At 37.9% G+C, this 237,511-nt stretch overlaps 2 protein-coding genes across 2 annotated transcripts; both read left to right on the top strand.

Moving 5' to 3' along the window:
- Window positions 1-58,227: 58,227 nt before the first annotated feature.
- ITGA1 (integrin subunit alpha 1) lies at window positions 58,228-216,508 on the top strand. The gene is made up of 29 exons (XM_004422799.3): window positions 58,228-58,418; window positions 113,928-114,048; window positions 125,108-125,220; window positions 127,922-128,010; window positions 128,137-128,248; window positions 129,071-129,198; window positions 142,303-142,451; window positions 147,431-147,581; window positions 157,823-157,988; window positions 162,539-162,612; window positions 163,502-163,646; window positions 168,222-168,364; window positions 171,630-171,773; window positions 172,985-173,242; window positions 175,510-175,640; window positions 179,530-179,696; window positions 181,483-181,619; window positions 183,333-183,443; window positions 185,430-185,639; window positions 187,390-187,470; window positions 192,263-192,339; window positions 194,761-194,850; window positions 196,470-196,572; window positions 197,935-198,048; window positions 199,862-199,966; window positions 200,123-200,227; window positions 201,532-201,624; window positions 204,069-204,185; window positions 209,928-216,508. The coding sequence occupies exons 1-29, from the start codon at window positions 58,358-58,360 to the stop codon at window positions 209,970-209,972; spliced, it is 3,540 nt and encodes a 1,179-aa protein (XP_004422856.1). The 5' UTR covers window positions 58,228-58,357; the 3' UTR covers window positions 209,973-216,508.
- Window positions 69,993-74,629, top strand: PELO (pelota mRNA surveillance and ribosome rescue factor). The gene is made up of 2 exons (XM_004422800.3): window positions 69,993-70,980; window positions 71,276-74,629. Exons 1-2 carry the CDS (start codon window positions 70,255-70,257, stop codon window positions 71,705-71,707), a joined length of 1,158 nt encoding a protein of 385 aa, XP_004422857.1. The 5' UTR covers window positions 69,993-70,254; the 3' UTR covers window positions 71,708-74,629.
- Window positions 216,509-237,511: the final 21,003 nt, after the last annotated feature.

Below are 237,511 nucleotides of genomic sequence, written 5' to 3' on the forward strand. Positions count from 1 at the left end.
CTGGACAGTATGAGCCAGAGCACAGTGCACCATATCAGACAAAGGGCACTTTTTAGAGAATAGAGCAAGAGAAAAACCCAAACCCAGTGGCTTGCTTTTGATATATACTTGTCCTGTTTTTACCCTAGAACCTACCACACTGCAGTGGAGGCAAGGCCAGTGCTTGGTATTATGACATTTCTAAACTAACCACTGCTTACTGTTTAACCCCAGCCATCAACAGCTTCCAGCAAAACTTCCTGTTGTTTCATCTGTCAGATGTGGTCCGAAAAGAGCAAGGTGGGGAGTCAGGGTGGGCCATGTTCTACTTCTCATCTCTGATAAATAGGGCTCCATCTCCATAGAGCATGAGGTGTTATGTAAAACAAACTGTGATGAAACTGTCCAGGAGTTGCTGCAATCTTCTAACTTTCAGGATTTGGCAAAGTTTTTTCACCATATTTTGAAGTCAAGGCAATAAATATTCTTTCCTTCTTCTTCTGCTCCTCTGTTCCAACTGGCCTGTGGATTCTTGAACCTTCAAGATAACAGACTTGCAAGAGGTGGCACACCTGGGTTCTTGATCAGATTCAACAAAATCAGTAATTACAGAAACAGAACATTAAATAAAAGGAAGGGCATACACAATGGGATCCTGAAAGGCAGCCAGTCCCTCAGCCTTGAATCAGTGCTTACCATAGCATAACTCCAATAACTAGACACAGGTGGAGGACAAAAGGCCCAAGCTGCCCAGAAGAGACCCCAAGCAGCTGCTATCCTGTAAGTTCAAGTAGGGGGATGTATTCAGACTTTCCAGAAAGTTCCACTTCTGTGTGGGGAAAAAAACACATATCGTTCTTTTCAGAAAGTGGAATAGACTACAGCTTAACAAATGAGTTCCAGCTGTTTAAAATTAAACTGCTGAAAGAAATTCCATATAAGAACATTCCCCAGGACTATAGCATGTTCATTAAATTAGGACCTGGATGATTCATTCACTTAAGACACTGGCCTCTCCAAAGTAAAGCCTGAGATAGTTTAGTAAGCGTTGATAAGCGTATTGGTTGTAACGATGCTGTCTCCATTACTCAAATTGCCTACTTTACTTACTTTTAAAGTTGTATATTTTTTTAAAAACAAGATGCTTGCCACTCAGAAGACATTGACCTATTTGACTCCTGAGAAAGCAACAAAGTGTAACTTGGAAGAATTCTGCACTAGGATGCAAGAAACCTGGGTGATGATCTCTATTTTACCACCTGTCAGTCACATGACCTTGGGCGACTCTCTTCACCTCAGTTGTCCAACTATAATATGGAGATGATGTGTATGATGACGGAACATCATGGTTGCTTGAAGTCCCTCCTAGCATTCAAACTGATAATTCCATGACTTTCCTAGTATGGATTGTTGGTTTTTTTTTTCCTGAGGAAGAGTTGCCCTGAGCTAACATCTGTTGCCAATCTTCATCTTTTTTCTGCTTGAGGAAGATTAGCCCTAAGCTCACATCTGTGCCAATCTTCGTCTACTTTATATGTGGAACACCTCCACAGCATGGCTGGTGAGTGGAGTAGGTCCATGTCTGGGATACAAAATCGCGGACCAGGGCCGCCAAAGCGGAACGCGCAGAACTTTAACCACTCAGTCACGGGGCTGGGCCCTGGATTGTATTTTTAATGTATGTCTTAAAATCAAACATAGGTATGTATAACTTGGCCCCTTAAGTTGGTGGGGGTTTTATCCAAGATGTGCCTTATGCTTCTTCCTAGGCCTTCTTCACGCCTCCTTAATGTGATAAAGATCCTAATGTGACAAGATCCTTTCTGGTTTCTCTTTTCTGGTCTTACAGTCCACTCTTATGGGGATGTGGTCCCTTCTAGTTACAAAACCTACTACTCTTGTGTCATTCTTTGACATAGCAATTCAGATTATGGTAATTCAGATTATTTCAGAAGATAATTCAAACATACTGGTATTTTTGTAAGTTCTACTGTCAGATGTTATACAAAATGATGCAAATATTATATGTTAGATACTAGTAGTTAGATATTCAGTGCATAAAAACTCCATAAGTTATTTAAAATGCACACAGCCCCTCCTTAACAGAGTGACTAAAAGATATTTCTTTTTTGAAAAATTTCCATGTCAAATGACTAGGGAGTCTACAACCTAGAGACCCAGGGTAAATCTAGAACCCACAAATAAGTCCTTGTTGTTCTTTTGTCCCTGTTTATCCTTAAAAAAAAAAAGAACCCTCCATCATCCAAGGCTATGCTTCTTAAACAAAAATAAACAGAAATGCATAGAGGTACATGTTGACAAATAGTAAGCCTGATGCATCTTCCTAGAACATCCGTTTTAAGATTTTAAAAAAGTTTATATGATTTTCTAAAATAAAACAGGAGACACAAAATAATTCTCAAATCCTATACACTGCTTGAGAATATGCTCCCAAACTCAACTTCCCGACAGATTGAAGATATCCATTCTTACTTCTCTGCCATTTAGGGACACTTCAATGTCCCATTTAGAGACACTTCAATGGACACTTCAGGTGAATAGACCTCAAGAAATCTGAAAGTGTCTCTTCTTTGAAATACAAAAGGACCTACATAATAGAAAATATACATATATCCATTTTCTTCAACGATATAGATAACTTGCATTCTAAGTTTATGTCTGAGTGTACACAGTTGCCCCTCTGTATCTGCAGATGGGGAACCCATGAATATGGAGGGCCCACCAAGGGTCTTGAACATCCCCAGATTTTGACATTCACAGGGGGGTTCTGGAACCAATCCCCCGCAGATACCAAGGGAAGACTATATTTTGCAGTTCTTGGAGGTTTCTTTGCCATCGACGTTTTTGCTGCCTGCTCACTTGTGCTGTTTCTCACCCTTTGATACCTTCCCAATGCACCATTTCAGTCTTAGAAGGGTGCCCTGATCCTGAAAAGAGGCTAAATGTTTCTTATCCAATATTTTCCATCTTTGCCAAATCAATCATTATTTTGTGGAAAATGCTACCCAAGTTTTGCCCTGCGCTACAGCAATATCAATTAACACTATTTATAAAATGTATGATTTGCTTCAGGTTTAATTTTGTGAAAATGAAATAGGCAAAGATTTCAAATCTTTCTGTAGTTGTAACAATAAAAAAGAAAATTATATATCTCTTGCTTTCACACACACACACACACACACACACACAGAATAATTCTTAGAACAAATAAAAAAATGATCCTGAAGTAGACACCGTTCCTGAAGAGAATGGAGTAAGAAGGTAAATATCACTAGGAATTTGGCCCCCTCCCTCATTGTCTACCTTCTGTCATAAAAGAACTAGCTTTCTCTAAAAAATGTTTTTTCACAGAATGCTGGAGAAGGTCTGGTTTCCTTTTCGCTTGTCTCTTTTCCATATCAATAAAGCTTGGTTCACAGACTTTACATGGCCTGCTCTTTGTTTGGAAAATAACTCTGGCACACTAGGTGTGGAGAGGAGAGAGACCAGAAAACAGAGCCAGCTTCACTCTGAGTCAGAGACTGAGGAAAGGACTGTGGGAAAACAGAGCCAGCCTCCAGGGCCTTCCTATCTGACCGCTCTTCCAAGGCTCTCCTTTATCCCACAGGAAGGAGGGGGCCGAGCCCTGTTGCCACCAGAGAAGATCAATCAGGATCCCTTTGGGCAGGGACAGCCACATACCCCAGCTTGCCAAAGACAAAAGATGGATTTCAAAGGGACAGATATGGCGAGTCACCAGTAAATCAATCCACATGTTGTTTTTTTACAGGGAAGATCGCTTAATTTTTTTTTTATTAGAAAACTACTACATGCTTATACAAAATTCAGATGACACATAAAAGCACAAGGAAGAAAGAATGAGAAAATCATCTGAAATAGGCATATAATTTCTTGAGAATCTACGATGTGCCTGGCATTGTGTAAAACGCTAGTAGTAGTATTAAAGACACTGCTAGTAGTAACAAAGACACATAAGCTGCTCTCAAGGGGTTTATAATCTGGTGGAACCCTGGTTTGAGGCAGTCTCAAATAGGAAGACAAAGGAGACCACTAGACTTATGTATTTAAGCCCTCAGGGTGTTTGTCGAGTCAACAAAGTGTTGGCTGAATGCCAACGAAGAGAGGGCACTCTGGGCAGCTTCTCTTACTCCTCTCAAGGAGGACAAAGACTTATAGAAGACCATGCTGAGGAGAGAGGGCACACCAGGCCCTCTCCCATTTATCTATTTTTTTAAATGACATTGAGGAAACATTGAAGCAGCACCGACTCTGAGTTCAAATAATGGCTCCGCCACACACAGCGGTGTGACTTTCAACAAATCTGTTGAATTGTCTGAGCCGGATTATTTAAAACAAGCATAATAATCTCCACCTCACAGGATTGTTGTAACACATATTAACTCATTTAATCCTCATAACAACTCTATGATGTAGGTAGTTTATTACCACAGTTCTATGTTATGAGGAAACTGAGGCATAGAAAAATCTTTGTAACTGGCACAAGGTTACATATGAAGTAAGTAGTGGAGCAGGATTTGAACCCAGGCAGCCAAGCTCCAGTACATTCTCTGTCCTCCGTAGTAGTTCATCACTACTGCCTCATGCATCAACTCTGAATTTAGTAAAAGCCCAGTCACCACCAATCAAATCATAGTTTGGTGAAGACAGAAGGACTGATTTTTTAGAGCCAGGGGACATGTCACTAAAGAACAGATTTTATAAAATCTTAAACAGAGTAATAATAATAATAGCAGATGTGCTTATCAGGTGAAAGGCATTATACCAAGTAATGTAGGTAGAGGGGGTGCACGTGTGTATAAATGATCTCATTTAATGTTCTCAATAATTTGCCAGTTATGACTTACTCTCATCATACTCACTCATTCTACAAATGTGGCAATTGGGCTCTAAGGGTTTTAGCAATTTTCTGAAGTCACAAAGCTAAAACTCTGTACCGCTGAAATTAGGATTGGGGTCTGTGTGACCAGATTCTCAACTCTTAGCATAAATTTGTTGAGTCAAAATGGCAGGCAGGTACAATGAAAAGAAGAATAAATACAGGAAAGAAATGAAAACTCATAGATCATCACCCCTACAGTGCGTGATAGTATCTGATAGTGACACCATGGAATGCCTGGGTGCTGATCCTAAGTCAGCCATTAATGAACTACACGGCAATGAGCAAATCACTCAGTGTCTGTGCTTTGGTTTCTCCATCTATCAAATGAGCAGGGTGTAATAGGTCACTGGTTCCTAATCGCTTAGTGATCATAAACCACTCTCATGAATTCAGTGAACTCTCCCTCCAGAAAAATGCATACATATACATAAGACATATATCTCTGCACTCAATTCAATAGTGACATCATATTATACATTAATTGCCAGGCTTTGCCACTGAAATGTAACATCCATGAGGGCAAGGGACTTAGCCTTTTTCACATCTATATCCCAGTTACCATAACAGCTCTTGGCACATCATAGGCTCCCCAAAACTATCAATTGAATGACTAGATAGATTAGGGCTTCTGGTTTCCTTGAAGTCAACCCATATTAACCCAGGTGAAGAAACCTTAGATGAAACTACTTCCAAGGTCATTTTTGGTTCTGAAAGATTAAGGTTGCGTCACATGAAGTTGCCAATACTCCACTGCCTCTGACCACAAAATGGCAATTTCATGTGCTTCAACCTGATCCATTAACTTACAGTTTCATTCACTTGTCTAACAGTGAGTGTGTGCACATGCGCTTTGATACCCGGCGCTAATATTTTAGTACTAATCATGTTTATCTGTGACAGCTGTTACTCACCTTGCATTTACCACAGGATGAAACCTAGGCGAGCTGATAAACGTGGAGTATTTCCTGCTTCTTATAAACTGCCTGTGAATGCAAACAGAGCCCATTTCTGTTTAAGGTACAACTCGGCTGTAGTTTCTCCTTAAATTACACAATTTGAAATTTATCAGCACTTATATAATTCCAAATGCTTCCTTAATGAGGTAGCAACTAAAGAGGTTAAGACTGGATTTAATATAAATAAGTCAGACTTCTGGAATAATTGTTAAAACAAGAACATAGTGTGCTCAACCAGAAGCAAAGCTTTCAAAATGCATACCAAGTATAAACTTTGGGCTGGTTAAAGTGTAGAATAGCTATTCCATTGTGTGACTTCTGTATTTGATCATAAAACTTTGTGTTTAGCATTTATTCAGCTTTCCAGGTGTCCTATAGCATCCAGTATCCACTCTTCAAGCATTGTGCATTATGAATTTTTAAAAGCCTCTAGAGACACCTACTTGTAGAAAACTCTTGATATTCAAAATAAAAAAAATATTGCTGAAACAAATAGAATACACTTTTAGGAGTTAACTTGATGCAGTGTAACTTATGACAATATTTCTGAAATATGCTATGGAATATGTTGCCTAATTAAGTCTTACCTATTACTTACCAATGGCAATGGCAACTTACTTGGATTTGTGAGAAAAATAAAATGGCATTATATGGAAGTTCTGTATGCTAAAATCACTCCTGCCTCTTCTTAACCATAAAGATTTAACAGCAGTGTTTCAATCAGACCTCCACCAGCCTCAGCTAAACTGCCTTTTTGCCTTCTCTAAAAGAAAGAATGTTTCTGTTAAGATGGGTTGAGATCAGGTCAGGTAGAATTAAGATTAAAAGAACAAACCAAAGAAGCTTCCTGCAGAAAGGGTGAAACCTAGCAGAAGTTCAGCACATGGCAATCAATGCCTGCTAATTAAAAGCAGAATAGAAGCAATGTGATATGAATATTATCACGTTTAGCATGTATTCCCCTAAACGATTCCTACTGTCTGCTATATCCGCTAGGAAGTCCAAAGTGGAGAAAAAACAAGTAAAAGGTTTTTTTGTCTTACTTTCCTGGCTGCATTTTTTAAATATTTGGCTTGCCCATTGCTGGTTGAAGGTATCCAAAAAAATGATAGAATTGGATGAAAGAAATGAATATCTGAATCCTAAAGCAGTTCAAATTCCTGAATGGTGTGTGTGTGTGTGTGTGTGTGTGTGTGGTAAGGGAGGGAGTACTAAAACAAAAGCAACAAACATTGAAGGCAAAAAATTAAAGATACTTATTCCTCAATTGAACTGGAAAATAGCAAATTTATCACTATTATGAAAAGGTACTGAACAAAAAGGAAAAGGAAAAACACAGAAATTGGATCATCTAACCCAGAACTACCAAACTTTGCAGACCTCCTATCATTCAGTGATGGGGAAGCAAATCTGAATCCACTTTCTAGAAAACAGATTTTGTCAGCACACGGCACAACCGTTCAAGATAGTTCTTTCTGAATACAACATTATCACCATGTAGACTTAAACAACCATACTCCAGGAACTTTTAGAGGGAATGAGATGATCAGGGGTAAAAAAGGATGGAAATTAGATCTACTTGTAAGAAAAACAGTAGGGGGAAACTTGAAACTATTGGATACAATGAAGTTTGAGAATTCTTTGTTAATTTTAATGATTCGTTCTATACATATTTACCTCTTTTTATCACTGATCAGGTAGTTGTCTATACCCAATAAGGGTAAATGCAATTATTATATTCAGAATTTAATGCTATATTTCCCCCAAAGAAATGCCTTTCATAGTAGTGAGTAGAGTGTAAAATTAACTACTTTTACAGAGTATGTGATACCAAGTGTTTTGAAAACCAGTGGCCCAGAATTCCTTTCTAACCTCTACTCCCACTTCTCTCTGATCTCAAGTCATAGAAAATTCTGGAGAAATACAATAAAATTATTTTCTTTAATATAAACATTAAAAATAATTTAAAAAATAAAAAGGAGAAGGAAGAGGAGGAAGAGAGACCTAAGAGAGAGGAGATTTTTTTCCTCCCTGGAGAGAGCCACAAGCCCCATGAAGTTCTGCTTTTGTGAGGTCATGTGTGAGAAGGGAGAGAAAGTGTGAGAAAACCCAACATTTGCAGAATCGGAAGCCAGAGCCAGAGCGCATCTGGCACAGTGATGTCCCTCCTCATTATCTTATCTGCCCATATGAAAGGAAGCAGAAACAAAACTCTGGGTCTCTCCCTAATCAGTGGGCAGAAAACCAGCTGTAAAGGAGGAAAGAAACAATTACCCCAAAGGAAGATTTGAAAACAGATGTTTCATTGAGAGAAAGATTACTGATCAATACATTTACTTACAGTTTACAATAAAAAAATAATAATAATATCTCAAAAGTATCACAGAAAGCAAGGGAGAGAGGAAAGTATACTAAAACATAAGAAACAATTATCATAGGCAAAAAAATAAAAATTGAATATGCTTATTCCTCAATTGAACAAATGAATGGCGAAATTGCAAAGAGATACTGAATAAAAGGGGAAAAAACACAGAAATAAAAAATAAATAAAATATTAAATAAATAAAGCACCATTAAGTATTTTCCTTACAGTCAGATGGGAAACACTATAAGGAGGTAAAGGGGAGTAAACTATCCTCTACCTACTCTGGGTCCTTTCTGGCTGGGCTACAAATTAAATTGCCATGAGACAGAATAACAGGAGACAATCAAACAAAGCTTTATGACATGTATACATGGGAGAGACCCAGGAATAACTGGGTAACTGAACAAAACGGCAGAGGTTCTCATCTTAAATACTATCTTCAGGTAAAGACAAAGGAGGATGTTGGGGGTGGGAGGAGTCAGACATGGGAGATTACCACAAAAGCACAGTAAACAAGAATAAGGTTAATATGCAGATTTAACTCCTTGCCTTCCACACTGATAAGAGTTTCTAGGGATAAGGTCATCCCCCCTTCTTCCTGGTACACAGAGCCACTAACAAAAGAGCCACTAACAGGGCGGGCCCGTGGCTTACACAGAGGGAGATACCTTTACAAATGGAGATTTCCCTTATAAATGTAAATATCTCTTAGAAAGGATCACTTCTACTTTTACTTGGTTTTCAGAGCTTTGATAAGAATGAGCTTAGCAAGGACCCTCCCAGTCTACCTATATCCAGAGTTACCTGTGGTGATGGCTTGTCTTGGGGACAAGCCTTCTATCTTAAATTCTTTTAGGCAGTTATTGCGGGGGAGGTCAAAGTTTCTTTCTGAGTCTTCTGAGCCTTTATTGTCTTCAGCTTGAAATAATCCACACACCAGAGTGGCACATCTTGGGGCGGCCTGCCCTGAACCCCATCAGAGGAAAACTATGAAGTCTCAAAACAGCAAAATAATCTTCAATTTAAAACTGCAAAACTCCATCAGAGAGAGCATCTCAGATTACACTGGAAGGAGTGTAAACCTTCTAGTTTGTTGGCTTCAGTTCACTGGTTGGCTGCAATTGCTCCTGGCTCAGGTTCATCCAGACTCATAAGGAGTCTCAGGAAAAGTCTGCTCCTTCCCCCAGATCACGATAGTCAAGGTCAGCAATACAATGCCTTTGTATTCGTCAAAAGGGTGAACAAAAGAGCCACTAACAGGGCGGGCCTGTGGCTTAGCGGTTAAGTGCGTGCGCTCCGCTACTAGCGGCCCGGGTTTGGATCCCGGGCGCGCACAGAAGCACCGCTTCTCCGGCCATGCTGAGGCCACCTCCCACATACAGCAACTAGCAGGACATGCAACTATGACATACAACTATCTACGGGGGCTTTGGGGGAAAAAAAGGAGGAGGATTGGCAATAGATGTTAGCTCAGAGCCGGTCTTCCTCAGCAAAAAGAGGAGGATTAGCATGGATGTTAGCTCAGGGCTGATCTTCCTCACACACACAAAAAAAAGAGCCACTAACGGGAGCTCTCTGATGTAGAGTGCATTAGAATCACCTGGGGAACTGGTTAGGCTTTCTGATTCCCTGATCCCTCACCAGGGATGCTATTTCATTATCTGAGAACAAGGCCCAGGGATCCACATTTTTAACTAGAGTCTAGGGTGATTCAGGACAGGTGGCCCTTGCATCCCACCTTGAGAAGCACTGCGTTAGAAATTGCTAAGGAATCCCTCTACTCATGTGCTGTTCTGTGCAGGCTGTCTTGGTGAATGTGAGACATCCTGGTCGGCTCCCTCAAAAAAAGGGACAGGCACAACTCTAGTTGCTTCCATATTTGGGTAAATGATAAAATATGCAAGGCGTTTTCCAGTAACCTGTGCAACTACTAGCAGGCCTTCTCTCTGTTAAACCTAGAAATTTTGCTAGATTCACCAGACTTCTGCCTCTATAGATCCAAAGAAATACTATGCTTTGAAAGCCATTTTCTTATCACTTCTTAAGAGTCTATAAAAACGATCTATGTAAGTATATATCTCAGTAAATGTTTTAGAGGGGAAATATATGCTACCGGTCTAAGTCACCAGAGGGGGTTTTAAGTATATTCAGTGACTTGATTTTTGAATGGAAATTTTTAGAAATAAGAGTTTTTAAAAGTTATCCTCAAATAATTAAGATCACAAAGAAAAAATTAGACAGTCCTACATCTTGTTTCTGATAACACTCATCTTTCTAGATTTTCTTACCGCTCTCTGACCCCAAACATGGCTAGTAAAACTCCCCTGAAGCACAATGGACATGTACATGTGTTTACATTTGTAAGAATCTCAGTACATTATTGACTGCAGATCAAACTCCAGAAAACCATCTTGCTTTACTAACTTAAAGAGAGCTTGAAATAGTGTCCCTTTTCAAAAGGGGCCTCATGAGTTACTTTGCTCCTTCAGCAGAGCTAAGGTATATTATTTTGCCTCAGACTAATCTACCTTTTTAGGGATCAAAAATAATTTTACTATCACTCTTCCATGTTTTTTGAATTGTGGAATCTTACGGTTTTTATTTTAGTACTCTATGATCCATTGAGTACTCAATGATAGATATTTTCTATAAAATAAAATATAAAGTATTGCTAGACTAATAAAATCTTTGTTTTTTTTATGGCCATGATGGCCTATCCAAGCATCTAAGTCTTGGTCTAATATAAGATGTGTTAATATTTTTTGTGTTGCTGTTGGAGCCACGAATCACATCAATCCCTTTTGTGGGAGACTGAGGCTTATATTTATATGATAATTCCTTACACTACGGAAAATCACTCTTCTCATTCTTTTTTCCAATCTAGAGTAACTACAGTAACTAATTGGCCTGGATATTCTGAGATAGTCCTAATATATATTTTTCTTCTATAGTCAGATTCTATATCATAATGCCAAGCCACCCATGACAAATTTTTCTTTGGAAAATATAACTACAAAGTCAATACATGCCTTAAAAATGACTGATTTAACTTGAGCATCTCACGGGTACCTTCTGCCCCCCCTTCTCCTACTCTTGGGATCTGTTAGGATGATGACTTGTTGAGGATGGCATTGATCTTAACCCTCAAGGCCTTAGGATGCTCTTGCTCTGTAAATTACATCACCTGTTTCCTGCTTCAGCAAGATTTCCTGCTGAATAGACTGTGCCTTGGTTTTAAAGCCCTCCTATCTCTTATCTCTTGTGCATGTGTCTGCTGCTGCTCTCCTGGTAATTTTTCTAACTGTGACCTGGTCTTGACCTCTGGTTTTCACCTATTCTCTTGTTCCTCTTACTCAGCTACAGTCTCCTGTTTTTGATCATCAGTTTATCTATCCCCATCACTCTGATTCTGCTGGTCCAAGCTTTCAGTCTTAAATACCTGTAGCATCCTTACCCGTGACTCAACCTAACTCCCACCGCCTGCTCTCAAATTCTCCTCCACACTGACTCCCACCTAGACTTGCTCATGCCCTCTCTTCCTAGCTCCATAATATCCATTCCTTTCCTTACAGCTCTTGTTCTAAAGTTTGGTTTTCTCTTCCCTGCCACTTTCCCTATATTTCCCTGATAAATTTCTGATCATTGAAGCTGCTAGTAACAGAAGCAGAGATCCACTAAGAAATGAGTCTTCCAGGAGAACTATATGTAAACCTGGGAGGAATGCTGACATTGAACTGTGAGAGAAATTGGAGTTCAGCTTCAGAAAAATGGGGACTATACACACAAATAAGTTGATGTTTTTTTGTACACAAACCAGTTTAACTGTTTTGATTTATTCTTTAGTAAAAAGGAATATCAAGTTAGTAGAAAGATAGTAAAGTTAATTATTTAACTGACTTGATGAGTTTTTTAAACCAATTTTTTCAGTCAATTTGATCAGAATAGTCAAACTTGTTTGTACATATGGTCCAGTCTCAAAAATATATATACAGCATAACCAAGAGTCTAATATAAGGGTGTTTTTTAAACTATTAAATGTTAGACAAAATTGTCAGCCAGCAATAATAATCCAGGTACTTTCCAACTTTTCTAATTAGAAATACATTCTTATGTGCATATCTTGCTTATTGTATTACTCTTTCATTCCCTAACAATATCTAGCCTGACCTATAATTCATTGCAAAAACACTAATGCCGACTCACTTTACTTCACATACCACCATGGTTTTCTACTAGCCATCTGCCAAAACACAAAGGTACTGTAGAAGTGAGGATGCCATTTCCAATGAAAGAAACCACTCATAACAATGAGGAAGCAAATTGCACTCAGAATAAATGAAGAAAAGAAATCAATCCCTTTGCTTTACCAGTAGTCGGCTGAATACACTGGTTTCATTTGAAATACATGTGTTTGGACTAGGGCTTTCTCCAGAGGGCTAGACATGTTGTTTGGGGAGTTAATAATATATATGTGGTAGCTGAAGACATAAGGTCAGATAATACTTCTAAGAGCACTCACAATAAGGCATGAAAAGAAGAATCCATGCTGGATTAGTAGGAGATAAATTTGGAACAGGCAGGGCCTTTTATGGTCTCCCAAAAACCAGGGTCAACTCTTGAAGTCAAAGGATCTATCTTTAGCATACACACACACACACACACGCACAAACACACATTATACTAACCAACTGAATTACTTATACACATAAAAAAGTATAGCAGATTTATACAAGACTGTTGAGGAAAGAGGCAAAGTCAAGCCATCATAAATATGGGTGGAGTCAAGATTAAGCATTTATTAAAATGCCTGTGGTGATCATGATTAAAATTTTTGGACAACATCAAAACCAAAAATAAATATTCTTGAATTTTATGGATCTTTTTATATGCTCCATGGATACCACACACACACACACACACACACACATGCATACACACAACTATATAACTGTTCTTAGCTGCACATAGATGTTTAATGGCCTTAGCCCTTAGTAAAATTGTAATATGGTTAAAATGTGTCCCTGGCACTTCGGAAATATGGAATTGAAACTACTTAGAATTCACTTAATCTAAAATATTAATTTTATAGATGAGGAAACTAAGAATCAGTAAGATAAAGCAATATCTCAAATCTTACACAGACCATTGCTTCCCCAATCTCTGTGCCATTTTCTTCTTGATGACAGGAAACAGCTGTCTTTTGGGATTTTCCTCAGGGTGAAGGCCACATCTGCATGTGATTTGCATATGTTCCGCTAGCCTGAAATGCTGGCTAATTTTAAAGTCCAGACTTGGTTTTCATAATGGCAAGATGCCAAAGGTTTATATTTTTCTCATGAATGTAGTAGCATCTACCATTTATTGAGCATTAAATGTGCCAGGCATTGTGTTCAGTACTTGATTCATATCATCTCATTTCATCCTTACAACAATCTTGTATATTGAATCTTATTATTCCCATTTTACAAGTAAAGATGATAAAGCTGAAAAAACAGATATTATACCCCAGCTAATATACTGAGTAGATAATAAAATCAAGATTTAAACCCAGGTCCATCTGATTACCAAACCTTTTCTGTGCTTCCTCCATCACTAGACTCTCTTTCTAGGGTCCAGGGATACTAGAGGGGAGACAAAGGACCAAGGAAAGTCAGAGTCACCTACACACTGCTCTAGGAGGAAACACCATGCGAGCCAACATGGCACTGCTGCACGGCTGGTTCTCACTGTTTAGAGAATAGTAGATAATGCTGTATCAGCACTAAAAAACATACGCCTGATGGGAAAGAGTGGGGAAACACCACAATGAAGACTCTCATGATATAATTACCAGGTTCAATTCTACCAGAGCAGACTTCAGTGACCTCCTTCATCAACTTTACAGATAGAACAAAACATCCTGCCACAAGGTTCTGGTGATCATGAAAAAAAAATAAATATCAATTTAGGATATTGCCCTATTGAAATTATATATCCTAGTTTGAGTATTCAATCTAGTCCAGCATTAGTTTTTGTAACAAATTCTCAAACCCCAGAAGATTAGGAAATGTTATCCCCAAGTCGTTGGGGACACCTGGAAAAAAAGAACATTTTGAGCTTGAGCAACTTCTTTGATATGCCCTGTCTTCCAGAAGCCTTGAGAAATGGATTCCACCTTAATAAATACCAGGTGTCAATTTTACACAGGATCTGGAGAGTAATTAAGAATAGGCAGGAGCAGATCCAAGGAGTTATTTTAGTTTTGGTAGGAGTTATGAATTTCAGTTTGCCAATATGCAAAAATACACCCTGAAATATGGTCAAGGAAAGGGATGATGTTTGCCCTTCACCCTTTCCATTGAAGTTCAAGAATCCAAATCCCTGTGAGAACATCATGCCTGCTCACAGGCTAGGTTCTGTCACTCCCTGACTTAAAATCCTTCAAAAGTTACCCATGGCTCTTAGAATAAAATCCCAACTCCTAAACGTGAATTTTACAGCTTTCCCTTATTGCCTCCTCTTCTTTATTTTTAGCTACTCCACCCATTCTACTGTTCAGTCATCAATTTCCTTCCAATTCTGTCTCTTCTCCAAGCCTTGGCTCATGCTATTCCCTCCTGCTGGAGCATTCTCTGAGGCAACATTCCCCTCCCCCCATATTCTTTCCATTACCCACACAGCTACCACTGGCTGGCTAAGTCCCACTCATTCTTCTTCTCACTGTGACATCACCTTCTCCAGGAACTGTTCCCTGACTCCCCAAGTCTGGGTTAAGTGCCTCCCCATAAAGCCCCTACTTTCCTCTGTACTTCTCATAGTTCATTATAATTGCTTGTTCTGTGTTTTCTTTTGCCAGCTGGACTGTAAGTTCTATGATGCACAGACGTGTTGCCAATTAGCAAATATTTGTTGAGTGTCCACTCTATGCTAGACATTTGGTATTTTTGTGGTAAACTGAAAGTATAAGATCTTGTATCTGCCTTGTCCAACATTGCATCCTGACATAAAGCACATGCTTTTCCTCTCAAATAAGATGTGTTTATGATAGAAGATGCTTGTAGGGATATCATGGATCTTTTCATTCCCTGCATACGCATGAGGCAGGGCAACATCTAGATGGTGGGATCCTACTCTCCTGGAAGGGGGAATCAGAATGATCCAGAGGGCAATCATTAGAGACTGCCTCCTGCCTGGGCTAGATTAGGCAGTGCCAACGTCAGAATGCTTTGGTGGATCCTTGGAATACTATGTGCCAAGCCCTATGCTAGAAACAGGAAAGATATTGTCCTTGTCCTCCTGGAGCCAACTTGTCTCAAAATACTCTGAGTATAAATCGGGGTAGTCTTGATGGTACTTCTTTTTCCATTAATAATGAAATTGCTAGCTAACACTAACCCATCACAAAATTATTTTCCTGTATGATAGCTAGTTTATTTAAGAAAACTCCTGGTGTGTGATATACATGCCAAGCAATCAATGAGATTCAGAAATGAAACTGGAAATATCAACTGTAGAAGGCTGCCATTTCTACCCAATAAATTTAAATTTTGCTGAAGATTCCCAATTTAGACTCCATCTCTCTGGTCTTATAGCACCTGGACTAAAGGAGGCATCTCATTAAATTATTCAAATATATTAATATGTAAATTCAGGCCATCAGTGAGAATGAAGTGAGATGATGAATTAATGCCTCAGCACTATGGACTTTGAAAGCCCTTTCTCTCCCCGGTATAATTTGTGCTGCTTTATCAATTCAGAAAATATTTCATTTGTCATAGATGCACTAAGGTAAAGGAAATTATTGCCATCTGGATGACTGCCTCTCTAATTTTCTGTTACAATATTTGCAACTCGTATATGTAAGAATCTTTACCCATTGAGCATATTATACCATTTTACATCTTTTCCTTAATCTAAGGCCATTGGTAAAATGAAAGAGGTTCAGAGAGAGAGACACATAGAGAAGATGAAGAAAGAAAATAGAATATTATATCAGATGCTTGAGATGAGAATGAATGAGCCTACCTCCAGGAGGGCTTGGGGAGAGATGCCTGTTAGTCATGAGTCCACAAGAGGGAAATGTGTGATATATTAAGAGAGGAATTTTGGACTACTCAACATGCATGTTAATTTCCATTCCTTTCTCAAATCTTTCTAAAATTATAATGTAGGAGAAATAGTATTGATGCTACTAAGTAGATGTAGGACTGTACTGACTGAATAGAGCAGAGGAAGTGACACCTAACTATCTGCAGGGGAGCAGCCCCAAAGAGAATGAGTCATTTCACTCTGCAGAACCCTGAGAGGCTCAGGGGTGAGGGCCACCAGGCATCAGGGCAGGCAAAGCTCTTGGGGAGGCACCTAGCTGAAAACACGAGGATTATTCAGTCTACACACTAAATGGAAGGGTCTTTCAAACAGGCAATTATTAATTATAGGAAAAGTCAGAAGTTCTCCAAGGAACTTAGAACAGCAATGGTTATTATTTACGTAATCACAACGTTAACACACCTATTTAACCAAAATGTATGGTAGAACTATATTAGGAGGCCGAAGAGAAGGGAAGTTGGTGTGTGGTCATGACAAGAGAGAGCTGGGGAGGATGAAATTTTCAACTACTACAACAGGAAGTCAACAAATCATACCTAAAATTGATATATCAAGAAATATTAGTTGGAATATTATTTATAAATACGAAGGAAATAGCAGGAGATCAAAGCTATAAGAGTTGAAAGTTATTTCCTCTGGAGCATGGTGTAAAGTAGAGTAGGAAAAGGGACCACAGCTTTTCAACAAGAAACTTTTAGCTTTATATGATTTCTTAAACTACATGCATTTATTAGTTTGATAAAATTTCAAAGAAAGAGAAGTGCCTCTGGGTTGCCAGGATGTTGTTGCCTTAGGGATATTGTTGTTAGTGTCATCCAGTCGATTCTGACTCCTAGAAACCCTGTGTACAGCAGAGTGGAACCCTGTCCAGTCTTTCTGCGCCATCCTCTCACCTTCCAGTGCTATATCAGACAATGCTCCACTGCTATTCATAGGGTTTTCATGGCCAATTTTTTCAGAAGAGGATGGTCAGGTCCTTCTTCCTAGTCTGCTTTGTCTGGAAGCTCTGCTGAAATCTGTCCACCATGAGTGACCCTGCCAGTATTAGTGGCATAGGGTCAGCATCACAGCAACAATCACACAGCTGTTACAATACGACAACTGACAGACAGAGTAGTGTGGTTCCCCGACCAGGAAACAAACCCCCCAGGCCATGGTGGTGAGAGTGCCAAATCTTAACCACTAGACCCCCTGGGCTAGCTATTAGGGATATTAGCCTGAAGAAACCTTGATTCCATACTTTTCTATAGCAAGGATGTCAGGATCTTCTTGGTATCTATGTACGAGACACATAATCATGTCTGGATTGGTGCATCATTAAAGCCACCATAATAGTTTTACAGCAAGAAGAAGGCATCACAAAAATTCAGACCACAAAATGTAATACTTTGACTCTTTTATAAACTTCAACACAGTGTTAGAGGGTTCTTTGCAAGGACTGTTTCTGTCTTGTTGGCCGCTATGTTTCTAGTGCCTCACATAGTGCCTGGTTAACATGGGTGCCTTAGAAGTAGTTGCTGAAGAAAATGTAAAGAGAGTACAGAAATGGGAGTTAATAAACAATTACTGAATTAATTGGAGGGGTTGGAGAGGAAGGGAGGAAGGAAGTTCTGATTCAACTTGCAAAAGGCCAAAATATAATGAGGAAACATGCCAAATTTTCTCCCTTTTATGAAACCAAAACCAGGGTAAAGTCAGGGTCAAATCACTGGGAAAGGGAAGTGAGAATAAAACAAATTAAAAGTGGTATATTTGTGAATTTAATTTGCTGGATAAGCACTTTATGTATGGGGGCGGAGGGAGCTTATGAACGGAGAGAGCAATTCCACATCCCACAGATGTCATTCTCACTGATATTTTGAAATATAGAAAAATAGTAGCGTTCAACATCCAACTTGGATGGTTAAGAAAATGTATAAAAGTCTAGGTCATATACGACACAGCCAATCAAGTTCAACATAAAATTTTGAAAAAGAGGAGTGGTCTTCTATCTTAGTAGGAATACGGATATTATGTTTAAGAGTATATATTAGTTTGCTAGGGCTGCCATAACAAACTGCCACAAACTGGGTGGCTTAAACAATGGAAATGTATTGTCTCACAGTTCTGGAGGATAGAAGTGTGAGATCAAGGTATTGGCAGGGCTGGTTCCTTCTGAGGACAGTGAGAAAGACTGTTTCTGGCCTTTTCCTAGCTTCTGGTTGTTTGCTGGCAATCTTGTGGCATTCCTTGGCTTGTAGAAGCATCACTCCAATTCCTGCCTTCATGTTCATATGGCATTCTCCTTTTGTGAGTGTCTGTGTCCAAATATCTCCTTTCAATAAGGACACCAGTCATTTAGGGGACTGTACTCCAGTATGACCTCATCTTAATTAATTACGTCTGCAAAAGCCCTATTACCAAATAAGGTCACATTCTGAGGTACTGGGCTTAAGACTTCAACATATAAAGGTGGGACATAATATGTCCCCTTCAACATTTGGGGGGACATAATATGAACACAATTCAACACAATGAATTTTGGGAGAAAACAGTTTTCTCTAGTCTAGGTTTTCTGGAATAATAATCCTCATTTTTTCTCCCAAGTACTTTGATTCTATGGCTTTTGTACATTTTATTATACACCTCCTCAAATCTTCCTTGGAAATAGGCAAGCTATACAGACAGAAGGGTAGATGGTTGGATAAATGAATACGTCAGATTGTGATTGTTAGGCTGCAGCCAGCTCTGAAGTGAGACCTTGGGAACCAAAATTAGTAGAGCAAGTGTCTCTTATCTGGTTGAAATCACAAAAAGCTAGCAAAAATGTGAAATTTTGAATCAAGTGAGCTGGGAAAGGAAGAGAGTCCAACAGCAGAGGACCCAACCCACATAATCAAAGATCACAAAATCAAAGAAGAGGGCCCACAACTGATACATGGGACAAAATTGAAAAGCTAAGGAACTGAAGAGTCAGTGAGAAGAGAACAGAATACAATAGGGTGAGTGGGCAGGTTGGAGAGCCTATGAGGAAATATCTTAGAGTCAAGTTATTACCGGCTATTGTCCTTTATGTGCTCTCTATGGCATGAAGTATGGGCAGAGTAGGTAGATTTACAAAGCCATGACTAAGGGTCATGATAATAATAATTGTTCTGGGCCGGCCCGGTGGCTTAGCGGTTAAGTGCGCACGCTCCGCTACTGGCTGCCGGGGTTTGGATCCCAGGCGCGCACCGACGCACCACTTCTCTGGCCATGCTGAGGCCGCGTCCCACATACAGCAACTAGAAGGATGTGCAACTATGACATACAACTATCTACTGGGGCTTTGGGGAGAAAAAGGGAAAAAAAGGAGGAGGATTGGCAATAGATGTTAGCTCAGAGCTGGTCTTCCTCAGCAAAAAGAGGAGGATTAGCATGGATGTTAGCTCAGGGCTGATCTCCCTCACACACACACACAAAAATAATAATAATAATAATTATATAATTATATTATTTTTTATTATTTTATTATTATTATTTATATATATAATTATATAATTATCCAACCATGAGATTTATGATTTTCATATCAATGTGATATTTGAAGAGCTTAATATAAAACTGCATCTGAAGTTAACTTTTGTCTTGAGTGATTAAAATGAAAGAAGAAAGAGTCACTGTTTGCATGTTCTGTGGTCTAGAAAACTCTTGTGTGGCTCCAAGTAGCAGGAACCACTTGAGTTTGGGGAAACCAGACCTAAAAGTATCATGACCCTTATCACCAACATCTCTTAACATTGCACCATGCTCTAAACTGCATGTAATCCTGGCCCTACATGAACACCAGGTTATTACAGATTTATGATACACAGATGAAAAGTTATAGCCAAATGAAGGTTGCACTTCAAAGGCACCCCATGAAGAAGCTATTTTATTTCACAATAGTTCAATATAGTTGCGGAGTTCCCACTTTGGAACTTATATCAGAACCAGTGTACCAGGGGTGAATCTGATTCTATGAAGTAGTCAGGTATGCCACAAATGTTACATCACTTTATTTTCTTTAAATTTAATTAAATCTAACTTAGTATACCTACTTGTATGGGCTGGTATGAAAATAAATATTAGCTATTACTGGAGGTTTCTTATCATACCATTCTGTACTACCTACAACAATCATATGTAGAACTTAAAGATGCTACATAGAACAAATATTTGTGGGCTTTCTCAGGTCTTTGGGACACACCAGTAACTGTAATACTGTCTTTCTCCAAGCCCTCATGGTCCCTTAATATTCAATATCTCTGTGTTTTCACTGGGCACAGGAATCTTGACCAAGGCTGGAATCATCAATACCCAAGACCCAGTCTCCACATACACACTGTGAAACTACCCCTTCTTCTGCTATCAGGGAGGACCTGGCCAACTCTCTGGGTCATTTTTATTGGAATAGATCATGGTTCCCAACTCCCAGAAAAATCTGAATGTTTTCAACCATTCTCCAGTCTAGTGTCACTTCTTACTTTGAGTCCTTCTAGTTCCTCCTCCTGCCTCTCCATCGCCAGTAACCCTTGATATCATTAAGTAGCCCAAGCTTTCAAACTACAACCAAACCAATACTAGAAAGAGAGTTTGTGTACAGGAAAACCTGTTCAGTGAGGAAACAAAAAGAGCCTGTCTACTCTCTAGGAACTAGGGAAGAAAAAATATCTCTAAAACTAAGCACAAATTAATATCTCAACAAATTATCACTACACCAATTTCCAACTTCCATTAAGAAAGTAATCTTACTACATTATAATTATCTTTCACTTCTTCTAATAAAGTAGTAATGATCTTCAAAAGAGACCAGCACCACAAGAGCATTCCTAGGACCATACCAGGGTCCCTGAATGCAATTCTGAAACAAGAGATTTAATAAATTATTTGAGGAATGGGAGTGTCATCACTGAAGTTAATTATCAAGAGTAATTTTATAAGAGATATGTTTGCTGGTTCAAGAAAAAGTTACTTTCGGGTACTCAGTGTTGTCATGGGGTACTTGTTCATGAACTACTTAAGTCCTTTCGATCATAAGTAGAACCCCTTTTCCTATCTCTTGATTTTCACCTGAAATTTCCTTTTCCTTTCACCATTTCTCAATTCTCAATGCCTGTACTTCTTTCACCACTACTTCTAGACCCCAAAACTGATTACTACAACGAATGAATGATTACTACATTCCCAGGACAAGCAGCGGCAGGTTTTGAAGTTGGCCACATGCACAGTGGTAAAGAGAAGTTAGAGAAAGAGAAACCACAAAACATTGTTGAAAGTGATTAAAGATCTAAAAGACAGAAAGACATCCTGTGTTGATGGATTGGAAGACTTTATATTGTTAAGATGGTAATACTTCCCAAATTGATCTACATATGCGATAAATCCCTATCAAAATTCCAACCACCTTGTTTTGCAGAAAGAAGCAAGCTGATCCTAAAATTAGTATGAAAAGACAAGGAACCCTGAATAGCCAATGCAATCTTAAAAAAGAACACAAGTGGAGGACATTTGAGAAATTTCCTGACTTCTAAACTTAGTACAAAGCTACAGTAATTAAGACAGTGTGATACTGTCATAAGAACAGACATATAGACCAATGGAACAGAATTGAGTGTTCAGAAATAAACCTATACGTCTATGGTCAATTGATTTTCAACAAGAGTGCCAAGACCATTCAATGTGAGAAGAATAGTCTTTTCAACAAATAGTACTGGGAGGACTGAATATCTACATTTAAGGATGAAACTGGACCCCTGTTCACACCATATATAAAAATTAACTCAAAATGGATCATAGACCTAAATGTAAGAGTTAAAACTATAAAACTCATAGAATAAAGCATAGTTGTAAATCTACATGACCTTGGATTAGCAGTTTCTTAGACATGACACTAAAAGCCCAACAACCAAAGGAAAATAGATAAATTGGTCTTCATCAAAATTACAAACACTTGTGCATCAAAGGACACTATCAAGAAAGTGAAATGATAGTTCATCGAACAGGAGAAAATAATTGCAAATCAAATATATGATAAAGACCTAGTGTTCAGAATATATAAAGAATTATTACAACTCAACAATAAAAAGACAACCCAATTTAAAAATGGGCAAAAGATTTAAATAGACATTTCTCCAAAGAAGATATACAAGTAACCAATAAACACATGATAAGATGTTCACCATCATTAGTCATTAAAAAATTGCAAATTAAAACCACAGTGAGATACTACCCTACACCATCTGGGATGGCTATCATCAAAACAGAAAATAACAACAATTACCTCTTTGGGAGTTTATCGAGATCTTAAGGTATCCAGGTCAAAACAGATTCAGAGGATAATAAAGGGCCAGAGGATCTCTGGATCATCTCTAGTCTTAACGGAGAACTCTTAGGACATCCCGGGACCAGGACATTGTACCCAGACATGTAAACGTGGACCTTGCATTCTGTTAAGCTGTCTGTGACTGCTACATGTCCCAGCTCTGGGTTATGCAGCCAGTGAAGCAACTGCCTAGAGAAGTACTCAACAGAAGATCACTATCTTTAACCTGGTTTCAGAAAAGGAAAAGGGTGGGGTTGGAATATATGGAAATAATCTTGGCTCTGTATGCACGCTGTTCAATGTACTTAATTTCAATGTAAAGAAATGAACTAATATCTATGTAGAGTCCATTCTCTGATAATTATTATGTGTTATGATATATAAATTTTATCATATAAATAAAAAATATATATATATGATATTTTAAAATAAGATCAGAAAGTCATAGAAGACATTTAACATTGCCTTATCGTTCTCTTGTTTATTCAAGAAATGTTTGATATAGTTGTATGGCTATTTTTGCTCCCCTCATTACAATATTTATTTCATCAAATAGATGTTCATCACTTTCCATTCTCTGAAAGGCACTAGTGTAGTTTGTGTTCTTGTGCCCTGACCTTTGAAATAATTCATAATTGAACTAGTGAATGCTGTTCCCTCATTTTCCAACCTCAAAGCTAGCAAGTAACTGCTAGAATAGTCTGTGACCTATAAGAAAGAATGCTAAAAAGCTTATAATTATTAGAGAATGGTACTGTTTTCTGCAAAGCAACTAGACACTGAATGTCTTGTTCTAGAGAAAGTAAATAATAGGAATAAAAAATGATTCCTCTATAAATTTCTCTATAATCTATGAATAAAGTTATGCTCTAACTCAGTCAGGAAACAGTTCATCATTTTTCATATTTAATATATTCCTATTATCCGCCAAATAATCTGCTCAAGACAGAGATTCAGAAATGAGTAAGCACTTCACAGCTTAGTGGTAGAGATAGACATATAAATAAATAAATTTAAATTCATTTTGATAATTGTAATAACAAAACCATGTACACAATACTGGAGAAGAGAGCGTTTAATTCTGTGGAAGTATCAAGGAAATCTCCTCCACAAGGTCAAATTTCCTAATTTCACACTCACGTGGTACCATGACTCTATCTTTGATAGCAGTTATATCACAGATGCAGCTTTCCACTTATCCAGGGATTGTCTGATTAATCCCTATCTCCTCCACTAATATGTAAGTTCCATTTGGGCACAATGGAATTTGTCTGCTCTTGCCCACTATTAAATTCTCAACACTCAGGACAATGTGTACAAAAGGCTATCAATTAGTATCTCTTACATATTGTTGATTATATGTAGGAAAAGTATTCCTAAAGGAACACATTAGGATACCTGACTTGGCTGCTGGAAATAGATTAGGAGTTTGGCAGGAGAGCTAGGCAAAAAGAGGAACACATTGCAGGCAAAAGGCAGAGCAGTATGTGCAAAGACATGAAGGTGCATGTGCTTGGTGCTGGCATGTAACATCTAACATGGGGTTTGGAGGAACATGGGATAGAAGGCAAAAGAAGAAGGAGGGGGGCCGGCCCGGGGCTTAGCGGTTAAGTGCGCACACTCCGCTGCTGGCGGCCCCAGGTTCGGATCCCGGGCACGCACCGACGCACCGCCTCTCCAGCCATGCTGAAGCCGCGTCCCACATACAGCAACTAGAAGGATGTGCACCTATGATGTACAACTCTCTACTGGGGCTTTGGGGGAAAAATATTAAAAAAAAAAAAAAGAAAAAGGAGGGTGCAGAACATGAGCGATGTCATGCTGAGCGATGTCAGCTTTTATCTCATAGGTATGAGATAGGGAGTCACTAAAGCATTTCAGGCAAATAAGAAACATGACTGGACTTTCTTTAAATCTTAGAAAGACGGGTTTTTTACAGTCCATGTTCATTAGGATTTTTAGGTTGTAAGGAACAGAAGTTCACCTGGGTTATATTCAAAAGTATAAGAATAAGCATGAAAGTAAGGGAACTTTCTGCCAATTGGCTCTCTTCCATGTCTTTGGCAGGAGCAATTTCATTGATGTTGTGGGAGCAGTCACCTGATTTTAAATAAAGAACTTAATTGGTGAGGAAGAAATGGAGATAATGAAAATGGACTACTTTTTCAAGAAGCTTGAAAAGAGAAGAAGGCTTCCAGGCCAACATGATGCTGAGAATTTATGCTTCAAAAAACCTTCCTAACCCATAGCAACGAGGGGTAAAATGTTAAACGCACACACACAAACACTACAATTGGACTCAATATAAGATAGATATCTATGTGGATGAAAAACAGAACACAAACAAAGAGTAGTGAATGGAGATGAAGTCATAGTTTTCTAGTTTTTGTAGTTGTGGCAAATAATTCAGCAATACTGGGCCAAAGGTCATTAAAAATAGTCCTCACATGATGGGGGAGGACTTCGGTTTTAGTTACTGCTTAGAGCCATGGATTTGTCAAACCTCCCCCAGTTGTAAAAAGAAGTAGGGGGAATATAAGATCTATCAACTTACTGAATAGAGCTAAAGGTATATAGAAATTGTGGGTTCAAGGAGGCAATGGGGGAAGAGAAAAACAGTTTCATTCTCTAAAACTGAGTCCAGTTGCCTTCAGGCTTCAGCCTAGATTCATCATACTCCCAACCAGCCCACAGAGGCAGTAACTTCAAACTGTGATTATAAAATCTAGCCCTATATTGTAGATTCAAAATGTATAGAGGCAATCACAAAACCCCTAGACCAAGAGGGGTGAGCAGTGCGTGTGTGTGCAGGGCTGGTGGGGAGGAGTGCATGTACGTGTATGAGGGGCGTATGTGTGAGAAAGACAGATACAGAGACAGAGAGACAGAGAGAGACAAAGAAAGACAGAGAAGGGGGCCGGCCCGGTGGCGCAAGCGGTTAAGTGCGCGCGCTCCGCTGCGGCGGCCCGGGATTCGCTGGTTCGGATCCCGGGCGCGCACCGACGCACTGCTTGGCAAGCCATGCTGTGGCGGCGTCCCATATAAAGTGGAGGAAGATGGGCACAGATGTTAGCCCAGGGCCGTCTTCCTCAGCAAAAAAAGAGGAGGATTGGCGGATGTTAGCACAGGGCTGATCTCCTCACAAAAAAAAAAAAAAAAGACAGAGAAAGATGAGAAAGACAGGGGGAGAGAGAGAAAAATGTTCTTATTCAAAATAAATCAGCATACAAAAATTCTAAAGTATATGAAGAAAATCTAATGCTAAAAAACATGATGAATGATCTGCTAATAGAGCTTTTCCATATGATATTTACCTTATAGAATAGTCTGACAAAGACTTTTAAACAATGTTGAGGATGTCAAAGAGATAACTGAAATAATTTCCACTAAAATAGAACAGAAAAATTGTTGAGCAAAAACAAACACAAACACAGCAAGATCAGAGAGAGAGAGAGAGAAAGAGAGACAGACAGACTGTTATAAACCTTGAAAATGCAAAATACAGTAATGGATTTGAAAATGCAACAGATGGGATCATTTCTAGACAAAACAAACCAAGAGTGAATTAATGAGCTAAAACATAGAACTGAAGAATTCTAGCAGGAAGAGATAAAGGTAAAAAGGAAAACATTGTTAAGAAGCTAGACTGAGGTGATCCAACATTTGCAAAATAGGAGTTCTTGAAGAAGAAAAAAGAGATGCAATATTTAAAGAAATAATTATTGAAAAGTTTCCACAATTACAGAAGGATTAGGTTCTCAGGTTTAAGAAACAAGGGGATTAACTAAAAATAAACCTACATTTGAACACATTATAATAATCGAGAGGGAGATGATCTTAAAAGCTAGCAGAAGAAAAACAGTGATTACTTAGAGGTAATGACAGTAAATCTAACAGTAGATTATTCATTAGCATAATAGATGCCAGAAGACATTAGGTAAAACCTTCAAGCAGACAACGGAAATAAGTGCCAATTCATAATTTTATGCCCAAACGAAAAGTCATGCAAGACTGAAAGCAAAATGAAGATATTTTCACATATACAAAGTGTACTCTCCCCAGTCACACACACATTCACATTCTTATACTCACATAATTCACTTACACGTATTCACATTCATATACACACTCACACACACTCACAAACACACTTATACTCACACTCACATGTAATACACACAGTTCTGATTTAAGATGTACTTTAGCTGGCAGACAAGTGAACCTGGAAGAAGGGCAAGAAATATGAAAAATTGATAAAAATATCTTAGTTGAATTAATTAGTTATTGACTATGAAAAATAATGTTTAAACCTTTTTCAAAGAGCATAAAGTTAAAATTCCAAACAAAAATAATGAGGTGACGGGTGCAGGGTTATTCAATGAGTAATTAAAGCCTGCCAGAGCTCTTATCATGATTGAGAGAGGACAGAAATATTGCACAGCAATAAACTTTTTAGATAGTTTTATATTTAAATATGCATCCTCAAATTGTAAGTGTAATTACTAAAAGAAAAAAATAGAAATTCAGTCACGAGCCAGAGAGATTTAGCTGAGATGGACCATTATCACTGGTCAACAAGTTTTCTCTAGGTGAATAAAAGATTTCTCAAGGAGAAAATAGCGGTTGGAACACCCTTAACAAAATGCTGGACCACCCACAGGGTGACAAATGTTTTTGTCAGAAGATAACAAGCTTCAAGGGAGTGAATTTCTGTCTTCACCAGTGAATATATCACTGGAAGTTGGCCCTGGAGTACTGTGATTGATACTGGATTCTCTGCAACGACTGTTACAATAGGTGTCAAAGTGGAATCTTTTTATAGAGTTTCTTCAAGAAGTGGGAATTCCCCTCCAGGCCCTCTAGGCCCTCCAGGCCCAAAATTCACAACTTCTTGAGATAAGCTCTTGGGTTTTTTTGGGTCTTTTTCTTGGTGAGGAAGATTAACCATGAGCTAACATCTATTGCCAATCCTCCTCTTTTTGCTGAGGAAGATTGGCCCTGGGCTAATATCTGTGCCCATCTTCCTCTACTTTACATGTGGGACGCCTACCACAGCATGGCTTGATGAGTGGTGCATAGGTCCGCTCTTGGGATCCGAACCTGCAAACCCCAGGCCACCGAAGCAGAGCGCACAAACTTAACCACTATGCCACCTGGCAGGCCCCAGGTTTTTTTTTTTAAGTCACCTATCAGGGTACAGGTCAGCTCTTGGAACACTAGGTCAGGACGAAACCAACATCTGCCACTGCACTAAGACAGAACTATTGTGCCCTCCCATTCCCCTCAAAATCCATTTTCTCAGTGGAGTCAGGCCAAAATAGGTCTTTCTACAGCTCTCCTATCCCCAGACTCCCACATCAACTGACCCTATATTTCCCTTACTGGAGTCTACCCTCAGTGATGCCAGGGTGACATTCTGTTCTTACCTATGCTGTGGTAGAGGGTCATATATAGTGCTACAGAGGGGAGAAAAGCACAGGTAGGTCCCTATCCAGGCTCAGGGAGCCCCTCCTTGATGGCACTGCTGGCCCCCGCTGGTCCCAGGCACTGGAGGGAAACTTAGAACATGTTGAGGAATGCATTCTAAGGCATGGGTTCTGTAAGGTACAGGGCCCCTGCTGTCCCAGGTCTAAGGGCAGTACCATACTACAAGAATAACATTTAGGAATGAATTTGATCCAAATTCCCAATTCTGGTTGGGTTGAATACCCCAAGACTCAGGTCTCAAGTTGGCAGGAGCAATAGTAGATCTGTTCCTCTTGAGCCCTTTGAGAGGATACGAGATGAGATACAAGGCTGAGGGTTGGTTATGAAAAGAAAAAAAGAGGACACTTCTCCATCAAACTCAATGTTCTTGTTTTGCATTATCACAGGATGTTGATTATTTAAGTATTCACATCCAAGACTCTGCTGACTATAAAATAATTATTACTACATCAATAGCTGCTATTTAGTTACTTTGCCTACAAGAAATTTACGGGAAGATTTAATTAAGTAAGAAGGCTTGACAAGGCAATACATTTCTGAGAAGTTGTAGCATGCTACAAATGGCGACATAAGGTCAAATGCCAATGATTTTATCCTCAAATGAACTGTAATAACTTCCCTGAAATGCACTCTTTGGAATTTGCAATTGTTATGAAATGGAATTTATAATTAAAGGAAGATACTAACACAGTGTGCCCGACTAGAATGGAAATCCGAAAACTCCAACTTATTTTTAAGTATAAATAAATACAAAGAAGGGAATAGAAGAGAACTAAATTATCCTGAAGTCTATTGAGGGCTTACTATAGATCAGACAGTGTATTAGGCAAGTTTTTTATCATTTAAGTTAGAACTTACAATGGCACAATAAAGACTATTCATTAAACAGGTAGGAGATTTCAGTTTTAAAGGCACAGCAGCAGTGTTCTCTGGTGAATGGATTTATTAAGAGAGAATATGAGGATAATTAACAGCAAATATTTTCAACAGCCGATAGCCAGACATTGGAAGACATATCTAGGACACAGCTACATATTTACAATCAGGCCTCCGGAATGACTAAAACTCTTCCAGCCTCATTGTTAGCTTGTCTACCTTTGCAGCAGGTTCTATCTGCTCTTTCATTATGATGACTCAGATACACCTTGCCTCTGTTTCTATGTCTCCTTTGGTATAATCCCAATAATATTTTCTATAGGTCTTAAAGTCAAACTCAAGGAAAAGGTAGGGAACAGTATAATCTATTAAAAAGATATCTGGCATTGGAGTCAGAAAATTTCTTGTAATCCAGCTTCTAGGCATTATTTCCGATAAACTGAGCTTCAGTTTACTCGACCAAAAACCAGGTGTGTTAATATCTACCATAAAGAGTTGTACGCATTAGGCATAACTTAAAGTTTTTGCACAGTACGTGTCTAAGGTAAGATCACAATGTATAGTATCACTTATTTTTATTCCTATTTTTGAGATCTGGTATTTTTGTCCAAATATTGTCTAGTACAAGGGGTGAGTGCTCCACGCCTGGATATCTCAGAGATTATTGGCCAACTTTTGGGCAAGTGTAGGCCTATCAATGGTGGCAAGAGTAGTAGGGTCATGGAATACATTGGGCTGGCAATGACTATCTAGCTAGGCTACTTAACAAAGTTCTGGAAGGTTTCAGACATATCCTAAAGTGGGTTGGCACTAGGTTGTAGTTTTGCCAGCTCACTGCAGCATCTTCAAAAGGACAACTGGTGGCAGGCTTGCCCAGCTCCAGTGAGGCCTTTGTGAAGCGTCTCAACAGTGCATGTGGTCCATGGTTAGCGTAATAACTCACAATTAAACATTTTATCCATCCAACACCGTCCCTTCTCTTTTGAAAAGCATTCATTAACAGACTAAGTCCTATGAATGAAAAAGCACCTTTTGCCAAGTTTGATACCCACTCTAAATTGACAAATCTGAGCTTTGAAGGCTAACTAAAACATTTGGGATTTTGTGATCATTTTCCCATGACCAAACCTAACTTCCTATTTTGGAGGGGAAAATTAATATTAACCCTCATCTGAAAGTGCCCAAAGATTTTTCAGATACCGCAAAGCCTTTTCAAACCAAAAGCTGGAAGAACAAGCATAAGTAAACCAAAACATGTGGGATTCGTTTCCTTTAAAATGTATATTGATTTTTTAAGTTCAGACAAAGGTTATTTGAAAAATTCTAAGAGTTGTACCAAGCCAAAAACATGGGTACCTCATGGGATTGTGGTGAGAGGATCTTGATTTTCAGTGTGCACATATGCACGCAATATTGTAACTGTACTCATTGCCTTTACAACACGTATTAAGGAACAAAGGTAACCTGAAAGCCCTTAGAGACTTAGAGTATGATCACTAGTATAAGAAATCCCCAAATATTTTCAAGTAGGTTAGGAAGGACAATTCACCTAGGGTGAAACCTTGGTCATCTGAATGACCTCCTACTTCTCACTTTCTCTCCTCTATAGTAAGACAATAGACATTCTCTAGAGCTGTACTCTCTAATTGAACTGTCTGCAGTAATGTAAATGTTGCCCATTCTGTGGTGTCCAACACAGGAGCCACTACCCACATGTGGCTACTGAGTAATTGAAATATGGCTGGGACTGAGCAACTGAATTTTTTATTTTATTTAATTTTAATTAACTTTAATTTAAATTTACATAGCTTCATGTGGCTAGTGGCTACCATAATGAACAGGGCAGCTCTATAGAACAAGAATATACTACTCTTTGAATAAATCTCTATAATAATAATAATCATAAATACCTAGCATTTGTTAAGCACCTAGGGCTTTAACTGTTTATTCCTCACAGAGCCAATTCCCACCATCATCCACGCCCTAGGTGTTGGTAGACTTACCCTTGATAAGATCCTATCCTAAAAACTAGAAGTGATGACTCAGGTGATAAATATAATGACAAGCATTGGACCCAGGAGAATAGAGCACACCAGTTGGTAGAAGTAGTGGTGGATGAGCTCAAGGGACCAGATGGGAAATCCCATGCAAGGATAATACAAAGCAGAGATAATTTTTTGGACCAAATGAGGATGGTGGGCTCTTAAGAGTCAGTAGTCCCCTTGCAAAACAACAGGTTATAGGTGATCTTGATGTGGGTTCCAGTCATTGCTCTACTAATCTTGGGGTCCTCTGAAAGGAAGGGAAGAAAATGAGCAATTGACAATGAACTCCAAGGAGTGTATTATAGTCCCAGGTTTTAACAAGCTGTTGGGATTGGGATAGGAATATTTGCAAGTGAAGAAGAGCTTTGCCTCTTTCTCTCACACTACACGTCTGATCTCTCCAGCAAATGTTACTGACTCTATCTTTAAAATATATCCAGAATGTAACTACCTCTCATCACCTCCATTGGTCTGAGCCACTATCATCTCACACCTGGATTATTTCAATTATCTTCTTACTACTCATTTTGCTTCCACCCTTGCCCCATTATAGTCTCATCTCAGAAAAGAATACAGAGTGATTATTTAAAAAATAAGTCACAGGATGCCACTCTTTAATCAAAATCCTCCACGGGCTTCCATCTCTAAATAAAAGCCAATTCCTCTAAATGGCCTACAAGTGCCTATATGACTCGATCTCATCTTCCTCCACTCTCAGCCTCCATCACGCCACTCCAAACAGACTGGTTTCCTGAACATTCCAGGCATGCTCCTTCCTCAGGACCCTTCTACTCTAACTCTCTAGCCCTGGATTCCAACGTAGACCTTCTTCCCATCTTTGCTTTAAAGTCATTTTTACAATGAAGCCTTTCCTGATTACCCTATCTTAAATTTGCCCCCTATAATCCCTATTACACACTTTTTCCTCTATTTCTGCTTTATTTTTTCCCCATAAAACTTATCACTATCTAATATACTATTTTCATATTTTATTTACTTCATATTTCTCTCGCTTCATTGAGATGGGAATTTTCTTCTGTTTTATTCATTGCTGTATCCCCAGCACATACAGAATTTTCTAATAGGTAGTAGCCATGGAAATAAATGAATTGATGAAGCTTTCTGGATGGAGATTTGATTAAAGAGAACTTTAATAAACCCCTAAAAGTTTATAGTTGGGATAAAACTTGCATGCATTTAAACTATTTCACTTGTCCTCAAATGTCTGTTTTCTCAATTTCAATTAACAGAAAGTGGCCCACAGCTACATTTTGTTTTTAAGAGAATTTCTCTCCAACTAAGAGTGCATGGGTCTTGCTTGGCCACACTTGAAAAATGTAGATGCGTGGAATGTTACAGCTGGAAGGAGCCTCGGGGAACCTACTCCAGTGGTCCTAAACTGTGTTCCCACAAAGGCTAGACCAAGATTTCCCACCATAAAATTGAATAATGCAATATTTTTTCCAATTTGCAGACACACAAGTTTAACAGGAAAAATTTTCTCAATTAAATTTTTTCTCATAAATTTCTCTTAAGATATTGGCACTGTAGTCACTTATCAACTAACAAGTACTAGCAGATGTCAGAAATCAATAAATAAGAAGCAAAGAGATGAAAATAAATATAAAATATATATGAAAATATAAACACAAATGTTTATTATGATAGTTTGATTTATCACAGGCACATGCAAATGGTTGTGATTATATTTGGCGTCTATCTAACCATATTTTCTACTAGTACAATTTCTCCTAGTTTGTCTGATAAATTAAAGCTCACGTATACATGGCACTCCACAAAAAACATATGGCATCTTGAAAACAGAATTCTAACTGCAAGTTCTCCAATGTTGAACAAGTTTGAGAACTTCTGGTCTAGTCTAGCCCCTTAATTCCAAAGTTTAGCAACTTACACACAAGAGAAATGATTTGCCCAAAGTCACACAGTTAATGACAAAAATAGATACCTGACAAATCTTTTCTGTCTACCTCTTTCTTCCTTATTTCAACTCTCAAGGATTCAACGCACTTTTTAAAAGTTTTCAACATTTACTTTACTATGTGGGGAATATCCACTCAAAAATCTGTCTGCTGAGTGAAGCAGAGGTTCCCTGGCACTCAACCCCCCTTCTATCCCCTAAACAAGCCCATTTTTCTAATCACTATGTAAGAAATAAATTTTTTTAAAAGAAAGAAAGTTACAAAACTACCCAAAAATATTTAAAAAAGGGAAATTTTTACCTCATCTTTTTCCAGACATTGTCACAAACTAGAGACCCGTGGACTGTTTCCAGGCCTCAAATAGGTTTTCCTTGAAGAAATTCCACTGAAGAATTGGAAGAGAGAGGGACAAAAGCCAATGTATAAAAATTAGATGATTTCCAATTTTTAAATATTCTAAATTTCTGCCTTCTTTTAAAACACTAGGAGATATTGCTACATTAAGTCCACATTCTCCAGTGACAACAATCATCAGGATCTAAGTAGTGACTATTCCCTTTATTCAAGGCCTAGAGTTTCCTATTCACTGCAGTTCTCTCCAGTCTTTTCACCAACAAATGATGTCAGTTTCCATTTATTATCTAATGTGATCTGCATTTTTATTTTATTATAGTAAAATATTTCTTTGTCTCCATGTCAACATCAAAATTGAGGGAAAAAATAAATTTACATGGCAATGAATTTAAGAAAAAATGAGAAGAATCACATTTATTCTGTGGAAATGAAGAATATTTCTATACGTTTTAGTATGCATATGACATGTATCTGGGTGAAAACCACTTAAGATGGGTTTTTTAATACTCCAGTCCATGGTCTTATTTGTGATTTCTGTCTTTTTTTTTTTTTAAACTCTGTTTTTGTTTTTGTTTTTTTTTTGAGGAAGATTGGCTCTGAGCTAACATGTTGCCAATCTACCTCTTTTTTTTCCCTTTTTTCTCCCCAAAGCCCCAGCACATAGTTGTATATCCCAGTTGTACATCCCTCTAGTTCTCCTATGTGCGATGCCACCTCAGCACGGCTTGATGACTAGTGCATAGGTCTGCGCCCAGGATCCGAACCCGCGAACTCCGGGCCATCAAAGTGGAGCTCGTGAACTTAACTGCTACACCACCAGGCCAGCCTCCTGTTATTTCTGTCTTATAGTCAGGATTACTAACTCACTTCATAGATAGTAACTGAAAGCCACTGGTTTCCTGTTTGCTTTTTCTTCTGAAGAATAGTTATTACTAAGACTGTTAACCCACAGTAGACATATGTGTCATGCCTAATGTCTTAGAAACTTCCTTGCTCATCAACTACCCACCTCACAAACACGCACAAACACTCATAAACTACATGTTCAAAGAAATAGCTTTCAGCTGTCCTGTGCAGAAGAGTAGTCATTCTTTGTGACATTCCTGGGCACCTAACCTAAGGGCACTGCAACTTGGATTAGCCTCTGAGCCATGAAGTAGCCTGGCTTTTCACAAAGGCAACCAGATTTGCTCCCTTTTGAATTTTTGGTTTTATAAGATTTTCATTTTTGTATTTGTAAAATGTCAATTTTTAATTTTATAGGATTGGCCAGATATGAGCGAGAATAGCAGAGACAGCCAGGGAGAAGCAGAGAAGATGAGACCAGGTCAGCCATAAGAAAAGGGATTCCTAAAAGCTGCATCTGTGACCAAGTGATTGTTCCCTTTCAGAATATATACATTAGCCTAAATTAGATTATGCTGTTATAATCAAAACAGCCTTATTTACTTTTTTTACATCTCAGGGAGCTGTCCTATGGTGAGTGACTACTACCTGGGTCTGCAGCCCCTTGTTCCACGTTTCCCTATAATAGTTCATGTGGCCAGAAATCCACAAGTGTGCGCTGCATGAGTCTTTCATTGATAACATTGGTAATATATAACCCAATAAATGGGCAAAATATGTCAAAGTAATCCAAACATGGTTGAATCAATTTCTTAACTATAAATTTTTTTAATTGACCCAATGTTACTTACTGATCACTTTTGATCAATAACAATGCAGTGTTGACATTTAAGAAAAGGCTAAAGAACTTTTTTCAGGGCTCATCCCAATTCTGAATCTAGGTTAACATCATCAGTGGTGACTTTCTGATATATTTTGGTAGTGATGGGGTTCAGGGCAGGCCGCCCCAAGATGTGCCACTCTGGTATGTGGATTATTTCGAGCTGAAAACAATAAAGGCTCAGAAGACTCAGAAAGAAACTTCGACCTCCCCCCCAATAACTGCCTAAAAGAATTGAAGATAGAAGGCTTGTCCCCAGGACAGGCCATCGCCATAGATAACTCTGGGTATGAATAGACTGGGAGGGTCCTTGCTAAACCCATTCTTATCAAAGCTCTGAAAACCAAGTAAAAGTAGAAGTTATCCTTTGTAAGAAACATTCACATTTATAAGGGAAATTTCCATTTGTAAAGGTATCTCCCTCTCTGTACCAGGAAGAAGAGGGGATGACCTTATCTCTAGAAACTCTTATCAGTGCAGAAGTCAAGGACTTAAATCTTCATATTAACCTTATTCTCGTTTACTGTGCTTTTCTGGTAATCCCCCATGGCTGACTCCCCCCACCCCCAACATCCTCCTTTGTCTTTACCTGAACATAGTATTTAAGATGAGGACCTCTGCCATTTTGTTGAGTAACCCAGTTATTCCTGGGTCTCTCCCATGTATACATGTTATAAAGCTTTGTTTAATATTCTCCTGTTCTTCTGTCTCATGTCAATTTAATTTGTAGCCCAGCCAGAAAGGACCCAGAGAGGGCAGAGGACAGTCTTCCTCCCCTACAGTAGATCTTCCTCCATGTTTACCCAGTTTGGTCCCACAGCTGAATATTTCATTAATTTTAAGATTTATATATATACACATCTCCAGAATTCCAGAATTTGTGTGTCAACTTCTTGAAAAAAGTTCACTTGCAGTTTCATCAGTTTCTTTGGATATTGAGCACTGCAGCAATACCAGATTTGTGATTGTCTAGGAAGATCTTGAGGTTTATCTTCTAAGAATTTCTGTCAAAATTTAAAGTGTTTCATATTTCTTGTAACTTGAGAACTTCCTCTGAAATTGGACCTTTATTTACACCAACACATCTGCAAATATGAGCCATCTATGACTCTACTATACTCAGGATAGATCAGAAAAAGGAAATGACTCTCCATTCACTCAATTCACAAGTCTGGTTTGAATCTGAATATTTCACTTCCTTGAAGAAAGCAGAACTATCCTTATGTAGTTTGGTTTTTCCTTAGGATTAAGTTCAATCTGTGCTGTTATCTTCTCATATCAGTAAGAAATCACCTCACCACGATCCCTGAGGGGTCTGACAAGTTGGTTCTTACAGATCTCCTTAACTCCAAAAATTCCTTGATATCAACACATAGTTTGAATTCTCTTCAACATGCTTTCACCTCCTGCCCAGCTGACAGCACAAAAATAAGCAAACTGTCCATATTTTGCTTGTAATTCCTGCATACACTGGTAAGGTATGGTCATGAGTATAAAAACTATTTATAATGTCAATAATTTCCTTTGTCATGTCATGAAATGAACCCAACTTGGAAAGCTCACAGTAACACTTGCCTGATGAATTTGGACACTGGACACACTAACATTCTTTTAGAACATGAATAAACTGTTGAAAGCTTCTTTGATCTCTTTCCTCACAGTGCTCCATCTGAAGGAAGTAAAATCAATTTTCCAAAGTTTGATCAAACGTCTCAGCTTTTTGCTGGCAAATACTTACTTCATTATCCTGTTCTTAAAATACTGCTAAAAATTTTAGTCTGCACTGGGAGTCAGGTGGCCACAGTTGATCTGCCTTAGAATATTCCTTTCCAACCCCTGGCTCTTCTTATTTCTCCCAAGCTTCTGTGGACCAGTTTCTTGCATGCTACAGTTCTTATTTGCCACAATATAATGTCACCCACCTACCTCACCCAAAATAGAACCAACAGATAAAAGTGATAACTCATATGTGAATAATTTCCTGTAACCTACACAAAACCAGTTCACAAAATCCTAGGCAACCTGAAATAAACAGGTATTAATACAACTTTGCTTACAACCCCTAGTTGATTCGTCACTGAAGTGACAGGGGCAGGAACACTATTTTAAACCAGCTCAGCTGGTGTGTTACTATGTGTGATCTAGGAATTCTAATCTCTCTGTATTTTCTCTCGCTCATGAATGGGCGCTATCCACAATGGTGTTATAATGTAGACATTTATTTTCCATGTTGGATCCTTACTTAATCTTTACTTTTTTTCCTGTCCCTAGCTTAAATCATAATGTTTAGTTCTCATCTTGTGAGTTGCTTTAGTATTTTATCTTCTGGTCTTTACTATTCCTTGGGTTCTCCTAACTACTGGGCCCAGCTCAAGGGGTAGAGTTTATCATTCTTATAATCCACGGTCACTTCTGAAGGCTCTATGGAGAAGATGACATTGGAAATGCACATTAAGGATGAGCAAAGATAGAGCAAATGTAGGTTGACTTTTCTGTTTTCAAGAGCCTCCAAATATGCAGGGTTCTTGGGCTGCCAGGAAGTGACCTTATTTATCACCTGTAAGACTTACCTGGTAGGCCATAGAAAAGACATCTGATCATTTTCTTGGTAGGGCTTTAAAGGCACTGATTCCACATACTATGTGCAACCCTTATTCATTAGAGATGGACTTATTATGCTTGATTAAATGAGACTATTTTCAAATATGGCACTCCAGAAAATGAAAGCAATTTGGTTGCATAATCAGTTTGTCCACTTACATTCTGAAAAAAAGAGGACAATTTTTATCATACCTATACAAATAACTACATTGTTGTTAATATGCCAGAGAGAGGGAGAGAAACAGAGAGAGAAAACAGTAAAAGGATTTATTTCTGAATTCTAAGGGTCAGTGAGAACAAGAAAGCATTTCAAGAATGTTCTACTAGGTTAATGATTAAAGAAAGGTTAAGAATAAAGAGAAAGGATAGTCAGCTTAGGTCTTATCTTTCTTCATCATTTATAGACAGGCTTCTCAGGTCTCAGCTTGTATGTGTCAGCTTAAAGGTTTAAGATTCTGAGAAGCTTTCACTGACCTGCTAGACTGGGTTAAGTGTCCATCATGTGTGCTTTTCTTTTACCTGACTAAGTCCATTAAAACACTGTTTTTAATAAGAAAAATTGGAAATGATTTAAGTGACCAACAGAAGAAGACATGGTAAATCTACGCAATGAAATGTAGTAATTAAAAGTGATAGTGTCAATGCATATTCAATAGCATAAAAATATGTTCATAATAAAAAACAGATTATGTAGTGAAATTATATAATGAAAAAATAGATTACAAGAACATAGTATGCATAGCATGATCCCATTTTTGTAGATAATCATGTATACATATATGCATCAAAATAAGTTTTGAAGGCTCTAAATGTTATTAACAGGATATCACTTGATGGCAAGACTATGTGTTATTTTATTTTTATTTATTGTCTAATTTGTATACTTTGTTTACTTGTCTAATTTGTATAATATTTATTGTCTAATTTGTATTTGTACAGATTTATTTTGTCATGAGAGGAATAATAAAGTTTATTAAAGTAAACATTTCCTAGCAAAAAACTGGTAATTTAAACAACAAAACATGATTCATTCAATAAAAATACACAAAGTTGCTTTACTACTCATCACTTTAGATGTAGCACAGAGTTTTAAAATGGAACATTGCAAGATTGGGTTTTTTCTGCTTAAAATAATGAAATGTCCTTCCCTTCCCCCTTTCTTCTGAGGAAGGCTAGATTAGAGGTAATCCTCATGAACAGACATTTTAAATTGAGCCCACAGGTTCTCAAAATATTAATGAATTCTACACTCCATTTCTAAAGGCCAGACATGTGTTTTCTGGACACTTCACATTAGTGTTCTGGATTTTGTCTGGGGCGCTGAACTCTGAAGACAACCCAACGTCAGCTGGTTGATTTTTCTGTAACTTCAGTTTATGTAGCACAAACAAGAAATTAGAAACCAGTTGGCTCATAGATTTTCTTAATTGAGTCTTAGGCATTCCACTTAATGACCAAATTTATTTATGCAATTTTATTTTCTCCAATTATAAAGAGACATTTAGACACAACTCTAAGATGGAAAATGCATCCTAACAAGCCTTGGGGCTCCACATTTAGATTTATGCAAAAGATAGAGAAGCCACAGTTTGAAAGAGAAACTGGTATTTTTTACACCAGTACACTAATACCAAAAAAAAAGAGTCTATTGTGAAGGCAGAGTGTCAGGATATATATAACTAGATTGTAACCTATTCTTCAAATATGCTTAACTTTTAGGTACATATTCCCAATTGGATCTTTTAAAGTTGCTTTTTATAATGTAGAATATAGTGCCAGATTCTGAAAAAATGATGCTACGAACTGTGGGTGAAAGTGACTTGACTCTCTGAGCGGTTCCCTCCTACGCCTACACACATAGCCCAAGCTACTTGGTCAAACCCTCCTTTTGCTAATTCTTTGCATCTCTAGGCCCAGTGGGAAGAGAGATGAGAACTAAATGGGAATGGCTGTTTAATTTTCTTGTTCTTCCCATGTTCTCCTTCTTCCTACAATCTCCATGTATTCATGCCATGGCTCATTCCTACTTTATATTCACCTCTGCAAATACTTCACCCTCAATGCAACGTACTCCTGGATTTGTTTTTCAAAAATTGCTTTTGTTCCATATCTACACCCATTCACCAGTCTTCTTGACCAGAGGTGTGCACATCCATGAAGGAATGGGCAAGGGAAAATTTGTGTCACAAAGAGATTTGATTTGTTTTAAGTTTACTTTTGCTGTCTTTGCTTTGTATATAAACTTAGGTGATACTTATGCAAACTTCACAAGGCTGACTTCTCGTCATTCAAAAGACACATTAAATGTCACTTCCTCAGATAGGTCTTTTCTGACTATCCAAATGAAAGTAGCCACCAGCCACTCTATTATAATTATCTGTGTAATATTTATTCCTATGTGACATGTTTTCTCATTTATTCACTTATTGTTTATTGTTGATCTCCTCTCCACAAATGATAACCTTCATGAGGGCAGGGATTGTCTATCTTATTTACTACCTGAGAATGGCTTGGGATATAGTAGGTGATCAATAAATTCTTAAGATTAAATGAATGAATATGTGTAAAAACCTTCCCACCTAAGAGGAGAGGTCACTTAACTAGCAGAATAGTATTTAACAAATACAGCACATGAAGTTAAATAATCTTAAATCTGTACTCAGTCTTGCCCTACAGTTGTGGACTCAGTCAAGGCCAACGGGAAAATAGATATGATTAATCACTTTTACTAACTTATGGTTCAAAAAGCAAAACTCCACGGTAACAGAAGACAGTAGATGTATTCATTAACAGCATGTAAAATCTTGGTTCTAAAAATAAAATTCAATAAAATAACAATATAAAGGGACTTGAGTAAACTATTAGGTTAAAATGTGTTATTGCACTCCCATTAAGTCATCAACACACTTAAGAAGTTCCACGGTTAAATGAGAGCTCATTCTAACAGAAATTATGTTTGGAGGCAATAATTAAGTGAGGCAGGGTCATGGGTCTTAATTCCTATTCATAGAAAGTGATTAAATATGTACCTAGACTATGAATGTGGATTTTTAAGGATAAAACTATCCTCGGCATGTATGAAATATTAATCTCTATGCCTGAACAGTTTCAAAACAAAACCCCCAAATTTTTTTGATTTGACATCGATCCATTCTATCTGTTACAAGTCATTTGATTTCCAGTAAATGGAGCTCTATAGAGTGATCCAAATAATAAGCCACACATTCAGTGACCGCCAGTTATTTAGTGTCACACTGCATTTCAACAAAAGCCATTACATCCTGTGTGACAGGAAAATGGGTGGAGGACCTTGTATATCAAACTTCCAGAAATCCTTGTTTACAAGGCTGATTTTTTGTGTTGCTGTGTGGCTGTCCAAAATTTTTTCAGCAGGTCATGGCTTTTTTCTAGGGAAGTTATCTTTGTAAAACACATTGATAATTCTTTCCTTTTTATATAACAAAATATCTAAAACACAAACACACACACATATACCCCAGCATGAAAGACCCTTATTCAATTAAAGGTTCTAGACTAAAGAAAAAGTTGATATTAGGTGATAAATATTTTTATTGTAGCTTAGAATGCTTCGCACATATGGGTACTCCGTAAGTATTTAGTGTACTGCTGAATCAAGAAACTGAAGCACAAGCTTCCCATAAACCCCCTGCGATCTAAGTTCTGAAGACTTCTTGTAGGTTCCTGAATAATAATAAATATCTTTTTTAACAAAAGTGGCAGATCCTACTGATAAGCAGATTTAAAGAGTTTATTGAGAATTCATATATACATATATATATGAAATTTGGCAGTTTTCAATTGCAGCTGCAAACTAGATTTAAACAAACAAGCCCTTTTACTTCCAGCTGCTGTCTGTCACAAGAACCCTTCTGCCCTTGACCCTCTGACCTGCTCTGTGTTCCTCTCCCGGTAGTTCAGCGCTTTATCAGCCTCACCCAAATGAAATGAAAGCACTGATTTGTATTGTCCCTGCCTCCCAGATTTTTCACAAGTGAAACGAAAGCCCCAGATTCCTGCTCCTGCATCTGAACATTTCATAACCCCTCTTGCTCAGCTACATAGAAAACGTACTCAGCGTTCCTTACTTTGGGCTCTCATAGCAGGCTGTGGAGCCTTTAGGTAGCACTGATCTCTACCTCTGTTGATTTGTCTACTAACAGACCAGTCCTCCCCTTAACATGTCCCCACCCTTGCACTATACGCCCCCACCCCTATCCCTAGTCCAGCACTTAAAAGAGGACCTCATGGTATGTGTTGATAAATGCACCAATAAAAATCTGAATTTAAAGACAAGAGGGTTTCAGCTTAGATTTTGTGATCCTTCTCTATATAAATCAATAAATTACAGACAAGGCAATTTTTGGTACACTGAGCCATGAAGTAGGAGAATCTCAAGGGCAGTTCATTAAACAGCAGAACAATCTAATATCTTTATTTCCTTTATTTGTAAGTTTCAGATTGTTTTTTTAAGCACTCTCTTATTGTATTTTCTTCTTCAACTTTAACACTATATTTTTTGAATAAGGGAAACACTACAGAAGGACATACTATCATAATAGCAATCATAGTACTGGTCATAATTTTCTCCATATTTTGAAAGTATTTAATTCCTAGAAGAATTGGATCCCATTGGATCAATGGTGTCATTCAGTAGAATGTAGCAGCTAATTCCCATGTGTTCATTGGCTACGATTTTCTCCCTGACCACCTAGAGAGGTGAATTTAAATAACCTTCAAAATATGGGAAAATAAGATTCATTAATAACTTTCAATAATATTTAATTATCATCATATTAGTCCATGTTTACATGATACCAAACAGCTGTGTTTTTAAGGACGATTCCAGTGCCTTTTGGCAAGAAGGTTTCTTTCCTAACATGAGAACTAGAGCTGCACACAAATGTAACAGAGGAAAGCTTACTCCAAATATATTTTTTTCACCATATTGAGGAGTGTATATGGTCTGAACCTCCAGTGTTAATAAAGAATACTGAATTTGGTTTCAAAACAATTTCATTTCATAGAAATAATATTCCAGAGTTTTGGACAAGGGCCTTTCTAGGTGAATTTTCGTCTAACTAAAATATGCATGCCAACGCTTTGAGCTCAACCAGAGTCCCTGGGCACCTCAGAGGAGCTATCAGCCTCAAGGTATGTGCCTGTTTGAAAATCGAAGCCCTGGCCTAATTGAACTTACCTGAGACGGCTGTAGCCCACCAGAGCAAATCAATACCAAGCTCTATATAAGAACCTGCAGGAACTTGCCTCCAAAATTATGGCCCTGACTTTGATTCATCCTTGTAAATTAACTCTGGGACATGGAGAGCCCAAAATTAGAGGGACCTATTAGAAAACACTCTTCACCCGCAAGCACCACCACCAATAACACGAAGCCTAGAGGTTAAGAGCAGGGGTAGAGGGATGCCTTGCCTGCTTTACTTTGGTGGCCCCACAGACAATGCATCATCCCAGCCTTTTGGGAAGGAATGCTCACTTAGGTAAGTACATAGTTAAAGCTGTGAGGAGGCAATTCACCCAGCAAGTTAGGCAGCCAGACTAAGAAAATGAAGCACTGGAGACAGGGGCTGATTATTTTCCATATGCTCTCCTTGTCCTTTAGATTCATTCTCTGCCATTTTCCACTTTGCTTTGTGTTCCAGGGGAGACCAGCCGCTATGAATGGCATTACCCAGGTCCCCTTGCCCTCTGGGAGGGTTAGGCCAATAGGAGCCTTTGGCAGGATTTGGAGAGCAGAAGAAGGGAGAAGGCAGAGGTTTCCTGGTGCCCTTCCTGGCTCCTTCTTACCCCCTGTTCTATCTGCAACCCCACCCCACTAGCTGCCTCCTTTTACAAGAACAGCTTCTATTGGACACCCACTCCCTTCCAAGCCTCCAAATTCTCATTGGTAATGCCATCTCCTTCCTTTGTACTTGGAAGTCTAGGGTGGGAATAGTTTGTAACCCAACATGCCTTTCTGGTTCCCTTGGCCCTGCTACAGTGACTACATGTCTCTGTAAACAGCCCCTTGATTGAATTCTATTCAAACTCCCAGCTGGTTGTAACTTCTATTATCTGCTGGGTCATGGCTGACAGGGTAGGAGATAAACACTTACATGCATACATGCATACATACATACATACGTTTATGTATGTGACCAGAGAGGCCTCATTTCCTCGTGAGGGATCTTTGATTTCTACAGAAAAGAACCAAAGACTGCAGAAACTTTCCCTTGAAGGAGGTGAGAAAGGGAAGGAAGGGAGAGGATAGGAGATAGAGGCAATTTCTTCTTTGCCTTAGTACAATTTTTTTTAGTCCTTTATGTCTGATGTGTGTTACAGATTCACTTCAAAGGTGAAGTTAAATGTGCTTTCTCATCAAAGGAATTCTAATTCTCAAATCCTTCATTTTAGATTAAGATCTAAACTAAGAATTCTTAATTTAGCAAATTAAGATCAAAGGGCAAACTTCAGTAAATTTTCTTCCAAGTCAAAAGTTAGTAACTTGCCCCAAATATAAGATTATTTAAAAGCTGTGCACCTATTTAGGTAGAAAATGTGTCCTGCTGTTTCAACCACTTGTGTTCCCTAAAAGGCAGAATAATAGGTGTTGCACACATGCAGGCATCAACCTGTGACAGCATCACAAAATTAACAAGAACAACCTGGGCAAGTATTTATGAAATATCAGTATTTTAAAAAAATCACTGAGTTCTTTGTTGAAACTCTTATTTATTGCTATTGGAAACCATATCATTTCAAGGTTTATTTCCTAACTGAATATATTCCAAGGTTTGCTTTACTTTACGAAAGCTTTTGAGATAAATAATCAGTTCCCACATTACCAGTGAGAGCCAAAAAACATCATCATTGCTGCTATTGTCATTTCTTGAGGTTTTCAAAATGCCACTTTTCATTCCAAGAGCTTATAACATGATGTGCACAATGAACAGGAAACAGATGTCTCCTAGAGATTTATTCTAATATTACGTGTGTATTTACTACAAACAGACAAAAATTAAAATACCAGCTTAATATAAAGTAAATTCCTCTAAAAAATTCTCTTAAAAATGTTCCCAGATTGTGGGTACACAGAATTAAAAAACAAAAAACAAAACCTCCAGAGTTAGGTTTTAGTCTTGGCAATTTTATTTATTGTGTGGCTCTGAATTTCTGAAAACTAAAGTAAATTAGAGGTACCTACCCGGCCTTCCTAATGAGGAAATGGTGAAATTCCAATATAATAATAAATGGAACAATTCTTTATAATTATAAAATGTCATACAAAGATAAATTAAGAGGTTTTTCTGTCAATGCTTATGAAGGGTCATAGCTCCTCTTAAATTTGGAAAGAGAGTAAATCTTTGCAAATAATAGTGAAGGATAATATCACTTTTTAGAAGCCAAGAAGCTGAAATGTAAAGGCAATAAAAGAAGCAAAAGGGTAGAATATTGCAAAGAGCCACATACATAACTAAGTAGGTGAGCATTCTTAACCTCATCCTGTATTTCTGCAAAGACCCATGTCTTATTGTGGTTGATGTGCTGGGATGTGTGTGTGTGGGGGGGGGGGTTGTACTTGCATACGTGTGTTTTAAATGTTAGGACACGACCAGACTCACATAATTTACTGACTTTATTAGTTTTTGACTGAAGAACAGTCTTTTTTTTTTTAATTGTAAGAAAATCTTAAGAATCTCCTAGAATACAGAGTCACTTCAAGTCTATTTCATTTTGTCAACTTTGAATTCTATTTAATTGCTTTATAAATAAGGGTTGGAATAATTTTTAATATAAGCAACTGCAGTTAATTACAGACCATTAGAAGTTGCTTACTTGTTGGGATTTCATTTCCAGTGTTTCTTCCTGTTTTCAATTTTAGGACATCCAACTTTATTAGGACAGCTATAATCATGGATTCAATGACAGGGCTTAGAGCAAATGGAGAGAGCATTTCCCTGTAAGGCCCATTTTGCCCATGGTCTCCTGTTGACGTCTAGAGCTTTTCCCCCACTGAATATCGTCTATATGTTTTGTTTTCTCGTCTACCTCATACAAGTGCCCTAAAATTTTGTGATCAACAGAGATATTCTGGGTGAATTTTATATTGCCCATCACTTTGTTCTAATTAGTAGATATTATTGAATCAGTGCCTCAACCAAATAGTAAACCAACTACTATCATCTAAACAAACAATATTTATTTTGAAGAAGTCGGGTAGTTCATTGTTTCTGTTTTGTAATCATTGTCAGTACATATAGTACTTCATGTTGTTCTCTAGAATTTTTACTGCATGTAGTTGAGAACTGAAAAAGAACATATTATTTTTCACTTGTTCCGCATCTATCTGCATAGCAGAAAAATTGCTATAGAATATGTTAGATGCTAATGATGTTTAGCATCTTTTCATGTGCTTATCAGTTATGTTTATCTCTTCTTTTTAGAAATGTTTATTTACAGCCTTTGTCCATTTTTAAATTGGATAATCTGTTGGTTTTTAAAAATTATTATTGTTGAGTTGTAAGAGTTCTTTACATATTCTGGGTACTAGATCCTTATAAGATTTATTATTTGCAAACATATTCTCCAATCATGTAGGTTGTCTTTTTACATTCATGATGGTGTCATTTGAAGCACAAAATTTTTCACTTTAATAAAGTTCAATTTATCTATTTTTTCTTTCCTTACCTATTAGAAAGAATAGCTTTGCTATTAGCTTTGTATCTAAGAAACTATTGCCTAACTCAAGATCATGAAAATTTACTACTATATTTCTACTAAGTGTTTTACAGTTTTAGGTCTTACATTTAGGTTTCTGACCTATTTTGAGTTAATTTTTGCGTATGGTGTAAGGAAAGTTCTTTTATTCTTCCATTACCGCCTTCTGTTTTTGTTAAATGGATATTTTATAGTATGCTATGGTAATTCCCTTGTTATTTCTTTTACAAATTTTTTTAGTTATTTTCTGCATAGTTACCCAGGGATTACAATTAACATCTTAATTTAAAGCAATCTAGTGGGGATTAATTTCGATCGTTTACAAAAACTTTGCTCCAGTATAGCCCCATTCCCTCCCCTTCTTTTGTACTACTATTGTTATACAAATTGCATCTTATTAATTAGCTCATCAACACAGTTTTATAATTATTGCTCTGTGTAGTTACTTTTAAATATAATAAAAGAAAAGAAACAAAATACATTTGTATTCTTCTTCACAGTTATGTATATAGTTACCTTTACTGGTGTTCTTTATTTCTTCACGTGAATTTGAGTTACTGCCTAGTGTCTTTTCATTTCAGAATGAAGGACTTTAAGTATTTCTCATAGAGCAGGTCTGCTAGCAATTATTTATCTCAGTATTTCTGTATGTGGGAATGTCTAAATTTCTCTCTTTTTTTTTGAAAGATAATTTTGTTGAATATGGTTTATAGTCTTTTTTCTTTCAGAAATTTGAATATGTCCTCCTACTCTGTTCTGGCCTTCATGATTTCTGAAAAGGAGTCAGCAGTCAATCTTATTAAGAATCCCTCATGTATGATGAGTACTTTTATCTTACTGTTTTCACCATTCTCTCCTTTTCTTTGGCACTTGACAGTTTGACTATGATAAGTCAAGGTGTGGATCTCTTTGGATTTTTCCTTGTTTGAATCATTAAGCTTCTTAGATATGAATATTAATATTTTTTACCAAATTTGGAAAGTGTTCAGGCATTATTTTTTCAAATATGCTTTCTGGCCCCTTTTCTCCCTCTTCTCCTTCTGGGACTTTCATCATGCATATGTTGGTACAGTTGATGGTGTCCCACAGGTCTCTCAGGCTCTGTTTATTTTTCTTTTATTTTTTGTTGTTGTGCTCTTCCTCAGATTGGATAATCTCTTCAAGTTCACTGATTCTTTCTTCTTCCAGTTCAAATCTGCTGTTGAGTCCCTCTAGCAAATTTTTATTTCAGCTATTGTGCTCTTCAGTTTCAAAATTCCTATTTTTCTTAATAACATCTATCCTTTATTGATATTCTATATTTGGTGAGACATCATTCTCATACTTTTATTTAATTCTTTAGATATTGTTTCTTTAGTTCTTTGAATATATTTATTATAGCTGATTTAAAGTTTTTTCTAGTCAGTACAAAATTTAGGATTCCTAAGGTACAGTTTCTATTGCTGCTTTTTTCCTATGTTTAGATGATACTTTCCTGTTTCTTTATGTGTCTTGTTTGTTGTTGTTGAAATTGGACATTTACAATATTTCAATATGAAGACTGAAAATCAGATTCCTTACTCCCTAGGGTTTGTTGTTATTGCTACCTGTTGTTGTTGTTGCTGCTGCTGCTGCTGCTACTGTTACTGCTGCTGTGTTTGCTGACTTTCCTAGATGAATTCTGTAAAGTCTTTATTCTTTGTTTCTTATGGCTATGGCTACTGAAGTCTCTGCTTGATTAGCTTAATGGTCATTTAAGATTAAACAGAGATTTCTATTTAATACCTTGAAATGTTAAGTCTTCTTGCTTTTGCTGAAGGGCTCTCTCTGCATGTTAGGGTACATCTTCAATGCTCCCACAGGCAGTTTGCAACTCTGCCTTAGCATTCGCTTCCTGATTGCAGAGAGCTTCAAGGTCAGCCAGAGGTGAAAGATTAGGGTCTTCTCAGGTCTTTCTAGAGCACACACATAGCCCTGAACATGCACATGTCCTTGTAGGTTCTCAGGAATATGTAGAACTTTTTCAATGTTCCCTATGGAGACCTTATTCTCCAGTTTCTGCTTTTGCATTTTTTGTTCAGCCTCTTGTTCACCCTGACTGGTACTGCTACTCAGGCTGTTGTGGTGTTAAACAAGGGCCAGTGATTTTTTTTTTTTTTTTGACAAATACGCTTGGAATAGGGCTACTTTCACAGAGCTAGCTCTGAGTCAGCCCAAAAAAAGACAAATTTTGAGAATGGAGCTTTTCAGGGAGCTGCCATTCAAGTCAAATAGTGATGATACTGTTGGGTTGGGGACTTTGGAGAGATCCAAACCTGTTCTGCCACGTACAGTAACTGCTAGACTGACAATTTTCACAGTTACTCTAGTTGTGAGGCCATTTGCTCTCAAGGTACCACAGAGCTGGGAGGAAGGAGATGGAAATATAGAAAATTAAAATGCCACACAGGGCCGGCCCTGTGGCTTGGTGGTTAAGTGCGCGCACTGCGATGCTGGTGGCCCGGGTTCGGATCCCGGGTGCGCATCGAGGCACCACTTCTCCGTTCATCCTGAGGCCGAGTCCCACATACAGCAACTAGAAGGATGTGCAGCTACGACACACAACTATCCACTGGGGCTTTGGGGGGAAAAATAAAATAAATAAAATCTTTAAAATGCCACACAGTTTGCTACTTTTTGAGATTCAGCTGTTTTTCTTGATTTTTTTTTTTTTTAATTTTAGCAACTCTTTATTTAATTCCAGAGTTCTGAAAAAGTTAATTTTCACAATTTTTGCTAATGCTCTCATGGCCTTTATAGAGGAGCAGATTTTTGGAGGTGCTTACTCCATAATTCCAGAAATACTTCTCTCCCCTTGTTTGTTTTAATATCACACAAATATGCCTATAACTATAGTCCACATGAAATGAGTTTTTAATTAAGACATTTTTACGGGATAAAGATACCATTTCTACTCCGAAGAGTCAGCTTTGATCACTAGTGTGGAAAATTCTAATTCATTTTCCCTAACTTCTAAGTGATATAAAATACAAAACAATCTCAAAACTAAGTATTGTAGAGATGATAAGAAAAGTCTAAATATTGTTACTCTAGCTAGATGGAATGTATATCAAAAGATTTATTCTGCTTGTGTTTGTGTGTTTTTGGCAGGGTGGTCATTGTAAAAATGAGTTATAAGATCTTGTAAGAGATTAACGTAAATACCCAGTTACGATATAGTCAGGCGCCAGATATACATAGTTTATAACTTTCCAGGCCTTGTTTCTAACACGTTAATGTCTAATTTTGCTAAGCACTGATAATCATTCCTCGACTAATTAAATACAATTTATTTTTTATAAATGTATATAGGATGCTTTTGTTCCGTCCCAACTCAGAGGAAAATTTCAATTTGGTTCTAGTCAGTCCCCCACAAACACAGGTGGGGGACTGTGTTTCTTCCTTTCTACATCACCACCACTCCTCCAGATAACTAGGGCCCACCCTTGGGATATTTTAAGTGGTCTAGACTATTGATGGTTACATTGTCTTTATGGGTAGTTATATGTGGATTGACTCAGGCCATACCCAGGCCAACACAACAGCTGGCTGTGGCTGATGGGGAACTTCTAAGCCACTGGGTCCTGATACGGATCATATATTCTGCTTACTCAACAGCAACTGGTAGGCCTATGAATAATGAGTAGGCACTAAATAGGCTCCTGTGCAGCTGCTAGGTGCTAGTAAATGATGGTGCTGCTTTAAGTATGGATCCTTTCCACCTTTATCTTGGTAGTCACTCTAGGTCGAGTTCACCCATCTCAGAATCCACCAATTTCTCTCCCTTCTTATACTCTTTATGACTCTTTTTTCATCCAAGGCATTCAAGAAGTTTCTGTAGCTCTTGTGAAAAGGAAAATTCATTCCGTTGGTCACATATTCTTCTATTTCTCTTTTGTTCTCAGCAGGACTCAAATTAAAAAAAAAAAAAAAAGTCAATCCCAGGGCAAAAAAGAGGAGAGGGAAACACTCAATTACTTCTTTGTGTACTGGGGGCTTGAGAGAGAAATTTAGTTGCATACAAATAGTTTCCTTTTTTATATTCCTCATTTTTGTGACTATGAAATTCTTCCCTGCAATATACACATATAATTATTTAATTAATAACATTTTTAATTAGCCTTACTAATACACCTAATATAGGACAATTACATGTCCTATTACTTTTTATGGCTCAGATAAATTTAGCAATAACTCCATAGTAGGTGCTTTAAACTCTTCTCTTGTTCCTTTGTAGCACAGCTGGGCACACATGAAAGAAAAACCCAGGCAGAACCGGGTATTTATGGCCTTAGTTTTGAACTCTCCAGGCCTTCCAGTTCAAACCTTGCTCCGCAATGCTTCCGTCTTCATTGCCTACTTACACTTGGCTTTTTACTCTTGCTTTACCCTGGCAACTTTAGTGGCTTTTAACTCCCAATCTCTGGCTCTATCTTCTTGGCTACCCACACTTTCTTTTCCTGGAGAGGGACCAACTAGCCATGGCTATCTTTCACGAAAAGCCCCAGAATCTCTTCTTTCAGTGCAGGGCCTTTAAAGGCAGTCCTCACCCAAATGAACAGACACTTCTCCAAAGAAGATATACAGATGGCCAATAGGCACATGAAAAGATGTTCAACATCATTAATCATCAGGGAAATGCAAATCAAAACAACACTAAGATATCACCTCAGGCCCATTAGAATGGCTATAATCACCAAGACAAAAAACAACAAATGTTGGAGAGGATGTGGAGAAACAGAAACCCTCATACACAGCTGGTGGGAATGCAAACTGGTGCAGACTCTATAGAAAACGGTATGGAGATTCCTCAAAGAATTAAAAATAGAGATGCCCTATGATCCAGCCATCCCACTACTGGGAATCTATCCAACGAACCTAAAATCAACAATCCAAAGAGGCTTATGCACCCCTATGTTCATTGCAGCATTGCTCACCATAGCCAAGAAGTGGAAGCAACCTAACTGGATCAAGAAAACTGACGACTGGATCAAGAAAATGTGGTATATATATACAATGGAATACTACTCAGCCATAAAAAAAGACAAAATCGTCCCATTTGCAACAACCTGGTTGGGCCTGGAGGGTATTATGTTAAGTGAAGTAAGCCAGAAGGAGAAAGACAAACACTGTATGATCTCACTCATATGTGGAATATAAACCAACACATGGACAGAGAAAACTGTATTGTGGTTACCAGGGGCAAAGGGGGTGGGGGGGTGTGAAAAAGGGGTGAAGGGAGTCACATATATGGTGATGGACAAACAAAAATGTACAACCCAAAATTTCACAATGTTAAAAACTATTAAAACATCAATTAAAAAAAAAAAAAAAGCAGTCCTCACCCCAAGAATGAAGACTTGGACAGTTATGAGTTCATGGCTCCCTTCATCTCATTAATCTTCTCTGGAACCAAAAAGCTTAAAATGGCTGGTATTGGCAGTGTATCTTTACTAATGTTTAAATACCTATTATATTATATTAGAATTAATTATGTTATATAATTATAAATATATAATTATATTTTTATATTATAAAATATTTCTATATTTATGGAACAAATATATATTTATTTCTATATTTATATAATAAATATTTATATATAATATAAAATTTTATATATAAATATATTATAATTAATCATATTATATATATTAATTATAATATATCTACATATTATATTAAAACACCTGTTATATGGTGTCCAACTGGAGTATCTAAAACTTCTTTATGCATCATGATAAGTAGCTTCATTTATATCTTCTTCAAATTTTAGAAGAACCATCAAAGATTATTCTTCTATACTATGTATGCCATTTTGTTTGGACAAATGTCCAATCTTCCACCTTTATTCTGGTAGTTCATATAATTGTATTTATTAATAATAAATAACAATAAATTGCCTTAAAGAAAGCATTGCATAAAAATTCAGAGGATAAAAATTTCACAGTGTGCTTCATGACTTTAATGTATTTCATTTTCTCTACTACAAAAATTAGATCAAATCAAGCCACTTCAGGAAACAAATAAGAGGAAAAGATTAAAACAGAGTGAAAAACATGTTTGAATATGTCACTCAGAACTGTGAAAATATTCTGTGCTTTCAAGAAGTCCACATTCCTTGGCATCTTTCTAAGATCCTTTCAAATCTGGTCACAACTTCACTTGCCTTTCCTAACTTCTATTCCAATCTATTCGTCCATTTCACGCTGTCTCTGTCTAGAAAGCCCATTACCCTTTTCTCTGCTTGTGAAACCCTCTGTGCACTTCCTGTAAGGCTAAATTCCAGTGATACCATGTCTAGGAAACTTTGTCTTTTTCTTCCTGTTAACTTTATGTTCTAGTCTAGGGATCATCAGAAGCCATTACAAATATCATTCTATGGACAGCTCTAGGCAGCTTGTGAATTTTCTTGAGGATAGAGGCAAGCACTTCACCATCTCTGAATCCTAGGACTTAGAAGACTTTCTGCTGCACAGAAATAACTCCATAAATGTTTGAATGAATGAATTACATGGAGGCAGATGCTGCAGGCAATAAAAATGAGTAATTGGCTGTCTTGGCATAGATTATGGCCGAGTGGAGCAGATGAAAAATAGCCACATAATTTGTAAAACAAGCTCTTTAAGTGTTATTATTTCAGAGCCAAATAATAGACTCCCTTTCTCTTGATGTATTTATCTTTTACTAAATACAAAAGAGAATTTCCCCACATACATATTTAGTAACCTAGTCCTATTACAAGAAACATCAATCTTCTTGGTTTAATTACTAACTAATCACTTATTTGTTGCAATCCTAAGATTTTAGAGCCCACCTACTCGATTTAACGTTTTAGAAACTAGTTAAAGGAAAATAACTAAATCAATCTGCTCAAATAATCCTAGAATTGCCTAACAGTTTAAAACATAATTAACTCACATTTCAAATTAAGGGATCCAGCAATGTAGCTACAATGTTACTGCTCCTCAGTGGTGCTTATTCTGAGTCAGAGAGTGCCACAAATGGAAAATGCTTGCCAGGGCACCACCCTGGTACCCTCCCGCTGCAGCCCTAGCGTGTTCCTTACGTTGAAATCTGCTAATAAGTTTCAGGGAAGTTTCCTATAGTGTTAAGAACAGTCCCTCACCAGGATTCTAAAGTCAATTTTTTATTCGTAAGTACCAGTTGCCCAAATGTCTTTGGACCAAGTTTCTGGCACAGACTTATTCAGGAAATAGGGTGGGAGGAACACCTATTTTATATTTTAAGTGAAAAAACATTCTCACAAGAACATTACGCAATAAAAAAAAAAAAAAGGTTGGTTGGTGGTGAAGTTCAAGATCCACATCATTGTAACTTTATTTTGGTCATAGAAGAAGCAATCAGGAGTTCTCAAGCTGAAGTAGCAACAACTACTATGGTAATTTCACTAGACTGCTTAATTTAACAGGCTTAAAATGAAACATGTCAGTGTTAGAACTGAGGACAAAACTGCTTATTTTCTGTTCCTAGTTACAAGTGAAAGAAACTAATGGGCAGCAGATTTTTAGTAGAAAAACAACTGCCCTACCCATTTTTGCCTCTGCAGAACATAGCCTTGGAGTCCAACACATAGCAGGCACTTAAAATTGTTGAACTAGACTAAGCTGCCCATATGAGTTAGCCCTGTGAGCTAGTATCATTGTCTTGGAGTGCATTCCCCTGAATATATCATAGCAAAATTTAAAAATCTGAATCTTTATGAAATCTTTCTAAAAACAGAAGCACCTCCAGACAATACCACCTACCCCTAAATCCTCAGAGTTGAGGAGGAGGGGTGAAACCACACTATGAGGCTACCTTAAAATTCATTTGAAACCTCATATTTAACTTTTCAAAATACATCATTTTGCATTTTTCTTATAAAAATCTGTTATTTTGACATACAACAATTTAAAAATTATTTACTATTGAGTAAAATTGACACCACCACCCCTACCCCAGGTGGGAGTACCTTATTTATCCTGTGCCTTTGAGAACCCATCATCTTACTACCAAAGAACCCTGGTGTCCACCAGAAGTAGAACTCTAAAATCACTGCTATGCCCAACCCCTTAGTGAAATTTTCTTCTCTTGTTAAAAAAATAATAATAATAAATCCCCTTGACAGCTAGCTAATTTGAAAAGCAAATCCTTGTTAATGTCATAATGGGTTCTGATATCTTAATGTATACTGATCTTATAGGGATATCTTCAAGATAATTTCCCCATCCAAAATAAATATTCTAAAGGTGAAGTTTCCAAAAGTAATAATAGGAGTTGATGGAGATGTTTTTACCCAAACACTCAACTTCTCTTCTGATGCCCATGAAATTACATCGCTTGCCATAGGGCCCACCACACACAGGCCCTGCCCTGTTTCCATTGTCTATCTAATACTAATTCTCTTACTACTGGGAAGAAGAATGATTCATTTCTATTAAGCACTTACTCTAATCCAGGCATTGTGCTAAATGCTTTGTAGCCATGTGTCCTTTAATCTTCATAACAGTCTTCAGAGAAAGGCAGTATTTTCATCCCCACTTCATGTTTGAGAAAAATGAGGCCTAGGCAAACTAAATAACTTTTCCTGAATCACACAGCTACCACATGATGGCTCTAGGACTTGAATCCAAGTAGTCTAACTTCGGGACCTGCAGTACTATGACTCAGTATGTTAGATTACCTCCAAAGAGAATACTTTGGAATGAAGTATTTGCTTTTCTTTTTGAGATTATTGGTCAGTATTCCCAATTAATTTTGCCTCATTTCATAGACTCTACTTTCCAAATTCTTAATCAGTTCAGTCTCTAAACTCTAAGTGTACTTTTAATTTTCACCTATATTTCCAAACCCTAAAAGAGATCTAATCCGATTAGGTCTCATTTAAAATAGAAGAGTATATAGTAAAAAGGCTAGAGCTTAATATTTGCCATCAAGTGACCTCATATAATTACTAGTTTGTGACACTAGTTTTCATTTTTCTCTAAGCCTCAGTTTACTCAATGGCATGTCTTCCTGTCAGGATAAAATTGGTTAAGAAAACAGCTTTCCTGACATTGATTTGTGCTTAGATTTATTGAAGTTCAGAAAATGAGCACTTATTCTAAATTCAATTCTACAGCAATAGCTATTTTCTCTGTCTCTACATTTGCATTGATTTGACACGAAGATGATCAATAAATATTGCCATAAGATTCATAACACATATGACAATTCACTTCAACCACAGCACTGGTAGTGGTGGTGATCACCATTAGTTTGTATGTTCTAAAGGAGATGGAAAAACTATTTAAATTCAAAGCATTTATTAACCCAAAAAAAGAAAGGTAAAGTTCTCAGTAATTATAGCCTTAATCATATTATAAGTATGTTTTAACTCTACTTTATTTCAATAAGATATAATTTTACAACTTCTTTCATTTTTTTCTAATTCAATATAATGTAATTTTCTAGAATTCCATGTATGTATATATACACACATGTATATATATATAGTATATATACTATTATCTATTTTTTTTATAATTTTTATTTATTTATTTTTTTCCCCCAAAGCCCCAGTAGATAGTTGTATGTCATAGTTGCACATCCTTCTAGTTGCTGTATGTGGGACACGGCCTCAGCATGGCCGGAGAAGCGGTGGGTCGGTGCGCGCCCGGGGTTCGAACCCGGGCCGCCAGTAGCAGAGCGCGCGCACTTAACCGCTAAGCCACGGGGCCGGCCCAACTATTATCTATTTTTGAAAACTCTGAGCAACTTAGAGAAATATTGTTGGGAAAGTATTTAGTATTATTTTTAAATGTCTAAGCATTAATCAGTTAATCATTATTTATTGGTTATTGTGCAATGCCCTATAGGTCATATGAGATGCTTAAGACATAACTGAGACTATAGACAGGGAGATGAGATGTATACAGGAACGGCATTCTGTGGCAAAACTCTCCCAAGAAGGGGAACAGCAGGAGACAGGTTGATGATATCAGCTAATGAAGATGGGAGAGATTGGAAAGCCAAATTGGGAAATGAGGACACTGAATGCACATAAAGGAGTCTAAATAACGTCTAATAGGATTGAACTGTGATCCAATACAATGATATTTTTCTAGGGATTTATTTGTGCAATTTTGAAGATAGGCCTAAGAAATGAAAATATGAAAGCTGGAAACAGGGAAAGACAGGATTTTTAATATATTTACTAAGTAGTGAATCATTTCAAATACATAAATTAGAAATGTAATTCCTTAGCTGATGGGTCATGTTACTGAGATTTGATGGCCTTCAATCTCTCAGTGCTACCCATCCTATTTTTGATATTCATTATACTTTAACTTTCGTCTTCTCCAACTTTTAGCCCCAGCATCTTCTATTCAGCAGCAATCGATTCAACCACTCTTGTGGGCTTTCCCTTCCCTTCCCTTTGGTTACCTATACCGTGTCACCTATATTGTGTTCCAGGCAGAGTCCTCCTTTGGGTGGCACTCTTGTCCTGCCTAGCCCTAGTCCTGCTAGACAAATACTCAATTAGCTATTGAATTGAATTGAATCAAATAGATTGATTCCCTCCACCACCTGTAAACACAAATCCACTTACCCACTCCTCCCCTTTCTTTGAAATTCTCAAAATCACTAAGACACAGCTGCAAGGAATGGGTGAGGCTAACGTGGATATGGCTCTTGACTCAGGGAAGTTGTACAACTCACCAGACAAGGAGGAGGGGAAGCACTGCAAACTCCTAAGGGCTTCTTCCGGCCTGGGTCTCCCAGGGAGGGGTAAGAGCCCCAGCATTTTGACCAGCCAACTTAACTTCCCAATTCTCAGCTCCCTAGAGTAGTGGGAGTGGGAAGGAGGGCATAACAGGAACATGATTTAATACACTCTTATTTTGTAGGAAGAAGAAATAAAACAGTGCCCCGAGTTCTTTATTAGATCCAACTCCCAGTGTACAAACATCCTAATTCAGCTTAAACAAAACAACACACACATATTCCATTTCTAAGTAGACTGTTTTCCTCCCCTCTTTCCCCTCCTTCTTCCCTCTTGCATTTATCTTTCTCCCTTTCTTTTATTTTTTTTTTTTTCTTGTTTCTCCTTCTCTCCCACTTATCATAGTCTTCCCAAAGAAAAGTTTATCTGCAACAACCCTTTAACCACGAATCCCCATAAACGAAGCAAACTCTCCATAGGCAAAAGCAAAGCCCTCAGCGGGGCGTATCGGGGTGGACGTCCCCCTCCACCCCACAAACACTCACACACTTAGTGCGAGACGACTGCACAGCGAAGTTCAAGTGTCTGCAGGAAAGGGAAGGGGGATACCAGATCTGCTCGCTTTCATAGACGGTCTAATCCCTTCTGCGCAATCGGACTCCAGGAAAGCAGCCTCCCCTTAAGGGCCCAGGAGCCCCGGCACTTTGAAAGTGCCCTCCTGCCCAGACTCGGGCAGATGTAAGGGGTGTGAAGGCGGAGCCAAAGAGCTGGCGACACCTTCCTGAAGGTCCAGCCCTCGCCAGTCTTCCTACCACCTTAGGGAGTTGGCACGGAGAGCGGCTCACCCTCTCAATGAAAGGCAGATGTCCCTTTAAGGTTTGCTTCGCAGCTCGTGGACTTTAGCCTAAACACGGACCCGCGAAGTTGGCTTTATTTGTCCATGTCTCGGACAGAGCCTGGGAGGCTGCCAGTGGGATTTCAGAGACCCAGAGCGCGAAGGGGCGGGCGATGTGGCAATCGGTCTGGGATGTGAAAAGCGTGGAGCGGACTTAGAGGCACTGATCGAAAACACAGGAAATCACTCTGCGGCTACTGGGCGCCGCGACCGGCCAGGCCAGCGACTGAGACCCGCGGCGGCGCGCGGAGTGGCCCAGAGCGCGCGGCTTCGCGCCCGGTCCTGCCAGGTCCTGCCCTCCGATCCAGCGCGTCCCCCCGGCGCTGCGGCCACTCTGGCCATGGCCCCCCGGCGCCGCGCCAGCCCAGGGGTCGCTGTCGCCTGCTGCTGGCTCCTCACCGGTGAGCTACCCTGCTTTTTTCTCTATCTCCTGCGCGCGGGGCTCGGGGCTTGAATTGGGGAGGGAAGTACGCAGAGCTGTGGCCCAGAGAAAAGGAGGGAACGCTGATTCCCTTTCGGGCGCTCCAGGTAGTCTGGGCAGTCTGGAGTACGGAAAGGAGTTTCTGCGTTTGGTCTCGATATGCAATAGTTTTGATGTCGTTTCAAAACCCTCCACCCCAATAGTAGGAGGGAGGCGGTGCTGAAAACTTAACAAGGTAGAATTGACTTTTACAATTAAAGTTGTTTTGACAGTATACATTGTATTTTAGGACTTGGCGGAATGGCTCCTTACCCCTCTTTTTTTTTTTTGGAGAGTGGTATCTAGAGGGCGCCTGATTTATATGCAAAGTTCCTACCCTCAGGTTGCTCAACAGTGGGCATTATTGCATTTTCTTGCTGTCAAGTATTCAAGATCTTTCCTGCTACAGAACAAGAAAAGAGAAGAATGCAAGGCAAAATTGCTTCTTGTCCCGAAATGATGTTTCTATATTAGTACCTAGGAGGAGGAACATTTTGAAATTGAGGAAGGAATAGTGAATATTTACTCAGTAAATACCACAGAGCAGACTATTTTTTTTACTGCAAAATATAGTATGTATTGTTACTTGTGCATAAATAGGTATTTTTAAGGAGGGACTTAAAAAACACGGTGGAAATGCAAAGTTATACCCAATTTAGAAAAAGGTTGAATCACAGCATTTTCTAGGATTTTCCAAATGATTAACCCATGGTCAGATCTATTTTTACCAGTTACTGATTGAGGAGGGAAAGCTGCAATGCTGAAAGAAAGAAGGCAGGTGAGGTGAAACTGTGTGTGAAAGAAAATCACCTGATTAATGGTTTAATTAATGGCTGGCTTTACATATCATCAATATTCAATTGTTCAGTGTCTTTACTGCTGGAATGCTTATTAGTACTAGTTAACTTAGCATTTTACGGTTAAAAACAGGGGTGATCCAGCCAGTTTAGCCTGGCTTAGATGGCCAAGCATTATAAACTTTTATGAAGATCACTTAGAAGTGGATTATTAGTAAGCAAAGCTTTTTTTCATAGTGACGTGGTATAAAAAGAGTTAATGAGCTACTGGCTTTTCATCCAGACATTTCCCACTACTCAGGAAATGTCCGATACTCCCAACAGTGGTAACTTCTGAACAGCTTTACAGCCAGGGAACGGTTGAACTTATCAGCTACTGTCATTACCCTTTACACATATTTGAACCATGATTCCTCTCCAATTAAAATCTTTTGGAGGTTGTTTGCATTTTTTGGTTGTTGGGCAAAATCTAAATGGTTTACTAACTATTCAAGTTGTACCTTTTTCATTTTACCAAATAAGTCACTAGTGCAGAAATGATCAAATGAGGTTTGCATATCCTGTAAAAAGACAAGAATGAAACTTAAACACAGGAGGTTAACAAGTTACAATTTCATATATAGATATATAAATTGAAGTACTTATACTTCGATATATTTATATTGAATATTCAATATGGTATATCTATATGTGTGTGTGTGTATATATATGTATATATATATAAATTGAAGTATTTTCTTAAGTTCAACCACTTTACTTCCCCAAGCCTAAAACAGTCACAAGTTGCATAGTGTGGGTTTTCTGCAATGCTTGGGGTAATAAACCATGCTGAATTCAGGAAGGGACTTAAAATAATGCAGATATTTCTAAATTATATTTAATTCCCTTTTGTGTGTGTGTGTATATATGTATTACATCTATATATATTACTCAATCATATTGAAAGTTAGAATTTAAAAGGTTATTGTCTCAGAATCAATAGGTTCATCATATGTGCTATATTTATGCCTATTTCACAACACAGCATAAGAATCTGAAGTTCGACTTCTTCCTTTCCTTTGCTGGTTTCCCTGTCAGTCATCACATTGTCAGCTTCCTCGGAAACTTCTCCTCAATTCGTAGAGTCCGCACCCATGCACACTACTGTAGAGCTCATCTTCTTGTCTCCAATCTGAACCCAACCTCTAATCTATCTTCCTAATTCGTAATTTTCATTATATCTTAATCTTTAGTCAAAATCTTTGGTAGTTCTTTGATGTCTTTCAGATAAAATCCAAAATTCTCAACCAACCTTTCAGGGTCTGCCCTACCTAGCACCTTCTATCTCCTACGACCCTTGTGTCAGTTTCCTATTGCTGCTGTAACAAATTGCCAGATTTATTGGCTTAAAATAACAAATCTACTATCTTACAGTTCTGTAGATCACAAGTCTCACTGGGCCAAAATCAAGGTGTTGGAGGGGCTGTATTTCTTCTGGAGGCTCAAGGAGAAATTTATTTCCTTGCCTTTTCCAGTTTCTAGAGGTTGCCTACATTCCCTGGCTTGTGGTTCCATCCTCCATCTGCAAAGCTAGCAGAGTAGCATCTTCAAATCTTTCCCTCTTACTCCACTTCATCATCACATCTCCTTCTCTGACTCTGACCCTATTGCCTCCTTCTTATAAGGATCCTTCTAATTACATTGGGCCTACCTGGAAAATCCAGGATAATTTCCCCATCTCAGGATCCTTAATTTAATCACATCAGCCAAGTCCCTTTTGCCATATAAGGTAACATATTTGCATGTTCCAGGAATTAGGACGTGGACATATTTGGGACACCATTATTCTGCCTACCAAAACCTCTAAACATAAACTGCCCACAATAGCCAGTCACATTTCCTTCCTTTCTGCGTCTTGCTACTGTATGATCTTGTTTTATGCATCTAGAAAAGCACTCCACCCTTCGTTCTTACCACCCCCTGCCATCTAAACAAACTCTCTCCATCCTTCAAAGGTGGGTGTACCTCACAACAACCACCCACCATGGGTTTACCTCACAACAACCACCCACCACCATTCTAGTACACTTTCCATTATATTCAGAACTGTCTTGTTGTCGGTTTTTCCAGTGTTTAAAAATGATTCATCACGAAAGATGTCCTTCTTTATGTCCAAATAAAGTTTTTATTGTTATTTTATATATGTCAAAGTCCCAACAAAAAACTAGTGGCACATAAATAAAGGATTTAACTGAAGAAAGTTTAATAAAGAGGCAGTTTGCAGAGGCCTTGAAAGGAACCGATAAAAGCTGGTAGCACACCTAGAATAAGCAATAGTGGGAAGAAAGCACTGGAAGCAACAGTGGGAAGAAAAGCCATTACCATTCCCAGGCCTGAGGTAGCAGGGTCAGCTTGACTGTGAACTCTAGCTATGGGAGGGGGCCACTGGACAAGACTGTGGCCATAGGAAGAGGAATGCAGCTAGTGCCAAAATTGAAGCCCGTGCTAGGAGGGAGGACACAGGGGAAATAAATATCCCTCCTTTTCCTCCTACCTTCTAATGCCTTGCCCAGTCCTCCCATTGGCCATATCCAAATGGCAGAATTCAAACTCCCAGGGGATGAAGGTCAAGACAAACAATAACAGAGAAAAACTAGCACAACTTAACGCTGAAAGGCATGTATTTTTTGAGAACATATTATGCATGAGGCCCTGTGCCAAGAACTTTGCATGTAGTATTTCATTTTTAATCTCAAAAAAGGGGAAAAATTTAGAACTACTATCCATACTTTAGAGATGGAGAAACCAAAATACTAAGAGGTTAAATTACTTTGTCCAAAGTCACACAATTAGTCAATGGCAAAGCCTCTGCTCAACTCACATCTCTCGTGCTCTGAAATAATATGCCACAGAGGCTGTCTAACTCTAAGTCCATTTCCCTCTTGCTCAACCCTCTAAATGTTAAATCCAAGCATAATTGTCTAAAAGGCTTTGATAAGGATCTAATTAATGATGCAAGTGAGTCTGTTATTTTCATGACTTTTAGGTATATAGTGAAATTAGATGATGTCCCTCGCTACATTAATTATAACTCAAATAAGACTACTATCTCTGGTTATTAAGAATATAAATATAGAATTACCCTTAATTGAGTTACATGTCTCTCTTCCCTAGAAACATTTTAGTTAGCCTAGAAGCAAGGGTCTTCTTTTGTGACTTTTTTCCAGGCAAGATTTCCTATTCTAAATGAAGCCCAGTGAGATGATGGCTGAATATGGGAGGAAGTCAGTCATTTACCCCATAACAAGGAAATGACCTCCAATGGCACACAATGAATTGTCAGGAATTACTCAAGATGGTGCACCTCTTTAGTCATGATGTCAGTACAGGCAGCAATAAATTCATAGGGCTTTTGTTTGTTTGTTTAGTAAATAGGCAATGAGAGTAGCAATGAAATATATATGCTAAATAAACTAGTTTGCCTATTTTTCTTCTCTGCTGTCATGGTGCTATTTTGATGCATGAGCTCTTGGGCCACAGCTTGTAACTGTTGATCTTACTTCCTTAGACGGATGCTCCTCTGCCTGTGTTCCTCCACCTCCAACCAAATAAATTTCCCATTAGATTTAGAACTTGCTGAATTTTTATATGCCCCTTAAACATGAGCTATTGTATTTTATGAAATATTTTAAAATATATTCAGAAAATTAGGGATCAAAATGCTATTCTTTACCTACACTTCTCTTCTGTTGTATGAAACACAAAATAGTGTGTTTGAATTCATGTTAAGAAATTGAGATGAAAGATATTTGGAATTATTGCCACAATGCGACAGTCAGAATACATTGCCTATTCAGGGTGGTCTATGACTGGAGAATTGTATTCGCTCTCAAAGCAAGTACAGTAGAGTATCAAGAGATGTAAATGAGCTGAATATATTCCTGTCCTCAAGATTATTGAGCTTCTTTCAGCTCCTCTGTTGTGCCAGCTCCTCTGAAGTCTCTGGGCCTTTGCATAAGTTACTCACACTGCTACTGAACCTCAAGTCCCCACATGAATGTCATTTCCAAGATGTGTAAGCCCCTAGCACCTTTGATTCTATAACATACCACATGATATTGTAATTAAATATCTAATTGTCTGTCTTCCTAGCTTGCTGTATGCTCTGTGAGGGTAGGGTCTTTGTCTATTATCCTTAGCATCGAAGAGTAATAGGCACTTGAAAATCTGTTATTGAATGAATTACAAAAGAATATAGACAAACTCATAACATACTTAAGGGATCAGATTGTCTCCTTTAATTATGTCCCCACCTGGAATATTTATATCTACCCATATTTATATCCAATTGAATGGAAGACACCATTAATAGAGTGATGCGCCATTATTTTATGCATTACTAAGAAAGAAAAGCACTGCCAATCCAATCATAATTGCTAGATTTGTTAGATGCCTCCTAGTTTCAGAGATGTTGAAATGTGGGAAAATGTGCACCTGAAAATTACAACAACATATATCTACACGGCAATTTTCTATCACATTTCTTTGTATTTTTAAAAACTGTATCATAAGATTTCAAATGCACTCCTGGTACAAATGACACTCCTTCTAGATACAAAATTATGAACATTGTCCCTGTTCTTAGTTCCCTTCCAGAGCCAAGTTTATATCTAATTCAGGAGATAATGCTCCTCTGGCACCAGCAGCCTCACCAGATCCCAATAACAAAGCTTCCTCTGAATACCCTACTTTTAAAAGGAAGACTCAGGAGAAAGGTGACAATAAATTAATCAAAAAATGTTCTAGTTGCACAGGATCAGTGACTCTAGTTTTGGCAAACCATAACTTTCTGTAATATTTGTGGCTAGCACTTGGCATATATATATGAAGGACCTAACTTTTATCTAAAGTCGTCTATAATTTAAAAGGAAGAGTACAACGTCAACTAAGTCTTAAAAAGAGATTAAAAGATATTCACTGGTTGGTGTTCAGAATTCACTTTATGTGCAAAAACACTAATATTGTTTTATCCAAACAGTAGATCTCTATAAACAACACATGTGAGAAATTTGAATTGAAAAATCATTGTAATTCAAATATTAAGGAATGAAGACATATGCCTTTTTTGTATGAATTATCTGAGATCTGAAATAAATGCAAATTTTTATGTTTAAATAGGGCACCTATACACATTAGAATGTCAAATGATTAAGATGAATGGTCTGCATATTTTATTATAAATCCTATACTCTTAATACAATACAAATTACAGTGTACTTTCAAAATTATTTTATTAGTTACACTTGTAGTTTGCCAAATACTAAAGTTTGAAAATACATGGGTATTGACAAGTCCTTAAAATTATACATCTTATTGTTAATATTTTTGGTAAAATGATCCTGTACGATGTAGGGATACATGCAAACAGAAACACACACACACACACACACACACACACTTTTGTTGATAAGATTTTGTTTATTTGGTAGGAGGTTTTGTATTGTTTTGTGACAATTGCAAGTAAGTATTTTTAATCACAGGAAATTCAGATAGTAAGTGAGTACAAGTTCCTTAAAAAAAAAAAACACAAAAAAAACTTACCCTTTTCCTTTTTACTCTTTTGCCTGAATTAGCTGAATAATCCTCCAGTTGTCCACTAGCTTTGCTTGTGGAGGTCACATGGGCATCTTGGTACAATCTGAGGTTAGCATATTCTCTCTAAATAAATGATTGCATTTATCAGTAGATATTCATAATCAAGAGCTCTGTCTACTTATTCTATAAAGATCATTTTCCAAACCACGTGTGATAAAACTAATTGTTGTTATGCATTCTTTTAAAACATTTTAAGAACTTTTCCTCAGTGAGATGTGTTTAAAGTAATCATTTTCTTATCCAAGCATAGATATCTCAAAAATGGAAATAGGTTTATAGAAGCTTACCTTTAAGAGGAATCTTCTTTTAAAATTTTTAGTAATGTTATAAAACAGAATGAGATTTCCTAATTTTAAGATGTCAGTGATAGACAAGTTAAAAACTCTGTATTAAAGGAGAACTAACAACCCCTCATTCTTTCATATAATAACTATGATATGTACTAGTTATTGTGCTGGGGTCCAGGGACACAAAGACAAATAAAAGGTAGTCTCTGCTCTTAAGGGGCTCAGAGTCTGAAAGAGGCAATAGACAAGCGAAGAAGCAAAGATGGGAGGAGCCCCTAAGCAAAGAAAGGAAAAGATTAGCAAAGAAAGGAGAAGATTGGGTTTGTATTGCTAGAAAGTAAGCTTTGCAAAATACACAAGATAGAAACACAATTTACACAGCCCCTACTATTTAGGGGTCACTGTGCTAAGTAAGCACAGGGTATTCAAACAAGATTTCCATCCTTCAGGAGCCCATAATCCCTGCTGCTGTCATGCCACCATTTCTAACGTATTATTGTAATAGCAAGAAGGATTGTAATCCAATTCACCAATGAGGTGCAGGAACCACTCACTTCATGCAGTAGGACAGACCTAAGATTTCCCTGGAAAGGAGATGCTAGTATAAATAAATGCACTCAGATCATCCATCAGTCAACTCTACTGAACCAGTTATTTTTCCAAGGCTGAATAATTGTAATCATGTTCAAGTGAGCCCTCACCCTTTGCTCTGTCTGATCCAGATGTCTAGCTTCAAGCCAGGCATTCTTAGAGATTTACCATAGTACCTTACAAGTTTATAAAGCTCTACAATTCATCATAATCTCATTAGAGCCTCCTAAGGGTTGTCAAATGACAGAGGCAGGCCAAATAATTTTGTTAACAATTTAGAATGAAAAAGTTTAGGTTTATAGAGGTTAGGGGACTTATCAGTTGCTAGAATCTAGCTAGAAAAGACTTGAACCTCAGGTCGGCTCACTTTTGGTGTGCAAGCATTAAACTTAGTATCGATCTTTTACCACTAAAATGGGCCTTAGGAAGAATCAAATTCAAAAGGTAGTATGCAAAATTGAAAATAAATGTGCTAGAGTGAGATTATGGATATCGTTTTAATTTTTTTAAATACTGTTACAGCATAATTTCTGCAAGTAAAACAATTTTAACCGTTTTAATCATTGAATTCAATTTCCTCAATTCTTAAGTAAAAGAAACTGAGTTTCAAAGAGACTGGGTGCTGCCAAAAGTTACAGTAAAAACAATTGACAGGGTAAGAATTACAATCCAAGATGCTTGACTTCTAGCCCAATTCTCTTTTTGGGACACTGGAAGTATATCAAAAACAACAAATTGAAAACTTTTGGAGGCAAGAAGACTGACTTTTTTTTTCTTCTGGAGAGACTAATATAAATAAAATGTTATAAGAAAAATAAATGAATTAAAGTTACTGATATAAAGATTTCTATTTTCTAAGAGCCAATAAATAAGTATAAAATTAGAATTTATAGCAACATAGCTAAATCATAGTTTTTTTCCTCACAATTTTGCTTATTTTGGTAAAGAATGAAAACACCATATACGGCTATATATTATATCACTGCTATAACCGTAGCAGTTTTAAAATAAGAGGAATTACTTTGTAAACTTCCATTATTAAATTAAGTGAACTATAGTTGATAACAAGGGCAGGGTCTTAAAAAGTGTCTGTGATAACGTTAATATAGTTGCCACACTACATCTGATCCACTCAGCTTATCATTCATATACCAGTGCTTACTATGTGCAAGGGACTTTTCAAGGGACCATGGACAGATACAAGGATGACTCCATCCAGAATTCAGTAAGAGAGAAAAGATATGCATTCCAATTAATATACTGCATGTTTTCAAATTTGAGATAACATTTAAGCTAGTCCTTGAAGATAAGCAGGATTTATGGAAGCAGAGGTGAGAGAAAGTGATATTTTAAAAAGAGAGAACAGTATGAGCTAAGGCTGCAGGAAGTTCCCAGGATGTATGGGGAAGAAAGATTACTCCCATAGTGAAATATAGGGTGCTGGAGGGGACAAGTGAGAAATAAAGCTTGTAAGGCCATGTCATGGAGGTCTTGAATGCCAAGGAATTTGGATTTTAATTAATAGGGAATGAGAACTCCAAATAACTCAAAAGTGCAATGATTGGTCTAGAAATACTAAGTTATAACACAAAATCTGGGGGAAAAACATCTGATCATTCAACAATAAGCTCAAATTACTAAAAAAAAATTCTGTTACAGATGTTTCAGATCAAATAGTAATTCTACGAAAAAATTTGTAGTATGTTAAATCACTGAAGCACATTTATATTTAAAAAGACAGCCCAAAGCAGTTTGCCTCATAATTAAAAAAAAAAAACCATGGAATTAACAGTCAATGTGGGTTTTCCACAGTTTTTAAATGTAGAAATAATGTGTATTTTTCTAAAGTAGGATATTAGAACTTTCTCAAGTATTATAATGGTGACCTAGTCTGAGCAGAAGAAAAACTACATTGAAAAGAAGAATATAAGGATTTTTAAAAAGTAATAAAAGAGCAAGGAAGAGATGAGTGCCTTTCAATCCTCTAGGCTGGTTCCTAAGCTGAGTCTTTGTTTAACTGGTAAAGGCGGCAGTTCAGGTGAAATGGCAGTGGGTAACCTCACAGAATTGGTGGGGATGCAGAGATTTCAAGCATCCATAACATACAATTGTGTTAGTGGAAAGAAGAGTGTGGAGTTAAGCAGGGCTGGATTTGAATGCTGGTTATGTGATCTTCAACACATTTCTTAACTTCTCTGTAATTCATTTTCTTCATCTATAAAATGAGGATAATAAATATTTACCTTACAGATGAGGATTAGAAAGAGAGAAAGAGCATAGGAAAGTACGTGCTGAACATTTAATAAACAATAGCTCTTCAATAAAAACCTAACATTTATTAAGATCCTACTGTGACTACCACTGTGATTCTGTGGTTTTTGATCCTTGGCAGATTTTCCAGAGAGGTGAATTGTACTTAGAAAGGCAATCGAGGAGCGCTTCTTTCTCTCTGTTACACACACACACACACACACACACACACACTCACTCTACCCAGTTAGGAATTATTCTAGGTTAACAAGCACCTTTTAAAAAGATACAGTGTCCTTTCGGGAGCCGGCCTGGTGGCATAGGGGTTAAGTTCATGCACTTCGCTCCGGAGGCCCGGGGTTCACAGGTTCAGATCCGGGGCACAGACATATGCACCGCTTATCAAACCATGCTGTGGCAGGCGTCCCCCATATAAAGTAGAGGAGGATGAGCACAGATGTTAGCCCAGGGCCAATATTCCTCAGCAAAAAGTGGAGGACTGGCAACAGATGTTAGCTTAGGGCTAATCTTCCTCACCAAAAAAAAATAAAATAAAATACAATATCCTTTGGAGAGGCAAACCATCCCTACACTTTAGTGTGATCAGTTCCTTGCACAGTGGAAAGTTACTTAATTCTCTTGCAAGTGGTAAGAGAAGAAGGCAATCTGAGTGAGGAACCGTGTGAGGGCATTCAGTATAATAGGAAGGTGGGGAAGGAAGAGGGCGGTAAGGAGAGAGAGGGAGGGAGAGGAGGCCACAAAATAGCGGTTCTGCTTTGCATTAGCGCTTTGGAGAGGACCTTTGTGTCCCCTGACAATCTCTGAAGAAGATAATTGAGACTTGAGTATCAAGACTTGTGCCAGTGTCAGATTCTTCCCTTTCATCCCCGTCTCACCAGTTCAGGGTGGTAAGCTTTCCTTTCAATGCCATACACAATAAGACAGGAAAGAGAATGTAAAGACGTGTGTAGGACTCCTCTGCCCTCCACCCCATTTTAACTCTCAAGAAAACTTTGGGGTCTTTTTCTATTCACTGGTCTTTTTAAGAGGCAATTGCCATTTCTCAAACTCCTCCGCCTACCCCCGCCCCTCGCCTTAAATAAAAAATGTTACGTGACTTAAGGATTTTCTTTCAAATCAATTCTGTAGCTATTCAGTCGGGGTCGGTCACAGTAGATCAGGTTTATCCCCACTTCCCATATCCTCAGCTCTCAGTTCAGCTTTGGCAGTGAAGATCCTACCCTAAGCTGTTGCGACCCAACCCCCACCCTAAACATTGCACTGAGCTGCGGAAAGCTGAGACAGCCAATTTTGGATTATGGGATTCCTAGGACATCAGGTCAAGCAACTGAGAGGTCCACCCGGGGTTAAATTCCACAGATGATTTCTTCTCTCTCTGGGATCAGTTCTTTAACATCTGGGTTAATCAGATCGTGCAGACTAAGCGCAGTAAACAGCTGGGCACGTTGCTCAGTGCCCAGAACCACCTGACCAGTCGTTCTTACAAACAACTTCAGGACATACCAGCTCCAAAAGGCGTGGAGCCTCTGCATGCGGATAAGGCAGAAGCAAAGCCAAGCACAGTTTGGACCTTTAAGGCCAAGTCTGCACTTTTGAGAGTTCCTTTGACTTTTAGATAAGTTTTGAAATTGGATTTACTCAAAGGTGTAGAGTGGCAACTGCGCGCGGCTGAAAAAAATATATTTGCACTCACATATTCCTCAGATTCTTCACAAACAGGGATGGAAGAGAAAAGTTAGGTAGTCAAAGGTCAGCATTAAAATAAAGGACTTGCCACCAAAGAGCCCGTGCACTTTTCTTAGCTGGTTTATACGTCGGGAGCACCTCCCCGCTCCTACGCACGCGCAAACTGCGGCCCCGCCTCCCCTTGGGGCGTAAGACATGCGCATGCGCCCTCATTGCATCAGCCACTTGGTCCGTGCTGGCGGCTGGAACCGCGGAGAGTACGGCGTTCGCTGCGGTGGGTCTCGCGCCGGTTTGGCGCGGCGTGACCGAGACTGAGAGAAGAAAGGCTAAAGTAAGTGCTCCCCTCGGCCGCTTGAGTCGGAGATAGAGTATTTCCTTTCCGCCAGGCAAGTGCTATAGGAACCGGACCCCGCCCCCTTCCCGGCCTAGACTTCCTTTCCCCTCCCTGCCCCTTTCCCGGTGGGGACCCCCTCGGTTCCTCTTGTTCTGGCAGTGAGCCGCTGCCAGGGTCATGAGGCTCGTGAGGAAGGACATCGAGAAAGACAATGCGGGCCAGGTGACCCTGGTCCCCGAGGAGCCCGAGGACATGTGGCACACCTACAATCTAGTGCAGGTGGGCGACAGCTTGCGCGCCTCCACCATCCGCAAGGTACAGACCGAGTCCTCCACGGGCAGCGTGGGAAGCAACCGGGTCCGCACCACCCTCACTCTCTGCGTGGAGGCCATCGACTTCGACTCTCAAGCCTGCCAGCTGCGGGTCAAGGGAACCAACATCCAAGAGAATGAGTATGTCAAGATGGGGGCTTACCACACCATCGAGCTGGAGCCCAACCGCCAGTTCACCCTGGCCAAGAAGCAGTGGGACAGTGTGGTTCTGGAGCGCATCGAGCAGGCCTGTGACCCAGCCTGGAGCGCCGATGTGGCAGCTGTGGTTATGCAGGAAGGCCTCGCCCATATCTGCTTAGTCACTCCCAGCATGACCCTCACTCGGGCCAAGGTGGAGGTGAACATCCCTCGGAAACGGAAAGGCAACTGCTCCCAGCATGACCGAGCCTTGGAGCGGTTCTACGAACAGGTGGTCCAGGCCATCCAGCGCCACATACACTTTGATGTTGTAAAGTGCATCCTGGTGGCCAGCCCCGGATTTGTGAGGGAGCAGTTCTGCGACTACATGTTTCAACAAGCGGTGAAGACTGACAACAAAGTGCTCCTGGAAAACCGGTCCAAATTCCTTCAGGTAAAACAGTCTTACCCAGGGATGATTAAGAATGGGCAGAGGGATTTGTATCAACTACTGCTAAAGTTTTAGAACTGGGTGAAGTACAAGAGGAGAAAGTCTTTACTTGATTGGGATTGTAAATGAGATAATGAAAAGGGAACTGTTAAATAGCTAGCAAATTTATGTAGTAAACTTTGCTTAAGGCCTTCAACGTATAAAGCCTTCTGAGTGCTTTTGGCTTTAGGTCATCGTGGGCTGATTAATGGGTGCTCTAAGAGATTCTTTTGTCTAACTTTTATAATTGTGTTTCTAGGTACATGCCTCCTCTGGACACAAGTACTCCCTGAAAGAGGCCCTTTGTGACCCTACTGTGGCTAGCCGCCTTTCAGACACTAAAGCTGCTGGGGAAGTAAAAGCCTTGGATGACTTCTATAAGATGTTACAACATGAACCAGACCGAGCTTTTTATGGACTCAGGCAGGTGGAGAAGGCCAATGAGGCTATGGCCATTGACACATTGCTCATCAGCGATGAGCTCTTCAGGCACCAGGATGTAGCCACCCGGAGCCGGTATGTGAGGCTGGTGGACAGGGTGAAAGAGAATGCAGGCACTGTTAGGATATTCTCTAGTCTTCATGTATCTGGGGAGCAGCTCAGCCAGTTGACTGGAGTAGCTGCCATTCTCCGCTTCCCTGTCCCTGAACTCTCTGACCAAGAGGATGATTCCAGTTCTGAAGAAGATTAATGATTGGAACTTATGATTGAGACAACCTTGTGTCTCTTCACTGTTACATTTTCTCAGCATCCTTGTGACAGGGAGCTGTGGCACTTTGTGATTCTTACAAGGATTTCTCATGTGTTTAATCTCACTAGGTATTTTGTGGTTGGCAGGGCATGTATTCAGACCAAACAATAAATTAAAAGGAAATAATCTCCATGTTCGGTATACCATCTTTATTAATTAGGATAATTTTATATAGGAATTATGACTTATTTGCAATACTTAAAAACATTTTGAGTATTTAATAAGAATGCCTATATATTTTTTGGGATAGATCATAACACCCCATACTTGATGCTTTGAAATAGTTTTCCTTAGGAAAAGCCTTTTAATATTTCATTATCCTTGGTTTCCGTTATTTTAATTCTGCATAGTGTTTCTTGCACTGTGTTTAATGATCCCCTTTCTTCCCATTTCTCCTACACTCCATTTTTTAAAAATTTTTAAATTTATTTGCTATTTTAAATGATAGCCAAATAATTAGTAGACTTTTCTTGAAGACAAGTCTAAAAATGGTATTTTTCTTAAGAGACTTGTTAAACCAATCATGTTAAAAGTAAGCTCTAGGTGTTTTTTCATTAGAATTAATCATATTTGCTTTAGAGCACCACTTAATCAGTTATTTTTAGATCATGGAGTTTTGATCTGCTAGGGATTCTCAAGATAATCTATTTGAGGCATCTTTATTCTTAAAATGAGACTGAGGTGTGTGATTTGCTTGCTGTGTGGCTAATGGCAAAGCTGGAAGTAGTCCCCGTTTCTTTGCGCTGCCACACTATGTATTTATTTTTTGGCTCGTCATAGGTATACTTAATGCTGTCTTATATTTGTATGTGGCATTAGTCTGTGCTTTCACATTCTTGCTGGACTTTCTCTACACCTTATTTGAGGGGTGAGAAAGCCTGTTCAGAAAGTTTGAGTAAGTCCCATAGTTAGTATGTGGTAGTTGACTTGAACTCCAATACTCTTTAATATAATTAGGGAATTTCTGAAATACCTGCGAGTTTAAAATATTCTTTTTATTTAGTATTTTTGATGTGCATTTCTAAGACTTAAGGAGGGAGCCTAGGAATGGAATTGCATCTTGACCTTTTACAAACCTCAACATAGCACAATAATTAGGAAAGGCCTTATGAAGAAAGAGTAATTTAGTGTGTAACTCCAGGATCAGTGGTACCTACTTCAAGTAGGGATACTAAGTAAACTTTTGCTTCTCTTTCTGTGTCTGGGCTTTTCTTTTGGTGTAAGTACCAAGTTTAGGGATTGTTTTTTATAAACTTCCTAACTACTCTGAACCTTTTTTTCTATAATTAGGAATAAACACCTCATATACTTTAAAATCACATTTTTACATATCTACCTCCTAATCTAAAGATAATTCAGATTGTCATTTCATTGTAATATTTAACTTTAAAATATTATTAAAAGTATGCTTTAAATAATTTGGTAGGAGTAAAGAAACGAAGCCACTAAGATTCTTAATGTTAGAACCTGTTGAATAATGAATCATATTCTCAGTGAGAATTTGGAGATTCAGGGCATCTATTACTCTCATAATCTATGCAGTACTGGTTATTCCTAGCTGTGGTATCTACGGTAATGGAAACCAGGGGAAATAAAACCTATCGATACATGTAACCAATACATTTTAGGCCATAGGTTCACAAATTTAGCTACTTGTTAGCTGCTTGTTAATCTCTCGGGAGCTTTTAAAACTCAGTACCCAGACTGAACCCCAGACTAAATAACCCTTCACCCCTAGAAATGGTTTTTTAAAGCTCCCCAAGTGATTCCAATAGGCATCAAGGCTGAGAACCACTGATTCAGGCCTTGCTGTTCAAAAGTGTGGTCCGCGGACCAACAGCATGCCTGGAATCCAAGACTCTTCCCTGGACCTACTGAGTTGCATTTGTATTCTAACGACATCTCCAGTTGATTGCTGTGCATGATAAAATCTGATAAACGTAGGCAATAGTTCATTCTCCCTGTGCTAGTAAATCTCTGGCTGGGGTTGCCAGCCATAGAGAAAAAGATTTGAGTTTTAAGTTCTTTCAAGAGAGTTAACTGGCCAGTATTCAGTTTAACTATCCATAAAACTTCTCTAAATAAAAAGCCTGTTTTCTATGTCTATAAAGTATTTAAAATATCTTTAAGGATTTCTGTTTTCAAGAAGTTACATTTTATACCATTATCAAGCGTATGAATCATCCTAGATACATAGCTAGAAATATCAAAATGGGGCTAGGAGCATATAAAATTAAAAGTTCTAATAATTATTTTTTACTGTTCTCTAAAAAACAAAATGAACCATAAGTCTTTGGAAATCATGTTCAGTAGTCTAATTCCAACTGCTGTTCATTAATAAGGAGTGACTGTGTGGTAACAAATGGAAACACTACCAGTAACATACCTCTCAAATTAATGCAATATTGTACTGTAAATTTCCATTTACCACCAGGTACTTGTAAACAAAGATTTGCTACCCCTACTAGGCACAATAAATGAGAAACTTGCAAATTGTTTTATTTTACTCTAGATATGATACATATCAAATTACATTTTGCTATTCCTCGTCCCCCATTTATATGTTAAATATTTTGCTGATTTTATGTCTGGATTGTTGATTGTGGATTTTGCTTCCATTACCCCCTTATATACAAGTTGGATCTTTTTCCTCCCAGATGCCACTGGAGTAGCTTTGGAAAGCTAATTTTCCTGTATCTCTGCTTACTTTCTGTCACTAACTTTAGCTTCGTTTTTTAATCCCTATGACCAGTTCTCTCAAAGCTCAAATTATCTTTAACAGAATTAACTCAATTTCTGCAATTCCTGTATTCTGGAACTGAAATTCTCTTTGTTGCTAAAAATAAAAGTGCACAGATGCAATGGTGTTATTTGAATTCCCCGAAGTTGAAGCTGTTATTGGGAAAGGAGTATTGTGCTTTTAAAATGATGGTTTTCTAAGCAAATAAGACTGGCTGTTTGCGTTCAATATCAGAATATGTTGTAGAGGGGTTTCTAAGGTGATTCAGAGGATTTGAGGAGAGAGGAAGCCTTTTGCCTGTGGCTGGAGCTTAGATATGGGGTGTACATATTTATATTATACCAGTCATTAAGGGTAATACATTTAATTTTATCCATTTTTTTTTTTTTTTTTTGTGAGGAGATCTGCCCTATGCTAACATCTGCCAATCCTCTTTTTTTGCTGAGGAAGACTGGCCCTGGGCTGACATCCGTGCCCATCTTCCTCTACATTATGTGGGACGCCCCCACAGCATGGCTTGCCAAGCAATGTGTCGGTGTGCGCCTGGTATCCGAACCGGTGAACCCCGGGCCACCGCAGTGGAGCACGCGCACTTAACCGCTTGCACCACCGAGCCGGCCCAATCCCTTCATTTTTTTAGTGCCTCCTTTGACCCACGCACTGAGCTGTGTTTAGTAAAGACAAACATATAAATAAATCACCATTATCAAAGTAACTTGTAGAAAGTGTGTAAGGGGTCGCTTTTAGGAGGAACTTTATAGAGCTAGAGCCAGTAAATTAACTTAAAATGGTGAGAAGAAACCTGGAGAGGTTATGAGGAAGAGGAGGAGGGCAGGGCGAGTGTGCTAATCACATTAGACCTTCCATGGAACAATAAAGAGTGGGGGTTTGTCCATGATGAGAAACCACTGAAAAGTTGAAGCAGGAGAAGGGCATGATAAACTGCATTTCACAAACGTCACTGTTGGGTAGCATCAAGAATGGATTGGAGGACGAAAGATTGGAAGCAAGAAGACCAGTTAAGAGAATGCATATTGGAAAAATCCAAAGGAAAAATGATGTTGGCGTGAACAAGGCAGTGACAATAATCCTCGCAATAGGAGTGAAAAGAAGTCAAAAGGAGATAGTAGGATAGGAGGTGGGATCAAAAGGACTTGGGATGCAGATTGTTGTTCAGAGTTACAGAAAAGAGTAGAGTCCAGTGGTAAATCTCACCTTTCTGTGTTGGATGGTGGGAGAGATGATGGCACAATTCAAAAAGACAGGAAATATAGGAAGAGAAGCTGACTTGCAAGGAAAAAGAGTAAGTTCAGTTGTGAATCTTTGGTTTGACGTGCCCGTGGGACATCTGGTGCTTTCCCACCAGATTTTTATATACTCACTTCCTTCAGGTTTTTGCTCAAATGTCACCTACTCAGTGAGGTCTTTCCAAACCAGCCTTTTAAAAAAATGTACCCTCTCCCACATTCCCTTCCAAGCCCTTTCTTGTCTTATTTTTCTCTATAACGCTTACTTCACTTAGTTGTTTTGCTTACCCGCTGTATAGAATGTAACCTCCATGCGGGTGGAGATTATTGTCTGTTAGGTTCATTGCTCTGTCCCCAGTGCTGAGAACAGTCCCTGGCACAGAGTGGATGCTCAAAAAATTTTTGACTATATAAATGACCAGATGAATGGGTCTACATAAGGACGTCCCTTAGGCAATTGTGCATACAGGTCTGAGGTTCAGGAAAAAGCAATTGGCTGGGGATAATGACACAAGAGTTGGCAACACGTAAGTAGACCTGAAATTGTAAAGAAAAAGATGACCCAGCAAGAATTACTAAAGCTAGCAAAAAAAGGGGCCAGACACAGAAGCATAGGGAAACAGCAACATTGAATCTCTTTACATACTACTTGACTCCATTATCTGTGTTATAATCATTCAAAGCAGAGATATTTATATATTTCAATAATTAATATGGTCAGATAATTATTTTTTCCCCTACAGATCTCTATAGTTTACTAGAGATACATGCAGAATAGCTAAAGTGTTGATTTCATAGAAATTGAGTTTTTAAAAGTTCTTAAGATAAAAAATTTCCAGGTTTTAGTGCAAAAGCCAAATTACTTTTGTATATGGTTTTTAAGTGAGTCTTAATATACTTGTACATTTACAAATTTAGTATACAAAAGTTCCAGTTAAAACGATATTTTGGTGGGGGATAATTGAATTTATTAAGAGACTTTTTTAGGATTCCCATAGTACAGGAATTATTAGCAAGCTCTGTCCCATTCAGGCTGGGTTTATCGTGGATTACTGCTATTGGACCCTTAGTGTTTGTGCTCCCTATCCTAACATGAGGTCTTTGACGTTCCTCACCCACTTCCTCTGTTACTCCCTGCAGAACTGCAAGTGTTGGAATTGTGGCATAAATTTTGCAAAGTTTTATTTATATTTGTTTTACAAGTTGATTTTGCTCAGCCCATGATTTTGTTGATAGACATTTTTCAGTAAATGAGTTCCCAAGTAGTAAAGAGCTAAAGTGAAGACTTGAAGGGCAACTAAAAAAAGAATCACAATTTCAGATAAGGTTTTTAAAACCCTAAATAAAATAGTTTTCTTCATATCATCAGTATATTTAAACTTTGTGCTATGATTCAGTTTATGTATTCTAGGAGGTCTGGTACAATAGTCTCCCCTTATCCTCGGGAAATACCTTCCAAGACCCCCAGTGGATGCCTGAAACCTCAGATAGCACCAAACCCTATATATACTGTTTTTTCCTATACATACCTACTTATGATAACGTTTAATTTATAAATTAGGCACAGTAAGAGATTAATAATAATAACTAATAATAAAATAGAACAATTATAACAGTATACTGTAATAAAAATTACCAAAGATCTTAGCAACCTCAGCATATGATGTTTTTCTTTCCTGATTAAGTTGAGAACTTGCACCATCTCACTTATCAGTAGCACTTTATGGCTTCTCTCTGGCTTGTCCAAATTGTCAGCATCACTCCTCTTGCACCTTGGGGCCATTATTAAGTAAAATAAGGGTTAGTTGAACACAAGCACTGCGATACCTATACTGTGACAGTTGATTTGATAATGGTGACCACTACTGAGTGACTAATGGGTGAGTAGTATATACAGCATGGATGTGCTGGACAAAGGGATGATTCATATCCTGGGCTGGACAGAGCAGGACAGCTCAAGATTTCATTATGCTACTCAGAAGGCGAGCAATTTAAATTTTATGAATTGTTTATTTCCGGAATTTTCCATTTAATTTTTTTTTTTTTTTTAAAGATTTTATTTATTCATTTTTTTTCCCCCCAAAGCCCCAGCAGATAGTTGTATGTCATAGGTTCACATCCTTCTAGTTGCTGTACGTGGGACTCGGCCTCACGCTGGACGGAGAAGTGGTGCCTTGGGGCGCGCCCGGGATCCGAACCCGGGCCGCCAGCATCAGAGCGCGCGCACTTAACCGCTAAGCCACGGAGCCGGCCCCCATTTAATATTTTTGGACCACAGTTGACTGTGGGTAACTGAAACCATGGAAAACAAAACTGTGGATAAGGGGGGACTACTGTATTTTAGAAAAGTGCTATTCAAGATTTTCTTAATGCATTATGTGTACCACTGATGAATTGTCAATTCAGAAGTTTAGTGCAAAAGTGTTACTGAAAAGCCAAAATGATTTCTAAGGGAGTTGAGATGCAAATATAATATTTTTGTGTATCAAGGATGTCTTATTTAGAAAAGAATCAAAAGTAACAAGGCAGCTAGTTAATAGGTTGGAAAGTAAGATCTATAGTAATGGTCTTGTAATTTAGCAAGGAGAACAGTCTGAGGAGTTACTTAACATAGTCGCAAGTACCAGGTAAACTTCACTAGAAATAAAAAGAAATTGGCCAAGTTCAGTAAGGAGATAGATTAGAAATACCGTGAAAAACATTGGCAACAGATATTTGTTAAGCTGAAGTGGAGATGATAAAATCTGATTCGTTTTTCTTTATGTAGCAAGAATTCTTCCTTTTTAGGGAGTTTTTGCTATAGTATCACCATCTGTATTCTCATCCATAGTTTAGAGTGTTCTTTATAGATATCTGAGTATAATAATTTGTAAGATAGCCATTTATATTTCAGCATTTAATTTCTCTATTTTAAGAAAGGTGTTAGTATATTCTGTTGTGATAACACTGGAAAAGAAACTGGGATATTGCAGATTTGTTCATTTAAATTGAGGAGAAACTAATGCATTTTTCGAGGAAAATCCACTTTTGTATGCAAGACTTTAGTTGCATACTAATTTGAGGCTATCATTTTTGCTTTTGACAGTGAATATTTTAATTCCACAGTAACTGGCATCAACATGGGAAGGTTGTATATTTCCAGATGCCAGGTGCAAAAGATTGTAATGCTTATGATAAATTGTGGGGACTTGAATTACCAGTCTTTTTTAAGTTCCCTTTTCTTCATCCTTTAACATTGCCCACATTAAAATCCCATTCTTTAGAATGCTGGTGTAATAGAAATTACTGTTTTCTATAATGTAGGAGACTTAGAAGACTTAGAGCTTATTTCAATTTATGGTGCCACATTTGGTTCCAAAATACCCAATACTGAGGCAGAGCAGTATCTGCTAGATAGCAAATACAAGAGAAAAATGTCTTTGCAGCCACATTGCCTGGCTGTGCACAGGGTTAGCACCACTGTCCCAACTCCAGGAATGGACAATGTATTATAATAAAAGTAACTTTGTGCTTATTAAGGGCCAGGCCTATGGTAAGTGCTTTAAAATAAATACTTAATTCTTTGAAGTGCCCTAGGAGAAAGGTTTTGTCATTACTATTTTCAGATAAGCAAACTGAAATTAAAAGAGACTGAATAATTTGTCCAAAATCACATACCTAGTGGATGTGATGAGGTGCCCAATCAAGCAGCTCCCTAGAAAATATAAGAATGCCAGTTCCATTCATCTGTTTTCTGTTTGGAGTAGATCCAATGTGCCTAGAAATAGAAAAATTATTTGATAACACTAAATTTTATATAATCAGCTGAAGTTTATGCAATCATTTCATATGTTGTTTATCTACCGCTATTATCTTTCATCTCTCATGAAAAATCAGGAACTCGATCCTATGGCACTCTAAAATATCTGGAATATGGTTGAGAATTAGAAATTGTACAGAAACTGTTGCAAGTCTATGTATTAGAGCAAGCCCCTCAAGCTTTTACTCAGCATCTATTTATTATTATTTCACACCTAGTTTTAGCAACTTTGTTTTTTCTTTTAATTTTTAAACCTACGATGTTAATTCATGCATTATTTCAACAAATATTTATATACTAAATACCTGAAGTAGGAGGAACTGTGCTACCCTTAGGTATGCAAAGATGAATTAAGAAACCTTTCCCTGCCTTTAATCAGCAAATTAAATATTAGGGAGAGATGACCATAAATGGCCCAGCTGACAGGGAGGTGACAGCAGTGAGAAGTGACAGCTGACAGCTCAGGTGGATCCTGAAGCGCCATCAAAAGAAAAAAGTCTAGGGGCCAGCCCGGTGGCGCAAGCAGTTAGGTGTGCGTGCTCCGCTGTGGCGGCCCTCGGTTCTCCAGTTTGGATCCTGGGCGCACACCGACGCACCGCTTGTCAAGCCATGCTGTGGCAGTGTCCCATATAAAAGTAGAGGAAGGTGGGCATGGATGTTAGCCCAGGGCCAGTCTTCCTCAGCAAAAAGAGGAGGATTGGCAGATGTTAGCTCAGGGCTGATCTTCCTCACAAAAAGAAAAAAGTCTAGGGCTTAGAGTGTTTCACTGGGGCCTGAAGACATTACTGTGTTAGTGTAACTGATGTTCATATTGAAGAAAAGATTGAATTACATTCAGTGTATTCTGTTAAAGAAGTCAAGGAAAGATAATGTCTTTCAAAATGATTTTCCTCTATAAAATTTTTAAGGGATAGTGGTACTTAAAGAAATCTTTAGTTATCTGTTGTACCTAGAATGATAGTTTCAGATAGGCAGAGTTTTACTATACCGTAATAAGAAAATAATAAGTTTCAATAAGAAAACTCAAATAATGGTTGAAAGATGAACTCTTATTAAGGAAAAAAAAAATCCCAATAGATTTTAGTTGTAAAATTTATTTAGAGGTGGGAGGTCCTCTGAGTTCAAGTCTGAGTTCCAGAAGTTTGATGTCTGGAATTTTCATCAAGTCCTAGTGTAAACATTGACTAGAACTTTCTGTTTGACACCATGGTGAAAAATTGCTTTGTGGATATAAAACATATTTTAATCTTGTGTTTCGACTCATTGATCCTGTGACCATAATTTATAATTTTTTCTTGCTCTTCAAGTGTATTGTTGACAATGGTAGAAGTCACTTTTTTTATGAGGTGGAGGAGAGGAAGATTGAAAATACATCACAGTGCATGGTTCTGAATCATTTAGAATCATAAAAGGTTAGTGCTGTAAGGAAATTTATATATCATCTGTCCTACTCACTTCATGATATAGATATAAACTGAGGCCGAGAGGGTTGGTAATTTGCTCAAAGTCACACAAATGGGAGTTTTTCATAGGGTCCACCTTCCTATTTCATTCACCCTATTCCAGTTTCTTACCCATTTTCTTGTCACAAGTGCATATTGGGAGGTGGTTGGGGTAGAAGAACAAGAAACAAAGTGGGATTTTAAAATGCCTCAAACCCTCCTTATTTATCAAATAATTCTGTATCTTGGGCAAGACAGTTTCTCTCTCAGCAGCATCACCGAGACCTAAACCCAGCTTTGAAGTTGGGTTGTTTATTCCTTGGAGGAATATTTATCTTTTGCTAGAGAAATACTCTGCCTCCTGCCTTTCTTCTTCTGAGAACCATTTCCTTCTTCTGACAAATATTTACTAAGCACCTACTATGCACCAAACACTCTGCAAGCCCCCAGTGATACAAGGTGAATAGAGACGATCACAGTCCCTTCTTTCCAGGGAAACCCAGTCTAGGATAGGGAACAGACGGTAAACACAAAATTCCCGCAGTAGGTGCCGGCATACCAAATAAGAAACATGGGAATAAGAACCATGCAGGAATATGGGAGCTCAGAGGGTGCTCTTAGCTTTGCTTCACTGAGGCGGTGCTATCAGAGCTTAAACTGATCAATTCCAGAAGCCCACATTGATCTTCCATTACTTTCTAGAGAGATGAGGCAAAGGGAACTGAGAGTATTCCTCTTTTAAAGCCTCTCAGATTTACTTAGTAACATTTTTTTCTTCTGTGTAGTGATCCCTGTAATTCCTAAGCTCTCTAGATGTTAAATATTTATAGTAAAGAGTCAACGAACCTGAGGAGAAGAGACATCCTGGAGAAAGGAGATTACATCACGTACTACCCTCAGAAAGAAGTGAAAAAGGCATCAGTGGAATCAGGAATACGGACCAAGGACGTTTACTGAAAGGACTTGGAAAGATTCCGGAATCTTTATATTTTCCATGTTTTTGTTATCTCCTGTTTCTCTCTCATGACTAACAGCAAAACAGTTAAACCAGAAAAGAGAGTTTGGTGCGTTTTTCAGGACAACAAGGAAGGTGCTGGTGAGGGGGGAAGCATAGGACATCACGTCCCATTCCACAGCCCTACTTGGGAAAGAGGAGGTCTATGACAGAGTGGGTGGTGGTGGCCACCTCAGGGAAACGGAAGCAGACTGCTGGGCCTGCTGTCAAGAAGGAATGACAGGGAGCTGGCTGGGGCCTGAGGGAGGCCCAGAGGCTAGACAGTAGGAAGACCTACTGGAGTCTTTCCTCTCTTGTTTGTTCATCATTTTATCCTTGGGGTAGAATTCAGGAAAACACCTTAATAAACAATAACAACTTCTCTCTTAAGTCATGTGTTTCACTAAATTGAGTGTGGTAGAAGGAAGGGAAATTTTCTGTAGAAGGGAGAAAAGAACACAATATATTTTATGAGGAGGAATGAACTCCGGGAACAGTTCTGACCCTTTGTGTCTCAATGGTATTCTCAGCCTGACTGAAAGGAAATGGAATAACATGTGGAATGTGGGGAAGAGGGAAGAACGGAGACAAAATTAATTATCTGCCTCATGAAATGTAGTCATATATTTTTAAGAAAATGAGTCTGTTATCACCATAGTAAATTTCTCACTCTGAGCGTTAACTCTTTGCCTAGAACTTAATAGAGCTTAATTAATAAGTGTTAGAATTTTTCCTGCCTTTCTGGGAATCATTTTCATCCTTATCTCTGGCTCCTATACTTTACCTAGGTCACAGTAAAACATCGTGGGAAATGGGGTGAGTAGGCTGGTGATGTGGAGAAAGACCTGGCCTTTTTATAATGGTTTGTTGTGGATTTAAAGCTCTTAGATTTGCATTTGAAGCATGGGATTACATATGTCCTTGTAGATGAATTAGAAACTTTGTCTGGCTCAAGAAAGTAATATAACCAGATTTTATATTTGGGACTATGGAAAGGATGTTGCCTGCCAAAAATTACAATGTAATTTACATGCTATTGGCTACAGTTACAGAAGATATATAAGCATTTGCAAAAACATTGCGTTTGTGAATAACCAACTATGAATCACAGAAGAAATCATCCACGCCATTCTCAGAGGACTCTGTGGCTGTGGTAGAGCAAACATGAGAACTGGCCTGTGAATCAGGAGATCAGGATGTGCCCGGGCCCTGCCAATAGGTTGTGTGACTTGAGGAAATCATTTCATCCTTTCGAGCCTCCGTTTCTTAATCGGTAGAACAAGGGAAGACGGGTGGCCCTTGATTTCATAGTCACTCTTGCAGATCTCTGATTCTATCTGATGCAGTAGCAATAATTGCTTATTATTTTTAAAAGTTGTATCTATCCAGCAAAATAAATCTTCAGTGACTCTCGGGTTTGAAAAGAATCTATTTTGCACCATATTTCAAAAGCTGCCACATTTGGGGTTTGGCTGACTGCTAAAGAGAGCAGCCTGATAGAAGGAGCAAATTCCATAGCCGAGGGTCATTTATTTGGAATGCTTTGCCAAATACTCCCATATTTTCAAAGTTGTTGGAGGCCTTTAAACTTGAGGGGAGAAATAGTTATTTAAAACACTTTGTCAATAGGTGCACAAAAATTTTGAGGTTTACAAATATTTTTGAATAGTTTGCCACATTCCAGTGGCATAGCCCTGCCACTTTCCTCCTTGTTATTTTCCTCCACTATCAGCTTTGCTTGCTGTCCCAAAGAATTAGGCAATGAGAAAACACAGGTCTTTATTTTTACTGGAATGTTCTTTCACTTTGGCCGGTGGTTCTCAAACCAAGCAGCATATTAGAATCAACGAGGGTTTTAAAATCACAGATGACTGGGCCCCACCCGCAGACTGTTAATATTAGGGAAAGGGGCCCAGGCATCTGTATGTTTAAGAAGCTCCCTAGGTGTTTCTTATCTATAGCCAGGTTAAAGCATGATGCTTTGTCATGGAGTAGGCTGGTTGGCTTTAATGTCTTCTGTGGCCACAATACCAGCCAGCTGTCTGGGTAAGAAAAAGAGATGGAGCATGGAAAAAGTTGTGCAACTGTAGATTAATTGATCTCCACTGCTAAAAAGGTAACTTTAAAAAGTTGATGAGAGGAATGTATTTATTTAGCTCTAATGCCTCATTGTAGGATATGTCTATACCTTTAAGTATCTTCGACTTTCTATAATAAATTCACAATCAGGACTAATATTGACCAATTTGTTGACATTTATTGATGCCTTTTACATGCACATATGTTGCTAGATACAGTGGGATGTTACAAAGAAGTAGAGAACCTGGTTCCCACTCCTTGAAGGATGGAACTTATAAATCTTGGGATGCAAGAATGATGTAATACAGAACAAGATTGCAAAATCATATATTGCACAGAGAGCAAAAGCTACAATTGTTGACAATGGGAAGACAGCACAATTGGCTGGAATCACCTGGGAAGTCGGTATTTGGGTATGGACCATCTTCTGAATGTCTTCTTTCACTCAATCAGTAGGCAGCAGTGGTAAGAACATTGGCTCTGAACTGAAAAATCTAAGCTCTGCTCTAGATGAGCTCTGTGACCTTAGGCAAATCATGTTACCTTTATGATTCTCAAATCTATTTTTGAGCTTCAATCTGTAAAATATGAAAAATGATAAAACTTTCCTCATAGAGTTGCAAATGATATGATTTAAGCAAAATACCTGGAAATTACTAAGAACTCTATTTAACTTTGTTTTATTCCTCCTTCCTGTTGCGTCTTTGTACCATATGTACCACCTGGGCACCTGATCAGCTGTGGAGGTATGATGCAAAAGAAGTACCTCACACCTCTTCCTATCATAAATTCCTACCATCTGTCAAAGATGGTGTTAAAACCAGAAAAAGCAGACCCACTCCCTCAGAGTTACTCTCAGTAAGAGATGGACTAGCCAGATCGTTCTCAGCCTCTGTAATATTTTCATTTCTTTATTCAGTTACATATGCATGTCCCACCTCATTGCACAGAGGATGGGTGTGAAAACCCACTTTTATAACTAATACAAGCCAGTAAAGGAGAGGAACAGTTGGGAAGTTCATGCCAGGAACAGTAACCCCTTCAAGGATACCACTGTGCACACACAGAGAACTCTAACCACCCACCTAGGAGATACTGGCTCTGTGTGCAGGAACCATAGAAGCTCGTGCAGCCCCATGATGCTGAAGCTGGTTCTGTATCAGCCATGACCCATCATTAAACTTCCAATTAAGTTCATGTTAATTCTTAGGTTAAACAATAAGTGTTGTCTGTCTTTCTGTTTAATCACCTTAATTCCTATGCTACCTGTTCATGATTATTTGAATATCACTCCTCAACTGCTTAGCTTTTTTTTTTTTTTTTTGTGAGGAAGATCAGCCCTGAGCTAACATCTGCCAATCCTCCTCTTTTTGCTGAGGAAGACTGACCCTGGGCTAACATCCGTGCCCATCTTCCTCCACTTTATATGGGACGCCGCCACAGCATGGCTTGCCAAGCAGTGCACTGGTGCGCGCCCAGGATTCAAACCGGCGAACCCCGGGCCGCTGCAGGGCAGCATGCGCCCTTAACTGCTTGCGCCACCGGGCCAGCCCCTGCTTAGCTTTCTTTATCTGGGTTTTTCAGCCATACAGTATAAGTCATAAACAAACCACAGTTCTCTTACTATTTCTAAGTCAGTTGCAAACAACAGAAAGCAACTCTGGTAATGTAAGCAATAAAGGAATATTTTGGAAGAAGAAGAGGAGGCTCAGATAGGAAGAAAGAGAAGAAGGTGCAGGCAAACCCGTGTTACAGAAATCATCCTTGTAGGACAATGCAGCTGGTGGAATCGCCACCCCCAGACAACCACCACCAATCCACTCGATTTAAAACTCAAGCAGAGCTTCTGAGAGTAACCTCTAATGGGCAGGAACATCAGATTGGCCATCCAGAGGTCACATGCCTGCAATCGGTGGACCAGGAGGCAGGCTGAAGGACTATTCTACACTCCCATTTCTATCTCCTATGTCCTTGGAATTCCACCCCTTTCCCCAACTAGGAAGAGGAAAATATCCTCTAAGCATTTCAGAACAGTAGAAGTAGGAGAACTAACATTTACTAAATCCCTTACCAAGGCAGCTGCTGCACTTGTGGTAGGAGAACAGGCCCTGCAGTCAGACTGGCATTGTTCAGATCCCAGCTCAGCCACGTGCTGGAGGAAGCGGTGGTGGTGCTGAGCCTGGAACCCAGGTCCGTTTGACTCCAGGGCCTGATGTCCCATCACTAGCTCATTCAGTCCAGTAGGACAGTTTGTAACTCTTAAGTTCATCAGAGCAGAGATGCCAGTTTGTTAGGAAAACCTTAGCATCCTTTTCAGGCTTCACGTCTGCTTGGAGAAAAAAATTATCTGATGATTTAAATCAGTTGCGTAATTGACACAAAATCATTTTTTTTCCTTTTACCTGACTTTTTTTCTGAAAGATTACCTTAAATCTTGACTTTAGTTTGCTCCTGCACTCCTGATATTGGCATGGGTGTCTGATTCACCAGCAAATACTTAAGAACCAGCCTTGTTGGTAGATTTAAAATAGCAGACTGTTTAAATACTCAAAGTCAGTTGATCTCTAAATTTTCAGCCCAAGAAATTCTCAGCAAGAGATTTGGCATTCCTCCTGAAGCGTGACGGAAGTGCAGGAGACTCAGGGAAAGCTTGGCTTCTACAGTCTCAGGTCTTCTTGCGGTCATCTCAGGCCACTTACATCTCTTATCTCTGCTTTTCCCCAGCTGACATTTGGTTCTGGAAGGAAATGGAAGCCAGGAAAGAGGAAGATGATGTTCTACCTCCCCACTCGCAACACACACTTGTCCTTAGCCTGAACATTGTTTTTCAATCCAGCTGTCAAACTTCAAGCATGGAAGAGGAGGACCTAGCAAATGTATCCAGATTTCCTGTTGGGCAACAAATGCTAAGCAGAGTAGGCCACAAAAATGTAAAAGAACAAGACCCGTCAGGGTTTTTACTCTCCTACAGTTAAATCTAAATTTAGAGGTGAGCCAAAGTTAAAAATATAAAACATATAGCAAGCTTCTCTTCTACCTTTCTAAGGTTGCCAAATTTAGGGGGTGGGAGAAACAGTGAATGGGACATACTTATTCTAAAATATTATGTGTTGTTTATCTGAAATTCAAATTTACCTGGGTGTCAAGCAACCCTGAGCCCTCATGTTCATCTCTTTAGCATCTCTGGCCATGATTGGCTTCGGTAGGAGAGATCGTTGCTTGGGTGGATGTTGGGAGGAGCACTGGAGAGTGTATTCCTGCCCAGGACTGGTCTTGGCTCTAGTTTTGGAGCCTTTATTGGAAGAATGGAGAAGGGCCGATCTCTTCTCCTGTGTTTGGAAAACATTGATCTAAGCTTTTCCACATTAGCATTGAATGTAACTGAATGTCTACTTAGCAATCATCCTTTCCAGATGATTCTTATATCCTAAAATAATGAGGTCATCACGTTTCTCAATTCAGTTGTCTGAAACTGTTACTCCAAGGACGTGCCTTATTGCATGATGTCTTTATAGTCGTAGTAGTTGTGTTTATGATGCAATTTGATAATGTGAGGTTCTCTTACAAAATAAAATTAGTAATTACAAGTGGGCTTATACTCTTGATAAATTAAGGAAGATTAATTTATAATGCATCACTAAGTCACAAAAACTCCATAAAGGCAGGAACAACATATAACAGGAAGATAGTATTCGGTAGTGGTTAAGGGTGAAGGCTCTGGAGTTAGACCAGTGGAGTTCAATATCTCTAATACTGACCATTTCAGTGTTTCCTCACCTATAAACTAAGTCCCAACCTAATCGGGTTTTCTGAAAATTAAGTGAGATTATTGACACTTTTTATAATGCTTGGTTCTGGAGTAACTGCTCAAGACATTTTATCTGTTTTATATGCTATATCTAAAATTGATCTCCTTGGAACTCAGTAAATATCCACGAACACTGAGCACATTTTCAATTCTGAAAGGAAACCAGTCTGCCAGCAGAAAGAAAAACAGATACCCTTGTTTTCAAATAAAGACAATTTCTTTATGGGAAAGATGAAAATTAATGATGTCTTATAGACAGTTGAACATATCAGCCACTCATCCTTAAGAGCTTAAACCATGAAGTTAGTGTTTATTTCTGTTAATCTAAAAGAATGGTTCCTGAGCCAGGGCATAAAGTTTTCACGTTGCCCCCCACCATACACGAACACACTGTCATTCGTAGAGAAGGATAGGGAATCGGGGGCTATTGAATGGACTGTTTTGTGAAGTAGTCAGTTAGCAGCTCACTCACAGGCTGAAAGAAAGTCAATAAGCCCATCATCAGCCACCCCAACCATTCCTTCAAATAGAGACCAGGGTCCTAGTTACTAAGGAAGGACCATGTGGCCATGTTCAGAGGAGAGGAGCAGGTCTCAGAGCTGATTCCCTTGCACATCTCCTAGAGTCATGGAGGTATAATCCTGTTGGAGAGATAGCAAAGCTCTTCTCCAATACTCTGTATTTCTGGAAAGTGGGGTGTTTATTCCCTCTCAGGCCTTTTTGCTTTTATCCTGGTTCACGGGAAAAATAATAATAGTAAAAGTCTGTCTGTATTATGACTGGCTACAGCAGATGGGGGTTTTCTTCAGAGTAATGTTTTCAAGTAGTGTCACCCAGCAGCTGGTTTCCTTTGCCTAGACAGAATTGGCGCCTTAAAAGAAAAAAGAAATGGAAGCACTTGGGGTGATAAACTTGTGTCAGTTTGGCATCAATTTAGAACAAATTAAAACCTCTCAGACCCAACACATTCTAAAGCTTTAAATGCTATCCACTAAGAAATCGTAGCTGAAGAATTTTTTCCATTAAACATTTAATCTAGTTCAAACCTAATAAGATGCTAATCTTTTCAAAACGTGTTTTCCCTTATTTGGCTTTCTTACTTTTTGTGAAAGTCAGTCCGAGTTTAATATACCAGAATTGCCAAATGCAAGGAGGGGGGAGTAGAAAGTGACCTGGGCTTGGTTTCAGGAGCACTAGATCCAAACCTAGATTCCGTAACTAAGTGATTTTATGACCTTGAGCATCCCTAAGCCATTGTGAGCCTCACCTATCAAGTGGGGAAAATACCCTCTGGAAATGTGGGGAAGATTAAATTATGAAACCTTTATGTAAGCACTAGGCCCACGTAGTAGGTGCTCGATACATGATAAGTCTGTGGCCTCAAGGGGGATCCGGTCACAAGCTCTGTTAGAGCTCCTTCTTTGAGTAAATACAAAATGAATGTTACTTTTAAAGCATTTGTGTCCTGACCATGTAGAGATTCTTCCTCCCAAAGAAACTAAAATGATTTGAGAAGACACATATCATTATAGGATAATGATAGAAATCTGCAGTAGTATACTATTGTGCTTTAATGCATCAAGATTAAAAACAATGCAAAGTCAGAATAACATCTCTTTCATCTGCCAGAATCTTACCCTATTGCTTACGTTTGACTTAAGTGTAGGAGATTGATGGTACAGATTTATGAAGATCTAAAATGTTTATAAATATAGATCTTTACATATGCACATTGTAATATACATGTCTTAAAAAGTTGTTTCAGGGGCCAGCCTGGTGGGGTAGTGGTTAAGTTAGCGCACTCTGCTTCGACGGCCCGGGGTTCGCAGGTTTGGATCCCGGTTGCAGACCTACACGCCACTCATCAAGACATGTTGTGGTGGCATCCCACAAACAAAATAGAGGAAGATTGACACAGATGTTAGCTCAGGGCCAATCTTCCTCACCAAAAATAAATAAATAAATAAAAGTTTCTTCAGCTTTATTTTTAGCAGAGATCAGCAACCTTTTTTTTTGTAAGGAGTCAGAGAGAGTACATTGGTTAGCCTTTGCAGGCCACACAGTCTCTGTAGTGACTACTTAACCCTGCCATTGTAGTGCAAAAGCAGCCACAGACAACTAAAGGGTATAGCTGTGTTCCAAAACACACTTTATTCATAAAAACCCTTAGTGGGTGGCATTTGGCCCACAGGGCAGAGTTTGCTGATCCCTGGCCTAAAGCATGATATAGAGTGTATTTACAAATTAGGCATGATTAAGATAACTTATCTAAGGAAAAAAATGTTTATGAATATAACCTCTTAAGTTATTAACTCAGCAGTTGTATAAACATAACCTTAGTATATACATCTATTCCTTTAACATCATGGCTTGCTGAGTTTTAAGAAACAGTGTGATTCTCTAAGTATATTCAGTTGAGACACTGGTATGTAAATCACGTCGCAATCAGCTTGCATTTCATCAGTACTTTTTGAAGTTCTAACAGAGCCATGTGTGTTTGCACAATAGGCTTTACTATTTTTCTGTGGTAGACAAATTTCAAAATTGGACTCAGACCCATTACATGAATGTCCAGGACAGGATTTCCTTCTGCTGCACCAAAATATTTTGTGAACTTCCTGGGAAGTACATTCAGGGATGGCTTACCTGACAGCATCTGAGCCATTGTGTTCTAAGGAATTTCCTGCAGGGATTAAACTGGTAAGGCTTAGACCTCAGCCTTTTATAACCATTTCCCACATCCACCTTAAACAATGCCTTTTAAGAATGTTTTTGTGTGATTCCTTTCTCCAGGAAGAGACTGAAAGTAATGCAATACCTAGACTATTAGAGAATTTTGAGAATTAGAGAAGGCTAGTGCATCCCTTTTTTGCCATAATAGCATAAGAAGCCAACTCACTCCTAAGTGCCTTCACGAAGCGTCCAGCATTGATGTGTACATTGGAAGGGCACCCAATTTCTCATTATTTAGCAATTCTAGTTTTAATTTTATAAATCTAATTCTGTTGTATTTTGAGAATATCTAGGAATCAGAAGCTTTGTGCAAACGTAATAACAAAGTAGACACTCTTAGCTATCGAAAGACCTCAAAATGTCAGTGGCTTAATGCTAACTTTATTTCTCCCACGTCTCAGTCCAGTGTGGGTTGGATGACCCCATTTCATCTGTGCAATGCCATCGGGCACACATGCCTTTAAGGTCACGGTAGAAGGGAAGAGAAAGGTATAGATAGGGAACAGCACACCTGCTCTTAACTGGCTTGACTGGAGGTGAGACATGATCACTTTTCCTCATCATTCATTAACCAGAACCAGCCCACATGGCTCCCACCTAACTGCAGGGGAGGCTGGGAAATACCGAGGAGCATGTGGATGTCTGGTGATAACTGGTGAGCCCTAACTGTCACAGAAAAACATTTAAAGCACTTGGTTCTTGTGCTAGTCCAAAAATCAACGAGATAAGGACTAATAAGAAACTTGTAATAACATCTCGGTTTTCATTTAGTTAGTTTTGACAAGAACATACGCTAGTAGGATGTTTGCTCACGTTCTGCTTGCTATTTCATTTTAAGGTTGTTGTGTTTAAAATTCTCTGCCCTTTAACTTAGTGGACGGATGAAACTCTTGTCTAACTATGTAATCCTTAACATCTGCATCGGATCATATATTCCTTTGTGTTGATAGCCTACATCCTAAATGTGTATGTGTGTGTGTGTGTGTGTATCTTGTTTCTCCAGTTACAATCACTGCAGGAAAACAATTATGTATTAATGTGTACTCAATAAATAAGCATTGGCTCATAAGTAGAAGTTAAAAACAACAACAACAAACAAACACATAGAGACAGAGATTGGATTGGTGGTTACCAGAGGGGAAGGTGGGAGGGAGGAGGATGAAAGGGATGATTAGGCCACATGTGTGTGGTGATGGATTGTAATTAGTATTTGGGTGGTGAACATGATGTAATCTATGCAGAAATAGAAGTATAATGATGTACACCTGAAATTTATACAATGTTACCACAATACAAAGAAAAAATAAAGGAAAAGAGAAAAAATAAATAAATGAATAAGTGTTGGTTGATTAATAGATAAAGGCAATTTTATATACACCAGTGAATTTGGAGATGTATATTCGGTAAACTTTGGTGCCATGCAATAGCAAAGTAGGGATGACTGCTTTTAGTTTGAAGTTCTAGACTCCTTAGGGATTTTAGTTTGGGTCAGTGTTTCTCAAACTATGTCCAATGGATGCAACTAAGAAATCTGTTGCAGGGTCCAGGAACCTATATTAGTCAAAAAACTGTGTGTTTAGGCTGCTCTTTTTTCCCTCATTCTCAGTGAAAATGGCCCTATTAAAACTCATAAAAGAAGAATAGAGTCTACTCTGTTCACGTGCATGTTGCTGTAAGCAAATTACCTCATACAATATTGGTAAACAGGGCAATGACATCACTATTACACATGTGACTATAATGCAGTTTTCCCAACACTTTAATGTTTAAGCCACCAAGTACCAGCACCTGAATGCCAAGTCCACTAAGAGCTGGACACAGCAAGCATGGGCCAACACGCTCATTCTCCTTATATTCTTCCTCTTGGCTTAGTTTTGCCATATGTGTGATTTCTTGGAAGGGCTTATTACATGGTTGGCCCCAAACTCAGTTCATTTTCCCCCTGTCCCCATCACTCTGCAGCCTCAACATTTTCTTACTCCCCTCTATTGAAGTCCTATATTTACTGTATCATTTATTTGTTAGGAATTTTACATGCCTTTAAAATCATGCTGGTATTTTTATTTGGGTTGTTATTGATTTTGTTTGTGCTTTGGCTAAAAAGCTGTGTAGGTTTTGAGTAGGCTGCTCCTAATCTATTTTTACCTCAGCTCTATTATTTTTACATGTGACTTTGTAGAAAACATGAAGTGGCTTTTAGGAATAACTATATCACTTTATAGTACACATGCCTGTATTCTTACAACTTCAATTGCATATATTTTGTGGAATAGAATGTAAATAACAAAATTGGCACTGGGCTTATCTGAGAAGTTTCCATGTGGAGGCAGTTTTCTGAGCTTTTATCCTTTATATTTTAGAATGCTTTAGAGTTCCCAAGTGGTGTTCACATGCAGAATCTCATTTCAATCTCAGAACAATGCCACAGGGATCATTATCAGCATTTCTCCTTGGCAGACTTGGAAGTTGAGGCTCAGAGGAGAGAAATGTTTTGCCTAAGGTAGACTGGTGACAAATTCTGGCTATAATTAGTTATTCTATTCAAATAAACATATTTTGAGCACCTATTTTATGCAAGGCACTGGAGATAAAGAGATAAATAAGATGAAACCCAGTCCTCCTCTAGCCAGCTTCTTCCCCTCCCCCTCCCAGTGATGTGGAGACACTGTTCAGTTTGTGCCGGGCGGGGGCCAGGCAGTTTCCTCAATCCCAGGGAGGCAACAGTGTTGCTAGTTTCCTAGAAGAGCTGGCAGCTGAGTACCCTGGCTGCTCTGCACAGGGCTGTGGGACACTTGGGTCACTCCTGGCCGAGGAGCCTCAGCCTGTTGCCAGCTGGAAGTCTGTCACTTGACTTTGCTCCCTCACCAGTCCCTGTTGTAGTCCTCTACCCATGACATTGTTTTGCCCAGTGGAAACACAGCTGCAAGACTGTAGAAGGCCTGTTGCCTCTAATCTTTCTGCCTTGTGTGAGCTGTAATTACATCCCAGGGATGCATAGTGAAGATGGCTCATCATTTCTTCATGTGCTTCATAGTGTGGGATAGGGGACAGGGAACTCAAATAAGAGCAAGGAAATTGTTTTCTCCTCTGGGTTTCATCAGCAAGCTAGCCATGGTATGTTAGGCAAGATATTTCAACTTCTTGAGCCTAAGTATTCTCATCATTTAAGAACACAGTCTAATTAGATAGTCTAAATAAGTCCTTTTCCAGCTGTAGCCTCCTGAGATTCTTCAAGGGCACACTTGGGTTCATTCAGTGTGTGCTCAAAGGAGGGTTCCAAAGAGCCAAGTCCAAAATGCTTTACGCTGAGTGAGGTCTCTCAATGGTGCTCTGACTGTCCTGAGATCCTTCTGAATCGTAGACAAGCCTCAGAGCAAGATACAGACTGAATGATCAAAATGGTGGCACTTGATTTGTATGGAGTGTTTAAGCATTTTAGATTATCACGAATTGTGTGTGTGTGTGTGTGTGTGTGTGTGTGAGTGTGTGAGTGTGTGAGGAAGATCAGCCCTGAGCTAACATCTGCCAATCCTCCTCTTTTTGCTGAGGAGCAAAAAGAACTCGTGATAGGGCCCGGCGCCACCGGGCCGGCCCCTATCACGAATTCTTAAAAAACATTTTTAAAAAAACATTGTAGAGGGGCCGGCCCAGTGGCGTGGTGGTTGGGTTGCCCCCTCCGCTTTGGCGGCCCAGAGTTTGCAGGTTTGGATCCTGGGCGCGGACCTACGCATCACTTATCAAGCCATGCTGTGGCAGGTGTCCCACATATGAAGTAGAGGAAGATGGGCACGGATGTTAGCTCAGGGCTAATCTTCCTCATCAAAAAAAAACCATTTTAGAAAGTACAGAGCTGTTTAAGATACAGAGACATTAATAAAGAAGATGAATATGTTTGAGTCCAGTTCAAATTATTTTTGATGAATAAAATTTTGGAGAAGATAATCATTTTCAAATATGGGAAAGTCTATATAATATTCATATTACTGTCAACCTCCCTACTTGATTAAATATCACGAATAAACATTTAAACGTTTGTGTTGATAGTGAGTGACATTGAAGGCCATCTTATTCTCTCTGACACCTCAATCTCTTTCTGCCTTAGGAAAGTGGAGGTCACGTAACTCCTGAGATTTCTTCTGGTTATGGCTCTGATCCCATGATCCTGCTGTCGGCAGAACTCACAACCAGTTAAATGTTTTTGTTTTTTTTTTTTTTGTGAGGAGATCAGCCCTGTGCTAACATCTGCTAATCCTCCTCTTTTTTCGCTGAGGAAGACGGCCCTGAGCTAACATCTGTGCCCATCTTCCTCCACTTTATATGGGACGCTGCCACAGCATGGCTTGCCAAGCAGTGCGTCGGTCCGCACCCAGGATCCGAACCGGCGAACCCTGGGCTGCCTCAGCAGAGCACGCGCACTTAACCACTTGCGCGACCGGGCTGGCCCCAGTTAAATGTTTATTTACTTGGTCAATGTTTAGCTGTCATTGGGCATTTAAATACCCCAGTGGAGACTGAGAAAGCAGCGCAGAGAATAGTGAAATATAGGCAAAGGAAGAGAAATAATTGAAAACTAGGAGAAAACAAGGAAAACGGACAGGGAAAGGATGAATCGTGCTTTTAGCATATCTTTTTAATTTCTCTCACATGCATAGAAAATAGAATAGATTTTGTATGCCTATAATAACCTTACAAAGAAATTAAACATATCATCAGCACTTGCCAATTTATTTCACCAGTATACAAAATATCATGAACATGTCGTATACTCCCCAGATAGATGATATGTCAGATATTTGAAGAGTTATAGCTTGAAGAAAATGTACCCTACCTTAACAGTGCTGTATTTGTTTTATATTCTCATACTTAATGGTCTGTGACCTAATTTCTTTCAGCCCTGACCATGCTTTGTTCTATGGGTTAAAAAAAAGAAAAAAAAATTATACACACACACACACACCATTATAAGTCACTCAAAATGCAAAATATATTTGAATATGTATATGAATCATCAAAATTACAGTATCTATCCTTGTTTGTGTTTCCTTTTGTCTCCGGCTAAAGATAAAACAGCTGGGAAGATTGTTCTCTTTTAATGGGCTGATAAGTAACCAAGTAAAACATATTGTTCTTTTACCCAGCGTTAGTGGCAGGAAGCCCAATTTGCAGAATGCCCAATTACACAATCCACTATTAGCCACCAAAGAAAAGATACTTTTTAAATTTTCATTTTATTGTTTTAAATAGGAAAAATAAGGACTGAATATTCTTTAAAAAGCTAGTTGGGTAAAGGGTAGATAGGAATTCTGTGTATTATTCGTTACAACTGCATGTGGATCTACAATTACCTCAAAATAAATGTTTAATTTAATAAAAGCATATTGTTCTATGATTAGGGTGGGTAATTGAGCTGCTTTGTGTTTTTTTATTGTGGTAAAATATATATAAAATTCACCATTTAATCATTTTAAAGTTACAATTCGGTGGCATTAAGTACATTTACAATGTTGTGCAACCATTACCACTATCTAGTTCCAGAACTTTTTCACTACCCCAAACAGAAACCCCATTTCTATGAAGCAGTCAGTCCCATTCCTCCCTTCCCTCAGGCCCTGGAAACAGCAAATCTGCTTTCTGTTCTTATGAAATTGTCAATTCTTTGTATTTCATATAAATGGAGTCATACAATATGTGGCCTTTTGTGACTGGCTTCTTTCACAGCATGTTTCCAAGGTTCGTTCATGTGGTAGCATGTATCAGTACTTTGTTACTTTTTATAGTTGAATAATATTCCATTGTATGGATAGATCACATTTTGTTTATCCATTCATCAGTTGATGGATGTTTGGGTTGTTTCCATTTTTTGGCTATCCTGACTAGTCCTGCTATCAACAATCATATACAAGTTTTTGTGTGAACATTTGTTTTCAAATCTTTGGAGTATTATACCTGGTAGTGAAATTGTTGAGTCGTATGATAGCTCTATGTTTAACTTTTTGAGGAACTGCCAAACTGTTTTCCACAGCAGCACACCGTTTGATATTCCCATCAGCAATGTACGAGGGTTCCAATTACTCCAAATCCTTACCAAAACTTATTTTCTATTTTTTTTTTATTATAACCATTCCTACTAGTTGTGAAGTGTTATCTCAATTGTGGTTTCGATTTACTCTTCTCTAATAATTAATGATGTCGAGCGTCTTTTTATGCGTTTATTGGCTATTTGTGTAACTATTTTGGAGAAATATCTATTTGCCCATTTTTTAACTGAGTTTGTTTGCCTGTTTGTTGTTTAATTGCTTCTTATTTTAAAAGAAAATAGAGCCAGCCCTGACGGCTTGGTGGTTAAAATTCGGCGCTCCCCACTTAAGCGGCCCAGATTCGTTTCCCGGTTGGGGAACCACACCACCCATAGGTCAGTTGCCATGCTGTGGCTTCACATAGAAGAACTAGAACGACTTACAACTAGGGTATACAACCATGCCCTGGGGCTTTGGGGAGCAAAAAAAAGAAAGAGGAAGATTGGCAACAGATGTTAGCTCAGGGCAAATCTTCCCCTGCAAAAAAAGAAAAAAAAAAGAAAATAGACCCAACAGGGCTTCAGTTGTGCTAGAAATGTTCTTTTCTAGACTTGGGTGGTAGTTACCTGGGTGTGTTCACTTTGTGCCCTTTTGTACGTTTGTCAGAAATAAGGATGTGTGCCCTTTTCTGAACGTATTCGTTTCCTAGGGCTGCTGTAACAAATTATCATGAACTTAGTGGCTGAAAACAACAGAAGTTTTGGCTAGCATCAAAAAGACAAAAGATAATATATGTTGGCAAGGAGGTGGAGAAAAGGGAACCCTGGTGCACTGTTGGTGGGATTGTAAATTGGTACGGCCACAATGGAAAACAGTATGGAGGCCCTCAAGAAATTAAAAATAGAACTACTATATGATCCAGGAATTCTACTTCTGAGAATATATCTGAAGGAAGTGAAAACACTATGTTGAAGAGCTATCTGCATCCCCATGTTCATATCAGCATTATTTACAATAGCCAAGACGTGGAAGCAACCTAAGTGTCCATCAATGGATGAAAGGATAAAGAAAATGTGATACACACACACACACACACACACACACACACACACACAGGAATATTATTCAGCCATAAAAAAGGAGGAAATCGGGCCATTTTCGACAACATAGATGGACCTTGAGGGCATTATGCTAAGTGAAATAAGTCAGATAGAGAAAGGCAAATACTGTATGATCTCACTTGTACGTAGAATCTTAAAAAAAAAACCCTAACTCATAGAAGAAGAGGTCAGATTTGTGGTTACCTGGTTACCAGAGATGGGGAGTGAGGGAGGGGGAATTGGATGAAGGTGGTCAAAGGTACAAACTTCCAGTTATAAGATAAATAAGTACTAGAGATGTAATGCACAACCAGATGACTGTAATTAACGCTACTGTGTAATATGTTTGAAAGTTGTTGAGAGTAATTCCTGAGTTATCACAGGAAAAAAATTTTTTTTTCCTTTTTTTTTTGTATACATGAGATGATGGACATTAAATTTATTGTGGTAATCATTTCATGATATATGTAAGTCAAATCATTATGTTGTTTCAGCAGAGCTGTATGTCAATTATATCTCAATAAAACTGGGAAAACAAGTGAAAAAAAAAAAAACCCAGAAATTTATTCTTACAGTTCTGGAGGCCAGTAGTCCCAAATCAAGATTTTGGCAAAGCTATACTCCCTTTGAAGGTTCTAGGGGAGAATCTTTCCTTGCCTTTTCCAGTTTCTGGTGGCCTCTGTAATTCTGTAGCATTCCAAGACTTGTAGACTCATCTCTCCAGTATCTACCTCTGTCTTCACATGGTCTGTGTTTCTGGTTCTAGGTGTCTCAAATCTCCCTCTTCTTTCTCTTATGAGGATAGCAGTCATTGAATTTTAGGCCTGCACTAAATACAGCACAATTTCATCTCGAGATTCTTAATTACATCTGCAAATATCCTATTTCCAAATAAGGTCACATTCACAGATATCAGGGGTTGGGACTTAGGACATGTTTTTGAGGGGACACAATTCATCCCACTACACTAAATACATGCTTTAATTTTTTTAAAAAAAAGATTTTAAGAAAAGAAATGGTAAACAATTTTAGAAAAATATTTTAATTTAAGAGAAAAGATTTTAAGAAATGATAAACCATTTTAGAAAAATGTGGTAATCAGTTTCTGAATCAAAAGATCTGTAGGTTGGAGAGAGAAAGAAAATTGCACAAACTCGCCACCCTACAAAGGAGAAACTCTTAAATCAGTTTTTGAAAAATGTCTCCACTAATTATGATTCTGAAAAGAATTTTCAAATAAGGTTTTTCAAAGGACATTGATTTTTTATTTTTCTTTTTTGAGAGGAAGCTAATGAGAACAGTACCATATTCACATATAGAGAGAATACCTTTTAAGATACTATAGAATTTGGTTTTTGGTATTGCAAAATACAGGACTCTATTAAAATGTTCAGAAAGCATATTTTTTGTGCTCACACTGTTACCCATGAGGCACTCTTGTTTTTTTTGCTTTTGTCTTTAAATCATCAATAATGTTGAGATTTAGGCCTTTTGACTATTGTGATGGTTCAGGTCATAAAAGGAATATCATACCTGACACGCTTAGCCCCAGTGCCTTTGTATTTTAGTATAGCATGTAGATTATGACCCACTTTGTTGGGGTCTCATTTCATGCATCAGTTAAATAATTATGTAAATGAAATAATCCTTTCTTCTCAAGAATTCTTCTCAAGAACATTTGATCTAATATATTAACAGTTATTTGAGTTCCTAAATATGAAAAAGCTGACAGGGTGTAGTAGTTCTGTGAAAAGCTGTTTTAGTATGAGAGCATAGAAATCTAAGAATTCAGACAATGGCCTTATTCAGAAGATGGAAAGCTTAGAAGCCCATTTTCTGGACCCTGGTGCTATTCTGGAATCTCTTTTTTCCTGCTTGGATAGTGCTTTCTGTTAAGAAATAGGTGACAAGGCTTTGATTCACCACGTTCTCAAATTGTCCCCACTATAAAACATGTCTTCAAAGATAAATTTTGAAAGCTTTTGTAACAGGATTGTTTGAAAGTTTTAAATAAGTCCTAATTATTCACCAGGGAGTATATCTTTAAAAAAACAAAACCAAAATTTTTCCTTACTTTATTTGACGGGTATTTAAGAAATATATATACAGTCGTTTTTAAGTTGATTGGAGTTCATCCAGAAAATCATTGCTTGTTGGTAAAAGGTTAAAAATTAAGGAAATTCAAGTTTTGAAAATTTTCACAAAGATCTTTTTATGCCTCTAAAGTAGTAAAAGGCCAAGTATTTGAGAAAGTGTCCACACAAATTATATTACTGATGTTTCATCATAATATGGAATAGTAGTTACACTCAAGACATGAAGGAAAAATAGGCTTCAGAGTCTGGCTGTGAAATAACTGACGTACAACAGAGTCACTCACCCTAGTAGTTTTTCACTCCAGACGCCAAGGAGGGTGTCAGTTTGTAGATGGGCAAGCCAGTGCCTCATTCAGCTCTGCCCTCCTAATAAGACCAGCCTGACACAAAGCTGCAATTATTCTGTGGTGACATCACCACCATCCTGCCTTTTCACTTATATTTAAATGAATTATTCTTACGTTGCATAATGGAAGATTTCAACTTTCAACCTGACCTAGCCTTGAATGTCAGTGTGAGTTCTGTGTCTTGTTTTCACCTTGCTTTATTTTTACCTTCTGGCGATACTTCTAGCACAGACATAAAATTCTGAAAGTGTTTTCCAACTTGAGATGTAGAGTCCTCTCAGGAAGTTTTTTACATATTTAGTCACCTGCCTAATCAACTAAAAGAGGTGTCACACTTTTTCAGAATACATAAAGGATTACCCAAATTAAGTCCCAAGATACGTATTCCCAACTGTCTTGTAGAAGGCACAGACCTTTTCAATGATTAAATAGGAAAGAGAAAAAAATTAGGATTGTTAGGATTTATAAAATTGGCATCCAAATTACAATAATTCCAATTACAGTGATCACTTATGGCCCTTGAGGGTTTTTTTGTTTTTTTTTTTTTAGCTTCATGGATTAGTTATTTGATTATGCCTAATTTCTCACAAGTAACTAAAGGTCTTTGAGGGCAGGGCTAATGTTTATTTCACCTTGTAATCCCTCTAGCTCTTCCACATTACCTTGCACGTGGTGGACTTTTATTGGTGTGTGCTGAATGAAAATAACATATTCATAATGTTGTCACATAAAGACATTTATTTACATGCTTGTAATCTACATACAGAGCAGGCACAGTTCCCTTTTCTCTCTCACTCTCTGTCTTTTTTAACTTTTTAATAGCTTTTGGGAGAAAAAGGTAAGAAGGAAACATTAAATCTGTTAGGATTAGGTTTCCAGGAAACTAATGAAACTGTGACTTTAAGTAAACAAGTAATATGGAACAATGCAGAATAACATGTAACATAAAAGAAGTCCCTATGAAGGTAATTCAGGGCTAGTGTGGTGGCTCTATTGTCGTGATAATCCCATGCTACTTCTTCCGTCTTTCTACTCCACCATTCTATCACATCATTTCCATTCAAGTTCACCTCATAGTCTAGCCTGCCAGTTGAAGCTTATATTAGTCTGCTCAGGTTGCCATGACAGAATACCACAAACCAGCTTAAACAACAGAAATTTATTTTCTGATAGTTCTGGAGACTAAAAGTCCAAGATCCAGGTGCCATCATGGTTGGTTTCTGTCAGCCTTTGTTTCTTTTTTTGCTCGTCCATTTTCTCCTGATGCCTCTCCTCCTGGCTTGTAGACAGCCGCCTTCTCACTGTGTCCTCACATGGCCTTTCCTCAGTGCGTGCCTGTGGAAAGAGAATCTCTGGTGTCTCTTTCTCTTCTTACCAGGATACCAGTCCTATGGGATTAAGGCCTCACCGTTATGGCCTCATTTAACCTTAATTACCTCCTTAAAGGCCCCGTCTCCAAACGTAGTCACATTGGGGGTTAGTGCTTCCATATTTGAATCAGGAGGGGCACAATTCAGTCCATAACAGAGCTCTACCTATTATGTAGGAATTCATAATTGAGGAAAAGAGAAAGGAGAAGGGCAAAAGAAGGAGAAAACAGAAAAGCAAAAAAAGGCAATGCTTTCAAGTGAGTCAGTTCTGCTTACAGAGCTTCCTGGATGTCGCATATAATACTTCCGCTGACTTTTCCTTGGCCGGTATTTAGTCACAGAACTTTATGTAGCTCCAAGTTGTCTTTTAGCCATGTGTACTGCTGCCCTGCATAAAGTAGATTTTATTACCAAAGAAAAGGAAGAAATGGATATTTAGAGTCAACAAACCATCTTTCTCATATTTAGAAATTGTGCTAGGCATTGAGGATGAGAATATGAGTTCCTAACTTTAAGTAGTTTATAGTCCAACAGGGGAATAGAGCATGTAAACTAGTCACCTGTCATATAATATAATATGTCCTATGGGATAAATGTGTAAAGGTTCTATGGGAACATAGAGGAAGAATGATTCAGTGGGGGCAGTTGGGGAAGGTGATCTTGAGATAGACTTTGAAAGATGGATGGAAGTTCATCAGGCTAAGAAGTGATTCAGAGGAGAATACAAGATGTTTCAGGGAACTGCAAATAGTAAAGAGTGGCCAAAACTTGATATTCTTAACCAGAAGTGGTAAATGAGATTAGAAAGGTGGAATGAGGCCTCATTTTAATGAGTCTAAAATGCTATTTAGGGAGTAGGACAACATTTATTGGGCTCTGGAGAGCCACCCAAGAATAAGACAGTATTATAACCAGATACATGTTTTTAAAAATACATTTCTGGCAACAGAGTGGAAGATAAGTTGATGAATTTATAGACAGGCATTTGTTCGTGTTTGTTCTAATACAATAAACCCTTCTGAGGAAATGTGGTATTAGATTCCATTGACGGCACAGGGTGCAGTCTTTGTTGTTCTTTTGATGCGGTTGTGCTAATTGCTGCCCCTTTAAAAATCCAAATAATAATTTAAGATCAGAAAGTGGCAAGAATACATGGAATGGTGAGCAATGATGAGTTCAGCAAGCTTTCTAAAGTTGCAATACTTGAGGAAAATTGTCAAATACACATTCTCGTTCATCTGCCATAAGCTTGCTATATCCTGTTTAACCTTGCTGATAATTGTAGAACTCCTTGGCATTTTTTCCTTCCATTTTTAGATGTTTCTATTCTCAGAAGTAGATGTTCAAGCCACCTCTAGCATGCTGGACAGTTCAAAATTGAGTGGTGACCTCTTTCTTTTACATCTTCCCTGAGCTCTAGTGTTGGTGAAATAAAGATGGCCAGTGGAAAGTCATTATGTGTTACTTGACTTACTTCCATATTTCTTAGCTAAACTTCTCCCAGACAGGGTAAGGGATTATGAGTTCCTGCAGCAGCACATGTGTCTCTTTCTTAACATAACTCTCAGTTCCATAGTGAGGATTATCTGCAGTTCTCTGAAGAAGCAATGATCTATCCATATAAATACAACAGTCCTAGGATATGAAATAAGAAACTAGACTGTGGACAAGAACTGAGAAAATTATCGAAAGAAACTAGTGAAAATTCTAGCAGTCAATACCTTTTCAGGCCAGAATATGTGTTTAAGCAAATAGTGAATGTTGGCTAATCAGTGTTCATTTCATTTCCAAAATCTTTGGCTTTTTTGGCCCTTGCAAGCTGACCCTCAGTGATTTTCACCAGAGTACAAGCATGAGAAGCAGTTCCCATAGCAAACCACCCTTGGCCAGAGCTCCACCATGCTCTCGTTCACATTGCCTGCCTCTGAAGTTACCATATATCCCCCTTATCCTAATCATGCCTCCTTATATCTTCTTCTGCTGACTCCCACCTCTTACTCTCAATGTCACTGAAAGTCTTGAGATGGTAGAAAATAGGAAATGGATAAAGATAATTAACACCATGCCCTCAAGTCCTTTTATTTTGTGCCTCATTGCAGCCTAAGAAACAAGAATGGCATTGTGTTTGTTCTAATTTCTTTAAAAGTTATGAAAATAGGAAAAAAAAATGTGAAGTTCCCTCCACACAGAGGAAAACATCAAGAATGTGAAGTAAGCATTTTCCTTTAAAAACGTATAAAGTTAAAGCCACATTTTTGTCTCCTTTTGGATCCTATTCTCTTCCTTACCTTTCCCCTAGTCCAGAAGTAACTCCTACCTGAATTTTAAGATCCTTGTATATAACAAAATCTTAGTCACTGGAGTTGTGATTCTAAGTACCAGAATGCTTCCATTTAAGGAAAATATTGGCTGCCAGTTCTGGGGGATATTGACAATAACATCTGTATTTACTTCAATTTCAAGATACCCTAGTAGACTAATGGAAAGAATGTAAAAGATGATGCTACTAGATAGGAATAGAGTTTGGATCCAAGGATGTTACTGTTCAACCAATGTTCTAAGTGCTAAAAGATCATCATGATCTTAGCAACAACAATTATAGCTAAGAAAACAAAGTTTAGAGCTATCTCAAAACAGAAAAGAAAGCATCAGAAAGTTATCTCTTTCCTCTGAAAAGAAAACAAGCATTCTACTGACCCTTGCCTTCTGAAATATTTCAACATTCCAGGCTACTGAGATTTTTCTTCATCTCTTATAAACAAACCCCAATGTCCTTTAAAATACTTTCTGATTTATTTTCCAATTTTTTTCAGGTGAATAACAAGTTATATTTAATTGGCTTACATTATTCCCTCTTGATAAATTGGACAGGTTTTAAACTGAGCAGAGGTACCAAAAAACTTTTGAATGAAGAGAATGTTGGGTAGTGAATGATATAATGGAAAATTGCTATAATAAGTAGCTAGGCAGGGAGGAAAATTATACAGAACCATTTTAGTTTAAGTGATAGTGTACTTATTATTAGGGGCAGTACTGAGCCATTCAGAAAAATTAGTCTACTAAATGGTATAGGAGAATTAATAATGGCATCTCTTAGTGTCTGGACTTTGAAATTGCCAGTTAAAGCTCCTGGGTAACTCTAGAATGAGCAATCATTTTCTTACAGATTTTGTTTTGGTTGGGGTATACTGTTGGAGTTTGCACATTTCATTTTGTCAGTTAGCTTCATGAAGCCCTTAATTTATTTATGTCAATTATTGACCACTTGTGTGTCAAACTAGAAAGTATTTAGATAACCGTATTCCATCAAAAAAGGAATATTATAAATCTGTATACTTTGCCTCCTGCTTCTGAGCAATATGGCAAATAAAAAAATGAGAGGTTAAGGCAGGCTAAATCTAATACCCCTTTGTGGTCCATGGCAAAATAAAATTAGGTAGACTTCGTTTTATGTGTTGATTGTGTTCTTAAAACCTGGCATAAAAATCAAAACATTTTTAAAAGTCTAGGTGTACCCCTTCTTTGAAAAAATATTATAGCTGACTTAAAATGCCAATAATTACTTCCAATCTAAATAATTACAACCTAATTTGACTTATTTTTTTCACATGTTAGAATTTCTGTAAGTGAAGAATGTCTGTTAGATTTTATAGGTGATACCATATTGTAGTATGAATGATCACATTTTTTAAAAAGCTTTAAACTTTTACTTCTCAAATTTCAACAAGCTAAATAAGTGCCTTCAAGTAATACGTATACTTGAAAATTTTTTATTATTATTTTCTATTCATTTCTATTTTATTTTTTGTTACATGTCTAAGTGTGTTTTCACTTGAAGAATTTTAGCTCCAAACTCCAAATTGTACAATAAAGACAGAATGGCTTTTGGCTCTTTTTGTACTATTTCTACATTAGGTAATTGGATAATCATTTTTTCACATTTTTGAGATGTCCTCAGTTCAGTCTCAGAGTCAAATCTTAGCCAGCTACCATATACATTCTGTCCATCGATGCCTTAGTAAAAATAACCTGAGTAAAAAGTTGTTCCTTTATTAACAGATTCTTTTCAAGGAATTTTATTAATTTACATGTACTTTCTTCTCAGTGATGTATATGAGCCAATAACACATTGCCGGTCCTAAGGTTGTTTTTGCTAGTATGCGCAACAAGTAGTTTCGTGGGTCAGGAAAGCAAAGGAGTAGTATACACAGTGATATGAATGATTTTCTATTTCCTAATTTCCATTGGAGTTATTACATATATAAGCAAACAAACAAACAAAAACGTAGGATAAACTCACTGTGCCAAGTGAAGCAATGCAAGTATCTGAAGTAGCAACCGTGTCTCACAAACTTGGACTTGTGTATGACCTTCAAAAGCCAACACTCAAGCCATCTAGAAAAATTTTCCTATTAAATGGTGTAGGAGAATTAATAATGGAATCTCTTAGTGACTGGACTTTGAAATTGCCAGAAAAAGCTTTAGGTAAATTGAAAATCATTTATTTCACAGTGCAGACTACCTCTTTGCTTTCCTGGCCCTCGAAAGTGCCTGTTGTGCATACTAACAAAAATAACCTTACCATGGCAAAGTCTTACTGTCTCATGAAGAAGAAATTATATGTAAATTAATAAAATTCACTGAAAAGTTTTCCTTAACGAAAGTACAACTTTTATTCAGATTCTTACACACCCAAAGACCTCGTATCTCATATATTTGGGTAAGTACTTGAATAGGATGCAACCCTGCTCTGTTTTGAAGTGTAATACGCCTTTCCATATGCAGCACTCCATGTTGTGTAGTCACGGAAATTAATGAGTTCAGCTCTCAGGACGCCAGGGCAGCTGGAGAACACAGTTCTGTGCTCATGTTGCTTGCACAAACACACGAGTCGTGTTTCCCACAGCAGGCTTCAGGGACCCCTAAGGTTCTGCAGCTTTTTTATCCTGTAAAACACAGAGCCAGAAGATGATGCTGATAGGGTGGAGGCCTTGGGTTCTGAGACTGTTGAAGAATTTCAGGAAAAGGGATAGTCTGAGAGGAGCTAGCAGAGCAGGCAATTATTTGTGGTGGGAGGATATGGGAAAAGAGCAGATGTCTGTAGATACTACAAAGGAAAATAAACACTGTGGAAGAACAAACTTATATAGAAAAATTTAAAAGGGGGATTTTTAACAAAGGATGTTTGGGAAACACTCTATCGGGGTTTAATATTCTGGGCAGCACTTACGAAAGGGGGCATGTTCTTACACCCAGAATGACCTTTCTACCAGAAATCTTCGTTTCTCTGTTTATTCCATCCTGTTCCATTTAACAAACTTGTATTAAACACCTACTGTGTGCCAAGAATTAGGTCTCCTTGTCTCCTTCCCACCAGCCATATACTGATACACACATATACACACTCACTTTGAAGTTCAAATACCATTTGTAATAACCGGGGACCCACAGGACATTAACACTAAAAGTCAAAACAATTCTCTCACTAGAGCATGCTGAAGTTAAAAAACAGCTTGCCAGGATGAAACTTGGAAAATGCTTGAACACCGAGGTGTTTATTTGGGTTGGCTTTTCTGGGCTTGCTGATGGAGGTAGATATCTTGCTGACATATTACATCATTTCTGATGAAAGAACTTTGAATGGTGAGATTAATTGAGCCAGTTTTTTTAGGGAAATTCCAACTGTTTGAAGGAGACATTGAGTTGGATATGGTATTTTTTCCAGAAAATAGAAATTACCTGTATGTGACATTATGATGTCTTTTCCAAATGCTGGTGTTGAGTCTATACTCTTCGCTCAGGCTCTAATATTGTCTTATTTTCATTCTATTTTTATTTTCTGTGTCTTCACCACTGGAACTCTTTGGCTCCTCCTTCTCAAGACTGCAATGCTGTAAAAATAATCATCGCAGACTTCAAATGGTGAAGCACTATAACGTTTTTGGACAAATTCAGTTATACCACTGATAAGATTTTATCTTTTAAGGCAACTGTGTAAACCAAAATTGAGATCTGACTCACTTAGCCTATTAAGAGTAATTAAACTAATTAATATTTCAGATCCACAGCCCTGATATTATAAAGATGATTCATTATACATTACAAAATGAAGAAAAGGGCTTCCAACTTTCACCAACTCTTATCGTTAAAATGCTTTTCTTCCAACTTCCTGGAGTGCCTCAAAGTTGAATATATTTTTTCTGAGTTTAAGGAGAAAGAAAGTAAACTTGGAGTTATGTAAAATACCTAGTGTATCACATCATTAGTTATAGTGAGAATATACGACTTGAGCAGTTTATATCCGTTGGAGCAAGGGTAGATGAACTCTTTCCACCAGGAGGCTTTGGCACAGTAAGAGGTAAGAGGTGCCCAGGATGGACCAGCACCCAGATTTGGGAAGTACGAGGGCTCTGCAGCTCTGCACCACAGAGGTTGCACTGCCTCCGTGTGCTGATTCTCAGGTGGATCAAGATGGTACTCTATTAGAGTGGCCTGAATATATCAGAGGAGTCACTGCGGGCTTATCCTGTCCTTGGAATAAACTTGTGATCTTTGAAGAGGGGAGTAGATTGTCAGCGGAGTAACAGAAGCCTCTACTTGCTATTGGCTCAGAGCCTGGGTGGTATCCTAAATATGCACCACCTCTTGAGGGACTGAGGTTAGAATCCGAGATCTAACTGCAAGGACAGGGATCACGTGCACTCCCCCTCCTCTGCTGGCTCTTCCACTTGGAGGGCCTGACACCTTATCTCAGATGTTCTTTACACCGTCGTTGTGGCCAGGTGTAGAAACAGGAAATCTGCTGTGGAAATGAGTCAGTGAACCCACCGTCCTGCCTCACTGATATAATATATCTGTATCACTGTTCAAGATACAAATGGTCATCAGAATGGGGGGAAATCTTTTTCCAAAAGAAAACTCAACTTCCAGGTGGTAAACTGACTCTGGATTCTACCTATGAACACAGTTAACTGATTTATTGAGCATTCTTTATTGCTACGTGCATAATTTGTATTTCTCAAGCAGCCAAAACCTGGAAGGCATTTGTAAGCTCATTTTAAATATGATAAACTGAGGCTCATAGATGTTAAATCACTTGCTGTATTTTTTCCCAGCAAGGCTGTAAGAACTGAGAAAGCAGGAGTACCATCTTTTTATGACTGTATCTCCAGGGCCTACCATATATCCAACCCAAAGTAAAGACTTGATTAATATTTATGGAGTAATTGAATAAATATGAATAACTGAATAAATAATATAAGTGAAAGGGCTAGGTTTAAGCCCAAGTTCATGTATCTCTAAAGATCACCATCTTTCTATACTACCAAGGAATTTTCTCTAAAAACCACTAATTAACTGTAATAACACAATTATTATTATTTCTTAATATTGTGACATTGTTTCACTCTTTATATTAAAAATAATAGAAATAATGTTAATTGCATGATTTTCCCTATTATTTCTAGATGGGATAAATGTATAGGAAGTTATTGAAAGAAAGCAATAGCATTTTTTAAAAATTATTTTATTGAGGTGGTATTGGCTTATAACATTATATAAATTTCTGGTGTACGTTATTATATATCAGTTTCTGTATAGACTGCATTGTGTTCACCACCAATAGTCTAGTTTTCATCCATCACAATTCATATGTGCCCCTTTACCCCTTTTGCCCTCCCCCTACCCCCTTCCCTTCTGGTAACCACTAATCTGTTCTCCTTATCTATGTGTTTGTTTATATTCTACATGTGAGTGAAATTACACGGTATTTATCTTTCTCTGACTTATTTTGCTCAGCATAATACCCTCAAGGTCCATCCATATTGTCTAAAATGGCACAATTTTGTCTTTTTTGTGGCTGAGTAGTATTCCATTGTATATGTTTACCACATCTTCTTTATCCATTCATCTGATGGGCTCTTGGGTTGCTTCCACAACTTGGCTGCAGTAGCATTTAATATATATCCCAGGTCACCATTTATTTGATACTCTCTTGCGTTGGGCTTGGAATTTAAAATATTTAAAATTCCACTGGCTATTAAATACTCAATCTGAATATTACTAGATCAGAATTTCTGGACCTCCCTGTGAAAGACAGACTTTCTTCATTAAGAAGCAACAATCAAACAGGCTGCAGTGACTTTTCTTGGAACTCAGAGGATGTGTAGAAGGAGACCTTCCTTCGACCAGAGAGTCAATGCCCTCTGGAAATGTCCAGAATTTGCCCCCTTCATTCAGCTTTTCCTGCCAGCCCTACTCTCAAATACTCCAAAGCTACAAGATGGTGAAGAGCTCTCATGGACCATTTGAGGGTTGTGCTGAGCTGCATTGTTATATTTATTTTTATTGATGTGACCAACTCAATAGCTCTGTAGTCACGGAGAGTCTATGATTTGACTTCAGAACACCAATGTGGAAGTCCGTTCTCTGCCACTAACACAGCCTGACCTTGGACAAAATGCTTAACCCTTCTGAGTTCTAGCTTCCTAACACACAAGAAGAGAGTAATGACTGCTGTCCTGCCTAACCTCCACAGTTTATTGACGAGCTCAGTACCATTATTTGTATGAAAATGTTTGTAAGCCGCAAAATGTTGGTAAGCAGAAAACGCTACACAACTGTAGGTTAGTTCTCCCTCTCTTTCTCTCTCTTGTTTAGTTGTCTTACACATCAAATTCCATCCTTGGGTAAATAAATTGCACCAAATGGTCTCTTTCATAAGAAATACCCTTCAAGAGCACAGTCTCATCTTCCTCCTCAGTTTTTGGCCCTAAGATATATAACCATATTTGAAGGAAAGCAAACTTTTTCATTTCCTTTCAACTTAACATATATATTTTGGCTGAAGTCCCTCATGCACCTTTATCTGTATCCATGACTTCTCTCTTACATAATCTTCCCCCTCATTCCCAACATCCCCCAGCCATGGCTACTGTAGAAGAGCCTCCTCCCTAAATCTGCTTCTCAGGAGATGGAGTTAAATGGACTAATCATAGCCTCTCTTCTAAACCCATCCTCATGAGACCTTCTACTAGGCCTTAGTTTTAGTGCTAAGATATAAGAATTGAATCAGTGTGAGTGATTTGGAATCCTGGGGAAATGGAGGCAAATTTCTCTGCCATCCTGCGCTTCCTTCTCCTCATCTACACAGTAGTGATAATGGTATTTAATTGTAGGTTTGTTGGCAAATTATATAAGAAGGAGCATGAGAGGAGTAACACATAGGAAGTCACAATATTGTTGTTATTATTAAGGAAAAAAAAAATCTCTCTTTTGCTAGTACAGGTGAAATCGGAATTTACTTTTGACATCTTCCTATTGTCTATGTTTTATTTCTCATCATTTTCATCCGATATGGCTCCTTAAGCTACCTCAGTTTTTTGTTGTTGTTGTCATTTTTTGGCTTTGATTAAGAATAAGTATGATTTTGCTTAGCTTCTGGTACATAAAAGTTCCAAGACAACTTAGTATAACAAAATGAACATTGAGCTAAAAGTCATGAGAAGCTGCTTTTACTGTTTATGCACTCCTTTAAATCAAAAGAACAAGATGTAAACTATTTTTTTTATGGCATCTCCTGGGCTTCAGGCTCCTTGGTGCCTTAGCAAACATGAAAGAGGCTGATTTACAATCACTTTGGGAAAATTGCCTGTAGAATTATGAGGACAGGAAATGAAAAAAAGTGCAGCACACACCCCCGGACATTCCACACAGCATGTAGAATAAACAAACAGGCCCAAAAAGGAAACCAAAAGCTCTTGGTCTTACGTTGAGTAGTACCATGAATGGCCTTTGGGAGGGCATATACTAAAGATGATGAAGTGCTGGAAAAATCCTTCTAGGGGGTGAAATTGACCCTGATTAAAGATAATCCCTTCCCCCTTTTGTCTAAAGGATGCTGAGTACTTTCAATTTAGGTAAATTCTGTTACCTGCATCAATGTTATGAAAGAGGGGTACCATATTACAGACCTCTGCCTCTCAAACCTTAACAGGAATCAGACTTCTTGGGGATCTGGTTGGGATGTGGATATTGATTCAGAAAATCTGGGTGGGGCCTGAGATTCTGGATCCCTCATGAGCTCCTGAGTGGTGCAGATGCTGCTGCTCTGCAGGCCATAGTTGGTTTTCAGTCATCTGTTTCAACAAAATCATTGGTGGTGGTGTTCTTGTCCTTAGCTATACGGAACAGGTGGTTTTCAACTCAGATGATTTTGGTCCTACGGAAATCAGGCACTGTGTGGAGACATTTTTGATCTTCACGACTCGGGGGGTACTATAGACATCATGTGGAAAGGCCCAGGGATGCTGCTAAACACCCTACAAAGCACAGGATAGCCGCTCATAACAAAGAATTTTCTGACCCAAAATGTCAATAGCGCCAAAGTTGAGAAATTCTGATGTAGAACTACTGTTTTGGTGTATCTCTCATATAAAAAATAATCTGTTGAATGTGTTGAAATAAATAAATTTGTGAGGAAAGGGTAGGCTTATGTACTGTTTAGTTTGGAGTAGAGAGTGAACAGTGTTTAAAACTGTCTTCAAATATATGAAAGGCAATTATGCAGAAGATGGTAACCAGCTGCTCTTCATCACTCTTGAAGAATGAACAGGAAATGTACATAAATGGACCTGTGCATCCCATCCATTCGTTTTCTGTATCTTCCACGCCAGCCAGGCAAATCTCTCTATGATCTTGCAACCATATTTGTCCCGTCCTGTGTCTTATTACTTGCAAAGAGCCTCCCAAATCGTTGGGATGCGTTTTCTGCTCACTGCCAAGTTGCATCTCCCCCACTCCTTAAAAATCTAACTTTCCATCTCCATAAAGTCTTCCTTAACTAAGGTGAAATAGTTACCAGTTCATGTCTAACTACAACTGGCACACTTCCTTTTTTGGCATGTTATCTTTTATTCTACAAATATATTTTTGGCCATCTGTGTACAAGAAGCTGTGCTAGAGAAGGGATAAGGAGGATGAGTAAGAGAGTCCCTGCTTTTAAGAATTTTCCAATCTTGGAAAAAAAATTCTCACACATAACTAAAATGTAGATAGTATTTAATAATTATTTCTATGAGATATTCTTTTTAAAAAATTAAAGAGGAGGGTTTAGTAGTTAAAAGATTATTTCCAGGTGGGGAGATCAAGGAAGACTTTATAAATAGGTATACATAAGTGTCTTTTTTTCATAAATAGGTATACATAAGTATCTTTTTTTGAAGAACAAATTTTCTCTAAGTTATGTACAATTCTGTGCATAAAAGAAGCACTTAATATTGTTACCAAAATTTGAAGATTATGAATTAAAGAATGGAATGAATTAGAGTCTAGATTTAGACTGTATTTATGGAAGAGTTTAAAGTGAGTAAGGAAAGAGAATTTTTCAGGGTTATGTGTGGCTATGTTGTGGTTTTAACAAAGGAGACTGAATTTAATCACCTCTGTACCTTATGATGCTCTGTGATTTTATATGGGAGTGCTCTTTGGGAAGAATTCTTAGTTACGTCTAGGAGGCGAATACTTTGGAACTTCACAAATACACTTTAAAAACCAGTACCAAAGATGGAATTTGGCACCATCTATTTGCATGAATTTGGCACCATCCAGAACCCTTTTAGGAGAAAGTCTCACTTATAACAGATTTCCATTACCTGAACTTCAAGGAAATTGAAGAGAATTAACCCTCATTGAATATCTAGTATGTGCCAGGCATTGAGTAAACTCTAGATATATCATCTGATTTAATCTCAACAGCAACCTGTGAGGTTATCACCACCAACAACACTATAAGGAGACTTTAGTGTATTAGTATAAGCTTCCACCTACTGCTCGATTCAGAGAGGGAAGCAGAGAAAATCTCAGGCCTGCATAGGAAGCCACCTCTGAGTGGAGACAATCAGCTCGCCTTCCCATTGGAAGCCTCAAGGAGAAAGCTTCCTTTCCTGAGGCTTTAAATGGTGATACTTGAATCCTCTGTAGTCAAAACGGGAAAATTAAGCTCTTTACATTTCATTAGTGGCCATAGTTTGCTGTAGGACTCTCTACTGGAAAATTCTCTGCAACTGTATTAGTCATACGTGAGCATGAATTTCTGCCAGCTCTTTCCCAGACATTTGAAAATCATTAGTTCTGGGAATGTTACAGATACTGTATTACTATGGAATTTTTCAAATTTTAGTATTTATATTCTTTAAAGTCATTATGTTGATTTTCAGTCAGCAATATGGTTAATATCATAGGTCTTTCTTGTAGGTCTCAATCTTGGAGCATCATTGCTCTTTTCAATAAGAGCACAGACTTCAATGGTAACCTCAAGAATGCCTTTCATAATTCGAAACATGATGGAATCTTAGTTAACTCTGTGTAACTGGACTTTGTTTTCTCAAAGTTGTTCTAGGCTTCTGCGTATCATTCAATGTTGATGTGAAAAATTCAATGACTTTCAGTGGCCCGGTGGAGGACATGTTTGGATATACTGTTCAGCAATATGAAAATGAAGAAGGAAAATGGTAAGCCAGTGGATTTTGTTGCTATTGTTTAGTTTTCTTACAAGGTAACGGAAAATATTATTTGGCTACAGTTTGTTTTATGAATGAGAGTTCAACAGAATGAATCATTTATGGTAGAAAATGCAGTCTAATCATTGGGTAATGGAAACTGACAATGTAAAAAAAGAAAAATTTCTTGGCAACATTATAGGAAGTGGTTAGTGATTTCTGTTAAGCCTGGGTTGACCTCAAAGAAGGTCCTCATCCAAAATAGTCATTGTTCTGTAATTATGTTGTTCTGGCAGGAGTTCTTTAATTGTTCTCATTTTAGAGTAGCTGAAATTTAGTAGGCGAGACTGAAAAGGCAGATGAGATGTTGTCCTAAAAGGGTTAATATTGCTTCTACAATATAATATTGGGCTTGTATTTTTGGTGTCTTACTGACCTTCTGAATTTGGTCTACTACTTAGAATGAACCTTGCCGGATTTTTTTTATACACTTTTAAACCCTTTTACTATTGGTTAAGTTCACTTAGGTATGAATTTAAAGCATATTTAACTTGTTGAAAATTACACAAGATGAACATTAGAGCTCTTTTGCTTTCTATTTAGCATAATTTTTAGTAAGTGTAAGTCTTTTTTTAAATTGGATCTTGTAGTAAAAAGAGACCAAGAGTTAGTTAAATTTTGCTTCAGTTTAATAACTTAAACTAGACAAGTTCATTTTTTAGTAACTACAATAATAAACAAAAGTGGATTTATATCTACTTGGAAAACAATGATCTTTCACTCTACTCTATTTCATAGACGGAAAGATGTGGCTGTTCGATATTTTGTTTTATCTTTTAGACTTGATTAATTTGATAATAGTCCCCTAATTACTATCAAAAGTAAAAATTTGAGGTCTTGTATTTTCTAAGTGCAAATATTGCATTCTAGGTATAAACTAGAATTTGGGGAGGTGCTTTACTCTTCTACTCTCCTTACAAATATCTCAGATGAGAAATCTAATAATAGAGTATGAGGTTTTAAATCCTCTTTCCTTCCATCCTATACACCCCCTCCCCCTTTTTAAGGTTAAATGGGTTAAGTCTTCCCTCTATACACCAATTTTTCTTTTTTTAAGCATTATGCCTACAATTCAGGGAGCTCTACCTCTGGGAGAATAATGGTGAGTGGGCCAAATGGTCAAGCTTCTCTTTGTGCATAAGATATAATAAACTGAAACAGTACCTGTTTTTCTAAAGGAACTCAACTTTTACATAAAGCACATATAAAACTTAATTTTCACTAATTCATAATAGTTACATAAATTTTAAAGAGGTATATAATAAATAGCAAGCCTTAAATCACCTATTTAAAATGAAGTATCTTTTTAAAGGATAGTCAAATATTGTTAAAATATTTTATGAGAGCCTGGTTTTCATTTTCTGATATGAGGAAAACCTGTAAGCTTCCTCCTTATCCAGTCCTGTCTCTCTGATTTTAGGGCAGTCTGATATCAGAAGTCCTTAATTATCTGAGTGAATTCTGGTGCAACAGAGTAAGAAGGGGTTCCTATTTCCTGTTAGGAGCCTTAGTGCACCCATTTGATCTCTTCAGTCTTTTTCTGTCCCTTATTATAAGAGCCCATCGTATTGTGAGATTTCCACCCTCTAAATTCTCTATTTCAAGGCAACAGAAGGCAAAGAAATGGGAAACTGAGAAATCAGGCCTCAAAATGGAAAACAGATAAGAGAGAGAAGTTGACATATTAAGGGAAATGTCTGCAGAGCAAGGACTTTTGGTGCCCACTTGAAAGCCTGTGCATTGCCCGGCATCTAGCATGAGGCATTAAACATTATATGCACTCAATGATTATTTGTTGGCTGAGCAACTGCATCTAGTTTATTTCCCTCTTATCACAGATGAAAAAACAGACACATAAAAGTGACTCTTCTATGCCTATTATCAAAAAAACAAAAGATAACAAGTGTTGGCAATGTTATAAAGAAAAGAGAACATTTGTGCACTGTTGGTGGGAATGCAAATTGATGCAACCACTATGGAAAACAGTATAGAGTTTCCTCAAAAAAATTAAAAATAGAACTACCATATGATCCAGCAGTCCCACTTCTGGGTAGATAGCCAGAGGAAATGAAATCAGGATCTCAAAGAGATATCTGCACTCCCATCTTCATTGCAGCATTATTCACAATAGCCAAGATGTGAAAGTAATCTAAATGTCCGTTGACAGATGAATGGATAAAGAAGATGTGTTATATACATACAATGGAATATTATTCAGCCTTAAAAAAGAAGGAAATCTTGACATTTGTGACAACATGGATGAACCTGGAGGAAGTTATGCTAAGTAAAATAAACCAGACACAGGACAAATAGTACGTGGTAGCACTTACATGAGGAATCTAAAATAGTCAAACTCATAGAAGCAGAAAGTAGAATGGTGGTTGCCAAGGGCTGAGATGAGTGGAAAAGGAGGAGGTATTAGTCAGAGGGTACAAAGTTTCAGTTGTGGAAAATGAATAAGTCCTAGAGATCTACTATATAGCATAGTGCCTACAGTTAACAATACTGTATTGTATACTTAAAAGTTTGCTAAGAGGATAGATCTTACGTTAAGTGTTCTTATCACAAAATAATAAGAATTAAAGAAGGCAGGAAGAAACTTTTGGAGGTGATGGATATGTTTATGGCATAGATTGTGGTGATGGTTTTCCAGGTGTATACTTATCTTCAAACTCAACTTGATATCAAGTGGTATACATTAAATATGTATAGCTTTTTATATGTTGATAATACTTCAATAAAGTGGTTTTCAAAAAAAATGACTCCCCTAGGGAAATGTAACTACTTAGGGCCAGAGATGAAAATAGATCTCAAGTCTCTCCACTCCAAGTCTAGTGCTTTTTTCTTTATTAGAACTATATTTAAAAGTAAATGTTGATAATAACTATCTTTGCAGTAAGTATCAGACTTTACATATTAATATGTGTGAGAGTTTGTGAGCATTTGAATGTATATGGATGTCTGACACTTTAATTCCATTTTGACATTCCATATTTATAATGATTTTATGGAAAAGGTATGAAAAAGGTCAGCAAAAATGATGTGGCCAAATGAATTTAAAAATCAGAAAGTTATAAAAATCTAAATTTCCAAAGCTTTAAGGATGGTGTGGTAGCAGCATATTGTTCTAAATAGATTCAGGCACCGGTAATGCGAAATAAACTTTAGAAACATGTTTGGATATTCTGTAAGTGTTTATAAAATCAGATAGGATGTAGATTTACTTTAAGAAATGGACTATGGAATAATTGACATATTTGGGAGAACATGGAAATCATTATTTAGTTTTCTCCAGAAGTGGTCACCTTCAGAAGTCATATTTACTGTTCATGTTTTGGAAGCTCATCAACCTCAGATTTTTAAAAAATCATCCCGGGGCCGGCCTTATGGCTTAGCGGTTAAGTGCGCGCGCTCCGCTGCTGGAGGCCCGGGTTCGGATCCCGGGCGCGCACCGACGCACCGCTTCTCCAGCCATGCTGAGGCTACGTCCCATATACAGCAACTAGAAGGATGTGCAGCTATGACATACAACTATCTACTGGGGCTTTGGGGGAAAAAATAAATAAATAAATAAAATTATAAAAAAAAAAAAATCATCCCGACCTATCTTACATCGTGGCTGAAATACAAGAAGGAGCACTTGCTGGTCCGTTACAAGTGCGGTCTGTGTATTTGAAAAGCATGACTTTACTTCTTTGGAAAGAATTAAAAGTTAACAGAAAAGGCAGCCTTCTGCCCTCTTTACCTTTCAGAAGTTTACAGTGAAGTGGAATTTACTTTATTCTTTGGCTTAGAAACCACATGTTTTCTTAGTAGCAGAACACATTATGCCTCTGATTAAGATCAGCCGTTGTTCGTTATGGTTAGCATGAGCTGGAGCATCCTGGTAATTGCAATGTGGTTCAGAAAAATTCACAAAGAACACAGTTAGTTTAATAATTTTGCTTTGAAGGGAAGAAACTTAAATGTGCTCAGCATTGCACAAGCCTTCCAGATTTAGTGGTAATCACCAGGATGGCAAGGTCTCGGCCAAATGGGAAAATACAAGATGTTGGTTCAGGGCTTTCCACTCTGTTTTTCCTTTGCTTCATTCCTTTCAGTATGTGCACCCACCCTTTTAATTGCTGTTCCAGCAACCGTTCTTGGGGGCATCAGTGACTTTAGTGGGCCTGTCTTCTCAAAGTAGATTTTCATGAGGCAGATGCCTTGCTAGCGAATCCTCAACCCAGTATACATCAAAACGTGTTGGCTTCATGCCTTTTCCCGAGAGAACCCTGCTTCGTGCCAGGTAAGGTTTATAGTGGGCTCAGGTGATTGATTCCCTCTTTCCAGTGTATGTAGGCTTTAAATAAAGCCCATTCAAGCTTGGGGTAAAAAAGGCTTTTTAAAGGTTCTATCACATTTTCTCTTACAGATTTTAATATAATATTTATTTTCCATTGTTTATAACATCTTTTGAAGTTGAATTTCCTCTTTGCCAAGCTTGTCATTTCTTTGGCTCACCTCATTTCCACCCCTCTACCTTTCATGACTGAAAGCCCTCCAGCTAATGGGCACTGTATAACTTCATTCCCTAAGATGACCAAACACTGACTCCATTTATGTAAAAAAAAAATGGCTGTCAGGGATACTTGGCACTCTGATAGTGACTTTGGCTTCGACATCAAAAAAGAGTTAGGTGAAAAGAGCATTCATGAAATAATGCAAATATGAGACAACAATCTCCAGGAAAATATCTTTTACAGAGGAAAAAATCATAAGTACAAAATAGAGAAGTCAGGCCAGCTACTCTTCAAATAAATAGAATAATGGTTATAATGATAAGAATGACTATTATGAATAGCAAACATTTCTCAGTTTACTAAATTTTATTATAATTGGAGCTTTTTCATGGAGAAGAGATGTTTCTCTCACTTTGATGATCTTTGAGTTCATCAGGTGTTTCTGCAGAGATCAGTAATGACATCCAGAACGTTCTTTAATCCTTTTAATCTACAGACAGATAATTGCAATAATGCCATGTAAAAAGCAAAAATCTAATAGAAATAAAATGTAATGAGTTAAAACAAACTTGCATACAATTTAAAATAACAGTATTCGCAGTTCATGAAACAATGTGCCTTGGGTCTTCACATTGACTCCATGGGTTTAGGCGACATCATTGTTATTATCCTCATTTTCTAGACAGGAAACAGGGACTGAAAGAAAGAATTGCCAAAAGTTTAATATAGCAAGTATGTGAGAGGGCCAGGACGTGGAACACCAGCCTCCTGATTTTCAGCCAGTTCTCTCCTCTAACAACAAGGATTCTCTGGAACACTGACCTATGGAAATGCCTCCTGTGTCACCCAAAGGTGTATATGACATTCTGCTTAAGCAAAATATCCAGCCTCTAAAATGGAAAAAAGATTTCACAATTAGGACCTCTTAGCAGGTCACATGAGTCTAAAATTTCTAGGTTTGCCTTATTCAGATTCTTAGAGCATTTGACACAGTCATTCATTCATTCATTCATTCATTCAATAAATATTTATTGAATGCCTATTTTGTACCTGGCACTGTTATAGGCACTAAGGATATATGAGTGAACAAAAGAGACAAAAATTTCTGCTATTGTGGATCTTATATCCTATTGGGACAGGGGGAAACAAAAAATAAATAATCAACTTAATAAACAAGTAGGTTATATCATATGTCAGAATATGATAAGTACTTGAGAAAAAAATAGAGCAAGATGATGGGGATTGAGAATGCTGGAGATTCCTGAAATTCCATAAACACTGTGCTGATACTTTCCTAGCATCTTGTTATCTTTATGCAGCTTGGGAAAAGTCAGGCTTCCTTAGGATTAAGTGGTAAGATATATGTACTTTCCAGAGCTGCATGCTTGATGTCAGAACAAATAGCTCCTAGGAAAATACACAAAATTATTTTATGTCTTATGTCCTGCTAACCCATTCTTTACCATGAGTCCCAGCTCTTAAACTCCCTGTCTCAATCCTGGCCTACAACACTCTACCACTTCGTCGCAGTCTTGACTTATCCAGAATCCACAATAGGCTATGGTTCCAGTTGCTGTATCAGCAGCTCTGGGGGCTTTCTATTGCCCTTGAGGTCATATATAAGCTCCAGACCCTTTCCTTCAAAGTCCACTGCTTGCCAATCTCAGCCTCCCTGCTGCAGTTGATGCAGAAGCTTTGCTCTGTGTTGCAGCCACCCATACTTCCTCGTCACCTTCCATTTTCCGCCTTCACTCTCCTGCTTCCTCACTTGTGTCTAGGCTATCGAGGATCACTCTTCCTTCCTGCCTTATCACTCACAATCACTTTACTGTTAACATGCTGTTGAGGACTCACTTTCATCCATTATCCTCGATATTCCCCAGTTAATGGTACATGTTTTCCAACTAATCAGTGCTCCTCTACATACTTAAAATTTGTTCTGTTCAGATGATGGAATCTTAGAATTGAAACGTCTTTGGAGGCCTATCTTACGTCTGCAGTAGAAACACCTTCCAAAACATACCTGACCAGCTGTCACCTACCTCCTCGTGGCCTAAGTGGCTGCCTGACTGACCTGTGGATGTCTTGTCAGTTTAAATCCTCATTACTCTCCACAACCCCGTCACCCTGCTACCGCTCCCCCTAAATCTCACCAGATGACTACAGCTACTGTATTCCAAAGGAGGTAGGAAGGAAGGAAGGAAGGGGAAGGGGAGGGAGGGAAGGAGGAAAGAAGGAAGGGAGGGAGGGAGGGAGGGAGGAAGGAAGGAAGGTCAAAAATTTATCCTCCCTTCCTGTTTCAGTTAGCTGTTGCTGCACAACAAATCACGCCAAAATTTAGTGCATAAAACAACAATAATTGGTTATTTCTCAAGGTTTTCAGGATTGAATAGGTGTTCCCCTGCTGTCTGGGGAACTGCATGCATACTCATTCATGCAGCTGGAGTCATCTGGTACCTCACTTGGGACTAGAGGGTCCGAGACAGTTTAACTCACATAGCTGGCATTTCGTCCCGTCAGCTCAAGCATGGCTTCTCTTCCGTGTAGCCTCGCATCCTCCATTAGGCTAGACCTAGACCGGACTTCTTCACAGCGTGGTGCTCTCAGGTTTCCAAAAAAAGGTAAAGTGGAATCTACAATGCCTCTTAAGACCTAGTCTCAGAAGTCACAGTGTGATTTCTGCTGCATTCGAATTACCAAGCAAATCCCAGTTTCAACAGGAGGAAAAATAGATTTTGCCTCAATGAAGGACAATGGGGGACAATGTCACATTGCAAACATGCACAAAATTCCAAACCATCTACCACACTTACAAACCTGTGGCTACTGGGCCATCCAGAGCCCTGCCGAGGGAACCGGTAGCCTTTCTCATTTCTAAGACAAATTCTGGATCCACCACTTCTACCTGCTCAGGGACTATACCCCTTTCCTGCGACATCAGCGTTTCTCTTGTTCTTGGTTCTTTCTCATCGTGATTTAACCATATCCAGGTTTCCTCCATAATAAATTTAAAGTGGCCTCAAACCTTTAATAAGTCTGAAATAAGTCTGCTCCACACCCATGGCTCCCATTCTTGATATTCTTTCCTTCTTTGGCTTCTGTGACACCACCGTTTCCTGATTCTCTCTCTCTGATCACTCCTATCAGTTTCCTTCCTTCGCTCATTAAAATCTTGTGTTATTTTCCCCTAGATGTCAGCCTGCAACTTTCTTCTTGCTCTATACTCTCTTGAAGTGATAGTATTTACTCTTAGGGCCTCAACCATGCTCACAGCATGCTCCTGTATGTTCCAAATGGTTTCTGAGATGTTCCCCAGCAAGACTGTGCCCAGATGCCACAGAAGTAATCCATTATCAGTGCGTTCTTTATTGGCCTCTCTTCCTTCCCTGTCATTTTCCTCGCCTCCACATTTGCACATACTTGGCATTGCCTCCCCAAAATCTATCTGTACCAAAGTCTTAGTCTAGGGTCTGCTTTTGGGGGAACCCAAACGAAGACAGCTTATATCCTAAATATTTTGACAATTGGTTATTCCTTCCTCTCCACTCTCTTAATTCAGATCCTTCTTTCTCATCTGGATTACTTTAGGAATCCTTACCTTCACTCTCTGAATCTAATTTGCCCCTTTTCCCAATTTATTCATGACAGTGCAAGCAAATAATCTTTATAAATCAGAGTTGGCCATGTCACATCCCTCTTTAAAATCTTCATTGGTTCCTAACTTTCCCCTCCGTATAATAAATCCAAAGTTCTTAAAGTGGACCGTGAGAACATCCATGATCTGGAGCCTGTTTATCTTGCCAGGCTCAACTTCTACTGCAGCTGCACTGAGCTACTTAAACTTATCAAAAGAGTGGTGTTCTTTCTTGCTTCTGAGACTTGGCTGAAGTTGCACCAGGTTCAGACTATTCAGTATTATAATAGTACATTTATAGTTTTGCTTCCTCCCTAAGTTTTAAGCAATCTAAAAAATTGTATTTTATCCATTTCATATTCCCAGGGCCTGGCATAAATGCTGGGCATGCAGAATGTTCTTAATAAACATTAATCAGTCTACCTGGTCTCCAGTACTTTCCATAACAGTAGGCTCGCTATTTTTCTCTCAATTGTTTTAACTATAAAACTATTTTAATCAATCACATTACAAAAAGCTTTGAAAATATTGGGGAAAGAAACCTAACCGTAACCTCCTTAATATAGTTTGTTTTTTGGTGTACTCCCTTTTAATCTATGCTTATCATAGATATAGAAGTTCCATCACCTGGAAAAAAAAAAAGAGATAATAATAGAAAGAACTAACACTTAGCACACACTATGAGCCAAATGGTATTTTAAGCATTTTATATACATTGACTCATTTAATTTTCATTATGATCCTGTGAGGTAGCTACTCTTATTTCCATTTTACAGATGAAGAAACTAAGGCACAGAGGGTAATCAACTTGTCCTAGACCATACAGCTAAGTAAATGGTAAAGCCATGATTTGAACTTGTGAAGTCTGGCCCCAAAGTTCATGCTATATTTTATGGAGAAAATTAAATTACCTAATACATGGAAAGCACTTAGAACAGTGTCTAGCACTTGGTATGAATTTAAAAAATGCTAGCTATTATTGCATTGCTATTATAATGAGTACATTGAATATAATTTGGTATCTTTCACTTTAAATTGCCATAGGTTATCACTAAATTAGGTAGGTTTTTACTTTAAATTAGGTCATAAATAATTTTTAATCCTACCATGCAATCTTATTAACTGTTGATTTTTATGACTGCACAATAGTCCATACAATGACCCTTCAATAGTTAATTAATTCTTGCTGTTTATCATATATCTTTTCATCTTTTATTATTATATGTAACACTATGAGCGTTATCTTTATGCGTGAAGCTTTTTTCCCTTAATTTAGGTCATTTTTTTAGGGTAGATTCCCAGAAGTGGGAATTATGCGTTAAAGAGTTTGAACATTTGTATGGTTATTTGTGCATATCAGAAATGGCTTTGCAAAGGCATTATATCATAACTGTGTTTTAGGGAGTCTAACAATTTAGTATTTGCAATTGTTATAAAACTTATTTCCATTACTGCTATCTTTGCCCAAAGGACTTACACAAAATAAATTCCATCCCTTTTCAATATGACAGACTTTCGTATATTTAGATTTTTAAAAATGTGTGCCCAATCCACCTGCACTCCTATACAATATCTCAACTCTCCTTCAGACATTCCTTATCCATGCTAAACAGACCAACTTTCCCTCAAGCATCTCTGGTCTGACAAAATTACCAGCCTCTTAACCATCTGAGTCATAGTCTCCTAAATACATTCCATTGTGCCTATGTCCCTCTTAATTTGGAGATTCCAGACATGGCCTGACAGTGCAGAGCACAGAGGGGCTATGACTTTCCTTGACCAGGGCATCTATTTCCAGCAATGCAGCCTAAGGTCACATTAGCATTTTTGGCACTAAAACGCTGTTGGCTCATGGTTTACTTGCTGTCAACTAAATCCCCCATGACTTTTTCACACAAACTCCTATTAAGTCAGGTTTCCCACATCCTGTACTGATGTAGATAATAGTAGGCAGTTAAGTGAAGTTATTTACATAGGTTCTTATTAAACTTTAACTAGTTTGTTTAAGTTTCTTGTTTTAGAGTGTTGAGACATTTCTTAATGCCTGGATATGTATATTGATTTACTTGATGAGTGCCTTAATGCTTTCTGTATCTTCACTCAAGTCATTAATAAAGACATAGGCTAAGACAATCCCACATGCAATCTTATAGTGCATAATTAGAGTCCTTTGGTTGCTAGTAATCAGCGTCTTTGGATACAGCTGTGGAATCAACAGCTGTGGATCCACCCAAGTACCTTAACACTCAACCACATTCATCCATCCTATTCCTGAAGATGTCATAAGAGACCTTGTTAAATTACTTGCTAGGCCTAAAATAAATCATGATTTTATTTTTTCCATTAATTATTATTAGAGTGATTTATAATTCTATCTAAAAAGATAATTGATTTTAACATGGGTCTCATAACTGTCCTTGTTTTCTAAATTCTTAAAAACTAGCACACACTAATATTAAATCTTATGATGATCAAATGTTTATATTTCCTAACTTCTCTATGAAATTATCAGTTCCTCATGGGAAAAAAGTCATTTATACTTCCCTGTGTGTTTTGTAAACTAACACAACAGCAGGCTTAACCAATAATTATTTTGGCCCTCAAATAAAAAATGCGATAAAGTAATATATAATACAAAAAATAAAATATTCTGAGATATCTTCCCTATATATTTTATGGTTTTTTAATTCAAATGCATCTGCAATTTGGAGAAGACACTGTGCTTATTTTAGATAACATTAAATTACTAACAAAGAATGACTAGCTGATTATGTCTGTGGGAACTAGTCAATTGTCTTAGAACTAGTCATAAAATAACTAAAATAAAATGTTTCTCATTGTTCAAAAAATATTAATTGAGTTATTTAACTTCCAGGGTGCTTATTGGTTCTCCTTTAGTTGGCCAACCCAACAACAGAACTGGAGATGTCTATAAGTGTCCAGTTGGGAGAGGCGAATCATTACCTTGCGTCAAGTTGGATCTACCAGGTATGTAAAGTCAAAATGTTCAAGTCTGATCCTAAGTTATGCCCAATACTCTCAGTGAAAATAAATTTCAACCAACTCAAGAATATATTAAAAGTAATCTATAAACATTCTTCAGTTCTTATCATTCAAATTTACGTAAAATGACGTTTTTTTTTTCCCCCAAAGCCCCAGTAGATAGTTGTATGTCACAGCTGCACAGCCTTCTAGTTGCTGTATGTGGGACGCGGCCTCAGCATGGCCGGAGAAGCAGTGCGGTGGTGCGCGCCTGGGATCCGAACCTGGGCCGCCAGCAGCGGAGCGCACGCACTTAACTGCTAAGCCATGGGGCCGGCCCCGTAAAATGACATTTTGATTCCCTGTACCTTTATTTGCTTTAGAAATTCTTCATAGAATATCCATAGATTTAGAAGATCTTACTAGTTTTGTAACTTTTAACTGCCTCCATTGTTCAGAATCCTTTGTAAGCCAGTGGTAACATAAAAGAACTTTTCCAAATAAACCTGCCTGTCACATTTCCTCCTCAAAGTGTAACTTAGTGTTTCTTTTTTAAAAGAAAGTAGCACAAGAGGAATTGCAACAGATAAATTTAATTTTTAAAAAGAGAATAGCACAAGGCAAATTTATATTGAAATAGATATATTTGATAGAAATATCACTGTAATTAGAACATGACTAGAAAATTCCTACTAGAACTGTCCAGGATTTAGAATCCTGTCAGTATTCTATACAATATTAAATACCATAGAAATGACTCCTACCCTACAGGTTTATTTCAGATATTGTATTTTTCAGTTCTTTTTTTTTCCAATTTCCTTTCTGTGTGTTTATTATGAACATTTTTTCATTTACATTCATGAGCATAGTTATAATAGCTGCTTTAATATCCTTGCTTGATAATTCCAACATTTGGAATATCTCAACATCACTTTCCATTTATTACCTTTCTCTTGAGGTTGGGTCACATTTTCATGTTTCCTCTTATGTTTAGTAATTTTGGATTATACTTTTGAGTTATAAGTGTGGAGAATCTAGATCTGTTATGTGCCTTTGAATAGTCTTAACTTTTTGTTTTAGCAGGCAATTTACTTGGCTGAACTCAGTATGCAAACTGCAGTGGGAAGCAGTTAAAAATCTCGATTCAGTTCTTCTAATTTTGTCTGGGCTGTTTGAAGTTTACCCTGCACATATACAGTTCAGGTCATGTAGATATTTGGACAGAATATATGCACATATATTAGAACTCTCCTTTTGTGACTCTACTGCCTAAGATATCCCCCTCGCTCTGCAGTTGCTGTCATTACCCCAAATGCTGTCTTCTGTTTCTTCAAGACAGTAGGACTGTGAATTCTATTTGAGGTTTAGCTACTGACCAGGGCCTTCTCTTAGGGGAAAACAAACAGACACAAAAACAGGAAACTCACCCAGTGCTAATCTCTTCTTACAAGTATAGATTTCCCTCCAGTATAGACTCCTCTCCTGTTTCTGCCTGCTTTTGGTTGCTTTCCTGTGCATTTAGAGAGTTGTTTCATAAATTTTTTTTTTCTTTTCCTAGTTTATAATTATTATTTGCAAAGTAGTTGTTCTGATAGGAGCTACTCCTCCATAACTGGAATCGTGTTTTAACATTAACATGGAGATTTTAGCTACATCAAGAACAGTAGGGAAGTTTCTGCTATAGTGCCTAATACCCCAGGAATGCTTATCCTGGGTCAACCCTGGTATAAAAACCTCTAATCCAGGTTATTCAAGCCCAGTTTAGATAATAGCCCAGTTCTAGGTACTTTTAAAGCAACCAGACTAAACTCTGGGACAAAGACCAATGCTCAGATTAGAAGGCTAATGTGACCATTCAGGAATCTGTGCTTCCATTCCCCACTTTAAAACTATATATAGTCTTAAGGTAGGAAAAACTTCTAGGCATGAACGGTGAGATAAATCTTTCTTGAACTTGAGTTTTGCCACTTTCAAATATTTCAGCACTCTGCTAAGCAGGGTTTAGAAGCTTTTGCTTTTGCTGTCCGATCTTTTTTCCTTTTTTAATGTAAATAAGTGGAACTTCTTGCGAATTTTGCCAGGTTGGCATGCTTCAGGACCCAGCCTTCCTGTTTGGGATGTCAATTGTAGCCCCTTCATTGTGTTTCTTTTATCCAGACTTCCTGACCACACTCTAATCTTGCTCCAGTTTTCTTTGTAACCCTGATGATGTCCCCATAATGATGAAGTTAATGGTCAAAAAACTTGTATTTGAGGATTTTTCTTCTGGTCTTCTACCTGTTTTCCTTCTTTTTGCCAGAAATCATGTTTCATCATTGATCATTTATAACTTGTAGATATAACATGTAAGATAAGTGTGTAAGTTTACATTATATCTACAATATTATGAGACTAAATATTTTGTTTTTTTTAATTAGTGAAAATGTGTGAAAAACTATCCCACATCCTCATTGCGCCAATAGTTCTGCATTCTTTTACAGTTCAGTAAAAACTATTTGAGACAATGATCCAGACAAAGTTTCTGGGACATAAGCCAGGTTTGCAGCCTTCGCTTGTTCATTATATTCCTTAATAATACTTTGAAGACTATTTAGTTGAGCCAAAAGAAGAATGTGCTATGATATAAGCAAAGCAAATAGAATGTTTTAATGATAAGACACAATTTTACTTTGTTTTTCACCCTCATAAAATTTTGTTCTATTTTTAGTTAATACATCAATTCCCAATGTCACAGAAGTAAAGGAGAACATGACATTTGGATCAACTTTAGTCACCAACCCAAAGGGAGGGTTTCTGGTAAGAAAGCAAAGAGTAATTAATGACAGTTAATGAACCAGTAATGCTATCACTGTAAGTCTTTATAAAAATCTGTTACATAATTTTTAATCTTATGGTTTTTAATATTTTTTAATTTTTTAAAAGGCATGTGGGCCCTTATATGCCTACAGATGTGGCCACTTGCATTACACAACTGGAATCTGTTCTGATGTCAGCCCCACGTTTCAAGTTGTGAACTCCATCGCTCCCGTGCAAGGTACAGATTTTATGCATTGTTCTTGCATGTTTGAAAAGTGTAAGCAATGAGTGAGACATATGTATACACAGGAGCATACCAAAAAGCTTGAGGTATTTTCTCAGCTACCAGCATGACCAATTTAGGTAAATGTTTGCTTTGCCAATATATAACCAAACCTAACTGCTATTTTTGGAATTGATATTAGTGTAAAAAACCTTTACAGAGTCATGTTTAAACATCATATAGCTAAAGCTGTCACACTGTTTGTATTTAAAGGGTGAATCTGGGGCCGGCCCTGTGGCTTGGTGGTTAAGTGCGCGCGCTGCGATGCTGGCGGCCCGGGTTCGGATCCCGGGTGCGCATCGAGGCACCACTTCTCCGCCCATCCTGAGGCCGAGTCCCACATACAGCAACTAGAAGGATGTGCGGCTATGACATACAACTATCCACTGGGGCTTTGGGGGGAAAAAAATAAAATAAATAAAATCTTTAAAGGGTGAATCTCTTTGAGGAAAGTAACCTCATTTGAAATACAACAGAATGAGAACTGTTATATAGAATTCATATTGAGAAAATTTCCAGAGAAACTTAATGTGAATTAAAATTAAACAGAGATGCGTTTTACTTGATAAGAACCCCAAACAAATCGTTATTGAATGCAATAGCATTTATCACCTGTACTTTTTCTAAAACTATTTTTTCTGATTATAAAAGCAATGTGTCTAGTTTGTAGAACATCAGTTAATCTTTTAAACTGAGCTTCTATCAGCCAAGAAAACACTTCATATACCTCTAAAAAGATAGACTCCAAATTTGCTCAATTGACTTGTTTTATTGCAGAATGCAGCACTCAGCTGGACATAGTCATAGTGCTGGATGGTTCCAACAGTATTTACCCCTGGGAAAGTGTTACAGGTTTTTTAAATGATCTTCTTAAAAGAATGGATATTGGTCCTAAACAGACACAGGTATGTGACTCTGTGTTTTGATTTCTGTTATCCTAAAGATAAAAATGCATAGATTTTTAATAAAACAAAATATTCTGAAAATCAATTAATCAATACAGCTAAAATTCAGGATGAATTTTATATTCCGTATTCCTGTTCTTATTCCTGATGAAAAGGACATTACTGGCAGATCATGTTTTTTTCTAAACAGAAAATTTTATGAAAGCTGCCATTTTCAGTGCTCTTGGAAAACATCCTGTTTAGATCTCTGTAAAATCATAATTGAATTCTTAATTATAAAATAAGTGTGGTAACTTCAGAGCAGGGTTTCAGAATTTGTAGAAACTAATCTGACATCCCAAAGAACGCATCACATTATAATCACCTTTCTTATATTATACAAATAAATTAAGAATTGCCCACAGGATATTGCTTAAAGCCCATTTTTCCCTATATTTAATAATTTCTTTCCTTAAGCAAAAAGCAAATGCTCTATGCTTTAGCTGCAGTAAGTCAAATAGTTTTTTAAAATGGTCTCCCCATGAGTATCTGGGGAGATGCTAAACACGTCTAAACACAGCTCCTTTATTGCCACTAAATGAAGTGGAACTTCTCATGTGGCTCCTCCACTTTAGACAGAGTTTGGATTTAATTACTCTAATGTGTATTAAACTTATATGGCCATATTGCTTAAAATATAAAGGAGACATAATAGATAACAGGCAAATTAAATGTCAGAGTGAGGTCAGTGCCTTAAGGGCAGGAATGAGCACGAGAGTCAGAGTCAAATGGTTGTTCCGCGGTTTGGGGAAGATAGGAGAGCACAGGAGACTTTAGAACTGCACGTGCTCTTTGTTTTTCTCTCTGACAGCTCTACTTGTGAAGAAATTTTCTGAGGCACTGAAAAAGTGGTCTGACTGCATCAGTGTCTATCACACCCACACTAAAATTGGCACATAAATACACACACGTATGTGTATAGATATATATACATATATATGTGTGTATATGTATACGTATAAATATATATATCATAAATTTTCCCCAAAGGATGGTACTTGAAGATTGCAAATTAGACTCAAACCTCAAAGTGAAATGTCATATGGCTGTGTCCCAAGGCTGAACAAGTCTCTTTAGAGAGCAGGTGAGGGGTAAGGTTGTCTATATCCTATTGGACAATAGAGAACTTCTTGAAATCAGTGTAAAATTATTATAATAAAATGGACTTTTACACATCACAAAATGTAAATTTTCCTGGATGCAAATTTCTCATCTACAATTGATCTTCCCAAGTGAGTTACTAGAAGTTTAAAGAAGATACTGTATCTCTTCTTGCTACAGGCAAAACTCTCTCCCTTCCTCATTTCCTCTCTTCCTTTGTTCTTTCTCTCCTCAGTCAATAAGATTTCATAGAGCCATAAAATTAAAGCAGGAAGGAATCAGTCAATAAGATTTCATAGAGCCATAAAATTAAAGCAGGAAGGAATCTTAGATGTCATTTAGCCCCAAATCTCAATTCATGGAGAGAAGACGAGAGGCTAAGTGACTTGTTGAAGGTCCCTTGCTTGTTGATGGCAGATCAGAACACATAGCTCTCCAACTGCAGTCCAGTGTTCTTTCCTTTCTGAGAGCTCTACTTCTGGACAAGTTTTAGAGCTGGTCCTTCTGATGTCCCTAAATAGTAGGTCTCTAGTTCTTTCCATGTCATCATGACTGTCCCTATCCTTCCTAGGCCAGCTCGTTGGCTGGTACCAGCCCAGGCCTCTTGGTGCCCCATTCCCTGCACTGATATACCTGGAATCCACAGCTCTCCGCTCTCTCATCACTTTTCCTTATGATGTACTTTTTTCCTTCCCACCTCTTTAGTCCACCTTATTTTACCTTCTTATCCAATCCTCTCTTTCCAAATTTAATAATATTCTTGGAATGTTTTTTAATTTCTAATATTTTTAATCATCTGAATATTTGATTTTTACTTTTAAATTCATTTATCCATTTTACTTTAAAAAAATAATTTATCTGTAGCTATTTGTGGAAATTATTGCAGCTGTGACGTGTTTGAAGTTGCTCCAGAACTTCAAGAAGAAAATCTGCAAGACTATTTTAGAATAATAATCACGGCTTCAGTAGGGCTCCGTGCAGTGACTCAGTTTTGTAAAGAAATAGATAATCAATTGCTTATGTGCACAACCCATTCTGCTGCAATTTTGATATTTCTAACTATTAGAACAATGATTAATTTTACATTTCTCTAGTGAGAGTCCTAATAGAGGAGCTATTTTGCCTAGCCACCAGAGGAATTGTAGCCTGCCGGGGTGAGCTTCATGGAGTTATATATCTTTCTCAGAGGGAACAATGACTCTATTCAGATGAATGGGGGCCAGCCCTTGGGATCCAGATGCTACCAGTGAATGGGAGGGAGATGAACTTACTCTGAGGGGGAAGAGTCAGGTCACATTTACTCAGTTCCAGGACCCCATTCCACAGAGAAGAAGATTTCAGAATGCGACTCTGGGCACTGTGTTATTTGTAGTATGTACTGACTTCATCCAAGTGTACCTCCTTCCTAAAGAGAGAGGAGCTGCTTCAATTGCTAAATTTTTATGTCACATTTTCATATTTTGTTTGTATCATTCATTGTGGAGCTTAGTTATACTCATTCATTCACTTATTCAAATGTTTTTCCTGAGAGTTTACTGTGTACCAGGCTCTGTGCTAGGACTTGGATAATCACGGAGAATAAGATAGACAGGGCCACTGGCTTCATGGAGCTTCTGTATAATGCAGTGTTTCTCCAACTGTGGCTCATGGAATTCCTGCTTCTGAATCCCTGAGCTGCTGGGACTGTAGCCGAGACTTTCAGAATCAAGAGTCTCCAAAGGTGGGGCTTTAGAGCCTGCATTTTAAGTAATCAATCCACATAATTCTTAAACAGGTGAAAAATTGCAAAACACTGGACTAATGCATTATTATGTTTATATGTGTGTGTGTGTGTATGTGTGTCTGTGTCTGTGTTCGCTGCATCCTCTAGATTACAGGCACCTCACGAGTAAAGACTTTACATCATCTTTTTATCCTTGTCAGTGGCCAGCACAGAGCTTTGCTGTGACATAGGAGGCTCGCAATGAGCACTTGTTGAATAAATGTGTATATCATAATGAATGCATTTTATATTTTTCTCTGATGGGTGGACATTTAATGAAACTTTTTTCTATAATTGGCATTTTAATATTCTTTTAAGTAAGCCTTAGTAGGGGGAGGAGAGAAGATTTAACTATAAACTTTGATGGTTTGCCTTGTTGGTTTTAATTTAGGTTGAACCATAGAAAAGTGTTGCTATTTGATCATTTTTTGACCTACAAATACAGCAATTTCATGTACAACATAAATTAAAATATACGACTTTTTTTTAACAGACATTTTTAAACTAAGAATAAGTCGTAAGACATTTATCTCTCCATCCAGGGAGAGTGGAAGACCTTCACCCTAAATAAGTTTTAAAGGGATGATGGGCCAAAAAAACTTTGTATGCTAATTGTACCTCATGAGTTCTTGTTTGTTATATTGATTACAGTTATACACTTGGTACAATAGGTGAAGATTGACATATTCAATCTTCAGTCATTGATTTGTCGTTTAGTAATTGTAAGTATTGAAAGGTAGTGTCAAAGATGTGAAACATTCCTGGAAGTAACTGTCACCTCCACAAAGAAAAAAAGAAAAGATGGAAGGAAGAAAGGAAGGGAGGGAGGGAGGGAGAAAGGAAGGAAGACAAAAAAGCTTGCATTAAAATTTCCATATGACAATTAGTATACATTAGTGGAAGGCAACACAAGTGACAAAACCACTGACTCTAAATAGTTACTCAAAATTTCTTCCATGTTTCTGTGTGGTCCCATTAAGACTTTGGCAAACATAGTCAAGGAATTTTTGCAAACCAATTTTTTACCCACAACAGAGTAAAGGCTATAAAGTTGCCTTTTGGAAAACCACCTATAAAAACAAACCTGAAATACTCTGAGCTTGCCATAAAAGATGGTATAAACATTATGGAGGTCTTATTGATCCTCAATACCTAAACATAACATTGCTTTCAATAATAAATGAGAATGATATAAATATGCCAAATACTAGTGCATTACCCTAAATAAAATCAGTAAATTGTGAGGCTTCATATAAAAGTGAAATATACTAATGGAACAATGTCTAGATTGTCCCCATCAAGAGTGTAGCATAACATTAAACCAAGCAAAACGAAAGAGAAATTAATTAAATTTTAGGAATATTATTTATCTTTCTTTTTACTGCACATTTTATGGCCATTTCCCAAGAAGCCTTACATATGAGGACTGATTCATTGTTTGGAGGTCTAAAAGAAGCCTGACTGAGTTATGCAGCCATAGCCTTGTCAGTCAGGCTGCAGTTTCTGAAAGTGGTGTTGTGAATGAGGTGAAAATTCGTGCGTGTTAGCCTCCTGGTCTCTGTTCTCCTACCTCCGTCCATCACTCAGCTGAGTTATCTTTCCAAGGTAAAGTTCAGATCATGGCATTTCCCTGGATAAAAATCTCCTATCATCGCCTGCTGAATAATCTCCAACTCTCCAGTGGGCTATAAGGCTTTTGTTGCCTGGCACCAGTCATTCCCACTGCCTCCTGCCCACCTCGTGCCCACCTCTCATCTTGCCCTGCAGCCACTCCTCACCCTGGCCTTCCCTGAACACGTTGTTCTGGGCTCATGTGATTCCCTCTGCCTGGAATGCCCTTCTCCACCCTAGGCCCTAGGTGCTAGGGAAACTTCTTAGACTCAGTTCAAATGCCACTTTTTCTGTCATTTTCTATGATTATTTCACCCACCCTTCCCAAGAAACATTCCTTCCCCTCCCATGTACCTGTAGCATTTGCATACCCTTCACTTATTGCTCTCATCACTCAGGAGCATCACTTTTTGTCTCATGTGTCTGTCTCTCTTGGTGGACTGTGAATTCCATGATGACAGCATTGTGCCTTAATCTTTTTATTTATAAAATACAGTCCAGAGTTTTATGTGTTACCTAGGACAGAGGAGGCAAGTCATTTATGTTGGAAAAAATGTAATTCCTGAAACTTTCATTTCCCTTTGTGTTAAAAATCATTATTGTAGCGACCACTTTCTCTCATCTGCTTCGTGAAGTCATTGACCTAGAAAGTGCTTGCTTGGGGGGGACTCCCTGGACACCCCTTTACATTGTGTTTCAGGCTTCTTTTGCAGTTGTTTGCTCACCTAGCCCCATTCACCTCTAGTCCTGATTTCTCCCAAAGTCTTTTCCCTTCTCCACAAAACTTGAACATCTCCTGTCCTTGCATGTTTGAGCATGGATCAATTTCATTGTAGCATCTTCCATAAAGCAAGAGGCCAGCTAAAGACACCCTTTTCCTAGAACCCATATCTATCATCGATCAACTTTATTTATATTTTTTCCTTTTTTGTGTGTGTGAGGAAGATTCGCTCTGAGCTAACATCTGTTGCCAATCTTCCTCTTTTTTTGCTTGAGGAAGATTAACCCTGAACTAACATCTGTGCCAGTCTTTCTCTATTTTATATGTGGGTCACCACCACAGCATGGCTGATGAGTGGTATAGGTCCGCGCCCAGGATCCAAACCTGTGAACCCCGGGCCGCCGAAGCAGAGTATGCTGAACTTAACCACTACACCACAGGGCTGGCCCCTTATTTATGGTTTTAAGGACTCATTTCGTCTACCTGTGAACCAGTCCTGTTTATGTCCCTCTCCATAGTGACAGATAGTTAAGGCTGGTTTCAATTACCATAGCCTCAGCATGGTTTGTGCTGACAGTTACCTTGGACTGCAGCCTGAATTGTCACCACACTCAGACTCTGACTTACTTGCATGGAAAGCATGTTGTAAGGCAGGGCTTTTGTACCATATTGGTAAAAGGAAATAGAAATTGGCCAGACACAAAGCCTGAGCTCTTGTCAGGTTAAGCAAGTGTACATCTTACAGAAACACAGAAAACCTCATTGTTTTCCCCTGTCTTTACTCCCCTAAAGAAGCTCTTAACTTGATAATGTTAATTGTTGAATGAAAGCCCAGAAACTTAGCTCGTGCTGGGCCTTAAAATTTTGGTGCTGGTGTTATAACTCTGACTTAACAATACAAGGTAATAATGTAATTCTAAATGAGGAAATAATGCCATTCCTTCATAACTCTTTGACTTAATACACTTAATAGCTATTTAAACGCTTTTCTTTTTTAAACTCCCCTGTCACTCTGTTGTGACTTTAAATTTCATAAAAGCAAAATCAGTAAGGCCCTCCTTTCAGCAATTTCTAACAGTGTCATTCTTTTCATATTCCTTATATTCACTTTCCTCCTCTTTCTTCTCTGCTCCCAAAAGAAATGAAGCCATTGGGTCATTAATTCATTTTAATTCAGCAGATACTTATGAAGTATCTTATTGATGAAGTATTATGCTAGGTATCGTGGGCAATATAAAACAACACTAAAACTCTGTCCCTGATCCCAAAAAACTTCCAACTTAGAAATGGGGTAAAATCTTATATTTGAATAACTGCAATGCATGATAGTGTATCATAAATATAACAAGGGTGAATGAAGTAGAACAATGAATTGATCTTTACAAGTAGGTCACTCTTAATATTGTAAAGCAATGATTTCCAAACTATATTGTTTGAGGTGTTGACTATGGTCCTCACAAAAAATATTCTCTTCAAAAAGAATAAAATACATATATCAAGTCTTACAATTCATGATTCACAATGCATATTTTCATATTAAAAACTCTGAGAACACTTTCAGAGGAATTTGCTTTATGAGTCAGAGTAGAGCAGTTGGGACAGGAGTGAAAGAAAGCCTTGCTCTTGACATTTTTTCATTTAATATAAATAGCAGAGGAAGAAAGAGGGACAGAGAGAGACACAGAAAGGGATAGAGAGAGGGGCGTCCTGCTGTAAAGATACATGTTTAACTTTGTGTTACCCGTTGTTTCCAAGATGACTTCACCATGGAACTCTTTTTTAAAATCATACCTAGTAACATACAAAAGGATGCTAGGATTCCCTGGAAAAAGCATAAGGGATATTAGTTTGGGGCTTAGCTGAAGAAACATTGTAAATCTTATGTTTAAGTGGAGGGTTCGAATAAGTGTTACAAACCTCTTGTTCATGTGACTAGCCTCAGCTAGTTGTGTGCCTGATTTATGCTATAGCCTGAATCAGCTCTTCGTTCTCTTTGGCCTTAGATTGCAATTTTATACCTATGTCTTCTGTTCTACTTAATCAAGTTCAAACTGCATCTCCCAGGAAGTGAATGCATCCCTTCCAGTTGTCTCTGAAAAACAACTGTTCCTTCTGCTTGTGACTTATCCCCTCTTGATAATAGTCTCTTGTTATTATCTTCATCCGCTCTTTTATGGATGCCAGAAGCTACTCTCTTTCCATTATCCCTTAAAGAAAGCCCACAGCTAACCCAGTTGCTTCTTTTAGCTGCCATCCCTGCTTATTTTTTTCCTTTCAGCAAAAATGCCTACAATCCCTCCATGTGCATTACTCCTCACCAGCTCTCTACTTAACTTCCACCTTCTGGTTTTTGTACCGTTCCAATGCAACTGGCTGCTTCAAGTCAAATAGGATGATGATTGGTTGTTTTTCTTTTTCTCAATTTCTAGAATGATTTAAATTCCTTATCATCCTTGACATATTTTCCAAGCTCAAGACTGCTTTGCTTTCTCTTACTCTACTTCCATAACATGTTATCTGTTCTTTACCTGAGTATCTCATTCAGGAAGCTGGGTCCTTCTCCCTCCATGGGGCCTTTCGATGTGAGGCCGTAAATATGCTTGTGATTCTCTCTCCATCTGCCTCCTCACCATGTGTATTTATCACTTAACTCACTTTTTTTCTGGTTATTTAATTCTCATGCTTATTTGATTCTGTTGCATATGCGTATATACATATTATGCTAACACGAACCTGCCTTAAATTATAAACTAAGCTGAGACGGAAACTATTTCTATTGAACTTGGTCTCACCAATACTCAGCAAAGCATTACATATTTTTTATGATTTCACCATTTTCCTGTGATGAAAATTAATAAATGGCACCCTTTTCTGGGGAAGACACAGCGAACCTTATTCTATCTGGTTCTCTAGGAAATAAGCAGCCCCGTATCAGCCAGGGACCCACACTGAATGTCATTTCCCTGAGATTTGAGTCTCCGCTGCCCACTCTTCTCATTTCCCACACTTCTTTGTATCTCTCTTTTTCTGCTTATCATTATTTCCCTGCTATTTCAGTTTTCTACTTGCTCATGTGAAATGTTACAGTCATCTAGTAGGAATGTATGAGGGTCAGTTGTGAGCAAAGCAAAGCAGTGGTAAGGGATAAGAGAATACCGAAAGCTATGACGTAGTCCATGCTCTTTCCCCCTGCTTGCCCCCTTAGAACTTATAATGTAGTTAAGGAGATAAAGCATGCATACACAACAGTTGAGAAGAATGAAGTACTCACAGGAGCAGGACAGACAAGTTTGCTTCAGAGTTTGGAGAAGGGGAAGATGAGTATAGGCTATATTGATGACTAGATGGTGAAAGTTTTACAAAGAAAGTGAAACTTGAATGAAATCTTACAGAATAGTTAGAATTTAGCTTAGTTGGAAGGATAAGGAAGGGCATTTGGTTAGGGTAGAATTCATGTGAGTAAGTCTTGAAGATGAGGGAGATAGAGAAGGTAGGGCCAGACTGTTAAGTGACTGAGAGTCAGGGGAAGAAAACAAAATTTTAATCTATAGGCCTAGTATTTCAAGGAGCAGCTTGAAGTTTTATCTGTTTTCTATTTTAATTAGAATAAAAATTCTCTTTTAAAGTATATTTCAGAGTCATTGATGTAGGCAATAGAGAGTTATTGGAGATTTTTGAACAAGAAAATTATGTGATAAAAGCAGGATTTGAAGACACTTAATCTGCCGTTAATATGTAGAAGGATTTGAGGAGAGTAGAAATGGAAAGAAGGAGATCAGCAGTGGAGAGACCGACCATTGCCATGGTCCAGGTTCAACGCCATGACGTCTGGCCTTGGCTAAAGAAGAAATGCAGACACGTAGATAATAGCTGCCTTAGGTCCTGTGCCCCAGAGACAAACCCTGAAAGAAGGAGTCAAGTGAGGGGATTTACCAAGGGAGTGCTACCAGGAGAAAATAGGAGGGGATTTGGGGGAGCAAAACAGAGTAGCACAGAAGACACACAGGGTGTGATTTCAGGTGAAGTCTGGGCCTCAGCCTGATCTGGAAGGGAGCTCCAAGTTGTGTCAAGGGGCCTGGGTGCCCTCCGGCATGGCCTGTGGAGCAGGGCAACGGGGGAAGAGGGAGAAATCTCCCAGGTGCTTCTGGCTTTTTGATCCCTTGGGACAAAGCAGCTCTAGCAGTCCGAGGGCAGTCATCTGAAGAGAATCGCAGGTGGAGTTGTCAGGAGCAAAGGATAAAGAAGGGGTGAGGGAACGGCAGTTCTAAGTTCTCTCCTCTCTTAACATTTACAAAGAATAAGCATACAGAAGTCAAATATATGTTGAGTAGGTATGTAGCTAGAAAGAGAGAGAGAGAGAAAATATAAAACACTGATCTCTGACTTACAAAGATTTAAAAATTTTCTGCTATTCCTAGTGTGAAGATAATTTGTCCAGATAATGCAATAGTTCATAGCAGGTTCTATAAAATATATAAAGTGTGTTGTAAATGTAAAATATTATGGCACTAAGCAGCGTTGTTTAGTTGGCATTACTTCCATCTCTTCTCCTGTTAACTGCTCCCCATGTATAAGTGAGATACTCTCTTTTTTCCTGAGAAGTTAACAGCTTATGACTAGAATATGACTGAACTCAATAAATGGGAGCAAAGTACACTCATTAGTAAAATGTAGTAGGACTATTTGGGCAGTGCTATGGACAACCACATTTGAGATTCATGTCCATAACTTTAAAGTGAGACCAGTCTACAAGTTGTGTGACTTTTGTCTAGCCACATTCAGTGTCACAGAAGCACCCGCAAGAAGGAGATATTTGGACTTAACCAGAGTTGGAAGTTAGCCAAGTGAGTTAATGGAGGGAAAAAATGGTTAAGCGAGTTAAATGTTTGCAAGTAAATGATTATGGTGATGGACTGTGGAATCTAGGCTAGATACAAAAAAAAAAAAGGAAGGATCTATGAATTAATTGGAAGTCTTGATGTAGTCAATGAAGTGATGAATTAGATATACTAGGTAAATGAGCTGAAGTTAATGGTCAGAAGAACACTTGATATTGAGATTGAGGTGCTGCAATTTTTCCTGTTGACAAAGTCAAGAATAAGCCCTTGGGAGTAGATGATGTAGGTGGGCTAGAGGAAAAGATTACTGATGCCGAGGAAGTAAAAGAAATAACAGAGGAGGGTATTCAATAGATTCATCTAAGTGGTAAAATGTCCAAGAATAATGACAGGAGTGACAATCTTCAAAGTGCTTTAGCCTCCTGCTTAATCAAATAAAAAAAGGGAAACATAAACAAAACCAACTCTGTAAGATGTCCTGAATGGATAAGCAATTAACTTCCACAGCAGCATTTATTCACCTTGGTACTCAAATTAGGCATAATGATTATCTAAGTAACAAAATCATTTTACTTTTATTTGCACTGAACATTCATATGCACAAAGACAATGTCAAACCTACATGGTTTCCCTTAATAATTATCCAGTGTCTCCCTGAATTACTAATTAAAAGCTATAAGGGTCATTGGGAAAATAATTTTAAATCTATGCAGAGAGTAATAGATAACTTTCCATAACATTTAATTATAAGTCAAAATATTATTATAAAAAATAACCTGAATTGGAGTCATGGATGTGTCCTCATCCATTTTGTTATTTTTGTGTGTAATTAGTTGGTTGTATCCTACTTTATTTCCAAAAGGGCATCTGGTCATCTTTATTCCAGTTATAACAGCACATGGTCTTGGGACAGACGGTGATAGATTTTGGGTGAAAGATATATTCATAGAAGAGCAGGGCTAACCTGGACATGGACTGAGCAGACTGCATGTTCATTCAGCTTATGATGTGCCTTATCTTACACTTGCATATATTCACTAGTTATTTTTTATTTATCTCACACCTGACTAAGTAACCCTAAGGAAAGATTCATATGTTCTATTTCCTATTTTAAATATTATCTATTTATTTGTTTGTTTTATCATATTCTCTAGTTTATCTTAGTTAGCTAGCTAGCTAATTGAATTCATTGAGTAGCCATGAAATGGCAGCAGCATTTAGCAGAAGCTAGCAAGGCAAGGTGATTGGAGAATGGCGGGATCTTGGGGCGGGGTGGGGGGAAGAGGTGCATTATTATCAAGAGGAAGTGGAGTGATGGAAAGGACCGTGGGATGAAGGATACATGTCTTAGACTAGGCTCCCTTCAGCTCCTTCATTATGACGAGTAAGTTTTTAAAACTCAGTTTACTTATTTATAAAATGTGATACTAATTTCTATTACTATAATTTGAATAAATTAGGAAAGAAAGTTTTTAAAAAAGCAGTAAAAATGTAGGATAGTATTCTCATTTAGGCATGACAGCATAATTGCTCCAAGATGTCTAAGGTACTCTAGAAGGTAGATCAAAGACAATAAAGATTATTTTAAATTGGGGGTTCTCTTATTTTTTTCTGCAAATGCCAGAGTATACTTTTGGTTTCTAAAAAGACCTAGCTGTGGAAATATATCTATAAATCCGACATGTAGTTAACCCTAAAGATTTCTGACACCTGTTATATCGGCAGAGGAGGCTAGAAGGCAGATGCTGATCTTTTGTGCCACTTGGAAATAGGATCAGACTTGGAAGTAGGATTGGCTCTAAAGCAAGTGCCAGAGGCAACTTGACACATGAGCAAACCAGGTAATTGCCTTGGAAAGAAGGCAGACCCATCTCAAATTACCTCCTCTTCCCAAGAAATGAAGTGCCCAGAATTCCTGCATTAAAAAGATGTTCCTTTTGGGTGAAGAATTCTCTGAGTCCCTAATTTTGAGCTAAGAAGGTTAAACAAAAAGTTATCCTCAGTTACAATTCTTGATGTAGATTGGTTTAAGGGTGTAGAAAAGGTTTAAAAAACGGGCCTCTCTGGAGGGGAGGAATATGGAGTGAGGAAAATCAAGTCTAGGGTGCACTTTATCTTCCATATCATTTTACTTCATGGTGGCTCTGCAGTTAGCTGCCTGCATGATCCAGTCTGTGGGAAAAGAGAGAATGAAAGGAGGATGGCAGTAAGAGAGGGAAGACAGAGAACAAGAAAAGGGGTGGTGGGGAGAAGGGCTGATTTGGGAGAAATGAAGCTACCACTGAGCTACATAAAAAGTGAAGCACAGGTGTGCCCTGCCAGCTACATCCCATGCTTACTCATCCAGCCGCCTCCTGCTTCACGCTCCTCTCATAGCCTGGGCCACACTCACTGACTTTCTTCTTATTCTTAGGGCATACCGCCCTCTTTCCCATCTCAGCTTCTTCACATACACTTCCCTTTGTGTGGACCCCATCCTCCCTCTCAGCCACCATCCAGGACTGGCCTCCGCCCTCCTAGCACCTATCCTTTAAGTCTCAACATAAATCTCTCTTCTGAAAGGCCTTCGCTGAGCCGCCATGTTAAATTAGGGCCCTAGGTTATGCTCGCTACTGACAGCTTTTCTGTTACAGCCCTTTTCACAGTTTGCAATTGAACGTGTATTTGAATGATCGTGTGTTTAATCTCTCTCTCCCTCTAGTTTAGAAGCTCCATGAAGTCAGAGAGCATGTCAGTGTGTTTCACATTCTACCGCGCAAGGCCTATCAGAGTCTTTCGGTAGAAACTGTTGAAAAGATAAACCAATCATTTGAGAAGTTTAATAACAGCACTTTCATTTGTATTCTTTATGCTATGAGTATGCACAGAATGGCAGTGATTATTGCTGTCAAAGTAGAGGATTTGTATACTGGTAGATTTTTAAACTCTTCTGAAAGACTAAAATGTGTTATATCTGATCTACGTGTTTAAACTGGAGTATTGAAACAGGGAGTATTGCTAGATGGATAACTCACAGTGGCTTGGTATTTCAGGTTGGAATTGTACAGTATGGAGAAAACGTAACCCATGAGTTCAACCTCAATAAGTACTCATCAACGGAAGAGGTGCTTGTTGCAGCGAATAAAATAGTCCAGAGAGGAGGCCGCCAGACCATGACAGCCCTTGGAATAGACACAGCAAGGTATATGGGTAACAAATAAACCCAAGTAAAAGACTATGCAAAAATAGCTGCTCACCATCTAGCCCTTTGGAGTACTCATTGAAAATTTACCTTAGCAATACTTAAAACCATCTTGTTTAAAATTAGATTCAGCTGATTACTTAATAGTTACAGGATCAAGTTTTTTCTTTATTACAATCTTACCACTTTTCTTATCTTTCCTCTTATTTCAAAGGTTTAATTGATGGAGAATCAGTCAAAAAAATTACTGTAGTCTACGACGGCATGTTCTTGGGTGCTAAAACATAATATTAGTGAATATCTTTTCCCTTTATTCTTTGTTTTCAGCTTCTAGGAGTCTCAATTTTTTAAAAAAATGGATTACTATTAGTCCACTTCTACTCAATGTATATTTATATCCTAGTATGTCTATAATTTTACAGTACCTGATTTAGGGCTATTGAAGCTCTCAAATAAGAGTTTTTAAGAGGCCAAATTAAATATTGTCTTATTTGAAATCATTTTCAGTGCAAAGATTGAAAGAAGTAGAGAGGATTTCATCATTTGTAATGCTCTCTCTTTCTTCTTCCTTACTTTCCCCAAATTCCCTCCAGTTCACATCCCATCCTTCTTCCCTTCTGCAGTTTCCTTCACGGAGAGCACATAATCCACTTCTAATCTCTTCTCTGAGAACCTACAGAACTGTCCTTTTCATATAATGTAGAACATTTCTTTTCTGTATTTTCTCTGATCTCATTCAGCTCTTATCTCTTGCTGTTTCTCCCCTCAGTCACCTTTAAAGCTAGTAAGTTTCTGAACAAAAACTAAACAATACTCATAGGAAACGTAATAAGTAGTTGACTAATGTTAAAGGTCCTTCTGTTAAGTGCCTCCAACTTCTGGGTTCTCACCTGATTTTGAAGAGCTAATTACCCGTGCTCTCCCTTCGCCTGCCGGCTAAGATCAGTGTTTTAAGGGGGTTAAAATAGTTAATATGGATACTCCAAAAAATGGGTTGGATATTCAAAAATTTAAAATTTCATGTGCAGCTTTAGATGCGTAAATGTTAGAAAAGCATGTGGTTCTAGTTATATGGGGCCCAAGAGAAAATAACCACAAACAGATGGGTGATTTTATATTTACCTGCCCATCCGATCACCAATTTGCATGCACAAAGAGCACATATGTTTAGGTGTCCTGAATGCACCCTCCTAAATAATTGACCAAATATGACCTCACTTTCAAAGTAAATCAAAGTGTTCTTTGAAAGGTCTGAGCCTGTAGGGAGCTGTGTATTTTCCAAAGGCAACCACTTAAGAATGAATATTCATCTTTGAAAACTAACTGAAGAAATATTCTGTCTGCTTTTGCTCCTGCATAAATACCACTCTAAATACCATGTCCCTATATGGTTTTTCCCTACTTGTTTCACAAAGGCTCTAGTTGTAGGACACAGAGTTTATTGACTTTTGTATGTATATAAAGCTCCATAATGATATTAATAAGTAGTCTTCTTGTACATTAGTTTTTCACATTGAAGCATATTTTTAATTGCTCCGTATTCCTTTCAGGGAGGGCCAGATGCAAACAGTATTTTTAAGTTTTTAGAATCCTTTGCTTTTATTTTCAGTGTCTCCCAGTTCAAAATATTTTTTGTGTCCCCTTAGCCCTACCCCAAATTTTCTTTCTTTTCAATGGTTCACAGTGTTTAATCACAAGGCCTGGATTCTCTTGTCCCAAAGAAAGATTCTCCTGGGATATTTTAATGGTTAAAAGCATACAGAGAGATAAATGCTTAATTCAAAGAAAGGACACTGGATGATGATATTTGGGAGTCAGGGGTAATTTGCTGAGGAATATATTTGAAACAGAAAGAGTATACTCAGGATTTCTGCCAATGGCTGCTCTTCCATTATATAAACCCAACCCTGGCTTCAGAGCTTCCAGATTCTCTTTAAGAAAGATCTTTTAATCATCTTCTTCAGTTGATATTCATTCGGTTATGGCCTTGAACTTGGAGAGAATTAAAGTTTTGGTGATCCTCTAAGGAATTAGAATTGTAAAAGGTATTGAATCTCATATGATATCCATGTCCGAACTTCATTTACAGACTAGCCTTTAACATCTGTTTTCACCTTTATTTGTGCATATAAAGATATCTGAAAATCTATGTGTATAGTGTAAAGCCCAGAGATACACAGTTACCCAGTGATCAGTTTTTTTAAATAACTTCTTTTTTTCTTTTGAAAATTCTAAGAAAAATAGAAAAAATAGTACAATAAATCTTGTCTATGCACCAAACAGTTGTTAACATCTTGTCACATTTGCTTTAAGTCCTTTTAAAGGAAAAATAATCAAGATAAAATCCCTTTGCCCACATCACCAGGACCCTCTCTTCCTGCTCACAAAATACCTACAATTGCCCATTTACTGCGTATCTATAGTAAAACTAATGTGTATTGTGCAAACTGTTTGGAAGGTTAGTTTAAGAGAGATGTTTCTTTGGCTGTTTGTCCTCACAACCAAAGTAAAATATTTAAATGAATCTTTCAGTCTAATGATTGCTGTACTTTATACCAAAATCTAAAAAGTATTATGACATCATTTCATTGTTTCAGTCCTGAGTAAAATGTACTCTTCTCTTTCAAGACTCTAGGGAGGAAAGTGAGGTGAGTTAAAGAAAGTAATACAGAGGGCGGAAGTGTGCTTCCGTGTGTGTAACATACAAAACAAACAAAAATTGTCAATTTCTTGTATCTTCCATACATGATACAATTTCTTGTATCTGCCATCTCTTTCCATAAATGCTTGTTTTTTTTTTATGAGGAAGATCAGCCCTGAGCTAACATCCATGCCAATCCTCCTCTTTTTTTTTTTTTTGGCTGAGGAAGACCGTCTCTGAGCTAACATCCATTGCCAATCCTCCTCCTTTTTTTTTTTTCCCTTTTTCTCCCCAAAGCCCCAGTAGATAGTTGTATGTCATAGTTGCACATCCTTCTAGTTGCTGTATGTGGGACGCCGCCTCAGCATGGCCGGAGAAGCGGTGCGTCAGTGCGCACCCGGGATCTGAACCCGGGCCCCCAGTAGTGGAGCGCATGCACTTAACCACTAAGCCATGGGGCCGGCCCCCATAAATGCTTGTTGAATTGAATCAAAATTCCTTTCTTTACAATTAGGTTATAGCATTTTTCCTTCTCTCTATGCCACTTCCTCCTACCCCACCCCAACAGCCTGTGTCCTAAAGCTTAGTTCAGACCAAATCTTTTGTAGCTACTCGAGCCACCCTTTCCTGTCCACGATAGCCCTGCTCTGTCACTGACTCACGCCACCACCATCTGCAGTCTTTTATCCCGATGTCTGATTTTTCCCATACCCAGAGCGCTCTCAAGCCACACAAATATTGTTTTCTCCCATCTACCCTCCTCAGCTCAGATTTCCTATCTGTTCTTTTTTTTTTTTTTTTTTTTTTTTTTGTTCTTATACATTTTTTTTTTTAATTTTTTGTTTATTGCAGTAACATTGGTTTATAACATTGTAAAAATTTCAGGTGTACATCATTGTACTTCTATTTCTGCATAGATTACATCATGTTCACCACCAAAATACTAATTACAACCCATCACCACACACATGTACTGAATTATCCCTTTCACCCTCCTCCCTCCCCTTCCCTCTGGTAACCACCAATCCAATCTCTGTCCCTATGTGTTTGTTTATTGTTGTTATTATCTACTACTTAATGAAGGAAATCATACGGTATTTGACCTTCTCCCTCTGACTTATTTCACTTTGCATCATGCCCTCAATGTCCATCCATGTTGTCACAAATGGCTGGATTTCATCGTTTCTTATGGCTGAGTAGTATTCCATTGTGTATATATACCACAGCTTTTTTATCCATTCGTCCCTTGATGGGCACTTAGGTTGCTTCCAAGTCTTGGCTATCGTGAATAAGGCTGCAATGAACACAGGGGTGCATGTACCTTTGCAAATTGGTGTTTTCAAGTTCTTTGGATAAATACCCAACAGTGGAATAGCTGGATCATATGGTAGTTCTATCGTTGATTTTTGAGGAATCTCCATACTGTTTTCGATAGTGGCTGCACCAGTTTGCACTCCCACCAGCAGTGTATGAGAGTTCCCTTCTCTCCACATCCTCTCCAACACATGTTGTTTCCTGTCTTGTTAATTATAGCCATTCTGACGGGCGTGAGGTGATATCTCATTGTAGTTTTGATTTGCATTTCCTGATAGTTAGTGATTTTGAACATCTTTTCATGTGTCTGTTGGCCATCTGTATATCTTCTTTGGAGAAATGTCTGTTCAGGTCTTTTGCCCATTTTTAATTGGGTTGGTAGTTTTTGTTGTTGAGATGCATGAGTTCTTTATATATTTTGGAGATTAAGCCCTTATCAGATGTATGGTTTGCAAATATCTTCTCCCAATTGTTAGGTTGTCTTTTCGTTTTGTTGATGGTTTCCTTTGCTGTGCAGAAGCTTTTCAGTTTGATGTAGTCCCATTTGTTTATTTTTTCTCCTATCTGTTCTATGAATGTCAGAGTACGTATGGGGGAAGTGAGGACTAATGCAAAAGCTTCTGCCAAAAGCAGAAGAAAAGAGGCCTGTCAAGCAAGAGAAGGAGTGTTTACAGAGAAGGGAGTGGCTGGGAGAGTATTTAAGATCTGACCTTCTCTAAATCTGATGTACGTTCCAGTCACACCCTCCCTTTGAAGTTTCCAAAGAATGAAATACTGTTGCCTTTTGTATACGGGATATGTGGTGACTAGCCAAATGGTGACCTCTCCATCATCTGGAATAAATCTAAAACTATTACAAATAATGACCATCATGCCTCCCAGCTTGAACAATGGGCGTCAATGTGGATCTTGGCGGGAAAGCACTGGGTACCTAGCGTTGTCAGTGTTTTCCTTGTGTTCATCACTTTGCCTAACCTTGGAGTGGTGCTTTATTTGCTTCTCTTTTTGTCTGTAATTATTTCAGGAAAGAGGCTTTCACTGAAGCCAGGGGCGCCCGAAGAGGGGTTAAGAAAGTCATGGTGATTGTGACTGATGGAGAGTCCCATGACAACCATCGACTGAATCAGGTCATCCAAGAATGTGAGGATGAAAACATTCAGCGGTTTTCCATAGCTGTAAGTACATGGCTAGAGATGGCCTTCATACTCTGGTGTGAAGAGAAGAACTATGTGCGTACCATGGTTATTTTATGAAAGTTACACAAACAAGGTTGAAAAGGAGAAAATTCTCCATTTGGAGGTAAACTCTGTGGGGGCAGGATTGGGTCTTGCCCCTCTTGTGTCCTCAGGAAGGGAGGGAGAGAAAGGAAGAGACAGAAATAGGGAGGGAAAAAGAGGAGAAGAAAAGGAGGAAGAGAAGATAGGGAGGGGGAAAAAGATGGAGGGAGGGAGGGAGGAAAGAAGGAAGGAAGAGAGAGAGGGAGGAAACTGAAGATGTGCTAGGAAATAAATAAACATTACCTGCTAATTAATAATTTGTCTCACAGTTTGGGAGGGTGGAAAATCAGGCCATGACTCATGATAATCTATTAAAATTCAATAATGGTATTTCCACACCTACAACTCAAAGAGTAGGAAAGAGGCAAAAGTCACCTAATTTTTTGTCTACCATGGACAGTCTACCCTGGGACTTAGGAGAGAAGTCCCATGCTACTGCAAGACTTTCTTACGGGTTCTGTAGTTCTGGGTGCTCCTCTGTGCATGCCACCTCTTGGCATTACTAGTGAAATGGGGAGGAATTGGGAGATACTTATCATTCTCTGTGCAGAGCCATTTCCTCTCTACTTCATTTCCCCAAACTGTGCAACCAAAGTGAAGCAGCCAGTACCAAAAAAAATATATTTTCTCTATAACTGCATTTAAGCTGGATAAGAAGGGCAGAAGGATCAGAGAAGAAGAAATTTCCTTTGGTTCTAAGGAAAAACCTAGCCTACTCTTGATGATATAGAAAATATTACACATAAAGTCCTGTGTGTGCTTTGTGAGCAAACCTGTATCAATACAAAGCAATCCATTATTAATGACATTTGTCTCTCAAATACAAAAAAAAAAGGAGAGAGAGAGAGGCTGAATACTTTATACCTCTTATTAGTGATTTTTTTCTAAATCAACTGTAATAGTTCCGTGAAATCAGTTGACAATTTTCATGGTGCCACCCCAAGGAGAGAGACATTCAGAAAAAGAGATATAAAAATTCCACCTTTCAAACATGAAAAATAATTTAAATTACTACTTAGATAGCACTCTGTAACCTACAATGGTTTTTTATATCTGTGGCCTATATACCTTCCTTTGCCCCACATGGCACCGGAAAGAGAGGAGGGCGGCTTTTGTTATCCTCATTTTATGAATGAGGAAACCAAGGTACAGCAGGCCACATGGCTGTAGACCACATGGCCGAGTCTCCAGACTACCAGCTTTGACTCATATGACCCACTGCCCTGGGCTTTTCTTTCTTTTTTTTTTTTTTTTGCGAGGAAGATCAGCCCTGAGCTAACATCCATGCCAATCCTCCTCTTTTTGCTGAGGAAGACCTGCCGTGAGCTAACATCTGTGCCGATCTTCCTCCACTTTATGTGGGACGCCACCACAGCATGGCCTGACAAGCGGTGCGTCGGTGCGCGCCCGGGATCCGAACCCGGGCTGCCAGCAGTGGAGCGCGCACACTAAACCACTACGCCACGGGGTCGGCGCCATGGGCTTTTCTTTCTCAGGGCCCATTTTCTCATTCCTGCTGCCACAAATCTCTGGATGGTGCTGCAGGGCCATCCTCACCTGCATCCTCCCCTGTTTCTACTCGCTCCCCCACTCTCTCAAAAGGCACCACAGTCCTCTCCATCTCACCCCGCCTTGTACCAGAGCAAAAAACCCACCAGAACAGAGACAGTCAGCATGTACTATTGTATGTTATAACCTTAAACAACAAGGGACTCATGGACACTCTCCAGAAGTGAGAAGTAGAAAAGTGGGGGTGGGGAAGAGTAGAGGAGACTATACTTTGGAGCCAGAAATACCTTTGTTCAAATTCTGCCTTTGCCATGTGCTGGCTCTGTGACAATGGACAAGTTACTTAATACTCTGAGCTTAAGCCTCTTCATCTATTCAATAGGGTAATATTGTTTCTGTCTCTTTCTCCCTCTCACTTCAAGAATCAGTGAGATAATGATTGTGAAAACATCTAGCACAATGGCAGGCTAGGCAAATCAATAAGCATTTTTTTTCTTAAGGATCTTTATCTCAAGCAGTTTGCAACCATGAAATAATAAAATCATAGTGTTTTAGAGCTAGAAGGAATCTTTCAGATAAATTATGCTGACCCCTTGCTCAGAAACCTTCAGAGATTTCCCCATAGACTATAAAATCTACTCTCAGTTTCTGAACCTTAACAATTGCTCCCAGCCTTTCTTTCTAACCCTTTCACTCAATTCCATAGCATATGCCTTTAGCCTAGGGGGAGGGGAGTCTGCTTAAGATAAGTTGATTTTTTTAATAAATCAGAGAATAAAAATTTCAGAACTCTAAGAGTTCAGCCAAAATTGTTTTTCAACAAAATCCCTTTTATTTATAGGAAGTAATGACAGATATTACCCACAATTGTTTTTTAGAATTCAGTCAGTGAGATTTCCTTTTTTCCTTTTGAAAGTATGAACAGTGAAAGACACCCCACTCCATTGTAGAAAGAGAAGAAAAAGAGAGATTTCTCCCTGATGAAGTCCCAGAACACACAATTGATTCACTGCTTCCCAGGGGCACGGGGACTATAGTTATTGTACAACCAAGATGACTAGGTTATTAAGAGTGATAACTTCTGGCTGCAATATTTTCTTTTTCATTTGGGGTACAAGATGTAAGAAAAACTTAAAACATCCCATTATTTCTCTCTTTCCTCTTATTGTTATTTCTACAAATTATCGTTTGCCAATTATTATTCAATCCATTATTACCTCTCCTGTTACTATAACTATTTTGTTCTCTTCTGTGGTTGAGAATAATTGCATATGGCCCAGACTTCACTCAGAGATACTGTCCATAGCTAGAGTCTATGGCTGGTCTCTTCAGTATGCAAAGCCCGTGCATGCCCAGTTTGTCCCAGACAACTGGGTACCATAGGTGCTATCATTTGTTCCATGACCCCCCAGAGGATATAGTCTAGCATTCCAGGTACCATACATGTAGGCTATGAGCTGAATTAACCATCAACAGCATTAGCAACATTAGGAAAACTTTACTGGAAAGAAAGTATCTATCAATGGATGGCTTCTTAATTTGCAGTGAATCTTGTATCACTTTTACATTGTATCTGGCTACATATTCAGTATTTCTTGTCCTTAAGTCACTGTTTCCCTTGGTTGGATCCCTAGTTGATAATTCATATTTCGCCTCCCATCTGGTCAAAAAGAGGTCTCATGATTGCATTAATCTTCCTGGAGAAACATTAAATCATGCATTCCTTTTCCATTTTAGTCAATGAATTATTATCAAATTGTTCTTGAAAATGGTATAAATAAAAGTGTATAGGAAAATTTCACTTTAGCAGTAGTTATTTGTTATTTTCTCAATTCTTCTTTCTTTTCTCCAATGAACCTTGTATTTTCTAGTTTGCACCAAATGCGGAAATAAGACAGTTATTTTACTTCCTCTCTGTGCATTCACACAGAGAAGCCTTAGGCATTTCTCGAGGCCCGTTCCTGCTGCACATGATCAAATATACCTGGGAGTCTGGCCCTGTTATTGCCTGGCCTGTTCCTCCTGCTCCATCTTTCTTTACCCCTCATCTGATCCTGAACACCACAGAGATGTGTTTTGTGGGGAGAAGATACCCCAAAAAATTGACTACTGAAAATATAAGCACTCTGTGATAAAACTGCGAACATTTCCCATTCAACTCTCAGATTTGGTGAGGGTCCTGAGCTGGCGTGAGTACTCTATTCTATGGTCTCTATTCTGTCACCAAGGATATTAGACATTGCCAGCAGGAACCTGTTTCATATTCAGATTCTAATCTTACACGATAATGGTTGGGATTATAACGGCTATGAAACATGCATCACCTACAGCATTCAAATGAAAATAAGAGATGTTAGAAAGTGTTTTAGAGTCTCATTCATTTGCACATAAAAGGCACTGTACTACATGTAAATGAATCATACACTTTACGTTTGACATGTCTGCCTCAAGGGAGCTTCAATTCTCAATGTCTTTTTCAGATAAATATTAGCAGAATACCAAATACCTGGGCTTAACATATTTGTATTATGTGAAACAGGAGTAATTTATAAGTGTTATTTTGTATCTCTTCTCATTCATAGAAAATAATGTTTTTACAAGCTACCAGATTCTTGGGTAAAGGATCAAAATCATTTCTCTCTATTTCCGTTTTTATTCTGTGATGCAAAATAGTTCAAACTGGATGCAAGTCACAGTAATTCCTAGGAATTCTTTTATATTTTCTTCAAAATATTTACTCCCATATTGCATTTATACATTTTATTTTTATTCTTTAAGTATGTCACTTGGTCATTTTCCCCATTGAACCTTATCCATTTGTCTCTGTCCTTTCACATAGAGCACTAAATGTCTGATAACATTTACACAACTAAGAACCTCAGTCATGCACAGTCCAAAAGTCTTTGCAATTTTTTATGTGTATTTTCAACAGCATCAATTTATAAGTGAAGTGGAAGTTAATGTGTCAATGTGATTGTGAATCGAGAATATGTTGGGGCCAGCCCCGTGGCTTAGCGGTTAAGTGCGCGCGCTCCGCTACTGGTGGCCCGGGGTTCGGATCCCGGGCGCGCACCGACGCACTGCTTCTCCAGCCATGCTGAGGCTGCGTCCCAGATACAGCAACTAGAAGGATGTGCAACTATGACATACAACTATCTACTGGGGCTTTCAGGGAAAAAAAAAAGGAGGAGGAGTGGCAATAGATGTTAGCTCAGAGCCGGTCTTCCTCAGCAAAAAGAGGAGTATTAGCATGGATGTTAGCTCAGGGCTGATCTTCCTCACACACAAAAAAAATAAAATAAAATAAATAAAATAGAATATATTAAATAGGAACCAAGGAGGAAAGATGATGACTTTTCAGCCTAGGATGTTATATAACTTATCGAATAAATTAGGTAAATCATTGGGGACTCAGAGGGCTTCACATGATGCAGAATTTGTGTGAATCTAAAAGAAATCCATGCAATCAGCTTAAAAAATCCATGCAATTTGCTAAAAAGAAATCAGCAAAATGGCTGACAAAAGAGGAGTCCAACAGTGTGTCCGGAGAAGAATACCAGGTGGAGAGTGAGGTGTTGAGCAAGGCTGCAGTCATCCTGAAACTGACACTACAGATGTAATGGAGACTGGAGCTTGGAGACTCTTGACTGCCTTTTCCATGCTTACTCTGGGGCATGTACATCCAGATGTGGTGAGATGCCCAAGTGTAAGAAGAGCATCTTAATTGTTTTTCAATAAGAGAGAGGATTTGTTCCATGTAATAAGAGCAAATGACCCTTGGGTTTTCCCTCTCTATTTGGACAATTCTCTACTATCTTTTCCATTAATTCTCTTCCCTCAGCAAGTAGCTAAAGTGGGAAAAGCACCAGTGGTCTCTGTTCAAATGTAAACCACTTCTGATGTCTGGCATTTGCTTTTCAGCCAAATAGACGGGAGTGGAGTTTTTGTGTTCTGGTGCGATTTGTAAGCTCTTGGTATAGACCTTCCCACCTAACATCTGGACATAGTAGTTGAGAGGAAGTTCAAAAATCAAAAAGCTACCCAAATTGTGTGCTGATTACCTTAGAGCCAGCTCTAGTTTTCCTAAATAGCCAACATTTTCAAAGTAACTCAGAGTTCTTCACAGACATTAAGGCATTAAGCCTTTACAGGGGAAGGAGCTAGAAAGCTGACAAGGGCACTTGAGTGACTCACTTGTTGTCCCAGAGCTCCTGAAGATCCTGGTGTTCAGATGTGCACAGTATTTCCTCTGGGAACCTCTGGGGTTTTCTGGAGAAAAGGGGTGAGAGAGTTACTCCAGCAAGGGGAGAGAACCAGGAATAAATCCCCCATCACATTCTCACTCTGAAGGAAAATTTGAGAACCATTGCACTGCCTGCCTGACTAGTTGATGCACAACTCCTTTTCTCTCACTGACATTGAGTGTACTCTGTAGTGATTTAGTTGTTGATCTAAATGTGTTTTATGATACAAATAAACATGTTGTAGATCATAAATAGCAACACTTAAAATGGTAATTTTAGTTCTTTTCTTACTTTCTACAAGTGAAAAGCTGTACCCTTCTTAATAAAAATATCAGATTTTAAATCTACCCTTAAAAAAATACACGCATATGCGGAGAGCAGGAGGCCAAAGCAGGGTGGGTGGGGAGCAGTGTGCTCAGAGGAGGGAGTAGGGGGTAGGCGGCCAGAAGACCCAGTGGGACCGGGACTGACACCTCTGCCTGTGCCCACCCACCCACCCACTCACCTGTCCATGATCATTCCAGTCCACAGTGCTGAACTGTGGTTGAAGATTATTTTAGGTCTGTTTTGCAACAGGACTTTAAAGGCACCACAGAGCTCTCTCTTTTTAATGATACCGAACAAATCTATGACTATCATCTAAAAATGGAAATTGAAGCTAGAAAATTCTGGTATCTTCATGGTAACTGGAGGTCATGATTCTCCTTCTCCCTAAGGCGTCGGATATTCTAAAAAAATCAAGTAACAGCACAGAGTTCAGGGTCTTACGTTTGCTTTTTGGATTCCAGGTGCACAGAACTGAATCAATCATGATCCGTGGTTCAGGAGACATTCTCATCATTTATTGAAGCGTGGTCCACTTTATTTGTTTCTGTGTTTAGAATTGTACCTGCATTTTTTAATGACATTATAAGCATCCATGGAGGTACCACCCAAAACAAGAGCTAGCTCAATCCTCTGACAACTTACATCTGATCACATTCACCACCTGCCTTCTTCCACCTCGTAATCTTCTGCCTAAATCCTATACTCATCATCTCTTGCTCTCCTGTTCTAAATAATCTTTTGGTATCTATACGTGTCTGAAAAAAATAAATTTTAAAAAGGTTTCTTGTTTTTAACTTTATAAAAAGGGTGTCATGCTGTGTATAATATTTTGAAACTTTTAAAACTTAATATTATAGTGTTAAGATTCATCCATATTGTTGCATGGCATTCTAGTTCGTTCCATTTTTTAAAATTGAGGTAACACATACAGTGAAACGCAAGGTTTCAATGTGAAAACTGTGTGTGTACAAAGTGAACAATCTGATCAGTTTTGACAATTGTATGCTCCCACATCACTGCCACCCCAATCAAGATGTAAAACATTTCCATTACCCTTGGAAAGTTCCCTTGGGCTTTTAATACCCACCTTCTATAGCAACCGCTGATGAGACATATCCCCATAACTTAGGTTGCCTATTCTATTTTATATAAATATTCTCTTTTGTGTTTAGCTTTTCACTCAACATAATGATTATCCATGATATTTTGTGTATTGGTGATTCATTATTTTTTTATTAATATCCGTTGTATGACTACCACAATTTGTTCTATACTCTACTGTTTATGGACATTTGAGTTGTTTCTAGTTTGGGTTATTATAATAAAGGTGCCATAAATACTAACAAAAAAATGTAAAAACCAAGGTAAAATCTTCTTTTTTTCAGTGAGGTCACATTGGTTTATAACATTATATAAATTTCAGGTGTACATCATTATATTTCAACTTCTGTATAGACTGCATCTTTAGGTAACACTTGTAATGAGGTATAAACTAAACTTTTGTATCTTATTACAAAAGTGATGTTTTCATTATTAAAAAAACTTATAAAAACACATTTAAGCAAAAATAAAGGGGCAGCACCTAATCTAATAAACAGAAATAAAAAAATAATAAATTATGGTACAAATTTATCCAATTTTTTCCTTAAAAATTCTTCCCATTTTTTCTTAATGTTCATAATGCCATTTTATTAATTTCATTTTTTGTGTGTGTGTGTGAGGAGATCAGCCCTGTGCTAACATCTGCCAATCCTCCTCTTTTTGCTGAGGAAGACTGGCCCTGGGCTAACATCTGTGCCCATCTTCCTCCACTTTATATGGGACACCGCCACAGCGTAGCTTGCCAAGCAGTGCGTCGGTGCGCGCCCAGGATCCGAACCGGCAAACCCTGGGCTGCCGCAGCGGAGCACACGCACTTAACTGCTTGCGCCACCGGGCTGGCCCCTAATGCCATTTTTTATACAATAAAAAAATAGAATTAGGTCCTATCTACATGTTGAGGGTTTTTTTACTATTTTTTGCATTTTTAATTCACATATTATTTTTAAAAGATTGTTTTCATTTAACTTGTACATTTTCATATTAAAAACTAAATTTTAAGAAATGCTTACTTTAAAAACTAAATTTTTAGGCAGAGAAAGTACAAACCATAAAAGAAAAAATGATTAGTTACTTAATACTAATACTTAAGTACTTAGTACTTCATCAAAACTAAAAACTACTCTTCAAATGATACTGCTAAGAAAAAGATGGGCCAGCCCCGATGGCCAAGTGGTTAAAAGTTCAGCGTGCTCCACTTCGGCAGCCCAGGTTCGGTTCCTGGGTGTGGAACCACACCACTCGTCTGTCAGTGGCCATGCTGTCGTGGCGGCTCACATCAGAAAAAAAAGAGGAAGATTGGCAACAGATCTTACCTCAGGGCAAATCTTCCCCAGCAAAAAAAGAAAAAGAAAAGACAACCCACAGACTGGGAGAAAATATTTGCAAAACACATAAAGGACGTGTATCTGGAATATATACAAAATCTCACAACTCAATAACCAGAAAATAAACAATCCATTTTTTTTAATTGGCAAGAGATATGAACAGACACCACACCAAAGAAGAAATTCTATAGCAAATATGCCCATAAAAGGGTCTCAATATCATTAGTGATTATGGAAATGTAAATTAAATCAGAGCCCATTGCACACAAATAGCATTGCTAAAACTGAGACAAGCAAAGAAAATAACTGATAATACCAAGTGTTGACAAGGATGCAAAGCAGCTGGATCTCATACATTGCTGGTGGGAATGGTCAAATGGCAGAATGGAACAGTCACCCTGGAAAACAGTTTAGCAGTTTCTTATAAAGTTAAACATACACTTACTATAGAACCCACCACTCTCACTCCTAGGATTTTACTCAAGAGAAAAGAAAATATGTCCACAGAAAAACCTATGTGGAAATATTTGTAGTAGCTTTACTCGTAATCACTTGAAGCAGAAAACAACCCAAATGTCCTCAACAATAAATTGTGGTGCATCTATACAATGGAGTCTTACTCAGCAATAAAAAGGACTGAGCTTCTGATACATGAGGCAACATGGATGACTCTCAGAAGCATTATGCAAAGTGAAAGAAGCCAGACACAAAAGGCTACATACTATATGATTCCTTAAATAGGACATTCTGGAAAAAGCAACGCTATAAGGACAGAAAATAGATCAGTGTTTGTGAGGGGTTAGGGAAGGAGGAGATTGACTACAAAGGGGTAAGAGAGAACTTTTTGGGGGGATGGAAATATTCTACACTTAATATGGTAGTGACACAACTGTATAGGTTTGTCAAAATTCATAGAATTGTATATCTAAAAAGGGTGAATTTTACTATATATAAATTATATCTCAATAAACCTTTAAAAAATAAACTAAATGTTCGAGAAAACCTGGTAGGACATCTAAATAATTATAGTTAACTATAACAGATAATTCCTGCCTCTCTTACTTCTCTATAAAAAAGAATGCCCCTGTTTTGAGCACTTGGTTTCAAAAAAGAATGTCCCAATTGTTTATTTTCCAGATTGCCAAGTTAGATTACTAGTTAGTCCAATATCTGTTTAAAAATATGTATATGTTGGACTGCCCCTTGGTAAGATTTTCAGGAAGAACAGCTTATTCAAGATCAAGCAACTCACTTGCTAATTGCTTTTGCCAGCAAATGGTGATGTCACCGGCTGGAATAATATCAGAGACATTCAGAAACTATAACATGACTCTCGAACTGTCAGATTTTAAAGATACAGCTGTTAATAAAGAGAGAGACAAGAATGCAAGAGAAGAAACTTTCACAAACATACAAGTTGCCTTTTATATTTTCCTACACCAATTACAGTATGTAACAGTTAATATTAGGGAATCTACATATTCTGAAAATTACTCTTCCAAGAATGTGGAAATACATAAAAATTGCATTGTGCTGAGGTACTATACATGCTCTTGTTTATTGACAAAATGCTTGAGATCCTTATTGAACACAGAATTTAAAATATATTCTTGCCATTTTTGTTGTGTCTTAGATTCTTGGCAGCTATAACCGAGGAAACTTAAGCACTGAAAAATTCGTGGAGGAAATAAAATCAATTGCAAGTGAACCCACTGAAAAGCATTTCTTCAACGTCTCTGATGAATTAGCTCTAGTCACTATTGTTGAAGCTCTGGGAGAAAGAATATTTGCCCTGGAAGGTATGACTATTTCTCGTAATCCTGCATGTTCTCTCAACAATTCAAACTCAATGTGATGGGTTTTTGGTATTTATTCCTACCACATGGCTAATGCATTTTTACTGTGTACAATAGCCAGCATGGAACAATGCCCTTTTATATAAATCTGTCATTGAGATGGCTATTTCACATAGCACTGTGTCTGCTGCAAGCTCACTTTGGAAGGACATGGCAGTGCTAATGTGAGAGCTGGATGAAGACAATGGTCAATATAGACGTGCACGAACAAAAATGTGCCCATGTGTTTTATTCCTTTTCTGTGACCAGGTTTAGAAAATGGAGACACTAGCTCAAGTTTTGCTTGTCTTATTTGTTCGTTTCATTTGGGGCTTCTGTGGGACTGTTTGTACACAATAACTTCTTCATTGTGTTCATTGTTCATTCATTTTCTCCTATTTTGCTCTTTGCCCATTTTAAAGATCTTCATGAAACTGCCTCAAGTCCCATGGCAGCAAAACATCGATTCACTATATTTGTCTAAGTCGTATTACTTCTTTGTAGATGTTTTCTCTGATTTTTCAATGGCAACTGGCTACTGGGGATAATGAGTCATAGCCTTGTCTCCTCTACCTTAGGTAGAAGATGTCAAGTAACAGATTACTTTGGAACTAGATCTTTCCTGATAAAAAAGAAGTATTTGGAGTTGTCATGCCAGGCAAACTGAAAAAGTCTCTTTCTTCATGTTTTCTGATAATCTGGAGACTCAGAGAACATGTCTTTTCTCTCAACCTAGGATGAGAAACCACCAGAGAGTTCTCCTCTTATGCTCCATCCAAATCCAACTGACTGTGTCTTTGTGAGGACACATTGAAGGACTATTGTTTTTGCATCTTAATCATAGAAATTTAAAAGCACCTGTCTCCCTAATATGACCTGATAATGGGAAACAGAAAGAAAAGATAGGAAAGAGACATAACGGAAAAAAGGTGGACACTTTTGATTGAGCATCAAATGACCAGGAGAATGCAGAAAAGCGACTGACAGACAGAGAATATTAAAATGTATAGAGGGCCGGCCCCGTGGCTTAGCGGTTGAGTGCGCGCACTCCGCTGCTGGCGGCCCGGGTTCGGATCCCGGGCGCGCACTGACGCACCGCTTCTCCGGCCATGCTGAGGCCGCGTCCCACATACAGCAACTAGAAGGATGTGCAGCTATGACATACAACTATCTACTGGGGCTCTGGGGGGGAAATAAATAAATAAATGAAAATTAAAAAAATAAAAATAATAATAAAATGTATAGAAAGGAAAGAAAATGATTTAGAGTAATGGCTTTCAAACTTTTTTTGGCAGTGACCCATGATAATAAATCAATTTTTCTTTGTGACTGAAGGGGAGCAGAATACGCCACCCCAAAATATGCCACTTTGGCATGTGGATTATTTTGAGCCAAAGGCAATCAACACCCAGAAGACTCAGAAAAAACTTTTACCTCTCCCTTAGCCACACAAAAGAATTTAGATAGGGAGCTGGTACCAGAAAAAGAGCTATTACAGCAATAACTTTTTAATCTGAAAGACCTATCTGCATGGCAGGGCAAACTTATAATTACCAGACATCTGCTCTTCTTATCATCCTATGAGTTACCCTCCTCTCCTTTGAAGCCCCAGGTCTCTATCCCATTCCTTAGTTCAGGATGGCATAAAGTCTTAACTGCCCAACTTACCCTTGAGACTCATATCTTTGGGGCTCCCATACATATGAAATTAAATTTGTTTTTCTCCTGTCAATCTGTCTTACATTGATTTGATTATTAGACCAGCCAACAAACCTAGAAGCAAAGAAGTGAAAATTTTTCTGGCCCTACATGACCCAGTGCACACACACGTATACCTATAAAAATAAAACAAAATTTCCAAAAATAACCCTTGTTATGTGTAATGCACTCTGATAGTTTCTCATCTCTTCCGTTCTACTCTATTTTCTTTCAATTAAAAAAAATGCTGGGCCAGCCTGGTAGATAGTGGTTAAGTTTGCATGCTCCACTTTTGCAGCCCAGGGTTTGCGGGTTCAGATCCTGGGCGTGGACTTACACACTGTTCATCAAGCCATGCTGTGGCAGCATCCCACATACAAAATAGAGGAAGATTGGCACAGAAGTTAGCTCAGGGACAATCTTCCTCAAGCAAAAAGAGGAAGATCGGCAACAGATGTTAGCTCAGGGCCAATCTTTCTCACCAAAAAAAGAAAAAATTAATGCTGGTTGTAACTCACCCTGTTGATTTCATGACTGGACCACAACAGTAAGTAGGAAGTTTGATTTAGAGATGATGGGGACCTACAGCCCATCCAGACTGAATTTCTCCAGTTCCCTTTTGCCCTGGCTCCTTTTCCCCTGTGCCTTTAGAAACAGAACACTTGAATTATTTATCAGTCTGAAGTTGCAGCTGCTTCTGAAGAACTTGGCTCTCCTATGTTCTGTGTACAAGTCACTTTTAAGTGGCTTTGGTCTCCCAAAAGCTATCCCAGTATCACTTACTAATAGGTCAGATCATGAACTTAGCTGGTCTTCAGGAAATGCATTAGGTTTTCCAAGTCATTGTGCACTTTTAATTTTTAATAACATGGGCCAAGATATGATAGAAACAATCTGTAAAGATCATTTAAAAGAAAAATTACTTAGTTGCATTCGATAGTTAAACACAATACGGTCTCATTTCTAAATCTCATCTTAAGCAAGTAAATGTAACCTAAAACTTGTAGAAATGAAGCCTATATCAGCTTTTGGGGGAAGGGGAGATCAGTTTGCCTTAAGTGACATTTTCAGATGTTTTCTAACCTAAGCACACCATGAGTTAAAGGTTACGTGTTGGAGGGCCCAAACAGTTCAGGAAGTCTCCTTATTTAAAAATGAAATTCTTTGATAAGGAACTCTCCGGATTAAAATTGTCTCCCACATCTTTGTTGCTGCACTTTCAGGGCTAACCAAAAGCAGTGTTTTGACTAGCCGATTTCTGATTTTTTTCATAATGAGATCAGAAGGGGCTTCATTTCCTTGTTACTTGGAAAAGCCCCATTTCCTATCAACATTTATCTTTAGACAGTAAATAGCAGCAATTATGAAATTCTTGCTGCCAAAGGGCAGTGCCATCTACGGAGGTGAGCGTGCCAGCAACTTGCTCAATAAAGTTAGAAAATGGTCTAATGTCTCCCTTTCCTATCAAGCACTGGGAGAACCGCTGAAATTCCTAATCAGAGACTGCACAGTGATCAGAGTGGTTGTCTCAATAGTCATGAACAGTCCAGGGGGGAGTCGACAGCAAGAAGTTTAGGGATGTACAGTGTGCTGTAAACTGACGCCAATTCAACAGACGGAATGTCACATCTTCCTTCTCTCTGTTGTCAGCTCTAAGCAGACCAGGAGCAGCTGAAGGTGTTGGAAATAGGCAGGTCTTTGCTGCTGCATTCTGATAACAAATCTTGCAAAGACACTTGAGAAAGCACCTTAAAGCATTGTGGACTTAAAAGAAAGGTTTAAATTAAAGTGCATCTCAGTCATTTAAATTAGAGGGCAATTGCATGTGAGTTTAAGATGATATATTTGAATTCTTGATGGATTGCCCCACTTAATCTAGTCCTGTAAAAAGGCAATCACTGATGTATTTGTTAACAAATTTATTCCAGTAACTAAGTTTGATTTCACAGATTTAATTATTCTCATGCCTCAATGAAAGGGCAGACTGAGTTTCTTAAAATTATGTGCTATTTTTAACTTATTTGCAGGCCAAATAAATCAGTAACTCCCTACTGAAGACAAATAAATCAACATTCCCTCAATCCCCTCAGGAGGCTGTGGCTCTGGTTTGGTGAATGTTTTGAGAGTAGCGTGTTTCCATAGAATGCTCTGGATTATCTCCACATTTCAGTGAAGAGCTTCAAAATGGGTACAGAGTCTTAAAAAAATATGTGATTGAATGGCATGTGGCCTGGATCTCTGTCCAAAAGTCCCCTCCTGATTTGTGAGTGACACCCACAGCCAGAAATTAGAGCAAAACCCCAGAATCCCTACACCCTTTAACAACAATGGAATTCTGAGAGGATCTACAGCCAGATATAAGAGTGGGGCTGGCAGAGTGGAGAAACCTCTTTAAATATGCGAATGACTTTTTTTCAGCCCTGTAACATATCAGGGAATGTGTCAGCAAGATTCTCAGGGTGTAAGGATGAGACAGAGGTTTCCAACTACAGAACTTTCAACTTCAACCACATGGATCCACAGCCCCCTAGGATCCACGAGCACGCTAGAGTATAAGAACAGAAGCAGAAGTGGAGATTTTCCAGCTCTTCCAGCAAGGGTGGGGAAGCTAAGGGTCAAGAATCTGAGACAGCCCTTCCACTAACCTTCTCTGTCGTCTCCTCAGCCCTACCTAGGAATTTTGGGTTGAGAAATATGTGGCTGAAAATGCCCTAAAGATGTTAGAAGTTCTGGTTGGTCAAGACCACAGACTGTACCAGGTCTCTGTCTTCTGCAAATCAGCAGTATGCTAAAAGACGTTTATTTCTCTGTTACAGCCACAGTGGACCAGTCAGCAGCTTCATTTGAAATGGAAATGTCTCAGACCGGCTTCAGCGCTCATTATTCACAGGTACATTGACTACTAGGTAGAAAATGAAATACCTTTTTTTTTTTTTAATTTTTTGTTTATTGCAGTGACATTGGTTTATAACATGTATAAATTTCAGGTGTACATTATACTTGTATTTCTGCATAGATTACATCATGTTCACCACCCAAATACTAATTACAACCCATCACCACACACCTGTGCCGAATTATCCCTGAAATACCTTTTTTTTGAGGTTTATTCTCCCCAAACCAGCACCCAGGAATCAGTATTATAAATGCAACTAGCAGTTTATGGCTTGAGCAGTTATTCAAACCATGAAGATGTTTCTAATCCAAGTAAGAAAATGGCAGTTCACAAGCTTCTTATTAGGAAAACATGTTATTTCATACAGTTGACTACATTCTACTAATAATTGTGAATCAGGTGGTTTGAAGTTTGCCTTCTGTAATTATCTATCTGGCTAAATGATATACTTAATTTAAAATATTTGCTAATGCTATGGAATATATCTATTTCTCAGTGTCAGGATATTCAAGGATCCTACTAAAATTCCGTGTTCAAGACCTAGCATTCTTGGTACCCAGAATAAAGCAGAAAGACAAGTTTAGAAAATATATCATTTATAGTTGACGGAAGAAAAAGCATCATAATCCTTGCAAAGGAATATTGACATTTCAGTGTGCAATTTTACTGTATAACCTAGGGCAAGTTATTTACTCTGCCTCAGTTTCCTCTTCTGTACAAAGGGGATGATAATAATGGCATCTAGCCCAAAGGGTTATTGTGAGGATTATATGAGTTAATATATGTAAAGTGCTTTGAATAGTACCTATCACATTGTTAATGCTATGTAAGTGTTTGCTCTTACTATTTTTGTTAAATATTGTTTTCTCTATTTGGATGTAAGGATTGGGTCATGCTTGGAGCAGTAGGAGCCTATGATTGGAATGGAACAGTCGTCATGCAGAAGGCTAATCAAATCATAATCCCCCAAAACACGACCTTTAATGTTGAGTCTACCAAAAGGAATGAACCGCTTGCTTCTTATTTAGGTAAAGTTTGGATGTAATTGAAAGAAAATTATTTCTTTTTATTTTTGTGGGGTTTTTTTTATTTTTAGCATTGTTTGCTTATATTGATATAGGCTTACTTACAACCATGTAAGAGTGATCACTTCCAAGAGTCAGATATTTTACAGGACCCATTAAGTTTCCAGGCAGTTTTGGTTTATGAGCAGCGTTAGTCAGAATAACAGAACGTGGAGGTCATTCTTTCTCAGAAGGGCTGTCCAGTACAGGAATGATTCAGGCTGATTTGTGCACTTTTTGAGGTCTCCCTATGTCTAGTATTCTCATTAACTTCCAGGAGAGCTTTGCACCCGGTTGACAGGAAATGACGGTAGAAAAAGAAACCTTGACTCAACCTGTATCCTGAAGATCAGACTTCCATATTCTCTTTTATATCCTCTATCGTTACTTTATTTCTATGGGTCCTAATTTTGGAAAAGAAAATTTTAATTTGTTTTATCATATAGCTTCTTATTTAATAGCTCTATTCACAATCAAATATTGAACTTAAACCCAGTGATGTAACATCATCTTATTTTCCAAAGATTTGCCTGGAACGAGGAGGTATGTGTCTAGTATCACCTTATTCTGGATCTGCACAGGGCTGCAGGAGACTCTTCTATCACTAGATGCTCTCTATAAACAATTGGCAGGGCCTAGGATGGAAAGGACCCTCAGAGTATGGTTTCCAAGCTCTTTACTCACTCAACAAATATTTTGGGGGCACGTCTTTTGTCCCAGGCGTTGTTCTTGGTGCTGAGAATGCAGTGGTAAAGAAAAATAGCTTGCAATGCTCATATTTTTGCATGTTAGCATTCCTCTCTGGGCTCTTTCTGTCCTGGAGGGAAGTCTTTTTCTCTTTCTTTTCCAGTTTCTTTCTATTTTATGAGGAAGGTGGGAGGCCTTTACTGGTAGGTCCATACATCTCCTTATCCAAGGGCACATATTGAAGCTGTAGAAGCAGCAAGACTTAAGAAGAATAAAAGGGCTGAGGGTTTTAGATAATTGAAAATATAGTGGTAAGCAGCAGGTATAATGTGAGTGCTAAAACCCCTTAAGACATGTTGAACTGCATTAGTGCAAGTCTAGCGTATTTCTCATAAAAGTCCTATTACATTCTGCCCTGGCCAGAGAGCAGCTAGAGTAGTCCATTGCTCTAAGCATCACACGTTACAAAAGAACATGCTAAACTAGGATGTGCCAGTAAAAGATTATCTAAAGGAGACAGGTCTGGAAACAATCCCCTTCCATCCGTCCCTCTCCCCACAAAACTTGTAGAAACTGATGGTTAGAAAACAAAGTATACACTGCATATCTTTTAAATATTTGGAGGATTGTGATATAAAATGAAGGGATTCAGCTTAAAATTCATATTGAATTTTAGTATTAAAAGAGATCTTAGCATATAATAAACATCAAATTTTCCAAATTAAGAAATTGAGGAATAGAAAAATTATGTCACATTTATCTGTGGCAGGTCTGAAGCTAGAATCTAGGTCTCTTGATTCTTATTCCAGTGTTCATTTCAAAAATAAAGACAAATTACAAAATTAAAGACATTGTGTGAAGTCCGTAAAGATGTGTGACCCAGTTGCTACTCTTAGGAAGTTCACACATTTTAATTAATAACACTACAGTACTTTTGGTATTCTGAGTTACCATCATGTGATTAAATTCCTTAAAACCAAATAGTCTTAAGAAGCCTAAATCTATTATTACCAAAAAGCATGGTTTAATGGTTGCTTGAAGCAGATGTAGAGAATTCAAGACTTGAAGATGTCACTGCAGGCAAGAAAAAACTAAGAGAACTTCATTCTTGACCATGGGATTTATAATATATGACTCCTCTCTGCCCAGAAAAGGACATTTTTGGGTATGTTATCTACAATGGACTACAGTCATGTTTTTTTCTATTTCAGAAATCATTTCGTTAGCTTAGTAACAGGTTAGCGCATAAGACACTTTGCCAACATAAAGTCTGATATATGTAATATTTCTTTCAAAATAGAAAAGCACCCAGAGAGGGGGCAGGGGAGAAAAGTATCTTTTTCCCCCCAAATATTATTCTAAATCTGAAATGAGACTTTCAAAACATTTCCTTGTTTGTGTGGGTTACAAATTAAGATGAGTTTGAATGTGTTAGCCCGAAATCTTTGTGGATTGCAAGTTGTTAGACTATGGAAAACCTTATGGAGGAAGCAAAAGAAGAAAGAGATGCTCTATAAAAAATCCCATGCTAATCAATAATGATCAGAAAGAAGTAGGAACTGAAGCTGTTGAACCCCTCTCAGGATATAGTCACACACCCATCTTTCTATAACCCAGCCTTATGCTGATATGCGCTTAGCAAGTAGTTTTGATGGCGAGAATACAGTCGAGATCCTGTTCTCTGCCTCCTCCACCCACAGTTTGCTGTTTTCTAAGCATGCCAGACAGATTCAAAAGGAAAAGTAAAGATATGAGGCAAACGCATGAAATCAAGGCAGATAGACCTGTTTCCCATTACTTCCCCAGATCCTAGCAGTTTCCCCAAGAAATGAATTATGAGAGCTGACAACATTTATTCTTTATAAATCCATGCACGGGGCTGCACCATCAATTTTCCTTTCTCTTCAATTTTGTACTTCTCTTTTTCAGAAGACAATACTAAGCTTAAATGTTTATAATTATTTTCCTTTCATTATAGTTAGACTTTACTTGGCCCTCTTTCTCTCTCCTTTATTGTCTTTAGATGCCTGAGCTGCAACCAGTAACTACCTGACTGGTAGTTACTGTCCCTGTGAAGACTTCAACTAATAGTTTTAGTTGTCAAGTGCAAATCATCAAAGTTAATTAGCTCAATAATCATACAACTCCAAGCCTCAAATGTAATTTTCAACTTTTTTTTTAAAAGGTTCTTGTATCAGTTTGCATTCATACTTCTGAAAATTATTTAAAAAAATGAATGCATACTAACACTCTCATCCCAATCCCTTATAATATCTCTTAGTAGAGCAACATGAAATAACACAGCCTTTGTTTTGCACATTCTTCCTTTCCATTTTATTTACATATAAACCTGACCCTAAAGTTTTTATTTTTTTAAGCAATACTGTGGTTAGTAACATAAAAAATATAACACATCACATGTTTGCAAAAGAATATTTTATTGCCTATTATGTATAATTTTTTTTAAAAGCTCAAAGAAAGATGAAGAAATGAGAATGTGAGAAAAATATTCATGAAGGAAAATATGCCTGAGGAATTGTTTCCCTTTAGCACTTGTAAGAATAAGCATTTTTAAGTATAAAAACGTGTGTTCCTTTTTTAAAATTTTGGAAGAAGGTGGAACTATTACCGTACAGTAAAATACTTAGCAAGTAAATTATCAATATAATCTTTTTCTCAGTAAGAAATGCTATTCTGTGGCATTTTGAAAAACAGTCTACCTTCTGCTCCAAAGATGGACAGCTCTGGTTACTGGAGTATTTCTTCCTTCTATTGAGTTGAAATCTACGTGTGCTAATTTTTATCCATTGGTTTAGCTCTGTTCTCTGGAGACACAAACAATAAATCTAATTCTTCACTCAGGAATTAATATTAATCTACCTTACAGACATAATTTAAAATTTTAAAGGGCATGAAAGCCCAATTAAAAAGAGGAATGATTAACCATGAAAAACTGTTCAAGCTCACTTTTAATCAAATAAATGCGAATTAAAATCACAACAAGGTACTATTGTTAAATTATGTTTAACATCTATTAGAACATCCATAAATTAAATGATACCCAATGTTTGGGAGAGTTTGATGAAACTAGTTTCTCCTATGGCTGTTCATGGAATAAATTAGTACCGATGTTCTGGAAACCATTTGACAGACACTATAAGAACCACTGAAAATTTGATCCAGTAACCTATTCTTTGAAATTTATCATCAAAAAAATCCAAAAGAAAAATAAATTAAATGTTTAAAGATGTCTTTGCAGACTTAAGTATAATACCAAAAGATTTAAAACCATCTGAATTCCACCATTCCATTAGGGAATGATCCTGTGGTATAAACACAATGACTTTAGGCCTTAACTCAGAGAAATAAGCTTCAACCCTTTAAAATTACAATTTAAAAACCTGGGCTACAACACAGAAAAGGCTTACATTTGCTATGACTCCAACTATATAAAATTATTAATTTCTATAGCACAGACACATACATCCAGATGAAATACAATTGATTTATTACAAAGTGGTGAATTGAGATTGCAAGAGTTTCTTGTGGGTTGTTTTTCTCTTTCTGTCATCGCTGTTATATCATTTGTGCCTTTAAACAATTAAAAACTGAGAATGGGGGAAAAATACCTTTTCAGGACAAAGCAGTTATGGTAGATAATCAGAGAACACACTAAAAGCTTCGACCAAGACAAACTTACCTGCATTAAAAAATATATATTTATTTTCAAAAAAAGAAAAGTCCATCTAAAAATATAAAAATGGTTATCCCAACCATTTAAAATATATCTTAATTTATTCTGTGCAGACTTTAAGGGGTCAGAGAGTGTACGTGCCATCTCTCTTTTGTTAGGTTACACAGTAAACTCTGCCACTGTTTCTGGAGATGTGCTCTACATTGCTGGACAGCCGCGGTACAATCATACAGGCCAGGTCATCATCTATAGGATGGAAGATGGAGACATCAAGATTCTCCAGACACTCAGTGGAGAACAGGTAGGCTTGAAAATTATTGTTGTAAATTAATCCATTCATACTCTGTCTATGGAAATTTAACTTAACTGTCTGTTGTCCTAAACTTTTAAAAAACCAGTACCTCATATTCAACATCAACTGAGAACAGGGCCCCATGTTAGGTTCCTTGGAGGGATGTCAAGTGTCTGCATCTTTGGCCTCAGGAACATTTCAGTTGGATGGGGGTGGAGGTAAGATGTATAGATAATAGATGTAGATACAGATGTGCAAATATATATACAAGAAAAGAGGTCTAAAACATTAAGAAGCCTGAAAGTGCCAGTGGCACAGACAGTAAATTCAGAAGAAGAAAAGATTGTTTTAAGCTAGGACTGGTGCAGAAAGTCTTAAGAAGAGATAAAATTTGGGCTAGTCTAGAAGGACAGAATGTAGACAGGTAGAAAGAGCCAGTTAAAAAGATAACGTGGACCTCAACGGTGTGAGGTTTCCAGTGGCAGACTAAAGAATTTGGATTTCCTCCTGAAGGTGATGGGAAATTATTTGTAACATGTGAAATCAGAAAATTCTCATTAGATCATATTGAATATTCAAGCAGTTTAAGAAATTATACGTGCAATATGCAAATATAAGTATATATAAATATATTTAAAATATATATAGATATATTTAAATATTATATATATATTTAAAATATATATATAGAAACATCTATGCTATTGTTGATTATTATTGAATTGTGATGATTTGGGTAATTTTTATTCCTTTTTCATAGTTTTCTGTATTTTCCAAGTGTTTTTATACTGAGAATTTATTAACTTTATTCTGCAATCTTCATAGGACAGGAGGGTTCGTAGGCTTCACTAGATATTCCAACTCACCAAACTACCCTCCTGCAGACACATACACAAACTACTCTGAAGGGCAGAGCAGCACCCGCCCTCCTCCCCTGCAGGAGTCCTTGTAACAGCCAAGTACAAGAGTGCAGCTTAGGTGCCAGGATAGACACATCAGGTTGGTGCAGGAGCTGCCCTAGCTTAAAGCCCCACAGGAGCCAATGTCTTTTATAACACCACAGACAAAGCTTCTAGAGTTCTTGTTAAGGACATGCAGTTACAAGAGTCACTGCATTCTAGAAAGCCCAAAATATGTTGTCTCCATCACGTATTTCTAGTTCCATGCAACCTAAATGCAATGTCCCAATAAGAGTTTAGTTTTACCACACTCAATGTTGCTTAGTAATATAGTTGAAATCCCTCCCTCATCATATTTCCAGGGGAACAGAGTTAGAGTAAACTAAAGGTCAGATTCTCGTATACCAGGTGAAAGAGTTTTATTAGCCTTTTGCCCACATATATCATCAGAAAATGCATCAACAATAAAAACAAGACTTGTAGCTCACGGATGAGGTGAGAAGAACCTGAAATGATATAACAACAGTAAAAATGGAAAAAGAGGGAGTATGGTAGACATAACTAAGGAGGAATTAGTGAGACTGTAAAATGAAACATTTTGGACAACATCTGATGTCCATTATCACTCTATTAATTGTCTACAAGACAGCAAGTATAAAATTTTATGCAGACTTGCTTATGAACATTTGAAGAGAATATCACAAATGATTTAAATTATGAATGACTTGAGTTTCAAGCCTGGGAATCTGGGAGAAAGATGGCACCATGATTAGAATGTCAGCAACTCAAGCGGTTGAGATGTTATTTTAAATGGTATTTGGTTTTAGACATGTTTTCTATAACCGTGAGCACAAATTGAAATAGTTGCGGGTGCCAGGTAGGTAAAGGAAATAAATAAAGCTGCTGTACAGACGACAACAGGAAGCAGTGGGAACCGTGGCCTGAGCAGCTCCTGAGCCGTATAAAGGTTTTGCTGAGCTCCAGATGGCTGTTTCTGTGTTGGAATGAAGGCCCAATGTTGCCAGATCTTACAACATTTTATTTATGTTTGTAATTAATTCAACTTTTTAAAAAACCTTTTAAACCCTTCATAAGCCGGTGAGAAAAGGACATTCAAAAGCCAATGTCTAGCAGCTGTCTAAATGTCTAGCAATGTGTGGAAATGTAGAACTGGAGGCTCAAGGAGGAGGATGGAATGAAATTTGCAACTTGCAGTAATGGAAACGTCAGGGAGGATTGGTCATCTAGAGTAAGAGAATGAGGAAAAAATGCTGGTCTGAGCTTAGGGGGTGCCAAAATCTAGGGGATGGGAGGAGGGAAAGGAGCCAGCAAAGAGGAAAAGAAAGGATAGTCTATGATACAGTGGCAGAATCAGGAGAGCAAAAATAAAAGCATGGAAGCCAAGAAGGAAGTTTGAATTGAGAGAATTATCAAGAGCGTCAAATACGCAGGTCAATAGTTGCGAAGGTTATTGCATTTAGATAATGAAGTGTACGTCCCCTGCATTTCCCTAAAATACATCCCTATCTTTAAAAGAGAAAATATATTGCTGCAAGGGGATGGTCCCCCCTGCAACCCTATTTTTCCATTTCCCATAGCTGCTGGGACAAGACTAAGCCATTTTGTTGAGTAGACAGTCTTTCTAAGACTATAAGGTGAATATGCTGCACCTCTATTCCAATACAATTCAGCTCCTCATAACGTATTTTATTTCATATTTCCATATTACTGTGTTTAAAGGAATACTGAAGCCTTTCCAGAATGCCTTCTATTGCTTATTTCATTTTATTTCCTTACAAAAAAATCACTGGGGGCCAGCCCGGTGGCGCAAGCAGTTAAGTGCACGCGCTCCGCTGCAGCGGCCCGGGGTTCGCTGGTTCGGATCCCGCGCACACCGATGCACTCCTTGCAAGCCATGCTGTGGCGTCGTCCCATATAAAGTGGAGGAAGATGGGCATGGATGTTAGCCCAGGGCCAGTCTTCCTCAGCAAAAAAGAGGAGGGTTGGCAGATGTTAGCTCAGGGCTGATCTTCCTCACCAAAAAAAAAAAAAATCACTGTATCATTACTGATCTTTTTTTCTTTGTGGAGAAGAAAGAGAGGTTAGGATGAAATCTAAAGGAAATCGTTTCTCTGACTCTCAAGCTGCGGAATCTATAGCAGCTGCTCATCCTCAAGGGTGGACCTGACTAATATTCATTAGCCTCATGCAAGAGCCAATAGGGAGCCCTCAGGTGGCATCAGTTTCTATATTTCATTTCCTTTGCCATCTGAATGTCGAATACTCTTCTAGATTGGTATAACAAAAGAAATGCAGGTTTTTAGCTTCCTTGAGAATTTCTGACGTTCATCAGACTGTTTTGTTTTGTGTCCTAGATCGGTTCCTATTTTGGCAGTGTTTTAACAACAATTGACATTGATAAAGATTTTAATACTGACATTCTTCTAATTGGAGCGCCCATGTACATGGGAACAGAGAAAGAGGAACAAGGAAAAGTCTATGTGTATGCCCTGAATCAGGTAATGGTAACCGTGAGTTTGGTAGAAATCCAGGGAAATCTCTCCCTTTCAATTTCAAATAATTAACGTAGTTCTAATTTTTCACTCACTTTGGAAAAAGGAGCAAAGAAGCTTTCAGGAATTATCTATCCCACTAACCCCTCAGTTTCTAAATGAACATTTAGAATTCTAACAATATAGTTCAAATCCTTAGATATTTTCTGCATGGAAATGTGAACTATTCTTTTTTAACAGAATATATAGGATAAAGATAAATATAAATCTCACCAAACTGCTAAATAAACTCACAAGGCAACCACTCATGAGCACTGGCCTGGAGGCAGTAACGTGAACAGTTAAAGCTGCATGGGGTGTGGGCGGGGAGGAGGGGAGGGGAGGATTGTGGAGATAGAGTAAATTTTAAGGCAATGACACCAGACACTTTCAGAAACTACTGTGGTCTCTGGAATACTTCACTGCGCTTGAGGGAGGTTTGTTTTCCATTCCTGACTCTAGACATCGTTAGTTGAGATAATTCTTAGTTTCTACATTAGCAGAGTTTTTTGCTGGGTACAACAAAGTCGGTATGCATCTATTTAGCTTTTTAAACTCTTAGAGTCTCTCCCATATTAATTATTTTAAATCATAAATTATATGTCTTTCTTCCTATCATTTTTTTGGCTTGCTCCTGTCAACTTTTTTGGTCCTGTGCCATTTTTCCCTTTTGTCCAAGGAAGTGTGTTCCTGTTGATCATTGCTAGTATTTTCTGCCCTTTTCTGGGTTTGGGGTGTTTTTTTTTCACTCTAGGCAGCTTTGGAAAAAGTTTGTTTTTTGAACAGAGTAAATTTTCTCTTTGTTCTATAGGGGAGAATATGTAGAGACTTTTCAAAGAAGTACAATACTAGGTGAAGAAAGGATAGTGACACAGATTGAGGATTTAAAAATTCAGTTCTGCTTTAAAAAGATGCTGTGAGTTGTATACTCACCTGATTGCATTAAAAAGAGAGTCCATGAAAATCCTCAGTATGTCTTCCTTCCCACAATTCTATAGTCTGTTCTTTGAAATCTCTAACTTTGCTCTCAGTTAGGCATACTTTTTAAGAAATTTTGCAAACTTTACTGTTGATGTACAAATGGTTTTTAATAGCACTGATTTAGTATGTACTTAAAAATTCCACTCGGCTGTAGTAATGATAGAAACCCCTAAGTATCCTGTTTATCTCTCTTCCAGACAAGGTTTGAATATCAAATGAGCCTGGAACCCATTAAACAGACTTGCTGTTCATCTCTGAAGCACAATTCATGCACGAAAGCAAACAAAAATGAGCCATGTGGGGCTCGTTTTGGAACAGCTATTGCTGCTGTGAAAGACCTCAATCTTGATGGGTTTAATGACATTGTGATAGGAGCTCCCCTGGAAGATGATCACGGGGGAGCCGTATACATTTACCATGGAAGTGGCAAGACTATAAGGAAAGAGCATGCACAAGTAAGAAGTTAAACCTACAGATTCTCACCTGGAAGTGATACGTGGGTTCAATGCCAAGCATCACCTGTCTTACTTCATGAGTTAATCTCTTTCTTCTGACTCTATTGGGAAACTAGGTTTCTACTTCTCTTCCACGTTTTCTGTCTGGAAGAATTTCTTTGTATTTTATCCTTTTATCTAGTTTTTTTGTTGCTATTATTTGCCATGTCTCCATAACCTGGTCTTTTGAAATGGTACAAAATGAAACAAAAGAACACTTTTTAACAATGCTATTTAACATCTGCAATGTGTCTGATCCTAAATAGAGGGTACCACTGTCTGAATGAGAGAACAATAATTAGATGATTTTTCCAATAAAGGAAATGAGATTATTGTTTTTATATTCAATATCCAGGTTGTTATAATAAAATTGCATTACATTTATATTTATTAATTAAGTTGGTATATTTTCATCAAATGAATTTGGGTTCCCGAAGGTTTATAATTTTCTCACAAGTAATCCCTCTTGGAAAAACATCTGAATAATTAAGCTTAACCTGCAGGGGATTTCTATTGTTCCTGCTTTAAATTTATTGTCAGTTAATGGCTCTAGTCCATAAATGTAATTTTTTCCTACATAAGAAAAATATCAATTTTTAGAAGTGTTTAGTGCACTATAAAAATAAGAGCATCTACAGGAATTCTTCTAATATAATTGTTTTTAAGTAACCATAGTTAGTTAGGCATTGAACAGCTACTTATAAATAAAATAGAATTCACTACTTTCTAGCTTATGTAACATGAAAAGAAAATCAGAACATCAATTATTTCTTTTTACATTTGATTGTCCTCTTTGGTACTGTAGTCAACATAATTCTCAAAATCTATTCACGTATTGAGAAGTTGTGCTTAATTTTTCATAAATTCATAATGACATTAATAGTGAAACAACAAAATAAAGGGCATATTTCAGTAACAACTCTCCTACCCATTTAATAAATTATTTCTTTTAAAAATCTGCATGGTATTATTTACTTAGCTGGAAACAGGCAATGTTAACAATTGAGTCCTGATGGAAACAGGAACTGAGGAAGACTGCGTTTCTTTCTTGTGTTTTACCACTTTATTCCTTCAGGGTTAATCCTGCAAATTTAATGGAGTTGCATTTGCAGTAGAAAAAGAAGGATTTTTAAAACATTAATAAACGGAATACATTGTCATGAGCAATTTATTTTGTAAAATGATAGTAACTCAAGATGAAGCTTTAATCAACAGCAACAAAAAAACGAATATTAGAGTTGAGTTTATTTAATTATCAGCAAAATGCTTTCCCAAGGATAGGGGAGGATGTGCTCACTCGTTTCCACGGTAACCAGAGGTGCTACTTGTGTATGGGATGATCCAGAATCAAACTGAATCAACAGCACCAATGAGGCAGATATCTACTGATTTGTTTGCTGAAAACATAAGGAAATAATTCCCAGTGAGCCACAAACATTTAAGCACGAAAAATGTTTCCATTTGGTTTGCTTTAATTGGCTTCCTAATTTATGATTTTTAAGTGGAAAATAGCAGAATAAGAGTCCAAGTTTAGGGAGGGTCTGTCAGTCCTGTCTCCTTGCCATTAGATTCTATTAAAATATTATCAGCTTGAACCAAAGCTAAGTCAGGAAGTACAGATATCAAACATATTATGCATGGGGATGTGCGCAAGTCAGCCTTCGAGAACTTGATATTCATTTATGCCTTCCCAACATTGTGGATACATGTGAGTGGAGTGAGTCTGCTGTGCCCTTGACTTTCAGGACAATTTTTGACAGTAAAGAAGATCGCATATTGAAAAATGTATTTGATGGAATGTGTTATTTATACTCAGCCCCAAGTTCAGTGAACCCCAAATTGACCCCTAGGCCAGCTGGTATGATATGTTTTCAAGGTTTCCAGTACCTTTAAATACCTCTGTGTAATGGGATTGAATAGGAACTAGAAAGCAGAGCCAATTACTCACAATGTTTTCCTTGAGGATTAGACAAGATGACGTTATATAATTTCTTCCCCTCTCTCTGGTGTCAGTAACTCTGAAACAGTTTTGTTTGTGCTATAAAAAGAATATCCTTTGGGAATATCTGGGTAATTCCTCTTGTCTCCATGTGAGGCGGCTTTGGGGCAGGTTTCCAAAAGATCTTTAATTTTAATTTTTTGTTAACCAATCCAAGTTCTAGGGTTTATTGAAACTGTTTTTGAAGAGACTCTTCTAACATGAAAACTCTCTGCTGGGATTTTCACAGCGTATTCCATCAGGTGGAGATGGTGAGACATTGAAATTTTTTGGCCAGTCTATCCACGGAGAAATGGATTTAAATGGTGACGGTCTGACTGATGTGACTATCGGGGGCCTTGGTGGTGCTGCCCTCTTCTGGTATGTATTTTAATAACATCCAATAATCTGATAATGTCTCACCAGTAGTTCCAGAGTTCAGAGTATGATCAGAGCTCATGTCATACCAAATATCTGTTTCCTTTTGTGCTCTATTATTTAAATAAAAATTATGCAGTTTGGGAGGCTGGAGGAGTCAATAAATCTTAAAAATAAAGAAATCGTGTGAAAGGAACAAGTAGAATCAACTCTTAATTTGTGGTATCTATTATGTGCTTGGCCCTAAGATAGATATTCTGTTTTGGGGGAGGGGGAGGGGAGAAGAGGGCCTCGTAGAGGATGTATATGAACAAGAAAGCATCTCTAACTGAGTTGCTTACAAGCTTTTGGGGATAATTGACTCTTCATTCATTCACCTAATTGTGTAATTAGACAATTGTGCGTCATTGTCTGATTGTATTTATATTGTTGGTCAAGCATAGAAGCATCTTCAAGACTATCTTTGCTCAGCCTTTAAAATGCCTGCATCCCCAAATTAGTTTCAGTTAATTCTAAAATCCTAGCTGATGGTCAGATACATACATTAATATCATTTACTTATTAATTTATTTAACAAAATAATTTATTAATTAATAACATTAATAACTCTAGCTTTAGCCAGATTAAAAACACAATTTCACAAAAGGTTCTATTTGAAAAAAATGACTAAAAAAATATCAAGAGTAACCTTAATGAGAATTTCGTGTGATAATTTTGAAAAATGTTACAAGCTTTATTAAGAAATATAAAAGAAGAATTTAACAAAAAAATACATATTTATGCCATGTGTCTCAATGGAAAGTCCACGTGTAGCTTCTTTTAAATTAATCATTGGTTTAATGAAATTCAGAGGGAAAAATACATCAGTGGTCCTTTTTCCAAAAATGTATCTAGAAGAGTAGTAAAGAAAATTGTGAAAGAGAGAGGTAACAATAAAGACCTGAAAATAGACGACTTTGTCATAATTTAAGATGATGCTAAGAACTAATGGTCAAATAAAAATTGTACACTAAAGTGTACACAGATAGTAACCATTATGTTAAAAATATTTTGGGCCTGCCTGGTGGCAGCCCGGGCGGGGTTCACGGGTTCGGATCCCAGTGCGGACCTCTACACACCGCTTGTCAAACCCTGCTGTGGTGGCATCCCACATACAAAATAGAGGAAGATGGGCACGGATGTTAGCTCAGGGCTAATCTTCATCAATCAAAAAGAGGAAGATTGGCAACAGATGTTAGCTCAGGGCCAGTCTTCCTCACCAAAAAACAAATGTTTTAACTGTACAGTAGAGGGAAAAGAAAACTGAAAGGCATTGCCTAGGAAAGGAGAATGCTGGGCAGCAAGTGGCTGTGACTTTGAGTGGGGCCCACCCAAGACGAGGGCTCAGACCAGAAGTCACCAGTGTCAGCAAAAAAGGGTACATTTCATTTTTGTTTGGACTGTTAATCCTGAATTAATTTATTATGATAACGTTAACTCACAAATATTTATTGTATTCACCCTTAACAGTATATATGTTTTAAGGGCAATTTTTATTCTCCAGTTTCGTTTCAAGGACTTCTTACAAAGCTCTGAAAACTTATCTATGGCCTCTCTTGCCCCCAGTCAAGGCTTTGTCATTGATGGGCCAAAATGACAGAGTCGGGTCCTTGCCATTGCCCAGCAGAATGGACCAAACCAGCCGACTGGGACATGAAGAGCAAGATTTGTGATGCCAAGGGAGGGGTTGGGAGTGGATACAGATGACAGGTGATAAACACAGGCCCACTCGTCAGTCAGGGGTGTCTGGAGCAGATAACTGAGAGCCCCATCATGTGGACTAGACTGAGCCGTAGCCCCTATAACGATCTGGTTGGGGCAGAGAGAAGGTGTGTGGTGGGGAGAAGTCAAGGCAGCCTCATGCCTGGAAGATCCAAACTACTAATGGTGCAGGAAACCGGACTCATTCATTGCTGGTGACAGGGCAACTGGTTACAACCCATTGGAAGGTATTTATCGTTAAGTGTTAAAAAGTGTTTAAATGTTCGTACTTTTTAAGAAGTAAAAAATATTCATACTTTTTTTGTGTGTGTGAGGAAGATCAGCCCTGAGCTAACATCCGATGCCAATTCTCCTCTTTTTGCTGAGGAAGACTGGCCCTGGGCTAACATCTGTGCCCGTCTTCCTCCAGTGTACATGGGATGCTGCCACAGCATGGCTTGACAAGCAGTGCGTGGGTTCGCGCCAGAGATCTGAACCCTGGGTGGCTGAAGCAGAGTGTGCACTTAATGGCTACGCCACCGGGTCAGCCCCTGTTCATGCTTTTTAAGAAGGAATTTACCTCCTAAAATTTTATAAAGACATAAACTGTGGTGAAAGATGTATGATCTATAGAGTCATCACAGTGCTGTATGTAATAACTATTTTTTTAAAAAAGAAATTAAGACAAATATCCAATAAGAAAGCTTGAGTAAATCGATTATGGTACATGCATGTGGTGGAATAGTATACTGCCATTAAAAATAATGTTCCCAGAAAAATATAAATATTGTAAAGCTGTTCGTTATATTATGATAAGTTTTAAAAGTATGTATGCATAATATGTATATGTGCCACTGTATGTGTATATATGTATGTGTGCATGTGTGTGTATGTATGCGTGTGTCTCTATATATATTCTTCTGCAAAGAAAAAAACACTAAGTGTACCAAATGTTAATGATGTTATTGCTGAGTGGTAGAATTATAAGTGATTTTAGTTTTCTTTGTTTCCTTTTTTATATTTCCAAGTTTTCTATGGGTAAAATATTTTAAAAAGAAAAATAACTATAACTTTTCTTTTAAAATGCAAAAGTGTAATCAGGGACTTACATATTCACAAGATACCTAGCTATAATACTTGTACTCATCTGTACAAGTATGACAACTTATACTCATCTGTACAAGTATTACAATGTAGAAAAGTTGTCCAGGGGTCTCTGGACTCTTTCCAGATTGGGAACAAACTCAAAGATTCCCAAAATATGGTTTTGGTTCTGAGATTGCACCTGAGCACTTGGTTCCATCTCTTTTCCATCACAGGCAGAACAGATCTTTGGCCTGTGAACTTTAGGAGATGAAAAATAATGTTCCCTCTACCCTTCTGAGTTCTTGGCTGAGACCCCTGTAACGAAAGACAGATTAACAAGAGAAAAACGAGCAGAAGTTTATTAACATGTATACCTCATGTATACATGGGAGAGACCCAGAGAAAAATGAGTAACTCCTTGAGGTGGCTTAGAATTCAGACTTAAATACCATCTTAATGGGGAAAGAGGAGGGAAGATGTAGGCCTCTTAGGGCAGAGGAAATGATTTTTAAAAAAGATGAATGGGCCCTTAGAAGAATAGATGGGAGATGAGACAGTTTGTGACGAAGTTTGTCTCAGTATGGTGTCTTTTCTCCTGTGATAAGAGTCAGTCCTCCCTGGTTGATGACCTCACGGGGAGGAGACTGATGACAATTGAGTTCCTTTTGGAGAGACTTTCTTTAGGCAGATAAGAGGAGTTCAGAGAAAGCCTCTCCCTGCCTTTGCTGTTTTTCAAGTGCCCACAGCTCAAAATAATCAATATACCAAGGCAGTATATTTTGGGGTGACAGATCCTGAACTCCTATAGTCATATTTTTGGGGTGGCATATTCTGTGACTCTTCAGAACCAAAAGCCTAAGATCGTTCCAAAACAACCTGGGTATCCTCAGAACATCACATACAATCTCTTCTGTATCAAAAATTCCCCAAAGAAACGGAGTCCTGAGAGCCGACACCATACACAAAGAAGAATCCCCTTCGATGCATTCCCATTGCACTCCCAAAACGATGGCGTTCATTAGCTGGGAACATGTGTGAGTCATCACCACTGTTTGTGTGTTTGTAGGTCCCGAGATGTTGCTGTAGTTAAAGTGACCATGAATTTTGAACCCAATAAAGTGAATATTCAAAAGAAAAACTGCCGTGTAGAGGGAAAGGAAACGGTATGCATAAATGCTACAGTGTGTTTTGATGTGAAATTAAAGTCCAAAGAAGACACGATTTATGCAGCTGGTGAGTGTAATGTATATAGCAAGTCCTTTGGGGCAGGAGGACAATACATTTGCTCCAGCATGATGAAATCCAGTAAGATATTGTATTTCCCCCAAAGGTAGGGATCTGCACATCACATTTGCCCCTGTGAACATGTTGAACCTTGAAAAAATTCTACAGCAGAAAGAATAGGCTATGAAACCCAGTAGATTCTGGAGCAGAAACTATATGCTTATATATAATGGCCTCAACATTCTGTACTTTCCCTCTGGCTCTTTGGCTTGGTATGAACAACCAGGTGCTGAGGAAAAAAACAAAAAAACAATTCAGAGGTGGTGTTTGGAAACTGGGCTCTAGATGAGCCCAGTTTTCCTTCCTGTGGGTTTTCACAAACCCTCTCTTCCTTCTCCTGCCGTCTCTCCGGTAAGACTGGTGTTGCAGAGGACCTGAATTCTTTGCCATCCCCCACCCCCGACTTTCCTGAGATCCCTTTGCTCCATACAGAAGGTGATCCTGGTTTTTGAGAGTCAGACGTGTTCCGTGTGTGTGTTCTCAGGCACATCACGTCAGCCTGTGTATCCCCCTCATCCCTATAGTCTACACTGCCTTAGGCAGTTTTTTAATGATATTGAAATATGTTGGAGTCAAAACTGTGAAGGCCTTTGGTTGCAGAAGAGTAATTTACTCTGTAAACCAAATGTAAGTGAAATGAGAAAAACTATTAATCCTTAAGATCTATTTTTCTTAGTTTGCTCTGAATGTGCATATTTATGCTCCGCAGTTGTCCTCTGACTAGAAGATAAATAAGGTATAGGAATGTAAAATAATGATTTACGTTTTCATATGCAACATTACTTCAATCTTATGTAATATTTTTATAGTAACTAAGCAGTCAAATAAGGAGGATTGTTGCCTTCATAGAAAGTATAAGGTTTAACTTGTTTTTATTGTGGTATGCTTATTTTATTAAACTTATTTATTAAGCTTATTTTATTATGTGCTTCAAACATAGTCTAAAATGACATTTTTTATAAAATAGGTAAAAATGTCATTAGCGTATATTTTTGTCTCTATTGAAATATAATAATCAATATTCTAAGGAGGACTCCAACGTTTCTAAGCTAAAAAAATACTTTAAGGGGCTGGCCCAGTGGCATAGTGGTTAAGTTCGCTAGCTCCGCTTCAGCAGCCTGGGGTTCGCGGGTTTGGATCTCAGGCACTTACCTACATACTGATCATCAAGCCATGCTGTGGCGGTGTCCCACATACAAAATAGAAGAAGATTGGCACAGATGTTAGCTCAGGGCTAATCTTGCTCACAAAACAAAAAAACTTTAAGTGAAAACCCAGTAAACACAGGCATGGTCAGAAAATTAGGTGATGTGTAGATGTGCGCACATGTGTGTATGTGTGTGCATATATACATATATATTATAAAATTAAGTGTAATTAAACATTAAAAGCATAGTGAACTCGGAAAGCAGTTCTACAGAGTTCCTCAAGGTTATCTTCATGACTGCAAAAACCGTTGTACTTCAGTAGTGTCGATATGCTGAATAATAGAAACTTTTTGTTGACTGAGTGCTCAAGAGGTTTTTCTGTAATGCTAATTTTTTTTTTTTTTAGCTTATTTGTTTATTGCAGTAACATTGGTTTATAACATTGCAAAAATTTCAGGTGTACATCATTGTACTTCTATTTCTGCATGGACTACATCATGTTCACTATAATGCTAATTTAATGAGCTGGACCATATGAAAATCACCCCAAATAAATATTTCTGTCAATTATTCTTTTATTTTTATAGATCTGCAGTACCGTGTCACACTAGATTCACTAAGGCAGATATCACGAAGTTTTTTCTCTGGAACCCAAGAAAGAAAGATTCAAAGAAACATCACAGTTCGAGACTCAGAATGCACTAAGCATTCCTTCTACATGTTGGCAAGTAAATCATATACTATAGCTGCCTTATTCCAAAACAAGCATAAAGTATAGATGTCTTATTTCAAGTCAATCAATCTTATTGTTTTATTTCAAAGTGCACATCACAAAGTAAACTTTATTTTGTTTGGTCACTTTTAGCAGATAATTACAGGTCTGATTTTTTAATTTCCAAATACATTTCATAAAACTATCTTTCATCTTCCCTGTGTGTGTATCAGACATCCATATATTATGGAATAGTAAAAGGCACAGTGCCCTAGCTGATAGGAGATCGTGTGTCTTCATCCATTTATTCATTTCATTCATTCATTCATTCTTTCAACTTGAAAACATCATTTAACTTTTGTGGGCCTTGTCTGTCAAATGTGGATGATAAGGGGTTAAATGTCCTGAGGGGAACTGTTGGGCCATGCGCTCTCTGACATCTCTTCTTGTCCACTGAACTGTGGATTTCACTCTTTGACTTTAAATTGAAGGGGCAAAAATCTGATATTTTCTATCATCTGTAGGCTTTGTGCTACTTAAGTTTCTCTCTATTTCAGTGGATGAGAGAGCCTTGGAAAGCAAATTGTTAATCTCTAGAGATGGCTAGTAAGCCAGTTTGAACCATTTTGAATGTATTTTATTGGATCACTGTGAATGTGGAGAGCATTCCCAACTAAGGGCAGGAGTTTCTGAAATATTTTCTTAAAATATGATGATCAAAAAAAAAAAAAAAACTAGAATGAATGTAATGAGAAAACACTGATTTTAGTAATCAAGATTGAGATTTAGAGACTTGAACATGACTTTGAAATTTTAAAGGAAATAGGCTGGTTTTTCCCCATCTCTGACTTATATTTTACATTTTAAAAATATTGTAGTTAGGGGCAGCAAAGTGACAGAAAACATGCATGTGGGTGTGGTATATTTGTCCAAAATTTAGTATCTAGCTGTGTCTAGGCACTGGTATTAAAAGGAATAAACTATTTTCAAAATTTCCAAAATTCTTTTGGATTTTAATGGATGCTTTAACATTTGTTCTGGAGTCAGCCAGGATGGAATTTATATTCCAGCTTCCCCACATTCCGAGTGATTTTGATAAAGTTGTTTAGTCTCTTAGAGGCTCCGTTTTTCATCTGTAAAATAAAGACTATAATAGTTATTCATCTTGGAGCTCTGCTGAAATAATTCTCAATAATGTATACAAAGCTCATAATTCTAGACTTGCTATAAAAGATGGCTGTTAGTGATGGTAGTATAAACAATCTTGATCGCATTCACATTATTTACTTATCATTGCACATTATAAAATTCTTACAGCTCAAGGTATATATTATATTAATAAAATGCAGCTCAATTTAAAGAAGGTTTGCTCTTTTGAAGTTGGGAGACGTTCCTAAAAGTATTACATAGTGATTTTTTAGCTCGAGGTCTCAAGAGACACGATATTGTTACGCGAGTAGCTTGGAATGGTATATCCTGACACGGCAAAGTACGACATATCCCATCACTCCAGCAGGCCCCTCTGAGAAGCTGGAGGTGAGTCACCTGGTCATAACCTGAAGCCTCTCATTCCAGCAGTCTCCCTTGTCAAGGCAGAGGGCAGTCCCTCTCCAGTGAAGCAAAAGCTTGACGAGGACCCACAGGGGCAGCAGAAGGAAGCCATAACAAGGTCAGAACATCCAGTAAATATGATGCCAATGATATATTTTATGTTTCGACCTCTAGGACAAGCATGACTTTCGGGACTCTGTAAGAATAACTTTGGATTTTAGTCTTACTGATCCAGAAAATGGGCCAGTTCTTGATGATTCTCTACCAAATTCAGTCCATGAATATGTAAGTCAATTTTTTTAATTCAGGATACCTATTTGCAAATATATTAGGAAAAAAACGTGAAACACATAAACAGACACACACAACCCTAAACCTATTATATTAAAAAAAAAAAGAATTAGACTAGTCTAGAGTTTTCCCAACTGCCTATTATTGGAGTTTAAGAGAACTTATAAATGACACCTATTTTTATGTCTCCTGAATTTAGGACCAACTGAAAGAAAAACATAAGTTGGCCAATTGGAACTCCCCTGTATTACTAATGAACACTTGCAGGGCATGGTTTAGGTATAATGGGTGTCCTCCTACTGAATCACGTTAGACCAGAGATAATCAAATAGGTCATCAGCAGCGCTCAGCAATCTCAGGCCGTCTTCATGGGGGCCCACCTCGTGAAACCTGCAGAATGGAAGTGTAGAGCAGAATGTATGCGTCCGACGGCATATCACTGCCCCAAGAGCAGAAGAGATAGAAAGGGACTGAGCTGTGTTCACCCAGTTCCTGCTTCCAAATTTGGAGTCCGCTGTCCCACCCCTTGAGAAAGAGTGAATGAGTGGGTAAAGATGGGGTCACAAATGTGGCACCAATGGAGGAAATATTGGGGATGGGGAATTAGTTCTCCCCATGCACCTGTCTTTCACGCTCCCTTCCTTCCTTCCAAATGTATTTATTGAGTGTCTTATATGTACCAGGCATCAGAGCTTACGGTCTAACCTAGGAAACAGGTATTAGGTAGTAATTAAAGTGTGTGCTCTGGGGGAGAACCTCAAAGCTCTGTGGGAATTTCTGCCGAGGCTGAGGAGTCAGGGAGCACTCCCCTGAAGTTGTGACATTTAAGTTGAGACTGAAGCACAGGATGATTTTCCATCCTATTTAGAGGGGCGGAGGGAGCAGTGTTCCAGACAGAGGGATACGTGTGAAGGTTCTGAGGCATAAAAGGAACTAAACTAGAGGCCGGCCCGGTGGCGGAAGCGGTTAAGTGTGTGCGCTCCTCTGTGGCGGCCCGGGGTTCGCCCGTTCGGATCCCGGGCACACACTGACGCACCGCTTGGCCAGCCATGCTGTGGCGGTGTCCCATATAAAGTGGAGGACGACGGGCATGGATGTTAGCCCAGGGCCAGTCTTCCTCAGCAAAAAGAGGAGGATTGGCAGATGTTAGCTCAGGGTTGATCTTCCTCATAAAAAAAAAAAAAGGAACTAAAGTAAACTCCCTAGTGTGACTGAAGCTGACAAGCGAGGAACCAGATCCTTCAGGACGTTGTGCCACTGTACAGACTGTAAACTTTTTTGTAGAGCAGTGGAATGCTACTGATGGCTTTAATTGGTTCAGTGATAGCGCTGGATTTGTATTTTTTTAAGGATTACTTTAGCTGCAATGTAGAGAATGATTGGAGGGAAACAAGACTGCATGTGGGAGACCACTTAGGAAGCTGTTGCTTTAGTTCAGGGAGGAAATAAAGATGGCTGGACCAGAGGTGGTGGTGGAAACAGAGAGACAAGAAGAGATTTGGGAGATATGTAGAATAGAGGTAGAATGCACAGTTCTTGGTGATGGATTGAATAAGAGAGAGGGGCTTAATGAAGAAGAGGAGTCAAGGAAAGCTCCCAGTTACATGGCTTGACCATTTTCTACCCTCTTAGCTGAGCTCTATTATGTTCCCAAGTATTTGATTCTTTTCAATAGAAAATCTTATAATCGGAGTTGAGTGTTAAAGTATTCTCTCATATGATTTAGATCTTAAAGAACTTGCCTTGATTTTTTTGAAACTGTTCTACTCTGGCAGACTAAAGCCAGTGAAAAACATCTGTGAAAGCTGTTCATTCTTTAAAGGACTAGAAGAACTTATATCCAAAAGTAAAAGTTTATTCTTTTCTCCTATAAATTATAGGAACAAATATAAAATTCCTTATGATTTCTGCAGTGAAATCTGTTCCCTTTGTGAGTGGCTTCACTAAATTTTGAAAAATGCTTTTCTGTGACCATTTCAGATTCCTTTTGCCAAAGACTGTGGAAACAAGGAAAAATGTATCTCGGACCTCACCCTGGATGCATCCACCACAGAAAAGGGCCTGCTTATTGTCAGGTCCCACAACGATAAGTTCAATGTTAGTCTCACAGTCAAAAATAAAAAGGACAGTGCCTATAACACCAGAACCGTAGTGCATTATTCTCCAAATCTGATTTTTTCAGGAATTGAGGTAAACTTTTAGTTTCATGTTTATTTATTCTTGTAATGACCGTTTTTTGAACCCACTTTTCATACTACTGAGCTAATTATTTTTATTACATTGATTTTAGAAAACATTTTGTACAAAATTAGTACACACTAATGGTGAAAGGACCAAGTTTCTTTTTAAAGGCTTTATTTTGATACATTTCTTTGGAGATGTATGACTCTTCTTGGATTCAGTATGAGAAAGGATTGCCAATGTATCAAAATCGGGTGTTTCACAGAGGCCTTACACTGCTGAAATTGAGACTGAGTCATGGGAAAAAATAAACGTAATCAAAGTCAAAATAGGTTTAACAGAGGTGCAGGGAGGGAGTAATACATGTGCTGAACAACAAAAAAAATTCACATGCAGAAAAATCAAGACATCATTTCCCACTTTCTATGCAAAATCCTTGCATTGGCAAGAGAATTGTGTTAAATGACTATGTCTCACTGTCATGACAGAAGATTTTATTATTTTGGCAATAACATATAGCTGCATGAGATGCTATATCAGAAATAATTAATACTTCCAAATTTGAACTTTGCTTTTAATTCTGATCTCTGAATGAATCCTCCTGAATTAAAATTCTGTATATATTTGTATGAATCAGTAATCTATATGATTCATATTAAAAACCAATACACTTATTATATATAATATTAAAACTCTAGTTTCTGTAAATTCAGATTTTCATGAATATTTCTCTCTATTAGCATATCGCTTAGAGACACAATGGCTAAGATAGGCTTTAAAAATCTCCTTTATTATTGCCACATATTTTAGATTCAGTAAAGAATGTTAATTATAAATCCAAATGTGCAAAGTGATGCTGGGAAAATATTAGCACTGAATTTTTCTCTGGAAAGGGGATATATTAAAAATCATTCCCTGTGTCCTCTTCCACTGACTTCATGGCCTTGGCAGAGAGGCAGAACTGTAAAGTCAGCAATGCATCTCCTCTACTTCTGTTCACAGTGACAACAATAAGAATAATGGCGGTCTTTTCTTGAGTCATATTATGTGCCAGGCCCTGTTCTATGAGCTCCACTTATTTAATTCTGATTAATTCTTTTGTAAGTAGATGTTACTGTACCACAGAGATTCTAAGATAAACCATTTTTTTCACATTTTAACACTTCTGTAATTGCATTTTATAATTGATGTGTTTATTTAACTGGCAGCATTATTTTTTCCTTCTTATTGGTATGTAAAATAGTGGTGAGGCTCATATTCAATGGCATATTCAATTGATGAAATAGAGTATGACTAACCTCACTTGACAGAAAATCAGGTCCAGAGAAGTAAGGAGTTTTGACAAGGAAAAAGCTAACAGTGGTGGAGTCAGGATTTAAATCCTGGTGGTCCCAGTTCAGAGCCCAGTCTCTTACCCACTGCACTAAACTCTTCTAATGACTGCCATTCCCTGTGGGCTTCATGTGGCAGTCCAATACGTGTGGGTTATTTTGTTCAGCCACCTAATCCCGCTGTGAGGTAGGTGCTGTTAGTACTTCCATTCTACAGTGCAAGTGCTGTGTCCTTCAGTCCCCTCTAACTCAAGTGTTGTTTTCAGATTTCCCGTAGGCTGTGGGACAAGTGATCCCAGAGTGCTGAGACTCTCCCAACAAATCTTAGCAAGGCAGAGTCTAAGGCACAGCTGGAAAAATTCTAGAAAACCAAGCTCAAGTATTTCACCTGCATGTCTGCTCTAAATCTGTTTGTTTTCTCTCCCTAGGCTATCCAAAAAGACAGTTGTGAATCCAATCATAATATCACATGTAAAGTTGGATATCCGTTCCTAAGAAGAGGAGAAGGGGTACGCTGATTATACAACATACATTTGGCAACTGGATATGAAAAATAATATGCTCAAAGTCAAATACGTAAATCCTTCTAATGGTAGTTTAGGTGACGTAGATGAAGAAGGTTGAGTTCAAAATTTTGAGATCTTAGAATAAAAAGCTAATTATTGCATGAGTCAAACTTAAACACCAAGATAAAATTTAAACTGTATACTAGATGACTTATCTGATAAAATGGAGCTGGGAAATTCTGGTTTTGGAGTCTCCTCTGTAGTAGGCTTTCCTGGCCTGTAGGAAAAAGAATCTTTCAAACAGGTGGGTTTAGACCTTTGTATAGAAACTCTTTTCATTTCTTTCTTTTTTAAAAATAATATCCTCCTTGAGATATAATTCACATCCTATAAAATTCACTCAAAGTGTACAATTCAATGAGTTTTAGTATATTCACCATATTGAGAATTGAACAACTGTTACCACAATCAATCTTAGAACATTTTCACATCCCAAAAAGAAACCCAGTACACATTATCAGTTACTTCTCTTTTTTTTTCCTCAACAACCCCTTCTCCACCCCCAGACAACCACTAATCTACTTTCTGTCTCTATGGATTTGCCTGTTCTGGACATTTCATATAAATGGAATCGTACAATATGTGGTCTTTTGTGACTGGCTTCTTTCACCTAGGATAATGTTTTCAAGGTTTTTCCGTGTATCAGTAGTTCATTCCTTTTTATTTCCAAATAATAATCCATTGTGTGGATAGATCACATTTTATTTATTCCTTCATCAGTTGATGGGCTTTTGGGTTGTTTCCACTTTTTGGCTACTATGAATAATACTGCTATGAATATTTGTGTACAGGTTCTTGGTGGACATGTGTTTTCAGTTCTCTTGGGGTTTAATTGCTGGGTTGTATGGTAACTATGTATAACATTTTGGAGAACTGCAAAACTGTTTTCCAAGGTGGCTGCACCATTTTACATTTCTACCAGCAATGTGTGAGGATTCCAATTTCTCCACATTGTTGTTGCCTGTCTTTTTGATTAGCCATCCTAGTGGATGTGAAGTAGTATCTCATTGTAGTTCTGATTTGCATTTCCCTAATATCTAATGATGTTGAACATCTTTTCATGTGTTTATTGACCATGTGTATGTCTTCTTTGGAGAAATGTCTATTCAGATCCTTTAGCTATTTTTTAATTGGGGTATGTTTTTTATTATTGAGTTGTAAGAGCTCTTCATATATTCTACATTCAAGTCCCTTATCATATATATGATTTGCAAATATTTTCTCTTATTGTCTAAGTTGTCTTTTCACTTTCTTGGTGGTGTTCTTTGAAGCACAAAAGTTTTTACTTTGATGAAGTCCCATTTTTCTATTTATTCTTTTGTCACTGGTGCTTTGGCGTCATATCTAGGAAGGCTTTGCCCAACCTAAGATCAAGAAGATTTACTCCTATATTTTCTTCCAAGAGCTTTATGGTGTTAGCTTGCACATTTAGGTCTGTGATTCATTGTGATGAACTTTTGTATCTGGTGTAAGGAAAGAGTCCATCTTTATTCTTTGTGTGTGGATATCCAGTTGTCCCACACCATTTGTTGAAAAGACTGTTCATTCCCCCATTGAATTGTCTTGGCACTCTTGTTGAAAGTCAGTTGACCGTAAACATATGGGTTTATTTCTTGACTCTTACTTGTATTCCATTGATCTATGTGTCTACCGTTATGCCAGTACCACACTGTTTTGGTTACTGTAGCTTTTTTGTAAGTTTTGAAATCAGGAAATATTAAGTCTTCCAGCTGTGTTTTCCTTTTCACAATTGTTTGACTATTCCAGGTCTCTTGCATTCCCTTTTGTATTTTAGGATAAGCTTCTCATTTTCTGCAAAAAACTCAGCTAGGAGTTTGATAGGGATTACGTTGAATCTGTCGATCAATTTGAGGAGTGTTACCATCTTAAAAATATTAAGTCTCTGATCCATGACCATGGGATGTCTTTCCATTTATTTAGATCTTCTTTAATTACTTTCAAAAATGTTTTATAGTTTTTAGAATACAAGTTTTGCACTTCCTTTGTTAAATTTATTGCTAAGCATTTTATTCTTTTTGATGCTTTTTTAGATGGAATTCTTTTCTTAAATTTATCTTCAAATTGTTTATTGCTAATGCATAGAAATACAATTGATTTTTGAATATTGATTTTTTACTCTGCAAACTTGCTGAAATTATTTATTAGTTCTAACAGTTTTTTAGAAGATTCCTTAGGATATTCCATATACAAGATCATGTCATCTGCAAATAGAGGCATCCTTTCCAATCCAATGCCTTTTATTTCTTATTCTTACCCAATTGCCCTGGCTAGAACCTACAGTAGCAGTTAAATAGGAATGAGGAAAGTGCTTTCATCTCTGTATAAAGACAATATTGGTTTCCTTGAAAAGCAGAGAATAATTATCTCAATGATAAGCAAGGTATTTACATATATTTTCATTGAAGGTTGCTTTCTGGTAAGAATATTGGCTCCTCTGTCACTATTGAGTTAAGAAAGGAAATACTTAGTTAATCAAAATGATGAAGATAGGAAGATACTTTACTTACTTAACTTAGATTTAAACAAAAAAAGAGAAATACTATTCCCCGTATTTATTTCAACTTTCTCACATTATGTTTTATAATATAAGACTTCAAAATAGATCCCTGTCATCTTTAACACACATCCTAAAAGTTGATAAACACTGGGTTGGACATCTGGAAATGGCAGAGTCACATATCTGTAATGAAATCTTTTAGCTCTTCTTTTTGCAAATGAGAATTCAAAAAGGACTTTGCTGTTAACACATGTAGCATGGTTACCAGTGATCCAGCAAACTAACTACGAATCACAGTAATTATCATTAAATTCAATGAATCTCTTCTATGTCCATTTTTGCTTATGGAACTAACTAAATGTGCCATTTTACTTTTGGAACCTCATCATAAAGTCTATTTCTTGACTACCCCAATTTGCATTTCTTCCCTACAAATCTGTAAATCACACATCACATTTGAAAAAATATACCCATGATTCCTCTAATTTGACATGGAAATAAGGAGTGTCAACTCATGTCTACTCCTTCCTTTGACCACTTTAGTTAATCATGAAATTATCTCCATTTCTTAATGAGTAATGACATACTCCATGTTATATTCCAGTCATTGGAGAAATTAATTGCAATCTTAATCATTTCTTAACCATTTCTTCCTCTCTTTAGCAGTTCCTTGCTGCTTAGGTAAAAGCTTAAATCAAAGTGTCTCATGTCCTCAATAGAGAAATGGGAAGATAATTTGCAAGTAATTTTTACATGGGCTTTACACTTAGAATATACTTTGGTTTCAAGATCTAGATTTATAGTTTAAGCATTTCAGGATCAGGTCAATATGCAATAGGCACCTTCTTCAGCCACTTCTCTGCTAGTATCTTCCCTATATCTGAAGACGCATCAGAAATGGGAAGACTTTTATGAACAGGCCAGTCAGAGGGCTAAAGAAAGTCAGGAAGGAAGGACCTCACTAAGAGACTCTGGCATTTTGACCTTTGTTGTATTGTAGTTAAAGCCCACCCAGTAAAGCTTCTACTGGAATTGCGATTACTATTTCAAAGCGAGAAAAAAACTATAGAGCTACAGATTCTTAGAAGAAATATGTTTTTTAATGTAATTCAAAATATATGTGGGAGAAGAAAATACAAAAAAAACACTTCACGCTAATATGGTACAACCATGCAAATCTCATGACCTGTGAATTCTAGTCATCCCTTCTATGAATGGTGCCTAAATTGGTTAAAAGAGCTTTTAATATCAAACTGTGTCCTCTCTAGTACTTAATCACAAAGATAAAATTTTAGGTAGTTTCTGTTAATTGTGCATTTTGGACTATCTATTTTGCTAGCCAAATTCCGAAACACCTTAGCACAAATTAGGATTAGTTTTGAGAATGGGAAATACAGTTTTCTAAGCATTATTCTGAGAACTCTTGGACTAGAACTATGCTGAGGACATATTTCTTCAAACAAATAATCTAGTTTTTGCTCTGCCTGTCAGTGGTTAGGAAGAGTCCTGAATTATATAATTCATATGCTCATGTATAGTTTCTCAAAAGTAAGTTACTTATATCAGAGTGTCAGTATAACACTGTTACTATAACACTGTCCAGTTTTTCTTAGGTATTATTTTTACTATTCAATTTGTAAACAAAACTCACTGCTTTTATTATTATTATTATAGTTTATTCTAAACAGCCAAGCCTATTTGTTTTATTTTGTTTTTGTTATTCCTTAAAGGTCCAAAACTTTTTTTATATTATCAAATTAATGGAACCAAGTATGTTTTCCCCTATTTTGTAATGAATATGTACAGATGGTTGCTGGTACTTGAAGTTTTCATATTAAAGAGGCTTTAATTATGACCATTTCATAATTACATTGTTCATCACTGTGATCTGATAGACTATGGTAATATAATTAAAGAATAGGATGTACCTTCATGGTAATGGTTTATGGTTAGTATAAATGATTTTTACTAATATAATTTGAATGAAGTCTTTAAATTCAGTATTAACATGCAAAGCATATTACATATTCACGTTTAAAAGCATGTGTATATCCTATCTTATTCCATCTATTTTTGAGTTGTGATGAAGTTTTATTTTATAAGAATATTTCTTAAATAACTTTGTAATTTGAGTTTAGGTAATATCATTTAAGTAATTGAATATTTCAATCAAAGTAAAAATTCTACTTTGTCACTAAAGATATTTTTATTTCATAGGTAACTTTCAAAATATTATTTCAGTTTAACACATCTTATCTCATGGAAAATGTGTTCATTCATTTAAGTGCAACAAGGTTGGTTCATTTGTGCGCATGAGTGTGTGTGTATGTGTGTATATAATTTCTTTCATGTCTTTAGAATATTTTGCTTTATAGACTCACTGGAACTTCTTGTAGCTTTTATGGGATCAGTAGAAGTAGAGGGCAATGAACCCCTTTGCTTCGTAAAAACATCCTTATGAATAATTAGCAAAATAAAGAAATTTTCATTTAATAGAAATAATACACCTAACTGGATTAAACCATTGGTTCTATGAGACATAAAACATGAAATCACACATCACTTTTATTTGCCAAATTGCATTTAAATTCACTTAAAGTTTTACAGGCTTTGCTAATTTAAAAACTTTACTTCCTGCCCATCAAGGTCAACTGAATCATTAGACAGACTTAAAGTTTTATGATACCCTGTTGTTGTTTCATAAATTTTACCCAAATCACTCAAAGCTTCTGAAATATATCATAGAACACACACACTTATAGTAAAAGGCTAGTAAGGAAATTGAAATAGTGGCTTAACTTTCTTATAAGTGTAATTATCCACTGGACCATAAGTTCCTTGAGATAAAAGTCTATCTTTTGTTGCTGTATTCCCCAGTAATTAGCATGGTGCCTCCATCTAATAAGTTAATTCTGTATGCTCAATTCAGTTCAACTCAGCAGCTATTTATTTGACATCTGCTATGGACAGGGTATTGAATTAGTCACTGCAGGGAATATAAAAATTAATAAGGGCATGAATCTTCTCGTGGGGCGAATAGTACAGTAGAGGGCTGAGACTAGTATATAAATTATTGTAATACAAGGTAGAACAAGGAAAATTCATTAGAGAAATATAAACCGTGTGTCAGAGACTTAATGGGGGGTGAAATTATATGTATGTGACAATGAGAACCTAAGGAAGCTTTATCAAGGAGATTATAATTGAGAAGGACCTTGAAGGATGGGTAGCAGTTCACAAACAGAGAGGTCAGTGGATAGAGTTAGGTGGAGCATTTCAGGCAAAACATACAGCTTGAGGAAAAACTCAAAGGTAGACCACTAGATCTCTTTGGGGGAATAGTGTATTGGGTAATCCATTTTAGCTCAAATATAGAGAATACATGAAGGAGTGAGGGAAGATAACCAGGGAGTGTGTGTCCTACCATGTTATGGGGCATATTAAATGTCAGAATGAGGCAATTTTTCTCAATTAAACAGGCTATGAGGAGCCAGGAAAGTTTTTGAGGGGTTAAGTCATATGTACAAGAGCAGCTTCTTAGGAAGATTCATTTGGCTGCAGTGTGGAATGGGTGGGAGAGAAGGGGACCATTCAAAGCAAAAGCCCCATCATACAAGTATCTATAGCCCAAGCAGGGGGTTGCCTTCACTGCCCCATCCCTCATACCAAGCCACTTAATACACTTGGGAACGAGTAGAGCTGTTAAAAGGTACTCATTGCCCATTCTGTGAGACAAAATGCTAGGCACTTGGTCACTTGGTAGAGGGATGTGTGTGATAGTAATAATGAAAGCTAAACTTGCTAAGTATTTCCTATGTCTTAGGCATAGTGTTAAGCACTTTATACTTATTACTCATTTAATCATCATTTATTAATCATTTAATGATAACATTCCCATTTTATAGATGAAGGAACCAAGGCACATAACTTGCCCAAAGTGTGTTAATATTCCAGAACAATCCCATGCGCTCTGGCCCTGAGCCAGAGTTGGTAACTGTTGTATCACTTGTACGTGTTTTTTTTTAATACAGGGAGTATGAGAGACGTGTATGTGTATATGTGTGTATAAACATATGTGCATGTATTTACGTAATATATAATTGACATGATAACTAAAATCAGGGCAACAAATAAGAGCTGACAAGTAATATAAGCATCAACAAATATATAACAATATAAGCATGTTATTGTTAACAAATAATATAAGCATCAAGTACTTAGCATGGAAAAACTATTAAGACAGAAGATTTTAGACTTACTCTCAGCTGCGTGATCCTAGTCACATCTCTTTACAAGGTCCTCATCTGTGATAAACAAATAAGAATCACCTGTGTGATTTGTGTAACAAACACAAATTCCTGGGCCCCAACTCAGACCTACTAAATCCATATTTCTAGTGGAGAAGCCCAGTAATCTGTGTATTTAACAATTGACCCAAGGATACTTATCATTATCCTCATAGAAGTGGGAGAAACCTTGGACTAAATCAGTGTAATGTTTCAACCCTAGCTGCACTTCAGAATCAACTTAGGTAATTTAACAATACCCATCTCTGACCTCCCTCCCTACCCTGATTTAAAAAAACAAAAAAATCAAGAATTGTGCTCTGTGCTTTTATTTAGTTGCCAAGATAAGCTTCTCTTTCAAACGCTCAGAAATGTCTCTAAGTATTCAATGGTTTAGTGATTTGTCTGAATGTGCTGTGTATTTTCTAGTGACAGTGAAGAACCTCCTGAAGCCCTTTTTGACAATGAAGTAAACATTTCTATGCCAGTAAAATATGAAGTTGGACTACAGTTTTACAGGTAGGAGGAAACTGCATTTTTATGTTTATGATGCCTTTTTACTAACCCAGTGGTTCTCAAAGTGTGGCCCCTGGCCAAGGGTGTCAGAATCACCTGGGAACTTGTTGGAGAGGCAAATTCTCAGGCCCCACCCCAGACCTACTAAATCAGAAACTCTAGGGGTGGGGCCAAGAAATCTGTGTTAAGCCCTACAGGTAATTCTGATGCCCTCTAAAGTTTGAGAAACAGCAAACTAAATAATCTAAAATATGAGGTGCTAATGATACTGGACTGCTAATGCAGTCCAGTCTTATCTCCTAAATGCAAGCTGAAGACCCAGAAATCCTTTGCAAAAGGCAATTTTCTTAGGGGCTGGCCCAGTGGCGTAGTGGTTAAGTTTGCGCCCTCCACTTTGGTGGCCCAGGGTTCGCAGGTTCAGATCCTGGGCACGGACACATGCACTGCTCATCAAGCCATGCTGTGGCGGCCTCCCACATACAAAATAGAGGAAGATGGGCAGAGATGTTAGCTCAGGGCTAATCTTCCTCAGACACACACAAAAAGGCAGTATTCTTAGAGGTCACCAGCATACTTCTTGGCTCTCACTCTTTTTGTGTGAGATTTGATTAGCCTGCCCATTCTGTACACATAAGATTAAATCATTTCTCATTGACAAGAGTTATTTATTTCTTCCATTATTCACAAACCATCCTTTCTCCTAAGAACTTCTGATCTATCCAAACACCAGTCACGTTGGCAGACTTTCTCACTATAAATTCCCTTGCTTAAGCAGAACTCCAAGCTTTTGCTAAATAAATATGCACAATGTATACAAAAAGTACAAGAATCAGTGGCAAGTTTAGTTTAAAACTTAGTTTAAAAGTCTTGTCATTTTATTAGTTTATTTTCTATGGCACTTTCCTTTTACTCACAGACCACAAAAATGAGAGGATTATAGGATGTACATGTAAATTTTGCTTATATTTCTTAGCCTTTAAATTCCATTGACTGTTTTCTATTTTGCTGTATCTACTTCTCTTGGTACACTGACTTTTCCCAAGAATTTTTCATTTACTTAAAATCAAATTTTGGCAAACATAAATATTTTTTATCTTCTCTTAACTGAAGTGCTCTTTAAAAATGTTTTTATATTATATTTCATTCTACCAAGTATATCCAAAGAACATGGAGAAGTTGTATGGAAGAAAGTGAATTTTAAGTTTAGCAGTAAATATAAGACTTTAAATAGTGAAAAAGTAACAATTTTTAAAAATCTATTTAAAATTCAGCACTACTAAAATTACCAAATTTTAGCCTTATTATTCACTACATGTAAATTATATTAGTGAATTCATGGAAACTTTTCACTTGACAACAAAGAAATTTTTATTTGAAAAGCTCTACATATTTTAGCATTTTAAAGCCATATAAACATCAGTTACTATTGAACTAAGTTATATAATTCTTCTCACCCTCTTCAAAAATTCAATTTTAGGTTTCAGGATAAAAGAATTTGCCTCTAATTTGAAATCTCTAAGTATTTTTTGTGGGATTACCTAGTATGAAGAAAGACAAAGAATGAGGCCAAATAAAAGTTGAACTTTGTTGTGTTTTCTCTTCTTCCAATTAATTCTTTTAAGCTCTGCAAGTGAATATCATATTTTAATTGCGGCCAATGAGACAGTCCCTGAAGTTATTAATTCTACTGAGGACATTGGAAATGAAATTAATATCTTCTACTTGGTAAGAAATGACCTCTAAGTTAGTATTATAAAGCAGTTATTTGTGAGATTAAGATTAAGGGAGGCTGGGAGTCTGGCCCCGTGGCTTAGTGGTTAAGTGCACATGCTCCGCTACTGGCGGCCTGGGTTTAGATCTGGGCGCGCACTGATGCACCACTTCTCCGGCCATGCTGAGGCCACGTCCCATATACAGCAACTAGAAGGATGTGCAACTATGACACACAACTATCTACTGGGGCTTTGGGGGGAAAAAAAAGGAGGAGGATTGGCAATAGATGTTAGCTCAGAGCTGGTCTTCCTCAGCAAAAAGAGGAGAATTAGCACAGATGTTAGCTCAGGGCTGATCTTCCTCACAAAAAAAAAAAAAAAAAAAAAAGATTAAGGGGATGCATTCAATCCTTGGCAACCACAGGGAATTGCTCCAGATCTGAGTGGCTCTTAGTCTAGAAGGCTCAGTTAGGTGGGTCAGCTGGACTTTCTGGCATCTGTCTCTAGATTAAGGAGCTCCCTACCCACCTGGGGATTCAGCCCAGGGAGGCCATGGAGAAGGCTTAGGGCCTGGAGATCATGCTTGAGTGGTGGGAAGGGAGGGCCACAGCACCTGGTTGCCCCAAGTCAGTTGTACCTCTTCTAAGCAGGTGAAGACTTCTGGATAGTGAATTCAGCTTCCTGCTGAACTTGATCCTGTCCACCTTTCCTTCCCTATGAACTACACTCACCACTGGTGGTATGATGTGATATTAAGTGGGAATTTTAGGTTAACAGATAAAAACAGATGGAGACCGAGATGAGAATCAATCTGACTCTCATCATTGACACAACAACCCTAGAGGGGGATAGGATTGTAAAGGGAAGCAGACGGGAGTCTGGTTTGCCTGTACAGTGGTGGCAGATCCCATCTAGCTGGAGTGAGTAATGTTTATGGGCTTAGGGAATTATCAGAAGCTGGGTCGAGGCAAATAAAAATATGCTCACCTGGTCTGAGTGGATTGGATAAAGTTCTCCCTCCTTTCCTCCTCCAAAAAGCCTAGTATGTCGGAAAGGATAATGAGCATGGTAAACTGACAAAGAAAATAATTTTAATTCTGATTTTTCTTTAATCTCAGTCCCATTTTGGAAGTGGGGGGGATGAAGGAACAATATGATTGTAGCTGATGCATATGACCACTGACCACTAAACATCCCTGTTTATCGGTTAATTATGCCAGTTCTTTGTACAATGCCATAAACTGTCTGCATGCATTTTAGGATTCAAAATATTTCACAACTTAATTCATCAATTAAGAACCAAAGTCCTACATAAGAGAGAAAGGTCACCATTGAAAGAGAAAGAAAGTATTACATTTCTATTTTTTTTCTGTAGATTAGAAAAAGCGGACATATTCCAATGCCAGAACTTAAGCTGTCAATCTCATTCCCCAACTTGACCTCAGATGGTTATCCTGTGCTATACCCAAGTGGATGGTCATCTTCTGAGGTGAGTCATGTGTGCCTCGGAATTATATCATTACTGTTATCTTTTCCAGTTTATATTCATAGCCTTTTGTTCTGCATGCTACTTGTGATAAAGGGCTTTACCAAAGTAACATGGAGAGGCATTTAGAAAACTAAAATAATAATAATAATACCTTACACTAGTTATTTAGTAGATGTATTAGTTCCCTACAGCTGCCGTGGTAACAAATTACCCCAAAGTGGGTGGCTAAAAACAACAGAAATTTATTCTCTCACGGTTCTGGAAGCCAGAGGTCTAAAATCAGGGTGTTGGCAATGTTGGTTCCCTCTGGAGGCCCAGAAGGAGAAGCATCCATTCCATGCTTCTCTCCTAGCTTCTGGTGGCTGCTGTCAACCGTTGGCATTCCTTAGCTTGTGGCAGCATAACTCCAGTTTCTGCCTATGTCTTCACAGGGCCATCTTCCCTGTGTTTCTGTCCTTCTCCTTCTCTGTTTCTTATAAGCACACTCATCAGTGGATTTAGAGCCCACCCTAAATCCAGAATGATCTCATCTGAGATCCTTAATTTAATTACATGAGCAGTGACCCTATTTCCAAACAAGGTCACAGTCATAGGTTCCAGTTGTTAAGACTTGGGCATATGTTTTTGGGATCACTATTCAATAGAGTAGATTTTAGATAATTGTTGACTTATGCCTGAAATGTTTATTACACCTTTAAGTTGTTTGAGGTGATCAAACTCTATAAAGGGACTTGTTAATTTCTCCTAACCACACACAGCTGTACCTAAAGGAGTACAATACTATTTACTCACTTATCCCAAACAACAGCAATATCACACTCACTTTGTACCTATAGCATTGAATGAGTCTATACGGTAGTTAATTGTTACGGTTCAGTCTCTAAAACATAGAAAATCACAGTAAGTATTGAAGTAATGCATGCATGATTTCAGCATTTGACAATCTGTCTTCTTTTCAGAGTTTTTTTTTTTAGGTTAAAGTGTTTTCAGAAATCAAGAAATAGCAGCAGTCATAGTTGGCTTGTAATATTTAAATATTTTCCTAAAGGCAAGGAAAAAATAAACCTCTAGCATTTCCCTCTAATCTAAAAGAGTAGGTTTGTGAGAAGCTAGAATAAAATTGTACTTTTATTACTACTTATGAACCTTTATCCTTTTTACCTTTTTTTAAGGATGTAGAGAGTACTGGGGAAGCAAAAAGTTTATTAGATTACGTCTAGAGAAACAATCCAAGAACCAGCTGTCTTATAAACGTGGCATTTTAACATCTATTGGGCTGCTTACTTACTTCTTCCTCCCACAGAGACTACGTGTCTTACCCTTGGTGTGTAGGGATTCCAAAAATATTATTGGGTAAATACATAAATACAGATGAAAGTTCCTTTTTTTTGTTTCATAAACCATCATATGAGCCATCATATTGAATAACAAATGCTAGCTCTTTTTTTTCCTCAGTAGAGTTTTAAATTTCTTTTCTCTGTATTATGGGAATTTACAAACTAATGTTTGATGAAAACAGTAAATTAGTGAGTTGTATTACTTAGGTAATAGAAAGTTCTACTAGCATCCTTCCTTTTCCGTAACAACCTCACTGCTATCTATTACAATTCAAAAGTGGCATGGTAACTATGATCTGGAGGTGGGTGTGTATGGCTGGTGCAGAATAGCTTCTTCCCTATTGCACACTTATGAGGATGGATCTTTCATATATGGCAATGGCTGTCATTCACAGGTTCTTGACGTTATTGCCCCAACTCGTTTTTCCCTCTGACATCTGGTATGGTTTGATAAAAGAAATATTTTTATTTCTTAGAATGCAAACTGCAGACCCAGTAGCCTTCAGGATCCTCTTGGTATCAACTCTGGGAAGAAAATGACTATATCCAAATCTGAAGATCTCAAACGAGGCACAATTCTGGTAAATTCAGATAACCAAGACAACTGCTAATTTTACCTCATGCTTTCCAAGTGAATAAATTCAATATTGACCTAAAAATAACTATCTTATAGAATATTTTAATATTCTGTCTTTTATCAAATGGCAAGAATACTAATATATATGTCATTTAAACAGGACTGCAGTACTTGTAAATTTGCTACCATCACATGTAATCTGATTCCTTCTGACGTGAGCCAAGTGAATGTTTCACTTATCTTATGGAAACCAACTTTTATAAAAGTAAGTGATTGCATTGTTCTATGCAATTATTGAATTATATTAACAAATATTTGTTCATTACTTAGCATATGCAAAGCCGAGTGCTTCTGTAGAAAGAACACAAGACTGGAAGTCTAAATGTGGTTCAAGCCCCAGAGCCACTTAACCAGCTATTTGGGTCTTGTTTTCTTAGTCTGTTAGTAACTAGGTTATCTCCAAGGTCCCCTTCCAGATATATGCTTTTTTCAGTCTCTCTTATTCTTTTTCTTTGCTCCTAAAGAGATAAATGCCTATACGGTACCAAAGTTTGCACTTGTCTTAATACTTTGGAACTCAGTTAAGGGACAGAGAATTACAGAGTGACAATCCTTGACACCATTAACAAAGGATAGAGCTAACATATATTACGGACTCATGGTGTTAAGTAAGACTATAGCTATTTATCTATCTATCTATATATATATATATATTCTCTCTACATATTCCTCTATATATATTCTATATAAATATATTTTGGAGGACATTTTTTTAACCCTTAATAAAGTCAAATCCGTTTGACAACAAGCACCTTTAAAACTTACTCCATTGTATTTTGTATTATTTGCTTCTCTCTTAGGAAGCATTTAGTTAATTATATGAAATTTCTATCATTTATATTAAATTACTAGTTGTGTAAGTCATGAATTGTTGAATATTGGCAATTTCATGTTTAATCCTAAACAAGTTCCTATATAAATCTCATTACCAGAGTGTAGCTATTTCATACTTAGCTGCATGAAAGGTGGGCAGAGTTGAAGGTTTGTTTTTTCTCAAGATAAATCTGAATAGAAATTATTTCGAAAAATTTTCCATTTTATAGCAAGGATCTAAGTGAGAATTTGAGTACAGAGAGGGAGGATGGGTACACACTCATCATTTTGATACCACCAGTTTGATTTGGATGTTAACAGAGCCAGTGCTTTTAATCTCTCAGAAAAATCTTAGTTTTAAAAATTGTGCTACTGGGGCCGTCCCGGTGACGTAGTGATTAAGTTCATGGGCTCTACTTTGGTGGCCCAGGGTTTACAGGTTCAGATCCCGGGTGCGGACATGCACATTGCTCACCAAGCCATGAGGCAGCATCCCACATACAAAATAGAGGAAAATTGGCACAGATGTTGGCTCAGGGTCAATCTTTCTCAAGCGAAGAGAGGAAAATTGGCAACAGATGTTAGCTCAGCGCCAATCTTCCTCACCAAAAAAAAAAAAATTACACTACTCAAACATGACTAGCTCTCATTGTGATTAACATAATGTGTTGAAAATAACTCCTGTTTGCTTTTCAGACACGTTTTTCCAGCTTAAATCTTACTGTAAGGGCAGAACTTCAGAGTGAAAATGCATTGCTGGTTTTAGGTACTGGCAATCAAAAAAGAGAGGTGAGTGCAACTCTAAGTTTTGAAAACATTATACATTTCATTCTGAATTTTGTGACATAACGTTTTATGATTGTTTATAGTCCCTAAAGCAGTGACTAGTACTGCCCTCAATAAGTGGCAGACAGTTTTTGCTTCAAATTATACTTGATTAACTTCAAGCGTGATTTCAGTCTCCTTCTTCTTTGTAAGAAACTGGGAGAAACCATGATATTTACAATTAACATGCCACGTTTGATTTTATTGCTTCTAACTATCACAGTAAATTGATGTTTTTACTTTCACCTTGATAACAAATGATGCATTTGTAATTTTCCTCCTTAAAAACTGGCATTATAAAATGCAGTTTTATATCTGAAAAGCAGACTTGAAAAACAATTTCTTTACAGAAAGTGTCTTTATACTGTACAGGAATACAAGTAAATTTTTTAAAGTTTTCTTCATTTGGTCATTGGGAAATTTAAAATAAAAAAATGGAGTATTATTCCATAATACAAATTCATACTTGAGTCTTTGGTAAACATACAATGGTTTGAGTCTTTTCCTCTTGTCCTTTTATAAAGTAAGGCCAAAGTACTTGTTATAGACGTGGGCACTTTGGCATGATATTCCCTCTCATCATGGGAGAGTCTGAAATCCCATGTGGACATTATGAGTCATAAAATTCTATTTGGAAGCTACCTAACATTCAGATATTGTTTTAAATTTTCTTATTTCAAATTAATGTGTATTTCAAATTATTTCGATGTCAATGACCTCGGATAGGTAACTCGCCTTTAAAGAATATATGCATATAATGCATATAATATGTGCAAAATATATGCATATAATGTTTGCTTACTTAATAAAGAGCACTTAGCCTGATAAATGCAAAGTTGTTTCACATACAGAAAAGCCAAAATTTCACCAGTAAGCACCTGAAATATGTGAGTATATGTTGTATTGGAAAAGAATACACTTGATTCTTAAATGTGTTTTGTTAAAATTTTATACTTAACTTTATTTCCCCTAAATGTTAGCTTAAAATTCTCCATGGAGCTATTTATTCTACATTTTATCCTAAAAGAAAATTGTACCTAAATTGTTAAAATTACTAAAAGTGATCATTTTGTAATTGTGTGATTTTAGGGAAGTCACTGATCCCATCCAGACCTCGGTTTCTGTATCTGTAAGTTCAGGGAATTGTTTTAGATGGGTTTAAAATCCGTCTTAAAAGGTCTTATTCTGGGATCAGCCTGGTGACATAGTGGTTGAGTTTGCGTGCTCCATTTCAGCGGCCCGGGGTTTGCGGGTTCAGATCTTGGGCGTAGACCACCATTCATCAGGCCATGCTGTGGCAGCGTCCCACATGCAAAGTGGAAGAAGATCGGCACAGATGTTGGCTCAGGGACAATCTTCCTCAAGAAAAAAAAAAAAGAGGAAGATTGTCAACAGATGTTAGCTCAGGGCAATCTTCCTCACCAAACGAAAAAAAAGAAGAAAGGTCTGATTCTGTATATATATCTATACTCCTGCCAGCTCTGTCTTCCCGATGCATCAGCTGTGACCTACCGAGAATGATTTGAGGGGTTGAAGGGCTTGGATCAGTGCACTGCATGCGTATATCTCCCCTGTTAATTTCCTTTTTTACCCCTAATCTTCCCTCTAGGTCAAGGAATGGAGATGTTCCCTGTTAAAGGCAAATACAGAACCTTGAGCTATTATCAGTCATTCATAGTTACCCTGAATTAGTTTTTTTCTCAGAAACCTAAAGGATGAGACACAGAGCAGACAAGTTGCATTGAGAAAGCTTGAGTAGCTGGAGCACTAAATGCTGTCCACTTCAAAGTTTTACTTGAGTTAAGACCTAATTTATAGATGCTGACTAAGAGTGAATTACCTGGAAGAGACAGGGTAGTATAATAAAAAGCACATTGGGGGTGAATATATGCAAAAAATCATTTATCTGTACACTTGAAGTTTGTGCATTTTACTATATGAAAATTATACCTCAATTTGTAAACAAACAAAAAAAATAAAACCCATTAGAATTAGAATAAGAAGACCTACTCAGGTTTTTATGTCAACAACCTGTGCCATTTCAGCCTAAACCTATGCTATTGTGATAATGCACTAAAGTCTATTAATAAATCATTAAAACATACAGTACTTTTGGTTCTCCCAGAGTTAAATTCACCCCTCCCTTGAGCATTCTGATTCAGACAGTTGTATGTATAAGTTTCTGAAGGATAAGATTATAAATTTTTTTGGTAATAATAAATTTGACATAGATAGAGATTTAGAATAGATGAAGGGCATTTTTAAATATAAACTCAATGTTTTCTCAGTATATAATAATGAGATTAAGTACACTGTTTGGTAGAAAATTATAGCCAGAAAGAACTATATGTACCGGGAGTTGTAATAGGTGTTTATCAATGTTGACAATCTTGCTTAATAATTTTCAGCTTGCTATTCAAATATCCAAAGATGGGCTACCGGGAAGAGTGCCATTATGGGTTATCCTGTTAAGTGCTTTTGCTGGATTATTGCTGTTAATGCTGCTCATATTAGCGCTGTGGAAGGTAAGCACCAAAGTTCCTTTAACTTTCTCTTTCAATCATCGACAACAAATTGGTGAAATAAATTATGATTTATTCATGTTGTGTAAAACAGTATCATACAGCAATGAAAAACACTGAAATGATGACCAAGACAAAAAGAAAAAAGAAAAATGCATGTCTCAAACATTGTGTACAACTTGATCCCATTTTTGTGAAAAAAAAAATGAACATATCCAAAACTCATGGAGGCTCTCTCTAGAGGTTGGAATTATAGGGGACCTTTATATATCTATAAATTGGAAAGTTTAAATTAATTATGCATTACTTTTATAAGCAGAGAAGAATGAAAACTCTCTTTTATAGAAAAAGAAAAGAAGGAATACCTATGTCAATTTAAGAATATATAAGCAATGGAATCGTGATTAAGATAAGCCTTATTCTAATCACACATCTCTATGTATCTTAAAAATCAAATACTTCTTTAATATATAAACATATATACCAAATTTTATGCAATAGTTGTGGGCCTGAGTGAGAGATGAGAGATTTATTAATAAGTTGATGAAAGGAAAATCTTATAGTTTCATGGACTCCTATTTCAAATCCTCTTGTAAAACTGAGAAACCATCTATTTTCTGTCAGTTAAATGTATATATTTACATAGATGTTTTGCTTAAACTGAGGTATGCAAGATTTTTCAAACCCTTAGCGGTATCACTTTCAAATTAAGCCAAAGTGAGATGATAGCTTTTAGGATAAATTTAATAGAGAATAAAATCCAAAAGAAAAGTTGAATTTAATGTTTTTCCAACTAAATATCAAACTGGCATTTATTCTAGCATAATATGACCCTGTATTTTCCTATTGTTTTGTTAAATAGATAACCAATGTTAAAAATACAGATTATGGCTACATATTCATTTTTCTAACACCTGAGCAACAGAACTATCTTTTTTTTTTTTTTTTTTTTGTGAGGCAGATAAGCCCTGAGCTAACATCCATGCTAATCCTCCTCTTTTTGCTGAGGAAGACAGGCTCTGAGCTAACATCTATTGCCAATCCTCCTCCTTTTTTTCCCCCAAAGTCCCAGTAGATAGTTGTATGTCATAGTTGCACATCCTTCCAGTTGCTGTATGTGGGATGCGGCCTCAGCATGGCCAGAGAAGCGGTGCATCAGTGCGCCCCCGGGATCTGAACCCGGGCCACCAGTAGTGGAGCATGCGCACTCAACTGCTAAGCCACAGGGCCGGCCCAGAACTGTCTTTTAATCAAATAGTTTAAATAACAAATTTCTCTCCCACCAAATTACCAACTGTTCCTACCCTTTCTGACTCATACTGACTAACTTTCTCTTTGGGGGAGTTACTCGCAGAGGAGAAGATGAACAAAGCCACGTAAAGATGTAAGTCAGTAAATAGAATCCATAGCTTTTCTCCAGCAAAGTCTTTAAGACAGAATTCTCCCCCATCTCAAAACTCCAGCTCTTCTTCCTGCTTTCCCGGGCTATCAGTGCTCTGTCTGTAATACCGGGCTTTGCCACACTGTGGTACCCAAGGCCTGGCTTAGTGGTGTCAAGGTTGTGCTTGAAATACAGAATGTGGTTTCTTCATTTATATGCATCTCTAATAGAGAAGGCATGTTACTGTTGATTTCTTTCAGTATGGTCTTCTATTCTGAGCACTGCACTTGCCCATGTAGTTGGAGGACACTGCTGACATGAGAAAAGGAAAGCCAGAGCTGATATTTGGATAGATTCTCTCTGGCTACATACCTATGTTTAAAACAAGTTTCATCCACCTGTTTTTTGATCATCGGTCTGAAAAAGCATAAATATCAAAATAAACACATTCTTCCTTCCAGTAAATGTTTTGTTGATACATTTTAATGCCTTCTTAGATCTTCTTTTCAGGCCCAAAGGAAGGTCATTTAACAACCTTTGGACTGTCCTGCCCATAGGTATAGTTAGTTCAGCCACTTCAGTGGGAGATCCAGCAATCAGAGCTGTGATTCCGTGGCAGGAGGGAAGGGAACAAGCACTGACTGAGTGCTTACTATATGCCAGGAACTGTTTTAAGCTTTTTCACTTTAATATTAACATCAACCCTAAGATGAAGACACTATTATGAACCTCATTTTGTAAAGGAAGAAGCTGAGGCATAGAAAAGTTAAATATGTTCCCAAGGCCACATGAGTTGTCAGGTTCAGAGTAAGGATCTGAATCTGGGTCATTTCCCTTCAGTGCCAGCACTATTAACCCCATCGCTCTAGGTTCTCTCTTGCTTTTATTCACTCTGTTATCCATATAACATTTTCAACTAAGTATTTCAACTACATTTTCACTTGAGGACACTGAAGCAAAGAGAAAGGGTTAAGTAACTCTCCCAAGATTACCAGCTGGCAAGGGACTGGATGGAAGCAATGATCTCTCTGCAATGCCCATCCTTTTCCCAATACATCCCACTGCTGCAGGCTATGGGGCAGGCTTTTTACTCTGGAGCTCCAGGAATTAGGTTTTGTTCAAGAGGGTCATGAACTCTCTGAAAAGTATAAAAATATTTGATTTTGGAATGCGAGTCCTTGGTTGGATTCAGACTTTCAGCAGCTCTGTTATACCAAAAAGATTAATTGCCTCCTGCTTTAAAGCCATGTTGAACCTCGCTGAAGCATGTGTGTAATCTGCAGTAGGCTCAGAAATCTACTCTCATCTCCAGGCGTCTTTTCATACTAATTAGATCTGGACTAATTAGACACCTCAGGACTATCCCTTCTTCCTCCTTTTCCCAAATCCCACCACTCTGGGGGTTCGTAGGAATTCCCAGTCTGAGACTTTACGCAAGGCACCCGCTGTGATTCCATTTTAAAAGACACAGTCTTTATGTCTTCATCTTAGTAGTACACATGGCAGAAATTAAAGCTTGACAAAATCTTACTAGCTATTTAATATCTTTAATGTTCAGGGGAGAAGCCTTGTAGGGGACATGGATTTAAATAGATTGAGAAACATGTCCTGAAATATGGTACCACATGCTAAGGGAGAAGCCCAGTCAGGCCGGTGTAACCAATAGAGTAGAATGAGACTCGGCCCACAGCAGAACCCTGAGAGAGCAGAACATTCCTCTCCCTTAACTTGATCTCATACTGATGCCTAAAGTTCCACCACTTATGATTTACTTGTTAATCCTAAAGCTTTGTTCCTCATCCAATGTGCATACCCTTGGGGGGTGTGGATAGGGAATAACACCTCGCTATTTTTTTCCTTTTTTTTTTTTTTTGCTGGGAAAGATTCACCTTGAGCTAATATCTGTTGCCAATCTTCCTCTCTTTTTTTTTCCTCCCCAAAGCCCCAGTACATAGTTGTATATTCTAGTTGTAAGTCCTTCTGGTTCTTCTATGTGAGCCGCCACCACAGCATGGCTACTGACAGACAAGTGGTGTGGTTCCACGCCCAGGAACTAAACCCAGGCTGCTGAAGCACAGCGTGCCAAAATTTAACCATTAGGCCATCAGGGCTGGCTCTTCACCTCACCATTTTTTAGCCTTTTACACATTAGTATGAATTAATTCATTCCACATTTATTTTGATTATCATCACTAAGCACATGCTTTCTACCAGGGGCTGTTTAATCAGACCCTCTGCCATAGGGTTTTGAAGTAGGGGAGCATAAATAAGATCATTATGCAAATAGAGAAAGAAAAAGAAGGAAAGTGAATGCTGTAAGGAAAGTCTGGAGTTGACTTGTTTCAAATTTTGGCTAGTATTGGCCTTGTCTAGTCTGAAGCTATGAACTATATGTTCCTAATCTCTACTCCAACTTCCACTGAAAACTCAATGTTAATAGAACTGGTTGGATGGAAAAATTTAGATAACAGAAGGTAAGTTTTAAAATAGCACATTTAGGGGCCAGCCCTGTGGCATAGTGGTTAAGTCTGGCGCACTCTGCTTCAGCGGCCTGGGGTTCACGGGTTTGGATCCCAGGCGTGGACCTACACTACTTGTCAAGCCATGTTGTGGTGGCGACCCACATATGAAATAGAGAAAGATGGGCACAGATGTTAGCTCAGGGCTAATCTTCCTCAAGCAAAAAAAGAGGAAGATTGGTGGCAGATGTTAGCTCAGAGTGAATCTTCCTCACCAGAAAATAAAAAGATAAAATAAAATAACACATTTAATGTGTGAAAGCAAAGGAAAGTTGAAAAGAAGGAAAGAGACCTGAGAGAGGAAGGATAGAAGATCAAGAGCTGGCCGGGCAGGAAAGAGAAAAGTTTTATAATGCACCACTGGCTTTTGTGGAAGCCTAGTCTGATTGATCTTCAACTGAGGACAAGCAGGCACAAGTTAAGGCACCTAATGGTTTGTGAATCCAGAACTTTCATAATTGGCTCAAAGGAACAGGCCTGAGACATGTGGGAGAACTGGCATTCTATGGAAGACAAATTTATTGTTTTTTCATATTCATGTGTTCTGTTGTCACCTTTTCCTCATCTACCACCAACTAGATTCTGGCATGGTGGTAGACATAAAGCCCTGAGTAAATCTTCTTTGATTTAAAACTGCATTTTTTGACCATTTATCCCCTCCAAGTCCTCAATTGTTCGATAATTAATTTAAGAATATATAATTCCCTTGCATAATTTACCATAACTTCATGATTAATATGATATGAAGGGACCACACTTTCAAAGAATTAACTCATTGTGTTTGCTTGAACTATTATAATTCACTTGCCAATTAAAAAGAAATACACAGATTAAAAAAATGCCTCTCTAAGACCCTTAATTTCCTTTATTTTAAATACCCGTTTTATTTTATTTTATTTTTTTTTCTGAGGAAGAGTCACCCTGAGCTAACATCTGTTACCAATCTTCCTCTATTTTGTATGTGAGCCGCCACCACAGCATGGCCACTGACAAGTGGTGTAGGTCCGCACCCAGACACCAAACCCAGGCCGCTGAAGCAGAGTGTGCCAAACTTAACCACTAGGCCACTGGGGCTGCCCCAGAAATACCCATTTTAGATTACTTTATTAAAAATATCCCTTCCAGCCCCATACTTATTTTTATTATTCTGTATAATAGGAAATAAATAAATAAAGCACTTATAATTTTTATGATGCCTCAAATCACAAATCATAATGAAAAATGACCCCCAATCACCCCTATGTGAAGTTTTTCATATTTTCAATGACTTAATTTTCACATCCAAATGATACAGGGTGTTTTTAAGAGGCTCTTCATGTCCAGCCTATGTAGACAAATGTTCTAACACACTTAAAGTTAACCCAGACAACTCGGAAATCTCCCCAACCCCTTAGCCATAGTGTACCTGCCAGATTCACCATCAACGCCAATGACCCCAACTTATGACCATCAGTTATCTGATGGAAATTTCTCTGCCAAGTCCCTGAAAAAAAGATGATGGCAAAGTAGAGACAGTGCCAGTTAACTGCCATTTTTACGTCTCCTAAAATATTTTCCTAGAACTCTTTAATTTAGTTCACCACATGTACTAGTTTTTATTGGGAGACATGATATATTTAACCAACAAACAAGTTAAAAATGAAATAGCATTTTTATAAATGTCATTTCTTGACATTCATTATTACTTAAATGAAGTCAATGAAAAGAATACCTCTCAATTATGTTAATTATTTGTATGCCCAGAATTGCTAACGTGTTATTAAATTAAATTTTATTCAAGGAGATTAGTATTTATTACCTAAACTCAAACAATTAATTGTGTTATGTTTGGTATTTTCTCAACAGATTGGATTCTTCAAAAGACCACTAAAGAAGAAAATGGAGAAATGAAATATTTTACAAGAAAAAAAAATAACAATTATTCAATGACCTATCCTCAGGTTTGCCTAAAATATGTGACAAGAAATTTATAAATACAATTAAAGACATAGTCTTTATGTAATCCACCCAACTGTATGTAATCCATCAGGGATTAATCACTTGGAAAATGACAGATCAAACAAGATCCAAAATCAATACCATAAAGATATATTTTATAAAATGATGAAAAATATTTTTAAATAATTACTCATTTTTGTTGAGTAATCAAAATTATGAAGTGTTTTCAAGATGAAGAATAACCTGTACAAATATCTTTATGTATTAAATAACCATTCAAAGTATTTAAGGAATGCATAAAAAGACTTTTATGTTCATTGAAACATTTACTTTCTAAACAATATAAATTAAGTTTTTTCCATTGATTCCTGATGGATATCCACATAACAGTCAACATCTGTAAATGCCAAGAAAGAAATTGCCTGAAAAAGATGACTTCCCCCTATTCAAATGAGAAAAAAATTCCAGGTAGAGTCCATATACAATATGGACTGAAAATAGAATTAAATCACAGAGGGTATATTCAGCATCTTTTGTGTTGGATTCTATACTGGAAAGTTTTCTTTCCTAAGTGTTTGGAAAATGGTGCAATTGAGCTGAAATTCTATCTGGGATGGAAAATCAAGATAGACTTGTTTAAAAGCAAGTGCACTGAATGGATTAATTTAAGCTTTTACAGAACACGCTTAATTTTGTTATTGAGCTCTAATTTTTTTAATTTTTTTTTTTAATTTTTTTTTCCCCCAAAGCCCCAGTAGATAGTTGTATGTCATAGTTGCACATCCTTCCAGCCGCTGCATGTGGGACGCGGCCCCAGCATGGCCGGAGAAGTGGTGCATTGGTGCGCGCCCGGGATCCGAACCCGGGCCACCAGCAGCGGAGCGCGCACACCCAACCGTCAAGCCACGGGGCCGGCCCCATGATATTGAGCTCTAAAACTCAAAACTCTTTTATACTGAAAAAACACAACAGTTTTGTGTGGCATAGCAGTGATTTGTCATGAAAAGCTGAGCTGTTTGTGGGATATGCCAAAATGGTTTCTGAATGGAACATGGCAGTGTAGATCGAGGCCACTGAAATGCTGAAGTCATCTTTGCTGGGCAGCTTTTAAATGTTAGGGGTCCCAGGATGTAACCAAAAGTAAGAGTTTTCCCAACTCCTTGGTACATGATTCATTCAAACCCTCAAGCTGTGAGAGTATGTTTGTTTTTAATTTTTTAAAGGTATTTAATTTTCCAAATACATTTCTTATTTTTATGAAAAAGCAGTATTCCATTTCAGTATTGCGTTTGACCAAAAAGCCACTGCTTTTCAAGTGTGTCATATTAATATTTAAATACCAGAAATGTATTTTAAAGAATTTCAGGTGAAACCTCACACCAACAGAAAGATGTTAACACCTTTGTATGTGCTTCTTTGTTCTTGAAGTAATCCTGACGGTGCATTGGACTCTACCATAGCGTAAGCTCCTAGGTTACTCCGTTTCTTAGGAAAATACCAATGAATGAATGTATAGTAGCTGCATGTGTGAACTACTGCTGTAAAATTTGATGATACTTCTGCAACAACTCCATCTCTCCACCCGATTGACAAACACAAGACCAGAACCTGTAATTATCCAGAAAGTCCTGGGCTCTGTAGCAAATTAATGGAGAAATTAAATGCTATGGATTTAATTTTTTAAACTAACTTTCAAGGAATTATCTGAGGACTGAGTCAGCCTATGTCATAGCTCTCCATATCTACATCTAAGATCCTGATGGTCAAAGCCATGCACCTGGGGAGTGCCGAGGTCATCAATAGCTAGAAGAAGGGCTGAATCTTTCCAGAGATTTGGTATCCTCCTGCTGGCCTGTCATTGTTCAGAAATGTCTGCTTTTGGAATTTCCTTCCTTCTCGCTGTTATTTCCAGGTTCAGAAATCATTCTTTCCACCTGTTCTTTCTTTACCCAACAAAACTCCAGTCTCTCTTATTCAGTCACGATGTTGCACAACTCCAGTGCATGGAGACCTATTCAGCAGCTGTGCTGGAGTCTTAGCACATTCTTAGAAATAAATCTAACACACAAAATTAAATTCCCAGTTGGCCTCTGTGACCCCTAGGCAAAGCATTCACTGAACTTGAAGTGTGCACATTTAAAGTAAAAATGTTGTTAACCCAAAGGGGAAAAATAGAAATGATGGCATTTTGAACTTTTTTCAAAAAGAGAGGAAGAGCTGTTTGGCTAGATCAAATAGCTACTTATAAGCCTGTCACAATTTTTAGCATAAGTCATTCCTGGTTTTTATGTAGAATATTTAATGAACCAGATATGCCATTTCCCTAATATTATAATTGTTGAGGTTTATGTGTGTATGTGTCTGTGCGTCTATGTGCACACATGTGTATAAACATATATGTACACACACACACACATATGCAGGGACACAAATTGAACATAAAATACCTCAATAACACCAAATGACAGAGTTTACAAAAAATAAACACACAAAAGCTCCACCAACAAGAAAAGTTTGATTCATCCACTTTTCATATAGTTTTCATTTTCACTAATATTTAACTTTAGGTTACAGTTCTGCAACTATCTAACAAACATAAATGCAGAGGCTTTGATTCAAATAATAAGTCAACAGATGTCCCAAATTGGCTTTGTGCAAGTCTTCTAAAACGTAGTCAATGATTAAGAAATATACTAAACTCTATTATTTTATTTTAAAACGTTTAGTAAGAAAAGTGAGTGATATTTTAGACTATGAGCTCATTGGCTAAATTAAATTGCCAAAAACTTTCTTTTTTTTTTTAACTTTGATATTTTTTAAAATTGATTATTGTTTCCACTGTGAACCGAACAATATCTGAAGCCTCTTTCCAGACCAAACCTACAATTGTATGTTGGTAAATTGTTTAACAACTGGCTCTCTAGGAGGAAAAAAATCCCTAATTTATATCATTTGCCGGTTTCCGTGGTGTAAATATTCTTCCCATGGCCATTTTCAAGCTATCAACGTAACCCAAAGTAGCTTGCAAAATTCCTGAAAATTTATCTGTCAGCTCTCATGAACCAGCATGAGCTGGCTTCAGCCCATTGAGATAGATTAGATGACAATGATAGGTGATAGATGATTAGATAGATAAATAGATAGATAGATAGTAGATGATAGATAGATAGAAATATAACATGTTGTGTGTATATATATATATATATATATACATATGCAAACACATACAATATAATCATATTTCAAATTTTGCTTAAAATGCTGATCTCAAGCCCAGTAGACATAATGCTACCTAGTTCCCCATTCTTCAATTTCAATTTCTAATATTATAGCCTTCCTTTAATATTAATAAAATGATGTGAACTTACAGGAGAAGAAACGAGTTGAAAGTAGGAAGATATACAGGATGCCACACAGTGAAAATCAGACCTACACAGCCACAGAGAAGCTGTTTCACTTTCTCTAGGAATCCAGAGCCTTGGAGCGATACTGTGAAAGGTCCTTCTCTGTAAATATTTGTAATTTCTGTGATCCAATTTGAGCTTCAATGATCTGATTTGTTCACTTATTTTCTCTGAGCACTAGATTCATGGGCAATTTAATATCTGAATATTTTCTGCCATAAGTGTGCTTGTCGTGAAGCTTCTGGGGGGAGATAGTTGTACAAAATTTGGTGCTTACTCAACTGTAATAATTTTACCTATAAATGCATACATGTATACGTATCGTCTTTTCCTTTTAGCAAACCAACGTCTAGGCTCAATTGGAAAACAAATATTTGCACCAAAAGTAAAAGGTGGTTGCCTCGTGCTTGAGTAAAGCTGGGTTGTAGTAGAGGCTGTGAGAAGCTGTGGCCGTACTTTCCCTGGGCATCCCCCGAAGGGCCACAGCTTGCACAGTGTGAGTGGCTGCCCCACCAGCTTTCAGGCGGTGTGCTTTCATACAGGAGAATGTCTTTGTCAAACGCGTTGTAATCTGCTCCGTGTGAATTAACTGTCTTGCATTGCACAGCATTGAGAAAACTAGGGAAGACCCAGGCTCAGAGCAAGGTTCCTGTGCCAGGTGCAGTCACATTATTGCTCAAATAAAGAGGCTTCTGGTAAATCAGTTTTTTAAAAGTAGTATCCTAGGTACCCTTCGTTTATTTTCAACACTTCTCGAGTCCCCCTCCATTAGTCTTCTCCCCCAAGGGAGATTTTCGAGAAGACTACTGGAGAAAAATCTGCTTCAAACATGTGCTCTGTTTGGTGTGAATACTAGCTTCAGTAAGTTGATCATTTATACAGGATTTCAGCCCTCGGTTCTGTGGCACTGTAAACAGATCACATGGTATAATGTAATAGGGACAAAATGCAGTGTACTTCAGAGATGGAACATCTTTAAGAGATTTACAAACCTTTATGGGACACCATCAGCAACTGTGCCAATGGGGGACCTGGCAGGGTGTAGCCCTTCCGTGGGTCTCCATCAGCACCCCACAATCCCTGTCCTCACCCATGGAAATGATAATCCGAAAAATTAAAAGAAGGGCTTTAAAATGCTTACACTGATGCTATTTTTTAATTAAAATAAATAATTTAACTGTAAACAACAGAGTTTTTAATGCAAACACAGCTTCGTGGTAAGTCCACTGGGCAACCCCTTCCAATCAGATTACTGACCCTAAATCCCTCCTACACAGAACTTCTGAAACCACCACTAGATGCTAACTCTGCAGTACATTACAAATGCTGCCATTTCCCGAGTGGGAAGCACTGTTGTAACATCTTATGCAGAACAATAAAATATACTTAACATTGTAATCTGAACAAGTCAGTATCTTTGATCCTTATATTAAAATTTAACTTTGAATTTAGAAATTCCAAGTAATAGCCTTTAACCATCAACCTTGGGGAAATATAAAGGAGTATGTGTAGGCTCTTAGGCCCCAGCCCCATTATTCCTACAACATCTGGCACCCCAGAGGTCCAGTTCTTAATTGATGAGAATGGATCCTTCTGCCCCTATAAAGAGCCTGAGCTTAACTCGTGAATCCACTACATCCCAGGATCAGCCCTCCCACATCAGACACATGCATAAGCACTTCTTGCTAAAATTTTACCATACCAAAAAATATGCAAGGATGAGTTATCACTTCTAATTTTGGACTCCCTGCTATATAAGATCAGCTTTCTTTTTTCTTTTCTTTTTTAAGTATATCAAAACCTTTCCTCTGTAGCTAATGAGTTCAGAACTTTACATAAAGACTTCCTTGCAATTTCCTCCCACCACAGACTGGGAATTTCAATCATTTTGGGATTGGGCAGCAGGAGCTACAGCCCATTTGCGGGATCTCTCTGCCTTCCACCTTCCAGTTGGTTTCTTCTCTTCTCAGCTGCACAGTGGTGATGTTCTGTTTTTGACTTGGGGCCTCGTTGGCAAGACCATTCATCTAAGCCTTGTGCTCCTTGCAGGACTTTGAATGGTAGCATGTTCTTTGTTGGCAAGTTGAGACTTGGAAATCCTTTAATCATCTAACACCTCATGAAAATCACAGCAATAAACGCAGGACCAGTGACACTCATAACTATAATTATGTTTAATCTTACCATATTTCAAGTCAAGTCTTTATAAAAAAAAGACTAAGTCTGGAATTTTAGGAGGTCGTCTACAAAAGACTGAGACTCAATGTTTAATCTTTTATTTCAGTTTATTTCAGTTCCATGTGTATAGACTGGGGACAAAATTATAAAAAGAAATCTTCCAAATGACACAGAATGTAAGCCAAGTGTCCTCTTGAACAATACCCTGCTGACAATCCCTGTCCCCACCCCCATTCTTTCAGAGGTGGAAAGAGATTGGATGGGGAAAAGTGAGTGACATGATTGTTCCTTTCATCCACAGAGTTGCCCAGCAGAAGGGAGCCACCACATAGAATGTAATGGTGGCTTTTGAAATTAAGCTATTTATCTTTTATGTCTATACCCTTACTCCTGAAAATACTATAAGCTCCCTTAGACCACATCATACCCGCCCACAATACTAACACATGTACTTTGCACATATAAACTGACTAAATAGAGTAAACGTATATTTTTATTTGTCTATTAACCAGGGCTAATTTCCTGGAGTTTAACTCACTTTGGGCTCAAGTAAAAACAATCATTTGAAGCAACAACAGCTCAGATCTTCTTCATACTAGAACCATTTCACACACAACAATACTTAGTGTTTAATTCTGACACTCCCTGCCCTTATTCAGGATGCAACAGCCTCCTCTCTGCCTTCCTTATTAGGAAACATTGGCCTCTAAGGAGAATGCTGTACTGTGTATTACTACTGTGAGGTTGTAAAAGTGTTAACGGACATTGTAAAGAATTGTATCCATTTTATTAAAAAGAAAAAATATTGTATATAATAACTACTGCCCTGAAACATGTACCATAGATACTCCAATAAACTTTTCTGCACGGTCTAACATAAAGTATATTGCGTTGCTTGTTTTTTTATTTGCCTCAGAATAAACTCATTAAAATGAATAGCTTAAGGGGTATGTGCATTTCTACGAGACTTTTATTGGACAAATTCATTAGAAGAAAATGTTTTGATCACATCCAAGAGCAAAGAAGCGCAACCTTTGTTGACTCTAGTAATTTACCAGGTGTCTAATTTAAACCCATTTTTTTAAAGAAATCAGTTATTAGGTAACAGTCATTTAAACTGATATAATTAGAAATAGCTGAGAGAGTAAAAGAGTGTTTTGAATGTCCTGTGTATGGTGCATCCTGTACACCAATTTGAGGTCAGAGTTTTGGTATTTTTGTATAATTCTATCTTATCTTGTGCATCAGCTGTGTATTTTACGTCAAGGTAAATGAGCATCCTGTCTAATATGTTAAATAAAAAAATGACTATTTCAAAGAAGAATGTGACTGCTGTAATTTTAAGTACATGAATTTTATCCAAGATTAATATTTCTTCCACAACTCCAACTTTTTTTTAGCTCCTTAGTAGGTTTTCACTTTGATGCTCTAAAAGGAAAAAACAAAAAGCAAATTAAGTCTGTCTGTGGTGTTTCCTGTACACAATATAGCAATGCAATTAATCTTTTGCAAACTTGAGACAAAAGCCACAGAATCCATATTACTACCTATCTTCTCCTAACGAGACATTTTAATAATAAATTATCTACTGTATAATAATAGATTGGACCACATAAAGTGAAACAAAAAAAGTACTAAGAAGTAAAAAAAAAAAAGTTATTTTCTCTATTCAATCTATAGTTTACAGAAATAAAATTATTTAATATATAAGGACTAGAAGAAAATACAAGAGGAAGTTTTAGTAGTAATAACACATATTCATCTTGTAAAAGATTTCATCCTCAAATTATGCCATAGAGTGAGTGAGGGAGGTATTTTTACAGAAGAATCAGACTGAGTTATGCAGAGGTTATTTATAAGGTCCTGTACCTAATTTGTGTCAGCACATGTACCCAGTGCCCTGTCTTTTCTCTCCTACTATGAGATAAGTAGTTCTGCTCCCACTTCACCCTTCACCCAGGATGAGAATGCAGTGGAGGTACTAGAAACATTCTGGATATACATATTCACTATAAAATAAATGTCATACATCAGGATTTATTATTTGTAAGTCTAGAGCACAGGCACAATGTTTGCTTTCTTATCCTTTGTTTACTTTGATTATAAAATTAATGTGATAATCATAGGAAGATGTCAGGAAGAATTTTAACTAAAAAGTGATCGTTAAGAAGACTGGAGGTGATTTCTATTATCTTCTTCAGAATAGTTATATTATTTAAGTTGTTTTTAAATAAATGAGTATCAATTTTTAAATCAGGAAAAAATCATTTAGGGCAAAAGGGAACATGGTAGAAAATTTGAAAAACAAAAAAATTAATTTGAAAGCAGTCATTACACCAGCACCAGAAGTTACTAACATTAAATTGTCTTTCTTCTGGACACACATTTATTTTTTACATATTTCTATTTTGACATATTTCAAATCACAGAGAACATGGTACCCTGTACTTTTTAGAAATTTAACATTATATTTCTTAATTTTTCTTTAGTATTAAGAAGGTGATAGCCATCACATTCTTTCCCTTACTCCGGAGTTGACAATAGGGAGGAAAATTACCCGTCTCCCACATTCTAAGTTAATAACCATTATACACATATACACATATTATACTTGAATTCTCCTTAGTCCAGATATCAAATAATTACTTCTTTACCTACTTCTTCAAGCAGGGGAGGGAAGGGGCAGAGAGCCAGGAGTGGATGGGGAAAGATAATCTCACTAGGAATAATAGCAAATGTGGCCCTGTTTATCATGCAAAATCAACTGGGTTATTTTATGAACAGTCCTAGAAAAAGAAAGAATTTTTGCCAGAAACAAGACCTGGCATCATTATGTTATAAGCATTAGCAAAAAGGAATCAGTAAAGGTGTAACAGAGGAACAAACAGGAGACATATAGAAAACAAATAGCAATATGGCAAATGCAACTGTGACCATCTCCATAATTACATTAAAGGTGAATGGTCTAAACACTCAAATCAAAAGGCAGAGACTGTCAGACTAATAAAAGAATAAGGTCCATCTATATGCCCCCTAAAAGAGACAGACTTTAGATTCAAAGTCACAAATAAATTGAAAGGAAATGATAGAGAAAAGATATACCATGCAAACAGTAACCATAAAAGGGCTGGAGGTGGCTATGTTAATATCAAACAAAATGAACTTTAAGATGTGTGCAATTCCAGACTTGGGAAGATTCTAATCTTGTGAGGGAGAATGAGGCCCCTGGAATTCCTCGAAGTGTATAGAAATCCTAGATTTCTACTTGTGTTGACTTTAGTGTCCTGCAGATTTTCAAGGACTCATTGGTGCCTGAAATGAAACTTCTGTGTGGATTAGAGCAGAATCAGAGAGTCATCCCACTTTGAGACTTGAGTCTTAAATCAGTGGGTAGGGTCCCTGAGCTGCACAGATTCCATTGCAATGGTCCAATTCCTCCATGATGGTAGGAATAATAGGGCAAGCACCATTGTCTGTAGGCACTCAGGGCTGCCAGCCACTTCACAGAAGAATGCAGTTTGGTCATGTGCCAGGGCTCTAGTTAGTACTTTACTGGCAAGTACTGGCTTGAATTAATAAAAGCAGCACTGAAACATCTGCATGTTTGGTCTTTAGCTTCCACTTCATTCACTATTTTTTTGTTTTTGTAGTATCTTTCAACCGAGTATGTGTGGCATGAATTCATTTAGATACTACAATTCCAAATGGCATTCCAAAGGCAAGAGTGGAAATGCCTCAACCTGGTAAATAAAGAATAGCATCCAGAATTGGCCATCAGACTGTAATTAGTGGAGTTGGAAGTTAGCCATACAACGGACTCTGTCTTTGAGGAAATGCCCAAGGCCCTTTAGTTTCACATGCTGAGTCTCTTATTTTCTATTTTCTTCCTTCCTTTACTCTCAGACTTTTCTATTCTCTTTGCACCTAAGTACCATCTGTTATTCCTTTTCACACACTTTTCAAACCCTTCTTTCACTCCTGCCCATTCTGCATACCTCATCATTATAAGGTGGGTAATTCTGCAAAGATTCCAATTAGTGTATTGTTTGAGAGCACATCAGTTTTCCACCTTCTAAGATGGACCACATCTTCGTGAATGGAGGTTGAATGTTTAAATGAAGAGTCATTTGTATTCTGCAAGAGGTTTACAGTTGGTGGTTTCAAATGAAACTGACGGAGCTGAGTGGTCTCCCATTTTTCTACAGCGAGACAAAAAAGAGAGGAGACTAACATTTATTGCCTACATCCCGTGTACCGGGCAATGGGCTAGGCACTTTTCAATATTATGCTTTTTAACCCTATCAGTAACACTAAGTGATGGTACTATTATTATTTCTGTTTTTCAGATGATGTAACTGAGACTCAGAGGAATTCAAGGGCTAGATCAAGGTTATAAATCCAGTAAGCGGTGATGCTGAAATAAAAACCAAAATCTATCTGATTCCAAAGCCATTTCCCCCAACAGCACGGACATGAGAGGGAGTCACAGGAAGAGAAATGAAAACACACTGATACAGGAGAATACACATCTATCTTTGTAGTACCTGGCACATAGCAGACACAGTAAATATTTATTATTGAATGATGGCAAGAATTGATAAACTGAGTAAAGTTTTATTTATCCAGCTATTACACCGCTTTGGGAGGAAAACCGTGAACATCATACAGTGCGGTCTCTAATCATAGACTTATAGATTTGGAGGCAATTTAAAAGTCACCCAGTACTGGAAACTTCTTTACAATGTTCCTGACAGTGTGATCCAGCCTATCTAGGGCCCTTCCAAGAGAGTGGTTCTCACTACTACAGCTGCAGGCCCTGCTCTGCTTCTGAGAAGCACTAATTGTTTGCAAGCATGTAATTAGATTTCATATTCTAATGTTAGCTCTGCATCAACTTAAGTGTCTGTGTGTTTGTCTAAATCTTCTTTAACCTATTAATTATATCCTAGAGTAATGAGTTCCATAAACTTATTACCTGTTGTGCAAAGTCATACTTCATTTAATTTTTGTCTCCATATTATTTTAGTATCTAAAATTGCCTCTCCAGTTTCTGTTTCTCAATGTATTTCCCTCTATCAACTGTCAGGACTCTCAGATGAGTGTTTTATTACCCAAAAAATAAAAGAGCCCAATTGATAAAATTGTAGTAATATCAAGATCATTACTATACAATAAACTGTTATAAAGATCAAGACAATATATGACAGTGCAAGCACAAAATACAACACAGCTATGATGCATTTTGCATCTAATGATCTTTTCTCATAGTGACAATACAAATGGGTGCTTGATAGGATTATGAGAGTTTATAAAATGAAAGAATGCATTTTACAAAGAATATATTAGCCCTGTATGCTGCTGCCATAGGTCAAAAAATTAGTCCTACTTATTTAAGATCTTAGATCTTTATGTTATTATGCTTATGGGTAAAAAGTTTAATTGAAAACTATTTCAGCATTAGCAAGCTACTTATGGTAAAATATGGTAAATATTAACTAAAACAAAAAATAAAAAATGGTAAAAAAAATTTTTTAATGGTATCTAGAAGATGGGAAATTGAGACTTTAAAGAATTCCATTCCTGAAAGTGCCTTTAAAGTTTTCCTAAAGTTTCAAATAATCTCAGAGTCATAATACCCAAATACTATAAATCAAAACATTAAAACTAATCATCTTCCATTTGCATAAAAAACATAAATATTTTCATATACATGTTGCAGAATAAAAGAAGCATTTTGGATAAATAATAATTCATTTAGGGATGTATTTGGTTTCATGTAACAGAAAACTAAATTTAGGGCCGGACCCGTGGCTTAGCGGTTAAGTGCTCGCACTCCGATGCTGGCGACCCGGGTTCGGATCCCGGTGCGCACTGACAAACCGCTTCTCCGGCCATGCTGAGGCCGTGTCCCACATACAGCAACTAGAAGGATGTGCAACTATGTACTGGGGCTTTGGGGGAAGAATAAATAAATAAAATTATTAAAAAAAAAAAAGATCATTTTAAAAAAAAAAAACTAAATTTAGAGTGGCTTAAAATTGTTTATGACTATTAAAAAAATTGTGGTGTAGCCATACAGTGGAATACTACTCAGCAATAAAAAAGGAATGAACTACTGGTGCTCATCAACAGAGCTAGTTTATTCTCAAAAGCAGTATGCTAAAGTCCACATACTGGATGATTCAATTTATGTGAAATTCTGGAAAAGACAAAACTATGGTGATAGAAAACAGATAGCGGTTTCTGTGGCTTGAGCCGGGGTAGGGGTTGGGGAAAAGGATTGACTGCAAAGAACCATGAGAGAACTTCTTTGGAGTGATGGAAAAGTTCCACATTGTGATTGTGGTGATAGTTGCATGACTGTATACATTTGGCAAAACTCTTCAAAACTAGTTAATTTTGTTGTATGGAAATGATACCTCAACAAAGATGACCAAAAAAGAAAAAGATTTTTAAAAAGGAAATTATAAATACCTAGACTTTGACAGAAAATCAGCAGCTCAAAGGATGATGATGAAGCTGAGTGACAGGGGTAGGCAGTGCTCTCATGAACAAAAACAGGAGCAAAAGAAACTGAAAAGGGGAAGACCCACTATGCGTATAATATTTACAGAAGGGTGGAAAGGAACAAATGGAAGAGATGCAATAATCTGGGAATAACAGAAGGAAATTTCCCTGACCTGAAAAAAGTCTAGAATTTTCAGATGAAAGAGGCTCTTCAAGTTCCCATCAGAGTTGTTTTTAAAGAGGCACAATCCCTTAGGAGTGGGTGAAAGGGGTAAAGGGGCACATATGTATGGCGATGGATAAAAATTAGACTGTTGCTGGTGAGCACGATGCAGTCTATACAGAAACTGACAAATAATAATGTACACTTGAAATTTACACAATGTTATTAACCATTATGACCTCAGTAAAATAATTGGGAAAAAAAAGTCAAAAAAGAAAAAAAGGGCACAATCCTAGACACGATCTAGTGGAATCCTGAATTCCAACGATAAAGAGAAAATCTTACACGGTTCCCAAGAGATAAAGATATTGTGTATGAAGGGAAAAAAAATTAGACTTCAACAGATTTCTCATCTGTAACATGGAAAACTAGGAAACAGAGACCAGAGGGAAAAGGAAAATGACTTTAGAACACCAGCTCGGTCCCCATTCATGTACAAGTATGAAAAACAAATACCAGATACCCGAAGACTCCAAACCATGCCACACATGGGCATGTTTTTTGGGAAAAAAAACAAAAATTGCCCTAGTCAAATAAAAAATTTTAAAATGACAACAAAAATACATATAAAATAGAAGAGGCCACTTAATCCTCTGACACTTAATAGTCAATCAAATAAATGTTAAAAGATGTTTGTTTTTAGAAGATATTCTTGAAGGAGGAAAGGGACCTTAAAATAAAAAGGTGTATTTTTAAAATTAAACTTCTTAATTATTTTAACAAAAAATTAAAAAGGGGGGGATTCAATTTTCTGACATGAGCATAAGTCCAATGGTAGGTAGTTTGAACTGCTGCTGTAGTTCAGTGATATCGTGGTCAGTTCTCGGAAACTTTGATTCTCTTGGCCTTTTTGCCGGCCTTGGTCACAAGCCGGTTTGTTGCCCCTTCTGGAATGACATCTGTGTTCCTAGCTGGAAGAAGGTAGGGGGAAGGCCAGTCTGCCCTGTTTAAAAAAAAAAAAAAGAATCGTAAAAGATCACCCAGAATTCCTTCCTCCCAGCAGACTTCCATTTATGCCTTGTTGGCCATAATAGTGTTACATGACCATTCCTAATTGCAAAGGAAATAGGATATTTGACTTCCAGCCTGTATAGTAGAAGTAAGACAGAAGATGGGTGAGATTGCATATTAAGCGATTCAACTAGTAATGTCCACTCAAATAATATTTCAAATAAAATCAACAGGAAGAGGGACATCCTAGGGGACACCTAGCTCTCCAATGAGAAATGGAGCTTTATGTTTAGATATTATTTCCACTGACTATGAAAGGAAACATCATTTCTCTTTAATCAATTTTGATGTGCTTAGATTGAAAATTACTATGTCTTTTAAAGTTTATTCTTATATGAATGGAACTTCAGACCAGAAAGTTTCTCCAGTAGCCTTTCCAACTCCAAAATTCTATGAAAGTACAAAGGAAAAATTAAAAATATTTTTCAAGATGATTCAACACATATTCCTCATAATATGATATATCATGAATCAATATAGTGCCTTTCTAAGACTCATATAACATTTAAAACTCTAAAACTATACATTGTTTTAAAATATTTAAGACAATATTCATTTATTAAAATATTAATTTAACATTTATTAAGTATCCACTATATGCAGGTAATTTTACACCTGTAAACCGAGGAGCAATCTCCATTCTCTCAAAAAGATGTCAAAAGATGCTTCTTTATTTGAGGGAAATTCTTTTCTGACAATTCTTTGGAAAATGTTTTTACAGTTGTGAGTTAAATATATCGACTTGCAAACTCCAGTCTCTCTTTCTCAAGGAAGTCCTACCGCATGGCACACTATGATCTCTCCTTTCTCTGAATTCCTATGGTAATCACAGTGTGCACCAGTCCAAGCGGACTAAATGGCATTTCAATTTCATACATATGCATTAACCCAGGTATACCTATTCCAGGCCCACCTGAAGGTAAATTGGGCTCATGTTAACACTTACAAACATCCTTGGATGTATTGAACCCTTTGTTCTACGACCTGCAGTCTACCTACTCCCGGCCCTTAAAAATAACTACCCTCCAATTCTTTCTGGAAATCGCCAAAGGGCTGTCTCATGCTGATGAACACAACTTCTTGGTTGTCAAGTGGCATCTGCCATTTTCTTCCTTTAGTTCTTGCTCCTGGCATCTCCTGCTGCTGGCATCTTCAATACAAAGGTGCTATGCAGTCTTCTCTTCCGAGATGAGGATGAGAATACCTTCCTTCTGTGTCTGTGTGACTCAGTTACCCTGGTGCTCTCGCTCCTAAGAACAACGCTTTCTGTTTTAACTCACCAACAAGAGCCAGGCCAGACAGTTTTCTGTAATCCAAGTTGTCCTCCAGTCTAGATGTTTTATCTATCTCCTCCATTAAGGTAACTTCATTTATGAAGCTCCTTAATCCTGAATGCAAGTTGACTCTCGTCCTCCAGTCTCCCAACATGCACAGGCAGAGTCCAAGTAGGGGCCTATCACGGGAGTACTTCTCACCCCACAAGTTGACTTCTGTTTTGCCCTCCTGAGGGCAGGCTGCACAGTACTTCTGTTTTGCCCTCCCTCTGCTGTCCGTGCAGTAGCTGGCCACAACTGCTACTCAGTAAACATGTACTGGATTGACTGTGACAGGACCTATTTAGCATGAAGAGAGGAACTTTCCTCACTACACAGAATTCAGAAGTTGGCTGAAGGCAAAAATGAGAGTGAACTTAAGATTTTCCCAGAAATGTTGATTGAATTGTATTTGATGACATTGTCGGGGAGGCATCCTTGAAGTGATAGAGATAATAGAGGAAGAGGGACTGCTCAGACATCCTAGGGGCTACCTAGACTCTCCGATGAGGTCTTTGCTTTATGTTAAGTATTATTTGCACTGACTATAAAAGGAAGCATCATTCTCTTTAATCAATTTATAGTCAAGGCAGCCAAGTTTCTTAGATTGAAAATGCCTTTTAAAGATGTGATTAAATATGAAGAATTAGTCTCTCTTCTTTCCTTTCCTAGACATTGTGGCATTAATATTGGCATTTTGTTTCTTTAAATTGCATCCTAAGGTCCCCTTTCACCACAGTTCCTTCCCAGATGGCACGTCTATAGCCCAGACTTTACCCCACCTATCTCTCTTCCTATAGATTTATATTTTCTTTTTAATTTGGATTTAAAAAATTTTAAAGTCATGATTATTGAGGTATAATTTACATACAGCAAAGTTTTATCCTTTTCAAGTCAATAGTTCTATGGCTTTTGAAAAATGTACGTAGTATGTAACCACCACCACAATCAAGATATAAAATATTTCTATCACCCTAAAAGTTTCCTCATGTGCCATTTCCTCCCCTCCTCCCCAGCCTCCACACCTGATATGATTTAGTTTTGCCTTTTACAGAATGTCATATCAAAGAACTCATAAAGTATGTAGCCTTTTGTATCTGCCTTTTCTCATTTAGTGTAAAGTGTTTGCAGTTCATCTGTGTTGCTGCATGTATCAGTTGTTCTTTCCTTTTTATTGCTGAGTAGTATTCCATTGTATGGATGCATTTTGTGATTATGATATATTTATTTGTTTTTCTTTTTTGTTTTTTTTTAAGTGACTCAACATGGGAATTTCAGGCAGTGTATATAATTTTTTCCCTTGAGGAAGATTCGCCCTGTTCTAACATCTGTTGCCAGTCTTCCTCTTTTTCTTTTTTTCTCCCCAAAGCCCCAGTACGTAGTTGTGTATCATAGTTTTAGAGTTGTTGCTCTTCTATGTGGGATGCCACCTAGAATGTCAGCATGGCCTGACAGGCGGTGAGTAGGTCCGCACCCAGGATCCGAACCAGTGAAACCTGGGCAGCTGAAGTGGAACATGTGAACTTAATCGCTACACCACTGGGCTGGCCCCTGTTTTTCTTGTCTTTGAAACTTGTGTGTGTGGCAGGCAGGAGGGGATTGTGTTTATTTTATAGTTGGGTTTTTTCTTTTTGTATTTCTTATCAGACAATATGGTTCTCGAGAGAAAATCATAGCTAGTATTGAACATATTTACACGCCTTGTATTACCAGACTGAAAGGTACTCAGAGCCTATATGCTGCCTAAACAACCTAACACGTTTATGTGATTCTTTCTCCCATAAAATAGTTTTGAAGAGTCTGATCTGGGATTTGTATCTCAGAGTATAATTTGGCCACAGAGTATACTGGAAAGAATGAACTTTGGAGTTGAGGAGACATCCCACTCTGCCATTTATTAGCTGCACAGGCTTGGACATGTTTCTTGACCTTGGCTCTTGAAGAATGAGCTTCTTCACTCACACAATGGACATGATAATACTAGCTCATCAAGTTGTTATGAGAAGCCAAAATAAAATGAATTTAAAATAATAATATATGTTGCATTCTTAGCACATGATAGGCAGTCAAATAATTCTCTTGCTGCCCCTTCTCAGCTCCCTACCTGAATAGTCTCTTTGGTATATATAGATTTTTAATTTCTGTAATAATTTAGGGCAACAAAAAAGTTGTTCTGCCTTTAGATTTCTAATAACTTATTTAAACTATTTTCCATGTAATTCCCACTGTAATTGGCATTAACAAATATGGTTAATTTTTTAAGTAAAAAATAGGCACGTTTTCCTTTTGCCACAGTTTATAGAACATTCATCTATATTTTTAAGCATGTAGAAATAGCAACAATTGAACATTTGGTTCAAATTAAACTGTATATCATCATATAGAAAGTGACTCAGGAACTGGTTGATCTAATCTTTTCTGATCAGCACTGGTAGTTGTCACCTATCTTCCCCTCCATTCAAATGTTCATCTCTGCAGCCTGCAACCCAAAGATGATGAATACAGGAAGTTCTGATGCTTTACTGCAAATATTGAGAGCCATTAAGAGGAGCATATAAGGAAACTCTAACCCGGGGTGTTGAGGGGGTGGAAATAGACTATAAACAAAAATAAATGGCAACTTACATGCAATAATATGTAATATACCAAGGAGATGTGTGTAACCCTTGGATTCTCAGGCATGCAAGTAGTTACATTGAGGCATGCAGTAGTTAGATTATAGTATTACAATAAGATTTCTCTGACTCAAGGCCTACTTAGAGATGAGTACGAACCCCAGGGCAAAATATTTCCTTCTGATTTTCTGTAGGTTACTATAAGGTTTATCTCTCAGTTATCAATCAGCAGCAATACTGTCCTCCTGTCATCTTTTTCCTTTGCTCCTCTTACTACCACGATGGTCTCAACTGTCAAGCAGACCATATGGCATGGTGTCCAGGTCACAGTCGTTTTCTTCTGCTCTTGGTATTGAACACTTAAACATGCTTGGTGGTAGGGGAGTAAAAAACATTTTCCCTCTCCCCTCCTGGTTTCTCTGGCTGAAGCCCTGTGAATTAGACTGACGAAAGACAGAATAACAAGGGAAAACCAACATAGGTTTATTAACATGTGCATGGAGCACACACGCAGGGAAACTCAGTGATAAGTAACTCGAAGGTGTTGGTTTGCAAACTGGCCCCCGTACACAGAGGGCAAGCAGAGACTGAAGAAAGAGGCAGACGACCCTAGATTGGTAGGTGACAGGTTTAATAAGCAAGGGAACTTATATACGAGGCTTGTCTTGGGCAGCTGCAAGGCTAGTAGATCTCCACACTCGCTCACCAGAATCTTAAAAGTTTATGTAGAGGCCTCAGTGGGGTTCAGTCATGTTTAATGGCCAGATGCTCTCAACAACACATTGCTCTCTTAGGCTGCATCCTTGAAACAGCTCCAGCTACGGGAAAAGTGGATGGAAGATACATTCCAAGGATGGGAGGGCGTGAGGAGCCTCCACTTGCCCAGGTCCAGCTAATGGGTCAACTGAGGATCACATCCTCTAGATGACCTCTTCCAACAGAAGGGGTGGTTAGAACTTGGGGCTTATATAGCATCTTATTTTTTTTTTTATTGTGGTAACATTGGTTTATAACATTATGTAAATTTCAGGTGTACATCATTATACTTCTATTTCTGTATAGATTACATCATGTTCACTACCCCAAGACTAATTACAATCCATCACCACACACATATGCCTAATCATCCCTTTCGCCCACCTCCCTCCCCCTTCCCCTCTGGTAACCACCAATCCAATCTCTGTCTCTGTGTGTTTGTTTGTTGTTGTTTTTATCTTCTACTTATGAGTGAGATCATATAGTATTTGACTTTCTCCTTCTGGTTTATTTCGCTTAGCATAATACCCTCGAGGTCCATCCATGTTGTCACCAATGGCTGGATTTTGTTGTTTCTTACGGCTGAGTAGTATTCCATTGTGTATACATACCACATCTTCTTTACCCATTCATCCCTTGATGGGCACCTAGGTTGCTTCCAAGTCTTGGCTATTGTGACTAATGCTGCAATGAACAGAGGGGTACATGTATCTTTACACATTCGTGTTTTCATGTTCTTTGGATAAATACCCAGCAGTGGAATAGCTATATAGCGTCTTAACAAAGAACAATAGTTTTGTAGAGAAATGACAAGCAAAAGGGAAAGTGGTTTAGGCTTTTAGGGGCGACAAACTATGGAACGGTAAATATGTGGGGAAACTAAGGAGAGATAAGGGCAAGTAGATAAGGTTTGTTATGCAGATTTCTCTGGTGCTCTCTCTAGGCTTATAAGAGTCTAGAGTTGTCTCTGCTGATTAAGTTGTCCTGTTCTTCTTGGTAGAGAGGGAAAGGGCAGAGAGTTTTTCTTTTATCTGCTTACTCTCAATTGCCTTTAGCTCAAGACAACTCTTATGTCAAAGTGGCATATTTTGGGGCGGCATACTCTGAACCCTTTCAGTGGCTTCTAACTTGTAGTCAGTCCCTCCTCTGGTTCATGATCCAGTAATGTGTCTGTTGAAATGGAAAAATATCTACTACTCCACTTGTGTTATAATTTAGCCAAAATATAGCACTAGCTTATACTTTATTGTCACTGACTAATTGCCCCAAGGAACTCAAGGCTGGGTTCGGAAGCATTTAACAGTTTAAGAGATGCAAACACCAACCACCCTGACCCAGACCAAGCCCCATCACAAGAGCGAGGCCTCTGACCTTTGCCTCATTTTTAATGCTAAGATCTCCACTCCAGGGAGGAATTTAGGCCTTATTACCATAACCTGTAGTGTATGTGGAAGCATATTTTCTAACTGAGCTTGCAAAAAGTGAATACCCACCTCTCCCTTTGGAATAATCATTCCCCATCGGAAATAAAAGGCTCCTGCTTCCTTTTGTTCTGGGATGCCAGGACTTTGGAAATGATTCTGCATTCTGCGTGGCCTCCTATCTGCTGCAAATATACCCTACTTTGTGTGACAACTACTTCTGGTGGAGAGTCTGATTTAACTTGCCAGGAGGCGAACTCATTTTGGTTTTTAACACTATCACTGGGTTGGTGCTACCATTTTTGCTCTGTAATCATTTTAGTATGTTTTCTTCCCTCCGGGATTTAGAGCTGACGCCTTGCTTTCTTCAAATTAATCTTGCCCCTTGAAAACTTCTTGTTCCTTGGATTAATATTTCCCACTTTGACTATCTCCTGGGGATAGTTTCTCCCCTAGATGTTCCACAGTTCAAATAGATGTGTGGGTCTGTCAGACTAGCCCTGTGGACAGCCAGACCCTGTCTGGATCCTGAGGTTAGCTTACCTTCTGTGAGTGCCTCCTCCTTGCCCTTCAACCCCACACACAAATATGCAAGCATGTGCGAACACACACACATACACACTCCTACACAGTTATGTGTGTATACTTTTAAAAATCTTTTAATATTATTCAAAAGTTCATTCAAAGTATAAATATGAAATGCCAAGACTTACCAAATTGTACGACTTAAACATCTGCCATTTATTGCATGTCAGTTATATCTGTATGCAGCTGTTAAAGAAAAAGCAAATACAATCACTAGTAAAATCTTATACTTAACAAATATATATATAAATACAGCAGGGGTTTGTGCTAGGACTGGAGCTGCGGTTTAGTCATATATGTCATGTGGAATTAGGTAGTTGGGGAAGGAGAAGGCAGAGAGTGGAAAAGAACAGAAGCCAAATTGCAAGGAGATATGGTGGAAAAAATTCTGAGCCAGACTCAGAAACAGAGCCAGGGGTCAGGAGGAAATAGTGTTTCTGGATATAACGTGGTAACTTTACTGAACGCTTTGTGACCCAGCCACCCTGGACACGGGTGTGTACCGAGGGGGCGGGGAGGGAAGAATGGCTCCAGGTAGATCTCACTGCATTGTGTAACATGCCGGTGCATAAGCAAGCCTTCTGGGAAATCCCTCTAGGAGACTGTGGGTCTGAGGCGAGGTAGCAGCCTCCTCATTTTAAGGCAGACTTGCAAGCAGACCTGGCAGCGTGAAGTCTGAAATCATCACAAGCTGTGAAAATGGAAAGGGAGCTGTGCCCATTTAGTGGTGGAGGAGAGCACGGGCCCCAAGCAGCAGAGGCCAACAGCAGCCAGGCCTGATCTTCAAGCACATGTGTGTAAGTCACAACCCAGGGACACAAGGAATAGTTCAGGGGTTGAGGGCCCTATATATATGAGTGGTAACAGTGAGAGGAGGACATTTGGGCATTTGCATGTATGGGATCTCATTTGTCCCTAGAGACTGGCAAGGCTGACAAGTTTCAGTTTACAAATGAGTGAAAATTACTACCTCTATGTATATGTCATGGACTACAACTGTAAGAAGAAAATGAACTATTTTACTGTAGCATACTATGTGAAAATGGGTGGTTTTAACGGCTTTAAAAATGTTAAGTTCTCTCAGATTTAAGCCTTGAAACATCTACATTTACCTTCAGATCTAGAATTTTTGTTGGTATAAGCCACCTTCCATATAGCTGTACTTTTATAAAAGTTCATATTGAATGTAAAGAAAAAGTGCATAAACGTTCTTTCTTTCCACTGAATAGCGTAAACCAGCCTGAACTTCCATATTCTCTGCTCATATGCCACATATGATTTCAGCTAGAGCAAGACTCTAAAGACAATATTTAGTAATGACATTTCAAGCTGATGGAGAACAGCCAGTTAATGTATTGATTCTCACGACAGTGCTTAGCCTATTGCTAAATAAATGTGTTAAGTGAATGAATAAATGACAAAAGTAAAGTTATTGTAAGATTCTCAACTTAATTCAAGTGAAGGATCATGTTAGAAATTATAAGAATTTGTAAGAAAGACAGGTAAAAAGTCTGGAAGAGAATTATGCAGGAAACTTAGAAACAAATATGAGAAGACCATGAAATGAACCAAAGTTTGTGAGCCAGGAATAGTAGCTGTTGCTTTTTCAAAATATAACATAACAGGGGATGTAGAAGCAGAAAAGATTTAGATCTTGATTAACACTGAGATTCCTGGCAAAACTTGAGTTCAAAATCTTTTAAGGCTCTCCCATCTTCACTGATTTCATTCTTTTGATGTATAAACGAAGCTCACTGGCCTGCCAGTCAAATAAATCCTAATGGCAAAATTGGCTCTGTTTGACTTTTTGATGTTAAACGTTTGAAATTCATTTCCATCTAAAAGGATAGACTCCAATCTAAATGGTACAGTCAAAACTACTTCAAATAAAATAGGAGTTAGCGTCACTCATAGGATGCATTAGAAGTTAAATTGCCAAGTGGTTGAGAAAGGAGGAGTCTTGGCTTCAGAAAAGAATAAGAATTACCCAAAAAATCAAAGATTGTGTATCTTGGCTGAGGACTTTAAGAAAAAAATATCGGGAATGGTGTTATGAGTGTTAAACTGAAGACCCTGTAATGAGTTAAAATTAGGTCTCAGACAAGCAGGACTAGAGACAGCCTGTGGAAAACTAAAGGCACTTGCAAGTTGAAGTTATGGGCCATTTATAGGACCATGGAAATGATGAGTAATTAAAGAGGAAGTCAGTTTACAGAAAGGAGAATGGATCGGATACACACAAGGAGGCAGAGCCATGAACTCACACACTCCCTAAAAGTTGTGCAGGGTGAATTGTGTTCTTGTCTTTTCAGTCTCCACTTTAAGTCCCTGAGACCAGGCTGTAATTCATGCCTCTGGGTTCTCTGAAATGTGCTCATATCCTTTCAATGAACTATTCTTAGACTTAGACTAGTTTAGGTGAGATTGATTTTTTCGCCCTTGAAAAATAGCTGATCTCTAACTGAAACATCCAAGATTTCCAGAGAGAGCCATACAGCTGGCTTGATCCATCATATGACACATTTCTTTAAAAAAAAAAAAACCTAAAGTACACGTGAACAATGTTTCCCCTTCGTTGAGCTTTTCCATGTTCTAAGAGATAAACTTCTTAACTTCTTCTTTTCTCTGGGTCGTCTTGATAAATTAGGATGTTAGTCACTAGTTGAACAAATGTGTTTATTCACTAGTGGAACAAACATTTATTGAGCATCAGCTCTGTGTCAGGCCCCGTTTTAGGGACTGTGAGTAAAAGATGTTAATGAGACATATCACTGTCCTCAAGGATTTCCTGTAGGAGAAACATATATGTCTTACAGATAAGCTAGTGCGAGGAATAGAAACCTACTCAAACTAAATTAAAAGAAAAAGAGAAAATATTAGGAGGATACCAGGGCATTTCATGGAACTAAAGGTAGGAAGAGCAGTCAGATCCGACAAATGATTGGAAACAGGAAATAGAAAGAGATAAGGAACTAAAACAATCTCTCTCCCTCTCTCTCTCTCTCTCTTTCTCTCTCGTGCATCTATGTCTCAGTTTCTTGGTCTCTCATCTCTGCATCTCTATTTTCTATAAATAACTACAGATCGGCTTTATTTGCACGCTCATTAAAGATAACATCTGCCCCAAGTGAATGCAAATTCCTAGTCTGTGTGGTCTGCCAGGACTCTCTAAGAATCTCTGTGCCCTGAAACCAGATCCCTGGGAGAGAATCTGATCGATCCAGCCTGGGTCAGGTGTCTACCCATATCACCAGGAGGCAGGGTCATGTGACTTGATGACTTCCAGAAGGGAATCATGGCAAACTCAGCATGACCTGTGGGCAGAGCTGGCAGGCAGATTGCTTTGCATATCTGCCAGACACAAAAACAAATAAAGACAATCAACCCTAGAAGTGCTAACATAGAAGTATCAATAAAATGTGTAGGCATATTAATGAGTCCAGGAAGAATTATTTTACTTTTGTTTATTTGTTTTAAGCTCAAAGCATCTCTTTTATTTTTGGACATTATGCAACTCAGGTGGTGCCTGGAGACCTGTGGGTGAGTCAAACTCAATGGATTCCGAGCTTCACTCCACTTTATCATGGATTTACTGGGTAACATTTGAGGAATCACTGGTTACTTCATTTCAGATTTTCCAGGACTTACATAGAATTTCACATTCACTGCCCTTTTTAGGTCTAGGGAGAAGAATATGGAACTGTTAGGAAATTCATTTCAATTTAGTAACTATTTTTAGCAACTTATTTGCCAGGTATAGGATTAGACTCTTGTGATATAAGCATATAAGATTTCAGAGATCCAGCATTGAAGTGAGAAGGTGGATTAGTAATTAACTTTAATTCACACCATAATACATACAAAAGAAAGATTTTTTTTTTTTTTTTTGAACTAGAGGAGTCAGGAGCCAAGAAAGAATAATTGGTTCTGAATAAAGGAAAAGGCTGGGCAGGTAATATAAAATTCGATTGGAGCCTTGAAGTAGAATTTTAAAAAATGGATAAAAGAGAGAAAGCCATCTTAGGCAGAAAAAGAGCTAAGGACTTAGCAAAGAAGAATGGGAGAAGCAGGTCGCTGGAGAGGTGAATTTGCCCTAAGCGTGGGATTCAGGGCAGCAGGTCGGGGGGGAGAGACTGGGGATTGGTAGGAGAGGCTGCAGAGGCATGTTGGGGGTCATCTGGGAGCCTAAACGCTAAGGTACTTGAACTTCATCCTGTAGACATCCAAAGATTTTCAGTAGATCAATCCTGCCTTTTAGAAAGAGAACTGGGATGATGGTCTAAAGGGTAGACCAGAGACAGGGAGGAGGAAGCCCAGAGAGATTGTTTAGGAGACTGTCATCATGGTGAAAGATCAAAAGGGCTTTAACTAACGCAAGTAGCAGTAGAACAGAGAATAGGAAGTGGCATAGATAACCGTGGTAGAGAGTAAAGACAGAATTGATATGGCCTGGCAGGGAGGCCTGTTAGTAACCCCATACACGAAAAGCAAAAGTTTCTGGTTTAGGTGATTGTATATGTGGAATGAGATAAGCAAAGAAGAGCCAGATATGAAGATAAAAAGAGGTCAAAAGAAAACAGTGGGAAAATATACCTCTGAGCCTCCTCCCTTAATGAGGAGAGGCCTCACTCCATCCCTTAGCAGTTCTTCGACTGCGGTCCCTGGGTGTCTCAAGACCCTTTCAGGTGCTTAATAGGTCAAAATGATTTCCATAATAATACTGAGACGCTATTCCTGTTTTTCACTGTGTTCACATTTACCCTGATGGTGCAAGAGGAAGGGAGAGGAGGCGGGAGGGAGAGAAGGAAGAAAGAAGGGAGGAAGGAAGAAGGAGGAGCTAGTTTCACTTAAGAATACCCTTGATAAATCAGTAAATTTATTACTTTAATAAATCTTGACCCTTGAGTATGTCTTTTGAATATTTTGCATGAGTTAATCTGGGCAGTACACATAAAGCACTTCTGCTGTGCACTGAAGTAGGACGGTTGTCTCAACGATGCCTAAACTGAACGTGCCATTTTTTTCATGAAACATTAGTTTTACCTGAAAGAACAATTGATATATAACTTATGGTTGCTCAGACTTGGGTAGCTGACAGACATTTCTAAAAAATGAACAAAGTGGGCTTTTCATTTCAAGCAAAACAACTGACAGTATTTGTTGCCAATGATAAAATTCCAGCTTTCAAGTGAAAATTAGAATTTTGGAAATGTGTATCTACCAGCATAAGCTTGACATTTTCCCAACATGTAGAGACTTTTCTGATAAGATAGGTGGTGACAGGATTTTTTTTGATATTGTGTACTGAAAGGCGTCAACAATTGGAAGATCTGCATAACTCAGTGAACCAATAATTTCCAAATGCTAATGCATCTTGGGACAAAATCTTGCATGGGTAAAAGATCTGTTCAAAGGGCTCATAGACCAATGAATTTGAATGCACTGGGGTAGGAAAAGTTCATTGATATGGGGTCAGATTCCACATTGCAACTAGTCTTGAAGAAACCACCACTTGTCGAGTTTTGGTGCAGTGTCTGAAGAATATCCACAATTATGTCCTGTTTTTCCAACTGCATATCTGTATGATGCCAGATTAATTCATATAATTTAACCAAAACTACATATCACACAGATTGAATGCAGAAGCAGATATGAAAATCCAAGTGTTTATTTTTAAGCCAGATATTAAAAAGATTGGCAAAAATGTACAACAATGCCATTCTTCTCATGAATTCTTTTATTTTGGGGAAATATCGTTATTTTTCACAAAATATATGTTATTTATGTTAACATGTAATAGGCTTATTGTTATTTTAAAATAAATTAGTACATAAATATTGGAAAATGGATCTGTTTTAATTTCTTATATAGTAAACATTAATAGAAATAATCCACATAAAAGTTATTTGGGATGCTCAATAAATTTTTTTCAAACTTGATTGAGGTATAATTGACAATTTAAAATTGTATACATATGGTATACATCATTATGTTTTGATACACATACACATTGTGAAATGATTATCACAAGCTAATTAACATATCCATCACCTCACATAGTTACCATCTTTGTGTGTGTGTGTGTGTGTGTGTGTGTGTGTGTGGTGAGAACACTTAAGAGCTACTCTCTTAGCAATTTTCGAGTATACGATACAGTATTGTTAACTATGGTCACCAGGCTGTACATTAGAGCCCCAGAACTTATTCATCTTATAACTGGAAGTTTGTACCCTTTGACCAACGTCTCCCCATTTCCTCCACCCCCAGCCCCTGGTAACCACCATTCTACTCTCTGCTTCTACGAGTTTGACTCTTTTACATTCTACATTTAAATGAGATCATACACTATCTGTTTTTCTCTGTCTGGCTTATTTCACTTAGCATAATGTCCTCCAGGTTCATCCGTGTTTTTGCAATTGGTAGGATTACCTTCTTTTTTGCGGCTGAATAATATTCAGCCATATCTACATACCACATTTTCTTTATCCATTCTTCCGAGGGATCTTCAATAATTTTACGAGTGTAAAGGGCTCCTGAGATCAAAGAGTTTGAGAAGCCCTGCCTTAATCTTCCTTATTTCCTGGTCAGAATGTAGCGTCCAGAACAGTTACACCTAGGCAGGATAGTCCCTAGGAAGATTAAGGCGAGAGTTCTCAAAATGTTTTGTCTCAGGAACCCTTGACACTCTTAAAATTAACATGGGGCAGGAGTTGGCTTTTCTTGAAATTTGAAATTTTTGCCTGCTCCGGAAAAACATAGCTCCTGATTTATTCTGTACCTCATGCCAGCATACTGTTAATTTGTTCAGTTCTGAGCACAAAAGGGAAGAAAGGTGCATTTTCCTCTCCAGCACCCAGAGACAAAGCACAAATTCCTGTCTCACATGAAGAGAACTATCTTGCCTCCCAAATAAGGGTCTGTTCCAAATAGTTACTCACATTTCAGTGAGTCAGAAGGAAACAGACAGATATTCATCTCCCTGAAACCTGGCTGACTTCCCACGAGAAGTTGGTGAGGAGAGTCAAACTTGGGTGTTAGGGTTACTGAGCCGCCACCTACGAGCTCTCGGGTGATAGCTAGAGTCTTAGTAAGCAGGTGAGTACCGCAGGCAGGTCAGAGGAAAATGCCCACAAGTGTTTGTCAGGATTAGTAAGTGGAGTTAGTAAGTGACAGATAAGAAAACAGGAAACAACCAGGGGCTATACATTTTGGGTACAAATGTATTGAGGTTAGAGTCATGATTATAAGCAGTAGCATCTGACAAAAACCAATTTTATACTTTAAAAATTGGAAACTCCAGCCTAGCTATGGTAAAGGGGAACATTTGATTTTTACCAATTAATGAATTCTTTCCCATCTTGAACCACTTTGCTTCATGGTGGCAGTATCCCAAGCATCCTATCTTGCTCATCATACCTGCTCCATAAGACTTGGAATAGTGATAGTAATAATGATTAGACTAATAACTCCTTAAGTTT

The sequence above is a fragment of the Ceratotherium simum genome, chromosome 18 (genome assembly GCF_057802395.1).
Source record: "Ceratotherium simum simum isolate JZ-2026a chromosome 18, ASM5780239v1, whole genome shotgun sequence".
Taxonomy (NCBI): Eukaryota; Metazoa; Chordata; class Mammalia; order Perissodactyla; family Rhinocerotidae; genus Ceratotherium; species Ceratotherium simum.

Coding starts and splice junctions, on each gene's coding strand:
- ITGA1 (XM_004422799.3), top strand. CDS start 58,358: ATGGCCCCCCGGCGCCGCGCCAGCCCAGGGGTCGCTGTCGCCTGCTGC. Junction 129,199..142,302: donor TTGGTCCTAAACAGACACAG/GTATGTGACTCT, acceptor TTGGTATTTCAG/GTTGGAATTGTACAGTATGG. Junction 162,613..163,501: donor TCAGCGCTCATTATTCACAG/GTACATTGACTA, acceptor TTTGGATGTAAG/GATTGGGTCATGCTTGGAGC.
- PELO (XM_004422800.3), top strand. CDS start 70,255: ATGAGGCTCGTGAGGAAGGACATCGAGAAAGACAATGCGGGCCAGGTG. Junction 70,981..71,275: donor ACCGGTCCAAATTCCTTCAG/GTAAAACAGTCT, acceptor TTGTGTTTCTAG/GTACATGCCTCCTCTGGACA.